This window comes from Schistocerca americana, chromosome 5 (assembly GCF_021461395.2).
Source record: "Schistocerca americana isolate TAMUIC-IGC-003095 chromosome 5, iqSchAmer2.1, whole genome shotgun sequence".
In the NCBI taxonomy this organism is placed as follows: Eukaryota; Metazoa; Arthropoda; class Insecta; order Orthoptera; family Acrididae; genus Schistocerca; species Schistocerca americana.
Window position 1 is genome coordinate 732,788,250 of NC_060123.1, and position 288,358 is coordinate 733,076,607.

Below are 288,358 nucleotides of genomic sequence, written 5' to 3' on the forward strand. Positions count from 1 at the left end.
AATCGCATCGGTATTAAATACAAAATGCACAATCCCGCCTTAAGTACAAGAATAAAGACTCTTCTTACAGTCGGTGATTTGAGCATTCCCTGTGAGACCAGTATTAGTTTCCGATACACCACTGCAAGTTCAACGTATTCCCTGGACATACACAATGACGATGAAACACTGAAATTACATCGGAATTAAATACAAAAGACACAATGCCGCCTTAATGCAAGAAGAGTGAGACTTCTTAGAGTCCATTCTTTGAACCTTTCCTGTGAGACCAGTATTAGTTTCCGATACACCACTGCATGTTCAATATATTCCATGGACCTTCACATTGACGAAGAAACACAGAAATCGCATCGGAATTAAATACAAAAGGCACAATGCCGCCTTAATTACAAGAATAGAGACTCTTTTTACAGTCGGTGCTTTGAGCATTCCCTGTGAGACCAGTAATAGTTTCCGATACACCACTGCAGTTTCAGTGGATTCCTTGGACCTTCACAGTGACGATGAAACACAGAGATCGCATCGGAATTAAATAGAAAAGGCAAAATGCCGCCTTAAGTACAAGAATAGAGACACTTCTTACAGTCGGTGCTTTGAGCATTGCCTCTGAGAGCAGTATTAGTTTCCAATACCCCACTGCAGGTTCAAGGTATTCCTTGGACCTTCACATTGACGATGAAACACAGAAATCGCATCGGAATTAAATACAAAAGGCACAATGCCGCCATAAGTACAAGAATAGGGATTCTTCTTACAGTTGGTGCTTTTAGCATTCCCTGTGAGACCAGTATTAGTTTCCGATACACCACTGCAGGTTCAATGTATTCCTTGATACTTCAAGTTGACGATGAAACACAGAAATCGCATCGGAGTTAAATACAAAAGGCACAATGCCGCCTTAACTACAAGAATAGAGACTCTTCTTACGGTCGGTGCTTTGAGCATTCCCTGTGAGACCAGTATGAGTTTCCGATACACCACTGCAGGTTCAATGTATTCCTTGGACATACACAATGACGATGAAACATTGAAATTACATAGGAATTAAATACAAAAGACAGAATGCCGCCTTAATGCAAGAAGAGTAAGACTTCTTAGAGTCCATATTTTGAAACTTTCCTGTGAGACCAGTAGTAGTTTCCGATACACCACTGCAGGTTCTATGTATTCCTTGGTCCCTCACATTGAAGATGAAACACAGAAATCGCATCGGAATTAAATACAAAAGGCACAATGCCGCCTTAATTACAAGAATAGAGACTCTTCTTCCAGTCGGTGCTATGAGCATTCCCTGTGAGACCAGTATTAGTTTCCGATAGACCACTGCAGGTTCAATGTATTCCTTGGACCTTCACATTGACGATGAAACGCAGAAATCGCATCGGAATTAAATACAAAAGGCACAATGCCGCCTTAAGTACAAGAATAGAGATTCTTCTTACAGTCGGTGATTTGAGCATTCCCTGTGAGACCAGTATTAGTTTCCGATACACCACTGCAGGTTCAATGTATTCCTTGGACATGCACAATGACGATGAAACACTGAAATTACATCGGAATTAAATACAAAATACAGAATGCCGCCTTAATGCAAGAAGAGTAAGACTTCTTAGAGTCCATACTTTGATCCTTTCCTGTGAGACCAGTATTAGTTTCCGATACACCACTGCTGGTTCAATGTATTCCTTGGTCCCCACACATTGAAGATGAAACACAGAAATCTCATCGGAATTAAATACAAAAGGCACAATGCAGCCTTAATTACAAGAATAGAGACTCTGTTTCAGTCGGTGCTTTGAGCATTCCCTGTGAGACCAGTATTAGTTTCCGATAGACCACTGCAGGTTCAATGTATTCCTTGGACCTTCACATTGACGATGAAACGCAGAAATCGCATCGGAATTAAATACAAAAGGCACAATGCCGCCTTAAGTACAAGAATAGAGACACTTCTTACGGTCGGTGCTTTGGGCATTCCCTCTGAGAGCAGTATTATTTTCCGATACACCACTGCAGGTTCAAGGTATTCCTTGGACCTTCACATGCCTATGAAACACAGAAATCGCATCGGAATTAAATACAAAAGGCACAAGGCCACCTTAAGTACAAGATTAGAGACTCTTCTTACAGTCGGTGCTTTAAGCATTCCCTGTGAGACCAGTATTATTTTCCGATACACCACTGCAGGTTCACAGTATTCCTTAGACCTTCACATTGACTATGAAACACAGAAATCGACGCGGAATTATATGCAAAAGGCACAATGCCGCCTTAACTACAAGAATAGAGACTCTTCTTACAGTCGGTGCTTTGAGCATTCCCTGTGAGACCAGTAATAGTTTCCGATACACCACTGCAGATTCAGTGTATTCCTTGGACCTTCACAGTGACGATGAAACACAGAGATCGCATCGGAATTAAATAGAAAAGGCACAAGGCCGCCTTAAGTACAAGAATAGCGTCACTTCTTACAGTCGGTGCTTTGAGCATTGCCTCTGAGAGCAGTATTAGTTTCCGATACTCCACTGCAGGTTCAAGGTATTCCTTAGACCTTCACATTGACTATGAAACACAGGAATCGACGCGGAAATATATGCAAAAGGCACAATGCCGCCTTAACTACAAGAATAGAGACTCTTCTTACGGTCGGTGCTTTGAGCATTCCCTGTGAGACCAGTATTAGTTTCCGATACACAACTGAAGGTTCAGTGTATTCCTTGGGCCTTCACATTGACGATGAAACACAGAAATCGCATCGTAATTAAATACAAAAGGCACAAGGCCGCCTTAAGTACAAGATTAGAGACTCTTCTTACAGTCGGTGCTTTAAGCATTCCCTGTGAGACCAGTATTAGTTTCCGATACACCACTGCAGGTTCAAAGTATTCCTTGGACCTTCACATTGACGATGAAACACAGAAATCGCATCGGAATTAAATAGAAAATGCACAATCCCGCCTTAAGTACAAGAATAAAGACTCTTCCTACAGTCGGTGATTTGAGCAATCCCTGTGAGACCAGTATTAGTTTCCGATACACCACTGCAAGTTCAATGTATTCCCTGGACATACGCAATGACGATGAAACACTGAAATTACATCGGAATTAAATACAAAAGACACAATGCCGCCTTAATGCAAGAAGAGTGAGACTTCTTAGAGTCCATTCTTTGAACCTTTCCTGTGAGACCAGTATTAGTTTCCGATACACCACTGCATGTTCAATATATTCCTTGGACCTTCACATTGACGAAGAAACACAGAAATCGCATCGGAATTAAATACAAAAGGCACAATGCCGCCTTAATTACAAGAATAGAGACTCTTTTTACAGTCGGTGCTTTGAGCATTCCCTGTGAGACCAGTAATAGTTTCCGATACACCACTGCAGATTCAGTGTATTCCTTGGACCTTCACAGTGACGATGAAACACAGAGATCGCATCGGAATTAAATAGAAAAGGCAAAATGCCGCCTTAAGTACAAGAATAGAGACACTTCTTACAGTCGGTGCTTTGAGCATTGCCTCTGAGAGCAGTATTAGTTTCCAATACACCACTGCAGGTTCAAGGTATTCCTTGGACCTTCACATTGACTATGAAGCACAGAAATCGCATCGGATTTAAATACAAAAGGCACAATGCCGCCTTAAGTACAAGAATTGAGATCTTCTTACAGTCGGTGCTTTGAGCACCCCCTGTGAGACCAGTATTAGTTTCCGATACACCACTGCTGGTTCAATGTATTTCTTGGACATACACATTGACGATGAAACACTGAAATTACATTGGAATTATATACAAAGGGCTCAATGCCGCCTTAAGTGCAAGAAGAGTGAGACTTCTTAGAGTCTGTGGCTTGATCCTTTCCTGTGCGACCAGGATTAATTTCCGATTAACCACTGCAGCTTCAATGAATTCCTTGTCATACACATTGACGATGAAACAGAGAAATCGCATCGGAATTAAATACAAAAGGCACAATGCCGCCATAAGTACAAGAATAGGGATTCTTCTTACAGTTGGTGCTTTTAGCATTCCCTGTGAGACCAGTATTAGTTTCCGATACACCACTGCAGGTTCAATGTATTCCTTGGTACTTCAAGTTGACGATGAAACACAGAAATCGCATCGGAATTAAATACAAAAGGCACAATGCCGGCTTAAGTTCAAGAATACAGACTCTTCTTACAGTCGGTGCTTTGAGCATTCCCTGTGAGACCAGTATGAGTTTCCGATACACCACTCCAGGTTCAATGTATTCCTTGGACATACACAATGACGATGAAACATTGAAATTACATAGGAATTAAATACAAAAGACAGAATGCCGCCTTAATGCAAGAAGAGTAAGACTTCTTAGAGTCCATATTTTGAAACTTTCCTGTTAGACCAGTATTAGTTTCCGATACACCACTGCAGGTTCTATGTATTCCTTGGTCCCTCACATTGAAGATGAAACACAGAAATCGCATCGGAATTAAATACAAAAGGCACAATGCCGCCTTAATTACAAGAATAGAGACTCTTCTTCTAGTCGGTGCTATGAGCATTCCCTGTGAGACCAGTATTAGTTTCCGATAGACCACTGCAGGTTCAATGTATTCCTTGGACCTTCACATTGACGATGAAACGCAGAAATCGCATCGGAATTAAATACAAAAGGCACAATGCCGCCTTAAGTACAAGAATAGAGATTCTTCTTACAGTCGGTGATTTGAGCATTCCCTGTGAGACCAGTATTAGTTTCCGATACACCACTGCAGGTTCAATGTATTCCTTGGACATGCACAATGACGATGAAACACTGAAATTACATCGGAATTAAATACAATATACAGAATGCCGCCTTAATGCAAGAAGAGTAAGACTTCTTAGAGTCCATACTTTGATCCTTTCCTGTGAGACCAGTATTAGTTTCCGATACACCACTGCTGGTTCAATGTATTCCTTGGTCCCCACACATTGAAGATGAAACACAGAAATCTCATCGGAATTAAATACAAAAGGCACAATGCCGCCTTAATTACAAGAATAGAGACTCTCCTTTCAGTCGGTGCTTTGAGCATTCCCTGTGAGACCAGTATTAGTTTCCGATAGACCACTGCAGGTTCAATGTATTCCTTGGACCTTCACATTGACGATGAAACGCAGAAATCGCATCGGAATTAAATACAAAAGGCACAATGCCGCCTTAAGTACAAGAATAGAGACACTTCTTACGGTCGGTGCTTTGGGCATTCCCTCTGAGAGCAGTATTAGTTTCCGATACACCACTGCAGGTTCAAGGTATTCCTTGGACCTTCACATGCCTATGAAACACAGAAATCGCATCGGAATTAAATACAAAAGGCACAAGGCCGCCTTAAGTACAAGATTAGAGACTCTTCTTACAGACGGTGCTTTAAGCATTCCCTGTGAGACCAGTATTATTTTCCGATACACCACTGCAGGTTCACAGTATTCCTTAGACCTTCACATTGACTATGAAACACAGAAATCGACGCGGAATTATATGCAAAAGGCACAATGCCGCCTTAACTACAAGAATAGAGACTCTTCTTACAGTCGGTGCTTTGAGCATTCCCTGTGAGACCAGTAATAGTTTCCGATACACCACTTCAGATTCAGTGTATTCCTTGGACCTTCACAGTGACGATGAAACACAGAGATCGCATCGGAATTAAATAGAAAAGGCACAAGGCCGCCTTAAGTACAAGAATAGCGTCACTTCTTACAGTCGGTGCTTTGAGCATTGCCTCTGAGGGCAGTATTAGTTTCCGATACACCACTGCAGGTTCAAGGTATTCCTTAGACCTTCACATTGACTATGAAACACAGAAATCGACGCGGAATTATATGCAAAAGGAACAATGCCGCCTTAACTACAAGAATAGAGACTCTTCTTACGGTCGGTGCTTTGAGCATTCCCTGTGAGACCAGTATTAGTTTCCGATACACAACTGAAGGTTCAGTGTATTCCTTGGGCCTTCACATTGACGATGAAACACAGAAATCGCATCGGAATTAAATACAAAAGGCACAATGCCGGCTTAAGTACAAGAATACAGACTCTTCTTACAGTCGGTGCTTTGAGCATTCCCTGTGAGACCAGTATTAGTTTCCGATACACCACTGCAGGTTCAATGTATTCCTTGGACATACACAATGACGATGAAACACTGATATTACATCGGAATTAAATACAAAATACAGAATGCCGCCTTAATGCAAGAAGAGTAAGACTTCTTAGAGTCCATACTTTGATCCTTTCCTGTGAGACCAGTATTAGTTTCCGATACACCACTGCAGGATCATTGTATTCCTTGGATCCTCACATTGAAGATGTCACACAGAAATCGCATCGGAATTAAATACAAAACTCACAATGCCGCCTTAATTACAAGAATAGCGACTCTTCTTCCAGTCGGTGCTTTGAGCATTCCCTGTGAGACCAGTATTAGTTTCCGATACACCACTGCAGGTTCAATGTATTCCTTGGACCTCCACATTGACGATGAAACCCAGAAATCGCATCGGAATTAAATACAAAAGGCACAATGCCGCCTTAAGTACAAGAATAGAGACACTTCTTACGGTCGGTGCTTTGAGCATTCCCTCTGAGAGCAGTATTAGTTTCCGATACACCACTGCAGGTTCAAGGTATTCCTTGGGCCCTTACATTGACTATGAAGCACAGAAATCGCATCGGAATTAAATACAAAAGGCACAAGGCCGCCTTAAGTATAAGATTAGAGACTCTTCTTACGGCCGGTGCTTTAAGCATTCCCCGTGAGACCAGTATTAGTTTCCGATACACCACTGCAGGTTCAAAGTATTCCTTGGACCTTCGCATTGACGATGAAACACAGAAATCGCATCGGAATTAAATACAAAATGCACAATGCCGCCTTAAGTACAAGAATAAAGACTCTTCTTACAGTCGGTGATTTGAGCATTTCCTGTGAGACCAGTATTAGTTTCCGATACACCACTGCAAGTTCAATGTATTCCCTGGACATACACAATGACGATGAAACACTGAATTTACATCGGAATTAATTACAAAATACACAATGCCGCCTTAATGCAAGAAGAGTGAGACGTCTTAGAGTCCATTCTTTGAACCTTTCCTGTGAGACAAGTATTAGCTTCCGATACACCATTGCATGTTCAATATATTCCTTGGACCTTCACATTGACGAAGAAACACAGAAATCGCATCGGAATTAAATACAAAAGGCACAATGCCGCCTTAATTACAAGAATAGAGACTCTTTTTACAGTCGGTGCTTTGAGCATTCCCTGTGAGACCAGTAATAGTTTCCGATACACCACTGCAGATTCAGTGTATTCCTTGGACCTTCACAGTGACGATGAAACACAGAGATCGCATCGGAATTAAATAGAAAAGGCAAAATGCCGCCTTAAGTACAAGAATAGAGACACTTCTTACAGTCGGTGCTTTGAGCATTGCCTCTGAGAGCAGTATTAGTTTCCGATACACCACTGCAGGTTCAAGGTATTCCTTGGACCATCACATTGACTTTGAAGCACAGAAATCGCATCGGATTTAAATACAAAAGGCACAATGCCGCCTTAAGTACAAGAATAGAGACTCTTCTTACAGTCGGTGCTTTGAGCACCCCCTGTGAGACCAGTATTAGTTTCCGATACACCACTGCAGATCCAATGTATTCCTTGGACCTTCACATTGACGATGAAAGACATAAATCGCATCGGAATTAAATACAAAAGGCAGAATGCCACCTTAAGTACAAGAATACAGACTCTTCTTACAGTCGGTGCTTTGAGCATTCCCTGTGAGACCAGTATTAGTTTCCGATACACCACTGCAGGTTCAATGTATTCCTTGGACATACACATTGACGATGAAACACTGAAATTACATTGGAATTAAATACAAAGGGCTCAATGCCGCCTTAAGTGCAAGAAGAGTGAGACTTCTTAGAGTCTGTGGCTTGATCCTTTCCTGTGGGACCAGTATTAATTTCCGATTAACCACTGCAGCTTCAATGAATTTCTTGTCATACACATTGACGATGAAACACAGAAATCGCATCGGAATTAAATACAAAAGGCACAATGCCGCCATAAGTACAAGAATAGGGATTCTTCTTACAGTTGATGCTTTTAGCATTCCCTGTGAGACCAGTATTAGTTTCCGATACACCACTGCAGGTTCAATGTATTCCTTGGTCCCTCACATTGAAGATGAAACACAGAAATCGCATCGGAATTAAATACAAAAGGCACAATGTCGCCTTCATTACAAGAATAGAGACTCTTCTTCCAGTCGGTGCTATGAGCATTCTCTGTGAGACCAGTATTAGTTTCCGATACACCACTGCAGGTTCAATGTATTCCTTGGACATGCACAATGACGATGAAACACTGACATTACATCGGAATTAAATACAAAATACAGAATGCCGCCTTAATGCAAGAAGAGTAAGACTTCTTAGAGTCCATACTTTGATCCTTTCCTGTGAGACCAGTATTAGTTTCCGATACACCACTGCAGGATCATTGTATTCCTTGGACCCTCACATTGAAGATGAAACACAGAAATCGCATCGGAATTAAATACAAAACGCACAATGCTGCCTTAATTACAAGAATAGAGACTCTTCTTCCAGTTGGTGCTTTGAGTATTCCCTGTGAGACCAGTATTAGTTTCCGATACACCACTGCTGGTTCAATGTATTCCTTGGACATACACATTGACGATGAAACACTGAAATTACATTGGAATTAAATACAAAGGGCTCAATGCCGCCTGAAGTGCAAGAAGAGTGAGACTTCTTAGAGTCTGTGGCTTGATCCTTTCCTGTGCGACCAGTATTAATTTCCGACTAACCACTGCAGCTTCAATGAATTCTTTGTCATACACATTGACGATGAAACACAGAAATCGCATCGGAATTAAATACAAAAGGCACAATGCCGCCATAACTACAAGAATAGGGATTCTTCTTACAGTTGATGCTTTTAGCATTCCCTGTGAGACCAGTATTAGTTTCCGATACACCACTGCGGGTTCAATGTATTCCTTGGTACTTCAAGTTGACGATGAAATACAGAAATCGCATCGGAATTAAATACAAAAGGCACAATGCCGGCTTAAGTACAAGAATACAGACTCTTCTTACAGTCGGTGCTTTGAGCATTCCCTGTGAGACCAGTATGAGTTTCCGATACACCACTGCAGGTTCAATGTATTCCTTGGACATACACCATGTCGATGAAACACTGAAATTACATAGGAATTAAATACAAAAGACAGAATGCCGCCTTAATGCAAGAAGAGTAAGACTTCTTAGAGTATATACTTTGATACTTTCCTGTGAGACCAGTATTAGTTTCCGATACACCACTGCAGATTCAGTGTATTCCTTGGACCTTCACAGTGACTATGAAACACAGAGATCGCATCGGAATTAAATACAAAAGGCAAAATGCCACCTTAAGTACAAGAATAGAGACACTTCTTACAGTCGGTGCTTTGAGCATTGCCTCTGAGAGCAGTATTAGTTTCCGATACACCACTGCAGGTTCAAGGTACTCCTTGGACCTTCACATTGACTATGAAGCACAGAAATCGCATCGGATTTAAATACAAAAGGCACAATGAAGCGTTAAGTACAAGAATAGAGACTCTTCTTACAGTCGGTGCTTTGAGCACTCCCTGTGAGACCAGTATTAGTTTCCGATACACCACTGCAGGTTCAATGTATTCCTTGGACCTTCACATTGACGATGAAACACAGAAATCGCATCGGAATTAAATACAAAAGGCACAATGCCGCCTTAATTACAAGAATAGAGACTCTTCTTCCAGTCGGTGCTTTGAGCGTTCCCTGTGAGACCAGTATTAGTTTCGGATAGACCACTGCAGGTTCAATGTATTCCTTGGACCTTCACATTGACGATGAAACGCAGAAATCGCATCGGAATTAAATACAAAAGGCACAATGCCGCATTAAGTACAAGAATAGAGTCACTTCTTACGGTCGGTGCTATGGGCATTCCCTCTGAGAGCAGTATTAGTTTCCGATACACCACTGCAGGTTCAAGGTATTCCTTGGACCTTCACATTGCCTATGAAACACAGAAATCGCATCGGAATTAAATACAAAAGGCACAAGGCCGCCTTAAGTACAAGATTAGAGACTCTTCTTACAGTCGGTGCTTTAAGCATTCCCTGTGAGACCAGTATTAGTTTCCGATACACCACTGCAGGTTCAAAGTATTCCTTAGACCTTCAGAGTGACTATGAAACACAGAAATCGAAGCGGAATTAAATACAAAAGGCACAATGCCGGCTTAAGTACAAGAATACAGACTCTTCTTACAGTCGGTGCTTTGAGCATTCCCTGTGAGACCAGTATTAGTTTCCGATACACCACTGCAGGTTCAATCTATTCCTTGGACATGCACAATGACGATGAAACACTGAAATTACATCGGAATTAAATACAAAATACAGAATGCCGCCTTAATGCAAGAAGAGTAAGACTTCTTAGAGTCCATACTTTGATCCTTTCCTGTGAGACCAGTATTAGTTTCCGATACACCACTGCAGGATCATTGTATTCCTTGGACCCTCACATTGAAGATGAAACACAGAAATCGCATCGGAATTAAATACAAAACTCACAATGCCGCCTTAATTACAAGAATAGAGACTCTTTTTACAGTCGGTGCTTTGAGCATTCCCTGTGAGACCAGTAATAGTTTCCGATACACCACTGCAGATTCAGGGTATTCCTAGGACCTTCACAGTGACGATGAATCACACAGAGATCGCTTCGGAATTAAATAGAAAAGGCAAAATGCCGCCTTAAGTACAAGAGTAGAGACACTTCTTACTGACGGTGCTTTGAGCATTGCCTCTGAGAGCAGTATTAGTTTCCGATACACCACTGCAGGTTCAAGGTATTCCTTGGACCTTCACATTGGCTATGAAGCACAGAAATCGCATCGGATTTAAATACAAAAGGCACAATGCCGCCTTAAGTACAAGAATAGAGACTCTTCTTACAGTCGGTGCTTTGAGCACTCCCTGTGAGACCAGTATTAGTTTTCGATACACCACTGCAGGTTCAATGTTTTCCTTGGACCTTCACATTGACGATGAAACACAGAAATCGCATCGGAATTAAATACAAAAGGCACAATGCCACCTTAAGTAAAAGAATAGAGACTCTTCTTACAGTCGGTGCTTTGAGCATTCCCTGTGAGACCAGTATGAGTTTCCGATACACCACTGCAGGTTCAATGTATTCCTTGGACATACACAATGACGATGAAACACTGAAATTACATAGGAATTAAATACAAAAGACAGAATGCCGCCTTAATGCAAGAAGAGTAAGACTTCTTAGAGTCCATACTTTGATCCTTTCCTGTGAGACCAGTATTAGTTTCCGATACACCACTGCAGGTTCAATGTATTCCTTGGTCCCTCACATTGAAGATGAAACACAGAAATCGCATCGGAATTAAATACAAAAGGCACAATGCCGCCTTAATTACAAGAATAGAGACTCTTCTTCCAGTCGGTGCTTTGAGCATTCCCTGTGAGACCAGTATTAGTTTCCGATAGACCACTGCAGTTTCAATGTATTCCTTGGACCTTCACATTGACGATGAAACGCAGAAATCGCATCGGAATTAAATACAAAAGGCACAATGCCGCCTTAAGTACAAGAATAGAGACACTTCTTACGGTCGGTGCTTTGGGCATACCCTCTGAGAGCAGTATTAGTTTCCGATACACCACTGCAGGTTCAAAGTAATCCTTGGACCTTCACATTGCCTATGAAACACAGCAATCGCATCGGAATTAAATACAAAAGGCACAAGGCCGCCTTAAGTACAAGATTAGAGACTCTTCTTACAGTCGGTGCTTTAAGCATTCCCTGTGAGACCAGTATTAGTTTCCGATACACCACTGCAGGTTCAAAGTATTCCTTGGACCTTCACATTGACTATGAAACACAGAAATCGACGCGGAATTATATGCAAAAGGCACAATGCCGCCTTAACTACAAGAATAGAGACTCTTCTTACAGTCGGTGCTTTGGGCATTCCGTGTGAGACCAGTATTAGTTTCCGATACACAACTGAAGGTTCAGTGTATTCCTTGGACCTTCACATTGACGATGAAACACAGAAATCGCATCGGAATTAAATACAAAAGGCACAATGCCGGCTTAAGTACAAGAATACAGACTGTTCTTACAGTCGGTGCTTTGAGCATTCCCTGTGAGGCTAGTATTAGTTTCCGATACACCACTGCAGGTTCAATGTATTCCTTGGACATGCACAATGACGATGACACACTGAAATTACATCGGAATTAAATACAAAATACAGAATGCCGCCTTAATGCAAGAAGAGTAAGACTTCTTAGAGTCCATACTTTGATCCTTTCCTGTGAGACCAGTATTAGTTTCCGATACACCACTGCAGGATCATTGTATTCCTTGGACCCTCACATTGAAGATGAAACACAGAAATCGCATCGGAATTAAATACAAAACGCACAATGCCGCCTTAATTACAAGAATAGAGACTCTTCTTCCAGTTGGTGCTTTGAGTATTCCCTGTGAGACCAGTATTAGTTTCCGATACACCACTGCAGGTTCAATGTATTCCTTGGACCTCCACATTGTCCATGAAACCCAGAAATCGCATCGGAATTAAATACAAAAGGCACAATGCCGCCTTAAGTACAAGAATAGAGACACTTCTTACGGTCGGTGCTTTGAGCATTCCCTCTGAGAGCAGTATTAGTTTCCGATACACCACTGCAGGTTCAAGGTATTCCTTGGACCTTTACATTGACGATGAAACCCAGAAATCGCATCGGAATTAAATACAAAAGGCACAATGCCGCCTTAAGTACAAGAATAGATACACTTCTTACGGTCGGTGCTTTGAGTATTCCCTGTGAGACCAGTATTAGTTTCCGATACACCACTGCTGGTTCAATGTATTCCTTGGACATACAGATTGACGATGAAACACTGAAATTACATTGGAACTAAATACAAAGGGCTCAATGCCGCCTTAAGTCCAAAGAAGAGTGAGACTTCTTAGAGTCTGTGGCTTGATCCTTTCCTGTGCGACCAGTATTAATTTCCGATTAACCACTGCAGCTTCAATGTATTCCTTGTCATACACATTGACGATGAAACACAGAAATCGCATCGGAATTAAATACAAAAGGCACAATGCCGCCATAAGTACAAGAATAGGGATTCTTCTTACAGTTGGTGCTTTTAGCATTCCTGTCAGACCAGTATTAGTTTCCGATACACCACTGCAGGTTCAATGTATTCCTTGGTACTTCAAGTTGACGATGAAACACAGAAATCGCATCGGAATTAAATACAAAAGGCACAATGCCGGCTTAAGTACAAGAATACAGACTTTTCTTACAGTCGGTGCTTTGAGCATTCCCTGTGAGACCAGTATTAGTTTCCGATACACCACTGCAGGTTCAATGTATTCCTTGGACATGCACAATGACGATGAAACACTGAAATTACATCGGAATTAAATACAAAATACAGAATGCCGCCTTAATGCAAGAAGAGTAAGACTTCTTAGAGTCCATACTTTGATCCTTTCCTGTGAGACCAGTATTAGTTTCCGATACACCACTGCAGGATCATTGTATTCCTTGGACCCTCACATTGAAGATGAAACACAGAAATCGCATCGGTATTAAATACAAAACGCACAATGCCGCCTTAATTACAAGAATAGAGACTCTTCTGCCAGTTGGTGCTTTGAGTATTCCCTGTGAGACCAGTATTAGTTTCCGATACACCACTGCAGGTTCAATGTATTCCTTGGACCTCCACATTGACGATGAAACCCAGAAATCGCATCGGAATTAAATACAAAAGGCACAATGCCGCCTTAAGTACAAGAATAGAGACACTTCTTACGGTCGGTGCTTTGAGCATTCCCTCTGAGAGCAGTATTAGTTTCCGATACACCACTGCAGGTTCAAGGTATTCCTTGGACCTTCACATTGACTATGAAGCACAGAAATCGCATCGGATTTAAATACAAAAGGCACAATGAAGCCTTAAGTACAAGAATAGAGACTCTTCTTACAGTCGGTGTTTGAGCACTCCCTGTGAGACCAGTATTAGTTTCCGATACACCACTGCAGGTTCAATGTATTCCTTGGACCTTCACATTGACGATGAAACACAGAAATCGCATCGGAATTAAATACTAAAGGCAGAATGCCACCTTAAGTACAAGAATAGAGACTCTTCTTACAGACGGTGCTTTGAGCATTCCCTGTGAGACCAGTATTAGTTTCCGATACACCACTGCAGGTTCAATGTATTCCTTGGACATACACAATGACGATGAAACACTGAAATTACATAGGAATTAAATACAAAAGACAGAAAGCCCCCTTAATGCAAGAAGAGTAAGACTTCTTAGAGTCCTTACTTCGATCCTTTCCTGTGAGACCAGTATTAGTTTCCGATACACCACTGCAGGTTCAATGTATTCCTTGGTCCCTCAAATTGAAGTTGAAACACAGAAATCGAATCGGAATTAAATACAAAAGGCACAATGCCGCCTTAATTACAAGAATAGAGACTCTTCTTCCAGTCGGTGCTTTGAGCATTCCCTGTGAGACCAGTATTAGTTTCCGATACACCACTGCAGGTTCAATGTATTCCTTGGACCTTCACATTGACGATGAAACGCAGAAATCGCATCGGAATTAAATACAAAAGGCACAATGCCGCCTTAAGTACAAGAATAGAGACACTTCTTACGGTCGGTGATTTGGGCATTCCCTCTGAGAGCAGTATTAGTTTCCGATACACCACTGCAGGTTCAAGGTATTCCTTGGACCTTCACATTGCCTATGAAACACAGAAATCGCATCGGAATTAAATACAAAATGCACAAGGCCGCCTTAAGTACAAGATTAGAGACTCTTCTTACAGTCGGTGCTTTAAGCATTCCCTGTGAGACCAGTATTAGTTTCCGATACACCACTGCAGGTTCAAAGTATTCCTTGGACCTTCACATTGACTATGAAACACAGAAATCGACGCGGAATTATATGCAATAGGTACAATGCCGCCTTAAGTACAAGAATAGAGACTCTTCTTACAGTCGGTGTTTTGAGCATTCCCTGTGAGACCAGGATAAGTTTCCGATACACCACTGCAGGTTCAATGTATTCCTTGGACCTTGACATTGACGATGATACACAGAAATCGCATCGGAATTAAATACAAAAGGCACAATGCCGCCTTAATTACAAGAATAGACACTCTTCTTACAGTGGGCGCTTTGAGCGTTCCCTGTGAGACCAGTATTATTTTCCAATACACCACTGCAGGTTCAAAGTATTCCTTGGACCTTCACAGTGACTACGAAACACAGAAATCGCATCGGAATTAAATACAAAGGGCACAATGCCGCCTTAAGTACAAGAATAGAGACACTTCTTAAAAAAGTATTCCTTGGACCTTCACATTGACTATGATACACAGAAATCGCATCGGAATTAAATACAAAAGGCACAAGGCCGCCTTAAGTACAAGATTAGAGACTCTTCTTACAGTCGGTGCTTTGAGCATTCCCTGTGAGACCAATATTAGTTTCCGATACACCGCTGCCGGTTCAGTGTATTCCTTGGACATACACAATGATGATGAAACACTGAAATTACATCGGAATTAAATACAAAAGACACAATGCCGCCTTAATGCAAGAAGAGTGAGACTTCTTAGAGTCCAATCTTTGATCCCTTGCTGTGATACCAGTAATAGTTCCGATACACCACTGCAGGTTTAATGTATTCCTTGGACCTTCACATTGACAATGAAACCCAGAAATCGCATCGGAATTAAATATAAAAGGCACAATGAAGCCTTAATTACAAGAATAGAGACTCTTCTTACAGTCGGTGCTTTGAGCATTCCCTGTGGGTCCAGTATTAGTTTCCGATACAACACTGCATGTTCAATGTATTCCTTGGACCTTCACATTGACAATGAAACACAGAAGTCGCATCGGAATTAAATACAAAAGGCACAATGCCGCCTTAAGTACAAGAATACAGACTCTTCTTACAGTCGATGCTTTGAGCATTCCCTGTGAGACCAGTATGAGTTTCCGATTCACCACTGCAGGTTCAATGTATTCCTTGGACATACACAATGACGATGAAACACTGAAATTACATAGGAATTAAATACAAAAGACAGAATGCCGCCTTAATGCAAGAACAGTAAGACTTCTTAGAGTCCATACTCTGATCCTTTCCTGTGAGACCAGTATTAGTTTCCGATACACCACTGCATGTTCAATGTATTCCTTGGTCCCTCACATTGAAGATGAAACACAGAAATCGCATCGGAATTAAATACAAAAGGCACAATGCCGCCTTAATTACAAGAATAGAGACTCTTCTTCCAGTCGGTGCTTTGAGCATTCCCTGTGAGACCAGTATTAGTTTCCGATAGACCACTGCAGGTTCAATGTATTCCTTGGACCTTCACATTGACGATGAAACGCAGAAATCGCATCGGAATTAAATACAAAAGGCACAATGCCGCATTAAGTACAAGAATAGAGACACTTCTTACGGTCGGTGCTGTGGGCATTCCCTCTGAGAGCAGTATTAGTTTCCGATATACCACTGCAGGTTCAAAGTATTCCTTGGACCTTCACATTGACTATGAAACACAGAAATCGACGCGGAATTATATGCAAAAGGCACAATGCCGCCTTAACTACAAGAATAGAGACTCTTCTTGCAGTCGGAGCTTTGGGCAGTCCCTGTGAGACCAGTATTAGTTTCCGATACACAACTGAAGGTTCAGTGTATTCCTTGGACCTTCACATTGACGATGAAACACAGAAATCGCATCGGAATTAAATACAAAAGGCACAATGCCGGCTTAAGTACAAGAATACAGACTCTTCTTACAGTCGGTGCTTTGAGCATTCCCTGTGAGACCAGTATTAGTTTCCGATACAGCACTGCAGGTTCAATGTATTCCTTGGACATACACAATGACGATGAAACACTGAAATTACATCGGAATTAAATACAAAATACAGAATGCCGCCTTAATGCAAGAAGAGTAAGACTTCTTAGAGTCCATACTTTGATCCTTTCCTGTGAGACCAGTATTAGTTTCCGATACACCACTGCAGGATCATTGTATTCCTTGGTCCCTCACATTGAAGATGAAACACAGAAATCGCATCGGAATTAAATACAAAAGGCACAATGCCGCCTTAATTACAAGAATAGAGACTCTTCTTCCAGTCGGTGCTTTGAGCATTCCCTGTGAGACCAGTATTAGTTTCCAATACACCACTGCAGGTTCAATTTATTCCTTGGACCTCCACATTGACGATGAAATCCAGAAATCGCATCAGAATTAAATACAAAAGGCACAATGCCGCCTTAACTACAAGAATAGAGACACTTCTTACTGTCGGTGCTTTCAGCATTCCCTCTGAGAGCAGTATTAGTTTCCGATACACCACTGCAGGTTGAAGGTATTCCTTGGACCTCCACATTGACTATGAAACACAGAAATAACATCGGAATTAAATACAAAAGGCACAAGGCCGCCTTAAGTACATGATTAGAGACTCTTCTCACAGTCGGTGCTTTAAGCATTCCCTGTGAGACCAGTATTAGTTTCCGATACACCACTGCAGGTTCAAAGTATTCCTTGGACCTTCACATTGACGATGAAACACAGAAATCGCATCGGAATTAAATTCAAAAGGCACAATGCCGCCTTAAGTACAAGAATAGAGACTCTTCTTACAGTCGGTGATTTGAGCATTCCCTGTGAGACCAGTATTAGTTTCCGATACACCACTGCAAGTTCAATGTATTCCCTGGACATACACAATGACGATGAAACACTGAAATTACATCGGAATTAAATACAAAAGACACAATGCCGCTTTAATGCAAGAAGAGTGAGACTTCTTAGAGTCCATTCTATGAACCTTTCCTGTGAGACCAGTATTAGTTTCCGATACACCATGTAGCGTTGCTCTTGGGGGACAAAAAATAAAAAGAATTGTTACTTTTTTTTTGTCGAAAAAGTGAATATTTTGGTGGGCCACTTGGCAACAGAATCAGGGATTTATTACACTATTATAATAACATACGTTGACCATTAAATACCTGAATAAGGGCAGCATATTGATATATATATATTTTGGATCGCTCGGAAGAAACATTATCATTTCTGTGCATTTTTATAGTCGCGATGTAGTCATACCCGGATCAACACTAAGGGACCAGAAGATTTATAGACTTTAAAAGAAATGCAACACTACACAATTAAAAAAAGTTGGTTCAGAAATAATAGGAAAACGATAATGTTCCTTCTGCCTCATGCTGCGTTCGGCCCATCAGCGTGATCGTAATTTCTGATGATGAAGTAACACAAAATAATTAACAGTTAAGTAAATAAGGAGATGGACTCATCAAGGTTAATTTACGAAAATAAGCACACTTATCTTTAACACACGTTTTTTTAATGCTACGTACCTTTTCATATTAAATTACAATAGATGACCATTGTGGTTAAATACTTTGTACATAACAGTCAAAATGTCCTCTTGATTCTGTCTGTTCGATATCAGTTACAAGAAACTACATCTTTTGTGATTGGAAAAAAATAACAATTAGCATATTCACTCAATATTTTCACATCAAATATAAAATACAGTTGTGGAACGCAGCAAGTCCGCGTCCGCCTCTCATGGAACACAAACAGTAAAAGGTGAGGCGCGAAAAGCCTCGTTTGTCTTGAAACAACAGAATTCTTTTTTACACCATTAATCGATACATGTACATAGAGATTTACTGGCACCGCGCAAGAACGGTAAAGATAAAGAATAATAGTTTCTGTCGATGCTATGCGATGGTTCATTTCTTTTACTTTACAATTGTTCGATAACTTTAGGCCATCAGGCGTTTACTATTGAGCGTATATTAATGTTTGTGAGGCGAAAATTACTAATATTACACTGCCTCCCATGAGGAGGGAAGGAATACCGAAGGTATTACTTTCATCCTCATGCCCATTGGAATATTTGTAATTTTGGGATGTAACATACAGATTATTAGAAGTTTCATTTCATATTCATTTCATAATAAAAGAATTAACGCTTCAATTTGTAATTACTGACGGTGGATCATTGTGAATTTGTTCTGTGTTTGTATGGATTCAGTCTATCTTGATGATTCTTAAAATTAAGGCTATAAGTACACATATTTACAAAAATTTATAAGGAAATAGAGTCACACTTCATTTTTCATCGTTGCAAAAGTAATTTGACTATCACAACTGGTACACAACTTTCTGTTTTGACAGTATTCATTACATTGTCATCGTCTTGTCGATTGATTGCCTTGTCCGTCGTCACACTTAATTATACATTTATTTTCGTCGCACATACACTATTTATGATAGACTTGGATTGTAGAGCGGCCACTGGTGATGGCTTCGACAAGGAAGTCCATATCTTTCACTTTCAGGGCTCGAGTGTGGCTCTCCGAATTATTTCACATATGAAACAGATAAAATATCTTATATTAGAATAGCTTACAAAACTAATTTTATATACATGTGGGATGGGATATAGGAAGGATCGGATCCTTTGACGTATTTTCGTGTGCTTATTTTCATTCGTATCGTGACCTCTCGTCAAAGTTTACATTTCAACAGTGTTCAGAGGTGACCTTGTGACTTGTCTCTGTGTACAATCAGTCATTATAATAATTACGTTAACTTCTCTATCTTAGAGTCTCTCGGAAGGTTTATGATACACTCAAAATGTTTTCAGTACTGGGTGTGAATGTTTTTGCTACAGAATGTAGCGCACAGCAACTGTGTTGTCGGTTGAACGTTTACACTATTTCGTCACGTGGTGGCTGTCCGCCTCCACTGTTGCGAGCAATCTTGAAATTCAGTCTGTGCGCGCGCACGTGACCGGAGCTTTCTTGCAGAGCGTTGATTTCGCGCTTGAGGTGCCGTGCGTCGCTTTTGTTCGGCGGATCGTGGCTTTGTGCTTTTTAGATTGCTGGAGGGAGCTTCTGCCACCGAAACTGCCTCACATCACTTCCTGTCCACTATCCAGTTACGGATTCACAGGTAAGTGGTAGCTACCGCTGCAACTGCATGTGTGGAATGACACTGATTATTACACACTGCACACATCAACGAAATTTTCACACATATGGTGCAGTAGAATACTGCCACTGAAAATCGTCGAACTTTAAAACTTCACTTGCACTGTGGTGAGCGTCTGCGTGAACGGTGTATTAACAGAAATTCTCGCGTCATAACATCACACGGTGTTTACAAGTTGATTTACATACTAATATTTACAAGAGTTCATTTAAATCGATAAATAATCTAATTGACCACTTTGAATCAAAACAATTGTTTCTTAATTAGTCTTTTTTTTTATTTATGCCTACGGTCACAGGTAGGCTATTATAAGTACTTTTTCTTTGACCAAATCCATTCCAATCTCCTTTACAAATTAATTTCATTCATAGTAATCTTTATCACGCTTGCTTATTCATTTTGTAGGACCAATACTTTTTTTTTTTTAGTGCTCGTCTTGTTTAGTGTCAAAAGTTTTTCTCGTATGTGCTTGTCTTTAAAGAAAGTTCGAGGACAGATTTGAAAATAGCAATTCCGCCTCTGAGTTTCGTGTAGAAATACAAACAGTCGAAAAAAGAAAGGTGGGAAAAGCGGGTCTACTCGCTGATCGTCGACAGAATTTAAATTACTCCTCTACCAGGTCGAAAATTTAATTTACATTGCGCATTACAAAAGCAATTTGCGCGTCGCGAACCTACTCATTTTTATATGTAGTGCCTCACTTCCTAAGCACACGTGCATCTTTACAAGTTGACCCTGAGGAGTGGATAGGATCAAGGATCTTAAAGGATTTGCACTTAGGAAAGGGATTCAATAATCACATAATCACAGAGAAAACAATAAATATTGCAGTGCACACTTAAAATAAAATCTATCACTTCAAGCATGTATATCTAATATGTATCTTGCTGCAGCTTGCTTACTACTCTTTGCTCATTTCTTAGACTAAGTCAAGTTTATGCATTACGCATTTGGGTATTAATTATCATTTGTATATATAAGCCTCTCACTAGAGTGTTGTTTGCTGCTGTCGCTACCTGTGAAGCTTGGGCGAGATCCTTATTCTATGTGCTGCTAGCTTGTGAATTTGCAGTATCGCTAATGCTCAATAGTACCGTGAAGTTGGCATAATAAACCATGTTACTCATATGTTCTTTTACTCAGCTTGTTTGTAGTCTGGACTCATCTTACTTTGCGTTATATAATAAACTTCCTTTTTATTCCATCACGCTTTTACTTAAGGTTAACGTCAGGCCTTTTTAGAACAATTGCACTGCGTTATCAATCTGTTCCTGCTTAATCCTAGGTATCTGTTCACTTCAAAGAGATGTTATTTTATCGCTGGCACAGCACTGTGCTAGAATTTACAAGTTAAATCTACCGACTATTTTACGCTAACAGGTGGTGCCTTATTTACGTCACCTTTGAAAATAGGGAATAACCTCATGGAATCGAATCTTTTCTTACAACTTTCCTATTTTGTCTGGACGTTTAAGTATTTCCTTTTAAAACAGGTCATTAATTTGTCCTCGATTAAATTTCACTTACTAATACTAAGCACATATAATCAACATTTTCATATTACTATTTAGTGAGAGAAGTGCATTATTCGCTCCTTCCTGCTCATTCTCAAATTACTATTTAGCGAGAGAAGTGCATTATTCGCTCCTTCCTCTTTCCTCATTTTAGTACCTCGGGGCTAATTAATACCTCTCGAGTACATCATTTTCCTTACATACTAACTTATAACTAAAATTGAAAATCGCCTCTAGGACATGTCCTCCTGTTTGCATAAAGATTATTCATGTAAATACTTGTCTACAACTTATTCTGTATTTTATTTTCCAGACGCGTTGTTTTAATACATAAGGTTTCCTTTCAGCACCGGTTAACGCCCGTAGTCAGTTCACTTCCGTTCTTGTTACTCGTTGGTTAATCCTGATCTCCAATACCTTAGACTTTTCTTACAGCTTAAATTAACTTAATTCCTGGCGTTATAAAATTTTCTTAAATCTTGATGGTGGAACAATCCTTTGATTTTATTCGTGGCAGGGTCAGATAACAAATAGCTACCAATGTGTGGTTTCCTCATTATCACAAAGGGACCTTCATAAATGTGTTGCCACTTACGATTCTTCTTTAACAACAGGGATGGTTTAAAGTGAGTCCTGACTAATACCTTTTCTCCTTCTTTGAAATCTATAACTCTGTTTATCTTCTTATCAAATGCCTTTTTTCGGAGGTTAGCATACGTTGTCAATGATATGAGAGCTTGCCTGATTTTTGCGTCTAGGTCCAATTCGTTGTCTTGTAACTTTGGAAGGGGGTCTATCCATTCATTCCTCTCTTTTGATCTTGACATTAACTCATGTGGCGTGAATCCGGTCGACAGATGAGGAAGGTGGTTTACAATCTGTTCGAATGGTGTTACGAAGTCTACCCACTTAGATTGCTTATTCGGAATGTACGTCCTTATAAATCTGTTAAATTCTTTGAAGATTCTTTCTGTCGGATTCGATTGCGGTCGAAACAGGGCTATCAAAATTTGTTTGATTCTATGGCGAGCAAGAAATGCACGCCACGGGCGTGATGTGAAATTTGAAGCATTATCAGACAAAATTGATTCTGGAACCCCGAATCGTGGGAAATAATCATTTTCAATGCGACGAATTATTGGATTTGCACAAGAAGATTTTACTGCGTACAGTCTTATGTGCTTAGAAAAATTGTCCAGGATTGCTACTAAGTATTTAGCGCCTCCCCTACCGGTGGGTAGTGGACCTGCTAAATCAATACTAAGAAGCTGGTTTGGCCTTTCAGTAACTATTGGATTTGGTGGAATTGAAGTGGAAATGTTTAAGGATTTTGCCTTTTGACAGATGACACAGTTTCTCAATAATTTATGAATTCTCTGGTGTAGATTCGGAACATAACAGTAAGTCGAGATTTTCCTTTTACATTTTTCTGGTCCGTAGTGACCCCATGAAATGTGAGTGTACCACAGAAGATGTTCAATGAAATTTCGAGGGATGCAAACACACCACCTCTCAGATGACTCAGACGTCTTATGAAATAGCACTTGGTTAAGAACTTTATAAAACTTGGACAACTTGTGGGCTGGATTTTCGTGAAGAATTTGTATAACCTTTTTCCATTTTGGATCTGTATTTTGAAGAATCTGAATCTGCCTACATAACTGAAGAAAATACTTTCTGTGAATTGGATCTTTCATTAACAAGACTTTATAATTAGACATTTGTTCCACCAGTTCGCTGGTTTCTAGTAAGCCCTCAGGTGAGCGAGAAAGTGCGTCTGCTATAACATTATCTTTACCTTTTATGTATACAATGTCAAAGTCATATTCCTGCAGGAATAAGCACCATCGAGTAAGACGAGGGTGTTGCAACTTGCATGTAAGGAGGAATGATAAGGCTTGATGGTCTGAATAGACTTTAATTTTTCTTCCATAGATATAATAGTTAAATCGCCTAAAAGCCCATATTACGGCAAGTGCCTCCAACTCCGTAACCGAATAAGACTTCTCACACTCTGATAACACTCGACTCGCAAAGCTAATCACTTGGATTTGCTCGTGTCCATTTACTAATTGAATCTGGAAAAGACAAGCGCCGATACCCACAAAGGAAGCGTCTGCAGTAATACAAAATTCCTTATCCATCTGAGGATGATGGAGAATGTTACTGTTAACCAGACTGTCTTTAATTTTCTTAAATCCGTCTTGGCATTCCGGCGTCCAATTCCAATGTGAATTCTTTTTTAAAAGGTTGTGAAGAGCGGGATTGTTCAATACCTGATTGGGAACAAAACGTCTGAAAAATGACGTAAGACCGATAAATCCTCTCAGTTGCCTTTTTGTAACAGGGGTTGGAAAGTTTTTTTATAGCAGATAATTTTTCCGGGTCGGGTTTAATTCCTTCAGGGGTGATGATGTGCCCTATAAAATTTAATTTCACTTTTTCCAAACTTGGATTTCTTAAGATTTGCTGTAACACCATACTCTCTGAATCGTTGAAATATCTTTTGCAGAAGGGCCACATGATCTTCCCAATTTTTCGATGCTACAAGAACGTCATCCACATAGACTGTTACCTCATCTAAAAGTTCAGGACCTAGTACATAGTCAAGGGCAGAAATAAAAATTCCGGAACTCACATTTAGTCCAAACGGTACAACTTTGAAATGGTAAGATCTACCTGCAAATATAAACGCAGTGTACTTCCTAGACTCCTGCGCAAGTTTTACTTGCCAGTAACTGCTTTTCAAATCAAGGGTACTCAAATACTTAACTCCATGAAACTTCTGCAGATGCTCTTCAAGAGCCTCTGGTCTCGTTCTTATGGGTACTATAATTTTATTGATTAATCTTGCATCTAGGACTAGCCTTACGCTACCATCTGATTTTAGCACAGACAATAAAGGACTCGAATAAGGTGAATGAGATACTTCTATCACATTCCATCGTAACATTTTCCTGATCTCGCACTTGACAGCTTCGCGTCTCGCATATGGAATGGAATAGCTTGTTCTACAGTAGGTTGAATGGGGCAGGACATCCGTTCGATATTCAAAGCCTTTTATTAGTCCAGGTTTCTTAGAAAATACTTGAACGTAATCTGTTAACAAATCGTAAAGCTCATTCTTCTGTTGTTTGGATAATTCAATGGACTCACTAGCTTTACCGTATAATTCATTCTGACCGGGAATTAGGTCTTTATACTCATCATCATTAACACTTTCAAGATCTGTCATGTCTTCTGTCTGATTGTACTGTTGTCTTTTAGTCCATGGCCGTACTGCTGTTTGAAGCACCCCAAAGTTTGTCTTCACCTTACTTCTTAACAAATTTACAGTTACTTGTTGCTGGCTCGCTACTAGAGTACAGATTCCACACTCGATGTCAATTTTAGCTTTCGTCTGCCTCAAGAATTCCATACTCAGGATACATGTCACTGATAGGTTTTTAACAATAAGAAAAATGCACGTTACTGAAATAGACTCTATCTGGATTTGAAGCTGAGTCTGAAGATTTACACGTTGTGTTAGTGGACCAATTGCTCCCGATATGGTGCAACCTTGAATTGGAAGTGATAAAACTTTGCATACAGAGGATATTTGCTTAAATAAACATAAAGATAAGACATTTATATTAGCTCCTGTATCTACAATAGCTGTTACTGGTATGTTGGCAATTGATACCCTTATGGAAGCTTGAACTTGTTCGTCCCATACGTCATCATTGTCTTTCGTCTCAGTGTCTGCTACTAGATCATCCCGTAAGTTTGTCTCTTTGTCATACCTAATTGCTTTAATTTCATGTGGACTAAGGGACAGGGTGCCCCCATTCAAACTTGCAGCATCCTCTAGGAGGCTCAAAGGTGCTGCTTTTAATTTTCCGCTCGACGCTAACTTTCCTGCTGATTTATATTTCTTAATGTTTCTTCCGTCTGGAACTGGTGTTGGTTTTGTGGTACGAACTCGGTTGGTAACGGATCTTGTTGTCCTGGCGTATTCGCTTGCGCATAATAAATTTGCGTATTATGCGGGCGTTTAGGCTTCAGAGTTCCCGAAGGTCCGTTCGCTTGTTGCGTGAAGTCTATATTTTGTGGCTGAAAGGTATTTTGCTGTGGCTTGTGTTGATTGTAACCGTTACTGAAAGGTGTACATTGGTCTCCACCTTGATTATGCCATTTATTTCTTTTCCACTGACGATTTGAATCGTAAGACTGATCGTTTTGATAATTACCGTTGATCGGTTGCGTGTTTCCATATTGCTGGGGCTGTGTGCTATAATGTGTATTTTCGTACTGAGGTGGTGACGAATTATATATTGGATTGTATCTCTGGCCGTTATTGTACTTATTTTTGTATTTGCTGTTGGAGTACGTAGTGTGTTTATTTTTGAAACCGTTGTGGGGTTGGTACTGGCTGTCGCTGTGACGCGCTTTCGCTCGGCCACCATTGTTGCCTGCGTATTCTGTATTGTGCTGGCCGCCTGCACTGAAGTGGGCGTTGCCAACATCAACTCTAGCGTCCTCGTAAATCAGATCTAACGAGTCTAACACAGATAGGAAAGTGTCCGTATCGTCCTCAGACACGTTTACTAACTTTTCTCTGATCGCAATCGGTAGCTTAGTTTTTAGAATCATAATAACGTCTTTGGCGGTGATCGGCGAATCCCAGAACTTGATTTTCGCTAAATACTTTTCAAAATATCTTCTCAAACTACCACGCTTACTGTTAAACACTTCGGCGTTGTAAACCTCTTTTCTCAGGCGCTGCTGCACACCAGAACTCCAGAATTTAGCTAAAAACATCTGTTCAAACTCTTTGTAACTTTTACAAGAGTCGACCATTTCGGTTCCCCATAAGGCAGCATCGCCTACGATAAATCCACTAACGAATTGAATTCGCTGGCGGTCACTCCAGCTACTCGGGAAAATTCCTGAAAAATTTCGGAGGAACACTATAGGATGAATTTCTCTTTTCTGTGGGTGAAAGGTCGGAAAAATACGATGTTTGATCACGCTTTCCTCCTGCATCAAACTGACAAAAGTGGATGGGCTGGTAGTCTGGTTAACTTGTGCTTCTATAGAACCATGAGTTTGAGCGTTATCAAATGGTGAACGGTAATGTACCTGCTGTTGTTCATTACTTCGTGGTGAATTATTCCAGTTTCCTGACACGGGAGGTGGGGAATTTTCAACTTGACATTTTAGTGTACGAACTTCATCAACTATCTGTTGACGCCATTCAGGTAAATCTTGAGCTAACGCTCGTCTTATCTGGCCTAATTCTGACATCACCGTGTCTCCTGTTTTTCCAGGGGCTGCCAATATTTCAAAGGTCATGTTTTTGACAGTTTCCCTGAGTTCGTTCTTGACCTTGTTTTCTATGAATCCGTCTTTGTTTTTAATCCACTCTTGGTAGTGATCATACAATGCTTCAGCATGTGCCTTAACAGTATTCTTTATTTGGTCCTCTACATTAAGAGTCTCAATCTGTTTCGAAAGATCATCAACAACATTCTCGATCGTGTCTACTGCGGTTTTAACTCTTTTGACCTCATCAGAGATTGCAGTATAATCTCCTTTTAAGGTCGCAGCTTGTTTTTGATATTCTATCACTTTTGAATTAATCTCTCCCTTGGCTGCTTCGATTTTTTCATCTAACCGTTTTGAAATATCCTCTATTTTTGACTCTACTTGTGTGTCAATTTCTAGTCTCATGATCGTGATCTGACTGCTGATTTGGCTTTGGACGTTACCCAACAGGGTATTTAAATCAGCTGTTATGTCTGCCTTTAGTTCGGCCTTTACCGAATTTAACCGTGTATTTAGGTCATTTATCTCCGTTTGCAGATCTGTTTTTACTGAATTTATGTCTGTTTTTACCGAATTTATTTCTGTTTTTACTGAATTTATGTCTTCTTTTACTGAGTTGCACAGATTTGTAAGGACCTGATTTTTATTATGCCGTCTTTCGGCCTTCTCTTTTTCTTCGCGGGCCTTTTCATCTAATTTTTCCTGCTTTTCACGTTCCTGTCTTTGCGCCTCTCTCTGTCTTTGACTTTCGAACTTGCGTTCCATTATTGCTTCGATCATTGCAGCCAAGTCATTTTTTTCAAAAGCGGGAATAGTTTGCACACTAGGACCAGCTTCTAAAACTTCGGTCGAGGCTGCTTCTGCCTCCGCTCGTGTACCTATCGCGCGTGATCGTAATGGATAGTGAGGTCCATTCGCATCACCGCTGTCGTCTGGTTTTGTTTGTGTCCGCTGTTTACCGTCAGCCATGTTCATGAATTATTTGTCAAACGTCAAAATGCTACAGATATTGTTTGTCACTGCCGTCAGTCGTTTGTCTGTGACGTAGTGCTATGGCTTACTGGGACCTAAGATAAAATTTTATCTCTGTGTAACAACTGACGTTCATTTACGCCAAGAAGACAAGATGGTTCCTACTAATTACAAACAAATGAAATATCACACGTTTTACCGGTTTTGAGCGTAGTTATCCGCCATATCGTAATTTTTTTATGCACTGACAACAATGTTACACTTTCACTGAATTTAACTACGTAAGAATGGACTATGGACAAATTGAAATAAAGCTGTTTCAAGGCAAGGAAAGACAGGTTTACGTTCTGATCAACTCGAAAGATGCTACGTCACTACGAAAGCTTGGCTACTGCGTATAAAAATTTGACTTACTATGACTGTCTTGATAGTGATACGGATGAATACTCGCGTTTTTTGGTAATTTCATCAATCGTTCTTCTGAATTAACTAAAAGGTTTTCCCACTTCTCTTTCTCGGTTGAATTGCATCCACATGAAAAAATGAAACAGTTATTAGAACAAGCAAAGAAAATTTTTTAAACACATACATGAAATGATTTTTTGATCAAGTCCCTGTTCGGGCGCCAAGTGTAGCGTTGCTCTTGGGGGACAAAAAATAAAAAGAATTGTTACTTTTTTTTTTTTTGTCGAAAAAGTGAATATTTTGGTGGGCCACTTGGCAACAGAATCAGGGATTTATTACACTATTATAATAACATACGTTGACCATTAAATACCTGAATAAGGGCAGCATATTGATATATATATATTTGAGATCGCTCGGAAGAAACATTATCATTTCTGTGCATTTTTATAGTCGCCATGTAGTCATACCCGGATCAACACTAAGGGACCAGAAGATTTATAGACTTTAAAAGAAATGCAACACTACACAATTAAAAAAAGTTGGTTCAGAAATAATAGGAAAACGATAATGTTCCTTCTGCCTCATGCTGCGTTCGGCCCATCAGCGTGATCGTAATTTCTGATGATGAAGTAACACAAAATAATTAACAGTTAAGTAAATAAGGAGATGGACTCATCAAGGTTAATTTACGAAAATAAGCACACTTATCTTTAACACACGTTTTTTTAATGCTACGTACCTTTTCATATTAAATTACAATAGATGACCATTGTGGTTAAATACTTTGTACATAACAGTCAAAATGTCCTCTTGATTCTGTCTGTTCGATATCAGTTACAAGAAACTACATCTTTTGTGATTGGAAAAAAATAACAATTAGCATATTCACTCAATATTTTCACATCAAATATAAAATACAGTTGTGGAACGCAGCAAGTCCGCGTCCGCCTCTCATGGAACACAAACAGTGAAAGGTGAGGCGCGAAAAGCCTCGTTTGTCTTGAAACAACAGAATTCTTTTTTACACCATTAATCGATACATGTACATAGAGATTTACTGGCACCGCGCAAGAACGGTAAAGATAAAGAATAATAGTTTCTGTCGATGCTATGCGATGGTTCATTTCTTTTACTTTACAATTGTTCGATAACTTTAGGCCATCAGGCGTTTACTATTGAGCGTATATTAATGTTTGTGAGGCGAAAATTACTAATATTACAACCACTGCATGTTCAATATATTCCTTGGACCTTCACATTGACGATGAAACACAGAAATCGCATCGGAATTAAATACAAAAGGCACAATGCCGCCTTAATTACAAGAATAGAGACTCTTTTTACAGTCGGTGCTTTGAGCATTCCCTGTGAGACCAGTAATAGTTTCCGATACACCACTGCAGATTCAGTGTATTCCTTGGAAATTCACAGTGACGATGAAACACAGAGATCGCATCGGAATTAAATAGAAAAGGCAAAATGCCGCCTTAAGTACAAGAATAGAGACACTTCTTACAGTCGGTGCTTTGAGCATTGCCTCTGATAGCAGTATTAGTTTCCGATACACCACTGCAGGTTCAAGGTATTCCTTGGACCTTCACATTGACTATGAAACACAGAAATCGCATCGGATTTAAATACAAAAGGGACAATGCCGCCTTAAGTACAAGAATAGAGACTCTTCTTACAGTCGGTGCTTTGAGCACTCCCTGTGAGACCAGTATTAGTTTCCGATACACCACTGCAGGTTCAATGTATTCCTTGGACCTTCACATTGACGATGAAACACAGAAATCGCATCGGAAATCAATACAAAAGGCACAATGCCGGCTTAAGTACAAGAATACAGACTCTTCTTACAGTCGGTGCTTTGAGCATTCCCTGTGAGACCAGTATTAGTTTCTGATACACCACTGCAGGTTCAATGTATTCCTTGGACATACACAATGACGATGAAACACTGAAATTACATAGGAATTAAATACAAAAGGCACAATGCCGCCTTACGTGCAAGAGGAGTGAGACTTCATAGAGTCTTTGCTTTGATCCTTTCCTGTGATACCAGTATTAGTTTCCGATACACCACTGCAGGTTCAATGTATTCCTTGGACACCCGCATTGACGATGAAACACTGAAATTACATTGGAATTAAATACAAAAGGCACAATACCGCCTTAAGTGCAAGAAGAGTGAGACTTCTTAGAGGAATTAAATACAAAAGGCACAATACCGCCTTAAGTGCAAGAAGAGTGAGACTTCTTAGAGTCTGTGCTTTGATCCTTTAATGTGAGACCAGTATTAGTTTCCGATACACAACTGCAGGTTCAATGTATTCCGTGGACCTTCACATTAACGATGAAACACAGAAATCGCATCGGAATTAAATACAAAAGGCACAATGCCGCCTTAAGTAGGGGATTAGAGACTCTTCTTACAGTCGGAGCTTTGAGCAATCCCTGCGAGACCAGTATTAGTTTCCGATACACCACTGCGGGTTCAATGTATTCCTTGGACATACACATTGAAGATGAAACACTGAAATTAAATCAGAATTAAATACAAAAGGCACAATGCCGCCATAAGTGCAAGAATGGTGAGACTTCTTAGAGGCTGTGCATGATCCTTTAATGTGAAACAAGTATTAGTTTCCGATACGCCACTGCAGGTTCAATGTATTCCTTGGACATACACATTGTCGATGAAACACTGAAATTACATCGGAATTTAATACAAAAGGCACAATTCCGTCTTAAGTACAAGAATAGTGACTCTTCTACAGCCTGTGCCTTGAACACTCCCTGTGTGACCAGTATTAGTTTCCGATGCACCACTGGAGGTTCAATGTATTGCTTGGACCTAAACATTGACGATGAAACACAGAAATTACATCGGAATTAAATACAAAAGGCACAATGCCGCCTTTAGTGCAAGATGAGTGAGACTTCTTAGTATCTATGATTTGATCCTTTAATGTGAGACCCGCATTAGTTTACGATACACCACTGCAGGTTCAATGTATTCCTTGGACCTTCACATTGACGATGAAACACAGAAAACGCATCGAAATTAAATACAAGAAGCACAATGCCGCGTAAAGTACAAGATCAGAGACTCATCTACAGTCTGTGCCTTGAACACTCCCTGTGAGACCAGTATTAGTTTCCGATACACCACTGCAGGTTCAATGTATTCCTTGGACATACACTTTGACGATGAAACATAGAAATTGCATTGGAATTAAATACAAAGGCACAATGCTGCCGTAAGTACAAAAATAGTGACTCTTCTTACAGTCGGTGCTTTGAGCTTTCCCTGTGAGACCAGTATTAGTTTCCGATACACCACTGCAGGCTCAATGTATTCCTTGGACCTACACATTGACGATGAAACACAGAAATTACATCGGAATTAAATACAAAAGGCACAAAACCGCCTTAAGTAAAAGAATAGTGACTCTTCTTACAGTCTGTGATTTGAGCTTTCCCTGTAAGACCAGTTTTAGATACCGATGCACCAATGCAGGATTAATGTATTACTTGGTCCCGCACATTGACGATGAAACACAGAGATTGAATTGGATTTAAATACAAAAGGCAAAATGCCGTCGTAAGTACACAAATAGTGACTCTTCTTACAGTCTGTGCAATGAGCATTCCGTGTGAGACCAGTATTAGTTTCCGATAAACCACTGCAGGTTCAATGTATTAATAGGACCTTCACATTGAAGATGAAACACTGAAATTAAATCAGAATTAAATACAAAAGGCACAATGCCGCCTTAAGTGCAAGAATGATGAGACTTCTTAGTGGCTGTGCATGATCCTTTAATGTGAGACAAGTATTAGTTTCCGATACACCACTGCAGGTTCAATGTATTCCTTGGACATACACATTGTCGATGAAACACTGAAATTACATCGGAATTAAATACAAAAGTCACAATGCTGCCTTAAGTGCTAGAAGAGTGAGACTTCTTAGGGTCTGTGCTTCAATCCTTTCCTGTGAGACCAGTATTAGTTTCCGATACACCACTGAAGGTCAAAGTATTCCTTGCACCTTCACAATGACGATGAAACACAGAAATCGCATCGGAATTAAATACAAAAGGCACAATGACGCCTTAAGTACAGGAATAGAGACTCTTCTTACAGTCGGTGCTTTGAGATTTCCCTGTGAGACCAGTATTAGTTTCCGATACACGACTGCAGGTTCAATGTTTTCCTCGCACTTCCACATTGACGATGAAACACAGAAATCGCATCGGAATTAAATACAAAAGGCACAATGCCGCCTTAAGTACAAGAATTGAAACTCTACTTACAGTCGGTGCTTTGAGCATTCTATGTGAGACCAGTATTAGTTTCCGATACACCACTGCCGGTTCAATGTATTCCTTGGACATACACATTGACGATGAAACACTGTAATTGCATCGGATTAAATACAAAAGGCACAATGCTTGCTTAAGTACATGAATAGAGAATCATCTTACATTCGGTGTTTTGAGAAAAATACCTGTGAGACCAGTATTAGTTTCCGATACACCACTGCGGGTTCATTGTATTCCCTGGACCTTCACATTGACGATGAAACACTGAAATTACATTGGAATTAAATACAAAGGGCACAATATCGCCTTAAGTGCAAGAAGAGTTAGACTTCTTAGTCTGTGCTTTTATCCATTCCTGTGAGACCAGTATTAGCTTCCGATATACCACTGCAGTTTCAATGTATTCCTTGAACCTTCACATTGGCGATGAAACACAGGAATCGCATCGGAATTAAATACAAAAGGCACAATGTCGCCTTAAGTACAAGAATAATGACTCTTCTTAATGTCGGAACTTTGAGCATTCCCTGTGAGACCAGTATTAGTTTCCGATACACCACTGCAGGTTCAAAGTATTCCTCGGACCTGCACATTGACGATGAAACACAGAAATCGCATCGGAATTAAGTACAAAAGGCACAATGCCGCCTTAAGTAGAGGATTAGAGACTCTTCTTACAGTCGGTGCTTTGAGCATTCCCTGCGAGAACAGTATTAGATTCCGATACACCACTGCGGGTTCAATGTATTCCTTGGACATACACATTGAAGATGAAACACTGAAATTAAATCAGAGTTAAATAAAAAAGGCACAATGCCGCCTTAAGTGCAAGAATGATGAGACTTCTTAGTGGCTGTGCATTATCCTTTAATGTGAGACAAGTATTAGTTTCCGATACACCACTTCAGGTTCAATGTATTCCATGGACATACACATTGTCGATGAAACACTGAAATTACATCGGAATTAAATACAAAAGTCACAATGCTGCCTTAAGTGCTAGAAGAGTGAGACTTCTTAGGGTCTGTGCTTCAATCCTTTCCTGTGAGACCAGTATTAGTTTCCGATACACCACTGAAGGTCAAAGTATTCCTTGCACCTTCACATTGACGATGAAACACAGAAATCGCATCGGAATTAAATACAAAAGGCACAATGACGCCTTAAGTACAGGAATAGGGACTCTTCTTACAGTCGGTGCTTTGAGATTTCCCTGTGAGACCAGTATTAGTTTCCGATACACGACTGCAGGTTCAATGTTTTCCTCGCACTTCCACATTGACGATGAAACACAAATATCGCATCGGAATTAAATACAAAAGGCACAATGCCGCCTTAAGTACAAGAATTGAAACTCTACTTGCAGTCGGTGCTTTGAGCATTCTATGTGAGACCAGTATTAGTTTCCGATACACCACTGCCGGTTCAATGTATTCCTTGGACATACACATTGACGATGAAACACTGTAATTGCATCGGAATTAAATACAAAAGGCACAATGCTTGCTTAAGTACATGAATAGAGAATCATCTTACATTCGGTGTTTTGAGAAAAATACCTGTGAGACCAGTATTAGTTTCCGATACACCACTGCGGGTTCATTGTATTCCCTGGACCTTCACATTGACGATGAAACACTGAAATTACATTGGAATTAAATACAAAGGGCACAATATCGCCTTAAGTGCAAGAAGAGTTAGACTTCTTAGTCTGTGCTTTTATCCATTCCTGTGAGACCAGTATTAGCTTCCGATATACCACTGCAGTTTCAATGTATTCCTTGAACCTTCACATTGGCGATGAAACACAGGAATCGCATCGGAATTAAATACAAAAGGCACAATGTCGCCTTAAGTACAAGAATAATGACTCTTCTTACTGTCGGTACTTTGAGCATTCCCTGTGAGACCAGTATTAGTTTCCGATACACCACTGCAGGTTCAAAGTATTCCTCGGACCTGCACATTGACGATGAAACACAGATATCACATCGGAATTAAATACAAAAGTCACAATGTCGCCTTAAGTACAAGAATAGAGACTCTTCTTACAGTCGGTGCTTTGAGCATTCTATGTGAGACCAGTATTAGTTTCCGATACACCACTGCAGGTTCAATGTATTCCTTTGACCTTCACATTGACGATGAAACGCAGATATTGCATCGGAATTAAATAAAAAAGGCACAATGCCCCCTAAGTACAAGAATGGAGACTCTTCTTACGGTCGGTGCTTTAAGCATTCCCTGTGAGACCAGTATTAGTTTCCGATACACCACTGCAGGTTCAATGTATTCCTTGGACCTTCAAATTGAAGATGAAACACAGAAATCGCATCGGAATTAAATACAAAAGGCAGAATGTTGCCTAAAGTACAAGAATAGGGACTCTTCTTACACTCGGTGCTTTGAGCATTCCCTGTGAGACTAGTATTAGTTTCCAATACACCACTGCAGGTTCAATGTATTCCTTGGACATACACATTGACGATGAAACACTGAAATTACATCGGAATTGAATACAAAAGCACAATGCTGCCTTAAGTGCAAGAAGAGTGAGACTTCTTAGAGTCTGTGCTTTGATCTTTCCTGTGAGACCAGTATTAGTTTCCGATACACCACTGCAGGTTCAATGTATTCCTTGGACCTTCACATTGACGATGAAACACAGAAATCGCATCGGAATTAAATACAAAAGGCACAATGGCGCCTTAAGTACAAGAATAGAGACTCTACTTACAGTCGGTGCTTTGAGCATTCCCTGTGAGACCGGTATTAGTTTCCGATACACCACTGCAGGTTCAATGTATTCCTCGGACCTTCACATTGACGATGAAACACAGAAATCGCATCGGAATTAAATACAAAAGGCACAATGCCGCCTTAAGTACAGGAATAGAGACTCTTCTTACAGTCGGTGCTTTGAGCATTCCCTGTGAGACCATTATTAGTTTCCAATACACCACTGCAGGTTCGATGTATTCCTTGGACATACAAATTGACGATGAAATACTGAAATTACATCGGAATTAAATACAAAAGGCACAATGCCGCCTTACGTGCAAGAGGAGTGAGACTTCTTAGAGTCTGTGCTTTGATCCTTTCCTGTGATACCAGTATCTGTTTCCGATACACCACTGCCGGTTCAATGTATTCCTTGGACAGACGCATTGACGATGAAACACTGAAATTACATTGGAATTAAATACAAAAGGCACAATACCGCCTTAAGTGCAAGAAGAGTGAGACTTCTTAGAGTCTGTGCTTTGATCCTTTAATATGAGACCAGTATTAGTTTCCGATACACAACTGCCGGTTCAATGTATTCCGTGGACCTTCACATTAACGATGAAACACAGAAATCGCATCGGGTTGAAATACAAAAGGCACAATGCCGCCTTAAGTAGAGGATTAGAGACTCTCCTTACAGTCGGTGCTTTGAGCATTTCCTGGGAGACCAGTATTAGTTTCCGATACACCACTGCGGGTTCAATGTATTCCTTGGACATACACATTGAAGATGAAACACTGAAATTAAATCAGAATTAAATACAAAATGCACAATGCCGCCTTAAGTGCAAGAATGGTGAGACTTCTTAGAGGCTGTGCATGATCCTTTAATGTGAGACAAGTATAAGTTTCCGATACACCACTGCAGGTTCAATGTATTCCTTGGACATACACATTGTCGATGAAACACTGAAATTACATCGGAATTAAATACAAAAGGCATAATGCTGCCTTAAGTGCTAGAAGTGTGAGACTTCTTAGGGTCTGTGCTTCAATCCTTTCCTGTGAGACCAGTATTAGTTTCCGATACACCACTGCAGGTTCAATGTATTCCTTGGACCTTCACATTGACGATGAAACACAGAAATCGCATCGGAATTAAATACATAAGGCACTATGCCGCCATAAATATAAGAATAGAGACTCTTGTTACAGTCGGTGTTTTGAGCATTCCCTGTGAGACCAGTATTAGTTTCCTATACAACACTGCATGTTCAATGTATTCCTTCAACCTTCACATTGACGATGAAACACAGAAATGACATCGGAATGAACTACAAAATTCACAAAACCGCCTTACGTACAAGAATAGTGACTCTTCTTACTGTCTGTGATTTGAGCATTCCCTGTGAGACCAGTATTTCTTTCCGATACACCACTGCAGGTTCAAAGTATTCGTTGCACCTTCACATTGACGATGAAACACAGAAATCGCATCGGAATTAAATACAAAAGGCACAATGCCGCCTTAAGTACAGGAATAGAGACTCTTCTTACAGTCGGTGCTTTGAGCATTCCCTGTGAGACCATTATTAGTCTCCAATACACCACTGCAGGTTCGATGTATTCCTTGGACATACACATTGACGATGAAACACTGAAATTACCTCGGAATTAAATACAAAAGGAACAAAGCCGCCTCAAGTACAAGAATAGAGTCTCTTCTTACAGTCGGTGCTTTGAGAATTCCCTGTGAGACCAGTATTAGTTTCCGATACACGACTGCAGTATCAATGTTTTCCTCGGACTTTCACATTGACGATGAGACACAGAAGTTACATCGGAATTATATACAAATAGCACAATGCCGCCTTAAGTACACGAATAGAGACTCTTCTTACAGTCGGTGCTTTGAGAATTCCCTGTGAGACCAGTATTAGACTCCGATACACCACTGCAGATTCAATGTATTCCTTGGACCTTCACATTGTCGATGAAACACTTAAATTACATCGGAATTAAATACAAAAGGCACAATGCCGCCTTAAGTGCAAGAATAGAGACTCTTCTTACAGTCGGTGCTTTGAGCATTCCCTGTGAGACCAGTATTAGTTTCTGATAGACGAATGCCGGTTCAATCTATTCCAATGACTTTCATATAGACGAAGAAACACAGAAATCGCATCGGAGTTAAATACAAAAGGCAAAATGCCGCCTTAAATGCAAGAATACAGACTCTTCTTACAATCGGTGCTTTGAGCATTCCCTGTGAGACCAATATTAGTTTCTGATAGACCAATGCCGGTTCAATCTATTCCTAGGACTTTCACATTGACGAAGAAACACAGAAATCGCATCGGAGTTAAATACAAAAGGCTAAATGCCGCCTTAAATGCAAGACTACAGACTCTTCTTACAGTCGTTGCTTTGAGCATTCCCTGTGAGACCGGTATTAGTTTCCGATACTCCACTGCAGTTTCAATGTATTCCTTGGACCTTTACATTGACGATGAAACACAGACATTGCATCGGAATTAAATACAAGAGGCACAATGCCGCCGTAAGTACAAGAATTGAGACTGTTCTTACGGTCGGTGCTTTAAGCATTCCCTGTGAGACCAGTATTAGTTTGCGATACACCACTGCAGGTTCAAGGTATTCCTTGGACATACACATTGACGATGAAACACTGAAATTACATCGGAATTAAATACAAAAGGCACTATGCCGCCTTAAGTGCAAAACGAGCGTGACTCTTCAGAGTCTGTGCTTTGATCCTTCCCTGTGAGACCATTATTAGTTTCCGATACACCACTGCAGGTTCAATGTATTCCTTGGACCTTCACATTGACGATGAAACACTGAAATTACATCGGAATTAAATACAAAGGGCACAATGCCGCCTTAAGTGCAAGAAGAGTGAGACTTCTTAGTCTGTGCTTTTATCCTTTCCTGTGAGACCAGTATTAGCTTCCGATACACCACTGCAGTTTCAATGTATTCCTTGGACCTTCACATTGCCGATGAAACACAGGAATCTCATCGGAATTGAATACAAAAGGCACAATGTCGCCTTAAGTACAAGAATAGAGACTCTTCTTACAGTCGGTGCTTTGAGCATTCCCTGTGAGACCAGTATTAGTTTCCGATACACCACTGCAGGTTCAATGAATTCCTTGGACCTTCACATTGACGATGAAACACAGAAATTACATCGGAATTAAATACAAAAGGCACAATGCCGCCTTAAGTGCATGAATAGAGACCCTTCCTACAGTCGGTGCTTTGAGCATTCCCTGTGGGACCAGTATTAGTTTCCTATACACCATTGCACGTTCAATGTATTCCTTGGACATACACATTGACGATGAAACACTGAAATTACATCGGAATTAAATACAAAAGCACAATGCCGCCTTAAGTGCAAGAAGAGTGAGACTTCTTAGAGTCTGTGCTTTGATCCTTTCCTGTGAGGCCAGTATTAGTTTCCGATACACCACTGCAGGTTCAATGTATTCCTTGGACCTTCACATTGACGATAAAACACAGAAATCGCATCGCAGTTACATACAAAAAGCACAATGCCGCCTTAAGTACAAGAATAGAGGCTCTTCTTACAGTCGGTGCTTTGAGCATTCCCTGTGAGACCAGAATTAGTTTTCGATACACCACTGCAGGTTCAATGTATTCCTTGGACCTTCACATTGACGATAAAACACAGAAATCGCATCGCAATTACATACGAAAAGCACAATGCCGCCTTAAGTACAAGAATAGAGGCTCTTCTTACTGTCGGTGCTTTGTGCATTTCCTGTGAGACCAGTATTAGTTTCCGATACACCATTGCACGTTCAATGTATTCTTTGGACCTTCACATTGACGATGAAACACAGAAATCGCTTAGGAATTGAATACAAAAGGCACAATGCCGCCTTAAGTACAAGGATAGAGACTCTTCTTACAGTCAGTGCATTGAGCATTCCCTGTGAGACCAGTATTAGTTTCCGATACACCACTGCAGGTTCAATGTATTCCTTGGACCATCACATTGACGATGAAACACAGAAATCGCGTCAGAATTGAATACAAAAGGCACAATGCCGCCTGATGTACAAGAATGGAGACTCTTCTTACAGTCGGTGCTTTGATCATTCCCTGTGAGACCAGTATTAGCTTCTGATACACCACTGCAGGTTTAATGTTTTCCTTGGACCTTCACATTGACGATGAAACACAGATATCGCAACGGAATTAAATACAAAAGTCACAATGCCGCTTTAAGTACAAGGATAGAGACTCTTCTTACAGTCAGTGCATTGAGCATTCCCTGTGAGACCAGTATTAGACTCCGATACACCACTGCAGATTCAATGTATTCCTTGGACCTTCACATTGTCGATAAAACACTGAAATTACATCGGAATTAAATACAAAAGGCACAATGCCGCCTTAAGTGCAAGAAGAGTGAGACTTTATAGTCTGTGCTTTGATCCTTTCCTGTGAGACCATTATTAGCTACCGATACATCACTACAGGTTCAATGTATTCCTTGGACCTTCACATTGGCGATGAAACACAGATATCGCATCGGAATTAAATACAAAAGGCACAATGTCGCCTTAAGTGCAAGAATAGAGACTCTTCTTACAGTCGGTGCTTTGAGCATTCCCTGTGAGACCAGTATTAGTTTCTGATAGACCAATGCCGGTTCAATCTATTCCTAGGACTTTCATATTGACGAAGAAACACAGAAATCGCATCTGAGTTAAATACAAAAGGCAAAATGCCGCCTTAAATACAAGAATACAGACTCTTCTTACAGTCGGTGCTTTGAGCATTCCCTGTGAGACCAGTATTAGTTTCTGATACACCACTGCAGTTTCAATGTAATCCTTGGACCTTCACATTGACGATGAAACACAGACATTGCATCGGAATTAAATACAAAAGGCACAATGTCGCCTTAAGTTCAAGAATAGAGACTCTTCTTACAGTCGGTGTTTTGAGCATTCCTTGTGAAAGCAGTATTAGTTTCCGATGCACCACTGCAGGTTCAAAGTATTCCTTGGACCTTCACATTGCCGATGAAACACAGAAATCGCATCGGAATTAAATACAAAATACACAATGTCGCCTTAAGTACAAGAATAGAGACTTTTCTTACAGTCGGTGCTTTGAGCATTCCCTGTGAGACCAGTATTAGTTTCCGATACACCACTGCAGGTTCAATGTATTCCTTGGACCTTCACATTGACAATGAAACACAGAAATCGCATCGGAATTAAATACAAAAGGCACAATGCCGCCTTAAGTACAAGAATAGAGACTCTTCTTACAGTCGGTGCTTTGAGCATTCCCTGTGAGACCAGTATTAATTTCCGATACACCACTGCAGGTTCAATGTACTCCTTGGCCCTTCGCATTGTAGATGAAACACAGAAATCGCATCAGAATTAAATACAAAAGGCACAATGCCGCCTAGAGTTCGAGAATAGAGACTCATTTTACAGTCGGTGCTTTGAGCATTCCCTGTGAGCTCAATATTAATTTCCGATACTCCACTGCAGGTTCAATGTATTTCTTGGACCTTCACATTGACGATGAAACACAGAAGTCGCATCTTAATTAAATACAAAAGGCACAGTGCCGTCTTAAGTACAAGATTGGAGACTCTTCTTACAATTGGAGCTTTGAGCATTCCCTGTGACACCAGTATTAGTTTCCGATACACCACTGCGGGTTCATTGTATTCCCTGGCCCTTCACATTGACGATGAAACACTGAAATTACATCGGAATTAAGTACAAAAGCACAATGCCGCCTTAAGTGCAAGAAGAGTGAGACTTCTTAGAGTCTGTGCTTTGATCCTTTCCTGTGAGACCAGTATTACTTTCCGATACACCACTGCAGGTTCAATGTATTCCTTGGACCTGCACATTGACAATGAAACACAGAAATCGCATCGGAATTAAATACAAAAGGCACAATGCCGCCTTAAGTACAAGAATAGTGACTCTTCTTACAGTCGGTGCTTTGAGCATTCCCTGTGGGACCAGTATTAGTTTCCGATACACCACTGCAGGTTCAATGTATTCCTCGGACTTTCACATTGACGATGAAGCACAGAAATCGCAACGGAATTAAATACAAAAGTCACAATGCCGCTTTAAGTACAAGAATAGAGACTCTTCTTACAGTCTGTGCATTGAGCATTCCCAGTGAGACCATTATTAGTTTCCGATACACCACTGCAGGTTCAATGTATTCCTTGGACCTTCACATTGACGATAAAACACAGAAATCGCATCGCAATTACATACAAAAAGCACAATGCCGCCTTAAGGACAAGAACAGAGACTCTTCTTACAGTCGGTGCTTTGAGCATTCCCTGTGAGACCAGTATTAGTTTCCGATACACCACTGCAGATTCAATGTATTGCTTGGACCATCACATAGACGATGAAACACAGAAATCGCGTCGGAATTGAATACAAAAGGCACATTGCCGCCTATTGTACAAGAACAGAGACTCTTCTTACAGTCGGTGCTGTGAGCATTACCTGTGAGCCCAGTATTAGTTTCCGATACACCACTGCAGGTTCAATGTATTCCTTGGACCTTCACATTGATGATGAAACACAAAAATGGCATCGGAATAAAATACAAAAGGCACAATGCCGCCTTAAGTACAAGAATAGAGACTCTTCTTACAGTCGGCGCTTTGAGCATTCCCTGTGAGACCAGTATTAGTTTCCGATACACTTCTGCAGGTTCAATGTATTCCTTGGACCTTCACATTGACGATGAAACACAGATATCGCAACGGAATTAAATACAAAAATCACAATGCCGCCTTAAGTACAAGAATAGAGACTCTTCTAACAGTCGGTGCCTTGAGCATTTCCTGTGAGACCAGTATTAGTTTCCGATACACCACTGCACGTTCAATGTATTCTTTGGACCTTCACATTGACGATGAAAAACAGAAATTGCATCGGAATTAAATACAGATGGCACAATGCCGCCTTAAGTACAAGAATAAAGACACTTCTTACAGTCGTTGCTTTCAGCATTCCTTGTGAGACCAGTATTAAATTTCCGATACACCACTGCAGGTTCAATGTATTCCTTCGACCATAACATTGAAGATGAAACACAGAAATCGCATCGGAATTAAATACAACGGGCACAATGCCGCCTTAAGTACAAGAATAGAGACTCTTCTTACAGTTGGTGCTTTGAGCATTCCCTGTGAGACCAGTATTAGTTTCCAATACACCACTGCAGGTTCCATGTATTCCTTGGACATACACATTGACGATGAAACACTGAAATTCATCGGAATTAAATGCAAAAGGCACAATGCCGCTTTAAGTGCAAGAAGAGTTAGACTTCTTAGATTCTGTGCTATGATCCCTTCCTGTGAGACCAGTATTAGTTTCCGATACACCACTGCAGGTTCAATGTAATTCTTGGACCTTCACATTGACAATTAAACACAGAAATCGAATAAGAATTAAATACAAAACGCAAATTGTCGCCTTGAGTACAAGAATAGAGACTCTTCTTACAGTCTGTGCTTTGATCCTTTCCTGTGAGACCAGTATTAGTTTCCGATACACCACGGCAGGTTCACTGTATTCCTTGGACATACATATTGACGATGAAACACATAAAATACATGGGAATTATATACAAAAGGCACAATGCCGCCTTAAATACAAGAATAGAGACTCTTCTTACAGTCGGTGCTTTGAGCATTCCCTGTGAGACCAGTATTAGTTTCCGATACACCACTGCAGGTTCAATGAGTTCCTTGGACCTTCACATTGACGATGAATCACAGAAATCGCATCGGAATTAAATACAAAAATCACAATGCCGCCTTGAGTACAAGAATAGAGACTCTTCTTACAGTCTGTGCTTTGATCCTTTCCTGTGAGACCAGTATTAGTTTCCGATACACCACTGCAGGTTCAATATATTCCTTTGACTTTCACATTGACGATGAAACGCAGAAATCGCATCGGAATTAAATACAAAAGGCACAATGCCGCCTTAGGTACAAGAATAGAGACTCTTCTTACAGTCGGTGCTTTGATCCTTTCCTGCGAGGCCAGTATTATTTTCCGATACACCACTGCAGGTTCAAAGTATTCCTTGGACGTAAACATTGACGATGAAACACACAAATTGCATCGGAATTAAATACAAAAGGCACAATGCCGCCTTAAGTGCAAGAAGAGAGAGACTTCTTAGAGTCTGTGATTTGATCCTTTCCTGTGAGACCAGTATTAGTTTCCGATACACCACTGCTGGTTCTATGTACTCCATGGATCTTCACATTGACGATGACACACAGAGATTACATCGGAATTAAATGCAAAAGGCACAATGCCGCCTTAAGTACAAGAATAGAGACTCTTCTTACAGTCGTTTCTTTGTGCCTTCCCTGTGAGAATGGTATTAGTTTCCGATACAGCACTGCAGGTTCAATGTATTCCTTGGACGTAAATATTGACGATGTAACACAGAAATTACATCGGAATTAAATACAAAAGGCACAATGTCGCCTTAAGAACAAGAATAGAGACCCTTCTTAGAGTCGGTGCTTTGAGCATTCCCTGTGAGACCAGTATTTGTTTCCGATACACCACTGCACGTTCAAAGTATTCCTTGGACTTTCACATTGACGATAATACAAAGAAACCGCATCGGAATTAAATACAAAAGGCACAATGCCGCCTTAAGTACAAGAATAGAGACTCTTCTTACAGTCGGTGCTTTGAGCATTACCTGTGATACCAGTATTTGTTTCCGCTACACCACTGCAGGTTCAATGTATTCCATGGACATACACATTGACGATGAAACACATAAAGTACATAGGAATTAAATACAAAATTCACAATGCCGCCTTAAGTACAAGAATGGAGACTCTTCTTACAGTCGGTGCTTTGAGCATTCCCTGTGAGACCAGTATTAGTTTCCGATACACCACTGCAGATTCGATGCATTCCTTGGACCTTCACATTGACGATGAAACACAGAAATCTCATCGGAATTAAATATAAAAGGCAAAATGCCGCCTTAAGTACAAGAATAGAGACACTTCTTGCAGTCGGTGCTTTGAGCATTCCCTGTGAGTACAGTATTAGTTTCCAATACACCACTGCAAGGTCAATGTATTCCTTGGACATACACATTGACGATGAAACACTGGGATTACATCGGAATTAAATACAAAAGGCACAATGCCGCCTGAAGTACAGGAATAGAGACTCTTCTTACAGTCGGTGCTTTGAGCATTCCCTGTGCGACCAGTATTAGTTACCGATACACCACTGCAGGTTCAATGTATTACTTGGACCTTCACATTGACGATGAAACACAGAAATCACATCGGAATTAAATACAAAAGGCACAATGCCGCCTTAAGTACAAGAATAGAGACTCTTCTTACAGTCGGTGCTTTGAGCATTCAGTGTGAGACCAGTAATAGTTTCCGATACACCACTGCAGGGTCAATGTATTCCTTGGACATACATATTGACGATGAAACACATAAATTAAATCGGAATTAAATACAAAAGGCACAATGCCGCCTTAAGTACAAGAATGTAGACTCTTCTTAGGGTCTGTGCTTTGAGCATTCCCTGTGACACCAGTATTAGTCTCCGATACAACACTGCAGGTTCAATGTAACCCTTGGACCTTCAAATTGAAGATGAAACACAGAAATCGCATCCGAATGAAATACAAAAGGCACAATGTGGCCTTAAGTACAAGAAAAGAGACTCTTCTTACAGTCGGTGCTTTGAGCATTCTCTGTGAGACCAGTATTAGTTTCCAATACACCACTGCAGGTTCAATGTATTCCTTGGACATACAAATTGACGATGAAACACTGAAATTACATCGGAATTAAATACAAATGGCACAATGCCGCTTTCAGTGCAAGAAGAGTGAGACTTCGTAGAGTCTGTGCTTTGTTCCTTTCCTGTGAGACCAGTATTAGTGTAGGATACACTACTGCAGGCTCAAGGTAATCCTTAGTCCTTAGCATTGATGATGAAACACAGAAATTACATCGGAATTAAATTCAAAATACACAATGCCGCCGTAAGTACAAGAATAGAGACTCTTCTTACAGTCGGTGCTTTGAGCATTCCCTGTGAGACCAGTATCAGTTTCCGATACACTACTGCAGGTTCAAGGTAATCCTTGGACCATCAAATTGAAGATAAAACACAGGAATCGCATCGGAATTAAATACAAAAGGCACAATGCGGCCTTAAGTACAAGAATAGAGACTCTTCTTACAGTCGGTGCTTTGAGCATTCCCTGTGAGACAAGTATAAGATTCCAATACACCACTGCAGGTTCAGTGTATTCCTTGGCCGTACACATTGATGATGAAACACTGAAATTACATCGGAATTAAATACAAAAGGCACAATGCCGCTTTCAGTTCAAGAAGAGTGAGACTTCTTAGAGTCTGTGCTTTGATCTTTTCCTGTGAGACCAGTATTAGTTTCCGATACACTACTGCAGGTTCAAGGTAATCCCGGGACCTTAGCCTTGATGATGAAGCACAGAAATTACATCGGAATTAAATTCAAAAGGCACAATGCCGCCTTAAGTACAAGAATAGAGACTCTTCTTACAGTCGGTGCTTTGAGCATTCCCTGTGAGACCAGTATTAGTTTCCGATACACCACTGCAGGTTCAATGTATTCCTTGGACCTTCACATTTACGATGAAACACTGAATTTACATCGGAATGAAATACAAAAGGCACAATGCCGCCTTAAGTGCAAGAAGAGTGAGACTTCTTAGGGTCTGTGCTTTGATCCTTTCCTGTGAGATTAGTATTAGTGTCCGATACACTACTGCAGGTTCAAGGTAATACTTTTACCTTCACATTGACGATAAAACAAAGAAACCGCATCCGAATTATATACAAAACGCACAATGCGGCCCTAAGTACAAAAATAGAGACTCTTCTTACAGTCGGTGCTTTGAGCATTCCTTGTGAGACCAGTATTAGTTTCCAATGCACCACTGCAGGGTCAATGTATTCCTTGGACATACACATTGACGATGAAACACTGGGATTACATCGGAATTAAATACAAAAGGCACAATGCCGCCTGAAGTACAAGAAAAGAGACTCTTCTTACAGTCGGTGCTTTGAGCATTCCCTGTGCGACCAGTATTAGTTACCGATACACCACTGCAGGTTCAGTGTATTACTTGGACCTTCACATTGACGATGAAACACAGAAATCACATCGGAATTAAATACAAAAGGCACAATGCCGCCTTAAGTACAAGAATAGAGACTCTTCTTACAGTCGGTGCTTTGAGCATTCCCTGTGAGACCAGTATTAGTTTCCGATACACCACTGCAGGGTCAATGTATTCCTTGGACATACATATTGACGATGAAACACATAAATTAAATCGGAATTAAATACAAAAGGCACAATGCCGCCTTAAGTACAAGAATGTAGACTCTTCTTACAGTCGGTGCTTTGAGCATTCCCTGTGAGACCAGTATTAGTTTCCGATACAGTACTGCAGGTTCAATGTATTCCTTGGACGTAAACATTGACAATGAAACACTGCGAACACATCGGAATTAAATATAAAAGGCACAATGCCGCCTTAAGTACAAGAATAGAGACACTTCTTACAGTCGGTGGTTTGAGCATTCCCTGTGAGACCAGTATTAGTTTCCGATACACCATTGCAGGGTCAATGTATTCCTTGGACATACATATTGACGATGAAACACATAAATTAGATCGGAATTAAATGCAAAAGGCACAATGCCGCCTTAAGTACAAGAATGTAGACTCTTCTTACAGTCTGTGCTTTGAGCATTCCCTGTGACACCAGTATTAGTCTCCGATACAACACTGCAGGTTCAATGTAACCCTTGGACCTTCAAATTGAAGATGAAACACAGAAATCGCATCCGAATTAAATACAAAAGGCACAATGTGGCCTAAAGTACAAGAAAAGAGACTCTTCTTACAGGCGGTGCTTTGAGCATTCTCTGTGAGACCAGTATTAGTTTCCAATACACCACGGAAGGTTCAATGTATTCCTTGGACATACACATTGACGATGAAACACTGAAATTACATCGGAATTAAATACAAATGGCACAATGCCGCTTTCAGTGCGAGAAGAGTGAGACTTCTTACAGTCTGTGCTTTGTTCCTTTCCTGTGAGACCAGTATTAGTGCACGATACACTACTGCAGGCTCAAGGTAATCCTTAGTCCTTAGTATTGATGATGAAACACAGAAATTACATCGGAATTAAATTCAAAATACACAATGCCGCCGTAAGTACAAGAATAGAGACTCTTCTTACAGTCGGTGCTTTGAGCATTCCCTGTGAGACCAGTATTAGTTTCCGATACACCACTGCAGATCCAATGTATTCCTTGGACTTTCACATTTACGATTAAACACTGAAATTACATCGGAATTAAATACAAAAGGCACAATGCGTCCTTAAGTGCATGAAGAGTGAGACTTCTTAGAGTCTGTGCTTTGATCCTTTTCTGTGAGACCAGTATTAGTTTCCGATACACCACCGCCGGTTCAATGTATTCCTTGGACATACACATTGACGATGAAACACATAAATTACATCGGAATTAAATACAAAAGGCACAATGCCGCCTTAAGTACAAGAATAGAGACTCTCCTTACAGTCGGTGCTTTGAGCAATCCCTGTGAGACCAGTATTAAATTTCCGATACACCACTGCAGGTTCAATGAATTCCTTCGACCATAACAATGAAGATGAAACACAGATATCGCATCGGAATTAAATACAACGGGCACAATGCCGCCTTAAGTACAAGAATAGAGACTCTTCTTACAGTTGGTGCTTTGAGCATTCCCTGTGAGACCAGTATTAGTTTCCAATACACCACTGCAGGTTCAATGTATTCCTTGGACATACACATTGACGATGAAACACTGAAATTCATCGGAATTAAATGCAAAAGGCACAATGCCGCTTTAAGTGCAAGAAGAGTTAGACTTCTTAGAGTCTGTGCTATGATCCCTTCCTGTGAGACCAGTATTAGTTTCCGATACACCACTGCAGGTTCAATGTAATTCTTGGACCTTCACATTGACAATGAGACACAGAAATCGAATAAGAATTAAATACAAAACGCAAATTGTCGCCGTAAGTACAAGAATAGAGACTCTTCTTACAGTCGGTGATTTGAGCATTCCCTGTGAGACCAGTATTAGTTTCCGATACACCACGGCAGGTTCAATGTATTCCTTGGACATACATATTGACGATGAAACACATAAAATACATGGGAATTATATACAAAAGGCACAATGCCGCCTTAAGTACAAGAATAGAGACTCTTCTTACAGTCGGTGCTTTGAGCATTCCCTGTGAGACCAGTATTAGTTTCCGATACACCACTGCAGGTTCAATGATTTCCTTGGACCTTCACATTGACGATGAATCACAGAAATCGCATCGGAATTAAATACAAAAATCACAATGCCGCCTTGAGTACAAGAATAGAGACTCTTCTTACAGTCTGTGCTTTGATCCTTTCCTGTGAGACCAGTATTAGTTTCCGATACACCACTGCAGGTTCAATATATTCCTTTGACTTTCACATTGACGATGAAACGCAGAAATCGCATCGGAATTAAATACAAAAGGCACAATGCCGCCTTAGGTACAAGAATAGAGACTCTTCTTACAGTCGGTGCTTTGATCCTTTCCTGCGAGGCCAGTATTATTTTCCGATACACCACTGCAGGTTCAAAGTATTCCTTGGACGTAAACATTGACGATGAAACACACAAATCGCATCGGAATTAAATACAAAAGGCACAATGCCGCCTTAAGTGCAAGAAGAGAGAGACTTCTTAGAGTCTGTGCTTTGATCCTTTCCTGTGAGACCAGTATTAGTTTCCGATACACCACTGCTGGTTCTATGTACTCCATGGATCTTCACATTGACGATGACACACAGAAATTACATCGGAATTAAACGCAAAAGGCACAATGCCGCCTTAAGTACAAGAATAGAGACTCTTCTTACAGTCGTTTCTTTGAGCCTTCCCTGTGAGGATAGTATTAGTTTCCGATACAGCACTGCAGGTTCAATGTATTCCTTGGACGTAAATATTGACGATGTAACACAGAAATTACATCGGAATTAAATACAGAAGGCACAATGCCGCCTTAAGAACAAGAATAGAGACCCTTCTTAGAGTCGGTGCTTTGAGCATTCCCTGTGAGACCAGTATTAGTTTCCGATACACCACTGCACGTTCAAAGTATTCCTTGGACATTCACATTGACGATAATACAAAGAAACCGCATCGGAATTAAATACAAAAGGCACAATGCCGCCTTAGGTACAAGAATAGAGACACTTCTTACAGTCGGTGCTTTGAGCATTCCCTGTGATACCAGTATTTGTTTCCGATACACCACTGCAGGTTCAATGTATTCCATGGACATACACATTGACGATGAAACACATAAATTACATAGGAATTAAATACAAAATTCACAATGCCGCCTTAAGTACGAGAATAGAGACTCTTCTTACAGTCGGTGCTTTGAGCATTCCCTGTGAGACCAGTATTAGTTTCCGATACACCACTGCAGATTCGATGTATTCCTTGGACCTTCACATTGACGATGAAACACAGAAATCTCATCGGAATTAAATATAAAAGGCAAAATGCCGCCTTAAGTACAAGAATAGAGACACTTCTTGCAGTCGGTGCTTTGAGCATTCCCTGTGAGAACAGTATTAGTTTCCAATACACCACTGCAGGGTCAATGTATTCCTTGGACATACACATTGACGATGAAACACTGGGATTACATCGGAATTAACTACAAAAGGCACAATGCCGCCTGAAGTACAAGAATAGAGACTCTTCTTACAGTCGGTGCTATGAGCATTCCCTGTGCGACCAGTATTAGTTACCGATACACCACTGCAGGTTCAATGTATTACTTGGACCTTCACATTGACGATGAAACACAGAAATCACATCGAAATTAAATACAAAAGGCACAATGCCGCCTTAAGTACAAGAATAGAGACTCTTCTTACAGTCGGTGCTTTGAGCATTCCCTGTGAGACCAGTATTAGTTTCCGATACACCACTGCAGGGTCAATGTATTCCTTGGACATACATATTGACGATGAAACACATAAATTAAATCGGAATTAAATACAAAAGGCACAATGCCGCCTTAAGTACAAGAATGTAGACTCTTCTTACAGTCGGTGCTTTGAGCATTCCCTGTGAGACCAGTATTAGTTTCCGATACAGTACTGCAGGTTCAATGTATTCCTTGGACGTAAACATTGACAATGAAACACTGCGAACACATCGGAATTAAATATAAAAGGCAAAATGCCGCCTTAAGTACAAGAATAGAGACACTTCTTGCAGTCGGTGCTTTGAGCATTCCCTGTGAGAACAGTATTAGTTTCCAATACACCACTGCAGGGTCAATGTATTCCTTGGACATACACATTGACGATGAAACACTGGGATTACATCGGAATTAACTACAAAAGGCACAATGCCGCCTTAAGTACAAGAATAGAGACACTTCTTACAGTCGGTGCTTTGAGCATTCCCTGTGAGACCAGTATTAGTTTTCGATACACCACTGCAGGTTCAAAAAATTCCTTGGACCTTCACATTGACGATGAAACACAGAAATCGGATCGGAATTAAATACAAAAATCACAGTGTCACCATATGTACAAGAATACAGACTCTTCTTACAGTCCGTGTTTTTGAGCATTCCTTGTGAGACCAGTTTTAGATTCCGATACACCACTGCCGGTTCAATGTATTCCTTGGACCTTCACATTGACGATGAAACACAGAAATCGCATCGGAATTAAACACAAAAGGCACAATGCCATTATAAGTACAAGAATAGAGACTCTCCTTACAGTCGGTGCTTTGAGCAATCCCTGTGAGACCAGTATTAAATTTCCGATACACCACTGCAGGTTAAATGTATTCCTTCGACCATAACATTGAAGATAAAACACAAAAAATCGCATCGGAATTAAATACAACGGGCACAATGCCGCCTTAAGTACAAGAATAGAGACTCTTCTTACAGTTGGTGCTTTGAGCATTCCCTGTGAGACCAGTATTAGTTTCCAATACACCACTGCAGGTTCAATGTATTCCTTGGACATACACATTGACGATGAAACACTGAAATTCATCGGAATTAAATGCAAAAGGCACAATGCCGCTTTAAGTGCAAGAAGAGTTAGACTTCTTAGAGTCTGTGCTATGATCCCTTCCTGTGAGACCAGTATTAGTTTCCGATACACCACTGCAGGTTCAATGTAATTCTTGGACCTTCACATTGACAATGAGACACAGAAATCGAATAAGAATTAAATACAAAACGCAAATTGTCGCCGTAAGTACAAGAATAGAGACTCTTCTTACAGTCGGTGATTTGAGCATTCCCTGTGAGACCAGTATTAGTTTCAGATACACCACTGCAGGTTCAATGAATTCCTTGGACCTTCACATTCACGATGAATCACAGAAATCGCATCGGAATTAAATACAAAAATCACAATGCCGCCCTGAGTACAAGAATAGAGACTCGTCTTACAGTCTGTGCTTTGATCATTTCCTGTGAGACCAGTATTAGTTTCCGATACACCACGGCAGGTTCAATGTATTCCATGGACATACATATTGACGATGAAACACATAAAATACATGGGAATTATATACAAAAGGCACAATGCCGCCTTAAGTACAAGAATAGAGACTCTTCTTTCAGTCGGTGCTTTGAGCATTCCCTGTGAGACCAGTATTAGTTTCCGATACACCACTGCAGGTTCAATGAATTCCTTGGACCTTCACATTGACGATGAATCACAGAAATCGCATCGGAATTAAATACAAAAATCACAATGCCGCCTTGAGTACAAGGATAGAGACTCTTCTTACAGTCTGTGCTTTGATCCTTTCCTGTGAGACCAGTATTAGTTTCCGATACACCACTGCAGGTTCAATATATTCCTTTGACTTTCACATTGACGATGAAACGCAGAAATCGCATCGGAATTAAATACAAAAGGCACAATGCCGCCTTAGGTACAAGAATAGAGACTCTTCTTACAGTCGGTGCTTTGATCCTTTCCTGCGAGGCCAGTATTATTTTCCGATACACCACTGCAGGTTCAAAGTATTCCTTGGACGTAAACATTGACGATGAAACACACAAATCGCATCGGAATTAAATACAAAAGGCACAATGCCGCCTTAAGTGCAAGAAGAGAGAGACTTCTTAGAGTCTGTGCTTTGATCCTTTCCTGTGAGACCAGTATTAGTTTCCGATACACCACTGCTGGTTCTATGTACTCCATGGATCTTCACATTGACGATGACACACAGAAATTACATCGGAATTAAATGCAAAAGGCACAAAGCCGCCTTAAGTACAAGAATAGAGACTCTTCCTACAGTCGTTTCTTTGAGCCTTCCCTGTGAGAATAGTATTAGTTTCCGATACAGCACTGCAGGTTCAATGTATTCCTTGGACGTAAATATTGACGATGTAACACAGAAATTACATCGGAATTAAATACAAAAGGCACAATGCCGCCATAAGAACAAGAATAGAGACCCTTCTTAGAGTCGGTGCTTTGAGCATTCCCTGTGAGACCAGTATTAGTTTCCGATACACCACTGCACGTTCAAAGTATTCCTTGGACTTTCACATTGACGATAATACAAAGAAACCGCATCGGAATTAAATACAAAAGGCACAATGCCGCCTTAAGTACAAGAATAGAGACTCTTCTTACAGTCGGTGCTTTGAGCATTCCCTGTGATACCAGTATTTGTTTCCGATACACCACTGCAGGTTCAATGTATTCCATGGACATACACATTGACGATGAAACACATAAATTACATAGGAATTAAATACAAAATTCACAATGCCGCCTTAAGTACAAGAATAGAGACTCTTCTTACAGTCGGTGCTTTGAGCATTCCCTGTGAGACCAGTATTAGTTTCCGATACACCACTGCAGATTCGATGTATTCCGTGGACCTTCACATTGACGATGAAACACAGAAATCTCATCGGAATTAAATACAAAAGGCACAATGCCGCCTTAAGTACAAGAATAGAGACTCTTCTTACAGTCGGTGCTTTGAGCATTCCCTGTGCGACCAGTATTAGTTACCGATACACCACTGCAGGTTCAATGTATTACTTGGACCTTCACATTGACGATGAAACACAGGAATCACATCGAAATTAAATACAAAAGGCACAATGCCGCCTTAAGTACAAGAATAGAGACTCTTCTTACAGTCGGTGCTTTGAGCATTCCCTGTGAGACCAGTATTAGTTTCCGATACACCACTGCAGGGTCAATGTATTCCTTGGACATACATATTGACGATGAAACACATAAATTAAATCGGAATTAAATACAAAAGGCACAATACCGCCTTAAGTACAAGAATGTAGACTCTTCTTACAGTCGGTGCTTTGAGCATTCCCTGTGAGACCAGTTTTAGTTTCCGATACAGTACTGCAGGTTCAATGTATTCCTTGGACGTAAACATTGACAATGAAACACTGCGAACACATCGGAATTAAATATAAAAGGCACAATGCCGCCTTAAGTACAAGAATAGAGACACTTCTTACAGTCGGTGGTTTGAGCATTCCCTGTGAGACCAGTATTAGTTTCCGATACACCATTGCAGGGTCAATGTATTCCTTGGACATAGATATTGACGATGAAACACATAAATTAGATCGGAATTAAATGCAAAAGGCACAATGCCGCCTTAAGTACAAGAATGTAGACTCTTCTTACAGTCTGTGCTTTGAGCATTCCCTGTGACACCAGTATTAGTCTCCGATACAACACTGCAGGTTCAATGTAACCCTTGGACCTTCAAATTGAAGATGAAACACAGAAATCGCATCCGAATTAAATACAAAAGGCACAATGTGGCCTTAAGTACAAGAAAAGAGACTCTTCTTACAGTCGGTGCTTTGAGCATTCCCTGTGAGACCAGTATTAGTTTCCGATACACCACTGCAGATCCAATGTATTCCTTGGACTTTCACATTTACGATTAAACACTGAAATTACATCGGAATTAAATACAAAAGGCACAATGCCTCCTTAAGTGCATGAAGAGTGAGACTTCTTAGAGTCTGTGCTTTGATCCTTTTCTGTGAGACCAGTATTAGTTTCCGATACACCACTGCAGGTTCAAAGTATTCCTTGGACCTTCACATTGACGATGAAACACAGAAATCTCATCGGAATTAAATTTAAAAAGAACAATGCCGCCTTAAGTACAAGAATAGAGACACTTCTTACAGTCGGTGCTTTGAGCATTCCATGTCAGACCAGTTTTAGATTCCGATACACCACTGCCGGTTCAATGTATTCCTTGGACCTTCACATTGACGATGAAACACAGAAATCGCATCGGAATTAAATACAAAAGGCACAATGCCACCATAAGTACAAGAATAGAGACTCTTCTTATAGTCGGTGCTTTGAGCATTCCCTGTGAGACCAGTATTGGTTTCCGATACACCACTGCAGGTTCAATGTATTCCTCGGACCTTCACATTGACGATGAAACACAGATATCGCAACGGAATTAAATACAGAAGTCACAATGCCACCTTAACTACAAGAATAGAGACTCTTCTTACAATCGGTGCATTGAGCATTCCCTGTGAGACCAGTATTATTTTCCGATACACCACTGCAGGTTCAATGTAATCCTTGGACCTTCACATTGACGATAAACCACAGAAATCGTATCCCAATTACATACAAAAAGCACAATGCCGCCTTAAGTACAAGAATAGAGACTCTTCTTACAGTCGGTGCTTTGACCATTCCCTGTGAGACCAGTATTAGTTTCCGATACACCACTGCAGGTTCAATGTATTCCTTGGACCATCATATTGACGATGAAACACAGATATCGCATCGGTATTAAATACAAAAGGCACAAAGCCACCTTATGTACAAGAATGGAGACTCTTCTTACAGTCGGTGCTTTGAGCATTGCCTGTGAGACCAGTATTAGTTTCCGATACACTACTGCAGACTCAATGTATTCCTTGGACCTTCACATTGACGATGAAAGACTGAAATTACATCGGAATTAAATACAAAATGCACAATGACGCCGTAAGTACAAGAATAGAAACTCTTCTTAAAGTCGGTGCTTAGAGCATTCCCTGTGAGACCAGTATTTGTTCCAGATACACCACTGCCGGTTCAATTTATTACTTGGACTTTCACATTGTTCATAAAACACAGAAATCGCATCGCAATTACATACAAAAAGCGCAATGCCGCCTTAAGTACAAGAATAGAGACTCTTCTTACAGTAGGTGCTTTGAGCATTCCCTGTGAGACCAGTATTAGTTTCCGATACAGCACTGCACGTTCAGTGTATTCTTTGAACCTTCACATTGACGATGAAACACTGAAATTACATCGGAATTAAATGCAAAAGGCACAATGCCGCTTTAAATGCAAGAAGAGTGAGACTTCTTAGAGTCTGTGCTTTGATCCTTTCCTGTGAGACCAGTGTTAGTTTCCGATACACCACTGCAGGTTCAATGTATTCCTTCAACATACACATTGACGATCAAACACAAAAATTACATCGGAATTAAATACAAAACGCACAATGCCGCCTTAAGTACAAGAATAGAGACTCTTCTTACAGTCGTTGCTTTGAGCATTCCCTGTGCGACCAGTATTAGTTTCCGATACACTACTGCAGGTTCAATGTATTAATTGGACCTTCACATTGACGATGAAACACAGAAATCGCATCGGAATTAAATACAAAAGGCACAATGCCGCCTTAAGTACAAGCACAGAGATTCTTCTTACAGTCGGTGCTTTGAGCATTCCCTTTGAGACCAGTATTAGTTTCCGATACACCAGTGCAGGTTCAATGTATTTCTTGGACATACACTTTGACGATGAAACACTGAAATTACATCGGAATTTGATAAAAAAGGCACCATGCCTCCTTAAGTGCGAGAAGAGTGAGACTTCTTAGAGTCTGTGCTATGATCCTTTCCTGTGAGACCAGTATTAGTTTCCGATACACCGCTGCAGGTTCAATGTAGTCCTTTGAACTTCACATTGACGATGAAACACAGAAATCGCATCGGAATTAAATACAAAAGGCACAAAGCCGCCATAAGTTCAAGAATAGAGACTCTTCTTACAGACTGTGCTTTGATCCTTTCCTGTGAGACCAGTATTAGTTTCGGATACATCAGTGCAGGTTCAATGTATTCCTTTGACCTTCACATTCACGATGAAACACAGAAATCGCATCGGAATTAAATACAAAAGGCACAATGCCGCCTTAAGTGCAAGAGGAATGAGGCTTCTTAGAGTCTGGGTTTGATCCTTTCCTGTGAGACCAGTATTAGTCTCCGATACACCACTGGAGGTTCAATATATTTCTTGGACCTTTACATTGATGATAAATCACAGAAATCGCATCAGAATTAAATACTTATGGCACAACGCCTCCTTAAGTACAAGAATAGAGACACTTCTTACTGTCGATGCTTGGAGCATTCCCTGTGAGACCAGTATTAGTTTCCGATGTACCACTGCAGGTTCAATGTATTCCTTGGACATACACATTGACGATGAAACACTGAAATTACATCGGAATTAAATACAAAAGCCACAATGCCGCCTTAAGTGGAAGAATAGTGAGACTTCTTAGAGTCTATGCTTTGATCCTGTCCTGTGAGACCAGTATTAGTTTCCGATACACCACTGCAGGTTTAATGTGTTCCTTCGACACTCACGTTGACGATGAAACACAGAAATCGCATCGGAATTAAATACAAATGGCACAATGCCGCCTTAAGTACAAGAATAGAGACTCTTCTTACAGTCGGTGCTTTGAGCATTCCCTGTGAGACCAGTATTAGTTTCCGATACACCACTGCAGGTTCAAAGTGTTCCTTCGACACTCACGTTGACGATGAAACACAGAAATCGCATCGGAATTAAATACAAATGGCACAATGCCGCCTTAAGTACAAGAATAGAGACTCTTCTTACAGTCTGTGCTTTGATCCTTTCCTGTGAGACCAGTATTAGATTCCGATTCACCACTGCAGGTTCATTGTATTCCTTTGACCTTTACATTGACGATGAAACACAGAAATCGCATCGGAATTAAATACAAAAATTACAATGCCGCCTTAAGTACAAGAATAGAGACTCTTCTTACAGTCTGTGATTTGATCCTTTCCTGTGAGACCAGTATTAGTTTCCGATACACCACTGCAGGTTCAATGTATTCCTTTGACCTTCACATTGACGATGAAACACAGAAATCGCATCGGAATTAAATACAAAAGGCACAATGCCGCCTTAGGTACAAGAATAGGGACTCTTCTTACAGTCGGTGCTTTGATCCTTTCCTGTGAGACCAGTATTAGTTTGCGATACACCACTGCAGGGTCAATGTATTCCTTGGACGTAAACATTGACGATGAAACACACAAATCGCATCGGAATTAAATACAAAAGGCACAATGCCGCCTTAAGAACACGAATAGAGACTCTTCTTACAGTCTGTGGTTTGATTCTTTCCTGTGGGACCAGTATTAGTTTCCGATACACCACTTCAGGTTCAATGTAGTCCTTTGCCCTTCACATTGACGATGAAACACAGACATCGGATCGGAATTAAATACAAATGGCACAATGCCGCCTTAAGTACAAGAATAGAGACACTTCTTACTGTCGATGCTTTGAGCATTCCCTGTGAGACCAGTATTAGTTTACGATGTAACACTGCAGGTTCAATGTATTCCTTGGACATACACATTGACGATGAAACACTAAAGTTACATCGGAATTAAATACAAAAGCCTCAATGCCGCCTTAAGTGCAAGAAGAGTGAGACTTCTTAGAGCCTGTGCTTTGATCCTTTCCTGTGAGACCAGTATTAGTTTCCGATACACCACTGCAGGTTCAATGTATTCCTTGGACCTTCACATTGACGATGAAACACAGAAATCGCTTCGGAATTAAATAGAAAAGGCACAATGCCGCCTTAAGTACAAGAAAAGAGACTCTTCTTACAGTCGGTGCTTTGAGCGTTCCCTGTGAGACCAGTATTAGTTTCCGATACACCACTGCAGGTTCAATGTATTCCTTCGACATTCACATTGACGATGAAACACAGAAATCGCATCGGAATTAAATACAAAAGGCACAATGCCGCCTTAAGTACAAGAATAGAGACTCTTCTTACAGTCTGTGCTTTGATCCTTTCCTGTGAGACCAGTAGTAGTTTCCGATACACCATTGCAGGTTCAATGTATTCCTTTGACCTTCACATTGACGATGAAACGCAGAATTCGCATCGGAATAAAATACAAAAGGCACAATGCCACCATAAGTACAAGAATAGGGACTCTTCTTACAGTCTGTGCTTTGATCCCTTCCTGTGAGACCAGTATTAGTTTCCGATACACCACTGCAGGTTCAATGTATTCCTTGGACATACACATTGTCGATGAAACACTGAAATTACATCGCAATTAAATACAAAAGGCACAATGCCGCCTTAAGTGCAAGAGGAATGAGGCTTCTTAGAGTCTGGGCTTTGATCCTTTCCTGTGAGACCAGTATTATTTTACGATACACGACTGCAGGTTCAATGTATTCCTTGGACCTTCACATTGACGATGAAACACAGAAACCGCATCGGAATTAAATACAAAAGGCACAATACCGCATTAAGTACAAGAACAGAGACTCTTCTTACAGTCGGTGCTTTGAGCATTCCCTGTGAGACCAGTATTAGTTTCCGATACACCACTGCAGGTTCAATGTATTCCTTCGACATTCACATTGTCGATGAAACACCGAAATTACATCCGAATTAAATACAAAAGGCACAATGCCGCCTTAAGTGCAAGAGGAATGAGGCTTCTTAGAGTCTGGGCTTTGATCCTTTCCTGTGAGACCAGTATTATTTTCGGATACACGACTGCAGGTTCAATGTATTCCTTGGACCTTCACATTGACGATGAAACACAGATATCGCATCGGAATTAAATACAAATGGCACAATCCCGCCTTAAGTACAAGAATAGAGACACTTCTTACAGTCGATTCTTTGAGCATTCCCTGTGAGACCAGTATTAGTTTCCGATACACCACTACAGGTTCAATGTATTCCTTTGACCTTAACATTGCCGATGACACACAGAAATCGCATCGGAATTAAATACAAAAGGCACAATGCCGCCTTAGGTACAAGAATGTAGACTCTTCATACAGTCAGTGCTTTGAGAATTCCCTGTTAGACAAGTATTAGTTTCCGATACAACACTGCAGGTTCAATGCATTCCTTGGACATACACATGGACGATGAAACACTGAAATTACATCGGAATTAAATACAAAAGGCACAATGCCGCCTTAAGTGCCAGTAGAGAGAGACTTCTAAGAGTCTGTGCTTTGATCCTTTCCTGTGAGACCAGTATTAGTTTCCGATACACCACTGCTGGTTCATTGTATTCCTTGGATCTTCACAATGACGATGAAACACAGAAATCACATCGGAATTAAATGCAAAAGGCGCAATGCCGCCTAAAGTACAAGAATTGAGATTCTTCTTACAGTCGGTGCTTTGTGCATTCCCTGTGAGACCAGTATTAGTTTCCGATACACCACTGCAGGTTCAATGTATTCCTTGGACCATCACATTGACGATGAAAGACAGAAATCGCATTGGAATCAAATACAAAACGCAAAATTCCGCCTTAAGTACAAGAATAGAGACTCATCTTACAGTCGGTGTTTTGAGCATACCCTGTGAGACCAGTATTAGTTTCCGATACACCACTGCAGGTTCAATGTATTCCTTGGACATACACATTGACGATGAAACATTGTACTTATATCGGAATTAAATACAAAAGGCACAATGCCGCCATAAGTGTAAGAAGAGTGAGACTTCTTAGAGTCTGTGTTTGATCCTTTTCTGTGAGACCAGTATTAGTTTCCGATACACTACTGCAGGTTCAATGCAATCCTTGGACCTTCACATTGACGATGAAACACAGAAATCGCATCGGAATTAAAAACAAAAGGCACAGTGCCGCCATAGGTACACGAATAGAGACTCTTCTCACAGTCGGTGCTTTGAGCATTCCCTGTGAGACCAGTATCAGTTTCCGATACACCACTACAGGTTCAAAGTATTCCTTGGACCTTCACGTTGACGATGAAACACAGAAATCGAATCGGAATTAAATACAAAACGCACAATGCCGCCTTAAGTACAAGAATAGAGATTCTTCTTACAGTCGGTGCCTTGAGCATTCCCTGTGAGACCAGTATTAGTTTCCGATACACCACTGCAGGTTCAATGTATTCCTTGGACCTTCACATTGACGATGAAACACAGAAATCGCATCGGAATTAAATGCAAAAGGCACAATGCCGCCTTAAGTACAAGAATAGAGATTCTTCTTACAGTCGGTGCTTTGAGCATTCCCTGTGAGACCAGTATTAGTTTCCGATACCCCACTGCAGGTTCAATGTGTTCCTTGGACCATCACATTGACGATGAAACACAGATATCGCATTGGAATAAAATACAAAACGCAAAATGCCGCCTTAAGTACAAGAATAGAGACTCTTCTTACAGTCGGTGCTTTGAGCATTCCCTGTGAGACCAGTATTAGTTTCCAATACAGCACTGCATGTTCAATGTATTCCTTGGACGTAAACATTGACGATGAAACACGGAAATTACATCGGAATTAAATACAAAAGGCACAATGCCGCCATAAGTACAAGAATAGAGACTCTTCTTACTGTCGGTGCTTTGAGCATTCCCTGTGAGACCAGTATTAGTTTCCGATACACCACTGCAGGTTCAATGTATTCCTTCGACATTCACATTGACGATGAAACACAGAAATCGCATTGGAATTAAATTCAAAAGGCACAATGCCACCTTAAGTACAAGAATGGAGACTCTTCTTACAGTCTGTGCTTTGATCCTTTCCTGTGAGACCAGTATTAGTTTCCGATACACCACTGCAGGTTCAATGTATTCCTTGGACATACACATTGACGATGAAACACTGAAATTACATCGGAATTAAATAAAAAAGGCACAATGCCGCCTTAAGTACAATAAGAGTGAGACTTCTTAGAGTTTGCGCTTTGATCCTTTCCTGTGACACCAGTATTAGTTTCCGATACACCACTGCAGGTTCAATGTATTCCTTTGACCTTCACATTGACGATGAAACACAGAAGTCGTATCGGAATTTTAATACAAAAGGCACAATGCCGCCTTAAGTACAAGAATAGAGACTCTTCCTACAGTCGGTTATTTGAGCATTCCCCGTGAGACCAGTATTAGTTTCCGATACACCACTGCAGGTTCAATGTATTCCTTGGACCTTCACGTTGACGATGAATCACAGAAATCGCATCGGAATTAAATACAAAAATTACAATGCCGCCTTAAGTACAAGAATAGAGACTCTTCTTACAGTCTGTGATTTGATCCCTTCCTGTGAGACCAGTATTAGTTTCCGATAAACCACTGCAGGTTCAGTGTATTCGTTTGACCTTCACATTGACGATGAAACACAGAAATCGCATCGGAATTAAATACAAAAGGCACAATGCCGCCTTAGGTACAAGAATAGAGACTCTTCTGACAGTCGGTGCTTTGATCCTTTCCTATGAGACCAGTATTAGTTTCCGATAGACCACTGCAGGTTCAATGTATTCCTTGGACATACACATTGACGATGAAACATTGTATTTACATCGGAATTAAATACAAAAGGCACAATGCCGCCATAAGTGTAAGAAGTGTGAGACTTCTTAGAGTCTGTGTTTGATCCTTTTCTGTGAGACCAGTATTAGTTTCCGATACACTACTGCAGGTTCAATGCAATCCTTGAACCTTCAAATTGACGATGAAACACAGAAATCGCATCGGAATTAAAAACAAAAGGCACAATGCCGCCATAGGTACAAGAATAGAGTCTCTTCTCACAGTCGGTGCTTTGAGCATTCCCTGTGAGACCAGTATTAGTTTCCGATACACCACTGCAGGTTCGAAGTATTCCTTGGACCTTCACGTTGTCGATGAAACACAGTAATCGCATCGTAATTAAATACAAAACGCACAATGCCGCCTTAAGTACAAGAATAGAGATTCTTCTTACAGTCGGTGCCTAGAGCATTCCCTGTGAGACCAGTATTAGTTTCCGATACACCACTGCAGGTTCAATGTATTCCTTGGACCTTCCCATTGACGATGAAATACAGAAATCGCATCGGAATTAAATGCAAAAGGCACAATGCCGCATTAAGTACTAGAATAGAGATTCTTCTTACAGTCGGTGCTTTGAGCATTCCCTGTGAGACCAGTATTAGTTTCCGATACACCACTGCAGGTTCAATGTGTTCCTTGGACCATGACATTGACGATGAAACACAGATATCGCGCTGGAATAAAATAAAAAACGCAAAATGCCGCCTTAAGTACAAGAATAGAGACTCTTCTTACAGTCGGTGCTTTGAGCATTCCCTGTGAGACCAGTATTAGTTTCCAATACACCACTGCAGGTTCAATGTATTCCTTGGACCTTCCCATTGACGATGAAATACAGAAATCGCATCGGAATTAAATGCAAAAGGCACAATGCCGCATTAAGTACAAGAATAGAGACTCTTCTTACTGTCGGTGCTTTGAGCATTCCCTGTGAGACCAGTATTAGTTTCCGATACACCATTGCAGGTTCAATGTATTCCTTGGACCTTCATATTGACGATGAAACTCTGATATACCATAGGAATTAAATACAAGAGGCACAATGCCGCCATTAGTACAAGCATAGAGATTCTTCTTACAGTCGGTGCTTTGATCCTTTCCTGTGAGACCAGTATTAGTTTCCGATACACCACTGCAGGTTCAATGTATTCCTTTGACCTTCACATTGACGATGAATCACAGAAGTCGTATCGGAAATTAATACAAAAGGCACAATGCCGCCTTACGTACAAGAATAAAGACTCTTCCTACAGTCGGTTATTTGAACATTCCCCGTGAGACCAGTATTAGTTTCCGATACACCACTGCAGCTTCAATGTATTCATTGGACCTTCACATTGACGATGAATCACAGAAATCGCATCGGAATTAAATACAAAAGACACAATGCCGCCATAAGTACAAGAATTGAGACTCTTCTTATAGTCTGTGCTTTGATCCTTTCCTGTGAGACCAGTATTAGTTTCCGATACACCACTGCGGGTTCAATATATTCCTTTGACCTTTACATTGACGATGAAACACAGAAATCGCATCGGAATTAAATACAAAAATTACAATGCCGCCTTAAGTACAAGAATAGAGACTCTTCTTACAGTCTGTGATTTGATCCCTTCCAGTGAGACCAGTATTAGTTTCCGATACACCACTGCAGGTTCAGTGTATTCGTTTGACCTTCACATTGACGATGAAACACAGAAATCGCATCGGAATTAAATACAACAGGCACAATGCCGCCTTAAGTACAAGAATAGAGACCCTTCTTACAGTCTGTGCTTTGATCCTTTCCTGTGGGACCAGTATTAGTTTCCGATACACCACTGCAGGTTCAATGTATTCCATTGACCCTCACATTGACGATGAAACACAGAAATCGCATCGGAATTAAATGCAACAGGCACAATGCCGCCTTAAGTACAAGAATAGAGCCCCTTCTTACAGTCCGTGCTTTGATCCTTTCCTGTGAGACCAGCATTAGTTTCCGATACACCACTGCAGGTTCAATGTATTCCTTGGGCATACACATTGTCGATGAAACACTGATATTACATCGGAATTAAATACAAAAGACACAATGCCGCCTTAAGTGCAAGAGGATTGAGGCTTCTTAGAGTCTGGGCTTTAATCCTTTAATGTGAGACCAGTATTATTTTCCGATACACCACTGCAGGTTCAATGTATTCCTTTGACCTTCACATTGACGATGACACACAGAAATCGCATCGGAATTAAATACAAAAGGCAAAATGCTGCCCTAGGTACAAGAATGTAGCCTCTTCATACAGTCGGTTCTTTGAGAATTGCCTGTTAGACCAGTATTAGTTTCCGATACAACACTGCAGGTTAGATGTATTCCTTGGACCTTCACATTGATGATAAAACACAGAAAACGCATCGGAATTAAATACAAATGGCACAATGCCGCCTTAAGTACAAGAATAGACACTCTTCTTACAGTCTGTGCTTCGATCCTTTCCTGTGATACCAGTATTAGTTTCCGATACACCACTGCTGGTTCAATATATTCCATTGACCCTCACATTGACGATGAAACACAGAAATCGCATCGGAATTAAATACAAACGGCACAATGCAACCTTAAGTACAAGAATAGAGACTCTCCTTACAGTCTGTGCTTTGATCCTTTCCTGTGAGACCAGTATTAGTTTCCGATACACCACTCCAGGTTCAATGTATCCCTTGGACATACACATTGTCGATGAAACACTGAAATTACATCGGAATTAAATACAAAAGGCACAATGCCGCCTTAAGTGCAAGTGGAATGAAGCTTCTTAGAGTCTGGGCTTCGATCCTTCCCTGTGAGACCAGTATTATCTTCCGATACACCACTGCATTTTCAATGTATTCCTTGGACTTTCACATTAACGATGAAACACAGAAATCCCATCGGAATTAAATACAAATGGCACAATGCCGCCTTAAGTACAAGAATAGAGACACTTCTTACAGTCGATGCTTTGAGCATTCCCTGTGAGACCAGTATTAGTTTCCGATACACCACTGCAGGTTCAATGTATTCCTTGGACCTTCACATTCACGATGAAACACAGAAATCGCATCGGAATTAAATATAAAAGGTACAATGCCGCCTTAAGTCCAAGAGGAATGAGGCTGCTTAGAGTTTGGGCTTTGATCCTTTCCTGTGAGACCAGTATCAGTTTCCGATACAGCTCTGCAGGTTAAATGTATTCCTTGGACCTGCACATTGATGATAAAACACAGAAATCGCATCGGAATTAAATACAAATGGCAGAAAGCCGCCTTAAGTACAAGAATAGAGACACTTCTTACTGTCGATGTTTGAGCATTCCCTGTGAGACCAGTATTAGTTTCCGATGTACCACTGCATGTTCAATGTATTCCTTGGACATACACATTGACGATGAAACACTGAAATTACATCGGAATTAAATACAAAAGCCACAATACCGCCTTAAGTGCAAGAAGAGTGAGACTTCTTAGAGTCTGTGCTTTGATCCTTTCCTGTGAGACCAGTATTAGTTTCCGATACACCACTGCTGGTTCAATGTATTCCTTGAACCTTCACATTGAGGATGAAACACAGAAATCGCTTCGGAATCAAATACAAAAGGCACAATGCCGCCTTAAGGACAAGAATAGAGACTTTTCTTACAGTCGGGGTTTCGAGTATTCCCTGTGAGACCAGTATTAGATTCCGATACACCACTGCAGGTTCAATGTATTCCTTTGACCTTCACATTGACGATGAAACACAGAAGTCGTATCGGAAATTAATACAAAAGGCACAATGCCGCCTTAAGTACAAGAATAAAGACTCTTCCTACAGTCGGTTATTTGAACATTCCCCGTGAGACCAGTATTAGTTTCCGATACACCATTGCAGCTTCAATGTATTCATTGGACCTTCATATTGACGATGAATCACAGAAATCGCATCGGAATTAAATACAAAAGGCAAAATGCTGCCCTAGGTACAAGAATGTAGCCTCTTCATACAGTCGGTTCTTTGAGAATTGCCTGTTAGACCAGTATTAGTTTCCGATACAACACTGCAGGTTAGATGTATTCCTTGGACCTTCACATTGATGATAAAACACAGAAAACGCATCGGAATTAAATACAAAAGGCACAATGCCGCCTTAAGTACAAGAATAGACACTCTTCTTACAGTCTGTGCTTCGATCCTTTCCTGTGATACCAGTATTAGTTTCCGATACACCACTGCTGGTTCAATGTATTCCATTGACCCTCACATTGACGATGAAACACAGAAATCGCATCGGAATTAAATACAAACGGCACAATGCAACCTTAAGTACAAGAATAGAGACGCTCCTTACAGTCTGTGCTTTGATCCTTTCCTGTGAGACCAGTATTAGTTTCCGATACACCCCTCCAGGTTCAATGTATCCCTTGGACATACACATTGTCGATGAAACACTGAAATTACATCGGAATTCAATACAAAAGGCACAATGCCGCCTTAAGTGCAAGTGGAATGAGGCTTCTTAGAGTCTGGGCTTCGATCCTTCCCTGTGAGACCAGTATTATCTTCCGATACACCACTGCAGGTTCAATGTATTCTTTGGACCTTCACATTAACGATGAAACACAGAAATCCCATCGGAATAAAATACAAATGGCACAATGCCGCCTTAAGTACAAGAATAGAGACACTTCTTACAGTCGATGCTTTGAGCATTCCCTGTGAGACCAGTATTAGTTTCCGATACACCACTGCAGGTTCAATGTATTCCTTGGACCTTCACATTCACGATGAAACACAGAAATCGCATCGGAATTAAATATAAAAGGCACAATGCCGCCTTAAGTGCAAGAGGAATGAGGCTGCTTAGAGTTTGGGCTTTGATCCTTTCCTGTGAGACCAGTATCAGTTTCCGATACACCTCTGCAGGTTAAATGAATTCCTTGGACCTGCACATTGATGATAAAACACAGAAATCGCATCGGAATTAAATACAAATGGCAGAAAGCCGCCTTAAGTACAAGAATAGAGACACTTCTTACTGTCGATGTTTGAGCATTCCCTGTGAGACCAGTATTAGTTTCCGATGTACCACTGCATGTTCAATGTATTCCTTGGACATACACATTGACGATGAAACACTGAAATTACATCGGAATTAAATACAAAAGCCACAATACCGCCTTAAGTGCAAGAAGAGTGAGACTTCTTAGAGTCTGTGCTTTGATCCTTTCCTGTGAGACCAGTATTAGTTTCCGATACACCACTGCTGGTTCAATGTATTCCTTGAACCTTCACATTGAGGATGAAACACAGAAATCGCTTCGGAATCAAATACAAAAGGCACAATGCCGCCTTAAGGACAAGAATAGAGACTTTTCTTACAGTCGGGGTTTCGAGTATTCCCTGTGAGACCAGTATTAGATTCCGATACACCACTGCAGGTTCAATGTATTCCTTTGACCATCACATTGACGATGAAACACAGAAATCGAATCGGAATTAAATACAAAAGGCACAATGCCGACATAAGTACAAGAATAGAGACTCTTGTTACAGTCTGTGCTTTGATCCCTTCCTTTGATACCAGTATTAGTTTCCGATACACCACTGCAGGTTCAATGTATTCCATTGACCCTCACATTGACGATGAAACACAGAAATCGCATCAAAATTAAATACAAAAGGCACAATGCAACCTTAAGTACAAGATTAGAGACTCTTCATACAGTCTGTGCTTTGATCCTTTCCTGTGGGACCAGTATTAGTTTCCGATACACCACTGCAGGTTCAATGTATTCCATGGACATACTCATTGTTGATGAAACGCTTAAATTACATCGGAATTAAATACAAAAGGCACAATGCCGCCTTAAGTGCAAGAGGAATGAGGCTTCTTAGAGTCTGGGCTTTGATCCTTCCCTGTGAGACCAGTATTATTTTCCGATACACCACTGCAGGTTCAATGTATTCCTTGGACCTTCACATTGACGATGAAACACAGAAACCGCATCGGAATTAAATACAAATGGCACAATGCCGCCATAAGTACAAGAATAGACACTTCCTACAGTCGAAGCTTTGAGCATTCCCTGTGAGACCAGTATTAGTTTCCGATACACCACTGCAGGTTCAATGTATTCCTTGGACCTTCACATTGACGATGAAACACAGAAACCGCATCGGAATTAAATACAAATGGCACAATGCCGCCATAAGTACAAGAATAGACACTTCCTACAGTCGAAGCTTTGAGCATTCCCTGTGAGACCAGTATTAGTTTCCGATACACCACTGCAGGTTCAATGTATTCCTTTTACCTTCACATTGACGATGACACACAGAAATCGCATCGGAATTAAATACAAAAGGCACAATGCCGCCTTAGGTACAAGAATGTAGACTCTTCATACAGTCGCTGCTTTGAGAAATCCCTGTTAGACCAGTATTCGTGTCCGATACAACACTGCAGGTTCAATGTATTCCTTGGACCTTCACATTGACGATGAATCACAGAAATCGCATCGGAATTAAATACAAAAGGCACAATGCCGCCTTAAATGCAAGAAGAGTGAGACTTCTTTCAGTCTGTGCTTTGATCCTTTCCTATGAGGCCAGTTTTAGTTTCCGATACACCACTGCAGGTTCACTGTATTCCTTTTACTTACACATTGACGATGAAACAGTGAAATTACATCTGAATTAAAAACAAAGGGCACAATGCCGCCTTAAGTACAAGAATAGAGACTCTTCTTACAGTCGGTTCTTTGATCCTTTCCTGTGAGACCAGTATTAGTTTCTGATACACCGCTGCAGGTTTAATGTATTCCTTGAACATTCACATTAACGATGAAACACTGAAATTACATCGGAATTAAATACAAAAGGCACAATGCCGCCTTAAATGCAAGAAGAGTGAGACTTCTTTCAGTCTGTGCTTTGATCCTTTCCTATGAGGCCAGTATTAGTTTCCGATACACCACTGCAGGTTCAATGTATTCCTTTTACATACACATTGACGATGAAACACTGAAATTACATCTGAATTAAATACAAAGGGCACAATGCCGCCTTAAGTGCAAGAAGAGTGAGACTTCTTAGAGTCTGAGCTTTGATCTTTTCCTATGAGACCAGTATTAGTTTCCGATACACCTCTGCAGGTTCAGTGTATTCCTTTTACGGACACATTGACGATGAAACACTGAAATTACATCGGAATTAAATACAAAAGGCACAATGCCGCCTTAAGTTCAAGAAGAGTGAGACTTCTTCGAGTCTGTGATTTGATCCTTTCCTATGAGACCAGTATTAGTTTCCGATTCACCACTGAAGGTTCAATGTATTCCTTTTACAAACACATTGATGATGAAACACTGAAATTACATCGGAATTAAATACAAAAGGCACAATGCCGCCTTAAGCGCAAGAAGAGTGAGACTTCTTCGAGTCTGTGCTTTGATCCTTTCCTGTTAGACCAGTATTAGTTTCCGATACACCACTGCAGGTTCAATGTATACCTTGGACCTTCACATTGACGATGAAACACAGAAATCGCATCGGAATTAAATACAAAAGGCACAATGGCGCCTTAAGTACAAGAACAGAGACACTTCTCAGAGTCGGTGCTTTGAGCATTCCCTGTGAGACCAGTATTAGTTTCTGATACACCACTGCAGGTTCAATGTATACCTTGGACCTTCACGTTGACGATGAAACACAGAAATCGCATCGGAATTAAATAAAAAACGCACAATGCCGCCTTAAGCACAAGAATAGAGACTCTTCCTACAGGCAGTGTTTTCAGCATTCAGTGTGAGACCAGTATAAGTTTCCGATACAGCACTGCAGGTTCAATGTATTCCTTGGACCTTCACATTGACGATGATACACAGAAATTACATCGGAATTAAAAACAAAAGGCACAATGCCGCCTTCAGTGCAAGTAGAGTGAGACTTCTTAGAGACTGTGCTTTGATCCTTCCTGTGAGACCAGTATTAGTTTCCGATACACCACTGCAGGTTCAATGTATTTCTTGGACATTCACATTGACGATGAAACACAAAAATCGCATTGGAATTAAATACAAAAGGCACAATGCCGCATTAAGTATAAGAATAGAGACTCTTCTTACAGTCGGTTTTTTGATCCTTTCCTGTGAGACCAGTATTACTTTCTGATACACCACTACAGGTTCAATGTATTCCTTGGACATTCACATTGACGATGAAACACTGAAATTACATCGTTATTAAATACAAAAGGCACAATGCCGCCTTAAATGCCAGAAGAGTGAGACTATATAGGGTCTGTGCTTTGATCCTTTCCTATGAGACCAGTATTAGTTTCCGATACACCACTGCAGGTTCAATGTATTCCTTTCACTTACACATTGACTATGAAACACTGAAATTACATCGGAATTAAATACAAAAGGCGCAATGCCGCCTTAAGTTCAAGAAGAGTGAGACTTCTTAGAGTCTGTGATTTGATCCTGTCCTATGAGACCAGTATTAGTTTCCGATACAGCACTGCAGGTTCAATGTATTCCTTTTACATACACATTGATGATGAAACACTGAAATTACATCGGAATTAAATACAAAAAGCACAATGCCGCTTTAAGTGCAAGAAGAGTGAGACTTCTTCGAGTCTGTGCTTTGATCCTATCCTGTGAGACCAGTATTAGGTTCCGATACACCACTGCAGGGTCAATGTATTTCTTGGACCTTCACATTGACGATGAAACACAGAAATCGCATCGGAATAAAATACAAAAGGCACAATGGCGCCTTAAGTACAAGAACAGAGACTCTTCTCAGAGTCGGTGCTTTGAGCATTCCCTGTGAGACCACTATTAGTTTCCGATACACCACTGCAGGTTCAATGTATTCCTTGGACCTTCACGTTGACGATGAAACACAGAAATCGCATCGGAATTAAATAAAAAACGCACAATGCCGCATTAAGCACAAAAATAGAGACTCTTCCTACAGGCAGTGTTTTCAGCATTCAGTGTGAGACCAGTATAAGTTTCCGATACACCACTGCAGGTTCAATGTATTCCTTGGACCTTCACATTGACGATGATACACAGAAATTACATCGGAATTAAAAACAAAAGGCACAATGCCGCCTTCAGTGCAAGTAGAGTGAGACTTCTTAGAGTCTGTGCTTTATCCTTTCCTGTGAGACCAGTATTAGTTTCCGATACACCACTGTAGGTTCAATGTATTCCTTGGACCTTCACATTGACGATGAAACACAAAAATCGCATCGGAATTAAATACAAAAGGCACAATGCCGCATTAAGTATAAGAATAGAGACTCTTCTTACAGTCGGTTCTTTGATCCTTTCCTGTGAGACCAGTATTACTTTCTGATACACCACTACAGGTTCAATGTATTCCTTGGACATTCACATTGACGATGAAACAGTGAAATTACATCGGAATTAAATACAAAAGGCACAATGCCGCCTTAAATGCCAGAAGAGTGAGACTTCATAGGGTCTGTGCTTTGATCCTTCCCTATGGGACCAGTATTAGTTTCCGATACACCACTGCGGGTTCAATGTATTCCTTTTACTTACACATTGATGATGAAACCCTGTAATTACATCGGAATTAAATACAAAAAGCACAATGCCGCCTTAAGTGCAAGAAGAGTGAGACTTCTTAGAGTCTGTGCTTTGATCCTATCCTGTGAGACCAGTATTAGGTTCCGATACACCACTGCAGGGTCAATGTATTTCTTGGACCTTCACATTGACGATGAAACACAGAAATCGCATCGGAATTAAATACAAAAGGCACAATGCCGCATTAAGTACATGAATAGAGACTCTTCTTACAGTCGGTTCTTTGATCCTTTCCAGTGAGACCAGTATTAGTTTCCGATACACCACTGCAGGTTCAATGTATTCCTTAGACATACACATTGACGATGAAACACTGAAATTAAATCGAATTAAATACAAAAGGCACAATGCCGCCTAAAGTGCAAGAAGAGTGAGACTTCTTAGAGTCTGTGCTTTGATCCTTGCCTGTGAGACCAGTATTAGGTTCCGATACACCACTGCAGGTGCAATGTATTCCTTGGACCTTCACATTGACGATGAAACACAGATATCGCATCGGAATTAAATACAAAAGGCACAATGCCGCCTTAAGTACTAGAATAGAGACTCTTCTTACAGTCGGTGCTTTGAGCATTCCCTGTGAGACCAGTATTAGTTTCCGATACAACACTGCAGGTTTAATTTTTTTTCCTTGGACATACACATTGACGAAGAAACACTGAAATTACATCGGAATTAAATACAAAAGTCACAATGCCGCTTTAAGTGCAAGGCGAGTGAGACTTCTTAGAGTCTGTGCTTTGATCCTTTCCTGTGAGACCAGTATTAGTTTCCGATACACCACTGCGGGTTTAATGTATTCCTTGGACCTTCACATTGACGATGAAACCCAGAAATATCATCGGAAGTAAATACAAAAGGCGCAATGCAGCCTTAAGTACAAGAATCGAGACTCTTCTTACAGTCGGTGGTTTGAGCAATCCCTGTGAGACCAGTATTTGTTTCTGATACACCACTGCAGGTTCAATGTATTCCTTGGTCATACACATTGACGATGAAACACAGAACTCGCATCGGAATTGAATACAAAAGGCACAATGCCGCATTAAGTACAAGAGTAGAGACTCTTCTTTCAGTCGGTGCTTTGAACACTCCCTGTGAGACCAGTATTAGTTTCCGATACACCACTGCAGTTTCAATGTATTCCTTGGACCTTCACATTGACGATGAAACAAAGAAGTCGCATCGGATTTAAATACAAAAGGCACAATGCCGCCTTAAGTACAAGAATCGAGACTCTTCTTACGGTCGGTGCTTTGTGCATTCCCTGGGAAACCAGTATTAGTTTCCGATACACCACTGCAGGTTCAATGTTTTCCTTGGACATACACATTTACGATGAAACACAGAAATCGCATCGGAATTAAATACAAAATGCACAATGCCGCATTAAGCACAAGAATGGAGACTCTTCTTACAGTCGGTTCTTTGATCCTTTCCTGTGAGACCAGTATTAGTTTCCGATACACCACTGCAGGTTCAATGTATTCCTTTTACATACACATTGACGATGAAACACTGAAATTACATCGGAATTAAATGCAAAAGGCAAAATGCCGTCTTAAGTGCAAGAACAGTGAGACTTCTTAGAGTCTGTGCTTTGATCCTTTCCTGACAGACCAGCATTAGTTTCCGATACACCACTGCAGGTTCAATATATTCCTTGGACTTTCGCATTGACGATGAAATACAGAAATCGCATCGGAATTAAATACAAAAGGCACAATGCCGCCTTTAGTACAAGAATAGAGACTCTTCTTACTGTCGGTGTTTTGATCCCTTCCTGTGAGACCAGTATTAATTTCCGATACACCACTGCAGGTTCAATGTATTTCTTTGACATTCACATTGACGATGAAACACTGAAATTACATCATAATTACATAGAAAAAGCACAATGCCGCCTTAAATACAATAAGAGTGAGACTTCTTAGAGTCTGTGCTTTGATTCTTTCCTATGAGCACAGTATTAGCTTCCGATACACCACTGCAGGTTCAATGTATTCCTTTTACTTACACATTGACGATGAAACACTGAAATTACATCGGAAATAAATACAAAAGACACAATGCCGCCTTAAGTGCAAGTAGAGTGAGAATTCTTAGGGTCTGTGCTCTGATCTTTTCCTATGAGACCAGTATTAGTTTCCGATACACCACTGCAGGTTCAATGTATTCCTTTTGCTGACACATTGACGATGAAACACTGAAATTACATCGGAATTAAATACAAAAGGCACAATGCCGCCTTAAGTTCAAAAAGAGTGAGACTTCTTTGAGTCTGTGATTTGATCCTTTCCTATGAGACCAGTATTAGTTTCCGATACACCACTGCAGGTTCAATGTATACCTCGGACCTTCACATTGACGATGAAACACAGAAATCGTATCGGAATAAAATACAAAACACAAAATGCCGCCTTGGGTTCAGGAATTGAGACTCTTCTCAGAGTCGGTGCTACGAGCATCCCCTGTGAGACCAGTATTAGTTTCCGATACACGACTGCAGGTTCAATGTATTCCTTTTACATACACATTGACGATGAAACACTGAAATTACATCGGAATTAAATGCAAAAGGCAAAATGCCGTCTTAAGTGCAAGAAGAGTGAGACTTCTTAGAGTCTGTGCTTTGAACCTTTCCTGACAGACCAGTATTAGTTTCCGATACACCACTGCAGGTTCAATATAATCCTTGGACTTTCACATTGGCGATGAAATACAGAAATCGCATCGGAATTAAATACAATAGGCACAATGCCGCCTTTAGTACAAGAATAGAGACTCTTCTTACTGTCGGTGTTTTGATCCCTTCCTGTGAGACCAGTATTAATTTCCGATACACCACTGCAGGTTCAATGTATTCCTTTGACATCAACATTGACGATGAAACACTGAAATTACATCATAATTACATAGAAAAAGCACAATGCCGCCTTAAATACAATAAGAGTGAGACTTCTTAGAGTCTGTGCTTTGATCCTTTCCTATGAGCACAGTATTAGCTTCCGATACACCACTGCAGGTTGAATGTATTCCTTTTACTTACACATTGACGATGAAACACTGAAATTACATCGGAAATAAATACAAAAGACACAATGCCGCCTTAAGTGCAAGTAGAGTGAGAATTCTTAGGGTCTGTGCTCTGATCTTTTCCTATGAGACCAGTATTAGTTTCCGATACACCACTGCAGGTCCAATGTATTCCTTTTGCTTACACATTGACGATGAAACACTGAAATTACATCGGAATTAAATACAAAAGGCACAATGCCGTCTTAAGTTCAAGAATAGCGACTCTTCTTACAGTCGGTGCTTTGAGTATTCCCTGTGAGCCAGTATTAGTTTCCGATAGACCACTGCACGTTCAATTTATTCCTTGGACCTTCACATTGACGATGAAACACAGAAATCCCATCGGAATTAAATACAAAAGGCACAATGCCGCCTTAAGTACAAGAATAGAGACTCTTCTTACAGTCGGTGTTTTGAGCATTCCCTGTGAGACCAGTATTAGTTTCCGATACACCACTGCAGGTTCAATGTATACCTTGGACCTTCACATTGACGATGAAACACTGAAATTACATCGGAATTACATACAAAAGACAAAATGCCGCCTTAAGTGCCAGAAGAGTGAGACTTCTTAGAGTCTGCGCTTTGATCCTTTCCTATGAGACCAATAGTAGTTTCCGATACATCACTGCAGGTTCAATGTATTCTTTTTACATACACATTGAGGATGAAACACTGAAATTACATCGGAATTAAATACAAAAGGCACAATGCCGCCTTAAGTGCAAGAAGAGTGAAACTTCTTAGAGTCTGTGCATTGATCCTTTCCATTGAGACCAGTATTAGTTTCCGATTCACCACTGAAGGTTCAATGTATTCCTTTTACAAACATATTGATGATGAAACACTGAAATTACATCGGAATTAAATACAAAAGGCACAATGCCGCCTTAAGCGCAAGAAGAGTGAGACTTCTTCGAGTCTGTGCTTTGATCCTTTCCTGTGAGACCAGTATTAGTTTCCGATACACCACTGCAGGTTCAATGTATACCTTGGACCTTCACATTGACGATGAAACACAGAAATCGCATCGGAATTAAATACAAAAGACACAATGGCGCCTTAAGTACAAGAACAGAGACTCTTCTCAGAGTCGGTGCTTTGAGCATTCCCTGTGAGACCAGTATTAGTTTCCGATACACCACTGCAGGTTCAATGTATTCCTTGGACCTTCACATTGACGATGAAACACAAAAATCGCATTGGAATCAAATACAAAAGGCACAATGCCGCCTTAAGTACAAGAATCGAGACTCTTCTTACAGTCGGTGTTCGATCCTTTCCTGTGAGACCAGTATTAGTTTCCGATAGACCACTTTAGGTTCAATATATATCTTGGACATTCACATTGACGATGAAACACTGAAATTACATCGGAATTAATTACAAGAGGCACAATGCCGCCATAAATGCCAGAAGAGTGAGACTTCTTAGAGTCTGTGCTTTGATTCGTTCCTATGAGACCTGTATTACTTTCCGATACACCACTGCAAGTTCAATGTACTCCTTTTACATACACATTAACGATGAAACACTGAAATTACATCGGAGTTAAATACAATAGGCACAATGCCGCCTTAAGTTCAAGAAGAGTGAGACTTCTTAGAGACTGTGCCTTGATCCTTTCCTATGAGACCAGTATTAGTTTCCGATACACCACTGCGGGATCAATGTATTCCTTGCAAATACACATTGACGATGAAACACTGAAATTACATCGGAATTAAATACAAAAGGCAAAATGCCGCCATAAGTGCAAGAAGAGTGAGACTTCTTAGAGTCTGTGCATTGATCCATTCCTGTGGGACCAGTATTACTTTCCGATACACCACTGCAGGTTCAATGTATTCCTTGGACCTTCACATTCACGATGGAACACAGAAATCGCATCGGAATTAAATACAAAAGGCACAATGCTGCATTAAGTATAAGAATAGAGATTCTTCTTACAGTCGGTTCCTTGATCCTTTCCTGTGAGACCAGTATTACTTTCTGATACACCACTACAGGTTCAATGTATTCCTTGGACATTCACATTGACGATGAAACACTGAAATTACATCGGAAATAAATACAAAAGGCACAATGCCGTCTTAAATGCCAGAAGAGTGAGACTTCATAGGGTCTGTGCTTTGATCCTTTCCTATGAGACCAGTATTAGTTTCCGATACACCAGTGCAGGTTCAATGTATTCCTTTTACTTACACATTGACGATGAAACACTGAAATTACATCGGAATTAAATACAAAAGGCGCAATGCCGCCTTAAGTTCAAGAAGAGTGAGACTTCATAGAGTCTGTGATTTGATCCTGTCCTAAGAGACCAGTATTAGTTTCCGATACAGCACTGCAGGTTCAATGTATTCCTTAGACATACACATTGACGATGAAACACTGAAATTAAATCGAATTAAATACAAAAGGCACAATGCCGCCTAAAGTGCAAGAAGAGTGAGACTTCTTAGAGTCTGAGCATCGATCCTTTCCTGTGAGACCAGTATTAGTTTCCGATACACCACTGCAGGGTCAATGTATTTCTTGGACCTTCACATTGACGATGAAACACAGAAATCGCATCGGAATTAAATACAAAAGGCACAATGCCGCATTAAGTACAAGAATAGAGACTCTTCTTACAGTCGGTTCTTTGATCCTTTCCAGTGTGACCAGTATTAGTTTCCGATACACCACTGCAGGTTCAATGTATTCCTTAGACATACACATTGACGATGAAACACTGAAATTAAATCGAATTAAATACAAAAGGCACAATGCCGCCTAAAGTGCAAGAAGAGTGAGAGTTCTTAGAGTCTGTGCTTTGATCCTTGCCTGTGAGACCAGTATTGAGTTCCGATACACCACTGCAGGTGCAATGTATTCTTTGGACCTTCACATTGACGATGAAACACAGATATCGCATCGGAATTAAATACAAAAGGCACAATGCCGCCTTAAGTACAAGAATAGAGACTCTTCTTACAGTCGGTGCATTGAGCATTCCCTGTGAGACCAGTATTAGTTTCCGATACAACACTGCAGGTTTAATTTTTTTTCCTAGGACATACACATTGACGAAGAAACACTGAAATTACATCGGAATTAAATACAAAAGTCACAATGCCGCTTTAAGTGCAAGGCGAGTGAGACTTCTTAGAGTCTGTGCTTTGATCCTTTGCTGTGATACCAGTATTAGTTTCCGATACACCACTGCGGGTTTAATGTATTCCTTGGACCTTCACATTGACGATGAAACACAGATATCGCATCGGAATTGAATACAAAAGGCACAATGCCGCATTAAGTACAAGAGTAGAGACTCTTCTTACAGTCGGTGCTTTGAACACTCCCTGGGAGACCAGTATTAGATTCCGATACACCACTGAAGTTTCAATGTATTCCTTGGACATTCACATTGACGATGAAACAAAGAAATCGCATCGGATTTAAATACAAAAGGCACAATGCCGCCTTAAGTACAAGAATCGAGACTCTTCTTACGGTCGGTGCTTTGTGCATTCCCTGGGAAACCAGTATTAGTTTGCGATACACCACTGCAGGTTCAATGTTTTCCTTGGACATACACATTTACGATGAAACACCGGAATCGCATCGGAATTAAATACAAAAGGCACAATGCAGCATTAAGTACAAGAATGGAGACTCTTCTTACAGTCGGTTCTATGATCCTTTCCTGTGAGACCAGTATTAGTTTCCGATACACCACTGCAGGTTCAATGTATTCCTTTTACATACACATTGACGATGAAACACTGAAATTACATCGGAATTAAATGCAAAAGGCAAAATGCCGTCTTAAGTGCAAGAAGAGTGAGACTTCTTAGAGTCTGTGCTTTGATCCTTTCCTGACAGACCAGTATTAGTTTCCGATACACCACTGCAGGTTCAATATATTCCTTGGACTTTCGCATTGACGATGAAATACAGAAATCGCATCGGAATTAAATACAAAAGGCACAATGCCGCCTTTAGTACAAGAATAGAGACTCTTCTTACTGTCGGTGTTTTGATCCCTTCCTGTGAGACCAGTATTAATTTCCGATACACCACTGCAGGTTCAATGTATTCCTTTGACATTCACATTGACGATGAAACACTGAAATTACATCATAATTACATATAAAAAGCACAATGCTGCCTTAAATACAATAAGAGTGAAACTTCTTAGAGTCTGTGCTTTGATCCTTTCCTAAGAGCACAGTATTAGCTTCCGATACACCACTGCAGGTTCAATGTATTCCTTTTACTTACACATTGACGATGAAACACTGAAATTACATCGGAAATAAATACAAAAGACACAATGCCGAATTAAATGCAAGTAGAGTGAGAATTCTTAGGGTCTGTGCTCTGATCTTTTCCTATGAGACCAGTATTAGCTTCCGATACACCACTGCAGGTTCAATGTATTCCTTCTGCTTACACATTGACGATGAAACACTGAAATTACATCGGAATTAAATACAAAAGGCACAATGCCGCCTTAAGTTCAAAAAGAGTGAGACTTCTTTGAGTCTGTGATTTGATCCTTTCCTATGAGACCAGTATTAGTTTCCGATACACCACTGCAGGTTCAATGTATACCTCGGACCTTCACATTGACGATGAAACACAGAAATCGCATCGGAATAAAATACAAAACACAAAATGCCGCCTTGAGTACAAGAATTGAGACTCTCCTCAGAGTCGGTGCTATGAGCATCCCCTGTGAGACCAGTATTAGTTTCCGATACATGACTGCAGGTTCAATGTATTTATTGCAAATACACATTGTCGATGAAACACTAAAATTACATCGGAATTAAATACAAAAGGCAGAATGCCGCCTTAAGTACGAGAAAAGAAACTCTTCTTACAGTCGGTGCTATGATCCATTTCTGTGAGACCAATATTAATTTCCGATACACCACTGCAGGTTCAATGTATTCCTTGGACCTTCACATTGACGATGAAACATAGAAATCGCATCGGAATTAAATACAATAGGCACAATGCCGCCTTAAGTTCAAGAATAGAGACTCATTTTGCAATCGGTGATTTGAGTACTCCATGTGGGACCAGTATTAGTCTCCGATACACCACTGCACTTTCAATGTATACCTTGGACCTTCACATTGACGATGAACCACAGATATCGCATCGGAATTAAAAACAAAAGGCACAATGCCGCCTTAAGTACGAGAAAAGAAATTCTTCTTACAGTCGGTGCTATGATCCATTTCTGTGAGACCAATATTAATTTCCAATACACCACTGCAGGTTCAATGTATTCCTTGGACATTCACATTGACGATGAAACACTGAAATAACATCGGAATTACATACAAAACACAAAATGCCGCCTTAAGTGCAAGAAGAGTGAAACTTCTTAGAGTCTGCGCTTTGATCCTTTCCTATGAGACCAATAGTAGTTTCCGATACATCACTGCAGGTTCAATGTATTCTTTTTACATACACATTGAGGATGAAACACTGAAATTACATCGGAATTAAATACAAAAGGCACAATGCCGCCTTAAGTGCAAGAAGAGTGAAACTTCTTAGAGTCTGTGCATTGATCCTTTCCATTGAGACAAGTATTAGTTTCCGATTCACCACTACAGGCTCAATGTTTTCCTTGGACATTCATATTGATGATGAAACACTGAAATTACATCGGAATTAAATACACAATGCACAATGCCGCCTTAAGTGCAAGAAGAGTGAGACTTCTTAGAGTCTGTGCTTTGATCCTTTCCTGTGGGACCAGTATTAGTTTCCGATACATCACTGCAGGTTCAATGTATTCCTTGGACCTTCACATTGACGATGAAACACAGAAATCACATCGGAATTAAATACAAAAGGCACAATGCCGCCTTAAGTACGAGAATAGAGACTCTTCTTACAGTCGGTGCTTTGATCCATTTCTGTGAGACCAATATTATTTTCCGATACACCACTGCAGGTTCAATGTATTCGTTGGACGTTCACATTGACAATGGAACACTGAAATTACATCGGAATTACATACGAAAGGCACAATGCCGCCTTAAGTGCAAGAAGAGTGAGACTTCTTAGAGTCTGTGCTTTGATCCTTTCCCATGAGACCAATATTAGTTTCCGATACACCACTGCGGGTTCAATGAAATCCTTTTACATACACATTGACGATGAAACACTAACATTACATCGGAATTAAATACAAAAGGCACAATGCTGCCTTAAGTACGAGAATAGAGACTCTTCTTTCAGCCGGTGCTCTGATCCATTCCTGTGAGACCAGTATTAGTTTCCGATACACCACTGCAGGTTCAATGTATTCCTTGGACATTCACATTGACAATGAAACACTGAAATTACATCGGAATTACATACAATAGGCACAATGCCGCCTTAAGTGCAAGAAGAGTGAGACTTCTTTGAGTCTGCGCTTTGATCCTTTCCTATGAGACCAATATTAGTTTCCGATACATTACTGCAGGTTCAATGTATTCCTTTTACATACACATTGAGGATGAAACACTGAAATTACATCGGAATTAAATACAAAAGGCAAAATGCCGCCTTAAGTGCAAGAAGAGTGAGACTTCATAGAGTCTGTGCATTAATCCTGTCCTGTGAGACCAGTATTATTGTCCGATACACCACTGCAGGTTCAATGTATTCCTTGGACCTTCACATTGACGATGAAACACAGAAATCGCATCGGAATTAAATACAAAAGGCACAATGCCGCATTAGAAAAAAGAATAGAGACTCTTCTTACAGTCGGTTCTTTGATCCTCTCCTGTGAGACCAGTATTAGTTTCTGATACACCACTGCAGGTTCAATGTATTCCTTGGACATTCACACTGACGATGAAACACTGAAATTATATCGGAATTAAATACAAAAGGCACAATGCCGCCATAAATGCAAGAAGAGGGAGACTTCTTAGAGTCTGTGCTTTGATCCTTTCCTATGAGACCAGTATTAGTTTACGATACACCACTGCAGGTTCAAAGTATTCCATTTACATACACATTGACGATGAAACACTGAAATTACATCTGAATTAAATACAAAAGGCACAATTGCCCCTTAACTGCAGGAAGAGTGAGACTTCTTAGAATCTGTGCTTTGATCTTTTCCTATGAGACCAGTATTACCTTCCGATACCCCACTGCAGGTTCAATGTATTCCATTTACTTACACATTGACGATGAAACACTGAAATTACATCGGAATTAAATACAAAAGTCACAATGCCGCTTTAAGTGCAAGAAGAGTGAGACTTCTTAGAGTCTGTGCTTTGATCCTTTCCTGTGAGACCAGTATTAGTTTCTGATACAACACTGCGGGTTCAATGTATTCCTTGGACCTTCACATTGACGATGAAACACAGAAATCGCATCGAAAGTAAATACAAAAGGCACAATGCAGCCTTAAGTACAAGAATCGAGACTCTTCTTACAGTCGGTGGTTTGAGCAATCCCTGTGAGACCAGTATAAGATTCTGATACACCACTGCAGGTTCAGTGTATTCCTTGGCCATACACATTGACGATGAAACACAGAAAACGCTTCGGAATTGAATACAAAAGGCACAATGCCGCATTAAGTACATGTATAGAGACTCTTCTTACAGTCGGTACTTTGAACATTCCCTGTGAGGCCAGTATTAGTTTCCGATACACCACTGCAGGTTCAATGTTTTCCTTGGACATACACATTTACGACGAAACACTGAAATCGCATCGGAATTAAATACAAAAGGCACAATGACGCCTTAAGTATAAGAATACAGACTCATTTTGCAGTCGGTGATTTGAGCACTCCCTGTGGGACCAGTATTAGTTTCCGATACACCACTGCACTTTCAATGTATACCCTGGACCTTCACATTGACGATGAACCACAGATATCGCATCGGAATTAAATACAAAAGGCACAATGCCGCCTTAAGTACAAGAATAGAGACTCTTCTTGCAGTCGGTGATTTGAGCATTCCCTGTGAGACCAGATTTAGTTTCCGATACACCACTGCACTTTCAATGTATACCTTGGACCTTCACATTGACGATGAAACACAGATATCGCATGGGAATTAAATACAATAGGCCCAATGCCGCCTTAAGTACGAGAATTGAAACTCTTCTTACAGTCGGTGCTTAGATCCATTTCTGTGAGACCAATATTAGTTTCCAATACACCACTGCAGGTTCAATGTTTTCCTTGGACTTTCACATTGACGATGAAACACTGAAATTACATCGGAATTACATACAAAAGGCACAATGCCGCCTTAAGTGCAAGAAGAGTGAGACTTCTTAGAGTCTGTGCTTTGATCCATTCCTGTGGGACCAGTATTAGTTTCCGATACACCACTGCAGGTTCAATGTATTCCTTGAACATTCACATTGACGATGAAACACAGATATCGCGTCGGAATTAAGTAGAAAAGGCGCAATGCCGCCTTAAGTACAAGAATCGAGACTCTTCTTATAGTCGGTGCTTTGAGCATTCCCTGTGGGACCAGTATTAGTTTCCGATACACCACTGCAGGTTCAATGTTTTCCTTGGACATACACATTTACGACGAAACACTGAAATCGCATCGGAATTAAATACAAAAGGCACAATGACGCGTTAAGTATAAGAATACAGACTCATTTTGCAGTCGGTGATTTGAGCACTCCCTGTGGGACCAGTATTAGTTTCCGATACACCACTGCACTTTCAATGTATACCCTGGACCTTCACATCGACGATGAACCACAGATATCGCATCGGAATTAAATACAAAAGGCACAATGCCGCCTTAAGTACGAGAATAGAAACTCTTCTTACAGTCGGTGCTTTGATCCATTTCTGTGAGACCAATATTAATTTTCGATACACCACTGCACGTTCAATGTATTCCTTGGACATTCACATTGACGATGAGACACTGAAATTACATCGGAATTACATACAAACGGCACAATGCCGCCTTAAGTGCAAGAAGAGTGAGACTTCTTAGAGTCTGCGCTTTGATCCTTTCCTATGAGACCAATTGTGGTTTCCGATACATCACTGCAGGTACAAGGTATTCTTTTTACATACACATTGAGGATGAAACACTGAAATTACATCGGAATTAAATACAAAAGGCACAATGCCGCCTTAAGTGCAATAAGAGTGAAACTTCTTAGAGTCTGTGCACTGATCCTTTCCTTTGAGACCAGTATTAGTTTCCGATACACCACTGCAGGTTCAATGTTTTCCTTGGACAATCAGATTGACGATGAAACACTGAAATTACATCGGAATTAAGAAAAAAATTCACAATGCCGCCTTAAGTGCCCGAAGAGTGAGACTTCTTACAGTCTGTGCTTAGAAACCTTTCCTGTGGGACCAGTATAAGTTTCCGATACACCACTGCAGGTTCAATGTATTCCTTGCACCTTCACAATGACGATGAAACACAGAAATCGCATCGTAATTAAATACAAAAGGCACAATGCCGCATTAAGTACAAGAATAGAGACTCTTCTTACAGTCGGTTCTTTGATCCTTTCCTGTGAGACCAGTATTAGTTTCTGATACACCACGGCACGTTCAATGTATTCCTTGGACATTCACATTGACTATGAAACACTGAAATTACATCGGAATTAAATACAAAAGGCGCAATGCCGCCTTGAATGCAATAAGAGTGAGACTTCTTAGAGTCTGTGCTTTGATCCTTTCCTATGAGACCAGTATTAGTTTACGAGACACCACTGCAGGTTCAAAGTTTTCCATTTACATACACATTGACAATGAAACACTGAAATTACATCGGAATTAAATACAAAAGGCACAATGCCGCCTTAAGTGCAAGAAGAGTGAGACTTCTTAGAGTCTGTGCTTTGATCATTTCCTATGAGACCAGTATTACTTTCCGATACACCACTGCAGGTTCAAAGTATTCCTTTTACTTACACATTGACGATGAAACACTGAAATTACATCGGAATTAAATACAAAAGTCTCAATGCCGCTTTAAGTGCAAGAAGAGTGAGACTTCTTAGAGTCTGTGCTTTGATCCTTTCCTGTGAGTCCAGTATTAGTTTCTGATACACCACTGCGGGTTCAATGTATTCCTTGGACCTTCACATTGACGATGAAACACAGAAATCGCATCGGAAGTAAATACAAAAGGCACAATGCAGCCTTAAGTACAAGCATCGAGACTCTTCTTACAGTCGGTGGTTTGAGCAATCCCTGTGAGACCAGTATTAGTTTCCGATACACCACTGAAGGTTCAATGTATTCATTGCAAATACACATTGCCGATGAAACACTGAAAAGACATCGGAATTAAATACAAAAGGCAGAATGCCGCCTTAAGTGCAAGAACAGTGAGACTTCTTAGAGTCTGTGCATTGATCCTTTCCTGTGAGACCAGTATTAGTTTCCGATACAGCACTGCAGGTTCAATGTATTCCATGGACCTTCACAGTGACGATGAAACACAGAAATCGCATCGGAATTAAATACTAAAGGCACAATGCCGCCTTAAGTACAAGAATAGTGACTCTTCTTACAGTCGGTGCTTTAAGCATCCCCTGTGAGATCAGTATTAGTTTCCGATACACCACTGCAGGTTCAATGTATTCCTTGGACCTTCACATTGACGAAGAAACACAGATATGGCGTCGGAATTAAGTAGAAAAGGCACAATGCCACCTTAAGTACAAGAATCGAGACTCTTCTTACAGTCGGTGCCTTGAGCATTCCCTGTGGGACCAGTATTAGTTTCCGATACACCACTGCAGGTTCAATGTTTTCCTTGGACCTTCACATTGACGATGAAACACAGAAATCACATCGGAAGTAAATACAAAAGGCACAATGCAGCCTTAAGTACAAGAATCGAGACTCTTCTTACAGTCGGTGGTTTGAGCAATCCCTGTGAGACCAGTATTAGTTTCCGATACACCACTGAAGGTTCAATGTATTCATTGCAAATACACATTGCCGATGAAACACTGAAATTACATCGGAATTAAATACAAAAGGCACAATGCCGCCTTAAGTACAAGAATAGTGACTCTTCTTACAGTCGGTGCTTTAAGCATTTCCCTGTGAGATCAGTATTAGTTTCCGATACACCACTGCAGGTTCAATGTATTCCTTTGACCTTCACATTGACGATGAAACACAGATATGGCGTCGGAATTAAATACAAAAGGCACAATGCCGCCTTAAGTACAAGAATAGAGACTCTTTTTGCAGTCGGTGATTTGAGCATTCCCTGTGGGACCAGTATTAGTTTCCGATAAACCACTGCACTTTCAATGTATACCTTGGACCTTCACATTGACGATGAACCACAGATATCGCATCGGAATTAAAAACAAAAGGCACAATGCCGCCTTAAGTACGAGAATAGAAACTCTTCTTACAGTCGGTGCTTTGATCCATTTCTGTGAGACCAATATTAGTTTCCGATACACCACTGCAGTTTCAATGTATTCCTTGGACATTCGCATTGACGATGAAACACTGAAATTACATCGGAATTACATACAAAAGGCACAATGCCGCCTTAAGTGCAAGAAGAGTGAGACTTCTTAGAGTCTGCGCTTTGATCCTTCCCTATGAGACCAATAGTAGTTTCCGATACATCACTCCAGGTTCAATGTATTCTTTTTACATACACATTGAGGACGAAACACTGAAATTACATCGGAATTAAATACAAAAGGCTAAATGCCGCCTTAAGTGCAAGAAGAGTGAAACTTCTTAGAGTCTGTGCATTGATCCTTTCCTTTGAGACCAGTATTAGTTTCCGATACACCAGTACAGGTTCAATGTTTTCCTTGGACATTCACATTGACAATTGAACACTGAAATTACATCGGAATTACATACAAAAGGAACAATGCCGCATTAAGAGCAAGAAGAGTGAGACTTCTTAGTGTCTGTGTTTTGGTCCTTTCCTGTGAGACCAGTATTAGTTTCCGAAACACCAATGCAGGTTCAATGTATTCCATGGACATTCACATTGACGATGAAAAACTGAAATTACATCAAAATTAAGTACAAAAGGCACAATGCCGCAATTACATGCAAGAAGAGTGAGACTTCTTAGAGTCTGTGCTTTGATCCTTTCCTATGAGACCAGTATTAGTTTCCGATACACCACTGCAAGTTCAATGTATTCCTTGGACCTTCACATTGACGACGAAACACAGAAATCGCATCGGAATTAAATACACAAGGCACAATGCCACCTTAAGTACAAGAATGTAGACTCTTACTAGAGTCGGTGCTTTGATCCTTTCCTATGAGACCAGTATTAGTTTCCGATACACCACTGCACGTTCAATGAATTCCTTTTACATACACATTGACGATGAAACACTGAAATTACATAGGAAATAAATACAAAAGGCACAATGCCGCCTTAAGTGCAAGAAGAAAGAGACTTATTGGAGCCTGTGCTTTGATTCTTTCCTATGAGACCAGTATTAGTTTCCGATACACCACTGCAGGTTCAATGTATTCCTTGGACCTTCACATTGACGATGAAACACTGAAATTACATCAAAATTAAATACAAAAGGCACAATGCCGCCTTAAGTACAAGAATGTAGACTCTTCTTACAGTCGGTTCATTGATCCTTTCCTGTGAGACCAGTATTAGTTCCCGATACACCACTGCAGGTTCAATGTATTCCTTGGACATTCACATTGGCGATGAAACACAGAAATTACATCGGAATTAAATACAAAAGGCACAATGCCGCCTTAAATCCAAGAAGGGTGAGACTTCTTAGAGTCTGTGCTTTGATCCTTTCCTATGAGACCAGTATTAGTTTCCGATACACCACTGCAGGTTCAATGCATTCCTTTTACATACACATTGACGATGAAACACTAACATTACATCGGAATTAAATACAAAAGGCACAAAGCCGCCTTAAGTGCAAGAAGAGTGAGACTTCTTAGAGTCTGTGATTTGATCCTTTCCTATGAGGCCAGTATTAGTTTCCGAACACCACTGCAGGTTCAATGTGTTCCTTTTACATACACATTGTCGATGAAACGCTGAAATTACATCAAAATTAAATACAAAAGGCACAATGCCGCATAATATGCAAGAAGAGTGAGACTTTTTAGAGGCTGTGCATTGATCCTTTCCTGTGAGACCTTTACTAGTTTCCGATACACCACTGAAGGTTCAATGTATTCCTTGGACATTCACATTGGCGATGAAAAACTGCAATTACATCGGAATTAAATACAAAAGGCGCAATGCCGCCTTAAGTACAAGAATATAGACTCTTCTTACAGTCGGTTCTTTGATCCTTTCCTGTGAGATCAGTAATAGTTTCCGATACACCACTGCAGGTTCAATGTATTCCTTGGACATTCACATTGACGATGAAAAACTGCAATTACATCGGAATTAAATACAAAAAGTACACTGCCGCCTTAAATGCAAGAAGAGTGAGACTTCTTAGAGTGTGTGCTTTGATCATTTCCTGTGAGACCAGTATTAGTTTCCGATACACCACTGCAGGTTCAAAGTATTCCTTGGACATACACATTGACGATCAAACACTAAAATTACATCGGAATCAAATACAAATGGCACAACGCCGCCTTAAGTGCAAGAAGAGTGAGACTTCTTACAGTCTGCGCTTTGACCCTTTACTATGAGACCAGTATTAGTTTCCGATACACCACTGCAGGTTCAATGTATTCCTTGGACATACACATTGTCGATGAAATACTGAATTTACATCGGAATTGCATACGAAAGGCACAATGCTGCCTTAAGAGCAAGAAGAGTGAGACTTCTTTGACTCTGTGCGTTGATCCTTTCCTGTAAGACCAGTATTAGTTTCCGATACACCACTGCTGGTTCAAAGTAATCCTTGGACCTTCACATTGACGATGAAACACAGAAATCGCATCGGAATTAAATACAAAAGGCACAATGCCGCCTTAAGTACAATAATAGAGACTCTTCTTACAGTCTGTGCCTTGAACACTCTTTGTGATACCAGTATTAGTTTTCGATACACCACTGCCGGCCCAATGTATTCCTTGGACTTTCACATTGACGATGAAACACTGAAATTACATCGGAATGAAATACAAAAGGCACAATGCCGCCTTAAGTGCAAGAAGAGTGAGACTTCTTAGAGCCTGCCTTTTGATCCTTTGCTGTGAGACCAGTATTAGTTTCCGATAGACCACTGCAGGGTCAATGTATTCCTTGGACCTTCACATTGACAACGAAATACTGAAATTACATCGGAATTAAATACAAAAGGCACAATGACGCCATGAGAACAAGAAGAGTGAGACTTCTTAGAGTATGTGCTTTGATCCTTTCCTATGAGACCAGTATTAGTTTCCGAACACCACTGCAGGTTTAATGTATTCCTTTTACATACACATAGACGATGAAACACTGAAATTACATCGGACTTAAATACAAAAGGAATAATGCCGCCTTAAGTGCAAGAAGAGTGAGTCTTCCTAGAATCTGTGGTTTGATCCATTACTGTGAGACCAGTATTATTTTCCGATACACCACTGCAGGTTCAATGTATTCCTTTTAAATACACATTGGCGATGAAACACTGATATTACATCGGAATTAAATGCAAAAGGCCAAATGCCATCTTAAGTACAAGAACAATGAGACTTCTTAGAGTCTGTGCTTTGATCCTTTCCTTACAGACCAGTAATAGTTTGCGGTACACCACTGCAGGTTCAATGTATTCCTTGGACCTTCGCATTAACGATGAAATACAGAAATCGGATCGGAATTGAATACAAAAGGCACAATGCCGCCTTTAGTACAAGAATAGAGACCCTTCTTACTGTTGGTGTTTGATCCTTTCCTGTGAGACCAGTATTAGTTTCCGATACACCACTGATGGTTCAATGTATTCCTTGGACATTCACATTGACGATGAAACACTGAAATTACATCAGAATTACATAGAAAAGGCACAATACCGCCTTAAATGCTAGAAGAGTGATACTTCTTAGAGTCTGTGCTTTGATCCTTTCCTATGAGAACAGTATTCGTTTCCGATACACCACAGCAGGGTCAATGTATTCCTTGGACCTTCACATTGGCGATGAAACACAGAAATTACATCGGATTTAAATACAAAAGGCACAATGACGCCTTAAATGAAAGAAGAGTGAGACTTCTTAGAGTCTGTGCTTTGATACTTTCCTATGAGACCAGTATTAGTTTCCGATACACCACTGCAGGTTCAATGTATTTACTGGACCTTCACATTGACAACGAAATACTGAAATCGCATCGAAATTAAATACAAAGGGCACAATGCCACCTTAACTACACGAATATGGACTCTTCTTACAGTCGGTGCTTTGATCCTTTCCTGTGAGACCAGTGTTAGTTTCCGATACACCACTGCAGGTTCAATGTGTTCCTTGGACATTCACATTGACGATGAAAAACTGATATTACATCCGAAATAAATACAAAAGGCACAATGCCGCCTTAATTGCAAGAAGAGAGATACTTCTTCGTGTCTGTGCTTTGATTCTTTCCTATGAGACCAGTATCAGTTTCCGATACACCACTGCAGGTTCAATGCATTCCTTTTACAAATACATTGACGATGAAACACTTAAATTACATCGTAATTAAATAGAAAAGGCACAATGCCGCCTTAAGTGCAAGAAGAGTGAGACTTCTTAGAGTCCGTGCTTTGATCTTTTCCTGTGAGACCAGTATTAGTTTCCGAAACACCACTGCAGGATCAATGTATTCCTTGGACATTCACATTGACGATGAAACACTGAAAGTACATCAAAATTCAATACAAAATGCACAATGCCGCATTAAATGCAAGAAGAGTGATACTTCTTAGAGGCTGTGCTTTGATCCTTTCCTATGAGACCAGTATTAGATTCCGATACACCACTGCAGGTTCAATGGATTCCTTGGACCTTCACATTGACGATGAAACACAGAGATCGCATCAGAATTAAATACAAAGGGCACAATGCTGCCTTAAATGAAAGAAGAGTGAGACTTCTTAGAGTCTGTGCTTTGATCCTTTCCTGTGAGACCAGTGTTAGTTTCCGATACACCACTGCAGGTTCAATGTATTCCTTTTACATACACATTGACGATGAAACACTAACATTACATCGGAATTAAATACAAAAGGCACAATGCAGCCTTAAGTGCAAGAAGAGTGAGACTTCTTAGGGTCTGTGATTTGATCCTTTCCTTTGAGACCAGTATTAGTTTCGAAACACCACTGCAGGTTCAATGTGTTCCTTTTACATACACATTGACGATGAAACACTGAAATTACATCGGAATTAAATACAAAAGGAATAATGCCGCCTAAAGTGCAAGAAGTGTGAGTCTTCTTAGAGTCTGTGCTTTGATCCTTTCCTGTGAGACCAATATTAGTTTCCGATACACCACTGCAGGTACAATGTATTCCTTGGACCTTCACATTGACAATGAAACACAGAAATTACATCGGAATTAAATACAAAAGGCACAATAACGCCTTAAATGCAAGATGAGTGAGACTTATTAGAGTCTGTGCTTTGATCCTTTCCTGTGAGACCAGTATTAGTTTCCGATACACCACCGCAGGTTCAATGTATTCCTTGGACATTCACATTGACCATGAAACACTGAAATTACAACAAAATTAAATACAAAATGCACAATGCCGCATTAAATGCAAGAAGAATGATACTTCTTAGAGTCTGTGCTTTGATCCTTTCCTATGAGACCAGTATTAGTTTCCGATACACCACTGCAGGTTCAATGTAATCCTTGGACCTTCACATTGACGACGAAACACAGATATCGCATCGGAATTAAAAACAAAAGGCACAATGCCACCTTAAGTACAAGAATGTAGACTCTTCTTAGAGTCGGTGCTTTGATCCTTTCCTATGAGACCAGTATTAGTTTCCGATACACCACTGGACGTTCAATGAATTCCTTTTACATACACATTGACGATGAAACACTGAAATTACATAGGAAAAAAATACAAAAGGCACAATGCCGCCTTAAGTGCAAGAAGAGTGAGACTTATTGGAGCCAGTGCTTTGATTCTTTCCTATGAGACCAGTATTAGTTTCCGATACACCACTGCTGGTTCAATGTATTTCTTGGACCTTCACATTGACGACGAAACGCAGAAATCGCATCGGAATTAAATACAAAAGGCACAATGCCGCCTTAAGTACAAGAATATAGACTCTCCTTACAGTCGGTTCTTTGATCCTTTCCTGTGAGACCAGTGTTAGTTTGCGATACACCACTGATTGATCAATGTATTCCTTGGACATTCACATTGACGATGAAACACAGAGATCGTATCAGAATTAAATACAAAAGGCACAAAGCCGCATTAAGTACAAGAATAGAGACTCTTCTTACAGTCGGTGCTTTGATCCTTTCCTGTGAGACCAGTATTAGTTTCCGATACACCACTGCAGGTTCAATGTATTCCTTGGACATTCACATTGACGATGAAACACTGAAATTACATCGGAATTAAATACAAAAGGCACAATGCTGCCTTAAATGCAAGAAGAGTGAGACTTCTTAGAGTCTGTGCTTTGATCCCTTCCTATGAGACCAGTATTAGTTTCCGATACACCACCGCAGGTTCAATGTATTCCTTGGACATTCACATTGACGATGAAACACTGAAATTACATCAAAATTAAATACAAAATGCACAATGCCGCATTAAATGCAAGAAGAGTGATACTTCTTAGAGTCTGTGCTTTGATCCTTTCCTATGAGACCAGTATTAGTTTCCGATACACCACTGCAGGTTCAATGTATTTATTGGACCTTCACATTGACAACGAAATACTGAAATCGCATCGAAATTAAATACGAAGGGCACAATGCCGCCTTAACTACAAGAATATGGACTCTTCTTACAGTCGGTGCTTTGATCCTTTCCTGTGAGACCAGTGTTAGTTTCCGATACACCACTGCTGGTTCAATGTGTTCCTTGGACATTCACATTGACGATGAAAAACTGATATTTCATCCGAATTAAATACAAAACGCACAATGCCGCCTTAAATGCAAGAAGAGAGAGACTTCTTCGTGTCTGTGCTTTGATTCTTTCCTATGAGACCAGTATTAGTTTCCGATACACCACTGCAGGTTCAATGCATTCCTTTTACATATACATTGACGATGAAACACTGAAATTACATCGGAATTAAATAGAAAAGGCACAATACCGCCTTAAGTGCAAGAAGAGTGAGACTTCTTAGAGTCCGTGCTTTGATCTTTTCCTGTGAGACCAGTATTAGTTTCCGAAACACCACTGCAGGATCAATGTATTCCTTGGACATTCACATTGACGATGAAACACTGAAATTACATAGGAATTACATACAAAAGGCACAATGCAGCCTTAAGTGCAAGAAGAGTGAGACTTCTTAGAGTCTGCGCTTTGATCCTTTCCTATGAGACCAATATTAGTTTCCGATACATCACTGCAAGTTCAATGTATTTTTTTACATACACATTGAGGATCAAACACTGAAATTACATCGGAATTAAATACAAAAGGCACAATGCCGCCCTAAGTGCAATAAGAGTGAGACTTCTTAGAGTCTGTGCATTGATCCTTTCCTGTGAGACCAGTATTAGTTTCCGATACACCACTGCCGGTTCAATGTATTCCTTGGACCTTCACATTGACGATGAAACACAGAGATCGCATCGGAATTAAATACAAAAGGCACAATGACGCCTTAAATGCAAGAAGAGTGAGAATTATTAGAGTCTGTGCTTTGATCCTTTCCTATGAGACCAGTATTAGTTTCCGATACATCACTGCAGGTTCAATGTATTCCTTTTACATACACATTGACGATGAAACACTAACATTACATCGGAATTAAATACAAAAGGCACAATGACGCCTTAAGTGCAAGAAGAGTGAGACTTCTTAGGGTCTGTGATTTGATCCTTTCCTTTGAGACCAGTATTAGTTTCGGAACACCACTGCAGGTTCAATGTGTTCCTTTTACATACACATTGACGATGAAACATTAAATTACATCGGAATTCAATAAAAAAGGAATAATGCCGCCTTCAGTGCAAGAAGTATGACTCTTCTTAGAGTCTGTGCTTTGATCCTTTCCTGTGAGACCAGTATTAGTTTCCGATACACTACTGCAGGTTCAATGTATTCCTTGGACCTTAGCATTGACGATGAAACACAGAAATTACATCGGAATTAAATACAAAAGGCACAATGACGCCTTAAATGCAAGAAGAGTGAGAATTATTGGAGTCTGTGCTTTGATCCTTCCTGTGAGACCAGTATTAGTTTCCGATACACCACTGCAGGTTCAATGTATTCTTTGGACATTCACATTGACGATGAAACACTGAAATTACATCAAAATTAAATACACAATGCACAATGCCGCATTAAATGCAAGAAGAGTGAGACTTCTTAGAGTCTGTGCTTTGATCCTTTCCTATGAGACCAGTATTAGTTTCCGATACACCACTGCAGGTTTAATGTATTCCTTGGACCTTCACATTGACGAGGAAACACAGAAATCGCATCGGAATTAAATACAAAAGGCACAATGCCACCTTAAGTACAAGAATGTAGACTCTTCTTAGAGGCGGTGCTTTGATCCTTTCCTATGAGACCAGTATTAGTTTCCGATACACCACTGCAGGTTCAATGAATTCCTTTTACATACACATTGACGATGAAACACTGAAATTACATAGGAAATAAATACAAAGGCACAATGCCGCCTTAAGTGCAAGAAGAGTGAGACTTATTGGAGCCTGTGCTTTGATTCTTTCCTATGACACCAGTATTAGTTTCCGATACACCACTGCAGGTTCAATGTATTTCTTGGACCTTCACATTGACGACGAAACGCAGTAATCGCATCGGAATTAAATACAAAAGGCACAATGCCGCCTTAAGTACAAGAATATAGACTCTTGTTACAGTCGGTTCTTTGATCCTTTCCTGTGAGACCAGTATTAGTTTCCGATACACCACTGCAGGTTCAATGTATTCCTTGGACATTCACATTGACGATGAACCACTGAAATTACATCGGAATTAAATACAAAAGGCACAAGGCCGCCTTAAATGCAAGAAGAGTGAGACTTCTTAGAGTCTGTACTTTGAGCCTTTCCTATGATACCAGTATTAGTTTCCGATACACCACTGCAGGTTCAATGTATTCCTTTTACATACACATTGACGATGAAACACTAACATTACATCGGGATTAAATACAAAAGGCACAAAGCCGCCTTAAGTGCAAGAAGAGTGAGAATTCTTTGAGTCGGTGCTTTGATCCTTTCCTATGAGACCAGTATTAGTTTCCGATACACCACTGCAGGTTCAATGAATTCCTTTTACATACACATTGACGATGATACACTGAAATTACATCGGAATTAAATACAAAAGGAATAATGCCGCCTTAAGTGCAAGAAGAGTGAGTTTTCTTAGAGTCTGTGCTTTGATCCTTTCCTGTGAGACCAGTATTAGTTTCCGATACACCACTGCTGGTTCAATGTATTCCTTGGACCTTCACATTGACGATGAAACACTGAGATTACATCAAAATTAAATACAAAAGGTACAAGCCGCATTAAATGCAAGAAGAGTGAGACTTCCTAGAGTCTGTGCGTTGATCCTTTCCTGTGAGACTAGTACTAGTTTCCGATACACCACTGCAGGATCAATGTATTTCTTGGACATTCACATTGGCGATGAAAAACTGCAATTACATCGGAATTAAATAAAAAAGGCACAATGCCGCCTTAAGTACAAGAATATAGACTCTTCTTACAGTCGGTTCTTTGATTCTTTCCTGTGAGACCAGTATTAGTTTCCGATACACCACTGCAGGTTCAATGTATTCCTTGGACATTCACATTGACGATGAAAAACTGCAATTACATCTGAATTAAGTACAAAATGTACAATGCCGCCTTAAATGCAAGAAGAGTGAAACTTCTTAGAGTGTGTGCTTTGATCCTTTCCTGTGAGACCAGTATTAGTTTCCGATACACCACTGCAGGTTCAATGTATTCCTTGGACATTCACATTGACGATCAAACACTAAAATTACATCGGAATCAAATACAAATGGCACAACGCCGGCTTAAGTGCAAGAAGAGTGAGACTTCATACAGTCTGCGCTTTGATCCATTACTATGAGACCAGTATTAGATTCCGATACACCACTGCAGGTTCAATGTATTCCTTGGACATACACATTGACGATGAAACACTGAATTTACATCGGAATTGCATACGAAAGGCACAATGCTGCATTAAGTGCAAGAAGAGTGAGACTTCTTTGACTCTGTGCTTTGATCCTTTACTGTAAGACCAGTATTAGTTTCGGATACACCACTGCTGGTTCAAAGTAATCCTTGGACCTTCACATTGACGATGAAACACAGAAATCGCATCGGAATTAAATACAAAAGGCACAATGCCGCCTTAAGTACAATAATAGAGACTCTTCTTACAGTCTGTGCCTTGAACACTCTCTGTGAGACCAGTATTAGATTTCGATACACCACTGCCGGCTCAATGTATTCCTTGGACCCTCACATTGACGATGAAACACTGAAATTACATCGGAATGAAATACAAAAGGCACAATGCCGCGTTAAGTGCAAGAAGAGTGAGACTTCTTAGAGTCTGTCCTTTGATCCTTTCCTGTGAGACCAGTATTAGTTTCCGATAGACCACTGCAGGGTCAATGTATTCCTTGGACCTTCACATTGACAACGAAACACTGAAATTACATCGGAAATTAATACAAAAGGCACAATGACGCCATGAGAACAAAAAGAGTGAGACTTCTTAGAGTATGTGCTTTGATCCTTTCCTATGAGACCAGTATTAGTTTCCGAACACCACTGCAGGTTCTATGTATTCCTTTTACATACACATTGACGATGAAACACTGAATTTACATCGGACTTAAATACAAAAGGACTAATGCCGCCTTAAGTGCAAGAAGAGTGAGTCTTCTTAGAATCTGTGCTTTGATCCTTCACTGTGAGACCAGTATTATTTTCCGATACACCACTGCAGGTTCAATGTATTCCTTTTACGTACACATTGACGATGAAACACTGATATTACATCGGAATTAAATGCAAAAGGCCAAATGCCGTCTTAAGTGCAAGAACAGTGAGACTTCTGAGAGTCTGTGCTTTGATCCTTTCCTGACAGACCAGTATTAGTTTGCGATACACCACTGCAGGTTCAATGTATTCCTTGGACCTTCGCATTGACAATGAAATTCAGAAATCGGATCGGAATTAGATACAAAAGGCACAATGCCGCCTTTAGTACAAGAATAGAGATACTTCTTACTGTTGGTGTTTAATCCTTTCCTGTGAGGCCAGTATTAGTTTCCGATACACCACAGCAGGTTCAATGTATTCCTTGGACCTTCACATTGGCGATGAAACACAGAAATTACATCGAAATTATTTACGAAAGGCACAATGCCGCACTAAATGCAGGAAGAGTGAGACTTCTAAGAGTCTGTGCTTTGATCCTTTCCTATTGGACCAGTATTAGTTTCCGATACACCACTGCAGGTTCAATGTATTCCTTGGGCCTTCACATTGACGACGAAACACAGAAATCGCATCGGAATTAAATACAAAAGGCACAATGCCACCTTAAGTACAAGAATATAGACTTTTCTTAGAGTCGGTGCTTTGATCCTTTCCTATGAGACCAGTATTAGTTTCCGATACAATACTGCAGGTTCAATGTATTCCTTTTACATACACATTGACGATGAAACACTGAAATTACATAGGAATTAAATACAAAAGGCACAATGCCGCCTTAAGTGCAAGAAGAGTGAGACTTCTTGGAGACTGTGCTTTGGTTCTTTCCTATGAGACCAGTATTAGTTTCCGATACACCACTGCCGGTTCAATGTATTTCTTGGACCTTCACATTGACGACGAAACACAGAAATCGCATCGGAATGAAATACAAAAGGCACAATGCCGTCTTAAGTACAAGAATATAGACTCTTCTTTGAGTCGGTGCTTTGATCTTTTCCTGTGAGACCAGTACTAGTTTCCGATACACCACTGCACGTTCAATGTATTCCTGGGACATTCACATTGTCGATGAAAAACTGCAATTACATCGGAATTAAATACAAATGGCACAATGCCGCCTTAAATGCCAGTAGAGTGAGACTTCTTAGAGTGTGTGCTTTGATCCTTTCCTGTGAGACCAGTATTAGTTTCCGATACACCACTGCAGGTTCAATGTATTCCTTGGACATACACATTGACGATGAAACACTGAATTTACATCGGAAATGCATACAAAAGGCACAATGCTGCCTTAAGTGCAAGAAGAGTGAGACTTCTTTGACTCTTTGCTTTGATCCTTTCCTGTGAGACCAGTATTAGTTTCCGATACACCACTGCAGGTTCAAAGCAATCCTTGGACCTTCACATTGACGATGAAACACTGAAAATACATCGGAATTAAATACAAAAGGCAAAATGCCGCCTAAAGTCCAAGAAGAGCGAGACTTCTTAGAGTCTGTGCTTTGATCCTTTCCTGTGAGACCAGTATTAGTTTCCGATAGACCACTGCAGGTTCAATGTATTCCTTGGACATTCACACTGACGATGAAACACTGGAATTACATCGGAATTAAATACAAAATGAACAATGACGCCATAAGTACAAGAAGAGTGAGACTTCCTAGAGTATGTGCTTTGATCCTTTCCTGTGAGGCAAGTATTAGTTTCCGATACACCACTGCAAGTTCAATCTATTCCTTGGACGTTCACATTGACAATGAAACACTGCAATTACATCGGAATTAAAAACAAAAGGCTCAACGCCGCCTTAACTGCAAGAAGAGTGAGAATTCTTAGAGTCTGTGCTTTGATCCTGTCCTGTGATGCCAGTGTTAGTTTCCGATACACCACTGCAGGTTCAATGTATTCCTTGGACCTTCACATTGACGATGAAACACAGAAATCGCTTCGGAATTGAGTACAAAAGGCACAATGTGGCCCAAAGTGCAAGAAGAGTGAGACTTCTTAGAGTCTGCGTTTTGATCCTTTCCTATGAGACCAATATTAGTTTCCGATACATCACTGCCTGTTCAATGTATTCTTTTTACATACACATTGAGGACGAAACACTGAAATTACATCGGAATTAAATGCAAAAGGCACAATGCCGCCTTAAGTTCAAGAAGAGTGAGACTTCTTAGAGTCTGTGATTTGATCCTTTCCTATGAGACCAGTATTAGTTTCCGAACACCTCTGCAGGTTCAATGTATTCCTTTTACATACACATTGACGATGAAACACTGAAATTACATCGGAATTAAATACAAAAGGCACAATGCCGTCTTAAGTGCAAGAAGAGTGTGACTTCTTAGAGTTCGTGCTTTGAATCTTTCCTATGAGACCAGTATTAGTTTCCGATACCCCACTGCGGGTTCAATGTATTCCTTGGACATTCACTTTGATGATGAAACACTGAAATTACATCGGAATTAAATACAAACGGCACAATGCCGTCTTAAGTGCAAGAAGAGTGAGACTTCTTAGAGTCTGTGGTTTGACTCTTTCCTATGAGACCAGTATTAGTTTCCGATACACCACTGCAGGTTCAATGTATTCCTTTTACATACACATTGACGATGAAACACTGAAATTACATGGGAATTAAATACAAATGGCACGATGCCGCGATAAGTGCAGGAAGAGTGAGACTTCATAGAGTCTGTGCTTTGATCCTTTCCTGTGAGACCAGTATTATTTTCCGATACACCACTGCAGGTTCAATGTATTCCTTGGACAATCACTTTGACGATGAATCACTGAAATTACATCGGAATTTAAATACTAAAGGTACAATGCCGTCTTAAGTACAAGAAGAGAGACTCTTCTTAGAGTCGGTGCTTTGATCCTTTCCTATGAGACCAGTATTAGTTTCCGATACACCACTGCAGGTTCAATGTATTCCTTGGACATTCACATTGACGATGAACCACTGAAATTACATCGGAATTAAATACAAAAGGCACAAGGCCGCCTTAAATATAAGAAGAGTGAGACTTCTTAGAGTCTGTACTTTGAGCCTTTCCTATGATACCAGTATTAGTTTCCGATACACCACTGCAGGTTCAATGTATTCCTTGGACATTCACATTGACGATGAAAAACTGCAATTACATCTGAATTAAGTACAAAATGTACAATGCCGCCTTAAATGCAAGAAGAGTGAAACTTCTTAGAGTGTGTGCTTTGATCCTTTCCTGTGAGACCAGTATTAGTTTCCGATACACCACTGCAGGTTCAATGTATTCCTTGGACATTCACATTGACGATCAAACACTAAAATTACATCGGAATCAAATACAAATGGCACAACGCCGGCTTAAGTGCAAGAAGAGTGAGACTTCTTACAGTCTGCGCTTTGATCCATTACTATGAGACCAGTATTAGATTCCGATACACCACTGCAGGTTCAATGTATTCCTTGGACATACACATTGACGATGAAACACTGAATTTACATCGGAATTGCATACGAAAGGTACAATGCTGCCTTAAGTGCAAGAAGAGTGAGACTTCTTTGACTCTGTGCTTTGATCCTTTCCTGTAAGACCAGTATTAGTTTCGGATACACCACTGCTGGTTCAAAGAAATCCTTGGACCTTCATATTGACGATGAATCACAGAAATCGCATCGGAATTAAATACAAAAGGCACAATGCCGCCTTAAGTACAATAATAGAGACTCTTCTTACAGTCTGTGCCTTGAACACTCTCTGTGAGACCAGTATTAGATTTCGATACACCACTGCCGGCTCAATGTATTCCTTGGACCCTCACATTGACGATGAAACACTGAAATTACATCGGAATGAAATACAAAAGGCACAATGCCGCCTTAAGTGCAAGAAGAGTGAGACTTCTTAGAGTCTGTCATTTGATCCTTTCCTGTGAGACCAGTATTAGTTTCCGATAGACCACTGCAGGGTCAATGTATTCCTTGGACCTTCACATTGACAACGAAACACTGAAATTACATCGGAATTAAATACAAAAGGCACAATGACGCCATGAGAACAAAAAGAGTGAGACTTCTTAGAGTATGTGCTTTGATCCTTTCCTATGAGACCAGTATTAGTTTCCGAACACCACTGCAGGTTCTATGTATTCCTTTTACATACACATTGACGATGAAACACTGAATTTACATCGGACTTAAATACAAAAGGACTAATGCCGCCTTAAGTGCAAGAAGAGTGAGTCTTCTTAGAATCTGTGCTTTGATCCTTCACTGTGAGACCAGTATTATTTTCCGATACAACACTGCAGGTTCAATGTATTCCTTTTACGTACACATTGACGATGAAACACTGATATTACATCGGAATTAAATGCAAAAAGCCAAATGCCGTCTTAAGTGCAAGAACAGTGAGACTTCTGAGAGTCTGTGCTTTGATCCTTTCCTGACAGACCAGTATTAGTTTGCGATACACCACTGCAGGTTCAATGTATTCCTTGGACCTTCGCATTGACAATGAAATTCAGAAATCGGATCGGAATTAGATACAAAAGGCACAATGCCGCCTTTAGTACAAGAATAGAGATACTTCTTACTGTTGGTGTTTAATCCTTTCCTGTGAGGCCAGTATTAGTTTCCGATACACCACAGCAGGTTCAATGTATTCCTTGGACCTTCACATTGGCGATGAAACAAAGAAATTACATCGAAATTATTTACAAAAGGCACAATGCCGCATTAAATGCAGGAAGAGTGAGACTTCTAAGAGTCTGTGCTTTGATCCTTTCCTATTGGACCAGTATTAGTTTCCGATACACCACTGCAGGTTCAATGTATTCCTTGGGCCTTCACATTGACGACGAAACACAGAAATCGCATCGGAATTAAATACAAAAGGCACAATGCCACCTTAAGTACAAGAATATAGACTTTTCTTAGAGTCGGTGCTTTGATGCTTTCCTATGAGACCAGTATTAGTTTCCGATACAATACTGCAGGTTCAATGTATTCCTTTTACATACACATTGACGATGAAACACTGAAATTACATAGGAATTAAATACAAAAGGCACAATGCCGCCTTAAGTGCAAGAAGAGTGAGACTTCTTGGAGACTGTGCTTTGGTTCTTTCCTATGAGACCAGTATTAGTTTCCGATACACCACTGCCGGTTCAATGTATTTCTTGGACCTTCACATTGACGACGAAACACAGAAATCGCATCGGAATGAAATACAAAAGGCACAATGCCGTCTTATGTACAAGAATATAGACTCTTCTTTGTGTCGGTGCTTTGATCCTTTCCTGTGAGACCAGTACTAGTTTCCGATACACCACTGCACGTTCAATGTATTCCTGGGACATTCACATTGACGATGAAAAACTGCAATTACATCGGAATTAAATACAAAAGGCACAATGCCGCCATAAATGCCAGAAGAGTGAGACTTCTCAGAGTCTGTGCTTTGATCCTTTCCTGTGAGACCAGTATGATTTTCCGATACACCACTGCAGGTTCAATGTATTCCTAGGACCTTCACATTGACGACAAAGCACAGAAATCGCATCGGAATTAAATACAAAAGTGACAATGTCGCCTTAAGTACAAGAATAGAGACTCTTCTTACAGTGGTGCTATGATCCATTCCTGTGAGACCAGTATTAGTTTCCGATACACCACTGAAGGTTCAATGTATTCCATGGACATTCACATTGACGATGAAACACTGAAATTACATCGGAATTTAAATACAAATGGCACAATGCCGCCTTAAATGCAAGAAGAGTGAGACTTCTTAGAGTCTGTGTTTTATCCTTTCCTATGAGACCAGTATTAGTTACCGATACACCACTGCAGGTTCAATGTATTCCTTTTACATACACATTGACGATGAAACACTGAAATTACAACGGAATTAAATACAAAAGGCGCAATGCCACCTTATGTGCAAAAGGAGAGAGACTTCCTAGAGTCTGTGTTTTGATCCTTTCCTATGAGACCAGTATTAGTTTCCGATACACCACTGCAGGTTCAATGTATTCCTTTTACATACACATTGACGATGAAACACTGAAATTACATCGGAATTAAATACAAAAGGCTCAATGCCGCCTTAAGTGCAAGATGATTGAGACTTCTTAGAGTCTGTGGTTTGATCCTTTCCTGTGAGACCAGTATTAGTTTCCGATACACCACTGCAGGTTCAATGTATTCCTTCGACCTTCACATTAACGATGAAACACAGAAATCGCGTCGGAATTAAATACAAAAGGCACAATGCCGCCTTAAGTACAAGATTAGAGACCCTTCTTACAGTCGGTGCTTTGATCCTTTCCTGTGAGACCAGTATTAGCTTCCGATACGCCACTGCAGGTTCAATGTATTCCTTGGACATTCACATTGACGATGAAACACTGAAATTACATCGGAAGTAAACACAACAGGCACAATGCCGCCTTAAATGCAAGAATAGTGAAACTTCTTAGAGTCTGTGCTTTGATTCTTTCCAATGAGACAAGTATTAGTTTCCGATACACCACTGCAGTTTCTATGTATTCCTTAAACATTCACATTGCCGACAAAAAACAGAAATCGCATAGGAATTAAATACAAAAGGCACAATGCCACCTTAATGACAAGAATAGAAACTCTTCTTACAGTCGGTGCTTTGATCCTTTCTTGTGAGACCAGTATTAGTTTCCGATACATCACTGCAGGTTCAATGAATTCCTTAAACATTCACATTGACGATGAAACACTGAAATTACATTGGAATTAAATACAAAAGGCAAATTGACGCCTTAAATGCAAGAAGAGTGTGACTTCTTAGAGTCTGTGTTTCGATCCTTTCCTACGAGACCAGTATTAGTTTCCGATACACCACTGCAGGTTCTATGTATTCCTTGGACATTCGCATTGACGACAAAACACAGAAATCGAATCGGAATTAAATATAAAAGGCACAATGCCGCCTTGAGTACACGAATAGAGACCCTTCTTACAGTCAGTGCTATGACCCTTTCCTGTGAGACCAGTATTAGTTTCCGATACACCACTGCAGGTTCAATGTATTCCTTGGACCTTTACATTGACGATGAAACACTGAAATTACATCGGAATTAAATATAAAAGGCACAATGCCGAATTAAGTGCAAGAGGAGTGAGACTTCTTAGAGATTGTGATTCGATCCTTTGCTGTGAGACCAGTATTATCATCCGATACAGCACTGCAGGTTCAATGTATTCCTTGGACCTTCACATTGACGACAAAACACAGAAATCGCATCGTAATTAAATACAAAAGGCACAATGCCGCCTTAAGTACAAGAATAGAGACACTTCTTACAGTCGGTGCTTTGAATTTTCCTGTGAGACCAGTATTAGTTTTCGATAAACCACTGCAGGTTCAAAGTATTCCTTGGACATTCACATTGACGATGAAACACTGAAATTACATCGGAATTAAATACAATAGGCACAATGCCGTCTTAAGTGCAGGAAGAGTGAGACTTCTTAGAGTCAGTGCTTTGAGCCTTTCCTGTGAGAGCAGTATTATTTTCCGATACACCACTGCAGGTTCAATGTATTCCTTGGACCTTCACATTGACGACAAGACACAGATATCGCATCGGAATTAAATAAAAAAGGGACAAGTCCGCCGTAAGTACAAGAATAGAGACTCTTGTTACAGTCGGCGCTTTGATCCTTTCTTGTGAGACCAGTATTAGTTTATGATACACCACTGCAGGTTCAATCAATTCCTTAAACATTCACATTGACGATGAAACACTGAAATTATATTGTAATTAAATACAAAAGGCACAATGCTGCCTTAAATGCAAGAAGAGTGAGACTTCTTAGAGTCTGTGCTTTGATCCTTTCCTATGAGATCCGTATTAGTTTCCGATACACCACTGCAGGTACAATGTATTCCTTTTACATACACATTAACGATGAAACACTGAAATTAAAACGGAATTAAATACAAAAGGCACAATGCCACGTTAAGTACAAAAGGAGTGAGACTTCTTAGAGTCTGTGTCTTTGATCCTTTCCTATGAGACCAGTATTAGTTTCCGATACACCACTGCAGGTTCAATGTATTCCTTTTACATACACATTGACGATGAAACACTGAAATTACATCGGAATTAAATACAAAAGCCACAATGGAGCCTTAAGAGCAAGAAGAGTGAGACTTCTTAGGGTCTGTGATTTGATCCTTTCTGTGAGATCAGTATTAGTTTCCGATACACCACTGCAGGTTCAATGTACTCCTTTTACATACACATTGACGACGAAACACTGAAATTACATCGGAATTAAATACAAAAGGCACAATGCCGCCTTAAGTGCAAGAAGAGTGAGACTTCTTAGAGTCTGTGCTTTGATCCTTTCCTGTGAGACCAGTATTAGTTTCCGATACACCACTGCAGGTTCAATGTATTCATTTCACATACACTTTGACGATGAAACACTGAAATTACATCGGAATTAAATACAAAAGGCACAGTGCCACCTTAATTGCAAAAGGAGTGAGACTTCTTAGAGTATGTGATTTGATCCTTTCCTATGAGACCAGTATTAGTTTCCGATACACCACTGCAGGTTCAATGTACTCCTTTTACATACACATTGACGACGAAACACTGAAATTACATCGGAATTAAAAACAAAAGACACATCGCCGCCTTAAGTGTAAGAAGTTTGAGAATTCTTAGAGTCTGTGCTTTGATCCTTTCCTGTGAGGCCAGTATTAGTTTCCGATACACCACTGCAGGTGCAATGTGTTCCTTGGACCTTCATATTGACGATGAAACACAGAAATCGCATCGGAATTAAGTACAAAAGGCACAATGCCGCCTTAAGTACAAGAATAGGGACTCTTCTTACAGTCAGTGCTTTGAGCATTCCCTGTGAGACCAGTATTCGATTGCGATACACCACTGCTGGTTCAATGTATAACTTGGACCTTCACATTGAAGATGAAACACAGTCATCGCATCGGAATTTAATACAAACGGCACAATGCCGCCTTAAGTTCAAGAGGAGTGAGACTTCTTAGAGTCCGTTCTTTGATCCTTTCATATGACACCAATATTAGTTTCCGATACACCACTGTAGGTTCAATGTATTCCTTAGACATACACATTGACGATGAAACACTAAAATTACATCGGAATTAAATACAAAAGGCACAATGCCGCCTTAAGTACAAGAAGAGTGAGACTTCTTAGAGTCTGTGATTTGATCCTTTCCTGTGAGACCAGTATTAGGTTCCGATACACCACTGCAGGTGCAATGTATTCCTTGGACCTTCACATTGACGATGAAACACAGAAATCGCATCGGAATTAAATACAAAAGTCACAATACCGCCTTAAGTACAAGAATAGAGGCTCTTCTTACTGTCGGTGTCTTGATCCTTTCCTGTGAGACCAGTAATAGTTTCCGATACACCACTGCAGGTTCAATGTGTTCCTTGGACATTCACATTGACGACAAAACACAGAAATCGCTTCGGAATTAAATACAAAAGGCACAACGCCGCCTTAAGTACAAGAATAGAGACTCTTCTTACAGTCGGTGCTTTGATCCTTTCCTGTGAGACCAGTATTAATTTCCGATACCCCACTGCAGGTTCAATGTATTCCTTTTACATACACATTGACGATGAAACACTGAAATTACATCGAAATTATATACAAAAGGCACAATGCCGCCTCAAGAGCAAGAAGAGTGAGATTTCTTAGGGTCTATGATTTGATCCTTTCTGTGAGACCAGTATTAGTTTCCGATACAGCACTGTAGGTTCAGTGTATTCCTTGGACCTTCACATTAACGATGAAACACAGAAATCGCGTCGGAATTAAATACAAAAGGCACAATGCCGCCTTAAGTACAAGAATAGAGACTCTTCTTACAGGTGCTGCTTTCATCCTTTCCTGTGAGACCAGTATTAGTTTCCGATACACCACTGCAGGTTCTGTGTATTCCTTGGACATTCACATTGGCGTTGAAACACAGAAGTCGCATCGGAATTAAATACAAACTCACAATGCCTCCTTGAGTACACGAATAGAGACCCTTGTTACAGTCGGTGCTATGATCCTTTCCTGTGAGACCAGTATTAGTTTCCGATACACCACTGCTGGTTCAATGTATTCCTTGGACCTTTACATTGACGATGAATCACTGAAATTACTTTGGAATTAAATACAAAAGGCACAATGCCGCTATAAGTGCAAGAAGAGTGAGACTTCTTAGAGTCTGTGCTTTGATCCTTTCCTGTGAAAGCAGTATTATTTTCCGATACACCACTGCAGGTTCAATGTATTCCTTAGACCTTCACATTGACGACAAAACACAGATATCGCATCGGAATTAAATACAAAGGGCACAATGCCGCCTTAAGTACAAGAATAGAGACTCTTGTTACAGTCGGTGCTTTGATTCTTTCTTGTGAGACCAGTATTAGTTTCCGATACACCACTGCAGGTTAAATTAATTCCTTAAACATTCACATTGACGATGAAACACTGAAATTACTTTGTAATTAAATACAAAAGGCACAATGCCGCCTCAAATGCAAGAAGAGTGAGACTTCTTAGAGTCCGAGCTTTGATCCTTTCCTATGAGACCCGTATTAGTTTCCGATACACCACTGCAGGTTCAATGTATTCCTTTTACATACACATTGACGATGAAACCCTGAAATTACATCGAAATTATATACAAAAGGCACAATGCCGACTTAAGAGCAAGAAGAGTGAGACTTCTTAGGGTCTGTGATTTGATCCTTTCTGTGAGACCAGTATTAGTTTCCGATACAGCACTGCAGGTTCAGTGTATTCCTTGGACCTTCACATTAACGATGATACACAGAAATCGCATCGTAATTAAATACAAAAGACACAATGCTGCCTTACGTACAAGAATGGAGACTCTTCTTACAGTCGGTGCTTTGATCTTTCCTGTGAGACCAGTATTAGTTTTCGATACACCACTGCAGGTTCAATGTATTCCTTGGACATTCACATTGACGATCAAACACTGAAATTACATCGGAATTAAATACAAAAGTGACAATGCCGCCTTAAGAGCAAGAAGAGTGAGACTTTTTAGGGTCTGTGATGTGATCCTTTCTGTGAGACCAGTATTAGTTTCCGATACAGCACTGCTGGTTCAGTGTATTACTTGGACGTTCACATTAACGATGATACACAGAAATCGCCTCGGAATTAAATATAAAAGGCACAATGCCGCCTTTAGTACAAGAATAGAGACCCTTCTTACAGTCGGTGCTTTGATCCTTTCCTGTGAGAACAGTATTAGTTTCCGATATACCACTGCGGTTCTATGTATTCCGTGCACACTCACATTGACGATGAAACACAGAAATCGCATCGGAATTAAATACAAAAAGCACAATGCCGCCTTAAGTACAAGAATAGAGACTCTTCTTACAGTCGGTGCTTTGATCCTTTCCTGTGAGACCAGTATTAGTTTCCGATACGCCACTCCAGGTTCAATGTATTCCTTGGACATTCACATTGACGATGAAACACTGAAATTACATCGGAATTAAATACAAGAGGCACAATGCCGCCTTAAATGCAAGAAGAGTGAGACTTCTTAGCGTCTGTGCTTTAAATCTTTCCTATGAGACCAGTATTAGTTTCCGATACACCACTGCAGGTTCAATGTATTCCTTTTACATACACATTGTCGATGAATTCTGAAATTACATCGGAATTGAATACAAAAGGCACAATGCCGCCTTAAGTGCAAGAAGAGTGAGACTTCTTAGAGTCTGTGATTTGACCCTTTCTTGTGAGACCAGTATTAGTTTCCGGTACACCACTGCAGGTACAATGTATTCCTTGGACCTTCACATTAACGATGAAACACAGAAATCGCGTCGGAATTAAATACAAAAGTCACAATGCCGCCTTAAGTACAAGAATAGAGAATCTTCTTACAGTTGGTGCTTTGATCCTTTCCTGTGAGACCATTATTCGTTTCCAATACAGCACTGCAGATTCAATGAATTCCTTAAACATTCACATTGACGATGAAACACTGAAATTACATTGGAATTAAATACAAAAGGCACAATGCCGCCTTAGATGCAAGAAGAGTGAGCCTTCTTAGGGCCTGTGCTTTGATCCTTTCCTATGAGACCAGTATTAGTTTCCGATACAGCACTGCAGGTTCTATGTATTCCTTGGACATTCGCATTGACGACAAAACACAGAAATCGCATCGTAATTAAATACAAAAGGCACAATGCCGCCTTAAGTACAAGAATAGAGACTCTTCTTACAGTCGGTGCTTTGATCCTTTCCTGTGAGACCAGTATTAGTTTCCGATACGCCACTCCAGGTTCAATGTATTCCTTGGACATTCACATTGACGATGAAACACTGAAATTACATCGGAATTAAATACAAGAGGCACAATGCCGCCTTAAATGCAAGAAGAGTGAGACTTCTTAGCGTCTGTGCTTTAAATCTTTCATATGAGACCAGTATTAGTTTCCGATACACCACTGCAGGTTCAATGTATTTCTTTTACATACACATTGTCGATGAATTCTGAAATTACATCGGAATTGAATACAAAAGGCACAATGCCGCCTTAAGTGCAAGAAGAGTGAGACTTCTTAGAGTCTGTGATTTGACCCTTTCTTGTGAGACCAGTATTAGTTTCCGGTACACCACTGCAGGTTCAATGTATACCTTGGACCTTCACATTGACGACAAAACACAGATATCGCAACGGAATTAAATACAAAAGGCACAATGCCGCCTTAAGTACAAGAATAGAGACTCTTGTTACAGTCGGTGCTTTGATCCTTTCTTGTGAGACCAGTATTAGTTTCCGATACACCACTGCAGGTTCAATGAATTCCTTAAACATTCACATTGACGATGAAACACTGAAATTACATTGTAATTAAATACAACAAGCACAATGCCACCTTAAATGCAAGAAGAGTGAGCCTTCTTTGAGTCTGTGTTTGATCCTTTTCTATGAGACCCGTATTAGTTTCCGATACACCACTGCAGGTTCAATGTATTCCTTATACATACACATTGACCATGAAACACTGAAATTACATCGGACTTAAATACAAAAGTCACAATGCCACGTTAAGTACAAAAGGAGTGAGACTTCTTAGAGTCTGTGTTTTTGATCCTTTCCAACGAGACCAGTATTAGTTTCCGATACACCACTGCAGGTTCAATGTATTCCTTTTACATACACATTGACGATGAAACACAGAAATCGCATAGGAAATAAATACTAAAGGCACAATGCCGCCTTAAATGCAAGAAAAGTGAGACTTCTTAGCGTCTGTGCTTTGATTCATTCCTATGAGACCAGTATTAGTTTCCGATACACCACTGCAGGTTCAATGTATTCCTTTTACATACACATTGACGATGAATTCTGAAATTACAACGGAATTAAATACAAAAGGCACAATGCCGCCTTAAGTGCAAGCGGAGTGAGAATTCTTAGAGTCTGTGCTTTGATCCTTTCCTGTGAGACCAGTATTAGTTTCCGATACACCACTGCAGGTTCAATGTATTCCTTGGACATTCACATTGACGATGAAACACTGAAATTACATCGGAATTAAATACAAAAGGCACAATGCCGCCTTAAATGCAAGAAGAGTGAGACTTCTTAGAGTCTGTGCTTTTATCCTTTCCTATGAGACCAAAATTAGGTTCCGATACACCACTGCAGATTCAATGTATTCCTTTTACATACACATTGACGATGAAACACTGAAATTAAATCGGAATTAAAAACAAATGGCAGAATGCCACCTTTAGTGCAAAAGGAGAGAGACTTCTTAGAGTCTGTGCTTTGATCCTTTCCTATGAGACCATTATTAGTTTCCGATACACCACTGCAGGTTCAATGTATTACTTTTACATACACATTGACGATGAAACACTGAAATTACAGCGGAATTAAATACAAAAGACTCAATGCCGCCATAAGTGCAAGAAGAGTGAGACTCCTTAGAGTCTGTGATTTGATCCTTTCCTGTGAGACCAGTATTAGTTTCCGATACACCACTGCAGGTTCAGTGTATTCCTTGGACCTTCACATTAACGATGAAACACAGAAATCACGTCGGAATTAAATACAAAAGGCACAATGCCGCCTTAAGTACAAGAATATAGACTCTTCTTACAGTTGGTGATTTGATGCTTTCCTGTGAGACCAGTATTAGTTTCCGATACACCACTGCAGGTTCTATGTATTCCTTGGACATTCACATTGACGTTGAAACACAGAAGTCACATCGGAAGTAAATACAAAAGGCACAATGCCGTCTAGAGTACACGAATAGAGACCCTTCTTACAGTCGGTGCTATGATCCTTTCCTGTGAGGCCAGTATTAGTTTCCGATACACCACTGCAGGTTCAATGTATTCCTTGGACCTTTACATTGACGATGAAACACTGAAATTACATCGGATTTAAATACAAAAGGCACAATGCCGGCTTAAGTGCAAGAGGAGTGAGACTTCTTAGAGTTTGTGCTTTGATCCTTTCCTCGGAGACCAGTATTATCTTCCGATACAGCACTGCAAGTTCAATGTATTCCTTGGACCTTCACATTGACGACAAAACACAGAGATCGCATCGTAATTAAATACAAAAGGCACAATGCCGCCTTAAGTACAAGAATAGAGACTCTTCTTACAGTCGGTGCTTTGATTTTTCCTGTGAGACCAGTAATAGTTTTCAATACACCACCGCAGGTTCAATGTATTCCTTGGACATTCACATTGACAATGAAACACTGAAATTACATCGGAATTAAATACAAAAGGCACAATGCCGTCTTAACTGCAAGAGGAGTGCGACTTCTTTGAGTCTGTGCTTTGATCCTTTCCTGAGAGACCAGGATTAGTTTCCGATACACCACTGCTGGTTCAATGTATTCCTTGGACCTTCACATTGTCGATGAAATACAGAAATCGCATCGGAATTAAACACAAAAGGCACAATGCCGTCTTAAGTGCAAGAAGAGTGAGACTTCTTAGCGTCTGTGCTTTGACTGTTTCGTATGAGACCAGTATTAGTTTCCGATACACCACTGCAGGTTCAATGTATTCCTTTTACATACACATTGACGATGAAACACTGAAATTACATCGGAATTAAATACAAAAGGCACAATGCCGCCTTAAGTACAAGAAGAGTAAGACTTCTTAGAGTCTTTTCTTTGATCCTTTCCTATGAGACCAGGTATAGTTTCCGATACACCACTGCAGGATCAGTGTATTCCTTGGACCTTCACATTAACGATTAAACACAGAAATCAAATCGGATTTAAATACAAAAGGCACAATGCCGCCTTAAGTACAAGAATAGAGACTCTTCTTACTGTCGGTGTTTTGATCCTTTCCTGTGAGACCAGTATTAGTTTGCGATACACCACTGCAGGTTCAATGTATTCCTTTTACATACACATTGACGATGAAACACTGAAATTACATCGGAATGAAATACCAAATGCACAATGCCGCCTTAAGTGCAAGAAGAGTGAGACTCCTTAGAGTCTTTGCTTTGATCCTTTCCTATGAGACCAGTTATAGTTTCCGATACACCACTACAGGTTGAATGTATTCCTTGGACGTTCACATTAACGACGAAACAGAGAAATCAAGTCGGAATTAAATACAAAAGGCACAATGCCGCCTTAAGTACAAGAATAGAGACTCTTCTTACAGTCGGTCGTTTGATCCTTTCCTGTGAGACCAGTATTAGTTTGCGATACACCACTGCAGGTACAATGTATTCCTTTTACATACACATTGACGATGAAACACTAATTTTACATCGGAATTAAATACAAAAGGCATAACGCCACCTTAAGTGCAAAAGGAGTAAGACTTCTTAAAGTATGTGCTTTGATCCGTTTCTATGAGACCAGTATTAGTTTCCGATACACCACTGCATTTTCAATGTATTCCTTTTACATACACATTGACGATGAATACTGAAATTACATCGCAATTAAATACAAAAGGCACAATGCCGCCTTAAGTGCAAGAAGAGTGAGACTTCTTAGAGTATGTGCTTTGATCCTTTCCTATGAGACCAGTATTAGTTTCCGATACATCACTGCAGGTTCAATGTATTCCTTGGACATACACATTGACGATGAAACACTGAAATTACATCGGAATTAAATACAAAAGGCACAATGCCACCTTAAGTGCAAAAGGAGTGAGACTTCTTAGAGTATGTGCTTTGAATCTTTCCTATGAGACCAGTATTAGTTTCCGATACACCACTGCAGGTTCAATGTATTCCTTGGACATTCACATTGTCGATGAAACACTGAAATTACATCGGATTTAAATGCAAAAGGCACAATGCCGCCCTAAGTGCAAGAGGAGTGCAACTTCTTAGAGTCTGTGCTTTGATCCTTTCCTATGAGACCAGTTATAGTTTCCGATACAGCATTGCAGGTTCAATGTATTCCTTGGACCTTCACATTAACGATGATACACAGAAATCGCCTCGGAATTAAATACAAAAGGCACAGTGCCGTCTTTAGTACAAGAGTAGAGACCCTTCTTACAGTCGGTGCTTTGATCCTATCCTGTGAGAACAGTATTAGTTTCCGATACACCACTGCAGGTTCTATGTATTCCTTGCACATTCACATTGACGATGGAACACAGAAATCGCATAGGAATTAAATACAAAAGGCAAAATGCCGCCTTAAGTACAAGAATAGGGACTCTTCTTACATTCGGTGCTTTGATCCTTTCCTGTGAGACCAGTATTAGTTACCGATACACCACTGCAGGTTCAATGTTTTCCTTTTACATACACATTGACGATGAAACACTGAAATTGCATCGGAATGAAATACAAAAGGCAAATTGCCGTCTTAACTGCAAGAGGAGTGCGACTTCTTAGCGTCTGTGCTTTGATTCTTTCCTATGAGACCAGTATTAGTTTCCGATACACCACTGCAGGTTCAATGTATTCCTTTTACATACACATTGACGATGAAACACTGAAATTACATCGGAATTAAATACAAAAAGCACAATGCCGCCTTAAGTGCAAGAAGAGTGAGAATTCTTAGAGTCCGTGCTTTCATCCTTTCCTGTGAGACCAGTATTAGTTTCCGATACACCACTGCAGGTTCAATGTATTCATTTCACATACACATTGACGATGAAACACTGAAATTACATCGGAATTAAATACAAAAGGCACAATGGCACCTTAAGTGCAAAAGGAGAGAGACTTCATAGAGTATGTACTTTGATCCTTTCCTATGAACCAGTATTAGTTTCCGATACACCACTGCCGGTTCAATGTATTCCTTTTACATACACATTGACGATGAAACATTGAAATTACATCGGAATTAAATACAAAAGGCACAATGCCGTCTTAAGTGCAAGAAGAGTGAGACTTCTTAGAGTCTGTGATTTGATCCTTTCCTGTGAGACCAGTATTATTTTCCGATACAACACTGCAGGTTCAATGTATTCCTTGGACCGTCACATTGACGACAAAACACAGAAATCGTATCGGATTTAAATACAAAGGGCACAATGCCGCCTTAAGAAGTAGAATAGAGACACTTCTTACAGTCGATGCTTTGATCCTTCCCTGTGAGACCAGTATTAGTTTCCGATACGCCACTGCAGGTTCATTGTATTCCATGGACATTCACATTGACGATGAAACACTGACATTACATCGGAATTAAATACAAAACGCACAATGCCGGCTTAAGTGCAAGAAGAGTGAGACTTCTTAGAGTCTGTGCTTTGATCCTTTCCTGTGAGACCAGTATTAGTTACCGATACACCACATCATGTTCAATGTAATCCTTTTACATACACAATGGCGATAAAACACTGAAATTACATCGGAATTAAATACAAAAGGCAAATTGCCGCCTGAAATGCAAGAAGAGTGAGACTTCAGAGCGTCTGTGCGTTGATTCGTTCCTATGAGACCAGTTTTAGCTTCCGATACACCACTGCAGGTTCAATGTATTCCTTTTACATACACATTGACGATGAAACATTGAAATTACATCGGAATTAAATACAAAAGGCACAATGCCACCTTAAGTGCAAAAGGAGTGAGACTTCTTAGAGTATGTGTTTTGATCCTTTACTATGAGACCAGTATTAGTTTCCGATACACCACTGCAGGTTCAAAGCATTCCTTTTACATACACATTGAAGATGAAACACTGAAATTACATCGGAATTAAACACAAAAGGCTCAATGCTACCTTAAGTGCAAAATGATTGAGACTTCTTACAGTCGGTGCTTTGATCCTTTCCTGTGAGACCAGTATTAGTGTCCGATACGCCACTGCAGGTTCAATGTATTCCTTGGACATTCACATTGTCGATGAAACACTGAAATTACATCGGATTTAAATGCAAAAGGCACAATGCTGTCTTAAGTGCAAGAAGAGTGAGACTTCTTGGAGTCTGTTCTTTGATCCTTTCCTGTGAGACCAGTATTATTTTCCGATACACCACTGCAGGTTCAATGTATTCCTTGGACCTTCACATTAACGATGAAACACAGAAATCAAGTCGGAATTAAATACAAAGGCACAATGCCGCCTTACGTACAAGAATAGAGACTCTTCTTACAGTCGGTGCTTTGAGCATTCCCTGTGAGACCAGTATTAGATTGCGATACACCACTGCAGGTTCAATTTGTTCCTTAGACATACACATTGACGATGAAACACTGAAATTACATCGGAATTAAATACAAAGGCACAATGCCGCCATAAGTGCATGAATAGAGACTCTTCTTACAGTCGGTGCGTTGAGCATTCCCTGTGAGGCCAGTATTAGTTCCCGATACACCACTGCAGGTACAATGTATTCCTTGGACCTTCAAATTGACGATGAAACACAGAAATCGCATCGGAATTAAATACAAAATGCACAATGCCGCCTTAAGTACAAGAATAGAGACTCTTCTTACAGTCGGTGCTCTGAGCATTCCCTTTGAGATCAGTATTGGTATCCGATACACCCCTGCAGGTTCAATGTATTCCATGGACATACACATTGACATTGAATCACGGAAATCGCATCGGAATTAAATACAAAAGGCACAATGCCGCCTTAAGTACAAGGATAGAGACTCTTCTTACAGTCGGTACTTTGAGCATTCCCTGTGAGACCAGTATTAGTTTCCGGTACACCACATCAGGTACAATGTATTCCTTGGAATTTCCCATTGACGATGAAACACAGAAATCGCATCGGAATTAAATGCAAAAGGCACAATGCCGCCTTAAGTACAAGGATAGAGACTCTTCTTACAGTCGGTACTTTGAGCATTCCATGTGAGACCAGTATTAGTTTCCGATACACCACTGCAGGTTCAGTGTATTCCTTGGACATACACATTGACGATGAAACACAGAAATCGCATCGGAATTAAATACAAAATACACAATGCCGCCGTAAGTACAAGGATAGAGTCTATTCTAACAGTCGGTACTTTGAGCATTCCCTGTGAGACCAGTATTAGTTTCCGATACACCACTGCAGGTTCAGTGTATTCCTTGGACATACACATTGACGATGAAACACAGAAATCGCATCGGAATTAAATACAAAAGGCACAATGCCTCCTTATGTACAAGAATAGAGAGTCTTCTTACAGTCGGTACTTTGAGCATTTCCTGTGAGACCAGTATTAGTTTCCCATACACCACTGCAGGGTCTATGTATTCCTTGGACCTCCACATTGGCGATGAAACACATAAATCGCATCGGAATTAGATACAAAAGGCATAATGCCGCCTTAAGGACAAGAATAGAGACTCTTCTTACAGTCGGTGCTTTTGAGCATTCCCTGTGAGACCAATATTAGCTTCCGATACACCACTGCAGATTCCATGAATTCCTAGGACATACACATTGACGATGAAACACTAACATTACATCGGAATTAAATACAAAAGGCACAATGCCGCCTTAAGTGCAAGAAGAATGAGACTTCTAAGAGTCTGTGCTTTGATCCTTTCCTGTGAGACCAGTATTAGTTTCCGATACACCACTGCAGGTGCAATGTATTCCTTGGACATACACATTGACGATGAAACACTGAAATTACATCACAATTAAATACAAAAGGCACAATGCCGCCTTAAGTGCAAGAATAGAGACTCTTCTTACTGTCGGTGCTTTGAGCATTCCCTGCGGGACCAGTATCAGTTTCCGACACACCACTGCAAGTTCAATGTATTCCTTGGACATACATATTGACGATGAAACTCTGAAATTATATCGTAATTTAATACAAAAGGTACAATGCCGCCTTAAGTGCAAGAAGAGTGAGACTTCTAAGAGTCTGTGCTTTTATCCTTTCCTGTGCGGCTAGTATTACTATCCGATACGCCACTGCAGGTTCAAAGTATTCCTTGGACCTTCACATTGACGATGAAACACAGAAATCGCATGGGAATTAAATACAAATGGCAGAATGCCGCCTTAAGTACAAGAATAGAGACTCTTCTTACAGTCGGTGCTTTGAGCATTCCCTGTGAGACCAGTATTAGTTTCCGATACACCACTGCTGGTTCAATGTATTCCTTCGACATACACATTGAAGACGAAACACCGAAATTACATCGGAATTAAATACTAAAGGCACAATGCCGCCTTAAGTGCAAGAAGAGTGAGAATTCTTAGAGTCTGTGCTTTGATCCTTTCCTGTGAGACCAGTATTAGTTTCCGATACACCACTGCAGGTTCAATGTATTCCTTGGACTTTCACATTGACGATGATACACAGAAATCACATCGGAATTAAATACAAAAGGCACAATGCCGCCTTAAGTACAAGAATAGAGACTCTTCTTACAGTCGGTGCTTTGAGCAATACCTGTGAGACCAGTATTAGTTTCCCATATACCACTGCAGGTTCAATGTATTTCTTATACATACGCATTGACGATGAAACACAGAAATCGCATCGGAATTAAATACAAAAGGCACAATGCCGCCTTACGTACAAGAATAGAGACTCTTCTTACAGTCGGTGCTTTGAGCATTCCCTGTGAGACCAGTATTAGTTTGCGATACACCACAGCAGGTTCAATGTATTCCTTAGACATACACATTGACGATGAAACACCGAAATTACATCGGAATTAAATACAAAAGGCACAATGCCGCCATAAGTGCATGAATAGAGACTCTTCTTACAGTCGGTGCGTTGAGCATTCCCTGTGAGGCCAGTATTAGTTTCCGATACAGCACTGCAGGTACAATGTATTCCTTGGACCTTCAAATTGACGATGAAACACAGAAATCGCATCGGAATTAAATACAAAATGCACAATGCCGCCTTAAGTATAAGAATAGAGACTCTTCTTACAGTCGGTGCTTTGAGCATTCCCTTTGAGACCAGTATTGGTTTCCGATACACCACTGCAGGTTGAATGTATTCCTTGGACATACACATTGACAATGAAACACAGAAATCGCATCGGAATGAAATACAAAAGGCACAATGCCGCCTTAAGTTCAAGGATAGAGACTCTTCTTACAGTCGGTACTTTGAGCATTCCCTGTGAGACCAGTATTAGTTTCCGATACACCTCAGCAGGTACAATGTATTCCTTGGAACTTCCCATTGACGATGAAACACAGAAATCGCATCGGAATTAAATACAAAAGGCACAATGCCACCTTAAGTACAAGATTAGAGGCTCTTCTTACTATCGGTGTTTTGATCCTTTCCTGTGAGACCAGTATTAGCTTCCGATACACCACTGCAGGTTCAATGTGTTCCTTGAACATTCACATTGACGACAAAACACAGAAATCCCTTCGGAATTAAATACAAAAGGCACAACGTAGCCTTAAGTACAAGAATAGAGACTCTTCTTACAGTCGGTGCTTTGATCCTTTCCTGTGAGACCAGTATTAGTTTCCGATACCCCACTGCAGTTTCAATGTATTCCTTGGACATTCACTTTGACGATGAAACACTGAAATTACATCGGAATTAAATACAAAAGGCACTATGCCGTCTTAAGTGCAAGAAGAGTGAGACTTCTTAGAGTCTGTGCTTTTATGATTTCCTGTGAGACCAGTATTATTTTCCGATACACCACTGCACTTTCAATGTATTCCTAGGACCTTCACATTGACGACAAAAAACAGAAATCGCATCGGAATTAAATACAAAAGGGACATTGTCGCCTTAAGTACAAGAATAGAGACTCTTCTTACAGTCGGTGCTTTGATCCATTCCTGTGAGACCAGTATTAGTTTCCGATACACCACTGCAGGTTCAATGAATTCCTTGGACCTTCACATTAACGATGAAACACAGAAATCGCTTCGGAATTAAATACAAAAGGCACAATAATGCATTAATTACAAGAATAGAGAGAGTTCTTACATGTGGAGCTTGATCCTTTCCTGTGAGACCAGTATTAGTTTCCGATACACCACTGCAGGTTCTGTGTATTCCTTGGACATTCACATTGACGTTGAAACACAGAAGTCGCATCGGAATTAAATACAAGAGGCACAATGCCGCCTAGAGTACACGAATAGAGACCCTTCTTACAGTCGGTGCTATGATCCTTTCCTGTGAGACCAGTATTAGTTTCCGATACACCACTGCAGGTTCAATGTATTCCTTGGACCTTTACATTGACGATGAATCACTGAAATTACCTCGGAATTAAATACAAAAGGCACAATGCCGCTATAAGTGCAAGAGGAGTGAGACCTCTTAGAGTTTGTGCTTTGATCCTATCCTGTGAGACCAGTATTATCTTCCGATACACCACTGCAGGTTCAATGTATTCCTTGGACCTTCACATTGACGACAAAACGCAGATATCGCATCGGAATTAAATACAAAAGGCACAGTGCCGCCTTAAGTACAAAAATAGAGACTCTTGTGACAGTCGGTGTTTTGATCCTTTCTTGTGAGACCAGTATTAGTTTCCGATACACCACTGCAGGTTCAATGAATTCCTTAAACATTCACATTGACGATGAAATACAGAAATCGCATCGGAATGAAATACAAATGGCAGAATGCCGCCTTAAGTACAAGAATAGAGACTCTTCTTACAGTCGGTGCTTTGAGAATTCCCTTTGAGACCAGTATTGGTTTCCGATACACCACTGCAGGTTCAATGTATTCCTTGGACATACACATTGACATTGAATCACGGAAATCGCATCGGAATTAAATACAAAAGGCACAATGCCGCCTTAAGTACAATGATAGAGACTCTTCTTACAGTCGGTACTTTGAGCATTCCCTATGAGACCAGTATTACTTTCCGATACACCGCATCAAGTACAATGTATTCCTTGGAACTTCCCATTGACGATGAAACACAGAAATCGCATCCGAATTAAATACAAAATGCACAATGCCGCCTTACGTATAAGAATAGAGTCTCTTCTTACAGTCGGTTCTTTGAGCATTCCCTTTGAGACCAGTATTAGCTTCCGATACACCATAGCAGGTTCAGTGTATTCCTTGGACTTTCACATTGACGATGAAACACAGAAATCACATCGGAATTAAATACAAAGGGCACAATGCCGCCTTAAGTACAAGAATAGAGACTCTTCTTACAGTCGGTGCTTTGAGCATTCCCTGTGAGACCAGTATTAGTTTCCCATATACCACTGCAGGTTCAATGTATTCCTTATACATACGCATAGACGATGAAACACAGAAATCGCTTCGGAATTAAATACAAAATGCACAATGCCGCCTTACGTACAAGAATACAGACTCTTCTTACAGTCGGTTCTTTGAGCATTCCCTGTGAGACCAGTATTAGTTTCCGATACACCACTGCAGGTTCAATGTATTCCTTAGACATACACATTGACGATGAAACACTGAAATTACATCGGAATTAAATACAAAGGCACAATGCCGCCATAAGTGCTTGAATAGAGACTCTTCTTACAGTCGGTGCGTTGAGCATTCCCTGTGAGGCCAGTATTAGTTTCCGATACACCACTGCAGGTACAATGTATTCCTTGGACCTTCAAATTGACGATGATACACAGAAATCGCATCGGAATTAAATACAAAATGCACAATGCCGCCTTAAGTACAAGAATAGAGACTCTTCTTACAGTCGGTGCTTTGAGCATTCCCTTTGGGATCAGTATTAGTTTCCGATACACCACTGCAGGTTCAATGTATTCCTTGGACATACACATTGACATTGAATCACGGAAATCGCATCGGAATTAAATACAAAAGGCACAATGCCGCCTTAAGTACAAGGATAGAGACTCTTCTTACAGTCGGTACTTTGAGCATTCCCTGTGAGACCAGTATTAGCTTCCGATACACCACTGCAGATTCCATGTATTCCTAGGACATACACATTGACGATGAAACACTGATATTACATCGGAATTAAATACAAAAGGCACAATGCCGCGTTAAGTGCAAGAAGAATGAGACTTCTAAGAGTCTGTGCTTTGATCCTTTCCTGTGAGACCAGTATTAGTTTCCGATACACCACTGCAGGTGCAATGTATTCCTTGGACATACACATTGACAATGAAACACTGAAATTACATCGTAATTAAATACAAAAGATACAATGCTGCCTTAAGTGCAAGAAGAGTGAGACTTCTTAGAGTCTGTGCTTTTATCCTTTACTGTGCGACTAGTATTAGTATCTGATACGCCACTGCAGGTTCAATGTATTCCTTGGACCTTCACATTGACGATCAAACACAGAAATCGCATCGGAATTAAATACAAATGGCAGAATGCCGCCTTAAGTACAAGAATAGAGACTCTTCTTACAGTCGGTGCTTTGAGCATTCCCTGTGAGACCAGTATTAGTTTCCGATCCACCACTGCTGGTTAAATGTATTCCTTCGACATACACAATGAAGACGAAACACCGAAATTACATCGGAATTAAATACTAAAGGCACAATGCCGCCTTAAGTGCGAGAAGAGTGAGAATTCTTAGAGTCTGTGCTTTGATCCTTTCCTGTGAGACCAGTATTAGTTTCCGATACACCACTGCAGGTTCAATGTATTCCTTGGACCTTCACATTGACGATGATACACAGAAATCACATCGGAATTTAATACAAAAGGCACAATGCCGCCTTAAGTACAAGAATAGAGACTCCACTTACAGTCGGTGCTTTGAGCATTCCCTGTGAGACCAGTATTAGTTTGCGATACACCACCGCAGGTTCAATGTATTCCTTAGACATACACATTGACGATGAAACACTGAAATTACATCGGAATTAAATACAAAAGGCACAATGCCGCCATAAGTGCATGAATAGAGAATCGTCTTACAGTCGGTGCGTTGAGCATTCCCTGTGAGGCCAGTATTAGGTTCCGATACACCACTGCGGGTACAATGTATTCCTTGGACCTTCAAATTGACGATGAAACACAGAAATCGCATCGGAATTAAATACAAAATGCACAATGCCGCCTTAAGTACAAGAATAGTGACTCTTCTTACAGTCGGTGCTTTGAGCATTTCCTTTGAGACCAGTATTGGTTTCCGATACACCACTGCAGGTTGAATGTATTCCTTGGACATACACATTGACAATGAAACACAGAAATCGCATCGGAATTAAATACAAAAGGCACAATGCCGCCTTAAGTACAAGAATAGAGGCTCTTCTTACTGTCGGTGTTTTGATCCTTTCCTGTGAGACCAGTATTAGTTTCCGATACACCACTGCAGGTTCAATGTATTCCTTGGACATTCACTTTGACGATGAAACACTGAAATTACATCGGAATTAAATACAAAAGGCACAATGCCGTCTTAAGTGCAAGAAGAGTGAGACTTCTTAGAGTCTGTGCTTTGAATCTTTCCTATGAGTCCAGTATTAGTTTCCGATAAACCACTGCAGGTTCAATGTATTCCTTTTACATACACATTGACGATGAAACACTGAAATTACATCGGAATTAAATACAAAAGGCACGATGCCGCCATAAGTGCAAGAAGAGTGAGACTTCATATAGTCTGTGTTTGATCCTTTCCTGTGAGACCAGTATTATTTTCCGATACACCACTGCAGCTTCAATGTATTCCTTGGACTTTCACATTGACGACAAAACACAGAAATCGCATCGTAATTAAATACAAAATGCACAATGCCGCCTTAAGTACAAGAATAGAGACTCTTCTTACTGTCGGTGCTTTGATCCTTTCCTGAGAGACCAGTATTAGTTTCCGATACCCCACTGCCGGTTCAATGTATTCCTTGGACATTCACTTTTACGATGAAACACTGAAATTACATCGGAATTAAATACAAAAGGCACAATGCCGTCTTAAGTGCTAGAAGAGTGAGACTTCTTAGAGTCTGTGCCTTGATCCTTTCCTGTGAGAGAAGTATTATTTTTTGATACACCACTGCACTTTCAATGTATTCCTAGGACCTTCACATTGACGACAAAACACAGAAATCGCATCGGAATTAAATACAAAAGGGACATTGTCGCCTTAAGTACAAGAATAGAGACTCTTCTTACAGTCGGTGCTTTGATCCATTCCTGTGAGACCAATATTAGTTTCCGATACACCACTGCAGATTCAATGTATTCCTAGGACCTTCACATTAACGATGAAATACAGAAATCGCGTCGGAATTAAATACAAAAGGCACAATAATGCCTTAAGTACAAGAATAGAGACTCTTCTTACAGGTGGTGCTTTGATCCTTTCCTGTGAGACCAGTATTAGTTTCCGGTACACCACTGCAGGTTCTGTGTATTCCTTGGACATTCACATTGTCGTTGAAACACAGAAGTCGCATCGGAATTAAATACAAAAGGCACAATGCCGCCTTGAGTACACGAATAGAGACCCTTCTTACAGTCGGTGCTATGATCCTTTCCTGTGAGACCAGTATTAGTTTCCGATACACCACTGCAGGTTCAATGTATTCCTTGGACCTTTACATTGACGATGAATCACTGAAATTACCTCGGAATTAAATACAAAAGGCACAATGCCGCTATAAGTGCAAGAGGAGTGAGACCTCTTAGAGTTTGTGCTTTGATCCTATCCTGTGAGACCAGTATTATCTTCCGATACACCACTGCAGGTTCAATGTATTCCTTGGACCTTCACATTGACGACAAAACACAGATATCGCATCGGAATTAAATACAAAAGGCACAGTGCCGCCTTAAGTACAAAAATAGAGACTCTTGTGACAGTCGGTGTTTTGATCCTTTCTTGTGAGACCAGTATTAGTTTCCGATACACCACTGCAGGTTCAATGAATTCCTTAAACATTCACATTGACGATGAAATACAGAAATCGCATCGGAATGAAATACAAATGGCAGAATGCCGCCTTAAGTACAAGAATAGAGACTCTTCTTACAGTCGGTGCTTTGAGAATTCCCTTTGAGACCAGTATTGGTTTCCGATACACCACTGCAGGTTCAATGTATTCCTTGGACATACACATTGACATTGAATCACGGAAATCGCATCGGAATTAAATACAAAAGGCACAATGCCGCCTTAAGTACAATGATAGAGACTCTTCTTACAGTCGGTACTTTGAGCATTCCCTATGAGACCAGTATTACTTTCCGATACACCGCATCAAGTACAATGTATTCCTTGGAACTTCCCATTGACGATGAAACACAGAAATCGCATCCGAATTAAATACAAAAGGCACAATGCCGCCTTACGTATAAGAATAGAGTCTCTTCTTACAGTCGGTTCTTTGAGCATTCCCTTTGAGACCAGTATTAGCTTCCGATACACCATAGCAGGTTCAGTGTATTCCTTGGACTTTCACATTGACGATGAAACACAGAAATCACATCGGAATTAAATACAAAGGGCACAATGCCGCCTTAAGTACAAGAATAGAGACTCTTCTTACAGTCGGTGCTTTGAGCATTCCCTGTGAGACCAGTATTAGTTTCCCATATACCACTGCAGGTTCAATGTATTCCTTATACATACGCATAGACGATGAAACACAGAAATCGCTTCGGAATTAAATACAAAATGCACAATGCCGCCTTACGTACAAGAATACAGACTCTTCTTACAGTCGGTTCTTTGAGCATTCCCTGTGAGACCAGTATTAGTTTCCGATACACCACTGCAGGTTCAATGTATTCCTTAGACATACACATTGACGATGAAACACTGAAATTACATCGGAATTAAATACAAAGGCACAATGCCGCCATAAGTGCTTGAATAGAGACTCTTCTTACAGTCGGTGCGTTGAGCATTCCCTGTGAGGCCAGTATTAGTTTCCGATACACCACTGCAGGTACAATGTATTCCTTGGACCTTCAAATTGACGATGATACACAGAAATCGCATCGGAATTAAATACAAAATGCACAATGCCGCCTTAAGTACAAGAATAGAGACTCTTCTTACAGTCGGTGCTTTGAGCATTCCCTTTGGGATCAGTATTAGTTTCCGATACACCACTGTAGGTTCAATGTATTCCTTGGACATACACATTGACATTGAATCACGGAAATCGCATCGGAATTAAATACAAAAGGCACAATGCCGCCTTAAGTACAAGGATAGAGACTCTTCTTACAGTCGGTACTTTGAGCATTCCCTGTGAGACCAGTATTAGCTTCCGATACACCACTGCAGATTCCATGTATTCCTAGGACATACGCATTGACGATGAAACACTGATATTACATCGGAATTAAATACAAAAGGCACAATGCCGCGTTAAGTGCAAGAAGAATGAGACTTCTAAGAGTCTGTGCTTTGATCCTTTCCTGTGAGACCAGTATTAGTTTCCGATACACCACTGCAGGTGCAATGTATTCCTTGGACATACACATTGACAATGAAACACTGAAATTACATCGTAATTAAATACAAAAGATACAATGCTGCCTTAAGTGCAAGAAGAGTGAGACTTCTTAGAGTCTGTGCTTTTATCCTTTACTGTGCGACTAGTATTAGTATCTGATACGCCACTGCAGGTTCAATGTATTCCTTGGACCTTCACATTGACGATCAAACACAGAAATCGCATCGGAATTAAATACAAATGGCAGAATGCCGCCTTAAGTACAAGAATAGAGACTCTTCTTACAGTCGGTGCTTTGAGCATTCCCTGTGAGACCAGTATTAGTTTCCGATCCACCACTGCTGGTTAAATGTATTCCTTCGACATACACAATGAAGACGAAACACCGAAATTACATCGGAATTAAATACTAAAGGCACAATGCCGCCTTAAGTGCGAGAAGAGTGAGAATTCTTAGAGTCTGTGCTTTGATCCTTTCCTGTGAGACCAGTATTAGTTTCCGATACACCACTGCAGGTTCAATGTATTCCTTGGACCTTCACATTGACGATGATACACAGAAATCACATCGGAATTTAATACAAAAGGCACAATGCCGCCTTAAGTACAAGAATAGAGACTCTTCTTACAGTCGGTGCTTTGAGCATTCCCTGTGAGACCAGTATTAGTTTCCCATATACCACTACAGGTTCAATGTATTCCTTATACATACGCATTGACGATGAAACACTGAAATCGCATCGGAATTAAATACAAAAGGCACAATGCCGCCTTACGTACAAGAATAGAGACTCCACTTACAGTCGGTGCTTTGAGCATTCCCTGTGAGACCAGTATTAGTTTGCGATACACCACCGCAGGTTCAATGTATTCCTTAGACATACACATTGACGATGAAACACTGAAATTACATCGGAATTAAATACAAAAGGCTCAATGCCGCCATAAGTGCATGAATAGAGAATCGTCTTACAGTCGGTGCGTTGAGCATTCCCTGTGAGGCCAGTATTAGGTTCCGATACACCACTGCGGGTACAATGTATTCCTTGGACCTTCAAATTGACGATGAAACACAGAAATCGCATCGGAATTAAATACAAAATGCACAATGCCGCCTTAAGTACAAGAATAGTGACTCTTCTTACAGTCGGTGCCTTGAGCATTTCCTTTGAGACCAGTATTGGTTTCCGATACACCACTGCAGGTTGAATGTATTCCTTGGACATACACATTGACAATGAAACACAGAAATCGCATCGGAATTAAATACAAAAGGCACAATGCCGCCTTAAGTACAAGAATAGAGGCTCTTCTTACTGTCGGTGTTTTGATCCTTTCCTGTGAGACCAGTATTAGTTTCCGATACACCACTGCAGGTTCAATGTGTTCCTTGGACTTTCACATTGACGACAAAACACAGAAATCCCTTCGGAATTAAATACAAAAGGCACAACGCCGCCTTAAGTACAAGAATAGAGACTCTTCTTACAGTCGGTGCTTTGATCCTTTCCTGTGAGACCAGTATTAGTTTCCGATACCCCACTGCAGGTTCAATGTATTCCTTGGACATTCACTTTGACGATGAAACACTGAAATTACATCGGAATTAAATACAAAAGGCACAATGCCGTCTTAAGTGCAAGAAGAGTGAGACTTCTTAGAGTCTGTGCTTTGAATCTTTCCTATGAGTCCAGTATTAGTTTCCGATAAACCACTGCAGGTTCAATGTATTCCTTTTACATACACATTGACGATGAAACACTGAAATTACATCGGAATTAAATACAAAAGGCACGATGCCGCCATAAGTGCAAGAAGAGTGAGACTTCATATAGTCTGTGTTTGATCCTTTCCTGTGAGACCAGTATTATTTTCCGATACACCACTGCAGCTTCAATGTATTCCTTGGACTTTCACATTGACGACAAAACACAGAAATCGCATCGTAATTAAATACAAAATGCACAATGCCGCCTTAAGTACAAGAATAGAGACTCTTCTTACTGTCGGTGCTTTGATCCTTTCCTGAGAGACCAGTATTAGTTTCCGATACCCCACTGCCGGTTCAATGTATTCCTTGGACATTCACTTTTACGATGAAACACTGAAATTACATCGGAATTAAATACAAAAGGCACAATGCCGTCTTAAGTGCTAGAAGAGTGAGACTTCTTAGAGTCTGTGCTTTGATCCTTTCCTGTGAGAGCAGTATTATTTTTTGATACACCACTGCACTTTCAATGTATTCCTAGGACCTTCACATTGACGACAAAACACAGAAATCGCATCGGAATTAAATACAAAAGGGACATTGTCGCCTTAAGTACAAGAATAGAGACTCTTCTTACAGTCGGTGCTTTGATCCATTCCTGTGAGACCAATATTAGTTTCCGATACACCACTGCAGATTCGATGTATTCCTAGGACCTTCACATTAACGATGAAATACAGAAATCGCGTCGGAATTAAATACAAAAGGCACAATAATGCCTTAAGTACAAGAATAGAGACTCTTCTTACAGGTGGTGCTTTGATCCTTTCCTGTGAGACCAGTATTAGTTTCCGGTACACCACTGCAGGTTCTGTGTATTCCTTGGACATTCACATTGTCGTTGAAACACAGAAGTCGCATCGGAATTAAATACAAAAGGCACAATGCCGCCTTGAGTACACGAATAGAGACCCTTCTTACAGTCGGTGCTATGATCCTTTCCTGTGAGACCAGTATTAGTTTCCGATACACCACTGCAGGTTCAATGTATTCCTTGGACCTTTACATTGACGATGAATCACTGAAATTACCTCGGAATTAAATACAAAAGGCACAATGCCGCTATAAGTGCAGGAGGAGTGAGACTTCTTAGAGTTTGTGCTTTGATCCTATCCTGTGAGACCAGTATTATCTTCCGATACAGCACTGCAGGTTCAATGTATTCCCTGGACCTTCACATTGACGACAAAACACAGAAATCGCATCGTAATTAAATACAAAAGGCACAATGCCGCCTTACGTACAAGAATAGAGACTCTTCTTACAGTCGGTGCTTTGATCTTTCCTGTGAGACCAGTATTAGTTTACGATACACCACTGCAGGTTCAATGTATTCCTTGGACATTCACATTGACGATCAAACACTGAAATTACATCGGAATTAAATACAAAAGGCACAATGCCGTCTTAAGTGCAAGAAGAGTGAGACTTCTTAGAGTCTGTGCTTTGATCCTTTCCTGTGAAAGCAGTATTATTTTCCGATACACCACTGCAGGTTCAATGTATTCCTTGGACCTTCACATTGACGACAAAACACAGATATCGCATCGGAATTAAATACAAAAGGCACAGTGCCGCCTTAAGTACAAGAATAGAGACTCTTGTTACAGTCGGTGCTTTGATCCTTTCTTGTGAGACCAGTATTAGTTTCCGATACAGGACTGCAGGATCAGTGTATTCCTTGGACCTTCACATTAACGATGATGCACAGAAATCGCCTCGCAATTAAATATAAAAGGTACAATGCCGCCTTTAGTACAAGAATAGAGACCCTTCTTACAGTCGGTGCTTTGATCCTTTCCTGTGAGAACAGTATTAGTTTCCGATATACCACTGCAGGTTCTATGTATTCCGTGCACATTCACATTGACGATGAAACACAGAAATCGCATAGGAATTAAATACAAAAGGCACAATGCCGCCTTCAGTACAAGAATAGGGAATCTTCTTACAGTCGGTGCATTGATCCTTTCCTGTGAGACCAATATTAGTTACCGATACACAAGTGCAGGTTCAATGTATTCCTTTAACATAGACATTGACGATGAAACACTGAAATTGCATCGGAATTAAATACAAAAGGCAAAATGCCGTCTTAACAGCAAGAAAAGTGCGACTTCTTAGAGTCTGTGCTTTGATCCTTTCCTGAGAGACCAGTATTAGTTTCCGATACACCACTGCAGGTGCAATGTATTCCTTGGACCTACACATTGACGATGAAACACAGAAATCGCATCGGAATTAAATACAAAAAGAACAATGCCGCCTTAAGTACAAGAATAGAGACTCTTCTTACAGTCGGTGCTTTGATCTTTCCTGTGAACCGGTATTAGTTTTCGATACACCACTGCAGGTTCAGTGTATTCCTTGGACATCCACATTGACGATGAAACACTGAAATTACATCGGAAGTAAATACAAAAGGCACAATGCCGTCTTAAGTGCAAGAAGAGTGAGACTTCTTAGAGTCTGTGCTTTGATCCTTTCCTGTGAGAGCAGTATTATTTTCCGATACACCACTGCAGGTTCAATGTATACCTTGGTCCTTCACATTGACGACAAAACACAGATATCGCATCGGAATTAAATACAAAAGGCACAATGCCTCCTTAAGTACAAGAATAGAGACTCTTGTTACAGTCGGTGCTTAGATCCTTTCTTGTGAGACCAGTATTTGTTTCCGATACACCACTGCAGGTTCAATGAATTCCTTAAACATTCACATTGACGATGAAACGCTGAAATTACATTGCAATTAAATACAACAGGCACAATGCCACCTTAAATGCAAGAAGAGTGAGACTTCTTTGAGTCTGTGCTTTGATCCTTTTCTATGAGACCCGTATTAGTTTCCGATACACCATTGCAGGTTCAGTGTATTCCTTATACATACACATTGACCATGAAACACTGAAATTACATCGGAATTAAATACAAAAGGCACAATGCAACGTTAAGTAAAAAAGGAGTGAGACTTCTTAGAGTCTGTGTTTTTGATCCTTTCCAATGAGACCAGTATTAGTTTCCGATACACCACTGCAGTTTCAATGTATTCCTTTTACATACACATTGACGATGAAACACTGAAATAACATAGGAATTAAATACAAAAGGCACAATGCCGCCTTAGGAGCAAGAAGAGTGAGACTTCTTAGGGTCTGTGATTTGATCCTTTCTGTGAGACCAGTATTAGTTTCCGATACAGCACTGCAGGTTCAATGTATTCCTTGGACCTTCACATTAACAATGATACACAGAAATCGCCTAGGAATTAAATACAAAAGGCACAATGCCGCCTTTAGTACAAGAATAGAGACCCTTCTTACAGTCGGTGATTTGATCCTTTCCTGTGAGGACAGTATTAGTTTCCGATACACCACTGCAGATTCTATGTATTCCGTGCACATTCACATTGACGATGAAACACAGAAATCGCATAGGAATTAAATACAAAAGGCACAATGCCGCCTTAAATGCAAGAAAAGTGAGTCTTCTTAGAGTCTGTGCTTTTATCCTTTCCTATGAGACCAGTATTAGTTTCCGATTCACCACTGCAGATTCAATGTATTCCTTTTACATACACATTGACGATGAAACACTGAAATTACATCGGAATTAAATACAAATGGCACAATGCCACCTTAAGTGCAAAAGGAGAGAGACTTCTTAGAGTCTGTGCTTTGATCCTTTCCTATGAGACCAGTATTAGTTTCCGAAACACCACTGCAGGTTCAATGTATTCCTTTTACATACACATTGACGATGAAACACTGAAATTACATCGGAATTAAATACAAACGGCTCAATGCCGCCTTAAGTGCAAGAAGAGTGAGACTTCTTACAGTCGGTGCTATGATCCTTTCCTGTGAGACCAGTATTAAATTCCGATACACCACTGCAGGTTCAATGTATTCCTTGGACCTTTACATTGACGATGAAACACTGAAATTACATCGGATTTATATACAAAAGGCACAATGCTGCCTTAAGTGCAAGAGGAGTGAGACTTCTTAGAGTTTGTGCTTTGATCCTTTCCTATGAGACCAGTATCAGTTTCCGATACACCACTGCATGTTCAATGTATTCCTTTTACATACACATTGACGATGAAACACTGAAATTACATCGGAATTAAATACAAAACCCACAATGCCACGTTAAGTACAAAAGGAGTGAGACTTCATAGAGTCTGTGTTATTGTTCCTTTCCTACGAGACCAGTATTAGTTTCCGATACACCACTGCAGGTTCAATGTATTCCTTTTACATACACATTGACGATGAAACACTGAAATTACATCGGAATTATATACAAAAGGCACAATGCCGCCTTAAGAGCAAGAAGAGTGAGACTTCTTAGGGTCTGTGATTTGATCCTTTCTGTGAGACCAGTATTAGTTTCCGATACAGGACTGCAGGTTCAGTGTATTCCTTGGACCTTCACATTAACGATGATACTCAGAAATCGCCTCGGAATTAAATATAAAAGGCACAATGCCGCCTTAAGTACAAGAATAGAGACTCTTCTTACAGTCGGTGCTTTGATCTTTCCTGTGAGACCGGTATTAGTTTTCGATACACCACTGCAGGTTCAGTGTATTCCTTGGACATTCACATTGACGATGAAACACTGAAATTAGATCGGAAGTAAATACAAAAGGCACAATGCCGTCTTAAGTGCAAGAAGAGTGAGACTTCTTAGAGTCTGTGCTTTGATCCTTTCCTGTGAGAGAAGTATTATTTTCCGATACACCACTGCAGGTTCAATGTATACCTTGGTCCTTCACATTGACGACGAAATACAGATATCGCATCGGAATTAAATACAAAAGGCACAATGCCGCCTTAAGTACAAGAATAGAGACTCTTGTTACAGTCGGTGCTTTGATCCTTTCTTGTGAGACCAGTATTAGTTTCCGATACACCACTGCAGGTTCAATGAATTCCTTAAACATTCACATTGACGATGAACACTGAAATTACATTGTAATTAAATACAACAGGCACAATGCCACCTTAAATGCAAGAAGAGTGAGACTTCTTTGAGTCTGTGCTTTGATCCTTTTCTATGAGACCCGTATTAGTTTCCGATACACCATTGCAGGTTCTATGTATTCCTTATACATACACATTGTCCATGAAACACTGAAATTACATCGGAATTAAATACAAAAGGCACAATGCCACGTTAAGTAAAAAAGGAGTGAGACTTCTTAGAGTCTGTGTTTTTGATCCTTTCCAATGAGACCAGTATTAGTTTCCGATACACCACTGCAGTTTCAATGTATTCCTTTTACATACACATTGACGATGAAACACTGAAATAACATAGGAATTAAATACAAAAGGCACAATGCCGCCTTAGGAGCAAGAAGAGTGAGACTTCTTAGGGTCTGTGATTTGATCCTTTCTGTGAGACCAGTATTAGTTTCCGATACAGCACTGCAGGTTCAATGTATTCCTTGGACCTTCACATTAACAATGATACACAGAAATCGCCTAGGAATTAAATACAAAAGGCACAATGCCGCCTTTAGTACAAGAATAGAGACCCTTCTTACAGTCGGTGATTTGATCCTTTCCTGTGAGGACAGTATTAGTTTCCGATACACCACTGCAGGTTCTATGTATTCCGTGCACATTCACATTGACGATGAAACACAGAAATCGCATAGGAATTAAATACAAAAGGCACAATGCCGCCTTAAATGCAAGAAAAGTGAGTCTTCTTAGAGTCTGTGCTTTTATCCTTTCCTATGAGACCAGTATTAGTTTCCGATTCACCACTGCAGATTCAATGTATTCCTTTTACATACACATTGACGATGAAACACTGAAATTACATCGGAATTAAATACAAATGGCACAATGCCACCTTAAGTGCAAAAGGAGAGAGACTTCTTAGAGTCTGTGCTTTGATCCTTTCCTATGAGACCAGTATTAGTTTCCGAAACACCACTGCAGGTTCAATGTATTCCTTTTACATACACATTGACGATGAAACACTGAAATTACATCGGAATTAAATACAAACGGCTCAATGCCGCCTTAAGTGCAAGAAGAGTGAGACTTCTTACAGTCGGTGCTATGATCCTTTCCTGTGAGACCAGTATTAAATTCCGATACACCACTGCAGGTTCAATGTATTCCTTGGACCTTTACATTGACGATGAAACACTGAAATTACATCGGATTTATATACAAAAGGCACAATGCTGCCTTAAGTGCAAGAGGAGTGAGACTTCTTAGAGTTTGTGCTTTGATCCTTTCCTATGAGACCAGTATCAGTTTCCGATACACCACTGCATGTTCAATGTATTACTTTTACATACACATTGACGATGAAACACTGAAATTACATCGGAATTAAATACAAAACCCACAATGCCACGTTAAGTACAAAAGGAGTGAGACTTCATAGAGTCTGTGTTATTGTTCCTTTCCTACGAGACCAGTATTAGTTTCCGATACACCACTGCAGGTTCAATGTATTCCTTTTACATACACATTGACGATGAAACACTGAAATTACATCGGAATTATATACAAAAGGCACAATGCCGCCTTAAGAGCAAGAAGAGTGAGACTTCTTAGGGTCTGTGATTTGATCCTTTCTGTGAGACCAGTATTAGTTTCCGATACAGGACTGCAGGTTCAGTGTATTCCTTGGACCTTCACATTAACGATGATACTCAGAAATCGCCTCGGAATTAAATATAAAAGGCACAATGCCGCCTTAAGTACAAGAATAGAGACTCTTCTTACAGTCGGTGCTTTGATCTTTCCTGTGAGACCGGTATTAGTTTTCGATACACCACTGCAGGTTCAGTGTATTCCTTGGACATTCACATTGACGATGAAACACTGAAATTAGATCGGAAGTAAATACAAAAGGCACAATGCCGTCTTAAGTGCAAGAAGAGTGAGACTTCTTAGAGTCTGTGCTTTGATCCTTTCCTGTGAGAGAAGTATTATTTTCCGATACACCACTGCAGGTTCAATGTATACCTTGGTCCTTCACATTGACGACGAAATACAGATATCGCATCGGAATTAAATACAAAAGGCACAATGCCGCCTTAAGTACAAGAATAGAGACTCTTGTTACAGTCGGTGCTTTGATCCTTTCTTGTGAGACCAGTATTAGTTTCCGATACACCACTGCAGGTTCAATGAATTCCTTAAACATTCACATTGACGATGAACACTGAAATTACATTGTAATTAAATACAACAGGCACAATGCCACCTTAAATGCAAGAAGAGTGAGACTTCTTTGAGTCTGTGCTTTGATCCTTTTCTATGAGACCCGTATTAGTTTCCGATACACCATTGCAGGTTCTATGTATTCCTTATACATACACATTGTCCATGAAACACTGAAATTACATCGGAATTAAATACAAAAGGCACAATGCCACGTTAAGTAAAAAAGGAGTGAGACTTCTTAGAGTCTGTGTTTTTGATCCTTTCCAATGAGACCAGTATTAGTTTCCGATACACCACTGCAGTTTCAATGTATTCCTTTCACGTACACATTGACGATGAAACACTGAAATTACATAGGAATTAAATAAAAAAAGCACAATGCCGCCTTAGGAGCAAGAAGAGTGAGACTTCTTAGGGTCTGTGATTTGATCCTTTCTGTGAGACCAGTATTAGTTTCCGATACAGCACTGCAGGTTCAATGTATTCCTTGGACCTTCACATTAACAATGATACACAGAAATCGCCTAGGAATTAAATACAAAAGGCACAATGCCGCCTTTAGTACAAGAATAGAGACCCTTCTTACAGTCGGTGATTTGATCCTTTCCTGTGAGAACAGTATTAGTTTCCGATACACCACTGCAGGTTCAATGAATTCCTTAAACATTCACATTGACGATGAACACTGAAATTACATTGTAATTAAATACAACAGGCACAATGCCACCTTAAATGCAAGAAGAGTGAGACTTCTTTGAGTCTGTGCTTTGATCCTTTTCTATGAGACCCGTATTAGTTTCCGATACACCATTGCAGGTTCTATGTATTCCTTATACATACACATTGTCCATGAAACACTGAAATTACATCGGAATTAAATACAAAAGGCACAATGCCACGTTAAGTAAAAAAGGAGTGAGACTTCTTAGAGTCTGTGTTTTTGATCCTTTCCAATGAGACCAGTATTAGTTTCCGATACACCACTGCAGTTTCAATGTATTCCTTTCACGTACACATTGACGATGAAACACTGAAATTACATAGGAATTAAATACAAAAGGCACAATGCCGCCTTAGGAGCAAGAAGAGTGAGACTTCTTAGGGTCTGTGATTTGATCCTTTCTGTGAGACCAGTATTAGTTTCCGATACAGCACTGCAGGTTCAATGTATTCCTTGGACCTTCACATTAACAATGATACACAGAAATCGCCTAGGAATTAAATACAAAAGGCACAATGCCGCCTTTAGTACAAGAATAGAGACCCTTCTTACAGTCGGTGATTTGATCCTTTCCTGTGAGAACAGTATTAGTTTCCGATACACCACTGCAGGTTCTATGTATTCCGTGCACATTCACATTGACGATGAAACACAGGAATCGCATAGGAATTAAGTACAAAAGGCACAATGCCGCCTTAAATGCAAGAAAAGTGAGACTTCTTAGCGTCTGTGCTTTGATTCTTTCCTATGAGACCAGTATTAGTTTCCGATACACCACTGCAGGTTCAATGTATTCCTTTTACATACACATTGACGATGAATTCTGAAATTACATCGGAACTAAATACAAAAGGCACAACGCCGCCTTAAGTGCAAGAGGAGTGAGAATTCTTGGAGTCTGTGCTTTGATCCTTTCCTGTGAGACCAGTATTAGTTTCCGATACACCACTGCAGGTTCAATGTATTCCTTGGACATTCACATTGACGATGAAACACTGAAATTACATCGGAATTAAATACAAAACGCACAATGCCGTCTCAAGTGCAAGAAGAGTGAGACTTCTTAGAGTCTGTGCTTTGATCCTTTCCTATGAGACCAGTATTATTTTCCGATACACTACTGCAAGTTCAATGTATTCCTAGGACCTCCACATTGACGACAAAACACAGAAATCGCATCAGAATTAAATACAAAATGGACAATGTCGCCTTAAGTACACGAATAGGGACTCTTCTTACAGTCGGTGCTTTGATCCATTCCTATGAGACCAGTATTAGTTTCCGATACACCACTGCAGGTTCAATGTATTCCTTGGACATTCACATTGACGATGAAACACTGAAATTACATCGGAATTAAATACAAAAGGCACAATGCCGCCTTAAATGCAAGAAGAATGAGACTTCTTAGAGTCTGTGCTCTTATCCTTTCCTATGAGACCAGTATTTGTTTCCGATACACCACTGCAGATTCAATGTATTCCTTTTACATACACATTGACGATGAAACACTGAAATTACATCGGAATTAAATACAAATGGCACAATGCCACCTTAAGTGCAAAAGGAGAGAGACTTCTTAGAGTCTGTGCTTTGATCCTTTCCTATGAGACCAGTATTAGTTTCCGATACACCACTGCAGGATCAATGTATTCCTTTTACATACACATTGACGATGAAACACTGAAATTACATTGGAATTAAATACAAAAGGCTCAATGCCGCCTTAAGTGCAAGAAGAGTGAGACTTCTTACAGTCGGTGCTATGATTCTTTCCTGTGAGACCAGTATTAGTTTCCGATACACCACTGCAGGTTCAATGTATTCCTTGGACCTTTACATTGACGATGAATTACTGAAATTACATCGGATTTAAATACAAAAGGCACAATGCCGCCTTAAGTGCAAGAGGAGTGAGACTTCTTAGAGTTTGTGCTTTGATCCTTTCCTCTGAGACCAGTATTATCTTCCGATACAGCACTGCAAGTTCAATGTATTCCTTGGACCTTCACATTGACGACAAAACACAGAGATCGCATCAAAATTAAATACAAATGGCACAATGCCGCCTTAAGTACAAGAATAGAGACTCTTCTTACAGTCGGTGCTTTGATTTTTCCTGTGAGACCAGTATTAGTTTTCAATACACCACTGCAGGTTCAATGTATTCCTTGGACATTCACATTGACGATGAAACACTGAAATTACATCGGAATTAAATACAAAAGGCACAATGCCGTCTTAAGTACAAGAAGAGTGAGACTTCTTAGAGTCTGTGCTTTGATCCTTTCCTATGAGACCCGTATTAGTTTCCGATACACCACTGCAGGTTCAATATATTCCTTTTACATACACATTGGCGATGAAACACTGAAATTACATCGGAATTAAATACAAAAGGCACAATGCCTCCTTAAGAGGAAAAAGAGTGAGACTTCTTAGGGTCTGTGATTTGATCCTTTCTGTGAGACCAGTATTAGGTTCCGATACAGCACTGCAGGTTCAATGTATTCCTTGGACCTTCACATTGACGATGAAATACAGAAATCGCATCGGAATTAAATACAAAAAGCACAATGCCGCCTTAAGTACAACAATAGAGACTCTTCTTACAGTCGGTGCTTTGATCCTTTCCTGTGAGACCAGTATTAGTTTCCGATACGCCACTGCAGGTTCAATGTATTCCTTTTACATACACATTGACGATGAAACACTGAAATTGCATCGGAATTATATACAAAAGGCAAAATACCGTCTTAACTGCAAGAGGAGTGGGCTTCATAGAGTCTGTGCTTTGATCCTTTCCTGAGAGACCTGTATTAGTTTCCGATACACCACTGCTGGTTCAATGTATTCCTTGGACCTTCACATTGACGATGAAATACAGAAATCGCATCGGAAATAAATACAAAAAGCACAATGCCGCCTTAAGTACAACAATAGAGACTCTTCTTACAGTCGGTGCTTTGTTCCTTTCCTGTGAGACCAGTATTAGTTTCCGATACGCCACTGCAGGTTCAATGTATTCCTCGGTCATTCACATTGACGATGAAACACTGAAATTACATCGGAATTAAATACAAAAGGCACAATGCCGCCTTAAATGCAAGAAGAGTGAGACTTCTTAGCGTCTGTGCTTTGACTGTTTCCTATGAGACCAGTATTAGTTTCCGATACACCACTGCAGGTTCAATGTATTCCTTCTACATACACATTGACGATGAAACACTGAAATTACATCGGAATTAAATACAAAAGGCACAATGCCGCCTTAAGTGCAAGAAGAGTGAGACTTCTTAGAGTCTTTGCTTTGATCCTTTCCTATGAGATCAGTTATAGTTTCCGATACACTACTGCAGGATCAATGTATTCCTTAAACCTTCACATTAACGATGAAACAGAGAAATCGAGTCGGAATTAAATACAAAACGCACAATGCCGCCTTAAGTACGAGAATAGAGACCCTTCTTACCGTCGGTGTTTTGATCCTTTCCTGTGAGACCAGTATTAGTTTGCGATTCACCACTGCAGGTTCAATGTATTCCTTTTACATACACATTGACGATGAAACACTGAAATTACATCGGAATTAAATACAAGAGGCATAACGCCACCTAAAGTGCAAAAGGAGTGAGACTTCTTAAAGTATGTGCTTTGATCCTTTCCTATGAGACTAGTATTAGTTTCCGAAACACCACTGCAGGTTCAATTTATTCCTTTTACATACACTTTGACGATGAAACACTGAAATTACATCGGAATTTAATACAAAAGGCACAATGCCGCCTTAAGTGCAAGAAGAGTGGGACTTCTTAGAGCCTTTGCTTAGATCCTTTCCTATGAGACCAGTTATAGTTTCCGATACACCACTGCATTTTCAATGTATTCCTTGGACCTTCACATTAACGATGAAACAAAAAAATCAAGTCGGAATTAAATACAAAACGCACAATGCCGCCTTAAGTACGAGAATAGAGACACTTCTTACCGTCGGTGTTTTGATCCTTTCCTGTGAGACCAGTATTAGTTTGCGATACACCACTGCAGGTTCAATGTATTCCATTTACATACACATTGACGATGAAACACTGAAATTACATCGGAATTAAATACAAAAGGCACAATGCCATCTTAACTGCAAAAGGAGTGAGACTTTTTAGAGTATGTGCTTTGATCCTTTCCTATGAGACCAGTATTAGTTTCCGATACACCACTGCAGGTTCAATGTATTCCTTTTACATACACATTGACGATGAAACACTGAAATTACATCGGAATTAAATATTAAAGGCACAATGCCACCTTAACTGAAAAAGGAGTGATACTTCTTAGAGTATGTGTTTGATCCTTTCCTATGAGACCAGTATCAGTTTCCGATACACCACTGCAGGTTCAATGTATTCCTTTTACATACACATTGACGATGAAACACTGAAATTACATCGGAATTAAATACAAAAGGCACAATGCCTTCTTAAGTGCAAGAAGAGTGAGACTTCTTAGAGTATGTGCTTCGATCCTTTCCTATGAGACGAGTATTAGTTTCCGATACACCACTGCAGATTCAATGTATTCCTTGGACATACACATTGACGATGAAACACTGAAATTACATCGGACTTAAATACAAAAGGCACAATGCCGCCGTAAGTACAAGAATACAGACTCATTTTACAAGCGGAGTTTTGATCCTTTCCTGTGAGACCAGTATTAGTTTGCGATACACCACTGCAGGTTCAATGTATTCCTTTTACATACACATTGACGATGAAACACTGAAATTACATTGGAATTAAATACAAAAGGCACAATGCCACCTTAAGTGCAAAAGGAGTGAGACTTCTTAGAGTATGTGCTTTGATCCTTTCCTATGAGACCAGTATTAGTTTCCGAAACACCACTGCAGGTTCAATGTATTCCTTGGACATTCACATTGTCGATGAAACACTGAAATTACATCGGATTTAAATGCAAAAGGCACAATGCCGCCCTAAGTGCAAGAGGAGTGCGACTTCTTAGAATCTGTGCTTTGATCCTTTCCTATGAGACCAGTGTTAGTTTCCGATACACCACTGCAGGTTCAATGTATTCCTTTTACATACACATTGACGATGAAACACTGAAATTACATCGGAATTAAATACAAAAGGCACAATGACACCTTAAGTGAAAAAGGAGTGAGACTACTTAGAGTATGTGCTTTTATCCTTTCCTATGAGACCAGTATTAGTTTCCGATACACCACTGCAGGTTCGTTGTATTCCTTGGACATTCACATTAACGATGATACACAGAAATCGCCTCGGAATTAAATACAAAAGGCACAATGCCGTCTTTAGTACAAGAATAGAGACCCTTCTTATAGTCGGTGCTTTGATCCTTTCCTGTGAGAACAGTATTAGTTTCCGATACACCACTGTAGGTTCTATGTATTCCGTGCACATTCACATTGACGATGAAACACAGGAAAGGCATAGGAATTAATTACAAAAGGCACAATGCTGCCATAAGTACAAGAATAGGGACTCTTCTTACAGTCGGTGCTTTGATCCTTTCCTATGAGACCAGTATTAGTTACCGATACACCACTGCAGGTTGAATGTATTCCTTTTACATACACATTGACGATGAAACACTGAAATTGCATCGGAATTGAATTCAAAAGGCAAAATATCGTCTTAACAGCAAGAGGAGTGCGACTTCTTAGAGTCTGTGCTTTGATCCTTTCCTGAGAGACCAGTATTAGTTTCCGATACACCACTGCTGGTTCAATGTATTCCTTGGACCTTCACATTGACGATGAAATACAGAAATCGCATCGGAATTAAATACAAAAAGCACAATGCCGCCTTAAGTACAACAATAGAGACTCTTCTTACAGTCGGTGCTTTGATCCTTTCCTGTGAGACCGGTATTAGTTTCCGATACGCCACTGCAGGTTCAATGTATTCCTCGGTCATTCACATTGACGATGAAACACTGAAATTACATCGGAATTAAATACAAAAGGCACAATGCCGCCTTAAATGCAAGAAGAGTGAGACTTCTAAGTGTCTGTGCTTTGATCCTTTCCTATGAGACCAGTATTAGTTTCCGATACACCACTGCAGGTTCAATGTATTCCTTTTACATGCACATTGACGATGAAACACTGAAATTACATCGGAATTAAATACAAAAGGCACAATGCCGCCTTAAGTGCAAGAAGAGTGAGACTTCTTAGAGTATGTGCTTTGATCCTATCCTATGAGACCAGTATTAGTTTCCGATACACCACTGCAGGTTCAATGTATTCCTTTTACATACACATTGTCGATGAAACACTGAAATTACATCGGAATTAAATGCAAAAGGCACAATGCCGCCTTAAGTGCAAGAAGTGTGAGACTTCTTAGAGTATGTGCTTTGTTCCTTTCCTATGAGACCAGTATTAGTTTCCGATACACCACTGCAGGTTCAATGTATTCCTTTTACATACACATTGACGATGAAACACTGAAATTACATCGGAATTAAATACAAAAGGCACAATGCCACATTACTGAAAAAGGAGTGATACTTCTTAGAGTATGTGTCTGATCCTTTCCTATGAGACCAGTATTAGTTTCCGATACACCACTGCAGGTTCAAAGTATTCCTTTTACATACACATTGACGATGAAACACTGAAATTACATCGGAATTAAATACAAAAGGCACAATGCCGCCTTAAGTGCAAGAAGAGTGAGACTTCTTATAGTATGTGATTCGATCCTTTCCTATGAGACCAGTATTAGTTTCCGATACACCACTGCAGGTTCAATGTATTCCTTGGACTTACACATTGACGATGAAACACTGAAATTACATCGGACTTAAATACAAAAGGCACAATGCCGCCGTAAGTACAAGAATACAGTCTCATCTTACAAGCGGAGTTTTGATCCTTTCCTGTGAGACCAGTATTAGTTTGCGATACACCACTGCAGGATCAATGTATTCCTTTTACATACACATTGACGATGAAACACTGAAAATACATCGGAATTAAATACAAAAGGCACAATGCCACCTTAAGTGCAAAAGGAGTGAGACTTCTTAGAGTATGTGCTTTGATCCTTTCCTATGAGACCAGTATTAGTTTCCGATACACCACTGCAGGTTCATTGTATTCCTTGGACATTCACATTAACGATGATACACAGAAATCGCCTCGGAATTAAATACAAAAGGCACAATGCCGTCTTTAGTACAAGGATAGAGACCCTTCTTACAGACGGTGCTTTGATCCTTTCCTGTGAGAACAGTATTAGTTTCCGATTCGCCACTGCAGGTTCATTGTATTCCTTGGACATTCACATTAACGATGATACACAGAAATCGCCTCGGAATTAAATACAAAAGGCACAATTCCGTCTTTAGTACAAGAATAGAGACACTTCTTACAGTCGGTACTTTGATCCTTTCCTGTGAGGACAGTATTAGTTTCCGATACGCCACTGCAGGTTCATTGTATTCCTTGGACATTCACATTAACGATGATACACAGAAATCGCCTCGGAATTAAATACAAAAGGCACAATGCCGTCTTTAGTACAAGGATAGAGACACTTCTTACAGACGGTGCTTTGATCCTTTCCTGTGAGAACAGTATTAGTTTCCGATACGCCACTGCAGGTTCATTGTATTCCTTGGACATTCACGTTAACGATGATACACAGAAATCGCCTCGGAATTAAATACAAAAGGCACAATGCCGTCTTTAGTACAAGAATAGAGACACTTCTTACAGTCGGTACTTTGATCCTTTCCTGTGAGGACAGTATTAGTTTCCGATACACCACAGCAGGTTCTACGTATTCCTTTCACATACACATTGACGATGAAACACTGAAATTACATCGGAATTAAATACAAAAAGCACAATGCCGCCTTAAGTGCAAGAAGAGTGAGAATTCTTAGACCTGTGCTTTGATCCTTTCCTATGAGGCCAGTATTAGTTTCCGATACACCACTGCAGGTCAATGTATTCCTTTTACATACACATTGACGATGAAACATTGAAATTACATTGTAATCAAATACAAAAGGCACAATGCCGTCTTAAGTGGAAGAAGAGTGAGACTTCTTGGAGTCTGTGATTTGATCCTTTCCTGTGAGACCAGTATTATTTTCCGATACACCACTGCAGGTTCAATGTATTCCTTGGACCTTCACATTGACGACAAAACACAGAAATCGCAACGGAATTAAATTCAAAAGGCACAATGACGCCTTAAGAAGTAGAATAGAGACACTTCTTACAGTCGATGTTGTTGATCCTTTCCTGTGAGACCAGTATTAGTATCCGATACGCCACTGCAGGTTCATTGTATTCCTTGGACATTCACATTGACGATGAAACACTGAAATTACATCGGAATTAAATACAAAAGGCAAATTGCCGCCTTAAATACTAGAAGAGTGAGACTTCTTAGCGTCTGTGCTTTGATTCTTTCCTATGAGACCAGTGTTAGTTTCCGATACACCACTGCAGGTTCAATGTATTCCTTTTACATACACATTGACGATGAAACACTGAAATTACATCGGAATTAAATACAAAAGGCACAATGCCACCTTAAGTGCAAAAGGAGTGAGACTTCTTAGAGTATGTGCTTTGATCCTTTCCTATGAGACCAGTATTAGTTTCCGATACACCACTGCAGGTTCAATGCATTCCTTTTATATACACATTGACATTGAAACACTGAAATTACATCGGAATGAAATACAAAAGGCTCAATGCTACCTTAAGTGCAAAATGATTGAGACTTCTTAGAGTCTTAGTTTCCGATACACCACTGCAAGTTCAATGTATTCCTTGGACATACTCATTGACGATGAAACACTAAAATTACATCGTAATTAAATACAAAAGGTACAATGCTGCCTTAAGTGCAAGAAGAGTGAGACTTCTTAGAGTCTGTGCCTTTATCCTTTCCTGTGCGACTAGTATTAGTATCCGATACGCCACTGCAGGTTCAATGTATTCCTTGGTCCTTCACATTGACGATGAAACACAGAAATCGCATCGGAATTAAATACAAATGGCAGAATGCCGCCTTAAGTACAAGAATAGAGACTCTTCTTACAGTCGGTGCTTTGAGCATTCCCTGTGAGACCAGTATTAGTTTCCGATACACCACTGCAGGTTCAATGTATTGCTTGGACCTTCACATTGACAATGAAACACAGAAATCGCATCGGAATTAAATACAAAAGGCACAATGCCGCCTTAAGTATAAGAATAGAGTCTCTTCTTACTGTCGGTTCTTTGAGCATTCCCTTTGAGACCAGTATTAGTTTCCGATACACCATAGCAGGTTCTGTGTATTCCTTGGACCTTCACATTGACGATGAAACACAGAAATCGCATCGGAATTAAATACAAAAGGCACAATGCCGCCTTAAGTACAAGAAGAGAGACTCTTCTTACAGTCGGTGCTTTGAGCATTCCCTGTGAGACCAGTATTAATTTTAGGTAACACCACAGCAGGTTCAATGTATTCCTTGGATCTTCACATTGACGATGAAACACAGAAACGCATCGGAATTAAATACAAAACTCACAATGACGCCTTCAGTGCAAGAATAAAATCTCTTCTTACAGTCGGTGCATTGAGCATTCCTGTGTGACTAGTATTAGTTTCCGTTGCACCACTGAAGGTTCAATGTATTCCTTAGACATAAACATTGACGATGAAACACTGAAATTACTTCGGAATTAAATACAAAAGGCACAATGCCGCCTTAAGTACAAGAAAAGTGAGACTTCTTTGAGTCTGAGCTTTGATCCTTGCCTGTGAGACCAGTATTAGTTTCCGATTCACCACTTCAGGTTCAGTGTATTCCTTCGACCTTTACATTTACTATCAAACACAGAAATCGCATCGGAATTAAATACAAAAGGCACAATGCCGCCTTAAGTACAAGATTAGAGACTCTTCTTACAGTCGGTGATTTCAGCATTCCCTGTGAGACCAGTATTAGTTTCCGATAGACCACTGCAGATTCAATATATTCCTTGGACTCTCACATTGACGATGAAATACAGAAATCGCATTGGAATTAAGTACAAAAGGAAGAATGCCGCCTTAAGTACAAGAATAGAGACTCTTCTTACAGTCGGTGCTTTGAGCATTCCCTGTGAGACCAGTATTAGTTTCCGATACACCACTGCAGGTTCAATGTATTCCTTCGACATACACATTGAAGACTAAACACCGAAATTACATCGGAATTAAATACATAAGGCACAATGCCGCCTTAAGTGCAAGAAGAGTGAGACTTCTTAGTGTCTGTGCTTTGATCCTTTCCTGTGAGACCAGTATTAGTTTCCGATACACCACTGCAGGTTCAATGTATTCCTTGGACCTTCACATTGACGATGAAACACAGAAATCACATCGGAATTAAATACAAAAGGCACAATGCTGCCTTAAGTACAAGAATAGAGACGATTCTTACAGTCGGTGCTTTGAGCATTCCCTGTGAGACCAGTATTAGTTTCCGATACACCACAGCAGGTACAATGTATTCCTTGGAACTTCCCATTGACGATGAGACACAGAAATCGCATCGGAATTAAATACAAAAGGCACAATGCCGCCTTAAGTACAAGCATAGAGATTCTTCTTACAGTCGGTACTTTGAGCATTCCCTGTGAGACCAGTATTAGTTTCCGATACACCACTGCAGGATCAGTGTATTCCTTGGACATACATATTGACGATGAAACACAGAAATCCCATCGGAATTAAATACAAAATGCACAATGCCGCCGTAAGTACAAGGATAGAGAGTCTTCATACAGTCGGTACTTTGAGCATTCCCTGTGAGACCAGTATTAGTTTCCCATACACCACTGCAGGGTCTATGTATTCCTTGGACCTCCACATTGACGATGAAACACATAAATCGCATCGGAATTAAATACAAAAGGCATAATGCCGCCTTAAGTACAAGAATAGAGACTCTTCTTACAGTCGGTGTTTTGAGCATTCCCTGTGAGACCAGTATTAGTTTCCGATACACCACTGCAGGTGCAATGTATTCCTTGGACATACACATTGACGAAGAAACACTGAAATTACATCGTAATTAAATACAAAAGATACAATGCTGCCTTAAGTGCAAGAAGAGTGAGACTTCTTAGACTCTGTGATTTTATCCTTTCCTGTGAGACCAGTATTAGTTTCCGATACATCACTGCAGGTTCAATGTGTTCCTTGGACCTTCACATTGACGATGATACACAGAAATCGCATTGGAATTAAATACAAAAGGCACAATGCCGCCTTAAGTACAAGAATAGAGACTCTTCTTACAGTCGGTGTTTTGAGCATTCCCTGTGAGACCAGTATTAGTTTCCGATACACCACTGCAGGTTCAATGAATTCCTTGCACATACACGTTGACGATGAAACACTGAAATCACATCAGAATTAAATACAAAAGGCACAATGCCGCCTTAAGTGCAAGAATAGAGACTCTTCTTACTGTCGGTGCTTTGAGCGTTCCCTGCGGGACCAGTATTAGTTTCCGATACACCACTGCAAGTTCAATGTATTCCTTGCACATACACATTGTCGATGAAACACTGAAATTACATCGTAATTAAATACATAAGGTAGAATGCCGCCTTAAGTGCAAGAAGAGTGAGACTTCTTAGAAAATGTGGTTTTATCCTTTCCTGTGCGCCCAGTATTAGTATCCGATACGCCACTGCAGGTTCAATGTATTCCTTGGACCTTCACATTGACGATTAAACACAGAAATCGCATTGGAATTAAATACAAATGGCACAATGCCGCCTTAAGTACAAGAATAGAGACTCTTCTTACAGTCGGTGCTTTGAGCGTTCCCTGTGAGAACAGTATTAGTTTCCGATACACCACTGCAGGTTCAATGTATTGCTTAGACATACACATTGACGATGAAACACTGAAATTACATCGGAATTAAATACAAAAGGCACAATGCTGCCATAAGTGCAAGTGTAGAGGCACTTCTTACTGTCGGTGCTTTGAGCATTCACTGCGGGACCAGTATTAGTTTCCGATACACCACTGCAAGTTCAATGTATTCCTTGGACATACATATTGACGATGAAACTCTGAAATTACATCGTAATTAAATACAAAAGGTACAATGCCGCCTTAAGTGGAAGAAGAGTGGGACTTCTTAGAGTCTGTGCTTTTATCCTTGCCTGTGCGACTTGTATTAGTGTCCGAAACGCCACTGCTGGTTCAATGTATTCCTTGGACCTTCACATTGACGATGAAACACAGAAATCGCATCGGAATTAAATACAAATGGCAGAATGCCGCCTTAAGTACAAGAATAGAGACTCTTCTTACAGTCGGTGCTTTGAGGATCCCCTGTGAGACCAGTATTAGTTTCCGATACACCACTGCAGGTTCAATGTATTCCTTCGACATACACATTGAAGACGAAACACCGAAATTACATCGAAATTAAATACAAAGGCACAATGCCGCCTTAAGTGCAAGAAGAGTGAGACTTCTTAGAGCCTGTGCTTTGATCCTTTCCTGTGAGAGCAGTATTAGTTTCCGATACACCACTGCAGGTTCAATGTATTCCTTGGACCTTCACATTGACGATGATACACAGAAATCACATGGGAATTAAATGCAAAAGGCACAATGCCGCCTTAAGTACAAGAATAGAGACTCTTCTTACAGTCGGTGCTTTGAGCATTCCCTGTGAGACCAGTATTAGTTTGCGATACACCACTGCAGGTTCAATGTATTCCTTAGACATACACATTGACGATGAAACACTGAAATTACATCGGAATTAAATACAAAAGGCACAATGCCGCCATAAGTGCATGAATAGAGGCTCTTCTTACAGTCGGTGTGATGAGCATTCCCTGTGAGGCCAGTATTAGTTTCCGATACACCACTGCAGGTTCAGTGTATTCCTTGGACATACACATTGACGATGAAACACAGATATCGCATCGGAATTAAATACAAAATGCACAATGCCGCCTTAAGTACAAGGATAGAGACTCTTCTTACAGTCGGTACTTTGAGCATTCCCTTTGAGACCAGTATTAGTTTCCGATACACCACTGCAGGTTCAGTGTATTCCTTGGACATACACATTGACGATGAAACACAGATATCGCATCGGAATTAAATACGAAAGGCACAATGCCGCCTTAAGTACAAGAATAGAGAGTCTTCTTACAGTCGGTACTTTGAGCATTCCCGGTGAGACCAGCATTAGTTTCCCATACACCACTGCAGGGTCTATGTATTCCTTGGCCCTTCACATTCACGATGAAACACAGAAATCTCATCGGAATTAAATACAAAAGGCATAATGCCGCCTTTAGTACAAGAATAGAGTCTCTTCTTACAGTCGGTGTTTTTGAGCATTCCCTGTGAGACCAGTATTAGCTTCCGATACACCACTGCAGATTCCATGTATTCCTAGGACATACACATTGACGATGAAGCACTGATATTAGATCGGAATTAAATACAAAAGGCACAATGCCGCCTTAAGTGCAAGAAGAATGAGACTTCTAAGAGTCTGTGCTTTGATCCTTTCCTGTGAGACCAGTATTAGTTTCCGATACACCACTGCAGGTGCAATGTATTCCTTAGACATACACATTGACGATGAAACACTGAAATTACATAGGAATTAAATACAAATGGCACAATGCCGCCATAAGTGCAAGAATTGAGACTCCTCTTACGGTCGGTGCTTTGAGCATTCCCTGTGAGACCAGTATTAGTTTCCGATACACCACTGCAGGTACAATGTATTCCTTGTACCTTCACATTGACGATGAAACACAGAAATCGCATCGAAATTAAATACAAAAGGCACAATGCCGCCTTAAGTACAAGAATAGAGACTCTTCCTACAGTCGGTGCTTTGAGCATTCCCTGTGAGACCAGTATTAGTTTCTGATACACAACTGCAGGTTCAATGTATTCCTTGGACATACACATTGACGATGAAACACAGAAAGAGCATCGGAATTAAATACAACAGGCACAATGCCGCCGTACGTACAAGAATATAGACTCTTCTTACAGTCGGTGCTTTGAGCATTCCCTGTGAGACCAGGATTAGTTTCCGATACACCACTCCAGGTTCAATGTATTCCTTGGACATACTCAATGACGATGAAACACTGAAATTACATCGGAATTAAATACAAAAGGAACAATGCCACCTTAACTGCAAGAAGAATGAGACTTCTAAGAGTCTGTGCTTTGATCCTTTCCTGTGAGACCAGTATTAGTTTCCGATACACCACTGCAGGTTCAATGTATTCCTTGGACCTTCGCATTGACAATGAAACACAGAAATCGCATCGGAACTAAATACAAAATGCACAATGCCGCCTTAAGTACAAGATTAGAGACTCTTCTTACAGTCGGTGCTTTGAGCATTCGCTGTGAGACCAGTATTAGTTTCCGATATACCACTGCAGGTTCAATGTATTCCTTGGACATACGCATTGACGATGAAACACAGAAATCGCATCGGAATTAAATACAAAAGGCACAATGCCGCCTTACGTACAAGAATCGAGTCTCTTCTTACAGTCAGTGCTTTGAGCATTCCCTGTGAGACCAGTATTAGTTTCCCATACACCACTGCAGGTTCAATGTATTCCTTAGACATACACATTGACGATGAAACACTGAAATTACATCGGAATTATATACAAAAGGCACAATGCAGCCATAAGTGCATGCATAGAGACTCTTATTACAGTCGGTGCTTTGAGCATTCCCTGTGAGGCCAGTATTAATTTCCGATACGCCACTGCAGGTACAATGTATTCCTTGGACCTTCAAATTGACGTTGAAACACAGAAATCGCATCGGAATTAAATACAAAATGCACAATGCCGCCTTAAGTACAAGAATAGTGACTCTTCTTACAGTCGGTGCTTTGAGCATTCTCTTTGAGACCAGTATTGGTTTCCGATACACCACTGCAGGTTCAATGTATTCCTTGGATATACACATTGACAATGAAACACAGAAATCGCATCGGAATTAAACACAAAAGGCACAATGCTGCCATAAGTGCCTGAATAGAGACCCTTCTTACAGTCGGTGCTTTGAGCATTCCCTGTGAGACCAGTAATAGTTTCCGATACACCACAGCAGGTACAATGTATTCCTTGGAACTTCACATTGACGATGAAACACAGAAATCGCATCGGAATTAAATACAAAAGGCACAATGCCGCCTTAAGTACAAGAATTGAGACTCTTCCTACAGTCGATGCTTTGAGCATTCCCTGTGAGGCCAGTATTAGTTTCCGATACACCACTGCAGGATCAATGTATTCCTTAGACATACACATTGACGATGAAACACTGAAATTACATTGGAATTAAATACAAAAGGCACAATGCCACCATAAGTGCAAGAATAGAGACTCCTCTTACAGTCGGTGCTTTGAGCATTTTCTGTGAGACCAGTATTAGTTTCCGATACACCACTGCAGGTACAATGTATTCCTTGTACCTTTACATTGACGATGAATCACAGAAATCGCATCGGAATTAAATGCAAAAGGCACAATGCGGCCTTAAGTACAAGAAAAGAGACTCTTTTTACAGTCGGTGCTTTGAGCATTCCCTCTGAGACCAGTATAAGTTTCCGATACACCACTGCAGGTTCAGTGTATTCCTTGGACATACACATTGACGATGAAACACAGAAATCGCATCAGAATTAAATACAAAATGCACAATGCCGCCTTACGTACAAGAATAGAGACACGTCTTAAAGTCGGTGCTTCGAGCATTCCCTGTGAGACCAGTATTAGTTTCTGATACACCACTGCAGGTTCAATGTATTCCTTAGACACACACATTGACAATGAAACACTGAAATTACATCGGAATTAAATACAAAAGTCACAATGCCGCCATAAGCATAAGAACATTTACTCTTCTTACAGTCGGTGCTTTGAGTATTCCCTGCGAGACCAGTACTTGTTTCCGATACACCACTGCAGGTACAATGTATTCCTTGGACCTTCACATTGACGATGGAACACATAAATGGCATCGGAATTAAATACAAATGGTACAATGCCGCCTTAAGTACAAGAATAGAGAGTCTTCTTACAGTCGGTACTTTGAGCTATCCCAATGAGACCAGTATTAGTTTCCCATACACCACTGCAGGGCCTATGTATTCCTTGGACCTTCACATTGACGATGAAACACAGAAATCGCATCGGAATTAAATACAAAAGGCACAATGCCGCCTTAAGTACAAGAATAGAGACTCTTCTTACAGTCGGTGCTTCGAGCATTCCCTGTGAGACCATTATTAGTTTCCGATACACCACTGCAGATTCCATGTATTCCTAGCACATACACATTCACGATGAAACACTGAAATTACATCGGAATTAAATACAAAAGGCACAATGCCGCCTTAAGTGCAAGAGTAGAGACTCCTCTTACAGTCGGTGCTTTGAGCATTCCCTGTGAGACCAGTATTAGTTTCCGATACACCACTGCAGGTACAATGTATTCCTTGTACCTTCACATTGACGATGAAACACAGAATTCGCATCGGAATTAAATACTAAAGGCATAATGCCGCCTTCAGTACAAGAATAGAGACTCTTCTTACAGTCGGTGCTTTGAACATTTCCTGTGAGACCCGTATTAGTTTCCGATACACCACTGCAGGTTCAATGTATTGCTTGGACATACACAATGACGATGAAACACAGAAATCGCATCGGAATTAAATACAAAAGGCACAATGCCGCCATACGTACAAGAATAGAGACTCTTCTTACAGTCGGTGCTTTGAGCATTCCCTGTGAGACCAGTATTAGTTTCGAAACACCACTCCAGGTTCAATGTATTCCTTGGACATACTCATTGACGATGAAACACTGAAATTACATCGGAATTAAATACAAAAGGAACAATGCCGCCTTAACGGCAAGATGAGTGAGACTTCTTAGAGTCTGTGCTTTGATCCTTTCCTGTGAGACCAGTATTAGTTTCCGATACACCACTGCAGGTTCAATGTATTCCTTTGACCTTCGTATTGACGATGAAACACAGAGATCGAATCGGAACGAAATACAAATGGCACAATGCCGCAATAAGTACAAGAATAGAGACTCTTCTTAGAGTCGGTGCTTTGAGCATTCCCTGTGAGACCAGTATTAGTTTCCGATACACCACTGCACGTTCAATGTATTCCTTAGACATACACATTGACGATGAAACATTGCAATTACATCGGAATTAAATACAAATGGCACAATGCCGCCATAAGTGCAAGAGTAGAGACTCCTCTTACAGTCGGTGCTTTGAGCATTCCCTGTGAGACCAGTATTAGTTTCCGACACACCACTGCATGTACAATGTATTCCTTGTACCTTCACATTGACGATAAAACACAGAAATCGCATCGGAATTAAATACAAAAGGCACAATGCCGCCTTAAGTACAAGAATAGAGACTCTTCTTCCTTTCGGTGTTTTGAGCATTCCCTGTAAGACCAGTATTAGTTTCTGATACACCACTGCAGGTTCAATGTATTCCTTGGACATACGCATTGACAATGAAACACAGAAATCGCATCGGAATTAAATACGAAAGGCACAATGCCGCCTTACGTACAAGCATAGAGATTCTTCTTACAGTCGGTGCTTTGAGCATTCCCTGTGAGACCAGTATTATTTTCCGTTACACCACTCCAGGTTCAATGTATTCCTTGGACATACTCCTTGACGATGAAACACTGAAATTACATCGGAATTAAATACAAAAGGAACAATGCCGCCTTTACGGGAAGATGAGTAAGACTTCTTAGAGTCTGTGCTTTGATCCTTTCCTGTGAGACCAGTATTAGTTTCCTATACGCCACTGCAGGTTCAATGTTTTCCTTGGACCTTCGCATTGACGATGAAACACAGAAATCGAATCGGAACTAAATACAAAAGGCACAATGCCGCAATAAGTGCATGAATAGGGACTCTTCTTACAGTCGGTGCTTTGAGCATTCCCTGTGAGACCAGTATTAGTTTCCGATACACCATTGCAGGTTCGATGTATTCCTTAGACATACACATTGACGATGAAACACTGAAATTACATCGGAATTAAATACAAATGGCACAATGCCGCCATAAGTGCAAGAATAGAGACTCCTCTTACAGTCGGCTCTTGGAGCATTCCCTGTGAGACCAGTATTAGTTTCCGATACACCACTGCCGGTACAATGTATTCCTTGTACCTTCACATTGACGATGAAATACAGAAATCGCATCGGAATAAAATACAAAAGGCACAATGCCGCCTTAAGTACAAGAATAGAGACTCTTCTAACAGTAGGTGCTTTGAGCATTCCCTGTGAGACCAGTATTACTTTCCGATACACCACTCCAGGTTCAATGTATTCCTTGGACATACTCCTTGACGATGAAACACTGAAATTACATCGGAATTAAATACAAAAGGAACAATGCCGCCTTAACTGCAAGATGAGTGAGACTTGTTAGAGTCTGTGCTTTGATCCTTTCCTTTGAGACTAGTATTAGTATCCGATACACCACTGCAGGTTCAATGTATTCCTTGGAGCTTCGCATTGATGATGAAACACAGAAATCGCATCGGAACTAAATACAAAATGCACAATGCCGCAATAAGTACAAGAATAGAGACTCTTCTTACAGTCGGTGCTTTGAGCATTCCCTGTGAGACCAGTATTAGTTTCCGATACACCACTGCAGGTTCAATGAATTCCATAGACATACACATTGACGATGAAACACTGAAATTACATCGGAATTAAATACAAAAGGCACAATGCCGCCATAAGAGCAAGAATAGAGACTCTTCTTACAGTCGGTGCTTTGAGCTTTCCCTGTGAGACCAGAATTAGTTTCCGATACACCACTGCAAGTTCAATGTATTCCTTAGACATACACATTGCCGAAGAAACACTGAAATTACATCGGAATTAAGTACAAAAGTCACAATGCCGCCATAAGTGCCAGAATAGAGACCCTTCTTACAGTCGGTGCTTTGAGCATTCCCTGTGAGACCAGTAATAGTTTCCGATACACCACAGGAGGTACAATGTATTCCTTGGAACTTCACATTGACGATGAAACACAGAAATCGCATCGGAATTAAATACAAAAGGCACAATGCCGCCTTAAGTACAAGAATAGAGAGTCTTCTTACAGTAGGTGCTTTGAGCTTTCCCTGTGAGACCAGTATTAGTTTCCGATACACCACTGCAGGTTCAATAGATTCCTTGGACATACGCATTGACGAAGAAACACAGAAATCGCCGCGGAATTAATACAAAAGGCACAATGCCGCCTTACGTGCAAGAATAGAGACTCTTCTTACAGTCGGTGCTTTTAACATTCGCTGTGAGACCAGTATTAGTTTCCGATACACCACTCCAGGTTCAATGTATTCCTTGGACATATTCATTGACGATGAAACACTGAAATTACATCGGTAATAAATACAAAAGGAACAATGCCGCCTTCACTGCAAGAAGAGTGAGACTTCTTGGAGTCTGTGTTTTGATCCTTTCCTGTGAGACCAGTATTTGTTTCCGATACACCACTGCAGGTTCAATGTATTCATTGGACCTTCGCATTGACGATGAAACACAGTAATCATATCGGAATGAAATACAAAAGGCACAATGCCGCCTTAAGTACAAGAATAGAGACTCTTCTTACAGTCGGTGTTTCAGCATTCCCTGTGAGACCAGTATTAGTTTCCGATACACCACTGCAGGTTCAATGTATTCCTTGGACATACACATTGACGATGAAACACAGAAACCACATCGGAATTAAATACAAAAGGCACAATGCCGCCTTACGTACAAGAATAGAGACTCTTCTTACAGTCGGTGCTTTGAGCATTACCTGTGAGACCAGTATTAGCTTCCGATACACCACTCCAGGTTCAATGTATTCCTTGGACATACTCATTGACGATGAAACACTGAAACTACATCGGAATTAAATACGAAAGGTGAAGTGGACTGCCAAGGCAGCCAGTCCACAGTGACGGGTAGCCGGAAGAAAGGCACGCGTACACACACACGCCGACGGGCGTAAAGTACTGGAACAGGCTACGTAATTAATGCTATGAAGAAAAGTAGGTAGCTGGATTAATACTTATCTTTAATCAATCATTGTGGTACATCGCTCTTGACGATACACAGGAGACTTTAATTACAATCACTGTGAGGCTAAAGGCGTCTTGCTAGTTCGTAGCCATTAACTTAGCTGAAGGCTATTCTGTCTCTCGGCTAATGAGAGTGAAAGGCTTCGTACATCTAGTCGCTAGCTAGGTCGTCCGTCGAACTGGGGCGAGTGCTTGTTCGTATCACGAGACCTGACTTGTGGTGGCGCTAGGTCTGTGATCACACAGTGGGAACACGCGGGTCCGACATGTACTAAATGGCCCGCGGCCGATTTAAACTACCACCTAGCAAGTGTGGTGTCTGGCGGTGACACCACAAAAGGAACAATAACGCCTTAACTGCAAGATGAGTGAGACTTCTTAGAGTCTGTGCTTTGATCCTTTCCTGTGAGACCAGTATTAGTTTCCGATACACCACTGCAGGTTCAATGTATTCCTTGGACCTTCGCATTGACGATGAAACTCAGAAATCGCATCGGAACTAAATACAAAATGCACAATGCCGCATTAAGTACAAGATTAGAGACTCTTCTTACAGTCGGTGCTTTGAGCATTCCCTGTCAGACCAGTATTAGTTTCCGATTCACCACTCCAGGTTCAATGTATTCCTTGGACATACCCAATGATGATGAAACACTGAAATTACATCGGAATTAAATACAAAAGGTACAATGCCGCCTTAACTGCAAGATGAGTGAGACTTCTTAGAGTCTGTGCTTTGATCCTTTCCTGTGAGACCGGTATTAGTTTCCGATACACCACTGCAGGTTCAATGTATTCCTTGAACCTTCGCATTGACGATGAAACTCAGAAATCGCATCGGAACTAAATACAAAATGCACAATGCCGCAATAAGTACAAGATTAGAGACTCTTCTTACAGTCGGTGCTTTGAGCATTCCCTGTGAGACCAGTATTAGTTTCCGATACACCACTGCAGGTTCAATGAATTCCTTAGACATACACATTGACGATGAAACACTGAAATTACATCGGAATTAAATACAAAAGGCACAATTCCGCCATATGTGCAAGAATAGAGGCTCTTCTTACAGTCGGTGCTTTGAGCTTTCCCTGTGAAACCAGTATTAGTTTCCGATACACCACTCCAGGTTCAATGTATTCCTTGGACATACTCATTGACGATGAAACACTGAAATAACATCGGAATTAAATACAAAAGGAACAATGCCGCCTTTACGGGAAGATGAGTAAGACTTCTTAGAGTCTGTGCTTTGATCCTTTCCTGTGAGACCAGTATTAGTTCCCGATACGCCACTGCAGGTTCAATGTATTCCTTGGACCTTCGCATTGACGATGAAACACAGAAATCGAATCGGAACTAAATACAAAAGGCAAAATGCCGCAATAAGTGCAAGAATAGGGACTCTGCTTACAGTCGGAGATTTGAACATTCCCTGTGAGACCAGTATTAGTTTCCGATACACCATTGCAGGTTCAATGTATTCCTTAGACATACACATTGACGATGAAACACTGAAATTACATCGGAATTAAATACAAATGGCACAATGCCGCCATAAGTGCAAGAGTAGAGACTCCTCATACAGTCGGCTCTTTGAGCATTCCCTGTGAGACCAGTATTAGTTTCCGATACACCACTGCAGGTACAATGTATTCCTTGTACCTTCACATTGACGATGAAATACAGAAATCGCATCGGAGTTAAATACAAAAGGCACAAAGCCACCAAAAGTGCAAGAATAGAGACTCCTCTTACAGTCGGTGCTTTGAGCATTCCCTGTGAGACCAGTATTAGTTTCCGATACACCACTGCAGGTACAATGTATTCTTGTACCTTTACATTGACGATGAAACACAGAAATCGCATCGGAATTAAATGCAAAATGCACAATGCGGCCTTAAGTACAAGAAAAGAGACCCTTCTTACAGTCGGTGCTTTGAGCATTCCCTGTGAGACCAGTATTAGTTTCCGATACACCACTGCAGGTTCAGTGTATTCCTTGGACATACACCTTGACGATGAAACACAGAAATCGCATCGGAATTAAATACAAAATGCACAATGCCGCCTTACGTACAAGAATAGAGACACATCTTAAAGTCGGTGCTTCGAGCATTCCCTGTGAGACCAGTATTAGTTTCTGATACACCACTGCAGGTTCAATGTATTCCTTAGACATACACATTGACAATGAAACACTGAAATTACTTCGAAATTAAATACAAAAGTCACAATGCCGCTATAAGCATAAGAACATTGACTCTTCTTACAGTCGGTGCTTTGAGTATTCCCTGCGAGACCAGTACTAGTTTCCGATACACCACTGCAGGTACAATGTATTCCTTGGACCTTCACATTGACGATGGAACACATAAATGGCATCGGAATTAAATACAAATGGCACAATGCCGCCTTATATACAAGAATAGAGAGTCTTCTTACAGTCGGTACTTTGAGCAATCCCAATGAGACCAGTATTAGTTTCCCATACACCACTGCAGGTACAATGTATTCCTTGGACCTTCACATTGACGATGAAACACAGAAATCGCATCGGAATTAAATAAAAAAGACACAATGCCGCCATAAGTACAAGAATAGAGACTCTTCTTACAGTCGGTGCTTTGAGCATTCCCTGTGAGACCAGTATTAGTTTGCGATACACCACTGCAGGTTCAAGGTATTCCTTGGACTTTCACATTGACGATGAAACACAGAATTCGCATCGGAATTAAATACTAAAGGCATAATGCCGCCTTCAGTACAAGAATAGAGACTCTTCTCACAGTCGGTGCTTTGAGCATTCCCTGTGAGACCAGTATTAGTTTCGATACACCACTCCAGGTTCAATGTATTCCTTGGACATACTCATTGACGATGAAACACTGAAATTACATCGGAATTAAATACAAAAGGAACAATACCGCCTTAACGGCAAGATGAGTGAGACTTCCTGAAGTCTGTGCTTTGATCCTTTCCTGTAAGACCAGTATTAGTTTGCGATACACCACTGCAAGTTCAATGTATTCCTTGGACATACCCAATGACGATGAAACACTGAAATTACATCTGAATTAAATACAAAAGGTACAATGCCGCCTTAACTGCAAGATGAGTGAGACTTCTTAGAGTCTGTGCTTTGATCCTTTCCTGTGAGACCGGTATTAGGTTCCGATACACCACTGCAGGTTCAATGTATTCCTTGAACCTTCGCATTGACGATGAAACTCAGAAATCGCATCGGAAGTAAATACAAAATGCACAATGCCGCAATAAGTACAAGATTAGAGACTCTTCTTACAGTCGGTGCTTTGAGCTTTCCCTGTGAAACCAGTATTAGTTTCCGATACACCACTCCAGGTTCAATGTACTCCTTGGACATACTCATTGACGATGATACACTGAAATAACATCGGAATTAAATACAAAAGGAACAATGCCGCCTTTACGGGAAGATGAGTAAGACTTCTTAGAGTCTGTGCTTTGATCCTTTCCTGTGAGACCAGTATTAGATTCCGATACGCCACTGCAGGTTCAATGTATTCCTTGGACCTTCGCATTGACGATGAAACACAGAAATTGAATCGGAACTAAATACAAAAGGCACAATGCCGCAATAAGTGCAAGAATAGGGACTCTTCTTACAGTCGGTGCTTTGAGCATTCCCTGTGAGACCAGTATTAGTTTCCGATACACCATTGCAGGTTCAATGTATTCCTTAAACATACACATTGACGATGAAACACTGAAATTACATCTGAATTAAATACAAAAGGCACAATGCCGCCTTAGGATCAAGAATATAGAATCTTCTTACATCGGTGCTTTGAGCATTCCCTGTGAGACCAGTATTAGTTTCCGATACACCACTGCAGATACAATGTATTCCTTGTACCTTCACATTGCCGATGAAATACAGAAATCGCATCGGAATTAAATACAGAAGGCACAATGCCGCCTTAAGTACAAGAATAGAGACTCTTCTAACAGTCGGTGCTTTGAGCATTCCCTGTGAGACCAGTATTAGTTTCAGATATACCACTGCAGGTTCAATGTATTCCTTGGACATAAACATTGACGATGAAACACAGAAATCGCATCGCAATTAAATACAAAAGGCACAATGCCGCCTTACGTACAAGAATAGAGACTCTTCTTACAGTCGGTGCTTTCAGCATTCCCTGTGAGACCAGTATTAGTTTCCGATACACCACTGCAGGTACAATGTATTCCTTGGACCTTCACATTGACGATGAAACACAGAAATCGCATCGGAATTAAATACAAAAGGTACAATGCCGCCTTAAGTACAAGAATAGAGACTCTTCTTACAGTCGGTGCTTTGAGAATTCCCTGTGAGACCAGTATTAGTTTCCGATTAACCACCTCAGGTTCAATGCATTCCTTGGACATACACATTGACGATGAGACACAGAAATCGCATCGAAATTAAATACAAAAGGTACAATGCCGCCTTAAGTACAAGAATAGAGACTCTTCTTACAGTCGGTGCTTTGAGCATTCCCTGTGAGACCAGTATTAGTTTCCGATACACCACTCCAGGTTCAATGTATTCCTTGGACATACTCATTGACGATGGAACACTGAAATTACATCGGAATTAAATACAAAAGGAACAATGCCGATATAACTGCAAGGTGAGTGAGACTTCTTAGTGCGTGTGCTTTGATCCTTTCCTGTGAGACCAGTATTAGTTTCCGATACACCACTGCAGGTACAATGTATTCCTTGGACCTTCACATTGACGATGAAACACAGAAATCGCATCGGAATTAAATACAAAAGGTACAATGCCGCCTTAAGTACAAGAATAGAGACTCTTCTTACAGTCGGTGCTTTGAGAATTCCCTGTGAGACCAGTATTAGTTTCCGATTAACCACCTCAGGTTCAATGCATTCCTTGGACATACACATTGACGATGAGACACAGAAATCGCATCGAAATTAAATACAAAAGGTACAATGCCGCCTTAAGTACAAGAATAGAGACTCTTCTTACAGTCGGTGCTTTGAGCATTCCCTGTGAGACCAGTATTAGTTTCCGATACACCACTCCAGGTTCAATGTATTCCTTGGACATACTCATTGACGATGGAACACTGAAATTACATCGGAATTAAATACAAAAGGAACAATGCCGATATAACTGCAAGGTGAGTGAGACTTCTTAGTGCGTGTGCTTTGATCCTTTCCTGTGAGACCAGTATTAGTTTCCGATACACCACTGCAGGTTCAATGTATTCCTTGGACCTTCGCATTGACGATGAAACACAGAAATCATATCGGAATGAAATACAAAAGGCACAATGCCGCCTTAAGTACAAGAATAGAGACTCTTCTTACAGTCGGTGCTTTGAGCATTACCTGTGAGACCAGTATTAGCTTCCGATACACCACTCCAGGTTCAATGTATTCCTTGGACATAGTCATTGACGATGAAACACTGAAACTACATCGGATTTAAATACGAAAGGTGAAGTGGACTGCCAAGGCAGCCAGTCCACAGTGACGGGTAGCCGAAAGAGAGGCACGCGTACACACACACGCCGACGGGCGTCAAGTACTGGAACAGGCTACGTAATTAATGCTATGAAGATAAGTACGTAGCTGGATTAATACTTATCTTTAATCAATCATTGTGGTACATCGCTCTTGACGATACACAGGAGACTTTAATTACAATCACTGTAAGGCTAAAGGCGCCTTGCTAGTTCGTAGCCATTAACTTAGCTGAAGGCTATTCTGTCTCTCGGCTAATGAGAGTGAAAGGCTTCGTACATCTAGTCGCTAGCTAGGTCGTCCGTCGAACTGGGGCGAGTGCTTGTTCGTATCACGAGACCTGACTTGTGGTGGCGCTAGGTCTGTGATCACACAGTGGCGACACGCGGGTGCGACATGTACTAAATGGACCGCGGCCGATTTAAACTACCACCTAGCAATTGTGGTGTCTGGCGGTGACACCTTAAAAGGAACAATGCCACCTTAACTGCAAGATGAGTGAGACTTCTTAGAGTCTGTGCTTTGATCATTTCCTGTGAAACCAGTATTAGTTTCTGATACACCACTGCAGGTTCAATGTATTCCTTGGACCTTCGAAATGACGATGAAACACAGGAATCGCATCGGAACTAAATACAAAAGGCACAATGCCGCAATAAGTACAAGAATAGAGACTCTTCTTACAGTCGGTGCTTTGAGCATTCCCTGTGAGACCAGTATTATTTTCCGATACACCACTGCAGGTTCAATGTATTCCTTAGACATACACATTGACGGAGAAACACGGAAATTACACTGGAATTAAATACAAAAGGCACAATGCCGCCTTAAGTACAAGTATAGAGACCCTTCCTTCAGTCGATGCTTTGAGCATTCCCTGTGAGACCAGTATTAGTTTCCGATACACCACTGCAGGTTCAATGTATTCCTTGGACATTCACATTGACGATGAAACACAGAAATCGCATCGGAATTAAATACAAAAGGCACAATGCCGCCTTACGTACAAGAATAGAGACTCTTCTTACAGTCGGTGCTTTGAGCATTCCCTGTGAGACCAGTATTAGTTTCCGATACACCACTCCAGGTTCAATGTATTCCTTGGACATACTCATTGACGATGAATCACTGAAATTACATCGCTATTAAATTCAAAAGGAACAATGCCACCTTAACTGCAAGATGAGTGGGACTTCTTAGAGTCTGTGTTTTGATCCTCTCCCGTGAGACCAGTATTAGTTTCCGATACACCACTGCAGGTTCAATGTATTCCTTGGACCTTCGCATTGACGAAGAAACACAGAAATCGCATCGGAACTAAATACAAAAGGCACAATGCCGCAATAAGTACAAGAATAGAGACTCTTCTTACAGTCGGTGCTTTGAGCATTCCCTGTGAGACCAGTATTATTTTCCGATACACCACTGCTGGTTCAATGTATTCCTTAGACATACACATTGACGAAGAAACGCGGAAATTACACTGGAATTAAATACAAAAGGCCCAATGCCATCATAAGTGCAAGAATAGAGACTCCTCTTACAGTCGGTGCTTTGAGCATTCCCTGTGAGTCAAGTATTAGTATCCGATACACCACTGCAGGTTCAATGTATTCCTTAGACATACACATTGACGATGAAACACTGAAATTACATCGAAATTAAATACAAATGGCACAATTTCGCCATAAGTGCATGAATGGAGACTCTTCTTACAGTCGGTGCTTTGAGCATTCCCTGCGAGACCAGTATTAGTTTCCGTTACACCACTGCAGGTTCAATGTATTCCTTAGACATACACGTTGACGATGCAACACTGAAATTACATCGGAATTAAATACAAATGGCACAATGCCGCCTTAAGTTCAAGAATAGAGAGTCTTCTTACAGTCGGTGCTTTGAGCTTTCCCTGTGAGACCAGTATTAGTTTCCGATACACCAGTGCAGGTAAAATGTATTCCTTGGACCTTCATATTGACGATGAAAAACAGAAATCGCATTGGAATTAAATACAAAAGGCACAATGCCGCCTTAAGTACAAGAATAGAGACTCTTCTTACAGTCGGTGCTTTGAGCATTCCCTGTGGGACCGGTATTAGTTTCCGTTACACCACGCCAGGTTCAATGTATTCATGGACATACTCATTGCCGATGAAACACAGAAATTACATCGGAATTAAATACAAAAGGAACAATGCCGCATTAACTGCAATATGAGTGAGACTTCTTAGAGTCTGTGCTTTGATCCATTCCTGTGAGACCAGTATTAGTTTCCGATACACCACTGCAGGTTCAATGTATTCCTTAGACATACACATTGACGATGCAACACTGAAATTACATCGGAATTAAATACAAAAGGCACAATGCCGCCATAAGTGCAAGAATAGAGACTCTTCTTCCAGTCGGTGCTTTGAGCATTCCCTGCGAGACCAGTATTAGTTTCCGATACACCACTGCAGGTGCAATGTATTCCTTGGACCTTCACATTGACGATGAAACACAGAAATGGCATCGGAATTAAATACAAAAGGCACAATGCCGCTTCAGTACGAGAATAGAGACTCTTCTTACAGTCGGTGCTTTGAGCATTTCCTGTGAGACCAGTATTAGTTTCCGATACACCACTGCAGGTTCAATGTATTGCTTGGTTATACACATTGACGATGTAACACAGAATTCGCATCCGAATTAAATACAAAAAGCACAATGCCGCCTTACGTACAAGAATAGAGACTTTTCTTACAGTCGGTGATTTGTGCATTCCCTGTCAGACCAGTATTAGTTTCCGATGCACCACTCCAGGTTCAATGTATTCCTTGGACATACTCATTGACGATGAAACACTGAAATTACATCGGAATTAAATACAAAAGGAACAATGCCGCCTTAATTGAAAGATCAGGGAGACATCTTAGAGTCTGTGCTTTGATCCTTTGCTGTGAGACCAGTATTAGTTTCAGATGCACCACTGCAGGTTCAATGTATTCCTTGGACCTTCGCATTGACGATGAAACACAGAAATCGCATCGGAACTAAATACACAAGGCACAATGCCGCAATAAGTTCAAGAATAGAGACTCTTCTTACAGTCGGTGCTTTGAGCATTCCCTGTGAGACCAGTAGTAGTTTCCGATACACCACTGCAGGTTCAATGTATTCCTTAGACATACACATTGACTATGAAACACTGAAATTACATCGAAATTAAACACAAGTGGCACAATGCCGCCATAAGTGCAAGAATGGAGACTCTTCTTACAGTCGGTGCTTTGAGCATTCCCTGCGAGACCAGTATTAGTTTCCGATACACCACTGCAGGTTCAATGTATTCCTTAGTCGTACACATTGACGATGCAACACTGAAATTACATCGGAATTAAATACAAAAGGCACAATGCCGCCTTAAGTACAAGAATAGAGAGTCTTCTTACAGTCGGTGCTTTGAGCATTCCCTGTGAGACCAGTATTAGTTTCCGATACACCACTGCAGGTTAAATGTATTCCTTGGACCTTCACATTGACGATGAAGAACAGAAATCGCACTGGAATTAAATACAAAAGGCACAATGCCGGGTTAAGTACAAGAATAGAGACTCTTCTTACAGTCGGTGCTTTGAGCATTCTCTGTGTGACCGGTATTAGTTTCCGATACACCACGCCAGGTTCAATGTATTCCTTAGACATACACATTGACGATGCAACACTGAAATTACATCGGAATTAAATACAAAAGACACAATGCCGCCATAAGTGCATGAATAGAGACTCTTCTTCCAGTCGTTGCTTTGAGCATTCCCTGCGAGACCATTATTAGTTTCCGATACACCACTGCAGGTACAATGTATTCCTTGGACCTTCACATTGACGATGAAACACACAAATCGCATCGGAATTAAATACAAATGGCACAATGCCGCCTTAAGTACAAGAATAGAGACACTTCATACAGTCGGTGCTTTGAGCATTCCCTGTGAGACCAGTATTAGCTTCCGATCCACCATTCCTTGGACATACACATTGACGATGAAATACTGAAATTACATCGGAATTAAATACAAAAGGCACAATGCCGACTTAAGTACAAGAATAGAGACTCTTCTTACAGTCGGTGCTTTGAGCATTTCCTGTGAGACCAGTATTAGTTTCCGATACACCACTGCAGGTTCAATGTATTCCTTAGACATACACATTGACTATGAAACACTGAAATTACATCGAAATTAAATACAAATGGCACAATGCCGCCATAAGTGCAAGAATGGAGACTCTTCTTACAGTCGGGGCTTTGAGCATTCCCTGTGAGACCAGTATTAGTTTCTGATACACCACTGCAGGTTCAATGTATTCCTTGGACATACGCATTGACGATGAAACTCAGAAATCGCATCGGAATTAAATACGAAAGGCACAATGCCGCCTTACGTACAAGAATAGAGATTCTTCTTACAGTCGGTGCTTTGAGCATTCCCTGTGAGACCAGTATTAGTTTCCGATACACCACTCAAGGTTCAATGTATTCCTTGGACTTACCCAATGACGATGAAACACTGAAATTACATCGCAATTAAATACAAAAGGTACAATGCCGCCTTAACTGCAAGATGAGTGAGACTTCTTAGAGTCTGTGCTTTGATCCTTTCCTGTGAGACCGGTATTAGGTTCCGATACACCACTGCAGGTTCAATGTATTCCTTGAACCTTCGCATTGACGATGAAACTCAGAAATCGCATCGGAAGTAAATACAAAATGCACAATGCCGCAATAAGTACAAGATTAGAGACTCTTCTTACAGTCGGTGCTTTGAGCATTCCCTGTGAGACCAGTATTAGTTTCCGATACACCACTGCAGGTTCAATGAATTTCTTAGACATACACATTGACGATGAAACACTGAAATTACATCGGAATTAAATGAAAAAGGCACAATTCCGCCATATGTGCAAGAATAGAGACCCTTCTTACAGTCGGTGCTTTGAGCTTTCCCTGTGAAACCAGTATTAGTTTCCGATACACCACTCCAGGTTCAATGTATACCTTGGACATACTCATTGACGAGGAAACACTGAAATAACATCGGAATTAAATACAAAAGGAACAATGCCGCCTTTACGGGAAGATGAGTAAGACTTCTTAGAGTCTGTGCTTTGATCCTTTCCTGTGAGACCAGTATTAGATTCCGATACGCCACTGCAGGTTCAATGTATTCCTTGGACCTTCGCATTGACGATGAAACACAGAAATTGAATCGGAACTAAATACAAAAGGCACAATGCCGCAATAAGTGCAAGAATAGGGACTCTTCTTACAGTCGGTGCTTTGAGCATTCCCTGTGAGACCAGTATTAGTTTCCGATACACCATTGCAGGTTCAATGTATTCCTTAAACATACACATTGACGATGAAACACTGAAATTACATCGGAATTAAATACAAATGGCACAATGCCGCCATAAGTGCAAGAATAGAGACTCCTCTTACAGTCGGCTCTTTGAGCATTCCCTGTGAGACCAGTATTAGTTTCCGATACACCACTGCAGATACAATGTATTCCTTGTACCTTCACATTGCCGATGAAATACAGAAATCGCATCGGAATTAAATACAAAAGGCACAATGCCGCCTTAAGTACAAGAATAGAGACTCTTCTAACAGTCGGTGCTTTGAGCATTCCCTGTGAGACCAGTATTAGTTTCAGATATACCACTGCAGGTTCAATGTATTCCTTGGACATAAACATTGACGATGAAACACAGAAATCGCATCGCAATTAAATACAAAAGGCACAATGCCGCCTTACGTACAAGAATAGAGACTCTTCTTACAGTCGGTGCTTTCAGCATTCCCTGTGAGACCAGTATTAGTTTCCGATACACCACTGCAGGTACAATGTATTCCTTGGACCTTCACATTGACGATGAAACACAGAAATCGCATCGGAATTAAATACAAAAAGTACAATGCCGCCTTAAGTACAAGAATAGAGACTCTTCTTACAGTCGGTGCTTTGAGCATTCCCTGTGAGACCAGTATTAGTTTCCGATACAAAACTCCAGGTTCAATGTATTCCTTGGACATACTCATTGACGATGGAACACTGAAATTACATCGGAATTAAATACAAAAGGAACAATGCCGATATAACTGCAAGGTGAGTGAGACTTCTTAGTGCGTGTGCTTTGATCCTTTCCTGTGAGACCAGTATTAGTTTCCGATACACCACTGCAGGTTCAATGTATTCCTTGGACCTTCGCATTGACGATGAAACACAGAAATCATATCGGAATGAAATACAAAAGGCACAATGCCGCCTTAAGTACAAGAATAGAGACTCTTCTTACAGTCGGTGCTTTGAGCATTACCTGTGAGACCAGTATTAGCTTCCGATACACCACTCCAGGTTCAATGTATTCCTTGGACATAGTCATTGACGATGAAACACTGAAACTACATCGGATTTAAATACGAAAGGTGAAGTGGACTGCCAAGGCAGCCAGTCCACAGTGACGGGTAGCCGAAAGAGAGGCACGCGTACACACACACGCCGACGGGCGTCAAGTACTGGAACAGGCTACGTAATTAATGCTATGAAGATAAGTACGTAGCTGGATTAATACTTATCTTTAATCAATCATTGTGGTACATCGCTCTTGACGATACACAGGAGACTTTAATTACAATCACTGTAAGGCTAAAGGAGCCTTGCTAGTTCGTAGCCATTAACTTAGCTGAAGGCTATTCTGTCTCTCGGCTAATGAGAGTGAAAGGCTTCGTACATCTAGTCGCTAGCTAGGTCGTCCGTCGAACTGGGGCGAGTGCTTGTTCGTATCACGAGACCTGACTTGTGGTGGCGCTAGGTCTGTGATCACACAGTGGCGACACGCGGGTGCGACATGTACTAAATGGACCGCGGCCGATTTAAACTACCACCTAGCAATTGTGGTGTCTGGCGGTGACACCTTAAAAGGAACAATGCCGCCTTAACTGCAAGATGAGTGAGACTTCTTAGAGTCTGTGCTTTGATCATTTCCTGTGAGACCAGTATTAGTTTCTGATACACCACTGCAGGTTCAATGTATTCCTTGGACCTTCGAATTGACGATGAAACACAGGAATCGCATCGGAACTAAATACAAAAGGCACAATGCCGCAATAAGTACAAGAATAGAGACTCTTCTTACAGTCGGTGCTTTGAGCATTCCCTGTGAGACCAGTATTATTTTCCGATACACCACTGCAGGTTCAATGTATTCCTTAGACATACACATTGACGGAGAAACACGGAAATTACACTGGAATTAAATACAAAAGGCACAATGCCGCCTTAAGTACAAGTATAGAGACCCTTCCTTCAGTCGATGCTTTGAGCATTCCCTGTGAGACCAGTATTAGTTTCCGATACACCACTGCAGGTTCAATGTATTCCTTGGACATTCACATTGACGATGAAACACAGAAATCGCATCGGAATTAAATACAAAAGGCACAATGCCGCCTTACGTACAAGAATAGAGACTCTTCTTACAGTCGGTGCTTTGAGCATTCCCTGTGAGACCAGTATTAGTTTCCGATACACCACTCCAGGTTCAATGTATTCCTTGGACATACTCATTGACGATGAATCACTGAAATTACATCGCTATTAAATTCAAAAGGAACAATGCCACCTTAACTGCAAGATGAGTGAGACTTCTTAGAGTCTGTGTTTTGATCCTCTCCCGTGAGACCAGTATTAGTTTCCGATACACCACTGCAGGTTCAATGTATTCCTTGGACCTTCGCATTGACGAAGAAACACAGAAATCGCATCGGAACTAAATACAAAAGGCACAATGCCGCAATAAGTACAAGAATAGAGACTCTTCTTACAGTCGGTGCTTTGAGCGTTCCCTGTGAGACCAGTATTATTTTCCGATACACCACTGCTGGTTCAATGTATTCCTTAGACATACACATTGACGAAGAAACGCGGAAATTACACTGGAATTAAATACAAAAGGCACAATGCCATCATAAGTGCAAGAATAGAGACTCCTCTTACAGTCGGTGCTTTGAGCATTCCCTGTGAGTCAAGTATTAGTATCCGATACACCACTGCAGGTTCAATGTATTCCTTAGACATACACATTGACGATGAAACACTGAAATTACATCGAAATTAAATACAAATGGCACAATGGCGCCATAAGTGCAAGAATGGAGACTCTTCTTACAGTCGGTGCTTTGAGCATTCCCTGCGAGACCAGTATTAGTTTCCGTTACACCACTGCAGGTTCAATGTATTCCTTAGACATACACGTTGACGATGCAACACTGAAATTACATCGGAATTAAATACAAATGGCACAATGCCGCCTTAAGTTCAAGAATAGAGAGTCTTCTTACAGTCGGTGCTTTGAGCTTTCCCTGTGAGACCAGTATTAGTTTCCGATACACCACTGCAGGTAAAATGTATTCCTTGGACCTTCATATTGACGATGAAAAACAGAAATCGCATTGGAATTAAATACAAAAGGCACAATGCCGCCTTAAGTACAAGAATAGAGACTCTTCTTACAGTCGGTGCTTTGAGCATTCCCTGTGGGACCGGTATTAGTTTCCGTTACACCACGCCAGGTTCAATGTATTCATGGACATACTCATTGACGATGAAACACAGAAATTACATCGGAATTAAATACAAAAGGAACAATGCCGCATTAACTGCAATATGAGTGAGACTTCTTAGAGTCTGTGCTTTGATCCATTCCTGTGAGACCAGTATTAGTTTCCGATACACCACTGCAGGTGCAATGTATTCCTTGGACCTTCACATTGACGATGAAACACAGAAATGGCATCGGAATTAAATACAAAAGGCACAATGCCGCTTCAGTACGAGAATAGAGACTCTTCTTACAGTCGGTGCTTTGAGCATTTCCTGTGAGACCAGTATTAGTTTCCGATACACCACTGCAGGTTCAATGTATTGCTTGGTTATACACATTGACGATGTAACACAGAAATCGCATCCGAATTAAATACAAAAAGCACAATGCCGCGTTACGTACAAGAATAGTGACTTTTCTTACAGTCGGTGTTTTGTGCATTCCCTGTCAGACCAGTATTAGTTTCCGATGCACCACTCCAGGTTCAATGTATTCCTTGGACATACTCATTGACGATGAAACACTGAAATTACATCGGAATTAAATACAAAAGGAACAATGCCGCCTTAGTTGCAAGATCAGGGAGACATCTTAGAGTCTGTGCTTTGATCCTTTGCTGTGAGACCAGTATTAGTTTCAGATGCACCACTGCAGGTTCAATGTATTCCTTGGACCTTCGCATTGACGATGAAACACAGAAATCGCATCGGAACTAAATACACAAGGCACAATGCCGCAATAAGTTCAAGAATAGAGACTCTTCTTACAGTCGGTGCTTTGAGCATTCCCTGTGAGACCAGTAGTAGTTTCCGATACACCACTGCAGGTTCAATGTATTCCTTAGACATACACATTGACTATGAAACACTGAAATTACATCGAAATTAAACACAAGTGGCACAATGCCGCCATAAGTGCAAGAATGGAGACTCTTCTTACAGTCGGTGCTTTGAGCATTCCCTGCGAGACCAGTATTAGTTTCCGATGCACCACTGCAGGTTCAATGTATTCCTTAGTCGTACACATTGACGATGCAACACTGAAATTACATCGGAATTAAATACAAATGGCACAATGCCGCCTTAAGTACAAGAATAGAGAGTCTTCTTACAGTCGGTGCTTTGAGCATTCCCTGTGAGACCAGTATTAGTTTCCGATACACCACTGCAGGTTAAATGTATTCCTTGGACCTTCACATTGACGATGAAGAACAGAAATCGCACACGAATTAAATACAAAAGGCACAATGCCGCCTTAAGTACAAGAATAGAGACTCTTCTTACAGTCGGTGCTTTGAGCATTCTCTGTGAGACCGGTATTAGTTTCCGATACACCACGCCAGGTTCAATGTATTCCTTAGACATACAAATTGACGATGCAACACTGAAATTACATCGGAATTAAATACAAAAGACACAATGCCGCCATAAGTGCAAGAATAGAGACTCTTCTTCCAGTCGTTGCTTTGAGCATTCCCTGCGAGACCATTATTAGTTTCCGATACACCACTGCAGGTACAATGTATTCCTTGGACCTTCACATTGACGATGAAACACACAAATCGCATCGGAATTAAATACAAATGGCACAATGCCGCCTTAAGTACAAGAATAGAGACACTTCATACAGTCGGTGCTTTGAGCATTCCCTGTGAGACCAGTATTAGCTTCCGATCCACCATTCCTTGGACATACACATTGACGATGAAATACTGAAATTACATCGGAATTAAATACAAAAGGCACAATGCCGACTTAAGTACAAGAATAGAGACTCTTCTTACAGTCGGTGCTTTGAGCATTTCCTGTGAGACCAGTATTAGTTTCCGATACACCACTGCAGGTTCAATGTATTCCTTAGACATACACATTGACTATGAAACACTGAAATTACATCGAAATTAAATACAAATGGCACAATGCCGCCATAAGTGCAAGAATGGAGACTCTTCTTACAGTCGGGGCTTTGAGCATTCCCTGTGAGACCAGTATTAGTTTCCGATACAACACGGCAATTTCAGTGTATTCCTTGGACCTTCACATTGAGGATGAAGCTCAGAAATCGCATCGGAATGAAATACAAAAGGAACAATGCCGCCTTAAGTACAAGAATAGAGACTCTTCTTACAGTCGGTGCTTCGAGCATAGCCTGTGAGACCATTATTAGTTTCCGATACACCATTGCAGGTTCAATGTATTCCTTGGCTTTCACATTGACGATGAAACACAGAAATCGCATCGGAACTAAATACAAAAGGCACTATGCCGCCTTAACTCCAAGACTAGAGACTGTTCTTACAGTCGGTGCTTTGAGCATTGCCTGTGAGACCAGTATTAGTTTCCTATACACCACTGCAGGTACAATGTATTCCTTGGACCTTCACATTGACGATGAAACGCAGAAATCGCATCGGAATAAAATACAAAAGGCACAATGCCGCCTTAAGTACAAGAATAGAGACTCTTCTTACAGCCGGTGCTTTGAGCATTCCCTGTGAGACCAGTATTAGTTTCCGATAAACCACTGCAGGTTCAATGTATTCCTTAGACATACACATTGCCGAAGAAACACTGAAATTACATCGGAATTAAATACAAAGGGTCACAATGCCGCCATAAGTGCAAGAAAAGAGACTCTTCTTACAGTCGGTGCTTTGAGCATTCCCTGTGAGGCCAGTATTAGTTTCCGATACACCACCTCAGGTTCAATGCATTCCTTGGACATACACATTGACGATGAAACACAGAAATCGCATCGGAATTAAATACAAAAGGCACAATGCCGCCTACGTACAAGCATAGAGACTCTTCTAACAGTCGGTGCTTTGAGCATTCCCTGTGAGACCAGTATTAGTTTCCGATACACCACTGCAGGTCCAATGTAGTCCTTGGACATACACATAGACGATGAAACACAGAATTTACATCAGCATTAAATACAAAAGGCAAAATGTTGCCTTAAGTGCAAGAAGCATGAGACTTCGTAGACTCTATGCTTTGATCCTTTCCTGTGAGACCAGTATTAGTTTCCGATACACCACTGCGGGGTCAATGTGTTCCTTGCACCTTCACATTGACGAAGAAACACAGAAATCGCATCGGAATTAAATACAAACGGCACAATGCCGCCTTAAGTACAAGAATAGAGACTGTTCTTACAGTGGGTGCTTTGAGCATTCCCTGTGAGACCAGTATTAGTTTCCGATACACCACTGGAGGTTCAATGTATTCCTTTGACATTCACATTGACGCTGAAACACTGATATTACATCGGAATTAAACACAAAAGTCACAATGCCCCTTTAAGTACAAGAATAGAGACTCTTCTTATAGTCGGTGCTTTGAGTATTCCCTGTGAGACCAGTATTAGTTTCCGATACACCACTGCATTTTCAATGTTTTCCTTGGACCTTCACATTGACGATGAAACACAGAAATTGCATCGGAATTAATTACAAAAACCACAATGACGCCATAAGTACACGAATAGAGACTCTTCTTACAGTCGATTCTTTGAGCATTCCCTGTGAGACCAGTATTAGTTTCCGTTACACGACTGCTGGTACAATGTATTCCTTGGACCTTCACATTGACGATTAAACACAGAAATCGCATCGGAATTTAATACAAAAGCCACAATGCCGCCTTAAGTACTAATATAGAGACTCTTCTTACAGTCGGTGCTTTGAGCATTCCCTGTGAGACCACTATTAGCTTCCAATACATTAGTGCAGGTTCAGTGTATTCCTTGGACCTTCACATTGACGATGAAACACAGAAATCGCATCGGAATTAAATACAAAAGGCTCAATGCCGCCATAAGTACAAGTATAGAGACCCTTCTTACAGTCGGGGCTTTGAGCATTCCCTGTGAGACCAGTATTAGTTTCCGATACACCACTGCAATTTCAGTGTATTCCTTGGACCTTCACTTTGAGGATGAAGCTCAGAAATCGCATCGGAATGAAATACAAAAGGAACAATGCCGCCTTAAGTACAAGAATAGAGACTCTTCTTACAGTCGGTGCTTCGAGCATAGCCTGTGAGACCAGTATTAGTTTCCGATACACCATTGCAGGTTCAATGTATTCCTTGGATTTCACATTGACGATGAAACACAGAAATCGCATCGGAATTAAATACAAAAGGCACAATGCCGCCTTATGTACAAGAATAGAGACTCTTCTTAAGTCGGTGCTTTGAGCATTCCCTGTGAGACCAGTATTAGCTTCCGATACAACACTGCAGGTTCAATGTATTCCTTGGACATACGCATTGACGATGAAACACTGAAATTACATCGGAATTAAATACAAGAGGCACAATGCCGCCTTAAGTGCAAGAAGAGTGAGACTTCTTAGAGTCTGTGCTTTGATTCTTTCCTGTGAGACCTGTATTAGTTCTGATACACCACTGTAGGTTCAATGAGATCCTTGCACCTTCACATTGACGAAGAAACACAGAAATCGCATCGGAACTAAATACAAAAGGCACAATGCCGCCTTAAGTACAAGACTAGAGACTGTTCTTACAGTCAGTGCTTTGAGCATTGCCTGTGAGACCAGTATTAGTTTCCTATACACCACTGCAGGTACAATGTATTCCTTGGACCTTCACATTGACGATGAAATGCAGAAATCGCATCGGAATAAAATACAAAAGGCACAATGCCGCCTTAAGTATAAGGATAGAGACTCTTCTTACAGCCGGTGCTTTGAGCATTCCCTGTGAGACCAGTATTAGTATCCGATACAGCACTGCAGGTTCAATGTATTCCTTAGACATACACATTGCCGAAGAAACACTGAAATTACATCGGAATTAAATACAAAAGTAACAATGCCGCCATAAGTACAAGAATAGAGACTCTTCTTACAGTCGGTGCTTTGAGCATTCCCTGTGAGACCAGTATTAGTTTCCGATAGCCCACTGCAGGTACAATGTATTCCTTGGACCTTCACATTGACGATTAAACACAGAAATCGCATCGGAAATTAAATACAAAAGGTACAATGCCGCCTTAAGTACATGAATAGAGACTCTTCTTACAGTCGGTGCTTTGAGCATTCCCTGTGAGACCAGTATTAGTTTCCGATACACCACCTCAGGTACAATGTATTCCTTGGACATACACATTGACGATGAAACACAGAAATCGCATCGGAATTAAATACAAAAGGCACAATGCCACCTTACGTACAAGAATAGACACTCTTCTTACAGTCGGTGCTTTGAGCATTCCTTGTGAGACCAGTATTAGTTTCCGATACACCACTCCAGGTTCAATGTACTCCTTGGACATACTCATTGACGATGAAACACTGAAATTACATCGAAATTAAATACACAAGGAACAATGCCGATATAACTGCAAGGTGAGTGAGACTTCTTAGTGTCTGTGCTTTGAACGTTTCCTGAGAGACCAGTATTAGTTTCCGATTCACCACTGCAGGTTCAATGTATTCCTTGGACCTTCGCATTGACGATGAAACACAGAAATCATATCGGAATGAAATACAAAAGGCACTATGCCGCCTTAAGTACAAAAATAGAGACTCTTCTTACAGTCGGTGTTTGAGCATTCCCTGTGAGACCAGTATTAATTTCCGATACACCACTGCAGGGTCAATGTATTCCTTGGACATACACATTGACGATGAAACACAGAAATCACATCGGAATTAAATACAAAAGGCACAATGCTGCCTTACGTACAAGAATAGAGAATCTTCTTACAGTCGGTGCCTTGAGCATTACCTTTGAGACCAGTATTAGTTTCCGATACACCACTCCAGGTTCAATGTATTCCTTGGACATACTCATTGACGATGAAACACTGGAACTACATCGGAATTAAATACGAAAGGTGAAGTGGACTGCCAAGGCAGCCAGTCCACAGTGACGGGTAGCCGAAAGAAAGGCACGCGTACACACACACGCCGACGGGCGTCAAGTACTGGAACAGGCTACGTAATTAGTGCTATGAATAAAAGTACGTAGCTGGATTAATACTTTTCTTTAATCAATCATTGTGGTACATCGCTCTTGACGATACACAGGAGACTTTAATTACAATCACTGTAAGGCTAATGGCGCCTTGCTAGCTCGTAGCCATTAACTTAGCTGAAGGCTATTCTGTCTCTCGGCTAATGAGAGTGAAAGGCTTCGTACATCTAGTCGCTAGCTAGGTCGTCCGTATAACTGGGACGAGTGCTTGTTCGTATCACGAGACCTGAATTGTGGTGGCGCTAGGTCTGTGATCACACAGTGGCGACGCGCGGGTCCGACATGTACTAAATGGACCGCGGCCGATTTAAACTACCACCTAGCAAGTGTGGTGTCTGGCGGTGACACCACAAAAGGAGCAATGCCGCCTTAACAGCAAGATGAGTGAGACTTCTTAGAGTCTGTGCTTTGATCCTTTCCTGTGAGACCAGTATTAGTTTCCGATACACCACTGCAGGTTCAATGTATTCCTTGGACCTTCGCATTGACGATGAAACACAGAAATCGCATCGGAACTAAATACAAAAGCACAATGCCGCAATAAGTACAAGAATAGAGACTCTTCTTACTGTCGGTGCTTTGAGCATTTCCTGTGAGACCAGTATTAGTTTCCGATACACCACTGCAGGTTAAATGTATTGCTTGGTCATACACATTGACGATGTAACACAGAAATCGCATCCGAATTAAATACAGAAGGCACAATGCCGCCTTACAAACAAGAATAGAGACTTTTCTTACAGTCGGTGTTTTGAGCATTCCCTGTGAGACCAGTATTAGCTTCCGATACACCACTCCAGGTTCAATGCTTTCCTTGGACATACTCATTGACGATGAAACACTGAAATTACATCGGAATTAAATACAAAAGGAACAATGCCGCCTTAACTGCAAGATGATGGAGACTTCTTAGAGTCTGTGCTTTGATCCTTTGCTGTGAGACCAGTATTAGTTTCCCATACACCACTGCAGGTTCAATGTATTCCTTGGACCTTCACATTGACGATGAAACACAGAAATAGCATCGGAATTAAATACAAATGGCACAATGCCGCCGTAAGTACAAGAATAGAGAGTCTTCCTACAGTCGGTGCTATGAGCATACCCTGTGAGACCAGTATTAGCTTCCGATACACCACTGCAGGTTAAATGTATTCCTTGGACCTTCACATTGACGATGAAAAACGGAAATCGCATTGGAAATAAATACAAAAGGCACAATGCCGCCTTAAGTACAAGAATAGAGACTCCTCTTACAGTCGGTGCTTTGAGCATTCCCTGTGAGACCAGTATTAGTTTCCGATACACCGCTGCAGGTTCAATGAATTATTTAGACATACACATTGACGATGAAACACTGAAATTACATCGGAATTAAATACAAAAGGCACAATTCCGCCATATGTGCAAGAATAGAGGCTCTTCTTACAGTCGGTGCTTTGAGCTTTCCCTGTGAAACCAGTATTAGTTTCCGATACACCACTCCAGGTTCAATGTATTCCTTGGACATACTCATTGACGATGAAACACTGAAATAACATCGGAATTAAATACAAAAGGAACAATGCCGCCTTTACGGGAAGATGAGTAAGACTTCTTAGAGTCTGTGCTTTGATCCTTTCCTGTGAGACCAGTATTAGTTCCCGATACACCACTGCAGGTTCAAAGTATTGCTTGGACATACACATTGACGATGAAACACTCAAATTACATCGGAATTCCATAAAAAAGGCACAATTCCGCCTTAAGTGCAAGAAAAGTGAGACTTCTTAGAGTATGTGCTTTGACGCTCTCCAGTGAGACCAGTATTAGTTCTCCGATACATCACACTTGGTTCAATGTATTCCTTCGACCTTCACAATGACGATGAAACACAGAAATCAAATCGGAATTAAATACAAAAGGCACAATGCCGACTTAAGTACAAGAATAGAGACTGTTATTACAGTCGGTGCTTTGAGCATTCCCTGTGAGACCAGTATTAGTTTCCGATACACCACTGCAGGTTCAGTGTATTCCTTGGACCTTCACATTGACGAAGAATCACCAAAAACGCATCGGAATTAAATACAAAAGGCACAATGCCGCCTTATGTACAAGAATAGAGACTCTTCTTACAGTCGGTGCTTTGAGCATTCCCTGTGAGAGCAGTATTAGTTTCAGATACACCACTGCAGGTCCAATGTATTCCTTGGACATACACATTGACGATGAAACACAGAAATTACATCAGCATTAAATACAAAAGGCAAAATGTTGCCTTAAGTGGAAGTAGCGTGAGACTTCTTAGACTCTGTGCTTTGATCCTTTCCTGTGAGACCAGTATTAGTTTCCGGTAAACCACTGCAGGTTCATTGTGTTCCTTGCACCTTCACATTGACGAAGGAACACAGAAATCGCATCGGAATTAAATACAAACGGCACAATGCCGCCTTAAGTACAAGAATAGAGACTGTTCTTACAGTCGGTGTTTTGAGCATTGCCTGTGAGACCGGTATTAGTTTCCCAAACACCACTGCAGGTTCAATGTATTCCTTGGACCTTCACATTGACGATGAAATACAGAAATGGCATAGGAATTAAATACAAAGGGCACAATGCCGCCGTAAGTACAAGAATAGAGACACTTCTTACAGTCGGTGCTTTGAGCATTCCCTGTGAGACCAGTATTAGCTTCCGATCCACCATTGCAGATTCCATGTATTCCTTGGACATACACATTGACGATGAAATACTGAAATTACATCGGAATTAAATACAAAAGGCACAATGCCGACTTAAGTACAAGAATAGAAACTCTTCTTACAGTCGGTGCTTTGAGCATTTCCTGTGAGACCAGTGTTAGTTTCCGATACACCACTGCAGGTTCAAAGTATTGCTTGGACATACACATTGACGATGAAACACTCAAATTACATCGGAATTCCATAAAAAAGGCACAATTCCGCCTTAAGTGCAAGAAAAGTGAGACTTCTTAGAGTATGTGCTTTGACGCTCTCCAGTGAGACCAGTATTAGTTCTCCGATACATCACACTTGGTTCAATGTATTCCTTCGACCTTCACATTGACGATGAAACACAGAAATCAAATCGGAATTAAATACAAAAGGCACAATGCCGACTTAAGTACAAGAATAGAGACTGTTATTACAGTCGGTGCTTTGAGCATCCCCTGTGAGACCAGTATTAGTTTCCGATACACCACTGCAGGTTCAGTGTATTCCTTAGACCTTCACATTGACGAAGAATCACCAAAAACGCATCGGAATTATATACAAAAGGCACAATGCCGCCTTATGTACAAGAATAGAGACTCTTCTTACAGTCGGTGCTTTGAGCATTCCCTGTGAGAGCAGTATTAGTTTCAGATACACCACTGCAGGTCCAATGTATTCCTTGGACATACACATTGACGATGAAACACAGAAATTACATCAGCATTAAATACAAAAGGCAAAATGTTGCCTTAAGTGGAAGTAGCGTGAGACTTCTTAGACTCTGTGCTTTGATCCTTTCCTGTGAGACCAGTATTAGTTTCCGGTACACCACTGCAGGTTCATTGTGTTCCTTGCACCTTCACATTGACGAAGAAACACAGAAATCGCATCGGAATTAAATACAAACGGCACAATGCCGCCTTAAGTACAAGAATAGAGACTGTTCTTACAGTCGGTGTTTTGAGCATTGCCTGTGAGACCAGTATTAGTTTCCGATACACCACTGCAGGTTCAATTTATTCCTTGGACCTTCACATTGACAATAAAACGCAGAAATCGCATCGTAATTAAATACAATAGGCACAATGCCGCCTTGAGTACAAGAATAGAGACTCTTCTTACAGACGGTGCTTTGAGCATTCCCTGTGAGACCAGTATTAGTTTCCGGTACACCACTGGAGGTTCAATGGATTCCTTTGACATTCACATTGACGATGAAACACTGATATTACATCGGAATTAAACACAAAAGGCACAATGCCGCCTTAAGTACAACAATAGAGACTCTTCTTATAGTCGGTGCTTTGAGTATTCCCTGTGAGACCAGTATTAGTTTCCGATACACCAATGCAGGTTTAATGTTTTCCTTGGACCCTCACATGGACGATGAAACACAGAAATTGCATCGGAATTAAATACAAAAGCCACAATGCCGCCATAAGTACGAGAATAGAGACTTTTCTTACAGTCGATAGTTTGAGCATTCCCTGTGAGACCAGTATTAGTTTCCGAAACACGACTGCTGGTTCAATGTATTCCTTGGACCTTCACATTGACGATTAAACACAGAAATCGCATCGGAATTAAATACAAAAGCCACAATGCCGCCTTAAGTACAAATATAGAGACTCTTCTTACAGTCGGTGCTTTGAGCATTCCCTGTGGGACCACTATTAGTTTCCAATACATTAGTGCAGGTTCAGTGTATTCCTTGGACCTTCACATTGACGATAAAACACAGAAATCGCATCAGAATTAAATACAAAAGGAACAATGCCGCCTTAAGTACAAGAATAGAGGCTCTTCTTACAGTCGGTGCTTCGAGCATAGCCTGTGAGACCAGTATTAGTTTCCGATACACCATTGCAGGTTCAAGTATTCCTTGGATTTCACATTGACGATGAAACACAGAAATCGCATCGGAATTAAATACAACGGGCACAATGCCGCCTTATGTACAAGAATAGAGACTCTTTTTAAGTCGGTGCTTTGAGCATTCCCTGTGAGACCAGTATTAGCTTCCGATACAACACTGCAGGTTCAATGTATTCCTTGGACCTTCAAATTGACCATGAAACACAGAAATGGCATCGGAATTAAATACAAAAGCCACAATGCCACCTGAAGTACAATAATAGCGACTTTTCTTACAGTCGGTGCTTCGAGCATTCCCTGTGAGACCAGTATTAGATTCCGATACACCACTGCAAGTTCAGTGTATTCCTTGGACCTTCACATTGACGATGAATCACCAAAAACCCATCGGAATTAAATACAAAAAGCACAATGCCGCCTTATGTACAAGAATAGAGACTCTTCGTACAGTCGGTGCTTTGAGCATACCCTGTGAGACCAGTATTAGTTTCAGTTACACCACTGCAGGTCCAATGTATTCGTTGGACATACACATTGACGAAGAAACACAGAAATCACATCGGAATTAAATACAAAAGCCACATTGCCGCCATAGGTACAAGAATAGAGACTCTTCTTACGGTCGATGCTTTGAGCATTCCCTGTGAGACCAGTATTAGTTTCCGATACACGACTGCTGGTTCAATGTATTCCTTGGACCTTCACATTGACGATTAAACACAGAAATCGCATCGGAATTAAATACAAAAGCCACAATGCCGCCTTAAGTACAAATATAGAGACTCTTCTTACAGTCGGTGCTTTGAGCATTCCTTGTGGGACCACTATTAGTTTCCAATACATTAGTGCAGGTTCAGTGTATTCCTTGGACCTTCACATTGACGATGAAACACAGAAATTGCATCGGAATTAAATACAAAATCCACAATGCCGCCATAAGTACAAGAATAGAGACTCTTCTTACAGTCGATGCTTTGAGCATTCCCTGTGAGACCAGTATTAGTTTCCGATACACGACTGCTGGTTCAATGTATTCCTTGGACCTTCACATTGACGATTAAACACAGAAATCGAATCGGAATTAAATACAAAAGCCACAATGCCGCCATAAGTACAAGAATAGAGACTCTTCTTACAGTCGGGGCTTTGAGCATTCCCTGGGAGACCAGTATTAGTTTCCGATACACCACTGCAATTTCAGTGTATTCCTTGGACCTTCACGTTGAGGATGACGCTGAGAAATGGCATCGGAATGAAATACAAAAGGAACAATGCCGCCTTAAGTACAAGAATAGAGACGCTTCTTACAGTCGGTGCTTCGAGCATAGCCTGTGAGACCAGTATTAGTTTCCGATACACCATTGCAGGTTCAATGTATTCCTTGGATTTCACATTGACGATGAAACACAGAAAGCGCATCGGAATTAAATACAAAAGGCACAATGCCGCCTTATGTACAAGAATAGAGACTCTTCTTAAGTCGGTGCTTTGAGCATTCCCTGTGAGACCAGTATTAACTTCCGATACAACACTGCAGGTTCAATGTATTCCTTGGACATATACATTGACGAAGAAACACAGAAATCGCATCGGAACTAAATACAAAAGGCACAATGCCGTTATAAGTATAAGACTGGAGACTCTTCTTACAGTCGGTGCTTTGAGCATTCCCTGTGAGACCAGTATTAGTTTCCGATACACCACTGCAGGTTCAATGTATTCCTTGGACCTTCACATTGACGATTAAACACAGAAATCGCATCGGAATTAAATACAAAAGGCACAATGATGCCTTAAGAACAAGAATAGAGACTCATCTTACAGTCGGTGCTTTGAGCATTCCCTGTAGGCCAGTATTAGTTTCCGCTACACCTCTGCAGGTTCAGTTTATTCCTTGGACCTTCACATTGACGATGAAACACTGAAATTAAAACGGAATTAAATACAAAGGGCACAATGACGCCTTATCTACAAGAAGAATGAGACTTCTTAGAGTCTGTGCTTTGATCCTTTCATGTGAGACCAGTATTAGTTTCCGATATACCACTGCAGGTTACATGTATTCCATGGTCCTTCACATTGACGATGAAACACAGAAATCACATCGGAATTACATACAAAAGGCACAATGCCGCCTAAGTACAAGAATGGAGACTCATCTAACAATCGGTGCTTTGAGCAATCCCTGAGAGACCAGTATTTATTTCCGATACACCACTGCAGGTTCAATGTATTCCTTGGACCTACACATTGACGATGAAACACAGAAATCGCATTTGAATTAATTACCAAATGCACAATGCCGCTTTATGTACAAGAATAGAGGCTCTTCTTACCGTCGGTGCTTTGAGCATTCCCTGTGAGACCAGTATTAGCTTCCGATACACCACTGCAGGTTCAATGTATTCCTTGGACATACACATTGACGATGAAACACTGAAATTACATCGGAATTATATACAAAAGGCACAATGCCGCCATAAGTGCAAGAAGAGTGAGAATTCTTAGAATCTGTGTTTTGATCCTTTCCTGTGCGACCCATATTAGTTTCCGATACACGACTGCTGGTTCAATGTATTCCTTGGACCTTCACATTGACGATTAAACACAAAAATCGCATTGGAATTAAATACAAAAGCCACAATTACGCCTTAAGTACAAATATAGAGACTCTTCTTACAGTCGGTGCTTTGAGCATTCCCTGTGAGACCAGTATTAGTTTCCAATACATTAGTGCAGGTTCAGTGTATTCCTTGGACCTTCTCATTGACGATGAAACACAGAAATCGCATCGGAATTAAATACAAAAGGCACAATGCCGCCATAAGTACAAGAATAGAGACCCTTCTTACAGTCGGGTCTTTGAGCATTCCCTGTGAGACCAGTATTAGTTTCCGATACACAACTGCAATTTCAGTGTATTCCTTGGACCTTCTCATTGAGGATGAAGGACAGAAATCGCATCGGAATTAAATACAAAAGGAACAATGCCGCCTTAAGTACAAGAATAGAGACTCTTCTTACAGTCGGTGCTTCGAGCATAGCCTGTGAGACCAGTATTATTTTCCGATACACCATTGCAGGTTCAATGTATTCCTTGGATTTCACATTGACGATGAAACACAGAAATCGCATCGGAATTAAATACAAAAGCCACAATGCCGCCTTATGTACAAGAATAGAGACTCTTCTTAAGTCGGTGTTTTGAGCATTACCTGTGAGACCAGTATTAGCTTCCGATACAAAACTGCAGGTTCAATGAATTCCTTGGACATACACATAGACGATGAAACACTGAAATTACATCGGAATTAAATACAAAAGGCACAATGCGGCCTTAAGTGAGGGAAGAGTGGGACTTCTTAGAGTCTGTGCTTTGATCCTTTCCTGTGAGACCTGTATTAGTTTCCGATACACCACTGTAGGTTCAATGTGTTCCTTGCACCTTCACATTGACGAAGAAACACAGAAATCGCATCGGAATTAATTACAAAAGGCACAATGCCGCCTTAAGTACAAGAGTAGAGACTGTTCTTACAGTCGGTGCTTTGAGCATTGCCTGTGAGACCAGTATTAGTATCCTATACACCACTGCAGGTACAATGTATTCCTTGGACCTTCACATTGACGATGAAACACAGAAATCGCATCGGAATTAAATACCAAAGGCCCAATGCCGCCTTATGTACAAGAATAGAGGCTCTCCTTACCGTCGGTGCTTTGAGCATTCCCTGAGAGACCAGTATTAGTTTCCGATACACCACTGCAGGTTCAATGTATTCCTTGGACATACACATTGACGATGAAACACTGAAATTACATCGGAATTATATACAAAAGGCACAATGCCGCCATAAGTGCAAGAAGTGTGAGACTTCTTAGAGTCTGTGTTTTGATCCTTTCCTGTGCGACCCGTATTAGTTTTCGATACGCCACTGCAGGTTCAATGCATTGCTTGGACCTTCAAATTGACGATGACATACAGAATTCGCAACGGAATTAAATACAAAAGGCACAATGCCGCCTTAAGTACAAGAATAGAGACTCTTCTTACAGTCGGTGCTTTGATCTTTCCCTGTGAGACCAGTATTAGTTTCCGATACACCTCTGCAGGTTCAATGTATTCCTTGGACCTTCACATTGACGATTAAAGACAGAAATCGCATCGGAATTAAATACAAAAGGCACAATGCCGCCTTAAGTACAAGAATACAGACTCTACTTACAGTCGGTGCTTTGAGCATTCCCTGTTAGGCCAGTATTAGTTTCCGATACACCACTGCAGGTTCAATGTATTCCTTGGACATTGACATTGACGATGAAACACTGAAATTACATCGGAATTAAATACAAAAGGCACTATGATGCCTTAAGTACAAGAATAGAGACTCTTCTTACAGTCGGTGCATTGAGCATTCCCTGTGAGACTAGTCTTAGTTTCCGATACACCACTGCAGGTTCAGTGTATTCCTTGGACCTTCACATTGACGATGAAACACAGAAATGGCATCGGAATTAAATACAAAAGGCACAATGCCGCATTAAGTACAGGAATAGACACTCTTCTTACAGTCATTGCTTTGAGCATTCCCTGTGAGACCAGTATAGTTTCCGATACACCGCTGCAAGTTCAATGTATTCCTTGGACGTTCACATTGACGATGAAAGACAGAAATCGCATCGGAATTAAACACAAAAGGCACAATGCCGTCTTAAGTACAAGAATACAGACTCTACTTACAGTCGGTGCTTTGAGCATTCCCTGTTAGACCAGTATTAGTTTCCGATACACCACTGCAGGTTCAATGTAGTCCTTGGACCTTCACATTGACGATTAAACACAGAAATCGCATCGGAATTAAATACAAAAGCCACAATGCCGCCATAAGTACTAGAATAGAGACTATTCTTACAGTCGGTGCTTTCAGCATTCCCTGTGAGACCAGTATTAGTTTCCGATACACCACTGGAGGTTCAATGTATTCCTTGGACCTTCACATTGACGATGACACACAGAAATTGCATCGTAATTATATACAGAAGCCACATTGCCGCCTTAACTACAAGAATAGAGACTCTTCTTACAGTCGGTGCTTTGAGCATTCCCTGTGAGACCAATATTAGTTTCTGATACACCACTGCAGGTTCAATGTATTCCTTGGACCTTCAAATTGACGATTAAACACAGATATCGCATTGGAATTAAATACATAAGGCACAATGCCGCTTTAAGTACAAGAATAGAGACTATTCTTAAAGTCTGTGCTTTGAGCGTTCCCTGTGAGACTAGTATTAGTATCCGATACACCACTGCAGATTCAATGTATTCCTTGGACATACACATTGACGATGAAACACTGCAATTACATCGGCATTAAATACAAAATGCACAATGCCGCCCTAAGTACAAGAATGGAGGCTCATCTTACAATCGGTGCTTCGAGCATTCGCTGAGAGACCAGTATTAATTTCCGATACACCACTGCAGGTTCAATGTATTCCTTGGACCTTTACATTGTCGATGAAAAACAGAAATCGCATCGGAATTAAATACCAAAGGAACAATGCCGCCATAAGTGCAAGAAGAGTGAGACTTCTTAGAGTCTGTGTTTTGATCCTTTCCTGTGCGACCCGTATTAGTTTTCGATACGCCACTGCAGGTTCAATGTATTCCTTGGACCTTCAAATTGACGATGATACACAGAATTCGCAACGGAATTAAATACAAAAGGTACAATGAAGCCTTAAGTACAAGAATAGAGACTATTCTTACAGTCGGTGCTTTGGGCTTTCCCTGTGAGACCAGTATTAGTTTCCGATACAACTCTGCAGGTTCAATGTATTCCTTGGACCTTCACATTGTCGATTAAACACAGAAATCGCATCGGAATTAAATACAAAAGGCATAATGCAGCCTTAATTAGAAGAATAGAGACTCTTCTTACTGTCGGTGCTTTGAGCATTCCCTGTGGGACCAGTATTAGTTTCCGATACACCACTACAGGTTCAGTGTATTCCTTGGACATACACATTGACGATGAAACACTGAAACTACATCGGAATTATATACAAAAGGCACAATGCCGCCATAAGTGCAAGAAGAGTGAGACTTCTTAAAGTCTGTGTTTTGATCCTTTCCTGTGCGACCCGTATTAGTTTTCGATACGCCACTGCAGGTTCAATGTATTCCTTGGACCTTCAAATTGACGATGATACACAGAATTCGCAACGGAATTAAATACAAAAGGTACAATGAAGCCTTAAGTACAAGAATAGAGACTATTCTTGCAGTCGGTGCTTTGGGCTTTCCCTGTGAGACCAGTATTAGTTTCCGATACAACTCTGCAGGTTCAATGTATTCCTTGGACCTTCACATTGACGATTAAACACAGAAATCGCACGGAATTAAATACAAAAGTCATAATGCAGCCTTAATTAGAAGAATAGAGACTCTTCGTACTGTCGGTGCTTTGAGCATTCCCTGTGGGACCAGTAATAGTTTCCGATACACCACTGCAGGTTCAGTGTATTCCTTGGTCTTTCACATTGACGATGAAACACAGAAATGGCATCGGAATTAAATAATAAGGGCACAATGCCGCCTTAAGTACAAGAATAAACACTCGGTGCTTTGAGCAGTCCCTGTGTCACCAGTATTAGTTTCCGATATACCACTGCAGGTTCAATGTATTCCTTGGACATTCACATTGACGATGAAACACTGAAATTACATCGGAATTAAATACAAAAGTCACAATGCCTCCATAAGTGCAAGAAGAGTGAGACTTCTTAGAGACTGTGTTTTGATATTTTCCTGTGCGACCCGTACTAGTTTCCGATACGCCACTGCAGGATCAATGTATTCCTTCGACCTTCACATTGACGATGAAACACAGAAATCGCATCGGAATTAAATACAAAAGGCACAATACCGCCTTAAGTACAAGAATAGAGGCTCTTCCTACAGTCGGTGCTTTGAGCATTCCCTGTGAGAGCAGTATTAGTTTCCGATACACCACTGCAGGTTCAGTGTATTCCTTGGACCTTCACATTGACGATGAAACACAGAAATGGCATGGGAATTAAATACAAAATGCACAATGCCGCATTAAGAACATGAATAGACACTCTTCTTACAGTCAGTGTTTTGAGCATTCCCTGTGAGACCAGTATTAGTTTCCGATACACCACTGCAGGTTCAATGTATTCCTTGGACATACACATTCACGATGAAACACTGAAATTACATCGGAATTAAATACAAAAGGCGCAATGCCGCCATAAGTGCAAGAACAGTGAGACTTCTTAGAGTCTGTGTTTTGATACTTTCCTGTGCGACCCGTATTAGTTTTCGATACGCCACTGCAGGTTAAATGTATTCCTGGGACTTTCAAATTGACGATGAAACACAGAAATCGAATCGGAATTAAATAGAAAAGGCACAATACCGCCTTAAGTACAAGAACTGAGACTCTTCTTTCAGTCGGTGCTTTGAGCATTCCCTGTGAACCAGTATTAGTTTCCGATACACCACTGCAGGTTCAATGTATTCCTTGGGCCTTCACATTGACGATGGAACACAGAAATGGCATCGGAATTAAATACAAAAGGCACAATGCCGCCTTAAGTACAAGAATAGAGACTCTAATTACAGTCGGTGCTTTGAGCATTCCCTGTGAGACCAGTATTAGTTTCCGATACAACACTGCAGGTGCAATGTATTCCTTGGACCTTCACATTGACGAATAAACACAGAAATCGCATCGGAATTAAATACAAAAGGCACAATGCCGCCTTAAGAACAAGAATAGGGACTCTTCTTACAGTCGGTGCCTTGAGCATTCCCTGTGAGACCAGTATTAGTTTCCGCTACACCTCTGCACGTTCAGTTTATTCCTTGGACCTTCTCATTGACGATGAAACACAGAAATGGCATCGGAATTAAATAAAAAATGAACAATGCCGCCTGAAGTACAAGAATAGAGACATTTCTTACAGTCGGTGCTTTGAGCATTCCCTGTGAGACCAGTATTAGTTTCCGATACACCATTGCAGGTTCAATGTATTCCTTGGACCTTCACATTGACGATTAAACACTGATATCGCATCGGAATTAAATACAAAAGGCATAATGCCGCCTTAAGAACAAGAATACGGACTCTTCTTACAGTCGGTGCTTTGAGCATTCCCTGTGCGACCAGTATTAGTTTCCGCTACACCTCTGCAGGTTCAGTATATTACTTGGACATTACATTGTCGATGAAACACAGAAATAGCATCGGAATTAAATACAAAAGGAACAATGCCGCCTTAAGTACAAGAATAGAGACTCTTTTTACCGTCGGTGCTTTGAGCATTCCCTGTGAGACCAGTAATAGTATCCGATACACCACTGCGAGTTCAATCTATTCCTTGGACATACACATTGACGATGAAACACTGAAATTACATCGGAATTAAATACAAAAGGAACAATGCCGCCTTAAGTACAAGAATAGAGACTCTTTTTACCGTCGGTGCTTTGAGCATTCCCTGTGAGACCAGTATTAGTTTCCGATTCACCACTGCGTGTTCAATGTATTCCTTGGACATACACATTGACGATGAAACACAGAAATCGCATCGGAATTAAATACAAAAGGCACAATGCCGCCTTAAGTACAAGAATAGAGACTCTTCCTACAGTCGGTGCTTTGAGCACTTCCTGTGAGACCAGTATTAGTTTCCGATACGCCACTGCAAGTTCAGTGTATTCCTTGGACCTTCACATTGACGATGAAACACAGAAATGGCATCGGAATTAAATACAAAAGGCACAATGCCGCATTAAGTACAGGAATAGACACTCTTCTTACAGTCAGTGCTTTGAGCATTCCCTGTGAGACCAGTATTAGTTTCCGATACACCACAGCAAGTTCAATGTATTCCTTGGACGTTCACATTGACGATGAAAGACACAAATCGCATCGGAATTAAACAGAAAAGGCACAATGCCGCCTTAAGTACAAGAATTGAGACTCTTCTTACAGTCGGTGCTTTGAGCATTTCCTGTGAGACCAGTATTAGTATCCGATACACCACTGCAGATTCAATGTATTCCTTGGACATACACATTGACGATAAAACACTGCAATTACATCGGAAATAAATACAAAAGGCACAATGCCGCCCTAAGTACAAGAATAGAGTCTCATCTTACAATCGGTGCTTCGAGCATTCCCTGAGAGACCAGTATTAAATTCCGATACACCACTGCAGGTTCAATGTACTCCTTGGACCTTCACATTGACGATGAAACACAGAAATCGCATGGGAATTAAATACCAAAAGCACAATGCCTCCTTATGTACAAGAATAGAGGCTATTCTTACCGTCGGTGCTATGAGCATTCCCTGTGAGACCAGTATTAGTTTCCGATACACCACTGCAGGTTCAATGTATTCCTTGGACATACACATTGACGATGAAAAACACTGAAAGTACATCGGTATTATATTCAAAAGGCACAATGCCGCCGTAGGTGCAAGAAGAGTGAGACTTCTTAGAGTCTGTAATTAGATCCTTTCCTGTTCGACCCGTATTAGTTTTCGATACGCCACTGCAGGTTCAAAGTATTCCTTGGACCTTCACATTGACGATTAAACACAGAAATCGCATCGGAATTAAATACAAAAGGCACAGTGCCGCAATAAGTAGAATAATAGTGACTCTTCTTACTGTCGGTGCTTTGAGCATTCATTGTGGGACCAGTATTAGTTTCCGATTCACCACTGCAGGTTCAGTGTATTCCTTGGACGTTCACATTGACGAAAAAACACAGAAATGGCTTCGGAATTAAATACAAAGTTCACAATGCCGCCTTAAGTACAAGAATAAACACTCGGTGCTTTGAGCATTCCCTGTATGACCAGTATTAGTTTCCGATACACCACTGCTGGATCAATGTATTCCTTGGACATACACATTGACGATGAAACACAGAAATCGCATCGGAATTATATACAAAAGGCACAATGCCGCCATAAGTACAAGCATAGAGACCCTTCTTACAGTCGGGTCTTTGAGCATTCCCTGTGAGACCAGTGTTAGTTTCCGATACACCACTGCAATTTCAGTGTATTCCTTGGACCTTCACATTGAGGATGAAGGACAGAAATCGCATCGGAATTAAAAACAAAAGGAACAATGCCGCCTTAAGTACAAGAATAGAGACTCTTCTTACAGTCGGTGCTTCGAGCATAGCCTGTGAGACCAGTATTATTTTCCGATACACCATTGCAGGTTCAATGTATTCCTTGGATTTCACATTGACGATGAAACACAGAAATCGCATCGGAATTAAATACAAAAGCCACAATGCCGCCTTATGTACAAGAATAGAGACTCTTCTTAAGTCGGTGTTTTGAGCATTACCTGTGAGACCAGTATTAGCTTCCGATACAACACTGCAGGTTCAATGTATTCCTTGGACATTCACATTGACGATAAAACACTGAAATTACATCGAAATTAAATACATAAGGAACAATGCCACCCTAAGTACAAGAATGTAGACTCATCTTACAATCGGTGCTTCGAGCATTGCCTGAGAGACCAGTATTAATTTCCGATACACCACTGCATGTTCAATGTATTCCTTGGACCTTCACATTGACGATGAAACACAGAAATCGCATCGGAATTAAATACCAAAGGCCCAATGCCGCCTTATGTACAAGAATAGAGGCTCTCCTTACCGTCGGTGCTTTGAGCATTCCCTGAGAGACCAGTATTAGTTTCCGATACACCACTGCAGGTTCAATGTATTCCTTGGACATACACATTGACGATGAAACTCTGAAATTACATCGGAATTATATACAAAAGGCACAATGCCGCCATAAGTGCAAGAAGTGTGAGACTTCTTAGAGTCTGTGTTTTGATCCTTTCCTGTGCGACCCGTATTAGTTTTCGATACGCCACTGCAGGTTCAATGCATTCCTTGGACCCTCAAATTGACGATGATACACAGAATTCGCAACGGAATTAAATACAAAAGGCACAATGCCGCCTCAAGTACAAGAATGGAGACTCTTCTTACAGTCGGTGCTTGGATCTTTCCCTGTGAGACCAGTATTAGTTTCCGATACACCTCTGCATGTTCAATGTATTCCTTGGACCTTCACATTGACGATTAAAGACAGAAATCGCATCGGAATTAAATACAAAAGGCACAATGCCGCCTTACGTACAAGAATACAGACTCTACTTACAGTCGGTGCTTTGAGCATTCCCTGTTAGACCAGTATTAGTTTCCGATACACCACTGCAGGTTCAATGTATTCCTCGGACATTCACATTGACGATGAAACACTGAAATTACACCGGAATTAAATACAAAAGGCACAATGATGCCTTAAGTACAAGAATAGAGACTCTTCTTACAGTCGGTGCATTGAGCATTCCCTGTGAGACTAGTCTTAGTTTCCGATACACCACTGCAGGTTCAGTGTATTCCTTGGACCTTCACATTGACGATGAAACACAGAAATGGCATCGGAATTAAATACAAAAGGCACAATGCCGCATTAAGTACAGGAATAGACACTCTTCTTACAGTCAGTGCTTTGAGCATTCCCTGTGAGACCAGTATAGTTTCCGATACACCACTGCAAGTTCAATGTATTCCTTGGACGTTCACATTGACGATGAAAGACAGAAATCGCATCGGAATTAAACACAAAAGGCACAATGCCGTCTTAAGTACAAGAATACAGACTCTACTTACAGTGGGTGCTTTGAGCATTCCCTGTTAGACCAGTATTAGTTTCCGATACACCACTGCTGGTTCAATGTAGTCCTTGGACCTTCACATTGACGATTAAACACAGAAATCGCATCGGAATTAAATACAAAAGCCACAATGCCGCCATAAGTACTAGAATAGAGACTATTCTTACAGTCGGTGTTTTCAGCATTCCCTGTGAGACCAGTATTAGTTTCCGATACACCACTGGAGGTTCAATGTATTCCTTGGACCTTCACATTGACGATGACACACAGAAATTGCATCGTAATTATATACAGAAGCCACATTGCCGCCTTAAGTACAAGAATAGAGACTCTTCTTACAGTCGGTGCTTTAAGCTTTCCCTGTGAGACCAGTATTAGTTTCTGATACACCACTGCAGGTTCAATGTATTCCTTGGACCTTCAAATTGACGATTAAACACAGATATCGCATTGGAATTAAATACATAAGGCACAATGCCGCTTTAAGTACAAGAATAGAGACTATTCTTACAGTCTGTGCTTTGAGCGTTCCCTGTGAGACCAGTATTAGTATCCGATACACCACTGCAGATTCAATGTATTCCTTGGACATACACATTGACGATGAAACACTGCAATTACATCGGCATTAAATACAAAATGCACAATGCCGCCCTAAGTACAAGAATGGAGGCTCATCTTACAATCGGTGCTTCGAGCATTCGCTGAGAGACCAGTATTAATTTCCGATACACCACTGCAGGTTCAATGTATTCCTTGGACCTTTACATTGACGATGAAACACAGAAATCGCATCGGAATTAAATACCAAAGGAACAATGCCGCCATAAGTGCAAGCAGAGTGAGACTTCTTAGAGTCTGTGTTTTGATCCTTTCCTGTGCGACCCGTATTAGTTTTCGATACGCCACTGCAGGTTCAATGTATTCCTTGGACCTTCAAATTGACGATGATACACAGAATTCGCAACGGAATTAAATACAAAAGGTACAATGAAGCCTTAAGTACAAGAATAGAGACTATTCTTACAGTCGGTGCTTTGGGCTTTCCCTGTGAGACCAGTATTAGTTTCCGATACAACTCTGCAGGTTCAATGTATTCCTTGGACCTTCACATTGTCGATTAAACACAGAAATCGCATCGGAATTAAATACAAAAGGCATAATGCAGCCTTAATTAGAAGAATAGAGACTCTTCTTACTGTCGGTGCTTTGAGCATTCCCTGTGGGACCAGTATTAGTTTCCGATACACCACTACAGGTTCAGTGTATTCCTTGGACATACACATTGACGATGAAACACTGAAACTACATCGGAATTATATACAAAAGGCACAATGCCGCCATAAGTGCAAGAAGAGTGAGACTTCTTAAAGTCTGTGTTTTGATCCTTTCCTGTGCGACCCGTATTAGTTTTCGATACGCCACTGCAGGTTCAATGTATTCCTTGGACCTTCAAATTGACGATGATACACAGAATTCGCAACGGAATTAAATACAAAAGGTACAATGAAGCCTTAAGTACAAGAATAGAGACTATTCTTACAGTCGGTGCTTTGGGCTTTCCCTGTGAGACCAGTATTAGTTTCCGATACAACTCTGCAGGTTCAATGTATTCCTTGGACCTTCACATTGTCGATTAAACACAGAAATCGCATCGGAATTAAATACAAAAGGCATAATGCAGCCTTAATTAGAAGAATAGAGACTCTTCTTACTGTCGGTGCTTTGAGCATTCCCTGTGGGACCAGTATTAGTTTCCGATACACCACTACAGGTTCAGTGTATTCCTTGGACATACACATTGACGATGAAACACTGAAACTACATCGGAATTAAATACAAAAGTCACAATGCCTCCATAAGTGCAAGAAGAGTGAGACTTCTTAGAGACTGTGTTTTGATATTTTCCTGTGCGACCCGTACTAGTTTCCGATACGCCACTGCGGGATCAATGTATTCCTTCGACCTTCACATTGTCGATGAAACACAGAAATCGCATCGGAATTAAATACAAAAGGCACAATACCGCCTTAAGTACAAGAACTGAGACTCTTCTTTCAGTCTGTGCTTTGAGCATTCCCTGTGAACCAGTATTAGTTTCCGATACACCACTGCAGGTTCAGTGCATTCCGTGGACCTTCACATTGACGATGAAACACAAAAATGGCAACGGAATTAAATACAAAACGAAAAATGCCGCCTTAAGTACAAGAATAGAGACTCATCTTACAGTCGGTGCTTTTGAGCATTCCATGTGAGACCCGTATTAGTTTGCGATACACCACTGCACGTTCAGTGCATTCCGTGGACCTTCACATTGACGATGAAACACAGAAATGGCAACGGAATTAAATACAAACGGCACAATGCCGCCTTAAGTACAAGAATAGACACTCTTCTTACAGACGCTGTTTGCGCATTCCCTGTGAGACTAGTAGTAGTTTCCGATACACCACTGCAGGTTCAATGTATTCCTTGGGCCTTCACATTGACGATGAAACACAGAAATGGCATCGGAATTAAATACAAAAGGCACAATGCCGCCTTAAGTACAAGAATAGAGACTCTACTTACAGTCGGTGCTTTGAGCATTCCCTGTGAGACCAGTATTAGTTTCCGATACAACACTGCAGGTGCAATGTATTCCTTGGACCTTCACATTGACGAATAAACACAGAAATCGCATCGGAATTAAATACAAAAGGCACAATGCCGCCTTAAGAACAAGAATAGGGACTCTTCTTACAGTCGGTGCCTTGAGCATTCCCTGTGAGACCAGTATTAGTTTCCGCTACACCTCTGCACGTTCAGTTTATTCCTTGGACCTTCTCATTGACGATGAAACACAGAAATGGCATCGGAATTAAATAAAAAATGAACAATGCCGCCTGAAGTACAAGAATAGAGACATTTCTTACAGTCGGTGCTTTGAGCATTCCCTGTGAGACCAGTATTAGTTTCCGATACACCATTGCAGGTTCAATGTATTCCTTGGACCTTCACATTGACGATTAAACACTGATATCGCATCGGAATTAAATACAAAAGGCATAATGCCGCCTTAAGAACAAGAATACGGACTCTTCTTACAGTCGGTGCTTTGAGCATTCCCTGTGCGACCAGTATTAGTTTCCGCTACACCTCTGCAGGTTCAGTATATTACTTGGACATTACATTGTCGATGAAACACAGAAATGGCATCGGAATTAAATAGAAAAGGAACAATGCCGCCTTAAGTACAAGAAAATAGACTCTTTTTACCGTCGGTGCTTTGAGCATTCCCTGTGAGACCAGTAATAGTATCCGATACACCACTGCGAGTTCAATCTATTCCTTGGACATACACATTGACGATGGAACACTGAAATTACATCGGAATTAAATACAAAAGGAACAATGCCGCCTAAAGTACAAGAATAGAGACTCTTTTTACCGTCGGTGCTTTGAGCATTCCCTGTGAGACCAGTATTAGTTTCCGGTACACCACTGCAGTTTCAATGTATTCCTTGGACCTTCACATTGACATTGAAACACAGAAATCGCATCGGAATTAAATACAAAAGGCACAATGCCGCCTTAAGTACAAGAATAGAGACTCTTCTTACAGTCGGTGCTTTGAGCATTTCCTGTGAGACCAGTATTAGTATCCGATACACCACTGCAGATTCAATGTATTCCTTGGACATACACATTGACGATAAAACACTGCAATTACATCGGAAATAAATACAAAAGGCACAATGCCGCCCTAAGTACAAGAATAGAGTCTCATCTTACAATCGGTGCTTCGAGCATTCCCTGAGAGACCAGTATTAAATTCCGATACACCACTGCAGGTTCAATGTACTCCTTGGACCTTCACATTGACGATGAAACACAGAAATCGCATGGGAATTAAATACCAAAGGCACAATGCCGCCTTATGTACAAGAATAGAGGCTATTCTTACCGTCGGTGCTATGAGCATTCCCTGTGAGACCAGTATTAGTTTCCGATACACCACTGCAGGTTCAATGTATTCCTTGGACATACACATTGACGATGAAAAACACTGAAAGTACATCGGTATTATATTCAAAAGGCACAATGCCGCCGTAGGTGCAAGAAGAGTGAGACTTCTTAGAGTCTGTAATTACATCCTTTCCTGTTCGACCCGTATTAGTTTTCGATACGCCACTGCAGGTTCAAAGTATTCCTTGGACCTTCACATTGACGATTAAACACAGAAATCGCATCGGAATTAAATACAAAAGGCACAATGCCGCAATAAGTAGAAGAATAGAGACTCTTCTTACTGTCGGTGCTTTGAGCATTCCCTGTGGGACCAGTATTAGTTTCCAATTCACCACTGCAGGTTCAGTGTGTTCCTTGGACCTTCACATTGACGATTAAACACAGAAATCGCATCGGAATTGAATACAAAAGGCACAATGCCGCAATAAGTAGAATAATAGTGACTCTTCTTACTGTCGGTGCTTTGAGCATTCCCTGTGGGACCAGTATTAGTTTCCGATTCACCACTGCAGGTTCAGTGTATTCCTTGGACGTTCACATTGACGAAAAAACACAGAAATGGCATCGGAATTAAATACAAAGTTCACAATGCCGCTTTAAGTACAAGAATAAACACTCGGTGCTTTGAGCATTCCCTGTATGACCAGTATTAGTTTCCGATACACCACTGCAGGTTCAATGTATTCCTTGGACATACACATTGACGATGAAACACAGAAATCGCATCGGAATTAAATACAAAAGGCACAATGCCGCCATAAGTACAAGCATAGAGACCCTTCTTACAGTCGGGTCTTTGAGCATTCCCTGTGAGACCAGTGTTAGTTTCCGATACACCACTGCAATTTCAGTGTATTCCTTGGACCTTCACATTGAGGATGACGGACAGAAATCGCATCGGAATTAAAAACAAAAGGAACAATGCCGCCTTAAGTACAAGAATAGAGACTCTTCTTACAGTCGGTGCTTCGAGCATAGCCTGTGAGACCAGTATTATTTTCCGATACACCATTGCAGGTTCAATGTATTCCTTGGATTTCACATTGACGATGAAACACAGAAATCGCATCGGAATTAAATACAAAAGCCACAATGCCGCCTTATGTACAAGAATAGAGACTCTTCTTAAGTCGGTGTTTTGAGCATTACCTGTGAGACCAGTATTAGCTTCCGATACAACACTGCAGGTTCAATGTATTCCTTGGACATACACATTGACGATGAAACACTGAAATTACATCGGAATTAAATACAAAAGGCACAATGCGGCCATAAGTGCAAGAAGAGTGAGACTTCTTAGAGTCTGTGCTTTGATCCTTTCCTGTGAGACCTGTATTAGTTTCCGATACACCACTGTAGGTTCAATGTGTTCCTTGCACCTTCACATTGACGAAGAAACACAGAAATCGCATCGGAATTAAATACAAATGGCACAATGCCGCCTTAAGTACAAGAATAGAGACTGTTCTTACAGTCGGTGCTTTGAGCATTGCCTGTGAGACCAGTATTAGTATCCTATACACCACTGCAGGTACAATGTATTCCTTGGACCTGCACATTGACGATGAAACGCAGAAATCGCATCGGAATAAAATACAAATGGCACAATGCCGCCTTAAGTACAAGAATAGAGACTCTTCTTACAGTCGGTGCTTTGAGCATTCCCTGTGAGACCAGTATAGTTTCCGATACACCACTGCAAGTTCAATGTATTCCTTGGACGTTCACATTGACGATGAAAGACAGAAATCGCATCGGAATTAAACACAAAAGGCACAATGCCGTCTTTAGTACAAGAATACAGACTCTACTTACAGTCGGTGCTTTGAGCATTCCCTGTTAGACCAGTATTAGTTTCCGATACACCACTGCAGGTTCAATGTAGTCCTTGGACCTTCACATTGACGATTAAACACAGAAATCGCATCGGAATTAAATACAACAGCCACAATGCCGCCATAAGTACTAGAATAGAGACTATTCTTTCAGTCGGTGTTTTCAGCATTCCCTGTGAGACCAGTATTAGTTTCCGATACACCACTGGAGGTTCAATGTATTCCTTGGACCTTCACATTGACGATGACACACAGAAATTGCATCGTAATTATATACAGAAGCCACATTGCCGCCTTAAGTACAAGAATAGAGACTCTTCTTACAGTCGGTGCTTTGAGCATTCCCTGTGAGACCAGTATTAGTTTCTGATACACCACTGCAGGTTCAATGTATTCCTTGGACCTTCAAATTGACGATTAAACACCGATATCGCATTGGAATTAAATACATAAGGCACAATGCCGCTTTAAGTACAAGAATAGAGACTATTCTTACAGTCTGTGCTTTGAGCGTTCCCTGTGAGAGCAGTATTAGTATCCGATACACCACTGCAGATGCAATGTATTCCTTGGACATACACATTGACGATGAAACACTGCAATTACATCGGCATTAAATACAAAATGCACAATGCCGCCCTAAGTACAAGAATGGAGGCTCATCTTACAATCGGTGCTTCGAGCATTCGCTGAGAGACCAGTATTAATTTCCGATACACCACTGCAGGTTCAATGTATTCCTTGGACCTTTACATTGACGATGAAACACAGAAATCGCATCGGAATTAAATACCAAAGGAACAATGCCGCCATAAGTGCAAGCAGAGTGAGACTTCTTAGAGTCTGTGTTTTGATCCTTTCCTGTGCGACCCGTATTAGTTTTCGATACGCCTCTGCAGGTTCAATGTATTCCATGGACCTTCAAATTGACGATGATACACAGAATTCGCAACGGAATTAAATACAAAAGGTACAATGAAGCCTTAAGTACAAGAATAGAGACTATTCTTACAGTCGGTGCTTTGGGCTTTCCCTGTGAGACCAGTATTAGTTTCCGATACAACTCTGCAGGTTCAATGTATTCCTTGGACCTTCACATTGACGATTAAACACAGAAATCGCATCGGAATTAATACAAAAGGCATAATGCAGACTTAATTAGAAGAATAGAGACTCTTCTTACTGTCGGTGCTTTGAGCATTCCCTGTGGGACTAGTATTAGTTTCCGATACACCACTGCAGGTTCAATGTATTCCTTGGACATTCACATTGACGATGAAACACTGAAATTAAATCGGAATTAAATACAAAAGTCACAATGCCTCCATAAGTGCAAGAAGAGTGAGACTTATTAGAGTCTGTGTTATGATCCTCACCTGTGCGACCCGTATTAGTTCCCGATACGCCACTGCAGGTTCAGTGCATTCCTTGGACCTTCACATTGACGATGAAACACAGAAATGGCATCGGAATTAAATACAAAAGGCACAATGCCGCCCTAAATACAAGAATATAGTCTCTTCTTACAGTCGGTGTTTCGAGTATTCCCTGTGAGACCAGTATTAGTTTCCGATACACCACTGCAGGTTCAATGTATTCCTTGGACATACACATTGACTATTAAACACTAAAATTACATCGGAATTAAATACAAAAGGCATAATGCCGCCATAAGTGCAAGAAGAGTGAGATTTCTTAGAGTCTGTGATTTAATCCTTTCCTGTGCGACCTGAATTAGTTTCCGATACGCCATTGCAGGTTCAATGTATTCCTTGGACCTTCACATTGACGATTAAACACAGAAATCGCATCGGAATTAAATACAAAAGGCACAATACCGCCTTAAGTACAAGAATAGAGGCTCTTCCTACAGTCGGTGCTTTGAGCATTCCCTGTGAGGGCAGTATTAGTTTCCGATACACCACTGCTGGTTCAGTGTATTCCTTGGACCTTCACATTGACGATGAAACACAGAAATGGCATGGGAATTAAATACAAAATGCACAATGTCGCATTAAGAACAGGAATAGACACTCTTCTTACAGTCAGTGTTTTGAGCATTCCCTGTGAGACCAGTATCAGTTTCCGATACACCACTGCAAGTTCAATGTATTCCTTGGACGTTCAAATTGACGATGAAAGACAGAAATCGCTTCGGAATTAAACACATAAGGCACAATGCCGCCTTAAGTACAAGAATAGAGACTCTTCTTACAGTCGGTGCTTTGAGCATTCCCTGTGAGACCAGTATTAGTTTCCGATACACCACTGCAGGTTCAATGTATTCCTTGGACATACACATTCACGATGAAACACTGAAATTACATCGGAATTAAATACAAAAGGCGCAATGCCGCCATAAGTGCAAGAACAGTGAGACTTCTTGGAGTCTGTGTTTTGATACTTTTTTGTGCGACCCGTATTAGTTTTCGATACGCCACTGCAGGTTAAATGTATTCCTGGGACTTTCAAATTGACGATGAAACACAGAAATCGCATCGGAATTAAATACAAAAGGCACAATGCCGCCTTAAGTACAAGAATAGACACTCTTCTTACAGACGCTGTTTGCGCATTCCCTGTGAGACTAGTATTAGTTTCCGATACACCACTGCAGGTTCAATGTATTCCTTGGGCCTTCACATTGACGATGAAACACAGAAATGGCATCGGAATTAAACACTAAAGGCACAATGCCGCCTTAAGTGCAAGAATAGAGACTCTACTTACAGTCGGTGCTTTGAGCATTCCCTGTGAGACCAGTATTAGTTTCCGATACAACACTGCAGGTGCAATGTATTCCTTGGACCTTCACATTGACGAATAAACACAGAAATCGCATCGGAATTAAATACAAAAGGCACAATGCTGCCTTAAGAACAAGAATAGGGACTCTTCTTATAGTCGGTGCCTTGAGCATTCCCTGTGAGACCAGTATTAGTTTCCGCTACACATCTGCACGTTCAGTTTATTCCTTGGACCTTCTCATTGACGATGAAACACAGAAATGGCATCGGAATTAAATAAAAAATGAACAATGCCGCCTGAAGTACAAGAATAGAGACATTTCTTACAGTCGGTGCTTTGAGCATTCCCTGTGAGACCAGTATTAGTTTCCGATACACCACTGCAGGTTCAATGTATTCCTTGGACATTCACATTGACGATTAAACACTGATATCGCATCGGAATTAAATACAAAAGGCATAATGCCGCCTTAAGAACAAGAATAGGGACTCTTCTTACAGTCGGTGCTTTGAGCATTCCCTGTGCGACCAGTATTAGTTTCCGCTACACCTCTGCAGCTTCAGTATATTACTTGGACATTACATTGTCGATGAAACACAGAAATGGCATCGGAATTAAATACAAAAGGAACAATGCCGCTTTAAGTACAAGAATAGAGACTCTTTTCACCGTCGGTGCTTTGAGCATTCCCTGTGAGCCCAGTAATAGTATCCGATACACCACTGCGAGTTCAATCTATTCCTTGGACATACACATTGACGATGAAACACTGATATTACATCGGAATTAAATACAAAAGGAACAATGCCGCCTTAAGTACAAGAATAGAGACTCTTCCTACAGTCGGTGCTTTGAGCATTTCCTGTGAGACCAGTATTAGTTTCCGATACACCACTGCAAGTTCAGTGTATTCCTTGGACCTTCACATTGACGATGAAACACAGAAATGGCATCGGAATTAAATACAAAAGGCACAATGCCGCATTAAGTACAGGAATAGACACTCTTCTTACAGTCAGTGCTTTGAGCATTCCCTGTGAGGCCAGTATTAGTTTCCGATACACCACAGCAAGTTCAATGTATTCCTTGGACGTTCACATTGACGATGAAAAACAGAAATCGCATCGGCATTAAACAGAAAAGGCACAATGCCGCCTTAAGTACAAGAATTGAGACTCTACTTACAGTCGGTGCTTTGAGCATTCCCTGTGAGACCAGTATTAGTTTCCGATACACCACTGCAGTTTCAATGTATTCCTTGGACCTTCACATTGACATTGAAACACAGAAATCGCATCGGAATTAAATACAAAAGGCACAATGCCGCCTTAAGTACAAGAATAGAGACTCTTCTTACAGTCGGTGCTTTGAGCATTTCCTGTGAGACCAGTATTAGTATCCGATACACCACTGCAGATTCAATGTATTCCTTGGACATACACATTGACGATAAAACACTGCAATTACATCGGAAATAAATACAAAAAGCACAATGCCGCCCTAAGTACAAGAATAGAGTCTCATCTTACAATCGGTGCTTCGAGCATTCCCTGAGAGACCAGTATTAAATTCCGATACACCACTGCAGGTTCAATGTACTCCTTGGACCTTCACATTGACGATGAAACACAGAAATCGCATGGGAATTAAATACCAAAGGCACAATGCCGCCTTATGTACAAGAATAGGGGCTATTCTTACCGTCGGTGCTATGAGCATTCCCTGTGAGACCAGTATTAGTTTCCGATACACCACTGCAGGTTCAATGTATTCCTTGGACATACACATTGACGATGAAAAACACTGAAAGTACATCGGTATTATATTCAAAAGGCACAATGCCGCCATAGGTGCAAGAAGAGTGAGACTTCTTAGAGTCTGTAATTAGATCCTTTCCTGTTCGACCCGTATTAGTTTTCGATACGCCACTGCAGGTTCAATGTATTCCTTGGACCTTCACATTGACGATTAAACACAGAAATCGCATCGGAATTAAATACAAAAGGCACAATGCCGCAATAAGTAGAAGAATAGAGACTCTTCTTACTGTCGGTGCTTTGAGCATTCCCTGTGGGACCAGTATTAGTTTCCGATTCACCACTGCAGGTTCAGTGTATTCCTTGGACGTTCACATTGACGAAGAAACACAGAAATGGCATCGGAATTAAATACAAAGTTCACAATGCCGCCTTAAGTACAAGAATAAACACTCGGTGCTTTGAGCATTCCCTGTATGACCAGTATTAGTTTCCGATACACCACTGCAGGTTCAATGTATTCCTTGGACATACACATTGACGATGAAACACTGAAATTACATCGGAATTAAATACAAAAGGCACAATGCCGCCCTAAGTACAAGAATATAGTCTCTTCTCACAGTCGGTGTTTCGAGTATTCCCTGTGAGACCAGTATTAGTTTCTTATACACCACTGCAGGTTCAATGTATTCCTTTGACATACACATTGACTTGAAAGACTAAAATTACATCGGAATTAAATACAAACGGCACAATGCCGCCATAAGTGCAAGAAGAGTGAGATTTCTTAGAGTCTGTGATTTGATCCTTTCTTGTGCGACCCGTAATAGTTTCCGATACGCCATTGCAGGTTCAATGTATTCCTTGGACCTACACATTGACGATTAAATACAGAAATCGCACCGGAATTAGATACAAAAGGCACAATGCCGCCTTAAGTACAAGAATAGAGACTATTCTTACAGTCGGTGCTTTGAGCATTCCCTGTGAGACCAGTATTAGTTTCCGATACACCACTGGAGGTTCAATGTAATCCTTGGACATTCACATTGGCGATGAAACACTGAAATTGCATTGGAATTAAATACAAAAGGAACAATGATGCCTTAAAGACAAGAATAGAGACTCTTCTTACTGTCGGTGCTTTAAGCATACCCTGTGAGACCAGTATTAGTTTCCGATACACCACTGCAAGTTCAATGTATTCCTTGGACATACACATTGACGATAAAACACTGCAATTACATCGGAAATAAATACAAAAGGCACAATGCCGCCCTAAGTACAAGAATAGAGTCTCATCTTACAATCGGTGCTTCGAGCATTCCCTGAGAGACCAGTATTAAATTCCGATACACCACTGCAGGTTCAATGTACTCCTTGGACCTTCACATTGACGATGAAACACAGAAATCGCATGGGAATTAAATACCAAAGGCACAATGCCGCCTTATGTACAAGAATAGAGGCTATTCTTACCGTCGGTGCTATGAGCATTCCCTGTGAGACCAGTATTAGTTTCCGATACACCACTGCAGGTTCAATGTATTCCTTGGACATACACATTGACGATGAAAAACACTGAAAGTACATCGGTATTATATTCAAAAGGCACAATGCCGCCATAGGTGCAAGAAGAGTGAGACTTCTTAGAGTCTGTAATTAGATCCTTTCCTGTTCGACCCGTATTAGTTTTCGATACGCCACTGCAGGTTCAATGTATTCCTTGGACCTTCACATTGACGATTAAACACAGAAATCGCATCGGAATTAAATACAAAAGGCACAATGCCGCAATAAGTAGAAGAATAGAGACTCTTCTTACTGTCGGTGCTTTGAGCATTCCCTGTGGGACCAGTATTAGTTTCCGATTCACCACTGCAGGTTCAGTGTATTCCTTGGACCTTCCCATTGACGATTAAACACAGAAATCGCATCGGAATTAAATACAAAAGGCACAATGCCGCAATAAGTAGAAGAATAGAGACTCTTCTTACTGTCGGTGCTTTGAGCATTCCCTGTGGGACCAGTATTACTTTCCGATTCACCACTGCAGGTTCAGTGTATTCCTTGGACGTTCACATTGCCGAAGAAACACAGAAATGGCATCGGAATTAAATACAAAGTTCACAATGCCGCCTTAAGTACAAGAATAAACACTCGGTGCTTTGAGCATTCCCTGTATGACCAGTATTAGTTTCCGATACACCACTGCAGGTTCAATGTATTCCTTGGACATACACATTGACGATGAAACACTGAAATTACATCGGAATTAAATACAAAAGGCACATTGCCGCCTTAAGTACAAGAATGGAGACTCTTCTTACGGTCGGTGCTTTGAGCATTCCCTGTGAGACCAGTATTAGTTTCCGATACGCCATTGGAGGTTCAATGTATTCCTTGGACGTTCACATTGACGATGAAACACAGAAATCGCATCGGAATTAAATACAAAAGGCACAATGCCGCCCTAAGTACAAGAATATAGTCTCTTCTCACAGTCGGTGTTTCGAGTATTCCCTGTGAGACCAGTATTAGTTTCTTATACACCACTGCAGGTTCAATGTATTCCTTTGACATACACATTGACTTGAAAGACTAAAATTACATCGGAATTAAATACAAACGGCACAATGCCGCCATAAGTGCAAGAAGAGTGAGATTTCTTAGAGTCTGTGATTTGATCCTTTCTTGTGCGACCCGTAATAGTTTCCGATACGCCATTGCAGGTTCAATGTATTCCTTGGACCTACACATTGACGATTAAATACAGAAATCGCACCGGAATTAGATACAAAAGGCACAATGCCGCCTTAAGTACAAGAATAGAGACTATTCTTACAGTCGGTGCTTTGAGCATTCCCTGTGAGTCCAGTATTAGTTTCCGATACACCACTGGAGGTTCAATGTAATCCTTGGACATTCACATTGGCGATGAAACACTGAAATTGCATTGGAATTAAATACAAAAGGAACAATGATGCCTTAAAGACAAGAATAGAGACTCTTCTTACTGTCGGTGCTTTAAGCATACCCTGTGAGACCCGTATTAGTTTTCGATACGCCACTGCCGCTTCAATGTATTCCTTGGACCTTCAAATTGACGATGAAACTCAGATATCGCATCGGAATTAAATACAAAGGGCACAATACCGCCTTAAGTACAATAATAGAGGCTCTTCCTACAGTCGGTGCTTTGAGCATTCCCTATGAGAGCAGTATTAGTTTCCAAAACACCACTGCAGGTTCATTGTATTCCTTGGACCTTCACATCGACGATTAAACATAGAAATCACATCGGAATTAAATACAAAAGGCACAATGCCGCCTTAAGTACAAGAATAGAGACTCTCCTTACAGTCGGTGCTTTGAGCATTCCCTGTGAGACCAGTATTAGTTTCCGATACACCACTGCAGGTTCAGTGTATTCCTTGGACCTTCACATTGATGATGAAACACAGAAATGGCATCGGAATTAAATACAAAAGGCACAATGCCGCACTAAGTACAGGAATAGACACTCTTCTTACAGTCAGTGCTTTGAGTATTCCCTGTGAGACCAGTATCAGTTTCCGATACACCACTGCAAGTTCAATGTATTCCTTGGACGTTCACATTGACGATGAAAGACAGAAATCGCATCGGAATTAAACACAAATGGCACAATGCCGCATTAAGTTCAAGAATACAGACTCTACTTACAAACGGTGCTTTGAGCATTCCCTGTGAGACCAGTATTAGTTTCCGATACACCACTGCAGGTTCAATGTATTCCTTGGACTTTCACATTGACGATTAAACACAGAAATCGCATCGGAATTAAAAACAAAAGGCACAATGCCGCCTTAAGTACAAGAATAGAGACTCTTCTTACAGTCGGTGCTTTGAGCATTCCCTGTGAGACAAGTATTAGTTTCCGATACACCACTGGAAGTTCAATTTATTGCTTGGACCTTCACATTGACGATGACACACAGAAATTGCATCGTAATTATATACAAAAGCCACATGGCCGCCTTAAGTACAAGAATAGAGACTCTTCTTACAGTCGGTGCTTTGAGCATTCTCTGTGAGACCAGTATTAGTTTCCGATACACCACTGCAGGTTCAATGTATTCCTTGGACATACACATTGACGATGAAACACTGAAATTACATCGGAATTAAATACAAAAGGCACAATGCCGCCATAAGTGCAAGAACAGTGAGACTTCTTTGAGTCTGTGTTTTAATCCTTTCCTTTGCGACCCGTATTAGTTTTCGATACGCCACTGCAGGTTAAATGTATTCCTTAGACTTTCAAATTGACGATGAAACACAGAAATCGCATCGGAATTAAATGCAAAAGGCACAATGCCGCCTTAAGTAAAAGAACAAAGACTATTCTTTCAGTCGGTGCTTTGAGCATTCCCTGTGAGACCAGTATTAGTTTCCGATACACCACTGCAGGTTCAATGAATTCCTTGGACCTTCACATTGACGATTAAACACAGAAATCACATCGGAATTTATTACAAAAAGAACAATGCCGCCTTAAGTACAAGAATAGAGACCCTTCATACAGTCGGTGCTTTGAGCATTCCCTGTGAGACCAGTATTAGTTTCCGATACACCACTGCAGGTTCAGTGCATTCCTTGGACCTTCGCATTGACGATGAAACAGAGAAATGGCAACGGAATTAAATACAAAAGGCACAATGCCGCCTTAAGTACAAGAATAGACACTCTTCTTACAGACGGTGTTTGAGCATTCCCTGTGAGACAAGTATTAGTTTCCGACACACCACTGCATGTTCAATGTATTCCTTGGACCTTCACATTGACGATGAAACTCAGAAATCGCATCGGAATTAAATACAAAAGGCACAATGCCGCCTTAAGTACAAGAATAGAGACTCTTCTTACAGTCAGTGCTTTGAGCATTCCCTGTGAGACCAGTATTAGTTTCCGATACACCACTGTAGGTTCAATGTATTCCTCGGACCTTCAAATTGACGATGAAACGCAGAAATCGCATTGGAATTAAATACATAAGGCACAATGCCGCTTTAAGTACAAGAATAGAGACTATTCTTACAGTCTGTGCTTTGAGCGTTCCCTGTGAGACCAGTATTAGTATCCGATACACCACTGCCGATTCAATGTATTCATTGGACTTACACATTGGCGATGAAACACTGATATTACATCGGAGATAAATCCAAATGCACAATGCCGCCTTAAGTGCAAGAAGAGTGAGACTTCTTAGAGTCTGTGCTTTGATCCTTTCCTGTGAGACCAGTATTTGTTTCCGCTACACCACTGCAGGTTCAATGTATTCCTTGGACCTTCACATTGACGATGAAACACAGAAATCGCATCGGAATTAAATACAAAAGGCACAATGCCGCCATAAGTGCAAGAAGAGTGAGACTTCTTAGAGTCTGTGCTTTGATCCTTTCCTGTGAGACCAGTATTAGTTTCCGATACTCCACTGCAGGTTCAATGTATTCCTTGGACCTTCACATTGACGATGAAACACAGAAATCGCATCGGAATTAAATACAAAAGGCACAATGCCGCCTTAAGTGCAACAAGAGTGAGACTTCTTAGGGTCTGTGTTTTGATCCTTTCCTGCGAGACCAGTATTAGTTTCCGATACACCACTGCAGGTTCATTGTATTCCTTGGACATTCACATTGACGATGAAACACAGAAATCGCTCCGGAATTTAATACAAAAGGCAGAATGACACCTTATGTGCAAGAACAGTGTGACTTCTTCGAGTCTATGCATTGATCCTTTCCTGAGAGACCAGTATTAGTTTCCGAAATACCACTGCAGGTTCAATGTATTCCTTGAACCTTCACATTGACGATGAAACACAGAAATCGCATCGGAATTAAATACAAACGGCACAATGCCGCCCTAAGTACAAGAATATAGTCTCTTCTCACAGTCGGTGTTTCGAGTATTCCCTGTGAGACCAGTATTAGTTTCCGATACACCACTGCAGGTTCAATGTATTCCTTGGACATACACATTGATTATGAAAGACTAAAATTACATCGAAATGAAATACAAACGGCACAATGCCGCCATAAGTGCAAGAAGAGTGAGATTTCTTAGAGTCTGTGATTTGATCCTTTCCTGTGCGACACGTAATAGTTTCCGATACGCCATTGCAGGTTCAATGTATTCCTTGGACCTTCAAATTGACGATTAAATACAGAAATCGCACCGGAATTAGATACAAAAGGCACAATGCCGCCTTAAGTACAAGAATAGAGACTCTTCTTACAGTCGGTGCTTTGAGCACTCCCTGTGAGACCATTATTAGTTTCCGATACACCACTGCAGGTTCAATGTATTCCTTGGACATTCACATTGGCGATGAAACACTGAAACTACATCGGAATTAAATACAAAAGGCAAAATGACGTCGTAAGTGCAAGAAGAGTGTGACTCCTTAGAGTCTGTGTTTCGATCGTTTCCTATGCGACCCGTATTAGTTTTCGATACGCCACTGCCGCTTCAATGTATTCCTTGGACCATCAAATTGACGATGAAACACTGAAACTACATCGGAATTAAATACAAAAGGCAAAATGCCGCCGTAAGTGCAAGAAGAGTGTGACTCCTTAGAGTCTGTGTTTCGATCGTTTCCTATGCGACCCGTATTAGTTTTCGATACGCCACTGCCGCTTCAATGTATTCCTTGGACCTTCAAATTGACGATGAAACTCAGATATCGCATCGGAATTAAATACAAAGGGCACAATACCGCTTTAAGTACAAGAATAGAGGCTCTTCCTACAGTCGGTGCTTTGAGCATTCCCTATGAGAGCAGTATTAGTATCCGATACACCACTGCAGGTTCAATGCATTCCTTGGACCTTCACATTGACGATTAAACATAGAAATCACATCGGAATTAAATACAAAAGGCACAAAGCCGCCTTAAGTACAAGAATAGAGACTCTTCTTACAGTCGGTGCTTTGAGCATTCCCTGTGAGACCAGTATTAGTTTCCGATACACCGCTGCCGGTTCAGTGTATTCCTTGGACCTTCACAATGATGATGAAACACAGAAGTGGCATCGGAAATAAATACAAAAGGCACAATGCCGCATTAAGTACAGGAATAGACACTGTTCTTACAGTCAGTGCTTTGAGCATTCCCTGTGAGACCAGTATCAGTTTCCAATACACCACTGCTAGTTCAATGTAATCCTTGGACGATCACATTGACGATGAAAGACAGAAATCGCATCGGAAAAAACACAAAAGGCACAATGCCGCATTAAGTTCAAGAATACAGACTCTACTTACAGTCGGTGCTTTGAGCATTCCCTGTGAGACCAGTATTAGTTTCCGATACACCACTGCAGGTTCAATGTATTCCTTGAACCTTCACATTGACGATTAAACACAGAAATCGCATCGGAATTAAATACAAAAGGCACAATGCCGCCTTAAGTACAAGAATAGAGTCTCTTCTTACAGTCGGCGCTTTGAGCATTCCCTGTGAGACCAGTAAGAGTTTTCGATACACCACTGGAGGTTCAATTTATTGCTTGGACCTTCACATTGACGATGACACACTGAAATTGCATCGTAATTATATACAAAAGCCACATGGCCGCCATAAGTGCAAGAACAGTGAGACTTCGTTGAGTCTGTGCTTTGATCCTTTCCTGTGCGACCCGTATTAGTTTTCGATACGCCACTGCAAGTAAAATGTATTCCTTGGACTTTGAAATTGACGATGAAACACAGAAATCGCATCGGAATTTAATACAAAAGGCACGATGCAGCCTTAAGTACAAGAACAGAGACTCTTCTTTCGGTCGGTGCTTTGAGCATTCCCTGTGAGACCAGTATTAGTTTCCGATACACCACTGCAGGTTCAATGTATTCCTTGGACCTTCACATTGACGATTAAACACAGAAATCACATCGGAATTAAATTCAAAAAGAACAATGCCGCCTTAAGTACAAGAATAGAGACCCTTCACACAGTCGGTGCTTTGAGCATTCCCTGTGAGACCAGTATTAGTTTCCGATACACCATTGCAGGTTCAGTGCATTCCTTGGACCTTCGCATTGACGATGAAACACAGAAATGGCAACGGAATTAAATACAAAAGGCACAATGCCGCCTTAAGTACAAGAATAGACACTCTTCTTACAGACTGTGTTTTAGCATTCCCTGTGAGACAAGTATTAGTTTCCGATACACCACTGCAGGTTCAGTGTATTCCTTGGACCTTCACATTGACGATGAAACTCAGAAATCGCATCGGAATTAAATACAAAAGACACAATGCCGCCTTAAGTACAAGAATAGAGACCCTTCTCACAGTCGGTGCTTTGAGCATTCCCTGTGAGACCAGTATTAGATTCCGATACACCACTGTAGGTTCAATGTATTCCTTGGACCTTCAAATTGACGATGAAACACAGAAATCGCATTGGAATTAAATACATAAGGCACAATGCCGCTTTAAGTACAAGAATAGAGACTATTCTTACAGTCTGTGCTTTGAGCGTTCCCTGTGAGACCAGTATTAGTTTCCGATTCCCCACTGCAGGTTCAATGTATTCCTCGGACATACACGTTGACGATGAAACACTGAAATTAGATCGGAATTAAATACAAAAGGCACAATGCGACTTAAGTGCAAGAAGAGTTAGCCTTCTTAGAGTCTGTGCTTTGATCATTTACTGTGAGACCAGTATTAGTTTCCGATACACCACTGCAGGTTCAATGTATTCCTTGGACATTCACATTCAGGATGAAACACAGAAATCGCATCGGTAATAAATACAAAAGGCACAATGCCGCCTTAAGTGCAAGAAGAGTGTGACGTCTTAGTGTCTGTGCTTTGTTCCTTTTCTGTGAGACCAGTATTAGTTTCCGACACACCACTGCAGGTTCAATGTATTCCTTGGACCTTCACATTGACGATGATACTCAGAAATCGCGTAGAAATTAAATACAAAAGGCACAATTCAGCTTTAAGTACTAGAATAGAGACACTTCTTACAGTCGGTGTTTTGAGCATTCCCTGTGAGACCAGTATTAGTTTCCGATACACCACTGCAGGTTCAATGTATTCCTTGGTCATAAACATTGACGATGAAACACTGAAATTAGATCGGAATTAAATACAAAAGGCACAATGCCGCCTTAAGTGCAAGAAGGGTGAGACTTCTTAGAGTCTGAGCTTTGATCCGTCCCTGTGAGAACAGTATTACTTTCCGATTCACCACTGCAGGTTCAATGTATTCCTTGGACATACACATTGACGATGAAACACAGAAATCGCATCGGAATTAAATACAAAAGGCACAATGCCGCCTTAAGTGTGAGAAGAGTGAGACTTCTTAGAGTCTGTGCATTGATCCTTTCCTGTGAGCCTGTGAGACCAGTATTAGTTTCAGATACTCCAATGCAGGTTCAATGTATTCCTTGGACCTTCACATTGACGATGAAACATAGAAATCGCATCGGAATTAAATACAAGACGCACAATGCCGCCTTAAGTGCAAGAAGAGTGAGACTACATAGACTCTGTCCTTTGATCCTTTCCTGTGAGACCAGTATTAGTTTCCGATACACCACTGCAGGTTCAATGTATTCCTTGGACACTCACATTGACGATGAAACACAGAAATCGCATCGGAATTAAATACAAAAGGCACAATGCCGCCTTAAGTGCAAGAAGAGTTTGACTCCTTAGAGTCTGTGCATTGATCCTTTCCTGTGAGACCAGTATTAGTTTCCGACATACCACTGCAGGTTCAATGTATTCCTTAGACCTTCACATTGACGATGAAACACAGAAATCGCGTCGGAATTAAATACAAAAGGCACAATGCAGTCTTAAGTACCAGAATAGAAACTCTTCTTACAGTCGGTGTTTTGAGCATTCCCTGTGAGACCCGTATTAGTTTCCGATACACCACTGCAGGTTCAATGTATTCCTTAGACCTTCACATTGACGATGTAACTCAGAAATCGCGTCGGAATTAAATACAAAAGGCACAATGCAGTCTTAAGTACCAGAATAGAAACTCTTCTTACAGTCGGTGTTTTGAGCATTCCCTGTGAGACCCGTATTAGTTTCCGATACTCCACTGCAGGTTCAATGTATTCCTTGGACCTTCATATTGACGATGATACACAGAAATCGCATCAGAATTAAATACAAAAGGCACAATGCCGCCTTAAGTGCAAGAAGAGTGTGACTTCTTAGAGTCTGTGCTTTGATCCTTTCCTGCGAGACAAGTATTTGTTTCCGATACACCACTGCAGGTTCATTGTATTCCTTGGACAATCACATTGACGATGAAACACAGATATCGCATCGGAATTTAATACAAAAGAAAGAATGCCGCCTTAAGTGCAAGAAGAGTATGACTTCTTCGAGTCTGTGCATTGATCCTTTCCTGTGAGACCAGTATTAGTTTCCGATAAACCACTGCAGGTTTAAAGTATTCCTTGAACCTTCACATTGACGATGAAACACAGAAATCGCGTCGGAATTAAATACAAAAGGCACAATGCTACCTTAAGTACAAGAACATAGACTCTTCTTACAGTCGGTGCTTTGAGCATTCCGTGTGAGACCAGTATTAGTTTCCGATACACCACTGCAGGTTCAATGTATTCCTTGGACATACACACTGACGATGAACTAATGAAATTAGATCGGAATTAAATATAAAAGGCACGATGCCGCCTTAAGTGCAAGAAGAGTGGGACTTCTTATAGTCTGTGCTTTGATCCTTTGCTGTGAACCAGTATTAGTTTCCGATGCACCACTGCAGGTTCAATGTTTTCCTTGGACCTTCACATTGATGATGAAACACAGAAATCGCATCGCAATTAAATACAAAAGGCACAATGCCGCCTTAAGTACAGGAATAGAGACTCTTCTTACAGTCGGTGCTTTGAGCATTCCCTGTGAGACCAGTATTAGTTTCCGATTCCCCACTGCAGGTTCAAGGTATTCCTCGGACATACACGTTGACGATGAAACACTGAAGTTAGATCTGAATTAAATACAAAGGGCACAATGCGACTTAAGTGCAAGAAGAGTGAGACTTCTTAGAGTCTGTGCTTTGATCCTTTACTGTGAGACCAGTATTAGTTTCTGATACACCACTGCAGGTTCAATGTTTTCCTTGGACATTCACATTGAGCATGAAACACAGAAATCGCATCGGAATTAAATACAAAAGGCACAATGCCGCATTAAGTGCAAGAAGAGTGACACTTCTTAGAGTCTGTGTTTTGATCCTTTCCTGTGAGACCAGTATTAGTTTCCGATAAACCACTGCAGGTTCATTGTATTCCTTGGACCTTCATATTGACGAAGAAACACAGAAATCACATCGGAATTAAATACAAAAGTCGCAGTGCCGCCTTAAGTGCAAGAAGAGTGAGACTTCTTAGAATCTGTGCTTTGATCCATTCCTGTGAGACCAGTATTAGTTTCCGATACTCCACTGCAGGGTCAATGTATTCCTTAGACCTTCACATTGACGATGAAACACAGAAATCGCATCGGAATTAAATACAAAAGGCACAATGCCGCATTAAGTGCAAGAAGAGTGACACTTCTTAGAGTCTGTGTTTTGATCCTTTCCTGTGAGACCAGTATTAGTTTCCGATAAACCACTGCAGGTTCATTGTATTCCTTGGACCTTCATATTGACGAAGAAACACAGAAATCACATCGCAGATAAATACAAAGGCGCAATGCCGCCTTAAGTGCAAGAAGAGTGAGACTTCTTAGAGTCTGTGCTTTGATCCTCTCCTGCGAGACCAGTATTAGTTTCCGATACACCACTGCATGTTCAATGTATTCCTTGGACATTCACATTCAGGATGAAACACAGAAATCGCATCGGTAATAAATACAAAAGGCACAATGCCGCCTTAAGTGCTAGAAGAGTGTGACGTCTTAGTGTCTGTGCTTTGTTCCTTTTCTGTGAGACCAGTATTAGTCTCCGACACACCACTGCAGGTTCAATGTATTTCTTGGACCTTCACATTGACGATGATACTCAGAAATCGCGTCGAAATTAAATACAAAAGGCACAAGGCAGCTTTAAGTACAAGAATAGAGACTCTTTTTATAGTCGGTGTTTTGAGCATTCCCTGTGAGACCAGTATTAGTTTCCGATACACCACTGCAGGTTCAATGTATTCCTTGGTCATAAACATTGACGATGAAACACTGAAATTAGATCGGAATTAAATACAAAAGGCACAATGCCGCCTTAAGTGTGAGAAGAGTGAGACTTCTTAGAGTCTGTGCATTGATCTTTTCCTGTGAGCCTGTGAGACCAGTATTACTTTCAGATACTCCAATGCAGGTTCAATGTATTCCTTGGACCTTCACATTGACGATGAAACATCGAAATCGCATCGGAATTAAATACAAAATGCACAATGCCGCCTTAAGTGCAGGGAGAGTGAGACTTCTTAGAGTCTGTGCATTGATCCTTTCCTGCGAGACAAGTATTTGTTTCCGATACTCCACAGCGGGTTCATTGTATTCCTTGGACAATCACATTGACGATGAAACACAGAAATCGCATCGGAATTTAATACAAAAGAAAGAATGCCGCCTTAAGTGCAAGAAGAGTATGACTTCTTCGAGTCTGTGCATTGATCCTTTCCTTGGAGACCAGTATTAGTTTCCGATAAACCACTGCAGGTTTAAAGTATTCCTTGAACCTACACATTGACGATGAAACACAGAAATCGCATCGGAATTAAATACAAATGGCACAATGCCGCCTTAAGTGCAAGAAGAGTGAGACTTCTTAGAGTCTGTGCTTTGTTCCTTTCCTGTGAGACCAGTATTAGTTTCCGATACACCACTGCAGGTTCAATGTATTCCTTGGACCTTCACATTGACGATGTAACACAGAAATCGCATCGGAATTAAGTACAAAAAGCAGAATGCCGCCTTAAGTACAAGAACACAGACTCTTCTTACAGTCGGTGCTTTGAGCTTTCCCTGTGAGACCAGTATTAGTTTCCCATACACCACTGCAGGTTCAATGTATTCCTTGGACATACACACTGACGATGAACTAATGAAATTAGATCGGAATTAAATATAAAAGGCACAATGCCGCCTTAAGTGCAAGAAGAGTGGGACTTCTTATAGTCTGTGCTTTGATCCTTTGCTGTGAACCAGTATTAGTTTTCGATGCACCACTGCAGGTTCAATGTCTTCCTTGGACCTTCACATTGATGATGAAACACAGAAATCGCATCGCAATTAAATACAAAATGCACAATGCGACTTAAGTGCAAGAAGAGTGAGACTTCTTAGAGTCTGTGCTTTGATCCTTTACTCTGAGACCAGTATTAGTTTCTGATACACCACTGCAGGTTCAATGTATTCCTTGGACATTCACATTGAGCATGAAACACAGAAATCGCATCGGTATTAAATACAACAGGCACAATGCCGCCTTATATGCAAGAAGAGTGTGACTTCTTAGAGTCTGTGCTTTGATCCTTTTCTGTGTGACCAGTATTAGTTTCCGACACACCACTGCAGGTTCAATGTACTCCTTGGACCGTCACATTGACGATGAATCACAGAAATCGCGTCGGAATTAAATACAAAAGGCACAATGCCGCCTTAAGTAAAAGGATAGAGACTCTTCTTACAGTCGGTGTTTTAAGCATTCCCTATGTGACCAGTATTAGTTTCTGACACACCACTGCAGGTTCAATGTATTCCTTAGACCTTCACATTGACGATGAAACACAGAAATCGCATCGGAATTAAATACAAAAGGCACAATGCCGCATTAAGTGCAAGAAGAGTGACACTTCTTAGAGTCTGTGCTTTGATCCTTTCCTGTGAGACCAGTATTAGTTTCCGATAAACCACTGGAGGTTCATTGTATTCCTTGGACCTTCATATTGACGAAGAAACACAGAAATCACATCGCAGATAAAAACAAAGGCGCAATGCCACCTTAAGTGCAAGAAGAGTGAGACTTCTTAGAGTCTGTGCTTTGATCCTCTTCTGCGAGACCAGTATTAGTTTCCGATACACCACTGCAGGTTCAACGTATTCCTTGGACATTCACATTGACGTTGAAACACAGTTATCGCATCGGAATTAAATACAAAAGGCAGAATGCCGCCTTAAGTGCAAGAAGAGTGTGACTTCTTCGAGTGTGTGCTTTAATCCTTTCCTGTGAGACCAGTATTAGTTTCCGATATACCACTGCGGGTTCAATGTATTCCTTGAACCTTCACATTGACGATGAAGCACAGAAATCGCATCGGAATGAAATACAAATGGCACAATGCCGCCTTAAGTGCAAGAAGAGTGATACTTCTTAGGATCTGTGCTTGGATCCTTTCCTGTGAGACCAGTATTAGTTTCCGATACACCACTTCAGGTTCAATGTATTCATTGGACATTCACATTGACGATGAAACACAGAAATCGTATCGGAATTAATTACAAAAGACACAATGCCGCCTCAAGTACAAGAATAGAGACTCTTCATACAGTCGGTGATTTGAGCTTTCCCTCTGAGACCAGTATTAGTTTCCGATACACCACTGCAGTTTCAATGTATTCCATGGACATACACTTTGACGATGAAACACTGAAATTAGATAGGAATTAAATACAAATGGCACAATGCCGCCTTAAGTGCAACAAGAGTGAGACTTCTTAGAGTCAGTGCTTTGTTCCTTTCCTGTGAGAGCAGTATTAGTTTCCGATACACCACTGCAGGTTCAATGTATTCCTAGGACACACACATTGACGAAAAACCACTGAAATTACATCGGAATTAAATACAAAAGGCTCTGTGCCGCCTTAAGTGCAAGAAGAGTGAGACTTCTTAGAATCTGTGCTTTGATCCATTCCTGTGAGACCAGTATTAGTTTCCGATACTCCACTGCAGGGTCAATGTATTCCTTAGACCTTCACATTGACGATGAAACACAGAAACCGCATCGGAATTAAATACAAAAGGCACAATTCCGCATTAAGTGCAAGAAGAGTGACACTTCTTAGAGTCTGTGCTTTGATCCTTTCCTGTGAGGCCGGTATTAGTTTATGATACACCACTGCAGGTTCAGTGTATTCCTTGGACCTTCACATTGACGATGAAACACAGAGATCGTATCGGAATTAAATACAAAAGGCACAATGCCGCCATAAGTGCAAGAAGAGTGAGACTTCTTAGAGTCTGTGCATTGTTCCTTTCCTGTGAGACCAGTATTAGTTTCCGATACTCCACTGCAGGTTCAATGTATTCCTTGGACCTTCACATTGACGATGAAACAAAGAATTCGCATCGGAATTATATACAAAAGACACAATGCCGCCTTAAGTGCAACAAGAGTGAGACTTCTTAGAGTCTGTGCTTTGATCCTTTCCTGCGAGACCAGTATTAGTTTCCGATACACCACTGAGGTTCAATGTATTCCATGGACATTCACATTGACGATGAAACACAGATATCGCATCGGAATTAAATACAATAGGCAGAGTGCCGCCTTAAGTGCAAGAAGAGTGTGACTTCTTCGAGTGTGTGCTTTGATCCTTTCCTGTGAGACCAGTATTAGTTTCCGATATACCACTGCAGGTTCATTGTATTCCTTGAACCTTCACATTGACGATGAAACACAGAAATCTCATCGGAATGAAATATAAATGGCACAATGCCGCCTTAAGTGCAAGAAGAGTGATACTTCTTAGGGTCTGTGCTTTGATCCTTTCCTGTGAGACCAGTATTAGTTTCCGATACACCACTTCAGGTTCAATGTATTCCTTGGACATTCACATTGACGATGAAACACCGAAATCGCATCGGAATTAATTACAAAAGGCACAATGCCGCCTTAAGTACAAGAATAGAGACTCTTCATACAGTCGGTGAATTGAGCTTTCCCTCTGAGACCAGTATTAGTTTCCGATACACCACTGCAGGTTCAATGTACTCCTTGGACATACACATTGACGACGAAACACAGAAATCGCATCGGAATTAAATACAAAAGCCACAATGCCGCCTTAAGTGCAAGAAGAGGGAGACTTCATAGAGTCTGTGCTTTGATCCGCTCCTGTGAGACCAGTATTAGTTTCCGATACACCACTGCAGGTTCAATGTATTCCTTCGACCTTCACATTGACGATAAAACACAGAAATCGCATCGGAATTAAATACAAAAGGCACAATGCCGACTTAAGTATAAGAGTAGAGACTCTTCTTACAGTCGGTGTTTTGAGCATTCCCTGTGAGACCAGTATTAGTTTCCGATACACCACTGCAGGTTCAATGTATTCCTTGGACCTTCACATTGACGATGAAACACAGAAATCGCATTGGAATTAAATACAAAAGGCACAATGCCTCCTTATGTACAAGAAGAGTGAGACTTCTTAGAGTCTGTCCTTTGATCCTTTCCTGTGAGACCGGTATTAGTTTCTGATACACCACTGCAGGTTCAATGTATTCCTTGGACCTTCACATTGACGATGAAACACAGAGATCGCATCGGAATTAAATACAAAAGGCACAATGCCGCCATAAGTGCAAGAAGAGTAAGACTTCTTACAGTCTGTGCATTGTTCCTTTCCTGTGAGACCAGTATTAGTCTCCGATACTCCACTGCAGGTTCAGTGAATTCCTTGGACCTTCATATTGACGAAGAAACACAGAAATCACATCGCAGATAAATACAAAGGCACAATGCCGCCTTAAGTGCAAGAAGAGTGAGACTTCTTAGAGTCTGTGCTTTGATCCTCTCCTGCGACACCAGTATTAGTTTCCGATACACCACTGCAGGTTCAATGTATTCCTTGGACATTCACATTGACGTTGAAACACAGATATCGCATCGGAATTAAATACAAAAGGCAGAATGCCGCCTTAAGTGCAAGAAGAGTATGACTTCTTCGAGCGTGTGCTTTAATCCTTTCCTGTGAGACCAGTATTAGTTTCCGATATACCACTGCAGGTTCAATGTATTCCTTGAACCTTCGCATTGACGATGAAACACAGAAATCGCATCGGAATGAATTACAAATGGCACAATGCCGCCTTAAGTGCAAGAAGAGTGATACTTCTTAGGGTCTGTGCTTTGATCCTTTCCTGTGAGACCAGTATTAGTTTTTGATACACCACTTCAGGTTCAATGTATTCCTTGGACATTCACATTGACGATGAAACACAGAAATCGCATCGGAATTAATTACAAAAGGCACAATGCCGCTTCAAGTACAAGAATAGAGACTCTTCATACAGTCGGTGATTTGAGCTTTCCCTCTGAGACCAGTATTAGTTTCCGATACACCACTGCTGGTTCAATGTATTCCATGGACTTACACTTTGACGATGAAACACTGAAATTAGATAGGAATTAAATACAAACGGCACAATGCCGCCTTAAGTGCAACAAGAGTGAGACTTCTTAGAGTCAGTGCTTTGTTCCTTTCCTGTGAGAGCAGTATTAGTTTCCGATACACCACTGCAGGTTCAATGTATTCCTTGGACCTTCACATTGACGATGAAACACAGAAATCGCATCGGAATTAAATACAAAAGGCACAATGCCGCCTTAAGTACAAGAAGAGTTAGACTTCTTAGAGTCTGTGCATTGATCCTTTCCTGTGAGACCAGTATTAGTTTCCGATACTCCACTGCAGGTTCAATGTATACCTTGGACCTTCACATTTACGATGAAACACAGAAATCGCATCAGAATTAAATACAAAAGGCACAATGCCGCCTGAAGTGCACAAGAGTGAGACTTCTTAGAGTCTGTGCTTTGATCCTTTCCTGCGAGACCAGTATTTGTTTCCGATACACCACTGCAGGTTCATTGTATTCCTTGGACAATCACATTGACGATGAAACACAGAAATCGCATCGGAATATAATACAAAATGCAAAATGCCGCCTTAAGTGCAAGAAGAGTGTGACTTCTTCGAGTCTGTGCATTGATCCTTTCCTGTGAGACCAGTATTAGTTTCCGATGCACCACTGCAGGTTCAATGTATTCTTTGGACATTCACATTGAGCATGAAACACAGAAATCGCATCGGTATTAAATACAAAAGGCACAATGCCGCCTTATATGCAAGAAGAGTGTGACTTCTTAGAGTCTGTGCTTTGATCATTTTCTGTGAGACCAGTATTAGTTTCCGACACACCACTGCAGAATCAATGTACTCCTTGGACCTTCACATTGACGATGAAACACAGAAATCGCGTCGGAATTAAATACAAAAGGCACAATGCCGCCTTAAGTATAAGAATAGAGACTCTTCTTACAGTCGGTGTTTTGAGCATTCCCTATGAGACCAGTATTAGTTTCTGACACACCACTGCAGGTTCAATGTATTCCTTGGACACACTTATTGACGATGAAACACTGAAATTAAATCGGAATTGAATACAAAACTCACAATGCCGCCTTAAGTGCAAGAAGAGTGAGACTTCTTAGAGTCTGTGCTTCGATTCTTTCCACTGAGTCCAGTATTAGTTTCCGATACACCACTGCAGGTTCAATGTATTCCTAGGACACACACATTGACGAAAACCACTGAAATTACATCGGAATTAAATACAAAAGGCGCAGTGCCGCCTTAAGTGCAAGAAGAGTGAGACTTCTTAGAATCTGTGCTTTGATCCATTCCTGTGAGACCAGAATTACATTCCGATACTCCACTGCATGGTTAATGTATTCCTTAGACCTTCACATTGACGATGAAACACAGAAATCGCATCGGAATTAAATACAAAAGGCACAATGCCGCATTAAGTGCAAGAAGAGTGACACTTCTTAGAGTCTGTGTTTTGATCCTTTCCTGTGACACCAGTATTAGTTTCCGATACACCACTGCAGGTTCAATGTATTCCTTCGACCTTCACATTGACGATAAAACACAGAAATCGCATCGGAATTAAATACAAAAGGCACAATGCCGACTTAAGTATAAGAGTAGAGACTCTTCTTACAGTCGGTGTTTTGAGCATTCCCTGTGAGACCATTATTAGTTTCCTATACACCGCTGCAGGTTCAATGTATTCCTTGGACCTTCACATTGACGATGAAACACAGAAATCTCATCGGAATTAAATACAAAAGGCACAATGCCTCCTTATGTACAAGAAGAGTGAGACTTCTTAGAGTCTGTGCTTTGATCCTTTCCTGTGAGGCCGGTATTAGTTTCTGATACACCACTGCAGGTTCAATGTATTCCTTGGACCTTCACATTGACGATGAAACACAGAGATCGCATCGGAATTAAATACAAAAGGCACAATGCCGCCATAAGTGCAAGAAGAGTGAGACTTCTTAGAGTCTGTGCATTGTTCCTGTTGTGTCGGTAGCTGGGCCGACACCGTGAAGTTGAGATGGCTGAAAAGGCAAGCTAGACTAACGCAGACGGGCGTGAAGTACTGGAACAGGATACGTAATTAATGTTAGGAAGAAAAGTACGGAGCAGGTTTAATACTTAACTTTACTCATCATGGTGGTACATCGATCTTGACGATACACAGGAGACTTTATGTACAATCACTGTATGGCTAATGGCGCCTTGCTAGTTCGTAGCCATTAACTTAGCTGATGGCTATTCTGTCTCTCGGCTAATGAGAGAGAAAGGCTTCGTACATCTGGTCGGTAGCTAGGTTCTCGTACAACTGGGGCGAGTGCTCTCTCGTATCACGAGGCCTGCCTTGGTGGTGGCGCTAGGACTGCGATTACACAGTGGCGACACGCGGGTCCGACACGTACTAAATGGACCGCGGCCGATTTAAGCTACCACCTAGCAAGTGTGGTGTCTGGCGGTGACACCACAGTTCCTTTCCTGTGAGACCAGTATTAGTTTCCGATACTCCACTGCAGGTTCAATGTATTCCTTGGACCTTCACATTGACGATGAAACAAAGAATTCGCATCGGAATTATATACAAAAGGCACAATGCCGCCTTAAGTGCAACAAGAGTGAGACTTCTTAGAGTCTGTGCTTTGATCCTTTCCTGCGAGACCAGTATTAGTTTCCGATACACCACTGAGGTGCAATGCATTCCTCGGACATTCACATTGACGATGAAACACAGATATCGCATCGGAATTAAATTCAAAAGGCAGAATGCCGCCTTAAGTGCAAGACGAGTGTGACTTCTTCGAGTGTGTGCTTTGATCCTTTCCTGTGAGACCAGTATTAGTTTCCGATATACCACTGCAGGTTCAATGTATTCCTTGAACCTTCACATTGACGATGAAACACAGAAATCGCATCGGAATGAAATACAAATGGCACAATGCCGCCTTAAGTGCAAGAAGAGTGATACTTCTTAAGGTCTGTGCTTTGATCCTTTCCTGTGAGACCAGTATTAGTTTCCGATACACCACTTCAGGTTCAATGTATTCCTTGGACATTCACATTGACGATGAAACACAGAAATCGCATCGGAATTAATTACAAAAGGCACAATGCCGCCTTAAGTACAAGAATAGAGACCCTTCATACAGTCGGTGATTTGAGCTTTCCCTCTGAGACCAGTATTAGTTTCCGAAACACCACTGCAGGGTCAATGTATTCCATGGACATACACACTGACGATGAACTACTGAAATTAGATGGGAATTAAATACAAAAGGCACAATGCCCCCTTAAGTGCAAGGAGAGTGGGACTTCTTATAGTCTGTGCTTTGATCCTTTCCTGTGAACCAGTATTAGATTCCGATGCACCACTACATGTTCAATGTATTCCTTTTACCTTCACATTGATGATAAAACACAGAAATCGCATCGCAATTAAATACAAAATTAACATTGCCGCCTTAAGTACAGGAATAGAGACTCTTCTTACAGTCGGTACTGTGAGCATTCCCTGTGAGACCAGTATTAGTTTCCGATACACAACTGCAGGTTCAATGTATTCCTTGGACATTCACAATGACGATGAAACACAGAAATCGCATCGGAATTAAATACAAAAGCCACAATACCGCCTTAAGTGCAAGAAGAGTGAGACTTCTTAGAGTCTGTGCTTTGATCCTTGCCTGTGAGACCAGTATTAGTTTCCGATACACCACTGCAGGTTCAATGTATCCCTTGGACCTTCACAATGTCGATGAAACACAGAAATCGCATCGGAATTAAATACAAAAGGCACAATGCCGCCATAAGTGCAAGAAGAGAGGGACTTCTTAGAGTCTGTGCAGTGATCCTTTCCTGTGAGACCAGTATTAGTTTCCGATACTCCACTGCAGATTCAATGTATTCACTGGACCTTGACATTGACGATGAAACACAGAAATAGCATCAGAATTACATACAAATGGCACAATGCCGCCTTAAGTACAAGAACAGAGACTCTTCTTACAGTCGGTGCTTTCAGCATTCGCTGTGAGACTAGTATTAGTTTCTGACACACCACTGCAGGTTCAGTGTATTCCTTGGACCTTCACATTGACGATGAAATTCAGAAATCGCGTCGGAATTAAGTAAAAAAGGCACAATGCAGCCTTAAGTACAAGAATAGAGACTCTTCTTACAGTCGGTGCTTTGAGCCTTCCCTGTGAGACCAGTATTAGTTTCCGATACACCAGTGCAGGTTCAATGTATTCCTTGGACATACACACTGCGATGAACTACTGAAATTAGATCGGAATTAAATACAAAAGGCACAATGCCGCCATAAGTGCAAGAAGAGTGGGACTTCTTATAGTCTGTGCTTTGATCCATTCCTGTGAACCAGTATTAGTTTCCGATGCACCACTGCAGGTTCAATGTATTCCTTGGACCTTCACATTGATGATGAAACACAGAAATCGCATCACAATTAAATACTAAAGGCACAATGCCGCGTTAAGTACAGGAATAGAGACTCTTCTTACGGTCGGTGCTTTGAGCTTTCCCTGTGAGACCAGTATTAGTTTCTGACACACCACTGCAGGTTCACTGTATACCTTGGACATACACATTGACAATGAAACACTGAAATTAAATCGGAATTGAATACAAAACTCACAATGCCACCTTAAGTGCAAGAAGAGTGAGACTTCTTAGAGTCTCTGCTTTGATCCATTCCTGTGAGACCAGTATTAATTTCCAATACACCACTGCAGGTTCAATGTATTCCTTGGACATTAACATTGACGATGAAACACAGATATCTCATCGGTACTAAATACAAAAGGCCCAATGGCGCTTTAAGTGCAAGAAGAGTGAGACTGCTTAGAGTCTGTGCTTAGATCTATTCCTGTGAGACCAGTATTAGTGTCCGATACACCACTGCAGCTTCAATGTATTCCTAGGACATACACATTGACGATAAACCACTGAAATTACATCGGAATTAAATACAAAAGGCGCAGTGCCACCTTAAGTGCAAGAAGAGTGAGACTTCTTGGAGTCAGTGCTTAGATCCTTTCCTGTGAGAGCAGTATAAGTTCCGATACACCACTGCAGGTTCAATGTATTCCATGGACCTTCACACTGACGATGAAACACAGAAATCGCATCGGAATTAAATACAAAAGGCACAATGCCGCTTTAAGCGCAAGAAGAGTGAGACATCTTAGAGTCTGTGCATTGATCCTTTCCTGTGAGACCAGTATTAGTTTCCGATACACCACTGCCGGTTCAATGTTTTCCTTGGACATACACATTGACGATGAAACACAGAAATCGCATAGGAATTAAATACAAAAGGCACAATGCTACCTTCAGTACAAGAACTGAGCTTCTTCTTACAGTCGGTGCTTTCAGCATTCCCTGTGAGACTAGTATTAGTTTCTGACACACCACTGCAGGTTCAGTGTATTCCTTGGACCTTCACATTGACGATGAAATTCAGAAATCGCGTCGGAATAAATTAAAAAAGCACAATGCAGCCTTAAGTACAAGAATAGAGACTCTTCTTACAGTCCCTGTTTTGAGCATTCCCTGTGATACCAGTATTAGTTTCCGATACACCACTGATTGTTCAATGTAGTCCATGGACATACACATTGACGATGAAACACTGAAATTAGATCGGAATTAAATACAAAAGGCACAATGCCGCCTTAAGTGCAAGAAGAGTGAGACTTCTTGGAGTCAGTGCTTAGATCCTTTCCTGTGAGAGCAGTATAAGTTCCGATACACCACTGCAGGTTCAATGTATTCCATGGACCTTCACACTGACGATGAAACACAGAAATCGCATCGGAATTAAATACAAAAGGCACAATGCCGCTTTAAGTGCAAGAAGAGTGAGACATCTTAGAGTCTGTGCATTGATCCTTTCCTGTGAGACCAGTATTAGTTTCCGATACTCCACTGCAGGTTCAAAGTATTCCTTGGTCCTTCACATTGACGATGAAACACAGAAATCGCATCGGAATTAAAAACAAAAGGCACAATGCCGCCTTAAGTGCAACAAGAGTGAGACTTCTTAGAGTCTGTGCTTTGATCCTTTCCTGCGAGACCAGTATTAGTTTCCGATACACCACTGCATGTTCAATGTATTCCTTGGACATACACGTTGACGATGAAACACTGAAATTAGATCAGAAATAAATACAAAAGGCACAATGCGACTTAAGTGCAAAAAGAGTGAGACTTCTTAGAGTCTGTGCTTTGATCCTTTCCTGTGAGACCAGTACGAGTTTCCGATAAACCACTGCAGGTTCAATGTATTCCTCGGACATACACATTGACGACGAAACACAGAAATCGCATAGGAATTAAATACAAAAGGCACAATGCTACCTTAAGTACAAGAACAGAGACTCTTCTTACAGTCGGTGTTTTCAGCGTTCCCTGTGAGACCAGTATTAGTTTCCGACACACCACTGCAGGTACAATGTATTCCTTGGACCTTCCCATTGACGATGAAATTCAGAAATCGCGTCGGAATTAAGTACAAAAGGCACAATGCAGCCTTAAGTACAAGAATAGAGACTCTTCTTACAGTCGGTGTTTTGAGCATTCCCTGTGAGACCAGTATTAGTTTCCGATACACCACTGCAGGTTCAATGTAGTCCATGGACATACACATTGACGATGAAACACTGAAATTAGATCGGAATTAAATACAAAAGGCACAATGCTGTCTTAAGTGCAAGAAGAGTGACACTTCTTGGGGTCAGTGCTTTGATCCTTTCCTGTGAGAGCAGTATTAGTTTCCGATACACCACTGCAGGTTCAATGTATTCCATGGACCTTCACACTGACGATGAAACACAGAAATCGCATCGGAATTAAATACAAAAGGCACAATGCCGCTTAAGTGCAAGAAGAGTGAGACATCTTAGAGTCTGTGCATTGATCCTTTCCTGTGAGACCAGTATTAGTATCCAATACTCCACTGCAGGTTCAAAGTATTCCTTGGACCTTCACATTGACGATGAAACACAGAAATCGCATCGGAATTAAATACAAAAGGCACAATGCCGCATTAAGTGCAACAAGAGTGAGACTTCTTAGAGTCTGTGCTTTGATCCGATCCAGCGAGACCAGTATTAGTTTCGGATACACCACTGCAGGTTCAATGTATTCCTTGAACATTCACATTGCCGATGAAACACAGAAATCGCATCGGAATTTAATACAAAAGGCAGAATGCCGCCTTAAGTGCAAGAAGAGTGTGACTTCTTCGAGTCTGTGAATTGATCCTTTCCTGTGAGACCAGTATAAGTTTCCGATATACCACTGCAGGTTCAATGTATTCCTTGGACCTTCACATTGACGATGAAACACAGAAATCGCATCGGAATTAAATACAAAAGGCACAATGCCGCCTTAAGTACAAGGATACAGACTCTTCTTACAGTCGGTGCTTTGAGCTTTCCCTGTGAGACCAGTATTAGTTTCCGATTCACCACTGCAGGTTCAATGAATTCCTTGGACATACACACTGACGATGAAACACTGAAATTAGATGGGAATTAAATACAAAAGGCACAATGCCGCCTTAAGTGCAAGAAGAGTGAGACTTCTTAGGGTCTGTGATTTGATCCTTTCCTGTGAGACCAGTATTTGTTTCCGATGCACCAGTGCAGGTTCAATGTATGCCTTGGACATACACATTGACGATGAAACACAGAAATCGCATCAGAATTAAATACACAATGCACAATGCTACCTTAAGTACAAGAACAGAGACTCTTCTTACAGTCGGTGCTTTGAGCATTTCCTGTGAGACCAGTATTAGTTTCCGATACACCACTCCAGGTTCAATGTATCCCTTGGACCTTCACATTGACGATGAAACACAGAAATCGCATCGGTAATAAATACAAAAGGCACAATGCCGCCATAAGTGCAAGAAGAGAGAGACTTCTTAGAGTCTTTGCAGTTATCCTTTCCTGTGAGACCAGTTTTAGTTTCCGATACTCCGCTGCAGACTCAATGTATTCATTGGACCTTGACATTGACGATGAAACACAGAAATAGCATCGGAATTAAATACAAAAGGCACAATGCCGCCTTAAGTACAAGAACAGAGACTCTTCTTACACCCGGTGCTTTGAGCATTCCCTGTGAGACCAGTATTAGTTTCCGATACACCACTGCAGGTTCAATGTATTCCTTGGACATACACGTTGATGATGAAACATTGAAAATAGATCGGTATTAAATACAAAAGGCACAATGCCGCCTTAAGTGCAAGAAGAGTGTGACTTCTTAGAGGCTGTGCTTTGATCCTTTCCTGTGAGACCAGTATTACTTTAAGATACACCATTGCAGGTTCAATGTACTCCTTGGACCTTCACATTGACGATGAAACACAGAAATCGCGTCGGAATTAAATACAAAAGGCACAATGCCACCTTAAGTGCAAGAAGAGTGTGACTTCTTAGAGGCTGTGCTTTGATCCTTTCCTGTGAGACCAGTATTAGTTTTCGATACACCACTGCAGGTTCAATGTACTCCTTGGACCTTCACATTGACGATGAAACACAGAAATCGCGTCGGAATTAAATACAAAAGGCACAATGCCGCCTGAAGTGTAAGAATAGAGACTCTTCTTACAGTCTGTGTTTTGAGCATTCCCTGTGAGACCAGTATTAGATTCTGACACACCACTGCAGGTACAATGTACCCCTTGGAAATACACATTGACGATGAAACACAGAAATCGCATCGGAATTAAATACAAAAGGCACAATGCCGCCTTAAGTGCAAGAGGAGTGTGACTTCTTAGAGTCTGTGCCTTGATCCTTTCCTGTGAGACCAGTATCAGTTTCCGATTTACCACTGCAGATTCAATGTATTCCTTGGACCTTCACATTGACGATGAAACACAGAAATCGCATCGGAATTAAATACAAAAGGCACAATGCCGCCTTAAGTGCAAAAAGAGTGAGATTTCTTAGAGTCTGTGCTTTGATCTTTTCCTGTGAGGCCAGTATTAGTTACCGATACACCACTGCAGGTTCAATGTATTCCTTGGACATACACGTTGATGATGAAACATTGAAAATAGATCGGTATTAAATACAAAAGGCACAATGCCGCCTTAAGTGCAAGAAGAGTGTGACTTCTTAGAGGCTGTGCTTTGATCCTTTCCTGTGAGACCAGTATTACTTTAAGATACACCATTGCAGGTTCAATGTACTCCTTGGACCTTCACATTGACGATGAAACACAGAAATCGCGTCGGAATTAAATACAAAAGGCACAATGCCACCTTAAGTGCAAGAAGAGTGTGACTTCTTAGAGGCTGTGCTTTGATCCACTCCTGTGAACCAGTATTAGTTTCCGATGCACCACTGCAGGTTCAATGTATTCCTTGGACCTTCACATTGATGATGAAACACAGAAATCGCATCACAATTAAATACTAATGGCACAATGCCGCGTTAAGTACAGGAATAGAGACTCTTCTTACGGTCGGTGCTTTGAGCTTTCCCTGTGAGACCAGTATTAGTTTCTGACACATCACTGCAGGTTCACTCTATACCTTGGACATACACATTGACGATGAAACACTGAAATTAAATGGGAATTGATTACAAAACTCACAATGCCACCTTAAGTGCATGAAGAGTGAGACTTCTTACAGTCTGTGTTTTGATCCTTTCCTGTGAGACCAGTATTAGTTTCCGATACACCACTGCATTTTCAATGTATTCCTTGGACATTAACATTGACGATGAAACACAGATATCTCATCGGTACTAAATACAAAAGGCACAATCCCGCTTTAAGTGCAAGAAGAGTGTGACTTCTTAGAGTCAGTGCTTTGGTCCTTTCCTGAGAGACCAGTATTAGTTTCCGACACACCACTGCAGGTTCAATGTACTCCTTCGACCTTCACATTGACGATGAAACACAGAAATCGCGTCGGAATTAAATACAAAAGCCACAAAGCTGCCATAAATATAAGAATAGAGACTCCTCTTACAGTCGGTGTTTTGAGCATTCCCTGTGAGACCAGTATTAGTTTCTGACACACCACAGCAGGTTCACTGTATTCCTTGGATATACACATTGACGATGAAACCCTGAAATTAAATCGGAATTGAATACAAAACTCACAATGCCACCTTAAGTGCAAGAAGAGTGAGACTGCTTAGAGTCTGTGCTTTGATCCTTTCCTGTGAGACCTGTATTAGTGTCCGATACACCACTGCAGGTTCAATGTATTCCTAGGACATACACATTGACGATAAACCACTGAAATTACATCGGAATTAAATACAAAAGCCGCAGTGCCGCCTTAAGTGCAAGAAGAGTGAGACTTCTTAGAGTCTGTGCATTGTTCCTTTCTGTGACACCAGTATTAGTTTCCGATACACCACTGCAGTTTCAATGTAGTGTATGGACATACACATTGACGATGAAACACTGAAATTAGATCGGAATTAAATACAAAAGGCACAATGCCGCCTTAAGTGCAAGAAGAGTGAGACTTCTTGGAGTCAGTGCTTAGATCCTTTCCTGTGAGAGCAGTATAAGTTCCGATACACCACTGCAGGTTCAATGTATTCCATGGACATTCACACTGACGATGAAACACAGAAATCGCATCGGAATTAAATACAAAAGGCACAATGCCGCTTTAAGTGCAAGAAGAGTGAGACATCTTAGAGTCTGTGCATTGATCCTTTCCTGTGAGACCAGTATTAGTTTCCGATACTCCACTGCAGGTTCAAAGTATTCCTTGGACCTTCACAATGACGATGAAACACAGAAATCGCATCGGAATTAAATACAAAAGGCACAATGCCGCCTTAAGTGCAACAAGAGTGAGACATCTTAGAGTCTGTGCTTTGATCCTTTCCTGCGAGACCAGTATTAGTTTCCGATACACGACTGCAGGTTCAATGTATTCCTTGAACATTCACATTGCCGATGAAACACAGAAATCGCATCGGAATCTATTACAAAAGGCAGAATGCCGCCTTAAGTGCAAGAAGAGTGTGACTTCTTCGAGTCTGTGAATTGATCCTTTCCTGTGAGACCAGTATTAGTTTCCGATATACCACTGCAGGTTCAATGTATTCCTTGAACCTTCACATTGACGATGAATCACAGAAATCGCATCTGAATTAAATACAAATGGCACAACGCCGCCTTAAGTGCAAGAAAAGTGAGACTTCTTAGAGTCTGTGCTTTGTTCCTTTCCTGTGAGACCAGTATTAGTTTCCGATACACCGCTGCAGGTTCAATGTATTCCTTGGACATACACGTTGACGATGAAACACTGAAATTACATCAGAAATAAATACATAAGGCACAATGCGACTTTAGTGCAAAAAGAGTGAGACTTCTTAGAGTCTGTGCTTTGATCCTTTCCTGTGAGATCAGTACGAGTTTCCGATAAACCACTGCAGGTTCAATGTATTCCTCGGACCTTCACATTGAAGTGGAAACACAGAAATCACATCGAAAATAAATCCAAAGGCACAATACCGCCTTAAGTGCAAGAAGAGTGAGACTTCTTAGAGTCTGTGCTTTGATCCTTGTATGTGAAACCAGTATAAGTTTCCGATACACCACTGCAGGTTCAATGTTTTCCTTGGACATACACATTGACGACGAAACACAGAAATCGCATAGGAATTAAATACAAAAGGCACAATGCTACCTTAAGTACAAGAACAGAGACTCTTCTTACAGTCGGTGTTTTCAGCGTTCCCTGTGAGACCAGTATTAGTTTCCGACACACCACTGCAGGTACAATGTATTCCTTGGACCTTCACATTGACGATGAAACACAGAAATCGCGTCGGAATTAAATACAAAAGGCACAATGCCGCCTGAAGTGTAAGGATAGAGACTCTTCTTACAGTCTGTGTTTTGAGCATTCCCTGTGAGACCAGTATTAGATTCTGACACACCACTGCAGGTACAATGTACCCCTTGGACATACACATTGACGATGAAACACAGAAATCGCATCGGAATTAAATACAAAAGGCACAATGCCGCCTTAAGTGCAAGAGGAGTGTGACTTCTTAGAGTCTGTGCTTTGATCCTTTCCTGTGAGACCAGTATCAGTTTCCGATTTACCACTGCAGATTCAATGTATTCCTTGGACCTTCACATTGACGATGAAACACAGAAATCGCGTCGGAATTAAATACAAAAGGCACAATGCCGCCTGAAGTGTAAGAATAGAGACTCTTCTTACAGTCTGTGTTTTGAGCATTCCCTGTGAGACCAGTATTAGATTCTGACACACCACTGCAGGTACAATGTACCCCTTGGACATACACATTGACGATGAAACACAGAAATCGCATCGGAATTAAATACAAAAGGCACAATCCCGCTTTAAGTGCAAGAAGAGTGTGACTTCTTAGAGTCTGTGCTTTGGTCCTTTCCTGAGAGACCAGTATTAGTTTCAGACACACCACTGCAGGTTCAATGTACTCCTTCGACCTTCACATTGACGATGAAACACAGATATCGCGTCGGAATTAAATACAAAAGCCACAATGCTGCCATAAATATAAGAATAGGGACTCCTCTTACAGTCGGTGTTTTGAGCATTCCCTGTGAGACCAGTATTAGTTTCTGACACACCACAGCAGGTTCACTGTATTCCTTGGATATACACATTGACGATGAAACACTGAAATTAAATCGGAATTGAATACAAAACTCACAATGCCACCTTAACTGCAAGAAGAGTGAGACTGCTTAGAGTCTGTGCTTTGATCCTTTCCTGTGAGACCTGTATTAGTGTCCGATAAACCACTGCAGGTTCAATGTATTCCTAGGACATACACATTGACGATAAACCACTGAAATTACATCGTAATTAAATACAAAAGCCGCAGTGACACCTTAAGTGCAAGAAGAGTGAGACTTCTTAGAGTCTGTGCATTGTTCCTTTCTGTGACACCAGTATTAGTTTCCGATACACCACTGCAGGTTCAATGTAGTGTATGGACATACACATTGACGATGAAACACTGACATTAGATCGGAATTAAATACAAAAGGCACAATGCCGCCTTAAGTGCAAGAAGAGTGAGACTTCTTGGAGTCAGTGCTTTGATCCTTTCCCGTGAGAGCAGTATAAGTTCCGATACACCACTGCAGGTTCAATGTATTCCATGGACATTCACACTGACGATGAAACACAGAAATCGCATCGGCATTAAATACAAAAGGCACAATGCCGCTTTAAGTGCAAGAAGAGTGAGACATCTTAGAGTCTGTGCATTGATCCTTTCCTGTGAGACCAGTATTAGTTTCCGATACTCCACTGCAGGTTCAAAGTATTCCTTGGACCTTCACAATGACGATGAGACACAGAAATCGCATCGGAATTAAATACAAAAGGCACAATGCCGCCTTAAGTGCAACCAGAGTGAGACTTCTTAGAGTCTGTGCTTTGATCCTTTCCTGCGAGACCAGTATTAGTTTCCGATACACGACTGCAGGTTCAATGTATTCCTTGAACATTCACATTGCCGATGAAACACAGAAATCGCATCGGAATTTAATACAAAAGGCAGAATGCCGCCTTAAGTGCAAGAAGAGTGTGACTTCTTCGAGTCTGTGAATTGATCCTTTCCTGTGAGACCAGTATTAGTTTCCGATATACCACTGCAGGTTCAATGTATTCCTTGAACCTTCACATTGAAGTGGAAACACAGAAATCACATCGAAAATAAATCCAAAGGCACAATACCGCCTTAAGTGCAAGAAGAGTGAGACTTCTTAGAGTCTGTGCTTTGATCCTTGTATGTGAGACCAGTATAAGTTTCCGATACACCACTGCAGGTTCAATGTTTTCCTTGGACATACACATTGACGACGAAACACAGAAATCGCATAGGAATTAAATACAAAAGGCACAATGCTACCTTAAGTACAAGAACAGAGACTCTTCTTACAGTCGGTGTTTTCAGCGTTCCCTGTGAGACCAGTATTAGTTTCCGACACACCACTGCAGGTACAATGTATTCCTTGGACCTTCACATTGACGATGAAATTCAGAAATCGCATCGGAATTAAGTACAAAAGGCACAATGCAGCCTTAAGTGCAAGAAGAGTGAGACTTCTTAGAGTCAGTGCTTTGTTCCTTTCCTGTGAGACCACTATTAGTTTCCGATACACCACTGCAGGTTCAATGTATTCCTTGGACCTTCACATTGACGATGAAACACAGAAATCGCATCGGAATTAAATTCAAAAGGCACAATGCCGCCTTAAGTACAAGGATACAGACTCTTCTTACAGTCGGTGCTTTGAGCTTTCCCTGTGAGACCAGTATTAGTTTCCGATTCACCACTGCAGGTTCAATGAATTCCTTGGACATACACACTGACGATGAAACACTGAAATTAGATGGGAATTAAATACAAAAGGCACAATGCCGCATTAAGTGCAAGAAGAGTGAGACTTCTTAGGGTCTGTGCTTTGATCCTTTCCTGTGAGACCAGTATTTGTTTCCGATGCACCACTGCAGGTTCAATGTATGCCTTGGACATACACATTGACGATGAAACACAGAAATCGCATCGGAATTAAATACAAAAGGCACAATGCCGCCTTAAGTGCAAGAGGAGTGTGACTTCTTAGAGTCTGTGCTTTGATCCTTTCCTGTGAGACCAGTATCAGTTTCCGATTTACCACTGCAGATTCAATGTATTCCTTGGACCTTCACATTGACGATGAAACAAGGAAATCGCATCGGAATTAAATACAAAAGGCACAATGCCGCCTTAAGTGCAAAGAGAGTGAGATTTCTTAGAGTCTGTGCTTTGATCTTTTCCTGTGAGGCCAGTATTAGTTACCGATACACCACTGCAGGTTCAATGTATTCCATGGACCTTCACGTCGACGATGAAACACAGAAATCGCATCGGAATTAAATGCAAAAGGCACAATGCAGCCTTAAGTACAAGAATAGAGACTCTTCTTACAGTCGGTGCTTTGAGCCTTCTCTGTGAGACCAGTATTAGTTTCCGATACACCAGTGCAGGTTCAATGTATTTCTTGGACATACACACTGACGATGAACTACTGAAATTAGATCGCAATTAAATACAAAAGGCACAATGAAGCCATAAGTGCAAGAAGAGTGGGACTTCTTATACTCTGTGCTTTGATCCACTCCTGTGAACCAGTATTAGTTTCCGATGCACCACTGCAGGTTCAATGTATTCCTTGGACCTTCACATTGATGATGAAACACAGAAATCGCATCACAATTAAATACTAAAGGCACAATGCCGCGTTAAGTACAGGAATAGAGACTCTTCTTACGGTCGGTGCTTTGAGCTTTTCCTGTGAGACCAGTATTAGTTTCTTACACACCACAGCAGGTTCACTGTATTCCTTGGATATACACATTGACGATGAAACACTGAAATTAAATCGGAATTGAATACAAAACTCACAATGCCACCTTAAGTGCAAGAAGAGTGAGACTGCTTAGAGTCTGTGCTTTGATCCTTTCCTGTGAGACCTGTATTAGTGTCCGATACACCACTGCAGGTTCAATGTATTCCTAGGACATACACATTGACGATAAACCACTGAAATTACATCGTAATTAAATACAAAAGCCGCAGTGACACCTTAAGTGCAAGAAGAGTGAGACTTCTTAGAGTCTGTGCATTGTTCCTTTCTGTGACACCAGTATTAGTTTCCGATACTCCACTGCAGGTTCAATGTAGTGTATGGACATACACATTGACGATGAAACACTGACATTAGATCGGAATTAAATACAAAAGGCACAATGCCGCCTTAAGTGCAAGAAGAGTGAGACTTCTTGGAGTCAGTGCTTTGATCCTTTCCCGTGAGAGCAGTATAAGTTCCGATACACCACTGCAGGTTCAATGTATTCCATGGACATTCACACTGACGATGAAACACAGAAATCGCATCGGCATTAAATACAAAAGGCACAATGCCGCTTTAAGTGCAAGAAGAGTGAGACATCTTAGAGTCTGTGCATTGATCCTTTCCTGTGAGACCAGTATTAGTTTCCGATACTCCACTGCAGGTTCAAAGTATTCCTTGGACCTTCACAATGACGATGAGACACAGAAATCGCATCGGAATTAAATACAAAAGGCACAATGCCGCCTTAAGTGCAACCAGAGTGAGACTTCTTAGAGTCTGTGCTTTGATCCTTTCCTGCGAGACCAGTATTAGTTTCCGATACACGACTGCAGGTTCAATGTATTCCTTGAACATTCACATTGCCGATGAAACACAGAAATCGCATCGGAATTTAATACAAAAGGCAGAATGCCGCCTTAAGTGCAAGAAGAGTGTGACTTCTTCGAGTCTGTGAATTGATCCTTTCCTGTGAGACCAGTATTAGTTTCCGATATACCACTGCAGGTTCAATGTATTCCTTGAACCTTCACATTGAAGTGGAAACACAGAAATCGCATCGGAATTAAATACAAAAGGCACAATGCCGCCTTAAGTGCAAGAAGAGTGAGACTTCTTAGAGTCTGTGCATTGATCCTTTCCTGTGAGACCAGTATTAGATTCCGATACTCCACTGCAGGATCAATGTATTCCTTGGACCTTCACATTGACTATGAAACACAGAAATCGCATCGGAATTAAATACAAAAGGCACGATGCCGCCTTAAGTGCAACAAGAGTGAGACTTCTTAGAGTCTGTGCTTTGATCCTTTCCTGCGAGACCAGTATTATTTTCCGATACACCACTGCAGGATCAATGTATTCCTTGGACATTCACATTGACGACGAAACACAGAAATCGCATCGGAATTTAATACAAAAGGCAGAATGCCGCCTTAAGTGCAAGAACAGTGTGACTTCTTCGAGTGTGTGCATTGATCCTTTCCTGTGAGACCAGTATTAGTTTCCGATATACCACTGCAGGATCAATGTATTTCTTGAACCTTCACATTGACGATGAAACACAGAAATCGCATCGGAATTAAATACAAATAGCACTATGCCGCCTTAAGTGCAAGTAGAGTGAGACTTCTTAGAGACTGTGCTTTGTTCCTTTTCTGTGGGACCAGTATTAGTTTCCGATACACCACTGCGGTTCAATGTATTCCTTGGACCTTCACATTGACGATGAAACACAGAAATGGCATCGGAATTAAATACAAAAGGCACAATGCCGCCTAAAGTACAAGAATGCAGACTCTTCTTACAGTCGGTGCTTTGAGCTTTCCCTGTGAGACCAGTATTAGTTTCCGATACACCACTGCAGGTTCAATGTATTCCTTGGACATACACACTGACGATGAACTACTGAAATTAAATCGGAATTAAATACAAAAAGCACAATGCCGCCTTAAGTGCAAGAAGAGTGAGACTTCTTAGAGTCTGTGCTTGATCCTTTCCTGTGAGACCAGTATTAGTTTCCGATACACCACTGCAGGTTCAAAGTATTCCTTGGACATACACATTGACGATGAAACACTGTAATAAAATCGGAATTGAATACAAAACTCACAATGCCGCTTAGGTGCAAGAAGAGTGAGACTTCTTAGAGTATGTGCTTTGATCCTTTCCTGTGAGACCAGTATTAGTTTCCAATACACCACTGCAGGTTCAATGTATTCATTGGACCTTCACATTGACGATGAAACACAGAAATCGCATCGGAAATAAATACAAAAGGCACAGTGCCGCCTTAAGTACAAGATCAGAGACTCTTCTTACACCCGGTGCTTTGAGCATTCCCTGTGAGACCAGTATTAGTTTCCGATACACCACTGCAGGTTCAATGTATTCCTTGGACCTTTACATTGACGATGAAACACAGAAATCGCATCGGAATTAAATACAAGAGGCACAATGCCGCCTTAAGTGCAAGAAGACGGTGACTTCTTCGAGTGTGTGCTTTGATCCTTTCCTGTGAGACCAGTATTAGTTTCTGATATACCACTGCAGGTACAATGTATTCCTTGAACCTTCACTTTGACGATGAAACACAGAAATCGCATCGGAATGAAATAGAAATGGCACAATGCCGCCTCAAGTGCAAGAAGAGTGAGACTTCTTAGTGTCTGTGCTTTGTTCCTTTCCTGTGAGACCAGTATTAGTTTCTGATACACCACGGCAGGTTCAAAGAATTCCTTGGACGTACACATTGACGATGAAACACAGAAATCGCATCGGAATTAAATACAAAAGGCACAATGCCGCCTTAAGTACAAGAATAGAGACTCTTCTTACAGTCGGTGGTTTAAGCTTTCCCTGTGAGACCAGAATTACTTTCCGATACACCACTGCAGGTTCAATGTATTCCTTGGACAAACACACTGACGATGAACTACTGGTATTAGATCGGAATTAAATACAAAAGGCACAATGCCGCCTTAAGTGCAAGAAATGTGGGAGTTCTTATAGTCTGTGCTTTGATCCTTTCCTGTGAACCAGTATTAGATTCCGATGCACCACTACAGGTTCAATGTATTCCTTGGACATACATGTTGACGATGAAACACTGAAATTAGATCTGAATTAAATACAAAAGGTACAATGCGACTTAAGTATAAGAATTGAGACACATCTTTCATTCGGTGTTTTGAGCATCCCTGTGAGACCAGTATTAGTTTCTGACACACCACTGCAGGTACAATGTACTCCTTGGACATACACATTGACGATGAAACACTGAAATTATATCGGAATTGAATACAAAACTCACAATGCCGCCTTAAGTGCAAGAAGAGTAAGGCTTCTTAGAGTCTGTGCATTGATCCTTTCCTGTGAGACCAGTATTAGTTTCCGATACTCCACTGCAGGTTCAATGTATTCCTTGGTCCTTCACATTGACGATGAAACACAGAAATCGCATTGGAATTAAATACAAAAGGCACAATGCCGCCTTAAGTGCAACAAGAGTGAGACATCTTAGAGTCTGTGCTTTGATCCTTTCGTGCGATACCAGTATTTGTTTCCGATACACCACTGCAGATTCAATGTTTTCCTTGGACCTTCACATTGACGATGGAACACAGAAATCGCATCGGAATTAAATACAAAAGGCACAATGCCGCCTTAAGTGCAAGAAGAGAGAGACTTCTTAGAGTCTGTGCATTGATCCTTTCCTGTGAGACCAGTATTAGTTTCCGATATACCACTGCAGATTCAATGTATTCCTTGGACTTTCACATTGACGATGAAACACAGAAATCGCATCGGAATTAAATACATAATTCACAATGCCGCCTTAAGTGCAAGAAGAGTGAGACTTCTTAGAGTCTGTGCTTTGATCCTTTCCTGTGAGGCCAGTATTAGTTTCCGATACACCACTGCAGGTTGAATGTATTCCTTGGACCTTCACATTGACGATGAAACACAGAAATCGCATCGGAATTAAATGCAAAAGTCACAACGCCGCCTTAAGTACAAGAATAGAGACTCTTCTTACAGTCGCTGCTTTGAGCATTCCCTGTGAGACCAGTATTCGTTTCCGATACACCACTTGAGGTTCAATGTATTCCTTGGACATACACACTGACATTGAACTACTGAAATTAGATCGGAATTAAATACAAAAGGCACAATACCGCCTTAATTGCAAGAAGAGTGTGACTTCTTTTAGTCTGTGCTTTGATCCTTTCCTGTGAACCAGTATTAGTTTCCGATGCACCACTGCAGGTTCAATGTATTCCTTGGACATACACGTTGACGATGAAACACTGAAATTAGATCGGAATTAAATACAAAATGCACAATGCGACTTAAGTGCAAGAAGAGTGAGACTTCTAAGAGTCTGTGCTTTCATCCTTTCCTGTGAGACCAGTATTATTTTCCGATACACCACTGCAGGTTCAATGTATTCCTTGGACATTATCATTGACGATACAACACAGATATCCCATCGGCATTAAATACAAAAGGCACAATGCCGCTTTAAGTGCAAGAAGAGTGTGACTTCTTAGAGTCTGTAATTTGATCCTTTCCTGTGAGACCAGTATTAATTTCCGATATACCACTGCAGGTTCAATGTACTCCTTGGACCGTCACATTGACGATGAAACACTGAAATTATATCGGAATTGAATACAAAACTCACAATGCCGCCTTAAGTGCAAGAAGAGTGAGGCTTCGTAGAGTCTATGCATTGATCCTTTCCTGTGAGACCAGTATTAGTTTCCGATACTCCACTGCAGGTTCAATGTATTCCTTGGACATTCACATTGACGATGAAACACAGAAATCGCATCAGAATTAAATACAAAAGGCACAATGCCGCCTTAAGTGCAACAAGAGTGAGACTTCTTAGATTCAGTGCTTTGATCCTTTCCTGTGAGACCTGTATTAGCTTCCGATACACCACTGCAGGTTCAATGTTTTCCTAGGACATACACATTGACGATAAACCACTGTAATTACATCGAAATTAAATACAAAAGGCGCCGTGTCACCTTAAGTGCAAGAAGAGTGAGACTTCTTAGAGTCTGTGCTTTCATCCTATCCTGTGAGACCAGTATTAGTTTCCGATACTCCACTGCAGGGTCAATGTATTCCTTGGACCTTCACATTGACGATGAATCACAGAAATCGCATCGGAATTAAATAAAAAAGGCACAATGCCGCATTAATTGCAAGAAGAGTGACACTTCTTAGAGTCTGTGCTTTGATCCTTTCCTGTGAGACCAGTATTAGTTTCCGATACACCACTGCAGGTTCAATGTATTCCTTGGACCTTCACATTGACGATGAAACACAGAAATCGCATCGGAATTAAATACAAATGCACAATGCCGCCTTAAGTACAAGAACAGAGACTCTTCTTACAAACAGTGCTTTATGCATTCCCTGTGAGACCAGTATTAGTTTCCGATACACCACTGCAGGTTCAATGTATTCCTTGGACATACACGTTGACGATGAAACACTGAAATTAGATCGGAATTAAATACAATATGCATAATGGGACTTGAGTGCAAGAAGAGTGAGGCTTCTTAGAGTCTGTGCATTGATCCTTTCCTGTAAGACCAGTATTAGTTTCCGATACTCCACTGCAGGTTCAATGTATTCCTTGGACCTTCATATTGACGATGAAACACAGAAATCGCATCGGAATTAATGGCAAAAAGCACAATGTCGCCTTAAGTACAAGAATAGAGACTCTTCTTACAGTCGGTGCTTTGAGCTTTCCCTGTGAGACCAGTATTAGTTTCCGATACACCACTGCAGGTTCAATGTATTCCTTGGACCTTCACATTGACGATGAAACACAGAAGTCGCATCGGAATTAAAGGCAGAAGGCACAATGTCGCCTTAAGTACAAGAATAGAGACTCTTCTTACAGTCGGTGCTTTGAGCTTTCCCTGTGAGACCAGTATTAGTTTCCGATACACCACTGCAGGATCAATGTATTCCTTGGACACACACACTGACGATGAACTACTGAAATTAGATCGGAATTAAATACAAAAGGCACAATCCGACTAAAGTGAAAGAAAAGTGAGACTTCGTAGAGTCTGTGCTATAATCCTTTCCTGTTTAACCAGTATTAGATTCCGATACACCACTGTAGGTTCAATGTATTCCTTGGACATACACGTTGACGATGAAACACTGAAATTAGATCGGAATTAAATACAAAACGCACAATGCGACTTAAGTGCAAGAAGAGTGAGACTTCTTAGAGTCTGTGTTTTGATCCTTTCCTGTGAGACCAATATTAGTTTCCGATACATCACTGCCGGTTCAATGTATTCCTTGGACATTATCATTGACGATGATCCACAGATATCTCATCGGTATTAAATACAAAAGGCACATTGCCGCTTTAAGTGCAAGAAGAGTGTGAGTTCTTAGAGTCTCTGCTATGGTCCTTTCCTGTGAGACCAGTATTAGTTTCCGACACACCACTGCAGGTTCAATGTACTCCTTGGACCTTCACATTGACGATGAAACACAGAAATCGCGTCGGAATTAAATACAAAAGGCACAATGCCGCCTTAAATATAAAAATAGAGACTCCTCTTACAGTCGGTGTTTTGAGCATTCCCTGTGAGACCAGTGTTAGTTTCCGATACACCACTGCAGGTTCAATGTATTCCTTGGACATACACATTGACGATGAAACACTGAAATTAAATCGGAATTGAATACAAACCACGCAATGCCGCCTTAAGTGCAAGAAGAGTGAGACTTCTTAGTGTCTGAGCTTTGATCCTTTCCTGTGAGACCAGTATTAGTTTCCGATACACCACTGCAGGTTCAATGTATTCCTAGGACATACACATTGACGATAAACCATTGAAATTACATCGGAATTAAATACAAAAGGCGCAGTGCCACCTTAAGAGCAAGAAGAGTGAGACTTCTTAGAGTCTGTGCATTGATCCTTTCCTGTAAGACCAGTATTAGTTTCCGATACTCCACTGCAGGTTCAATGTATTCCTTGGACCTTCATATTGACGATGAAACACAGAAATCGCATCGGAATTAAATACAAAAGGCACAATGCCGCTTTAAGTGCAAGAAGAGTGAGACTTCTTAGAGTCTGTGCTTTGATCCTCTCCTGTGAGACCAGTATTAGTTTCCGATACACCACTGCAAGTTCAATGTATTCCTTGGACCTGCACATTGATGATGAGACACAGAAATCGCATCGCAATTAAATACAAAAGGCACAATGCCGCCTTAAGTACAAGAATAGAGACTCTTCTTACAGTCGGTGCTTTGAGCATTCCCTGTGGGACCAGTATTAGTTTCCTATACACCACTGCAGGTTCAATGTATTCCTTGGACACACACGTGACGATGAAACACTGAAATTAGATCAGAATTAAATACAAAAGGCACAATGCAACTTAAGTGAAAGAAGAGTGAGACTTCTTACAGTCTGTGCTTCGATCCTTTCCTGTGAACCAGAGTTAGTTTCCGATACACCACTGCAGGTTCAATGTATTCATTGGACCCTCACATTGATGATGAAACACAGAAATCGCATCGCAATTAAATACAAAAGGCACAATGCCGCCTTAAGGAAGAGAATAGAGACTCTTCTTACAGTCGGTGCTTTGATCCTTTCCTATGAGACCAGCATTAGTTTCTGATACATCACTGCAGGTTCAATGTATTCCTTCGACCTTCACATTCACGATGAATCACAGCAATCGCATCGTAATTAAATACAAAAGCCACAATGGCCCTTAAGTGCAAGAAGAGTGAGACATCTTACAGTCCGTGTTTTGATCCTCTCCTGTGAGACCAGTATTAGTTTCCGATACACCACTGCAGGTTCGATGTATTCCTTGGACCTTCACATTGACGATGAAACAAAGAAATCGCATCGGAATTAAATACAAAAGGGACAATGCCGCCTTAAGTACTAGAACAGAGACTCTTATCACACCCGGTGCTTTGAGCATTACCTGTGAGACCAGTATTAGTTTCCGATACACCACTGCAGGTTCAATGTATTCCTTGGACATACACGTTGACGATGAAACACTGAAATTAGATCGGAATTAAATACAAAAGGCACAATGCGACTTAAGTGCAAGAAGAGTGTGACTTCTTAGAGTCTGTGCTTTGATCCTTTCCTGAGAGACCAGTATTAGTTTCCGATACACCACTGCAGGTTCAATGTACTCCTTGGACCTTCACATTGACGATGAAACACTGAAATTAAATGGGAATTGAATAAAAAACTCACAATGCCCCCCTAAGTGCAAGAGGCGTGAGACTTCTTAGAGTCTGTGCTTTGAGCCATTCCTGTGAGGCCAGTATTAGTTTCCGATACACCACTGCAGGTTCAATTTATTCCTTGGACCTTCACATTGACGATGAAACACAGATATAGCATCGGAATTAAATGCAAAAGTCACAATGCCGCCTTAAGTACAAGAATAGAGACTCTTCTTACAGTCGGTGCTTTGAGTTTTCCCTGTGAGACCAGTATTAGTTTCCGATACACCACTAAAGGTTCAATGTATTCCTTGGACATACACACTGACGATGAACTACTGAAATTAGACTGGAATTAAATACAAAAGGCACAATACCGCCTTACGTGCAAGAAGAGTGGGACTTCTTATAATCTGTGGTTTGATCCTTTCCTGTGAACCAGTATTAGTTTCCGATGCACCACTGCGGGTTCAATGTATTCCTTGGACCTTCACATTGATGATGAAACACAGAAATCGCATCACAATTAAATACAAAAGGCACAATGCCACCTTAAGTACAGGAATAGAGACTCATCCTACAGTCGGTGATGTGAGCCTTCCCTGTGAGACCAGTATTAGTTTCCGATACACCACTGCAGGTTCAATGTATTCCTTGGACATATTAATTGACGATGAAACACAGAAGTCGCATCGGAATTAAATACAAAAGGCACAATGCCGTATTAAGTGCAAGAAGAGTGACACTTCTTAGAGTCTGTGCTTTGATCCTTTCCTGTGAGACCAGCATTAGTTACCGATAAACCACTGCAATTTCAATGTATTCCTTGGACCTTCACATTGACGAAGAAACACAGAAATCTCATCGGAGATAATCCAAAGGCACAATGCCGCCTTAAGGGCAAGAAGAGTGAGACTTCATAGAGTCTGTGCTTTAAACCTTTCCTGTGAGCCCAGTATTAGTTTCCGATACACCACTGCAGGTTCAATGTATTCCTTGGACATACACATTGACGATGAAACACAGAAATCGCATCGGAATTAAATACAAAAGGCACAATGCCGTCTTAAGTATAAGAATAGAGACTCTTCTTACAGTCGGTGTTTTGAGCATTCCCTGTGAGACCAGTATTAGTGTCTGACACACCACTGCAGGTACAATGTACTCCTTGGACATACACATTGACGATGAAACACTGAAATTATATGGGAATTGAATACAAAACTCACAATGCCGCCTTAAGTGCACGAAGAGTGTGGCTTCTTAGAGGCTGTGCATTGATCCTTTCCTGTGAGACCAGTATTAGTTTCCGATACTCCACTGCAGGGTCAATGTATTTCTTGGACCTCACATGGACGATGAAACACAGAAATCGCATCGGAATTAAATACAAAAGGCACAATGCCTCATTAAGTGCAAGAAGAGTGACACTTCATAGAGTCAGTGCTTTGATCCTTTCCTGTGAGACCAGTATTAGTTTCCGACAAACCACTGCAGGTTCAATGTATTCCTTGGACCTTCGCATTGACGATGAAACACAGAAATCACATCGGAGATAAATCCAAAGGCACAATGCCGCCTTAAGTGCAAGATGAGTGAGACTTCTTAGAGTCTGTGCTTTGATCATCTCCTGTGAGACCAGTATTAGTTTCCGATACACCACTGCAGGTTCAATGTATTCCTTGGACCTTCACATAGATGATGAAACACAGAAAGCGCATCGTAATTAAATACAAAAGGCACAATGCCGCCTTAAGTACAAGAATAGAGACTCTTCTTACAGTCGGTGTTTGAGCATTCTTTGTGAGACCAGTATTAGTTTCCGATGCACCACTGCAGGTTCAATGTATTCATTGGACCTTCACATTGATGAAGAAACACAGAAATCGCTTCGCAATTAAATACAAAAGGCACAATGCCGCCTTAAGTACAAGAATTGAGACTTTTCTTACTGTCGGTGCTTTGATCCTTTCCTATGAGACCAGTATTAGTTTCCGATACATCACTGCAGGGTCTATGTATTCCTTCGACCTTCACATTCACGATGAAACACAGAAATCGCGTCGGAATTAAATACAAAAGGCCAAATGCCGCCTTAAGTACAAGAATAGAGACTCTTCTTAAAGTCGGTGCTTTGAGCATTCCCTGTGAGACAAGTCTTAGTTACCGATACACTACTGCAGGTTCAATGTATTCCTAGGACATACACGTTGCCGATGAACCACTGAAATTACATCGGAATTAAATACAAAAGGCGCAATGCCGCCATAAATGCAAGAAGAGTGAGACTATTTAGAGTCTGTGCTTTGATCCTTTCCTGTGAGACCAGTATTAGTTTCCGATACACCACTGCAGGGTCAATGTGTGCCATGGACCTTCACATTGACGATGAAACACAGATATCGCATCGCAATTAAATACAAAAGGCACAATGCCGCCTTAAGTACAAGAATAGAGACTCTTCTTACAGACGGTGTTTTGAGCAATCTCTGTGAGACCAGTATTAGTTTCCGATACACCACTGCAGGTTCCATGTATTCCTTGGACGTACACGTTGATGATGAAACACTGAAATTAGATCGGAATTAAATACATAAGGCACAATGCCGCCTTAAGTGCAAGAAGAATGAGACTTCTTAGAGTCTGTGCTTTGATCCTTTCCTGTGAGACCAGTATTAGTTTCCGATACAATACTGCAGGTTCAATGTATTCCTTGGACCTTCACATTGACGATGAAACATAGAAATCGCATCGGAATTAAATACAAAAGGCACAATGCGACTGAAGAGCAAGAAGAGTGAGACTTCTTAGAGTCTGTGCTTTGATCCTTTCCTGTGAGACCAGTAATAGTTTCCGATACACCACTGCAGGTTCAATGTATTCCTTGGACATTAACATTGACGATGAAACACAGATATCTCATCGGTATTAAATACAGAAGGCACAATGCCGCTTTAAGTGCAAGAAGAATGTAACTTCTTAGAGTCTGTGCTTTGGACCTTTCCTGTGAGACCAGTATTAGTATCCGACACACCACTGCTGGTTCAATGTACTACTTGGACCCTCACATTGACGATGAAACACAGAAATCGCGTCGGAATTAAATACAAAAGGCACAATGCCGCCTCAAATATAAGAATAGTGACTCCTCTTACAGTCGCTGTTTTGAGCATTCCCTGTGAGACCAGTATTAGTTTCTGACACACCACTGCAGGATCAATGTATTCCTTGGACTTACACATTGACTATGAAACACTGAAATTTAATCGGAATCGAATACATAACTCACAATGCCGCCTTAAGTGTAAGAGGAGTGAGACTTCTTAGAGTCTGTGCTTTGATCCTTTCCCGTGAGACCAGTATTAGTTTACGATACACCACTGCAGGTTCAATGTATTCCTAGGACATACACATTGACGATAAACCACTGAAATTACATCGGAATTAAATACAAAAGGCGCAGTGCCACCTTAAGTGCAAGAAGAGTGAGACTTCTTAGAGTCTGTGCTTTTATCCTTTCCTGTGAGACCAGTATTAGTTTCCGATACTCCACTGCAGGGTCAATGTGTTTCTTAGACCTTCACATAGACGATGAAACACAGAAATCGCATCGGAATTAAATACAAAAGGCACAACGCCTCATTAAGTGCAAGAAGAGTGACACTTCATAGAGTCAGTGCTTTGATCCTTTCCTGTCAGACCAGTATTAGTTTCCGACAAACCACTGCAGGTTCAATGTATTCCTTGGAACTTCACATTGAGGATGAAACACAGAAGTCACATCGGAGATAAATCCAAAGGCACAATGCCGCCTTAAGTGCAAGATGAGTGAGACTTCTTAGAGTCTGTGCTTTGATCCTTTCCTGTGAGACCAGTATTAGTTTCCGATACACCACTGCAGGTTCAATGTATTCCTTGGACCATCACATTGATGATGAAACACAGAAATCGCATCGTAATTAAATACAAAAGGCACAATGCCGAATTAAGTACAAGAATAGAGACTCTTCTTACAGTCGGTGCTTTGAGCATTCCCTGTGAGACCAGTATTAGTTTCCTATACACCACTGCAGATTCAATGTATTCCTTGGACACACACAATGACGATGAAACACTGAAATTAGATCGGAATTATATACAAAAGGCACAATGCAACTTAAGTGCAAGAAGAGTGAGACTTCTTAGAGTCTGTGCTTTGATCCTTTCCTGTGAACCAGTATTAGTTTCCGATGCACCACTGCAGGTTCAATGTATTCATTGGACCTTCACATTGATGATGAAACACAGAAATCGCATCGCAATTAAATACAAAAGGCACATTGCCGCCTTAAGTACAAGAATAGAGACTCTTCTTAAAGTCGGTGCTTTGAGCATTCCCAGTGAGACCAGTCTTAGTTTCAAATACACCACTGCAGGTTCAATGTATTCCTAGGACATACACGTTGCCGATGAACCACTGAAATTACATCGGAATTAAATACAAAATGCGCAATGCCGCCTTAAGTGCAAGAAGAGTGAGACATCTTAGAGTCTGTGCTTTGATCCTTTCCTGTGAGACCAGTATTAGTTTAAGATACACCACTGCAGTTTCAATGTGTTCCTTGGACCTTCACATTGACGATGAAACACAGATATCGCATCGGAATTAAATACAAAAGGCACAATGCCGCCTTAAGTACAAGAATAGAGACTCTTCTTTCAGACGGTGTTTTTAGCATTCTCTGTGAGACCAGTATTAGTTTCCGATACGCCACTGCAGGTTCAATGTAGTCCTTGGACGTACACGTTGATGATGAAACACTGAATTTAGATCATAATTAAATACAAAAGGCACAATGCCACCTTAAGTGCAAGAAGAATGAGACTTCTTAGAGTCTGTGCTTTTATCCTTTCGTGGAGACCAGTGTTAGTTTCCGATACACCACTGCAGGTTCAATGTAATCCTAGGACATACACATTGACGATAAACCCCTGAAATTACATCGGAATTAAATACAAAAGGCGCAGTGCCACGTTAAGTGCAAGAAGATTGAGACTTCTTAGAGTCTGTGCTTTGATCCTTTCCTGTGAGACCAGTATTAGTTTCCGATATTCCACTGCAGGGTCAATGTATCCCTTGGACCTTCACATTGACGATGAATCACAGAAATCGCATCGGAATTAAATACAAAAGGCGCAATGCCGCATTAAGTGCAAGAAGAGTGACACTTCTTAGAGTCTGTGCTTTGATCCTTTCCTGTTAGACTAGAATTAGTTTCCGATAAACCACTGCAGGTTCAATGTATTCCTTGGACCTTCACATTGACGATGAACCACAGAAATCGCATCGGAATTAAATACAAAAGGCACAATGCCCCATTAAGTGCAAGAAGAGTGACACTTCTTGGAGTCTGTGATTTGATCCTTTCCTGTGAGACCAGTATTAGTTTCCGATAAACCACTGCAGGTTCAATGCATTCCTTGGACCTTCACATTGACGATGAAACACAGATATCGCATCGGAATTAAATACAAAAGGCACAATGCCGCCTTAAGTGCAAGAAGGGTGAGACATCTTAGAGTCTGTGCTTTGATCCTTTCCTGTGAGACCAGTATTAGTTTCCGATACACCACTGCAGGTTCAATGTATTCCTAGGACATACACATTGACGATAAACCCCTGAAATTACATCGGAATTAAATACAAAAGGCGCAGTGCCACCTTAAGTGCAAGAAGATTGAGACTTCTTAGAGTCTGTGCTTTGATCCTTTCCTATGAGACCAGTATTAGTTTCCGATACTCCACTGCAGGGTCAATGTATTCCTTGGACCTTCACATTGACGATGAATCACAGAAATCGCATCGGAATTAAATACAAAAGGCGCAATGCCGCATTAAGTGCAAGAAGAGTGAGACTTCTTAGAGTCTGTGCTTTGAACCTTTCCTGTGAGACCAGAATTAGTTTTCGATAAACCACTGCAGGTTCAATGTATTCCTTGGACCTTCACATTGACGATGAAACACAGAAATCGCATCGGAATTAAATACAAAAGGAACAATGCCGCATTAAGTGCAAGAAGAGTGACACTTCTTAGAGTCTGTGATTTGATCCTTTCCTGTGAGACCAGTATTATTTTGCGATAAACCACTGCAGGTTCAATGTATTCCTTGGACCGTCACATTGGCGATGAAACACAGAAATCACATCGGAGGTAAATCCAAAGGCACAATGCCGCCTTAAGTGCAAGAAGAGTGACCCTTCTTAGAGTCTGTGCTTTGATCCTTTCCTGTGAGACCAGTATTAGTTTCCAATACACCACTGCAGGTTCAATGTATTCCTTGGACAAACACATTGACGATGAAACACAGAAATCGCATCGGAATTAAATACAAAAGGAATAATGCCCCCCTAAGTACAAGAATCGAGACTCTTCTTAAAGTCGGTGCTTTGAGCATTCCCTGTGAGTCCAGTCTTAGTTTCCGATACACCACTGCACGTTCAATGTGTTCCTTGGACCTTCACATTGACGATGAATCACAGATATCGCATCGGAATTAAATACAAAAGGCACAATGCCGCCTTAAGTGCAAGTAGGGTGAGACATCTTAGAGTCTGTGCTTTGATCCTTTCCTGTGAGACCAGTATTAGTTTCCGATACTCATTTGCAATTTCAATGTATTCCTTGGACCTTCACATTGACGATGAAACACAGAAATCGCATCGGAATTAAATACAAAAGGCACAATGCCGCCTTAAGTGCAAGAAGAGGGAGACTTCTTAAAGTTGTGCTTTGATCCTTTCCTGTGAGACCAGTATTAGTTTCCGATACACCACTGCTGGTTCAATGTATTACTTGGACCTTCACATTGATGATGAAACACAGAAATCGCATCGCAATTAAATACAAAAGGCACAATGCCGCCTTAAGAATAGGAATAGAGACTCTTCTTACAGTCGGTGCTTTGAGCATTCCCTGTGAGACCAGTATAAGTTTCCGATACACCACTGCAGGTTCAATGTATTCCTTGGACACACACGTTGACGATGAAACACTGAAATTAGATCAGAATTAAATACAAAAGGCACAATGCAACTTAAGTGCAAGAAAAGTGAGACTTCTTAGAGTCTGTGCTTTGATCCTTTCCTGTGAACCAGTATTAGTTTCGGATACACCACTGCAGGTTCAATGTATTCATTGGACATTCACATTGACGATGAAAAACAGAAATCGCATCGGAATTAAATACTAAAGGCACTATGCCGCCTTAAGTACAAGAACAGAGACTCTTCTTACAGTTGGTGCTTTGAGCATTCCCTGTGAGACCAGTATTAGTTTCCGATACACCACTGCAGGATCAATGTATTCCTTGGACCTTCACATTGACGATGAATCACAGTAATCACGTCGGAACAAAATACAAAAGGCACAATGCAGCCTTAAGTACAAAAATAGAGACTCTTCTTACAGTCAGTGTTTTGAGCATTCCCTGTGAGTCCAGTATTAGTTTCCGATACACCACTGCAGGTTCAATGTATTCCTTGGACATACACAATGACGATGAAACACAGAAGTCGCATCGGAATTAAATACGAAAATCACAGTGCCGCCTAAAGTGCAAGAAGAGTGACACTTCTTAGAGTCTGTGCTTTGATCCTTTCCTGTGAGACCAGCATTATATACCGATAAACCTTTGCAATTTCAATGTATTCCTTGGACCTTCACATTGACGGAAAACACAGAAATCTCATCGGAGATAAATCCAAAGGCACAATGCCGCCTTAAGTGCAAGAAGAGTGAGACTTCTTAGAGTCTGTGCTTTGATCCTTTCCTGGGAGCCCAGTATTAGTTTCCGATACACCACTGCAGGTTCAATGTATTCCTTGGACATACACATTGATGATGTAACACAGAAATCGCATCGGAATTAAATACAAAAGGCACAATGCCGCCTTAAGTATAAGAATAGAGACTCTTCTTACAGTCGGTGTTTTGAGTATTCCCTGTGAGACCAGTATTAGTTTCTGACACACCACTGCGGGTACAATGTACTCCTTGGACATACACATTGACGATGAAACACTGAAATTATATGGGAATTGAATACAAAACTCATAATGCCGCCTTAAGTGCAAGAAGAGTGTGGCTTCTTAGAGTCTGTGCATTGATTCTTTCCTGTGAGACCAGTATTAGTTTCCGACACACCACTGCAGGTTCAATGTACTCCTAGGACCTTCACATTGACGATGAAACACAGAAATCGCGTCGGAATTAAATACAAAAGGCACAATGCCGCATTTAATATAAGAATAGAGACTCCTCTTACAGTCGGTGTTTTGAGCATTCCCTGTGAGACCAGTATTAGTTTCTGACACACCACTGCAGGTACAATGTACTCCTTGGACATACACATTGACGATGGAACACTGAAATTAAATCGGAATTGGATACAAAACTCAAAATGCCGCCTTAAGTGCAAGAAGTGTGAGACTTCTTAGAGTCTGTGCTTTGATCCTTTCCTGTGAGACCAGTATTTGTTTCCGATACACCACTGCTGGTTCAATGTATTCCTAGGACATACACATTGACGATAAACCGCTGAAATTACATCGGAATTAAATACAAAAGGCGCAGTGCCACCTTAAGTGCAAGAAGAGTGAGACTTCTTAGAGTCTGTGCTTTGATCCTTTCCTGTGAGACAAGTATTAGTTTCCGATACACCACTACAGGTTCAATGTATTCCTTATACCTTCACATTGACGATGAAACACAGAAATCGCATCGGAATTTAATACAAAAGGCATAATGCCGCCTTAAGTGCCATAAGAGTGAGACTTCTTAGAGGCTGTGCATTGATCCTTTCCTGTGAGACCAGTATTAGTTTCCGATACTCCACTGCAGGTTCAATGTATTCCTTGGACCTTCACATTGACGATGAAACACAGAAATCACATCGGAATTAAATACAAAAGGCACAATGCCGCCTTAAGTGCAAGAATAGAGACTCTTCTTACAGTCGGTGCTTTGAGCATTCCCTGTGAGACCAGTATTAGTTTCCGATACACCACTGCAGGTTGAATGTATTCCTTGGACGCACACGTGACGATGTAGCACTGAAATTAGATCTTAATTAAATACAAAAGGAACAATGCAACTTATGTGCAAGAAGAGTGAGACTTCTTAGAGTCTGTGCTTTGATCCTTTCCAGTGAACCAGTATTAGTTTCCGATACACCACTGCAGGTTCAATGTATTCATTGGACCTTCACATTGATGGTGAAACACAGAAATCGCATCGCAATTAAATACAAAAGGCACAATGCCGCCTTAAGTACAAGAATAGAGACTCTTCTTACAGTCGGTGCTTTGTTTCTTTCCTATGAGATCAGTATTAGTTTCCGATACATCACTGCAGGGTCTATGTATACCTTCGACCTTCACATTCACGACGAAACACAGAGATCGCATCGGAATTAAATACAAAAGGCAAAATGCCGCCTTAAGTACAAGAATAGAGACTCTTCTTAAAGTCGGTGCTTTGAGCATTCCCTGTGAGACAAGTCTTAGTTACCGATACACCACTGCAGGTTCAATGCATTCCTAGAACATACACGTTGCCGATGAACCACTGAAATTACATCGGAATTAAATACAAAAGGCGCAATGCCGCCTTAAATGCAAGAAGAGTGAGACTTTTTAGAGTCTGTGCTTTGATCCTTTCCTGTGAGACCAGTATTAGTTTCCGATACACCACTGCAGGGTTAATGTGTGCCTTGGACCTTCACATTGACGATGAAACACAGATATCGCATCGCAATTAAATACAAAAGGCACAATGCCGCCTTAAGTACAAGAATAGAGACTCTTCTTACAGACGGTGTTTTGAGCATTTTCTGTGAAACCAGTATTAGTTTCCGATACGCCACTGCAGGTTCCATGTATTTCTTGGACGTACACGTTGATGATGAAACACTGAAATTAGATCGGAATTAAATACAAAAGGCACAATGCCGCCTTATGTGCAAGAAGAATGAGACTTCTTAGAGTCTGTGCTTTGATCCTTTCCTGTGAGACCAGTATTAGTATCCGTCACACTACTGCAGGTTCAATGTACTCCTTGGACCATCATATTGACGATGAAACACAGAAATCGCGTCGCAATTAAATACAAAAGGCACAATGCCGCCTTAAATATAAGAATAGAGACTCCTCTTACAGTCGCTGTTTTGAGCATTCCCTGTGAGACCAATATTAGTTTCTGACACACCACTGCAGGTTCAATGTATTCCTTGGATATACACATTGACGATGAAACACTGAAATTAAATCGGAATCGAATACAAAACTCACAATGCCGCCTTAAGTGCAAGAAGAGTGAGACTTCTTAGAGTCTGTGCTTTGATCCTTTTCTGTGAGACCAGTATTAGTTTCCGATACACCACTGCAGGTTCAATGTTTCCTAATATATACACATTGACGATAAACCACTGAAATTACTTCGGAATTAAGTACAAAAGGCGCAGTGCCACCTTAAGTGCAAGAAGAGTGAGACTTCTTAGAGTCTGTGCTTTGATCCTTTCCTGTGAGACCAGTATTAGTTTCCGATACTCCACTGCAGGGTCAATGTATTTCTTGGACCTTCACATAGACGATGAAACACAGAAATCGCATCGGAATTAAATACAAAAGGCACAATGCCTCATTAAGTGCAAGAAGAGTGACACTTCATAGAGTCAGTGCTTTGATCCTTTCCTGTGAGACCAGTATTAGTTTCCGACAAACCACTGCAGGTTCAATGTATTCCTTGGACCTTCACATTGACGATGAAACACAGAAATCACATCGGAGATAAATCCAAAGGCACAATGCCGCCTTAAGTGCAAGATGATTGAGACTTCTTAGAGTCTGTGCTTTGATCATCTCCTGTGAGACCAGTATTAGTTTCCGATACACCACTGCAGGTTCAATGTATTCCTTGGACCTTCACATAGATGATGAAACACAGAAAGCGCATCGTAATTAAATACAAATGGCACAATGCCGCCTTAAGTACAAGCATAGAGACTCTTCTTACAGTCGGTGCTTTGAGCATTCCCTGTGAGACCAGTATTAGTTTCCTATACACCACTGCAGGTTCAATGTATTCCTTGGACACAGACAATGACGATGAAACCCTGAAATTAGATCGGAATTAAATACAAAAGGCACAATGCAACTTAAGTGCAAGAAGAGTGAGACTTCTTAGAGTCTGTGCTTTGATCCTTTCCTGTGAACCAGTATTAGTTTCCGATACACCACTGCAGGTTCAATGTATTCATTGGACCTTCACATTGATGATGAAACACAGAAATCGCATCGCAATTAAATACAAAAGGCACAATGCCGCCTTAAGTACAAGAATAGAGACTCTTCTTACAGTCGGTGCTGTGATCCTTTCCTATGAGACCAGTATTAGTTTCCGATACGTCACTGCAGGGTCTATGTATTCCTTCGACCTTCACATTCACGATGAAACACAGAAATCGCATCGGAATTAAATACAAAAGGCAAAATGCCGCCTTAAGTACAAGAATAGAGACTCTTCTTAAAGTCGGTGCTTTGAGCATTCCCTGTGAGACAAGTCTTAGTTACCGATACACCACTGCAGGTTCAATGTATTCCTAGGACATACACGTTGCCGATGAACCACTGAAATTACATCGGAATTAAATACAAAAGGCGCAATGCCGCCTTAAATGCAAGAAGAGTGAGACTTTTTAGAGTCTGTGCTTTGATCCATTCCTGTGAGACCAGTATTAGTTTCCGATACACCACTGCAGGGTCAATGTGTGCCTTGGACCTTCACATTGACGATGAAACACAGATATCGCATCGCAATTAAATACAAAAGGCACAATGCCGCCTTAAGTACAAGAATAGAGACTCTTCTTACAGACGGTGTTTTGAGCATTCTCTGTGAGACCAGTATTATTTTCCGATACACCACTGCAGGTTCCATGTATTCCTTGGACGTACACGTTGACGATGAAACACTGAAATTAAATCGGAATCGAATACAAAACTCACAATGCCGCTTTAAGTGCAAGAAGAGTGAGACTTCTTAGAGTCTGTGCTTTGATCCTTTCCTGTGAGACCAGTATTAGTTTCCGATACACCACTGCAGGTTCAATGTATTCCTAGGATATACACATTGACGATAAACCACTGAAATTACCTCGGAATTAAGTACAAAAGGTGCAGTGCCACCTTAAGTGCAAGAAGAGTGAGACTTCTTAGAGTCTGTGCTTTGATCCTTTCCTGTGAGAGCAGTATTAGTTTCCGATACTCCACTGCAGGGTCAATGTATTTCTTGGACCCTCACATTGACGATGAAACACAGAAATCGCGTCGGTATTAAATACAAAAGGCACAATGCCGCCTTAAATATAAGAACAGAGACTCCTCTTACTGTCGCTGTTTTGAGCATTCCCTGTGAGACCAGTATTAGTTTCTGACACACCACAGCAGGTTCAATGTATTCCTTGGCCATACACATTGACGATGAAACACTGAAATTTAATCGGAATCGAATACATAACTCACAATGCCGCCTTAAGTGCAAGAAGAGTGAGACTTCTTAGAGTCTGTGCTTTGGACCTTTCCTGTGAGTCCAGTATTAGTATCCGACTCACCACTGCAGGTTCAATGTATTCCTTGGACCTTCACATTGGCAATGAAACACAGAAATCAAATCGGAGATAAATCCAAAGGCACAATGCCGCCTTAAGTGCAAGATGAGTGAGACTTCTTAGAGTCTGTGCTTTGATCCTTTTCTGTGAACCAGTATTAGTTTCCGATACACCACTGCAGGTTCAATGTATTCATTGGACCTTCACATGGATGATGAAACACAGAAATCGCATCGCAATTAAATACAAAAGGCACAATGCCGCCTTAAGTACAAGAATAGAGACTCTTCTTACAGTCGGTGCTTTGATCCTTTCCTATGAGACCAGTATTAGTTTCCGATACATCACTGCAGGGTCTATGTATTCCTTGGACACACACAATGACGATGAAACACTGAAATTAGATCGGAATTATATAAAAAAGGCACAATGCAACTTAAGTGCAAGAAGAGTGAGACTTCTTAGAGTCTGTGCTTTGATCCTTTCCTGTGAATCAGTATTAGTTTCCGATACACCACTGCCGGATCAATGTATTCATTGGACCTTCACATTGATGATGAAACACAGAAATCGCATCGCAATTAAATACAAAAGGCACAATGCCGCCTTAAGTACAAGAATAGAGACTCTTCTTAAAGTCGGTGCTTTGAGCATTCCCTGTGAGACCAGTCTTAGTTTCAAATACACCACTGCAGGTTCAATGTATTCCTAGGACATACACGTTGCCGATGAACCACTGAAATTACATCGGAATTAAATACAAAAGGCGCAATATCGCCTTAAGTGCAAGAAGAGTGAGACATCTTAGAGTCTGTGCTTTGATCCTTTCCTGTGAGACCAGTATTAGTTTGAGATACACCACTGCAGTTTCAATGTGTTCCTTGGACCTTCACATTGACGATGAATCACAGATATCGCATCGGAATTAAATAGAAAAGGTACAATGCCGCCTTAAGTAGAAGAATAGAGACTCTTCTTTCAGACGGTGTTTTGAGCATTCCCTGTGAGTCCAGTCTTAGTTTCCGATACACCACTGCAGGTTCAATGTATTCCTAGGATATACACGTTGCCGATGAACCACTGAAATAACATCGGAATTAAATACAAAAGGCGCAATGCCGCCTTATCTGCAAGAAAAGTGAGACTTCCTAGAGTCTGTGCTTTGATCCTTACCTGTGAGACCAGAATTAGTTTCCGATAAACCACTGCAGGTTCAATGTATTCCTTGGACCTTCACATTGACGATGAAACACAGAAATCGCATCGGAATTAAATACAAAAGGCACAATGCTGCATTAAGTGCAAGAAGAGTGACACTTCTTAGAGTCTGTGATTTGATCCTTTCCTGTGAGACCAGTATAAGTTTCCGATAAATTACTGCAGGTTCAATGTATTCCTTGGACCTTCACATTGACGATGAAACACAGAAATCACATCGGAGGTAAATCCAAAGGCACAATGCCGCCTTAAGTGCAAGAAGAGTGAGACTTCTTAGAGTCTGTGCTTTGAACCTTTCCTGTGAGACCAGTATTAGTTTCCGATACACCACTGCAGGTTCAATGTATTCCTTGGACCTTCACATTGACGAAGAAACATTGAAATCGCATCGGAATTAAATAAAAAAGGCACAATGCGACTTAAGTGCAAGAAGAGTGAGACTTCTTAGAGTCTGTGCTTTGATCCTTTCCTGTGAGACCAGTATTAGTTTCCGATACACCACTGCAGGTTCAATGTATTCCTAGGACATACCCATTGACGATAAACCCCTGAAATTACATCGGAATTAAATACAAAAGGCGCAGTGCCACCTTAAGTGCAAGGAGATTGAGACTTCCTAGAGTCTGTGCTTTGATCCGTTCCTGTGAGACCAGTATTAGTTTCCGATACTCATTTGCAATTTCAATGTATTCCTTGGACCTTCACATTGACGATGAAACACAGAAATCGCATCGGAATTAAATACAAAAGGCACAATGCCGCCTTAAGTGCAAGAAGAGTGAGACTTCTTAAAGTTGTGCTTTGATCCTTTCCTGTGAGACCAGTATTAGTTTCGGATACACCACTGCAGGTTCAATGTATTCCTTGGACCTTCACATTGATGATGAAACACAGAAATCGCGTCGCAATTAAATACAAAAGGCACTATGCCGCCTTAAGTACAAGAACAGAGACTCTTCTTACAGTCGGTGCTTTGAGCATTCCCTGTGAGACCAGTATTAGTTTCCGATACACCACTGCAGGTTCAATGTATTCCTTGGACCTTCACATTGACGTTGAAACACAGTAATCGCGTCGGAACTAAATACAAAAGGCACAATGCAGCCTTAAGTACAAAAATAGAGACTCTTCTTACAGTCGGTGTTTTGAGCATTCCCTGTGAGACCAGTATTAGTTTCCGATACACCACTGCAGGTTCAATGTATTCCTTGGAAATACACATTGACGATGAAACACAGAAGTCGCATCGGAATTAAATACGAAAGGTACAGTGCCGCCTAAAGTGCAAGATGAGTGTGACTTCTTAGAGTCTGTGCTTTGATCCTTTCCTGTGAGACGAGTATTAGTTTCCCATACAACACTGCAGAATCAATGTATTCCTTGGACCTTCACATTGACGATGAAACACAGAAATCGCATCGGAATTAAATACAAAGGGCACAATGCCGCCTTAAGTGCAAGAAGAGTGAGACTTCTTGGAGTCTGTGCTTTGATCCTTTCCTGTGAGACCAGTATTAGTTTCCGATACACCACTGCAGGTTCAATGTATTCCTTGGATTTTCAAATTGACGGTGAAACACAGTATTCGCATCGGAATTGAATACTAAAGGCACAATGCCGCCTTAAGTACAAGAATAGTGACTCTTCTTACAGTCGGTGCTTTGAGCTTTCCCTGTGAGACCAGTATTAGTTTCCTTTACACCACTGCAGGTTCAATGTATTCCTTGGACAAACACACTGACGATGAACTACTGTAAGTAGATCGGACTTAAATACAAAAGGCACAATGCCGCCTTAAGTGCAAGAAGATTGGGACTTCTTATAGTCTGTGGTTTGATCCTCTCCTGTGAACCAGTATTAGTTTTCGATACACAACTGCAGGTTCAATGTATTCCTTGGCCCTTCACATTGATGATGAAACACAGAAATCGCATCGCAATTAAATACAAAAGGCAACATGCCGCCTTAACTGCACCAATAGAGACTCTTCTTACAGACGGTGTTTTGAGCATTCTCTGTGAGACCAGTATTAGTTTCCGACACACCACTGCAGGTTCCATGTATTCCTTGGACGTACACGTTGACGATGAAACACTGAAATTAAATCGGAATCGAATACAAAACTCACAATGCCGCTTTAAGTGCAAGAAGAGTGAGACTTCTTAGAGTCTGTGCTTTGATCCTTTCCTGTGAGACCAGTATTAGTTTCCGATACACCACTGCAGGTTCAATGTATTCCTAGGATATACACATTGACGATAAACCACTGAAATTACCTCGGAATTAAGTACAAAAGGTGCAGTGCCACCTTAAGTGCAAGAAGAGTGAGACTTCTTAGAGTCTGTGCTTTGATCCTTTCCTGTGAGAGCAGTATTAGTTTCCGATACTCCACTGCAGGGTCAATGTATTTCTTGGACCCTCACATTGACGATGAAACACAGAAATCGCGTCGGAATTAAATACAAAAGGCACAATGCCGCCTTAAATATAAGAACAGAGACTCCTCTTACAGTCGCTGTTTTGAGCATTCCCTGTGAGACCAGTATTAGTTTCTGACACACCACAGCAGGTTCAATGTATTCCTTGGCCATACACATTGACGATGAAACACTGAAATTTAATCGGAATCGAATACATAACTCACAATGCCGCCTTAAGTGCAAGAAGAGTGAGACTTCTTAGAGTCTGTGCTTTGGACCTTTCCTGTGAGTCCAGTATTAGTATCCGACACACCACTGCAGGTTCAATGTATTCCTTGGACCTTCACATTGACAATGAAACACAGAAATCAAATCGGAGATAAATCCAAAGGCACAATGCCGCCTTAAGTGCAAGATGAGTGAGACTTCTTAGAGGCTGTGCTTTGATCCTTTCCTGTGAACCAGTATTACTTTCCGATACACCACTGCAGGTTCAATGTATTCATTGGACCTTCACATTGATGATGAAACACAGAAATCGCATCGCAATTAAATACAAAAGGCACAATGCCGCCTTAAGTACAAGAATAGAGACTCTTCTTAAAGTCGGTGCTTTGAGCATTCCCTGTGAGACCAGTCTTAGTTTCAAATATACCACTGCAGGTTCAATGTATTCCTAGGACATACACGTTGCCGATGAACCACTGAAATTACATCGGAATTAAATACAAAAGGCGCAATACCGCCTTAAGTGCAAGAAGAGTGAGACATCTTAGAGTCTGTGCTTTGATCCTTTCCTGTGAGACCAGTATTAGTTTGAGATACACCACTGCAGTTTCAATGTGTTCCTTGGACCTTCACATTGACGATGAATCACAGATATCGCATCGGAATTAAATAGAAAAGGAACAATGCCGCCTTAAGTACAAGAATAGAGACTCTTCTTTCAGACGGTGTTTTGAGCATTCCCTGTGAGTCCAGTCTTAGTTTCCGATACACCACTGCAGGTTCAATGTATTCCTAGGATATACACGTTGCCGATGAACCACTGAAATAACATCGGAATTAAATACAAAGGGCGCAATGCCGCCTCAACTGCAAGAAAAGTGAGACTTCCTAGAGTCTGTGCTTTGATCCTTACCTGTGAGACCAGAATTAGTTTCCGATAAACCACTGCAGGTTCAATGTATTCCTTGGACCTTCACATTGACGATGAAACACAGAAATCGCATCGGAATTAAATACAAAAGGCACAACGCTGCATTAAGTGCAAGAAGAGTGACACTTCTTAGAGTCTGTGATTTGATCCTTTCCTGTGAGACAAGTATTAGTTTCCGATAAATTACTGCAGGTTCAATGTATTCCTTGGACCTTCACATTGACGATGAAACACAGAAATCACATCGGAGGTAAATCCAAAGGCACAATGCCGCCTTAAGTGCAAGAAGAGTGAGACTTCTTAGAGTCTGTGCTTTGAACCTTTCCTGTGAGACCAGTATTAGTTTCCGATACACCACTGCAGGTTCAATGTATTCCTAGGACATACACATTGACGATAAACCCCTGAAATTACATCGGAATTAAATACAAAAGGCGCAGTGCCACCTTAAGTGCAAGGAGATTGAGACTTCTTAGAGTCTGTGCTTTGATCCGTTCCTGTGAGACCAGTATTAGTTTCCGATACTCATTTGCAATTTCAATGTATTCCTTGGACCTTCACATTGACGATGAAACACAGAAATCGCATCGGAATTAGATACAAAAGGCACAATGCCGCCTTAAGTGCAAGAAGAGTGAGACTTCTTAAAGTTGTGCTTTGATCCTTTCCTGTGAGACCAGTATTAGTTTCCGATACACCACTGCAGGTTCAATGTATTCCTTGGACCTTCACATTGATGATGAAACACAGAAATCGCATCGCAATTAAATACAAAAGGCACTATGCCGCCTTAAGTACAAGAACAGAGACTCTTCTTACAGTCAGTGCTTTGAGCATTCCCTGTGAGACCAGTATTAGTTTCCGATACACCACTGCAGGTTCAATGTATTCCTTGGACCTTCACATTGACGATGAAACACAGTAATCGCGTCGGAACTAAATACAAAAGGCACAATGCAGCCTTAAGTACAAAAATAGAGACTCTTCTTACAGTCGGTGTTTTGAGCATTCCCTGTGAGACCAGTATTAGTTTCCGATACACCACTGCAGGATCAATGTATTCCTTGGAAATACACATTGACGATGAAACACAGAAGTCGCATCGGAATTAAATACGAAAGGTACAGTGCCGCCTAAAGTGCAAGATGAGTGTGACTTCTTTGAGTCTGTGCTTTGATCCTTTCCTGTGAGACGAGTATTAGTTTCCCATACAACACTGCAGAATCAATGTATTCCCTGGACCTTCACATTGACGATGAAACACAGAAATCGCATCGGAATTAAATACAAAGGGCACAATGCCGCCTTAAGTGCAAGAAGAGTGAGACTTCTTGGAGTCTGTGCTTTGATCCTTTCCTGTGAGACCAGTATTAGTTTCCGATACACCACTGCAGGTTCAATGTATTCCTTGGATTTTCAAATTGACGGTGAAACACAGAATTCGCATCGGAATTGAATACTAAAGGCACAATGCCGCCTTAAGTACAAGAATAGTGACTCTTCTTACAGTCGGTGCTTTGAGCTTTCCCTGTGAGACCAGTATTAGTTTCCTTTACACCACTGCAGGTTCAATGTATTCCTTGGACAAACACACTGACGATGAACTACTGTAAGTAGATCGGACTTAAATACAAAAGGCACAATGCCGCCTTAAGAGCAAGAAGATTGGGACTTCTTATAGTCTGTGGTTTGATCCTCTCCTGTGAACCAGTATTAGTTTTCGATACACAACTGCAGGTTCAATGTATTCCTTGGCCCTTCACATTGATGATGAAACACAGAAATCGCATCGCAATTAAATACAAAAGGCACAATGCCGCCTTAACTGCACCAATAGAGACTCTTCTTACAGTCGGTGGTTTTAGCATTCCCTGTGAGACCAGTATTGGTTTCTGATACACCACTGCAGGTTCAATGTATTCGTTGGACACAAACGTTGACGATAAAACACTGAAATAAGATCGGAATTAAATACAAAAGGCACAATGCAACTTATGTGCAAGAGGACTGAGACCCCTTAGAGTCTGTGTTTTGATCCTTTCCTATGAGACCAGTATTAGTTTCGGATACACCACTGCAGGTTTAATGCATTCCTTGGACGATCACATTGACGATGAAAAACAGAAATCGCATCGGAATTAAATACAAAAGGCACAATGCAGCCTTAAGTGCAAGAAAAGTGAGACTTCTTAGAGTCTGTGCTTTGATCCTTTCCTGTGCGACCGGTATTAGTTTCCGATACACCACTGCAGGTTCAATGTGTTCCTTGGACCTTCACATTGACGATGAAACACTGATATCACATCGGAATTAAATACAAAAAGGCACAATGCCGCTTTAAGTACAAGAATAAAGACGCTCGTTACAGTCGGTACTTTGACCGTTCCCTGTGAGACCAGTATAGGTTTACGATACACCACTGCTGGTTCAATGTATTCCTTGGACATACACAATGACGATGAAACACTGAAATTACACCGAAATTAAATACAAAATGCACAATGCCGACTTAAGTGCAAGAAGAGTGAGACTTCTTAGAGTCTGTGCTTTGATCCTTTCCTGTGAGACCAGTATTAGTTTCCGATACACCACTGCATTTTCAATGTATTCCTTGGACCTTCACATTGACGATGAAACACAGAAATCGCATCGGAATAAAATACAAAAGACACAATGCCGCCTTAAGTACAAGAATAGAGATTCTTCTTACAGACGGTGCTTTGAGCATTCCCTGTGAGACCAGTATTAGTTTCCGATAGCCCATTGCAGGTTCAATATATTCCTTGGACATACACATTGACGATGAAACACAGAAATCGCACCGGAATGAAATACAAAAGGCACAATGCCGCCTTAAGTACAAGAATAGACACTCTTCTTACAGTCGGAGATTTGAGCATTCCCTGAGAGACCAGTATTAGTTTCCGACACACCACTGCAGGTTAAATGTATTCCTTTGACCTTCACATTGACGATGAAACTCAGAGATCGCATCGGAATTAAATACAATAGGCACAATGCCGACTTAAGTGCAAGAAAAGTGAGACTTCTTAGAGTCTGTGCTTTGATCCTTTCCTGTGAGACCGGTATTAGTTTCCGACACAACACTGCAGGTTTTATGTATTCCTTGGATCTTTACAATGACGATGAAACACAGAAATCGCATCGGAATTAAATACAAAAGGCACAATGCCACCCTAAGTACAAGAATAGAGACTCTTCTTACAGTTGGTGCTTTGAGCATTCCCTGTGAGACCAGTATTAGTTTCCGATACACCACTGCAGGTTCAATGTATTCCTTGGACACAAACGTTGACGATGATGCACTGAAATCAGATCGGAATTAAATACAAAAGGCACAATGCAACTTAAGTGCAAGAAGAGTAAGACTTCTCAAAGGCTGTGCTTTGATCCTTTCCTGTGAACCAGTATTAGTTTCCGATACACCACTGCAGGTTGAATGTATTCCTTGGACCTTCACATTGACGATGAAAAACAGAAATCGCATCGTAATTAAACACAAAAGGCACAATGCCGCCTTAAGTGCAAGAAGAGTGAGACTCCTTAGAGTCTGTGTTTTGATCCTTTCCTGTGAGACCAGTATTAGTTTCCGATACACCACTGCAAGTTCAATGTATTCCATGGACATTCACATTGACGATGAAACACAGAAATCGCATCGGAATTAAATACAAAAGGCACAATGCCTTCTTAAGTGCCAGAAAAGTGAGACTTCTTAGAGTGTGTGCTTTGATCCTTTCCTGTGAGACCGGTATTAGTTTCCGATACACCACTGCAGGTTCAATGTATTCCTTGGACCTTCACAATGACGATGAAACACAGAAATCGCATCGAAATTAAATACAAAAGGCACAATGCCGCCCTAAGTACAAGAATAGAGACTCTTCTTACAGTCGGTGATTTGAGCTTTCCCTGTGAGACCAGTATTAGTTTCCGATACACCACTGCAGGTCAATGTATTCCTTGGACATTCACATTGACGATGAAACACAGATATCGCAACGGAATTAAATACTAAAGGCACATTGCCGACTTAAGTGCAAGAAGAGTGTGACTTTTTAGTGTCTGTGCTTTGATCCTTTCCTGTGAGACCAGTATTAGTTTCCGATACACCACTGCAGGTTTAATGTATACCTTGGACCTTCACATTGACGATGAAACACAGAAATCGCATCGCAATTAAATACAAAAGGCACAATGCCGCCTTAAGTGCAAGAAGAGTGAGACTTCTTAGAGTCTGTGCTTTGATCCTTTCCTGTGAGACCGGTATTAGTTTCCGATACACCACTGCAGGTTCAATGTATTCCTTGGACCTTCACATTGACGAAGAAACATTGAAATCGCATCGGAATTAAATAAAAAAGGCACAATGCGACTTAAGTGCAAGAAGAGTGAGACTTCTTAGAGTCTGTGCTTTGATCCTTTCCTGTGAGACCAGTATTAGTTTCCGATACACCACTGCAGGTTCAATGTATTCCTAGGACATACACATTGACGATAAACCCCTGAAATTACATCGGAATTAAATACAAAAGGCGCAGTGCCACCTTAAGTGCAAGGAGATTGAGACTTCTTAGAGTCTGTGCTTTGATCCGTTCCTGTGAGACCAGTATTAGTTTCCGATACTCATTTGCAATTTCAATGTATTCCTTGGACCTTCACATTGACGATGAAACACAGAAATCGCAGCGGAATTAAATACAAAAGGCACAATGCCGCCTTAAGTGCAAGAAGAGTGAGACTTCTTAAAGTTGTGCTTTGATCCTTTCCTGTGAGACCAGTATTAGTTTCCGATACACCACTGCAGGTTCAATGTATTCCTTGGACCGTCACATTGATGATGAAACACAGAAATCGCATCGCAATTAAATACAAAAGGCACTATGCCGCCTTAAGTACAAGAACAGAGACTCTTCTTACAGTCGGTGCTTTGAGCATTCCCTGTGAGACCAGTATTAGTTTCCGATACACCACTGCAGGTTCAATGTATTCCTTGGACCTTCACATTGACGATGAAACACAGTAATCGCGTCGGAACTAAATACAAAAGGCACAATGCAGCCTTAAGTACAAAAATAGAGACTCTTCTTACAGTCGGTGTTTTGAGCATTCCCTGTGAGACCAGTATTAGTTTCCGATACACCACTGCAGGTTCAATGTATTCCTTGGACACAAACGTTGACGATAAAACACTGAAATAAGATCGGAATTAAATACAAAAGGCACAATGCAACTTATGTGCAAGAGGACTGAGACTCCTTAGAGTCTGTGTTTTGATCCTTTCCTATGAGACCAGTATTAGTTTCGGATACACCACTGCAGGTTTAATGCATTCCTAGGACGATCACATTGATGATGAAACACAGAAATCGCATCGCAATTAAATACAAAAGGCACTATGCCGCCTTAAGTACAAGAACAGAGACTCTTCTTACAGTCGGTGCTTTGAGCATTCCCTGTGAGACCAGTATTAGTTTCCGATACACCACTGCAGGTTCAATGTATTCCTTGGAAATACACATTGACGATGAAACACAGAAGTCGCATCGGAATTAAATACGAAAGGTACAGTGCCGCCTAAAGTGCAAGATGAGTGTGACTTCTTAGAGTCTGTGCTTTGATCCTTTCCTGTGAGACGAGTATTAGTTTCCCATACAACACTGCAGAATCAATGTATTCCTTGGACCTTCACATTGACGATGAAACACAGAAATCGCATCGGAATTACATACAAAGGGCACAATGCCGCCTTAAGTGCAAGCAGAGTGAGACTTCTTGGAGTCTGTGCTTTGATCCTTTCCTGTGAGACCAGTATTAGTTTCCGATACACCACTGCAGGTTCAATGTATTCCTTGGATTTTCAAATTGACGGTGAAACACAGAATTCGCATCGGAATTGAATACTAAAGGCACAATGCCGCCTTAAGTACAAGAACAGTGACTCTTCTTACAGTCGGTGCTTTGAGCTTTCCCTGTGAGACCAGTATTAGTTTCCTTTACACCACTGCAGGTTCAACGTATTCCTTGGACAAACACACTGACGATGAACTACTGTAAGTAGATCGGACTTAAATACAAAAGGCACAATGCCGCCTTAAGTGCAAGAAGATTGGGTCTTCTTATAGTCTGTGGTTTGATCCTCTCCTGTGAACCAGTATTAGTTTTCGATACACCACTGCAGGTTCAATGTATTCCTTGGCCCTTCACATTGATGATGAAACACAGAAATCGCATCGCAATTAAATACAAAAGGCACAATGCCGCCTTAACTGCACCAATAGAGACTCTTCTTACAGTCGGTGGTTTTAGCATTCCCTGTGAGACCAGTATTGGTTTCTGATACACCACTGCAGGTTCAATGTATTCCTTGGACACAAACGTTGACGATAAAACACTGAAATAAGATCGGAATTAAATACAAAAGGCACAATGCAACTTATGTGCAAGAGGACAGAGACTCCTTAGAGTCTGTGTTTTGATCCTTTCCTATGAGACCAGTATTAGTTTCGGATACACCACTGCAGGTTTAATGCATTCCTTGGACGATCACATTGACGATGAAAAACAGAAATCGCATCGGAATTAAATACAAAAGGCACAATGCCGCCTTAAGTGCAAGAAAAGTGAGACTTCTTAGAGTCTGTGCTTTGATCCTTTCCTGTGAGACCGGTATTAGTTTCCGATACACCACTGCAGGTTCAATGTGTTCCTTGGACCTTCACATTGACGATGAAACACTGATATCACATCGGAATTAAATACAAAAAGGCACAATGCCGCTTTAAGTACAAGAATAGAGACGCTTCTTACAGTCGGTACTTTGACCGTTCCCTGTGAGACCAGTATAGGTTTACGATACACCACTGCTGGTTCAATGTATTCCTTGGACATACACATTGACGATGAAACACTGAAATTACACCGAAATTAAATACAAAATGCACAATGCCGACATAAGTGCAAGAAGAGTGAGACTTCTTAGAGTCTGTGCTTTGATCCTTTCCTGTGAGACCAGTATTAGTTTTCGATACACCACTGCATTTTCAATGTATTCCTTGGACCTTCACATTGACGATGAAACACAGAAATCGCATCGGAATAAAATACAAAAGACACAATGCCGCCTTAAGTACAAGAATAGAGACTCTACTTACAGACGGTGCTTTGAGCATTCCCTGTGAGACCAGTATTAGTTTCCGATAGCCCATTGCAGGTTCAATATATTCCTTGGACATACACATTGACGATGAAACACAGAAATCGCACCGGAATTAAATACAAAAGGCACAATGCCGCCTTAAGTACAAGAATAGACACTCTTCTTACAGTCGGAGATTTGAGCATTCCCTGAGAGACCAGTATTAGTTTCCGACACACCACTGCAGGTTAAATGTATTCCTTTGACCTTCACATTGACGATGAAACTCAGAGATCGCATCGGAATTAAATACAATAGGCACAATGCCGACTTAAGTGCAAGAAAAGTGAGACTTCTTAGAGTCTGTGCTTTGATCCTTTCCTGTGAGACCGGTATTAGTTTCCGACACAACACTGCAGGTTTCATGTATTCCTTGGATCTTTACAATGACGATGAAACACAGAAATCGCATCGGAATTAAATACAAAAGGCACAATGCCACCCTAAGTACAAGAATAGAGACTCTTCTTACAGTTGGTGCTTTGAGCATTCCCTGTGAGACCAGTATTAGTTTCCGATACACCACTGCAGGTTCAATGTATTCCTTGGACACAAACGTTGACGATGATGCACTGAAATCAGATCGGAATTAAATACAAAAGGCACAATGCAACTTAAGTGCAAGAAGAGTAAGACTTCTTAAAGGCTGTGCTTTGATCCTTTCCTGTGAACCAGTATTAGTTTCCGATACACCACTGCAGGTTGAATGTATTCCTTGGACCTTCACATTGACGATGAAAAACAGAAATCGCATCGTAATTAAACACAAAAGGCACAATGCCGCCTTAAGTGCAAGAAGAGTGAGACTCCTTAGAGTCTGTGTTTTGATCCTTTCCTGTGAGACCAGTATTAGTTTCCGATACACCACTGCAAATTCAATGTATTCCAGGGACATTCACATTGACGATGAAACACAGAATTCGCATCGGAATTAAATACAAAAGGCACAATGCCGCCTTAAGTGCCAGAAAAGTGAGACTTCTTAGCGTGTGTGCTTTGATCCTTTCCTGTGAGACCGGTATTAGTTTCCGATACACCACTGCAGGTTCAATGTATTCCTTGGACCTTCACAATGACGATGAAACACAGAAATCGCATCGAAATTAAATACAAAAGGCACAATGCCGTCCTAAGTACAAGAATAGAGACTCTTCTTACAGTCGGTGATTTGAGCTTTCCCTGTGAGACCAGTATTAGTTTCCGATACACCACTGCAGGTCAATGTATTCCTTGGACATTCACATTGACGATGAAACACAGATATCGCAACGGAATTAAATACTAAAGGCACATTGCCGACTTAAGTGCAAGAAGAGTGTGACTTTTTAGTGACTGTGCTTTGATCCTTTCCTGTGAGACCAGTATTAGTTTCCGATACACCACTGCAGGTTTAATGTATTCCTTGGACCTTCACATTGACGATGAAACACAGAAATCGCATCGCAATTAAATACAAAAGGCACAATGCCGCCTTAAGTGCAAGAAGAGTGAGACTTCTTAGAGTCTGTGCTTTGATCCTTTCCTGTGAGACCGGTATTAGTTGCCGATACACCACTGCAGGTTCAATGTGTTCCTTGGACCTTCACATTGACGATGAAACACAGATATCACATCGGACTTAAATACAAAAAGGCAAAATGCCGCTTTAAGTGCAAGAATAGAGAGTCTTCTTACATTCGGTGCTTTGACCGGTCCCTGTGGGACCAGTATTAGTTTCCGATACACCACTGCTGGTTCAAAGTATACCTTGGACATACACATTGACGATGAAACACTGAAATTACATCGGAAATTAATACAAAAGCCACAATGCCGCCTTAAGTGCAAGAAGAGTGAGACTTCTTAGGGTCTGTCATTTGATTCTTTCCTGTGAGACCAGTATTAATTTCCGATACACCACTGCAGGTTCAATGTATTCCGTGGACCTTCACATTGACGATGAAACACAGAAATCGCATCGGAATAAAATACAAAAGGCTCAATGCAACCTGAAGTGCAAGAAGAGTGAGACGTCTTAGAGTCTGGGCTTTGATCCTTTCCTGTGAGACCAGTATTAGTTTCCGATGCACCACTGCAGGTTCAATGTATTCCTTGGACACACACATTGACGATGAAACACAGAAATCGCAACGGCATTAAATAAAAAAGGCACAATGCCGCCTTAAGTACAAGAATAGAAACCCTTCCTACTGTCGGTGCTTAGAGCATTACCTGTGAGACCAGTATTAGCTTCCGATACACCACTGCAGGTTCAATGTAATCCTTGGACCTTCACATTGACGATGAAACACAGAAATCGCATCCGAATTAAACACAAAATGCTCATTGCAACCCTAAGTGCAAGAAGAGTGAGATGTCTTAGAGTCTGTGCTTTGATATTTTCCTGTGAGACCAGTATTAGTTTCCGATACACAACTGCAGGTTCAATGTATTCCTTGGACCTTCACATTGACGATGACACACAGAAATCGCATCGTAATTAAATACAAAAGGCACAATGCCGCCTTAAGTGCAAGAAGAGTGAGACTTCTGAGAGTCTGTGCTTTGATCCTTTCCTGTGAGACAAGTATTAGTTTCCGATACACCACTGTAGGTTCAATGTATTCCTTGGACCTTCACATTGACGATGAAACACAGAAATCGCATCGTAATTAAATACAAAAGGCACAATGCCGCCTTAAGTGCAAGAAGAGGGAGACTTCTTAGAGTCTGTGCTTTGACACTTTCCTGTGAGACCAGTATTAGTTTCCGATACACCACTGCAGGTTCAATGTATTCCTTGGACCTTCACATTGACGATGAAACACAAAAATCGCATCGGAATTAAATACCAAAGTCACAATGCCGCCTTAAGTACAAGAATTGAGACCCTTCTAACAGTCGGTGCTTTGAGCATTCCCTGTGAGACCTGTATTAGTTTCCGATACACCACTGCCGGTTCAATGTATTCCTTGGACCTTCACATTGACGATGATACATAGAAATCGCATCGGAATTAAATACAAATGGCACAATGCCGCCCTAAGTACCAGAATAGAGACTCTTCTTACAGTCGGTGTTTTGAGCATTCCCTGTGAGACCAGTATTAGGTTCTGATGCACCACTGCAGGTTCAATGAATTCCTTGGACATACTCATTGACGATGAAACACAGAAATCGCATCGGAATTAAATACCAAAGGCACAATGCCGCCTTAAGAACGAGGATTGAGACTCTTCTTACAGTCGGTGATTTGAGCATTCCCTGTGAAACCTGTATTAGTTTCCGATACACCACTGCAGGTTCAATGTATTCCTTGAAGCTTCACATTGACGATAATACACAGAAATCGCATCGGAATTAAATACAAAATTCACAATGCCGCCTTAAGTACAAGAATAGAGACTCTTCTTACAGTCGATGCTTCGAGCATTCCCTGTGAGACCAGTATTAGGTTCCGATGCAGCACTGCAGGTTCAATGTATTCTTTGGACATACACATTGACGATGAAACACAGAAATCGCATCGCAATTGAATACAAAATGCACAATGCCGCCCTATGTACAAGAATAGAGAATCTTCTTACGGTCGGTGCTTTGAGCATTCCCTGTGTGACCAGTATTAGTTTCCGATACACCACTACAGGTTCAATGTATACCTTGGACATACACATTGACGATGAGACAACGAAATCGCATCGGAATTAAATACAACAGGCACAATGCCGCCTTAAGTACAAGAACAGAGGCTCTTCTTACAGTCGGTGCTTTGAGCATTCCCTGTGAGACCATATTAGTTTCCGATACACCACTGCAGGTTCAATGTATTCCTTGGACTTTCACATTGACGATGAAACACAGAAATCGCATCGGAATTAAATACAAAAGGCTCAATGCAACCTGAAGTGCAAGATGAGTGAGACGTCTTAGAGTCTGGGCTTTGATCCTTTCCTGTGAGACCAGTATTAGTTTCCGATACACCACTGCAGGTTCAATGTATTCCTTGGACGTACACATTGGCGACGAAACAAAGAAATCGCAACGGAAATAAATACAAAATTCACAATGCCACCTTAAGTACCAGAATAGAGACTCTTCCTACAGTCGGTGCTTAGAGCATTCCCTGTGAGACCAGTATTAACTTCCGATACACAACTGCAGGTTCAATGTTTTCCTTGGACATACACATTGACGATGATACACAGAAATCGCATCGGAATAAAATAAAAAAGGCTCAATGGCGCCTTAAGTGCAAGTAGAGTGAGACTTATTAGGGTCTGTGCTTTGATCCTTTCCTGTGAGACCAGTATTAGTTTCCGATACACCACTGCAGGTTCAATGTATTGATTGGACCGTCACATTGATGATGAAACACAGAAATCGCATCGCAATTAAATACAAAAGGCACAATGCCGCCTTAAGTACAAGAACAGAGACTCTTCTTACAGTCGGTGCTTTGATCCTTTCCTGTGAGACCAGTATTAGTTTATGATACATCACTGCAGGTTCAATGTATTCCTTGGACCTTCACAATGACGATGAAACACAGAAGTCGCATCGGAATTAAATACAAAAGGCACAATGCCGCCTTAAGAGCAATAAGAGTGTGACTTCTTAGATTCTGAGCTTTGATCCGTTCCTGTGAGACCGGTATTAGTTTCCGATACACCACTGCAGGTTTAATGTATTCCTTGGACCATCACATTGACGATGAAACACTGAAATCGCATCGGAATTAAATACAAATGGCACAATGCCGCCTTAAGTGCAAGAAGTGTGAGGCTTCTTAGAGTGTGTGCTTTGATCCTTTCCAGTGAGACCGGTATTAGTTTCCGATACACCACTGCAGGTTCAATGTATTCCCTGGACCTTTACAATGACGATGAAACACAGAAATCGCATCGGAATTAAATACAAAAGGCACAATGCCGCCTTAAGTACAAGAATAGAAACTCATATTACAGTCGGTGCTTGAGCGTTCCCTGTGAGACCAGTATTAGTTTCCGATACACCACTGGTGGCTCAATGTATTCCATGGACATACACATTGATGATGAAACACTGAAATTACATTGGAATTAAATACAAAAGCCACAATGCCGCCTTAAGTGCAAGAAGAGTGAGACTTTCTAGAGTCTGTCCTTTGATCCTTTCCTGTGAGACCAGTATTAGTTTCCGATGCACCACTGCAAGTTCAATGTATTCCTTGTACATACACATTGACGATGAAACACAGAAATCGCATCGGAATTAAATACAAAAGGCACAATGCCGCCTTAAGTGCAAGAAGGGTGAGACTTCTTAGAGTCTCTGATTTGATCCTTTCCTGTGAGACCAGTATTGGTTTCCGATACACCACTGCAGGTTCAATGTATGCCTGGCACCTTCACATTGACGATGAAACACAGAAATCGCATCGGAATTAAATACAAATAGGCACAATGCCGCCTTAAGTACAAGAATAGAGACTCTTCTCACATTCGGTGCTTTGAGCATTCCCTGTAAGACCTGCATTAGTTCCCGATACACCACAGAAGGTTCAATGTATTCCTTGGACCTTCACATTGACGATGATACATAGAAATCGCATCGGAATTAAATACAAAAGCCACAATGCCGCCTTAAGTACAAGAATAGAGACTCTTCTTACAGTCGGTGATTTGAGCCTTTCCTGTGATACCAGTATTAGGTTCCGATGCACCAATGCAGGTTCAATGAATTCCTTGGACATACGCATTGACGATGAAACACAGAAATCGCATCGGAATTAAATACAAAAGGCACAATGCCGCCCTAAGTACAAGAATAGAGACTCTTCTTACAGTCGGTGCTTTGAGCATTCCCTGTGAGACTAGTATTAGTTTCCGATACACCTCTGCAGGTTCAACGTATTCCTTGGACATACACATTGACGATGAATATCGGAAATCACATTGGAATTAAATACAGAAGGCACAATACCGTTTTAAGTACAAGAATAGAGACTCTTCTTACAGTCGGTGCATTTAGCATTCCCTGTGAGACCAGTATTAGATTCCGATACACCACTGCAGGTTCAATGTATTCCTTGGACTTTCGCATTGACGATGAAACACAGAAATATCATCGGAATTAAAAACAAAAGGCTCAATGCAACCTGAAGTGCAAGATGAGTGAGACGACTTAGAGTCTGCGCTTTGATCCTTTCCTGTGAGACCAGTATTAGTTTCCGATGCATCACTGCGGGTTCAATGTATTCCTTGGACATACACATTGGCGATGAAACACAGAAATCGCAACGGAAATAAATACAAAAGGCACAATGCCGCCTTAAGTACAAGAACAGAGACTCCTCTTACAGTCGGTGCTTTGATCCTTTCCTGTGAGACCAGTATTAGTTTATGATACATCACTGCAGGTTCAATGTATTCCTTGGACCTTCACAATGACGATGAAACACAGAAATCGCATCGGAATTAAATACAAAAGGCACAATGCCGCCTTAAGGGCAAGAAGAGTGTGACTTCTTAGATTCTGTGCTTTGATCCTTTCCTGTGAGACCAGTATTAGTTTCCGATACACCACTGCAGGTTTAATGTATTCCTTGGACCTTCACATTGACGATGAAACACTGAAATCGCATCGGAATTAAATACAAAAGGCACAATGCCGCCTTAAGTGCAAGAAGTGTGAGACTTCTTAGTGTGTGTGTTTTGATCCTTTCCTGTGAGGCCGGTATTAGTTTCCGATACACCACTGCAGGTTCAATGTATTCCCTGGACCTTTACAATGACGATGAAACACAGAAATCGCATCGGAATTAAATACAAAAGGCACAATGCCGCCTTAAGTACAAGAATAGAAACTCATCTTACAGTCGGTGCTTTGAGCGTTCCCTGTGAGACCAGTATTAGTTTCCGATACACCACTGCTGGTTCAATGTATTCCTTGGACATACACATTGATGATGAAACACTGAAATTACATTGGAATTTAATACAAAAGACACAATGCCGCCTTAAGTGCAAGTAGAGTGAGACTTCTTAGAGTCTGTGCTTTGATCCTTTCCTGTGAGACCAGTATTAGTTTCCGATACACCACTGCAGGTTCAATGTATTCCTTGGAACTTCACATTGAAGATGAAACACAGAAATCACATCGGAATTAAATACAAAAGGCTCATTGCAACCTTAAGTGCAAGAAGAGTGAGACGTCTTTGAGTCTGTGCTTTGATCCTTTCCTGTGGGACCAGTATTAGTTTCCGATGCACCACTGCAGGTTCAATGTATTCCTTGTACATACACATTGACGATGAAACACAGAAATCGCATCGGAATTAAATACAAAAGGCACAATGCCGCCTTAAGTGCAAGAAGGGTGAGACTTCTTAGAGTTTCTGATTTGATAGTTTCCTGTGAGACCAGTATTAGTTTCCGATACACCACTGCAGGTTCAATGTATGCCTGGCACCTTCACATTGACGATGAAACACAGAAATCGCATCGGAATTAAATACAAATAGGCACAATGCCGCCTTAAGTACAAGAATAGAAACTCTTCTTACTTTCGGTGCTTTGAGCATTCCCTGTGAGACCTGTATTAGTTTCCGATACACCACAGCAGGTTCAATGTATTCCTTGGACCTTCACATTGACTATGATACATAGAAATCGCATCGGAATTAAATACAAAAGCCACAATGCCGCCTTAAGTACAAGAATAGAGACTCTTCTTACAGTCGGTGATTTGAGCATTTCCTGTGATACCAGTATTAGGTTCCGATGCACCACTGCAGGTTCAATGAATTCCTTGGACATACGCATTGACGATGAAACGCAGAAATCGCATCGGAATTAAATACAAAAGGCACAATGCCGCCCTAAGTACAAGAATAGAGACTCTTCTTACAGTCGGTGCTTTGAGCATTCCCTGTGAGACCAGTATTAGTTTCCGATACACCTCTGCAGGTTCAACGTATTCCTTGGACATACACATTGACGATGAATATCGGAAATCACATCGGAATTAAATACAGAAGGCACAATACCGTTTTAAGTACAAGAATAGAGACTCTTCTTACAGTCGGTGCATTTAGCATTCCCTGTGAGACCAGTATTAGATTCCGATACACCACTGCAGGTTCAATGTATTCCTTGGACTTTCACGTTGACGATGAAACACAGAAATCGCATCGGAATTAAAAACAAAAGGCTCAATGCAACCTGAAGTGCAAGATGAGTGAGACGTCTTAGAGTCTGGGCTTTGATCCTTTCCTGTGAGACCAGTATTAGTTTCCGATGCACCACTGCAGGTTCAATGTATTCCTTGGACATACACATTGGCGATGAAACACAGAAATCGCAACGGAAATAAATACAAAAGGCACAATGCCGCCTTAAGTACAAGAACAGAGACTCTTCTTACAGTCGGTGCTTTGATCCTTTCCTGTGAGACCAGTATTAGGTTATGATACATCACTGCAGGTTCAATGTATTCCTTGGACCTTCACAATGACGATGAAACACAGAGATCGCATCGGAATTAAATACAAAAGGCACAATGCCGCCTTAAGGGCAAGAAGAGTGTGGGTTCTTAGATTCTGTGCTTTGATCCTTTCCTGTGAGACCAGTATTAGTTTCCGATACACCACTGCAGGTTTAATGTATTCCTTGGACCTTCACATTGACGATGAAACACTGAAATCGTATCGGAATTAAATACAAATGGCACAATGCCGCCTTAAGTGCAAGAAGTGTGAGACTTCTTAGTGTGTGTGCTTTGATCCTTTCCTGTGAGACCGGTATTAGTTTCCGATACACCACTGCAGGTTCAATGTATTCCCTGGACCTTTACAATGACGATGAAACACAGAAATCGCATCGGAATTAAATACAAAAGGCACAATGCCGCCTTAAGTACAAGAATAGAAACTCATCTTACAGTCGGTGCTTTGAGCGTTCCCTGTGAGACCAGTATTAGTTTCCGATACACCACTGCTGGTTCAATGTATTCCTTGGACATACACATTGATGATGAAACACTGAAATTACATTGGAATTAAATACAAAAGACACAATGCCGCCTTAAGTGCAAGAAGAGTGAGACTTTTTAGAGTCTGTCCTTTGATCCTTTCCTGTGAGACCAGTATTAGTTTCCGATACACCACTGATGGTTTAATGTATTCCTTGGACCTTCACATTGACGATGAAACACAGAAATCGCATGGGAATTAAATAAAAAGGGCTCAATGCCGCATTAAGTGCAAGTAGAGTGAGACTTCTTAGAGTCTGTGCTTTGATCCTTTCCTGTGAGACCAGTATTAGTTTCCGATACACCACTGCAGGTTCAATGTATTCCTTGGACCTTCACATTGAAGATGAAACACAGAAATCGTATCGGAATTAAATACAAAAGGCTCATTGCAACCTTAAGTGCAAGAAGAGTGAGACGTCTTTGAGTCTGTGCTTTGATCCTTTCCTGTGTGACCAGTATTAGTTTCCGATGCACCACTGCAGGTTCAATGTATTCCTTGTACACACACATTGACGATGCAACACAGAAATCGCATCGGAATTAAATACAAAAGGCACAATGCCGCCTTAAGTGCAAGAAGAGTGAGACTTCTTAGAGTCTCTGATTTGTTCCTTTCCTGTGAGACCAGTATTAGTTTCCGATACACCTCTACAGGTTCAACGTATTCCTTGGACATACACATTGACGATGAAAATCTGAAATCGCATCGGAATTAAATACAGAAGGCACAATACCGTTTTAAGTACAAGAATAGAGACTCTTCTTTCAGTCGGTGCTTTTAGCATTCCCTGTGAGACCAGTATTAGATTCCGATACACCACTGCAGGTTCAATGTATTCCTTGGACATACACATTGACGATGATACACAGAAATCGCATCGGAATTAAATACAAAAGGCACAATGCCGCCTTTAGTACAAGAATAAGACTCTTCTTACAGTCGGTGCTTTGAGCATTCCCTGTGAGACCAGTATTAGTTTCCGATACACCACTGCAGGTTCAATGTATTCCTTGGACATACACATTGACGATGAAACACTGAAATCGCATCGGAATTAAATACCAAAGGCACAATGCCGCCTTAGGTACAAGAATAGAGACTCTTCTTACAGTCGGTGCTTTGAGCTTTCCCTGTGAGACCTGTATTTGTTTCCGATACACCACTGCAGGTTCAATGTATTCCTTGAACCCTAACATTGACGATGATACATAGATATCGCATCGGAATTAAATACAAAAGGCACAATGCCGCCTTTAGTACAAGAATAGGGACTCTTCTTACAGTCGGTGTTTTGAGCATTCCCTGTGAGACCAGTATTAGGTTCCGATGCACCACTGCAGGTTCAATGTATTCTTTGGACACACACGTTGCCGATGAAACACAGAAATCGCATCGGAATTAAAAACAAAAGGCACAATGCCGCCCTAAGTACAAGAATAGAGACTCTTCTTACAGTCGGTGCTTTGAGCATTCCCTGTGAGACAAGTATTAGTTTCCGATACACCACTGCAGGTTCAATGTATTACTTGGACATACACATTGACGATGATACACAGAAATCGCTTCGGAATTAAATACAAAATGCGCAATGCCGCCTTTAGTACAAGAATAGAGACTCTTCCTACAGTCGGTGCTTAGAGCATTCCCTGTGAGACCAGTATTAGTTTCCGATACACCACTGCAAGGTTCAATGTTTTCCTTGGACTTACACATTGACGATGAACCACAGAAATCGCATCGGAATTAAATACAAAAGGCACAATGCCGCCTTAAGTACAAGAATAGAGACTCTTCTTACAGTCGGTGCTTTGAGCTTTCCCTGTGAGACCAGTATTAGTTTCCGATACACCACTGCAGGTTCAATGTATTCCTTGGACCTTCACATTGACGATGAAACACAGAAATCGCATCGGAATTAAATACAAAAGGCACAATGCCGCCTTAAGTGCAAGACGAGTGAGACCTCTCAGAGTCTGTGCTTTGATCCTTTCCTGTGAGACCAGTATTGGTTTCCAATACACCACTACAGGTTCAATGTATTCCTTGGATGTACACGTTGGTGATGAAAAACTGAAATTAGAATGGAATTAAATACAAAAGGCACAATGCCGCCTCAAGTTCAAGTAGAGTGAGACTTCTTAGAGTCTGTGCTTTGATCGTTTCCTGTGAGACAAGTACTAGTTTCCGATACACCACTGCAGGTTCAATGTATTCCTAGGACCTTCACATTGACGATGAAACACAGATATAGCAACTTAATTAAATACAAAAGGCACAATGCCGCCTTAAGTGCAATAACAGTGTGACTTCTTAGAGTCTGTGCTTTGATCCTTTCCTGGAAGACCAGTATTAGTGTCCCATACACCACTGAAGGTTCAATGTATTCCTTGGACCTTCACATTGACGATGAAACACAGAAATCGCATCGGAATTAAAAACAAAAGGCACAATGCTGCCTTAAGTACAAGAAGAGTGAGACTTCTTAGAGTCTGTGCTTTGATCCTTTCCTGTGAGACCAGTATTAGTTTCCGATACACCACTGCAGGTTCAATGTATTCCTGGACCTTCACATTGACGATGAAACACAGAAATCGCATCGGAATTAAATACAAAAGTCACAATGCCCCATTAAGTACAAGAATAGAGACTCTTCTTACAGGCGGTGCTTTGAGCTTTCCCTGTGAGACCAGTATTAGTTTCCGATACACCACTGCTGGTTTAATGTATTCCTTGGACCTTCACATTGACGATGAAACACAGAAATCGCATCGGAATTAAATACAAAAGGCACAATGCCGCCTTAAGTGCAAGAAGAGTGAGACTTCTTAGAGTCTGTGCTTTGATCCTTTCCTTTGAGACCGGTATTAGTTTCCGATACACCACTGCAGGTTCAATGTATTCCTTGGACATACACATTGACGATGAAACACAGAAATCGCATCGGAATTAAATACCAAAGGCACAATGCCGCCTTAGGTACAAGAATAGAGACTCTTCTTACAGTCGGTGCTTTGAGCTTTCCCTGTGAGACCTGTATTTGTTTCCGATACACCACTGCAGGTTCAATGTATTCCTTGAACCTTAACATTGACGATGATACATAGATATCGCATCCGAATTAAATACAAAAGGCACAATGCCGCCTTAAGTACAAGAATAGAGACTCTTCTTACAGTCGGTGTTTTGAGCATTCCCTGTGAGACCAGTATTAGGTTCCGATGCACCACTGCAGGTTCAATGTATTCTTTGGACACACACGTTGCCGATGAAACACAGAAATCGCATCGGAATTAAAAACAAAAGGCACAATGCCGCCCTAAGTACAAGAATAGAGACTCTTCTTACAGTCGGTGCTTTGAGCATTCCCTGTGAGACAAGTATTAGTTTCCGATTCACCACTGCAGGTTCAATGCATTACTTGGACATACACATTGACGATGATACACAGAAATCGCTTCGGAATTAAATACAAAAGGCACAATGCCGCCTTTAGTACAAGAATAGAGACTCTTCCTACAGTCGGTGCTTAGAGCATTCCCAGTGAGACCAGTATTAGCTTCCGATACACCACTGCAAGGTTCAATGCTTTCCTTGGACTTACACATTGACGATGAACCACAGAAATCGCATCGGAATTAAATACAAAAGGCACAATGCCGCCTTAAGTACAAGAATAGAGACTCTTCTTACAGTCGGTGCTTTGAGCTTTCCCTGTGAGACCAGTATTAGTTTCCGATACACAACTGCAGGTTCAATGTATTCCTTGGACCTTCTCATTGACGATGAAACCCAGAAAACGCATCGGAATTAAATACAAAAGGCACAATGCCGCCTTTAGTGCTAGACGAGTGAGACCTGTCAGAGTCTGTGCTTTGATCCTTTCCTGTGAGCCCAGTATTGGTTTCCAATACACCACTACAGGTTCAATGTATTCCTTGGATGTATACGTTGGTGACGAAAAACTGAAATTAGAATGGAATTAAATACAAAAGGCAGAATGCTGCCTCAAGTTCAAGTAGAGTGAGACTTCTTAGAGTCTGTGCTTTGGTCCTTTCCTGTGAGACCAGTATTAGTTTCCGATACACCACTGCAGGTTCAATGTATTCCTAGGACCTTCACATTGACGATGAAACACAGATATAGCAACTTAATTAAATACAAAAGGCACAATGCCGCCTTAAGTGCAATAAGAGTGTGACTTCTTAGTGTCTGTGCTTTGATCCTTTCCTGGGAGACCAGTATTAGTTTCCCATACACCACTGAAGGTTCAATGTATTCCTTGGACCTTCACATTGACGATGAAACACAGTAATCGCATCGGAATTAAAAACAAAAGGCACAATGCCGCCTTAAGTACAGGAAGAGTGAGACTTCTTAGAGTCTGTGCTTTGATCCTTTCCTGTGAGACCAGTATTAGTTTCCGATACACCACTGCAGGTTCAATGTATTCCTTGGACCTTCACATTGACGATGAAACACAGAAATCGCATCGGAATTAAATACAAAAGTCACAATGCCCCATTAAGTACAAGAATAGAGACTCTTCTTACAGGCGGTGCTTTGAGCTTTCCCTGTGAGACCAGTAATAGTTTCCGATACACCACTGCTGGTTTAATGTATTCCTTGGACCTTCACATTGACGATGAAACACAGAAATCGCATCGGAATTAAATACCAAAGGCACAATGCCGCCTTAAGTACAAGAATAGAGACTCTTCATACAGACGGTGCTTTGAGCTTTCCCTGTGAGGCCAGTATTAGTTTCCGATACACCACTGCAGGTTCAATGTATTCCTTGGACCTTCACATTGACGATGAATCACAGAAATCGCATCGGAATTAAATACAAAAGGCACAATGTCGCCATAAGTGCAAGACGAGTGAGACTTCTTAGAGTCTGTGCTTTGATCCTTTCCTGTAAGACCAGTATTGGTTTCCGATACACCACTGCAGCTTCAATGTATTCCTTGGACCTTCACATTGACGATGAAACACAGAAATCGCATCGTAATGAAATATAAAAGGCACAATGCCGCCTTTAGTGCAAGAAGAGTGAGACTTCTTGGAGTCTGTGCTTTGATCCTTTCCTATGAGACCAGTATTAGTTTCCGATACACCACTGCAGGTTCAATGTATTCCTTGGACTTTTACATTGACGATGAAACACAGAATTCGCATTGGAATTAAATACCAAAGGCACAATGCCGCCTTAAGTACAAGAATAGAGACTCTTCTTACAGTCGGTGATTTGAGCATTCCCTGTGAGACCTGTATTAGTTTCCGATACACCACTGCATGTTCAATGGATTCCTTGGACCTTCACATTGACGATGATACATACAAATCGCATCAGAATGAAATACAAAAGGCACAATGCCGCCTTAAGTACAAGAATAGAAACTCTTCTTACAGTCGGTGTTTTGAGCATTCGCTGTGAGATCAGTATTAGGTTCCGATGCACCACTGCAGGTTCAATGTATTCCTTGGACATACACATTGACGATGAAACACAGATATCGCATCGGAATTAAATACAAAAGGCAAAATTCCGCCCTAAGGACAAGAATAGAGACTCTTCTTACAGTCGGTGCTTTAAGCATTCCCTGTGAGACCAGTTTTGGGTTCCGATACACCACTTCAGGTTCAATGTATTCCTTGGACATACACATTGACGATGAAACACAGAAATCGCATCGGAATTAAATACAAAAGGCACAATGCCGCCTTAAGTACAAGAATAGAGACTCTTCTTACAGTCGGTGCTTTGAGCATTCCCTGTGAGACCAGTATTAGTTTCCGATACACCACCGCCGGTTCAATGTATTCCTTGGACCTTCACATTAACGATGAAACACAGAAATCGCATCGGAGTTAAATACAAAAGGCTCAATGCAACCTGAAGTGCAAGAAGAGTGAGACGTCTTAGAGTCTGGGCTTTGATTCTTTCCTGTGTGACCAGTATTAGTTTCCGATGCACCACTGCAGGTTCAATGTATTCCTTGGACATACACATTGACGATGAAACACAGAAATCGCAACGGAATTAAATACAAAAGGCACTATGCCGCCTTAAGTACAAGAATAGAGACTCTTCCTACAGTCGGTGCTTGGAGCATTCCCTGTGAGACCAGTATTAGCTTCCGATACACCACTGCAGGTTCAATGTATTACTTGGACATACACATTGAATATGAAACACAGAAATCGCATCGGAATTAAATAAAAAAGCTCAATGCCGCCATAATGCAAGTAGAGTGTGACTTCTTAGAGTCTGTGCTTTGATCCTTTCCTGTGAGACCGGTATTAGTTTCCGATACACCACTGCAGGTTCAATGTATTCCTTGGATATTCACATTGACGATGAAAAACAGATATCGCAACGGAATGAAATACAAAAGGCACAATGCCGCCTTAAGTGCAAGAAGAGTGTGACTTCTTAGAGTCTGAGCTTTGATCCTTTCCTGTGAGACCAGTATTAGTTTCCGATACACCACTGCAGGTTTAATGTATTCCTTGGACCTTCAGATTGACGATGATACACAGAAATCGCATCGGACTTAAATACAAAAGGCACAATGCCGCCCTAAGTACAAGACTAGAGGCTCTTCTTACAGTCGGTGCTTTGAGCATTCCCTGTGAGACCAGTATTAGTTTCCGATACACCACTGCCGGTTCAATGTATTCCTTGGACATACACATTGACGATGAAACACAGAAATCGCATCGGAATTAAATACAAAAGGCTCAATGCAACCTGAACTGCAAGATGAGTGAGACGTCTTAGAGTCTGGGCTTTGATCCTTTCCTGTGAGACCAGTATTAGTTTCCAATGCACCACTGCAGGTTCAATGTATTACTTGGACATACACATTGATGATGAAACACAGAAATCGCTACGGAATTAAATACAAAAGGCACAATGCCGCCTTAAATACAAGAATAGAGACTCTTCCTACAGTCGGTGCTTAGAGCATTCCCTGTGAGACCAGTATTAGCTTCCGATACACCACTGCAGGTTCAATGTATTCCTTGAACATACACATTGACGATGAAACACAGAAATCGCATCGGAATTAAAAAAAAAAGGCACAATGCCGCCTTAAGTGCAAGAAGAGTGAGACTTCTTAGAGTCTGTGCTTTGATCCTTTCCTGTGAGACCAGTATTTGTTTCCGATACACCACTGCAGGTTCAATGTATACCATGTACGTACACGTTGGTGATGAAAAACTGAAATTAGATCGGAATTAAATACAAAAGGCACAATGCCGCCTTAAGTGCAAGAAGAGTGAGACTTTTTAGAGTCTGTGCTTTGATCCTTTCCTGTGAGACCAGTATTAGTTTCCGATGCACAACTGCAGGTTCAATGTATTCCTTGGACATACAAATTGACGATGAAACACAGAAATCGCAACGGAATTAAATACAAAAGGCACAATGCCACCTTAAGTACAAGAATAGAGACTCTTCCTACAGTCGGTGCTTAGAGCATTCCCTGTGAGACCAGTATTAGCTACCGATACACCACTGCAGGTTCAATGTATTCCTTGGACATTCACATTGACGATGAAACACAGATATCGCAACGGAATTAAATACAAAAGGCACAATGCCGCCTTAAGTGCAAGAAGAGTGTGACTTCTTAAAGTCTGTGCTTTGATCCTTTCCTGTGAGACCAGTGTTAGTTTCCGATACACCGCTGCAGGTTCAATGTGTTCCTTGGACCTTCACAATGACGATGATACATAGAAATCGCATCGGAATTAAATACAAAAGGCACAATGCCGCCTAAAGTACAAGAATAGAGACTCTTCTTACAGTCGGTGTTTTGAGCATTCCCAGTGAGACCAGTATTAGGTTCCGATGCACCACTGCAGGTTCAATGTATTCCTTGGACATACACATTGACGATGAAACACAGAAATCGCATCGGAATTAAATACAAAAGGCACAATGCCGCCGTAAGTACAAGAATAGAGACTCTTCTTACAGTCGGTGCTTTGAGCATTCCCTGTGAGACCAGTATTAGTTTCCGATACACCACTGCAGGTTCGATGTATTCCTTGGACCTTCACATTGACGATGAAACACAGAAATCGCATAGGAATTAAATACAAAAGGCACAATGCCCCATTAAGTACAAGAATAGAGACTCTTCTTACAGGCGGTGTTTTGAGCTTTCCCTGTGATACCAGTATTAGTTTCCGATACACCACTGCAGGTTTTAATGTATTCCTTGGACCTTCACATTGACGATGAAACACAGAAATGGCATCGGAATTAAATAAAAAAGGCACAATGCCGCCTTAAGAGCAAGAAGAGTGAGACTTCTTAGAGTCTGTGCTTTGATCCTTTCCTGTGAGACCGGTATTATTTTCCGATACACCACTGCAGGTTCAATGTATTCCTTGGACCTTCACAATGACGATAGAAACACACAAATCGCATCGGAATTAAATATAAAAGGCACAATGCCACCTTAAGTACAAGAATAGAGACTCATCTTACAGTCGATGCTTTGAGCTTTCCCTGTGAGACCAGTATTAGTTTCCGATACACCACTGCAGGTTCATTATATTCCTTGGACATTCCCATTGACGATGAAACACAGATAACGCAACGGAATTAAATACAAAAGGCACAATGCCGCCTTAAGTGCAAGAAGAGTGTGACTTCTTAGAGTCTGAGCTGTGATCCTTTCCTGTGTGACCAGTATTAGTTTCTGATACACCACTGCAGGTCTAATGTATCCCTTGGACCTTCACATTGACGATGAAACACAGAAATCGTACTGGAATTAAATACAAAAGTCACAATGCTGCCTTAAGTGCAAGAAGAGTAAGACTTCTTAGAGTCTGTGGTTGATCCTTTCCTGTGACACTAGTATTAGTTTCCGATCCACCACTGAAGGATCAATGTATTCCTTGGACCTTCACATTGACGATGAAACAGAGAAATCGCATCGGAATTAAATACAAAAGGCTCAATGAACCTTAAGTACAAGAATGTAGACTCTTCTTACAGTCGGTGCTTTGAGCATTCCCTGTGGGACCAGTATTAGTTTCCGATACACCACTGCAGGTTCAATGTATTCCTTGGACATACACATTGACGATGAAACACAGAAATCGCATCGGAATTAAATACAAAAGGCTCAATGCCGCCCTAGGTACAAGAATAGAGACTCTTCTTACAGTCGGTGCTTTAAGCATTCCCTGTGAGACGAGTATTAGTTTCCGATACACCACTGCAGGTTCTATGTATTCCTTGGACATACACATTGACGATGAAACACTGAAATTAAATCGCAATAGAATACAAAACTCACAATGCCGCATTAAGTGCAAGAAGAGTGAGACTTCTTAGAGTCTGTGCTTTGATCCTTGCCTGTGAGACCAGTATTAGTTTCCGATACACCACTGCAGGTTCAATGTATTCCTTGGACATTCACATTGACGATGAAACACAGATATCGCAACGGAATTAAATACAAAAGGCACAATGACGAGTTAAGTGCAAGAAGAGTGTGACTTCTTAGAGTCTTTGATTTGATCCTTTCCTGTGAGACCAGTATTAGTTTCCGATACACCACTGCAGGTTCAATGTATTCCATGGACCTTCACATTGACGATGAAACACAGAAATCGCATCGGAATTAAATACAAAAGGCACAATGCCACCTTAAGTGCAAGAAGAGTGAGACTTTTTAGAGTCTGTGCTTTGATCCTTTCCTGTGAGACCAGTATTAGTTTCCGATACACCACTGCAGGTTCAAAGTATTCCTTGGACCGTCACATTGACGATGAAACATTGAAATCGCAACGGAATTAAATACCAAAGGCACAATGCCGCCTTAAGTACAAGAATAGAGACTCTTCTTACAGTCGGTGCTTTGAGCATACCCTGTGAGACCTGTATTAGTTTCCAATACACCACTGCAGGTACAATGTATTCCTTGGACCTTCACATTGACGATGATACATAGAAATTGCATCGGAATTAAATACAAAAGGCACAATGCCGCCTTAAGTACAACAATATAGACTCTTCTTACAGTCGGTGTTTTGAGCAAACCCTGTGCGACCAGTATTTGGTTCCGATGCACCACTGCAGGTTCAATGTATTCCTTGGACATACACATTGGCGATGAAACACAGAAATCGCGTCGGAATTAAATACAAAAGGCACAATGCCGCCGTAAGTACAGGAATAGAGACTCTTCTTACAGTCGGTGCTTTGTGCATTCCCTCTGAGCCCAGTATTAGTTTCCGATACAACACTGCAGGTTCAATGTATTCCTTGGATATACCTATTGACGATGAAACACAGAAATTGCATCGGAATTAAATACAAAAGGCACAATGCCGCCTTAAGTACAAGAATAGAGACTCTTCTTACAGTCGGTGCTTTGAGCATTCCCTGTGAGACCAGTATTAGTTTCCAATACACCACTGCAGGTTCAATGTATTCCTTGGACCTTCACATTGGCGATGAAACACAGAAATCGCATCGGAATTAAATACAAAAGGCTCAATGTAACCTGAAGTGCAAGAAGAGTGAGACGTCTTAGAGTCTGGATTTTGATCCTATCCTGTGAGACCACTATTAGATTCCGATGCACCAC